Source organism: Bubalus kerabau, chromosome 20, assembly GCF_029407905.1.
Source record: "Bubalus kerabau isolate K-KA32 ecotype Philippines breed swamp buffalo chromosome 20, PCC_UOA_SB_1v2, whole genome shotgun sequence".
NCBI classification, from domain to species: domain Eukaryota; kingdom Metazoa; phylum Chordata; class Mammalia; order Artiodactyla; family Bovidae; genus Bubalus; species Bubalus kerabau.
The window spans coordinates 58,199,580-58,424,009 of record NC_073643.1 but is presented as its reverse complement, the minus strand read 5'-3'; the positions used below and the strand labels follow the sequence as shown (position 1 = coordinate 58,424,009).

At 46.3% G+C, this 224,430-nt stretch overlaps 4 protein-coding genes and 1 long non-coding RNA gene across 22 annotated transcripts; 3 read left to right on the top strand and 2 right to left on the bottom strand.

The window, feature by feature from the left end:
- The first annotated feature begins 209 nt into the window (after window positions 1–209).
- TSEN2 (tRNA splicing endonuclease subunit 2) lies at window positions 210–60,354 on the top strand. 9 transcript variants are annotated; one of them, XR_008705854.1, is made up of 14 exons: window positions 228–536; window positions 7,243–7,451; window positions 9,248–9,329; window positions 13,953–13,989; window positions 17,304–17,814; window positions 18,857–18,934; window positions 27,305–27,355; window positions 29,637–29,775; window positions 37,372–37,408; window positions 38,187–38,298; window positions 43,902–43,991; window positions 44,896–45,028; window positions 45,654–45,737; window positions 60,148–60,354. XR_008705854.1 is itself a non-coding variant. In XM_055556941.1 (12 exons), the coding sequence occupies exons 2-12, from the start codon at window positions 7,263–7,265 to the stop codon at window positions 44,953–44,955; spliced, it is 1,386 nt and encodes a 461-aa protein (XP_055412916.1). In that variant the 5' UTR covers window positions 228–536; window positions 7,243–7,262; the 3' UTR covers window positions 44,956–45,604. The 9 variants fall into 9 exon arrangements, 3 of the variants coding, with proteins under 3 accessions (XP_055412917.1, XP_055412918.1, XP_055412916.1); XR_008705853.1 differs by lacking the exon at window positions 60,148–60,354 and adding an exon at window positions 47,252–48,339 and having other exon boundaries at window positions 45,654–47,215; XR_008705850.1 differs by lacking the exon at window positions 60,148–60,354 and having other exon boundaries at window positions 45,654–48,339.
- A 2,897-nt stretch (window positions 60,355–63,251) lies between these two features.
- Window positions 63,252–69,549, bottom strand: MKRN2OS (MKRN2 opposite strand). Its single transcript, XM_055558313.1, has 4 exons — window positions 69,332–69,549; window positions 65,640–65,689; window positions 64,720–64,882; window positions 63,252–63,533 (listed from the first exon to the last, which is right to left on the bottom strand). The coding sequence occupies exons 1-4, from the start codon at window positions 69,547–69,549 to the stop codon at window positions 63,293–63,295; spliced, it is 672 nt and encodes a 223-aa protein (XP_055414288.1). The 3' UTR covers window positions 63,252–63,292.
- An 11,104-nt stretch (window positions 69,550–80,653) lies between these two features.
- MKRN2 (makorin ring finger protein 2) lies at window positions 80,654–121,895 on the top strand. Of its 3 annotated transcripts, XM_055557451.1 has the most exons (8): window positions 80,661–80,849; window positions 103,120–103,248; window positions 104,141–104,322; window positions 105,341–105,645; window positions 106,459–106,673; window positions 109,150–109,260; window positions 120,600–120,744; window positions 120,894–121,895. In XM_055557451.1, the coding sequence occupies exons 1-8, from the start codon at window positions 80,824–80,826 to the stop codon at window positions 121,029–121,031; spliced, it is 1,251 nt and encodes a 416-aa protein (XP_055413426.1). In that variant the 5' UTR covers window positions 80,661–80,823; the 3' UTR covers window positions 121,032–121,895. The 3 variants fall into 3 exon arrangements, with proteins under 3 accessions (XP_055413427.1, XP_055413428.1, XP_055413426.1); XM_055557452.1 differs by lacking the exons at window positions 120,600–120,744; window positions 120,894–121,895 and adding an exon at window positions 110,294–113,831 and having other exon boundaries at window positions 80,654–80,849; XM_055557453.1 differs by lacking the exons at window positions 120,600–120,744; window positions 120,894–121,895 and adding an exon at window positions 116,739–118,561 and having other exon boundaries at window positions 80,658–80,849.
- Window positions 121,896–122,107: 212 nt separating this feature from the next.
- Window positions 122,108–201,219, bottom strand: RAF1 (Raf-1 proto-oncogene, serine/threonine kinase). Of its 7 annotated transcripts, none has more exons than XM_055557443.1 (19): window positions 200,802–201,219; window positions 159,351–159,415; window positions 154,091–154,323; window positions 143,951–144,063; window positions 141,980–142,082; window positions 141,522–141,679; window positions 139,333–139,431; window positions 137,120–137,273; window positions 136,462–136,521; window positions 133,889–133,916; window positions 133,653–133,780; window positions 133,202–133,319; window positions 127,040–127,124; window positions 126,275–126,451; window positions 125,148–125,194; window positions 123,954–124,072; window positions 123,485–123,616; window positions 123,241–123,375; window positions 122,108–123,075 (listed from the first exon to the last, which is right to left on the bottom strand). In XM_055557443.1, exons 3-19 carry the CDS (start codon window positions 154,295–154,297, stop codon window positions 122,932–122,934), a joined length of 2,007 nt encoding a protein of 668 aa, XP_055413418.1. In that variant the 5' UTR covers window positions 154,298–154,323; window positions 159,351–159,415; window positions 200,802–201,219; the 3' UTR covers window positions 122,108–122,931. The 7 variants fall into 7 exon arrangements, with proteins under 7 accessions (XP_055413418.1, XP_055413420.1, XP_055413417.1 ...); XM_055557445.1 differs by lacking the exon at window positions 200,802–201,219 and adding an exon at window positions 180,783–182,066; XM_055557442.1 differs by lacking the exon at window positions 159,351–159,415 and having other exon boundaries at window positions 200,802–201,217.
- Window positions 201,220–213,997: 12,778 nt separating this feature from the next.
- Window positions 213,998–216,238, top strand: LOC129634941 (uncharacterized). 2 transcript variants are annotated; one of them, XR_008706006.1, is made up of 3 exons: window positions 213,998–214,272; window positions 214,433–214,576; window positions 216,069–216,238. It is a non-coding gene; the product is annotated as an uncharacterized LOC129634941 (long non-coding RNA). The 2 variants fall into 2 exon arrangements; XR_008706007.1 differs by having other exon boundaries at window positions 214,420–214,576.
- Window positions 216,239–224,430: the final 8,192 nt, after the last annotated feature.

Genomic DNA, 224,430 nt, shown 5'->3' with positions numbered 1-224,430 from the left:
CTCACTAAAGATCACAAAGTTGGTGAGGAGGGAGGTGAGGATGCTAATGCAGGTCTGACGCCAGGCCTGTTGTCCTTGGGTTATGGCAAGTGCAGTCGCTTCAAGCATCCCATCTCCCCAGGGCCGAGGACCACAACTCCTTAAGGCCTGGCTTCGTGTCTCGTCCTATCGCTGTGACTCCAATACCTCCCAGCTACGTGACACTGGCTAAGTAACTTAGATCTCATCTGTGAAACGGATCTTGTGGGACTGCTGTAGGGATTAAACGAGAACAGCACCTGTGCAGAGGGGCTATCGGTACAATCACGGGAAGCGCAGGAAAGAGGACGCGCCGCCTGCGACTCACACCCCACTGACACCCGCCTGCAGGCCCCGCGCAGGCGCGCTGCGCAAAGACCCGGCGGGCCCTCCCGTGGGCTCCACGGCTGCGCAGTCGCCCGGCTTTGCGGCCGCGCTGCTTGACGGCAGCGGTGTCCGCCCCCCGGCTGGCGTTGCCGGGGTAACGCCGCGCGCGCGCGCGCGAGGGGCGGAGGAAGGTAAGGTACCCCGGGCCCCCGGGAGCGGGTAGCAATTCGAGGCGACCAGCGCGGTGGCGGCGGCCTTCGGGGGGGGTTCGTCCGCGGGAGGAGGCGTCGCCTTTTCCGAAAGCTCTCCGGGGCCAGAGTAGAAGCGGTCCTGAGACGTTCCTCCGGGGGTACAGCCACGCGGAACTGGGCCGGAACGCAGGGCCCGGCTTCTAGTTCTGCCGGAATATTAGCCCCCTTTCCCCTCCTCCGTGTATCTGCAACTCTCTCTTTTCTGTGCTTTTTCTGGAAACACTGACGCCGCGGGGCAGAGTGCCGCGGACAGAGTAAGGCGAGGTGCATCTGATAACAGACCGTGCCCTAGAGGAGCCTTCTTTGATTGCTAGCAGGGTTGCTGGGGCTGTAGGAGACCGGCAAAGGGACAGGTTATGACACGGGGTTGGGAGTCTGTTGAGCCCTTGACTTTTTTTTTTATGCTCATTAGTTGCAGCTGCAGCTTTTCGCCTGGCTCGCACATCACATGGTAGGCCCAGTACCAGGCTGGTTCGCACAATCACCCATCAGTCTTCAAAGGTTTAACTTTTGTTTGTGTGTCTTAGTCTCGGGTTCTAACCTGAAAGCTCCCCAGAGGCAGGATTGTCTCTTCCTTTTCATCCTTGCCTCCCCTAGCCTACAAGGTAGCACTTGGAGCCTCAAGCGTGTTTGTGTATGTTTATAATTGGGACAATGTGAGTTCTGCTGAGTGGGAGGCTTTAACCAGCTGGTTTGGCAAGGTGGGCCCAGGCGGTTGGAAAATTAAATAATGGCACCTCCCCCCTTCCTTTTTGCCTTCCTTTGTTTTGTTTGGAATAAACATTTACTAAACACCTAAAAGGTGTTAGCTTGTGTGCTCAGGGGAAGAATTAGGAACAAGCCCTGCTTTTGATAGAAAACTAAATGTATTGTGTACCTAACACTGTGGGTGTATGGAGTCAGTATAGCCAGGTTTGGAAGAGCGAAAGGAACAGCTCCGTACAGGTGCGTAGCCCTCCCCGCCAGCCCCCAGTCCCTTTCCTCCTCTCCAGTGGGATGGCTGTTGGCATTGAGTTTGAATAGGCCATCCTATCTCTAGTGGCTGGAAACATGGACTACATAGTGAAATCACCTGGATCCCATCTCTGACCTTCTGATGTAATTGTAGGTTAGGCCTGGGGATTGGGAGTTTCAAAATTTCCCCAGGTGATTCTAAGAGCAGCCAAGCTTGAGAGCCACTGTTATATATGACCCCAGGTCAATTTTCTTAATCTTGTAAACTGGTTTTTTTTTTTTTTGGCCATGCATTATGGCTTGTAGGAACTTAGTTCCTCAACCAGGGATTGAACCTTAGCAGTGAAAGCACAGAGTCTTAAAGTCTGCTGAGAAGTCAGAGAATTACCTCTTAACCTTCTTTCCTGTTAATTGCTGGTAATATTCCAATACGTGGATATGTTGTTGTTCTTTAGTCGCTAAGTCATGTCTGACTCTTTGCGACCCCATTGTAGCCTGCCAAGCTCCTCTGTCCATGGGATTTCCCAGGCAAAAATACTAAAGTGGGTTGCCATTTCCTTCTCCAGGGCATCTTCCCGACCGAGGGATCGAACCCAAGTCTCCTGCATTGGCAGGCGGATTCTTTACCAACCAGGGAAGCCTATATGGATGCAGCATGTTTTTAAAAATCTTTTTATTATTTATTTATTTACTTATTTGGCTGCACCGGGTCTTAGTTTAATGTGTGAGTGGCTTCCACACAGTTTTCTAGTCCTGATCAATTTGAAGATGAAATTGAGTTCAGGGACCGCACGTGGGTTGTTAAAATCACACGATCGTAATGGTGGCACTGCACATACGGAAGGCCTACCGAGAGGCACGTCCTCCTTGATGTCCATGCGGCCACATGCACAGCAGCGACACCAGACCTCCGAATTTTGAGGCCTTGTGAACAGCAGGGACTCTTGTGAGAGGAACCTTCTATGATGCCAACGTGGGTTGAAGTACAGAGTTCTTGCCATCAACTGTCAGAGCTCCTTCTAGGCTTTCTTAAAGAGTGTAACAGCAGTCTGAAAGGGAGAATCCTAAACAATCTAGGCACATTAAAACAGAACTTTTTCACTGGTTGGAGAGAATTTTATTGGAAGTGCGTGAAGTTAGTCAGTGAACATTTTCTGTTTTTAAAAATCTTTTAATGTAATATATACAAGTCAAATACTAAGCAGAGGTTAAGTTATAAAAGTGAACTGCTTATAAAAGTCCACGAATTATTCCTGAAAACCCTAACTAGAAACCAGCATCCTGCCTCAAAAAAGTCGACACGTTATTTTAAGTTTTAGAATAAGTTGCCGTTTCTTCAGTAGCATGCTAAATGCGCTTGGCGCTTGAATAACACAGAAGGTCAGGGTGCTGACCCTCTGTGATCGTCAAAACTCTGAGTGTAATTTTCAGTCCACCTCCAGATCCCTGGTTCCTTTATATCTAAGGCTATGCATCTGTGGACTCAACCAGCCATGGATGGTGTATCACTGTGGCATTTACTATTGAAAAAAGTCTGGGTGTACGAGTACCCATGCAGGTGAACCCCATGTGGTTCGGGGTCCACTGTAGTTGCTTGGGTTGAGTGACAAATTGGCAAGGGAGAGTCGACGTAAAATGCCCTTGAGAGGGAATCTCTTAATTCCGCATTAACGTGGTATACGTAGTTTTGTTCTGAACACTATATGGCGAGATGTGTGCATAGATGCACACACATATGTATGTATATGAAATGTACACAGTCATGCTCAATATTTACATCTATTGGGGGGCTCATTTAGAAATTATCTTAGCATTTTGCTGTCTGGAATACTTTATAGCAATCTTATGAAGCAGTCTTCCAACTTGCTGATTCTTTTTATAGTTACTATTGTAACTGGTTATCACCATCTTAACTTCCCTGGTTTCTGTTTTCCTTTGTCCTCATTTAATTCCTTCACATCTTTTGGAGGGTGGCTAGAGAATCCCAGGGACGGGGAAGCCTGGTGGCAGCCGTCTATGGGGTCACACAAGTCGGACACGACTGAAGCGACTTAGCAGTAGCAGCAGCAGAGAAATCCTTACACATTGGACAGTGCTTTTGATTTCTTTCTTTTCCCTAATACTCATTTTTTTCGGTGTGCTGGGTCTTAGTTGCAGCACTTGGGATCTTTTTTTTTTTTTTTTTTTGGTTGCAGCATGCAGGCTCCTAGCCTGTGGGAGAAAGAGTGGAAGAGTCAGTGCATCTTTGGGAGGAGTGGGTCTGTTGGGCGAGGGGCTCGCTTTCCTGTCCTTGCTGTCCTTGGTGCTCGTTGTCCTACCAGGAATGATTTGTGTGTGTGTCTGTCTCCCCATCTGGCCCGTGGGCTGGTTAAAGGAGCGGCGTGTCTGTCTCCCCTCGTATCCACAGCATGACCTCAACCACATGAGAAATGAAAAACCATACAGAAAAAATTGAAATATTTTTAAAAGGGTAAATTACAACTACACCGGATACTATTTCTCTGCTGTCTCATTAGCAAAAATCAAAAAGTCTGAGCACGCACGTGGCTGATGAGTCTGCAGCAACACACGCACGCTTCCCTAATATTTATTTTTACCTGTTTGGCTGTGCCCTGCCTTAGCGCTGGCAGTGGGTTCTTAACTGTGCCCTGCAGACTCTTCTAGTTGTGGTGTGGGGGACCTAGTGCCGTGACCAGGGGTGGAACCCGGGCCCCCCGCACTGGGAGCACAGGGTCTTAAGCCTCTGGACCACCAGGGAAGTCCCTGGGTTTCTTTTTAATGGGCCTAAAACTAAGATCATGGCATCTGGTCTCATCACTTCATGGGAAATAGATGGGGAAACAGTGTCAGACTTTATTTTGGGGGGCTCCAAAATCACTGCAGATGGTGATTGCAGCCAGGAAATTAAAAGATGCTTACTCCTTGGAAGGAAAGTTATGACCAACCTAGATAGCATATTCAAAAGCAGAGACATTACTTTGCCAACAAAAGTCCGTCTAGTCAAGGCTGTGGTTTTTCCAGTGGTCGTGTATGGATATGAGAGTTGGACTGTGAAGAAAGGTGAGTGCTGAAGAATTGATGCTCTTGAACTGTGGTGTTGGAGAAGACTCTTGAGAGTCCCTTGGACTGCAAGGAGATCCAACCAGTCCATCCTAAAGAAGATCAGTCCTGGGTGTTCCTTGGAAGGACTGATGCTAAAGCTGAAACTCCAATACTTTGGCCACCTCATGTGAAGAGTTGACTCATTGGAAAAGACCCTGATGCTGGGAGGGATTGGGGGCAGGAGGAGAAGGGGACGACAGGATGAGATGGCTGGATGGCATCACTGACTTGATGGACATGAGTTTGAGTAAACTCCCGGAGTTGGTTGGTGATGGACAGGGAGGCCTGGCGTGCTGCGGTTCATGGGGTGGCAAAGAGTCGGACACGACTGAGCAACTGAACTGAACTGAAACCCCAGGAGCCCCTCAGCTTCCTGCCCCAGCTTTCACCGCCTTCACTGGCTGTTTCAGGCTTGAGTGCCTCCTGTGCCCAACAGATGCTGATACCAAGTGCAGTGCGCAGCTAAGCAGTCAGCGGTGCTTTTTCCCCTGCGAGCGTTTGGAGCTCAGGAGGCTAAACACGTGAGTGGTACAGCGCCCTTGGGTCTTCAGGCACCGCATGTCCCAGTCCCGTCTCATCCGGGCCCTGGGACTGGGGGAGGAGTAGGTTCCAGTCCCCGTCTAGTCCCGGCGCGCCTGCCCAGCACGTGGGGCGCCGGGCCCTGGGACTGGGGGCGGAGCAGGTTCCAGTCCCCGTCTCATCCGGCGCCCCTGCCCAGCACGTGGGGTGCCGGGCTCTGGGACTGGGGGAGGAGCAGGTTCCAGTCCCCGTCTCGTCCCAGCGCGCCTGCCCAGCACGTGGGGCGCCGGGCCCTGGGACTGGGGGAGGAGCAGGTTCCAGTCCCCTTCTCGTCCCGGCGCGCCTGCCCAGCACGTGGGGCGCCGGGCCCTGGGACTGGGGGAGGAGCAGTTTCCAGTCCCCGTCTCGTCCCGGCAAGCCTGCCCAGCACATGGGGCTCCAGGCCCTGGGACTGGGGGTGGAGCAGGTTCCAGTCCCTGTCTCGTTGTGGCGCACCTGCCCAGCACGTGGGGCGCCGAGCCCTGTCTCCCGCACTCCCTGCGTTTCCCCCCTGGCCCGTGGCTGAGTTTTCCTGAGCTGATACATCTGCTGTGGTCCTGTCTTTATCACAGCAGCGCACCCGATTTGACTTCCTTCCTCCAGCCGTTACTGAACCTCAGCCTGTGTGTGTTTTGTCCTTGTTTTCTCTCCTCGGGTTGAGGAAGGGAGAGATACTGGCTTCACCTTCCTTTCCTCCCTCAGAGTGCTGCTGCTGTTTAGTCGCTCAGTCGTGTCTGACTCGTTGCAGCTGCCTGAACTGCAGCACGCCAGGCTCCCTTACCCTTCACTGTCTTGGAGTGTTTGCTCAAACTCGGGTCCATTGAGTCATGGTGATGCTGTCTAACCATCTCCTCCTCTGTCGCCCCCTTCTCCTCTTGCCTTCAGTCTCTCCCAGCCTCAGGGTTTGTCAGCTCTTTGCATCAGGTGGCCAAAGTATTGGAGCTTCAGCATCAGTCCTTCCAATGAATATTCAGGGTTGATTTCCTCTAGGATGGACTGGTTTGAGCTCCTTGCTGTTCAAGGGACTCTAGTAGTGCTGGGTGTCAAGTAATTCCAGGATTCTCCATAACCCTCAGCCCCTAACGTGGAGAAGCACTGAGCCTTCAAACGAGAGGGACGGCTGCCGCCCGTGCTCCCAGCAGAACCTGGAGGATGGAGCCGAGCCCTTCCCCTCCGAGCCTCTGACAGCGTCTCTCTAACCTGGCCCTGCTTTCTCATCCATCAGCAGTGTTGGCAGCGCTCTGCCTGTAATAGTTAACGATAGTGGATACGCAGAGCGCTCGGTGCCACGTGCTGGAGGCTGTCCTAGGCACCTTCTGGGTCTTCACTATAAGATGGAGCCTGTTTTTATCCTTATTTTGCAGAGAAGAAAACAAAAGCTTGGAGAGACGAAAGTAAGTTTCGCCCATCACACGGCTGGGCAGCGGGGAGCCGATTCCGGTCCCCACACCCTGGCCTGACGCTTCCTGCTCTCAGCCGCTCACGCGTGGTGCCTTAAAGGATGACCATTTAAAATCATTGTCATTATTGTTAATTTACCTGAAAAACTGGGAGATGATCCTGTTTTGGAACACGAAGTGCTCACTACCTGTACTTCTTTGAGGACGGGGTGCTTTTGGTTTTCTCTCTGTCCCCAGCACCCCTGGTGATTAGGAGCCTCTGGTAGGTGCTCGGTAAATGTCTATTGGCTGAGTGAGCGGGCGGGAGGAATCCTCGAGGGCAGAAGCCCTCTTGGGCCCGCTGGCAGGAGGCCTTTGAGTAGCGTTGTGCCCATGGACCTGTCTCTAGGCTCAGAAGCACCAGCTGCGATCAGAAATCGTACCACAACTCCTGGGGCATTGTTGTGGAATTCATGGGGTCCCCTCGGGGAGTGGGGTTTGTACCGCTCCAACAGATCCGTCTTGTTTTTGTCCCTTTTGAATATTTTGTTTTTTCCACAGGCCATGAGGTTTTTCTGAGCCTGGGTATACAGGCACTCACCTGTCTGATCGGCGTGCTAACCGATTGACTTGCTTCTGTCTGTCTCTTACAGTCCTGAAGTCACTTGGGAAGATGGCGGAGGCAGTGTTCCGTCCCCCAAAGAGGAAGAGAAGAGTGCATGACAGCTATGAGTCTCCCCTGCCCATCCCTTGCGGTCAGGACCGTGGTCCTGAGAAGGACTTCCGAATCTTCCGGGCTGAGATGATAAACAGCCATGTGATTGTGAGGGGCCTGGAAGACATGGAGCAGCTCTATGGGAAGGTAGGTGTGGGCGGCTCAGCCCGGCCGTTCCCTCACAGCCCCGAGCCGGCCGTGCTCCCCCGCCTACCCCCAGGAGCAGACCACCAGTGACCCGCACATGCTCTCTGAGGTCTGGTCCAGCGTGGGAGCTGAATCAGGTGCCCCGAAGCCTTAAGCCGAGAGGACCATAACCCCCACCCACGAACCCACATGTAGCAGTGAAGTTGGGTCAGTGCATCGACCTTTCTTGCTTCTTGATTGTAAAAGCAACATGTGTTTGTTCATTGTTTAAAAAAAAAAAACAAATTTCAAGCAGTTTACAGAAGTATCCTGGGTAAGAGGTAAAGTGTGGCCCTCACCCCCTTCCGTCCCGGGGGTGACCGTGGAGCCGCAGACTGTTGTGCCACAGGACAACCCAGAGGAGGCCTCTGCTTGTCCTCCGGCTCCTCACCTGCCCCCCCTCCTGGTTGAGGACCTCTCCTCTGATGAAGGCGTGTTCCAGTTTTGGCTTTTCCCATCACTGATAGGTGTGGGTTGAGATGGGAAGCTTCCTTATCTTCTGCCCCGTAGCCAGTTCAACGCTGAAGACACTTTTAAGACAGCTTTATAGAGGTATGCTGCTGCTGCTGCTAAGTCGCTTCAATTGTGTCTGACTCTGTGCGACCCCATAGACAGCAGCCCACCAGGCTCCCCCGTCCCTGGGATTCTCCAGGCAAGAACACTGGAGTGGGTTGCCATTTTCTTCTCCAATGCATGAAAGTGAAAAGTAAAAGTGAAGTCACTCAGTCATGTCCAACTCTTAGCAACCTCATGGACTGCAGCCCACCGGGCTCCTCCGTCCATGGGATTTTCCGGCAAGAGTACTGGAGTGGGGTGCCATTGCCTTCTCCATTATAGAGGTATGCTGCTGCTGCTGCTAAGTCACTTAGCCAACTCTGTGTGTATAAAGCCGTAAAATTTGCCCTTTCAAGTGTACACCACGACGACCGTAACAAACTCAGAGAGCTGTGCAGCCACACCACGGTCCAGCTGTGGAGCCTCCCCACGGCCACAGGAGGTTCCTTGGTGCCCCGTGTACTAATCCCTGCCCCCACTCCCAGCCCAGGCACTGCTGATCCACTTCCTGCCTCTGTAAGTGTGGCTTCTCGAGTCATTTTATATAAAATCCATGTCACAGCCAGCCTCCCAGAATGGGATATGTGGATGGCATTGACCCTGGTGGGTCAGAGGTCCAGGCCAAGGGCAGTCTCCCCAATAGTCGCAACATATAACATTTAGCAGAGGCTTTGTGAAGCGCTGTACTGGTCATTTATTCTGACTGTTCAATCTGGGAGAAGGGTATAAGGTGTTCATTTTATTATTTCAGTTGTCTATGGGTTTAAATATTTTTTGGTTTTTAAGATATAGTGGAGAGGGAGCCAGAGTTTTTGGAGTCAGCAGGAAGGAGAGGAGGAGTACCAGTTCTGGGCGCACGGGAATCCAAGAAGGTTTTTGTGTCTGGTGGACGTGGCTCCTGGCCGGTGTGTTCGGAGGACGCCCTGCCTCCGTCTGCCCTTCACCTTCAGCTCCCCGGGCCGGACTGACAGCATTACTCCTGAGACAAATGAGGTGCACAGGAAACTTCCCAGCTCCCTTCACGCAATCGGAGGGAAAAAAAAATGCTATGATCGATCTTCAGAGTAATCATTACGTAATCAAAGGGAAGATGTCAAGCTGTGAACAATGCGATGACTCTCTTGTTAACTCAGATAGTTCTCCTTCAGCTAAAAAATGAATAACTCAACATGAGCTAACTCTCTTTCTTCTCTTCCCGGAAGGGTTATTTTGGAAAAGGCATCCTGTCCAGAAGCCGACCAAACTTCACAATCTCAGATCCTAAGCTGGTTGCTAAATGGAAAGGTAAGACTGGTACAACGTTGCGTTCTTTTGGCAAATTATCTTTTTTCTTCATTTTTAGGTCTCACACAAGATTATACAATAAAATTCCAAAGGAGAAGTAACATGCCACTGGCAATCTTACTGCTAAAAGTATCAGCTAAAATAATTCTAATCATGGTGAAAGGGCTCTTAACAATTGGTGAAAATGTGTTTCATCTAATTTCTGAAATTAACAGAAGTGTTATTCAGACTTTTCTGTCATTAAGCATTGCCTCACAGTGTCCTGGGCATGTGGAAGGTTCTAGTCATTAAGTGTCTGCTCACCCATATGGGAGGCGAATTTTATATTTTATTTTTAGGTGTGGAATTTGCAACAGTAACCATGACATTGATGTATTTGTAAAATGTACTAATGTTTGTAGTTCTCAATAGCTGTTCCTCTTTACTTTATAAATCTTTCATCTTGGTGTATTTTTCTAAGGGGAGGCTCATGGTAAGTATGTAACCAATACCAGCAGGTTAAAACATAATTAGAAAGGATTTTTTTAAAACATTATATTGCAAGAAAAAAATAGAAATTAAAACTGCACTGAGATACCATTTCAGCAATCAGAATGACAGAAATCCTAAAGTTTCACAGCGTGCCCTGTTGGTAAGCCCTGAGAAACACTCACGTGATCCTGGTGGGGCTGCAGGTGGTATGGCCGTTACACGGGGAATTGGATGTCCCAAAAAATGACGCATGCACTTACCCCCCTCCTCCCCCTCTCCCCGCCGAACCCCTGGTAACCTTCACATGCTTTCTGTGCCCTTGATTTCGCCCCTTCTAAATATTTCTTGTAAGGGGAAAAAGCTCTTGTGTCCTTCACGTGGAATAAATTTTGCAAGGTTTATCCGTGTCGTAGCATGATCAGAACTTCATCCTGAGTGCTGTTCCGTGGTAGGATATACTTTGTGTTGTTTACCTGTTGATTCATAGACGGATATCGGGGTGGTTTCTACCGTCACAAGCACTGCTGGTCTGAGCGTTCATGTACGGGTTTCCGTATGGACACCCGTTTTTCTTTTGTGTATACTTAGGAGTGGACTCGTTGGATCGAACAATTATTCTAATTTTTTGAGGAATTACAAACTTGTTTCCATCACACCTGCATCATTTTACATTCCCACCAGCAGTGCATAAGGTTTGCCAGTTTTTGCACATCCCCACCACCTGTCCTTTATTTTGTTTTTTTTTGAATAGTAGCCATTTTAATGGGCGTGACATGGTAACAAGGGTTTATCATTTTAATGAAGTCTGATTTATCCTTTTTCTTTGCTTGCGTGTGCTTTTGCTGTCGTGTTTAGGGAACCATTGCCAAATCCAAGCTCACGCAGATTTTCCCCAGGGTTTCTTCTAAGAGGTTGATAGTTTCAGCTCTCAAGTTTGGGTCTTTCATCTGTTTCGATTTAATTTTTCTTTGATGTAGGATATGGGTCCCGCTTCATTGTTTCGCCCGAAGATACCCAGTTGTCCAATAGATGCGTTTGCTTTTAACTCAGCAATTCCACTCCTGACAATTTATCTTAAAGATAAGCTGGCAAAAATATGAAAAGAAAGAGCCCAGGGCTGTTCGTTGCAACACTCTTCCTAATGTTAAAAGACTAGAAATAACCCAAATAGCCATGCGGGTACCAGCAGAATAAAGTATAGACCATTCTCAGAAGGATGTGCTGTGGAGCTGCGATAGGAGTAGGGGCTCACTAGGCTGTTATTTCTAAGCAGAGAAAGCGAGGTAAAGGACAGTGTGCCACGGGTCATCTAAGGGGAGGAGATTGCAAATAGGTTTTGAAATGTAAAGAAGGATAAACTATAATTTTAAATGCCTGTGAGGGAGGGATAGAATAGGATGGAGAGAGAAGTGAGACTAGATTTGACTTTGGAAACTTGTAAACGTATTACATGACTACAGGCGAAAGTTAAATTTGAAAAAGTTAATTTCATTAAAAAAAAAAAAATTTCGAGAAAATGAAGAATCTGTATATCACGTTGGTGGTGTAGCCACAGGGGAAGCTATTTTGAGTGACTTTAAAACATGATAGGGGCTCCCCTGGTTGCTCAATGGTGAAGAGTCTGCCTGCAAATGCAGGAGACACGGGTTCAATCCCTGGTCCGGGAAGGTCCCGTAGGCCACGGAATAACTAAGCCCATCCCCCACAAGTACTGAGCCCGTGTGCCTCAACTGCTGGAGCCCGAGAGCCCTAGAGCTCTTGCTCTGCAACAGGAGAAAGGCCCACGCAGCAACGAAGACCCCGCGCGGCCAAAAATAAGCCTGTTTACTTAGAGAGATCCCACATGCCATGTGGTACGGCCAAAACCAAAACCACAGTGATTCAGTCCTAATGGGATACACTTTGTATCTCCTGCCACGATCTTGTGGAACAAACCACCCCAAAATCCAGTGGTCTTCAACAGCAGCTGCATTTGCTCATTTGAGTCTCCAAGTGAGTTCTGGGTAGGTCTGCTGTTCTTGCCTGGATGGGCTCATATCTGGTTAGTCATGGATCTGCTGGCCACAGTGATGGATCCAGTGATGGATCCAGCTAGCCTGGATGGCTGTCAGCTGGTCCAGGATGGTCTCCACTGCGATGAGGGGTGGAGGGCCCCACGTGTGTCATCCTCCTCAGGCCATCTCAGGCTTGCTCTCCAGTTACTGTGAACACTCGGGAAGATCCCCTGGAGAAGGGAATGGCAATGCGCTCCGGTATTCTTGCCTGGGGAATTCCATGGACAGAGGAGCCCTGGCAGGCTACAGTCCAGGGGGTCGCAGAGAGTCGGATACAACTTAGCAGCTGAGCACACAAGCACCAAAGACGGAATGATGTGAGGTATGTGTTTCGAATCATCCGGGGGCCAGGGCAGAAGACAGACGGAGCATGACTTGTTGTTTAGTTGCTCAGTCGCATCCAGCTCTTTGCGACCCCATGGTCTGTAGCCCACCAGGCTCCTCTATCCATGGAATGCTCCAGGCAAGAATACTGGAGTGGGTTTCCATTTCCTCCTCCAGGGGATCTTCCCCACCCAGAGATTAAATCCACTTCTCCTGCATTGGCAGGCAGATTCTTTACCACTGAGCCACCAGGGAAGCCTGAACTGGCCGTGAGTTAAAGCTGAGTGATGGGAGCATGGAAATGTATTATACTATTCTCTCTACTTTTATACACTTTAAATTTTTTCATAGAGTTTTAGTTTTTAAAGAGGGAGGGAAAAAAAAGTAGAACAAATAAGCATCATGACTTTGTCCTCATCACCCAGCCCCATTAGTTACTAATACTTGACAAAATACTAAAAAGTTTCAAATAGTGTGATGGTCTTAACCTTTGAGCTTTTCCTGATCTATGTAGTATAACTAAAGTTTCCAATGGTGATCAAAATGTGAAGGAAATGGATTTAGGCCAAGGAAGCAGAGGTTAAGGGCGTAGGCTGCCCTCAGGGAGTAGATCTCAAGTGTCCATTTTAGGATGTTCTTCAGCATTTTGGCTTCAGCCTCACCTTCCACCCTTTGTTCCGTTCTACCCCGTTGTACCTGTTGACACCACATCCACCGTGGGCTGCCAGCCGTTGTGTGAACCTGCCGTACAGCATTTGCCATCTCCCAGCCTCTGCACAGATCCCTCTGCATTTTCCCCTGGTCTGCCTGGCGAACTCGTACTCATTCTGCAGAGCCCAACTCAATTATTCCTTCTCCTTTGTGTTTTTTCCTAACCCTTCCAGTTCAAGTAAGCCAGTCCCTTGACAACACTTGCTTTCCTTGCCATGTATCAGCTGGGGTTAGAAACAGCCATTCAGCTGGTCTGTCTCCCCAGCTGGAGTGTCTCAAGGAGAGGGGATTTGCTTTACTGCATCTGTATTTCCTGTGCTTGGTAAGTGGAAGGGTGTTAGTAACAGTTGGTAAATTGTTGCTTGTTGTAAAATTACCAGAAGAGGAAGGTCATGACACCAGGAAAACTCATTCCTAAGGAGAATAGGAGTCTGTGAACTCGCTTCCCTAGGATTTTAAAGCCGAACATCAACGACTCCAGGCGTTTAGGGCACTGGGCAGGGAGTCAGGAAACAGAGATGACTTCCCCACGGGCAGGTCAGGGAGGTCGAGGACGAAAACCTACACTGTGAAGTGACCTCGGCAACGCTTTAGGCAGAAGGACTCTTCTGGCCAGATGCCCAGCAGAATGAAGCGTGCACCTTTAGGGCCTCAGCGCTCTCATTGAGAAATCGAGGGCCTAGGGCTTCCCTGGTGGTTCAGTGGTTAAGAATCTGCCTTGCAATGAGGGGGACACGGGTTCGATCGCTGGTCTGGGAAGTGAAAATAAATAAGTCGAGGGCCTGAGCATCCAGAGGTGCTAGTCTCCCCCTCCGTGCCGCAGCCACTGAGCTGGAGTGTTGAGAAGGGTTCCCAGGTCATGTCTGAGCCCTGACGGGTCAGCGGCACCTGCAGGGGCTATGGGCAGCAGAGAGCGGTGGTTTATACAGCACGTGTTCGCTGCGGCTGCTTGGACAGGATTAATCAACTTCCTGGATGTGAGATTTTTGCAGGCCTTGCAATTCTCTCTGTCTTTTCTAGGCTGTCAGTCCATAAATTAACAGCTACTTCCTTGTTGTTGCAGATATGAAGCTAGACCTGCCGGTAATCACATCAAAGAAGTAAGTCTTGGCGCACGTTGGCCGTGGGCAGAATGACGTGGGGCAGGCGCTGGCCAGGCACGGGAGATGTGAGCGGAGGAGAGCCCTGGGTCCTCTCCTTGGGGCCGTGTGGTCTGGGCACTGTACTCTCGTGGGAGAGGAGCAGGCAGTTGACTCTTCCGTGACGAGTATGGTGACGGGCTGTGGCCCTCACTGTCCGCATCGTTGCCGTTGTCATAGCGGCGCCATTCCTGGTCCAGCCACCCACCCGTATCATCCCAGTTCATCTTCTCGGGAAACCTTTGAGGTGGGTGTAGTTGTTTGCGTTCCCTGCGTGGGGAGCCTCCCGAGAGCTGCCCAGGAGGACTTGAACCAGGCGGGGCAGCTCCGGAGCCTGGGATGGGGGGTGACTGTGAACGTGTACGTGCCAGCGTTTCTGGAGCGTCTCCCATGCGCCATGCACTGCGCTCATGGCAGCGTTATGGGTTAGCTGCTTTCGTCCGCTCACCGCCCCTCGGAGGTCAGTCCTGTTGTCTGTCTTGGAAGGTGAGGACACAGAACAGGAAGAGGTTCGTTAACTTGTTCAGGGTCAGCGCTTAGACCTAAGAAGACTGAAAACTGTTCTGCTGAGAATTTCCAATAATAAGTCAACCTTCAGTAAGAGGTGGAGCAGGGTGTTCTCTGCAGACAGAAGACATGTGTCCGAGGGCAGGAGTGCCTGCCAAGCTGAGGTGTGTTCAGGTGGCCCCATTGAGGGGTCGGGAGGCCCCGGGATGGGTCGGAGGAGTCACCAGCCTCAGTCTGGCTTCTGATCAGAGCTGCCGCTCTGCCCTTAAATGCTTCCCAGCTCCTCCTCTTCTCTTCCTGCTGCTTCTCCAGCGGTGTTTGGAGCTGATCACAGCAGGACTTTGTAAAGGCATCGCCCACCAGCGGGAGGACACCTTCTCTTCTGTGTCCTCTGCTGAGGGTCGATCACCGGTCTGCCTCAGAGGCTTTCCTGCACGCACTTCAGCAGCCGCTGTCCACGAGCCAACATGAGGTCGTTAGAGGAAGGGACTCGGGTGTGATGCCGTCAGTGGCAGGACAGCAGAGAAAGGAGCTGGATGCCGACTGCTATCGCCCAGAGTCACGGGGAGGAGCCCACTCCCACTCCCCTCCCAGGGAGTGCCCACTGAGGCCTTCGCTTCCATCTGTTAAAGCGTCCTTTTGTGAAACATACTGTGTCTGGAGTCAAGATGATTTTACTCTTCAGGTCTGCCCCCAAGACCCCACAGTCACTGCCCGTGCGCCGAGCCCTTCCCGTGTCTGGTCCCCTTTAAGCCGTGCTCACAGCTCCCTGGGGCGGGCACCGGTGTCCCTGAGCCTGGGGGTGGGGGGGCGGCGGGCTCATAGCTGGTGCGAGAACCTCGTGCTCACAGTGAGGGCGTGGACCCGCGTCTGCCTCGACCACTCTGCTGCCGAGGGCAGAGCAGGGGCCTGTGTGCACGCTGTCTCTTTCGCTCTCTTCCTTCCTCTTTGTCTCTCTCAGTTCCACCATCTGCCCAAAGGGGGAGCCACTGAATCTTTAATACAGTGGTTCTTTCACGTGTTTTCACTCAGGGAATCTGCTGAAAAGTCGTGGATCCCTTCCCCAGGAAAATAGCATGACACAAATACAGATTTTTGTTCAGACACAGGAGATGCATAGACCCACAAAGGTTTTAGAAGGCATCACAGGTGGCGTGAAAAGCACAGATGCTTTCAGATCGCTCTTGTGAAAAGGCTGTGCTATGCCTTTCATGCAGGAGAAGAGACCCACTGCTGCTCTCTGGGCAGCGGCGTTTTACCCCGATTAGAAACAGCAGCACATAACGTGATCCTTACGAGGTCACTGTACTGTTGCCTCTGTCTTATGGGGGGAAACTGAGGCACGGAGCAGTTACATCATTGGCTCAGCCACCCAGTAGTGGCGGAGCGAGGCGGGGCTGAACACGAGACACCAGGACTCTGGTCCTGCACGTGTGACCTGTAGAGCGGCCTCACCGGGTCTTAGTCTTCACATCTGTGATACCGTTTCCTGTACACACGGGACGGCAGGCTCATCCCCGTGCAGGACAAACAGGGCGTGGACAGCTCGGAGATGCTTGTGATGCGTCAGGGTGAGGCGGCCGCGGCGGAAGCCAGCTCACTTCCTTGCTTCACCCTGTGTCATCAGCAGTTTACAAACCACGACGCATCCCATCACCTGCACCCAGGCAGGATGCCCAAGGTGAGGGGAAAGGTGACAGCTGTCTTGCCACGAGCCATGTGGCTTCTCCAAATGCTTTCCAGATGGATCGCTGTAGGTGGAGGTGAACAGAGCCCATCTGAGTCCACGCGTGTGCCGTCTTGTACCACACGACACACCCCCGCAGCCTTGTCCGCCGTTGGCCCTGCTTCACTAAACAGAACCTGTGGCCGTTTCTAAGTTGGGAAGTGTTCAGGGCTTGCCTTCAAGTTTAAGAAATGTAGTGTATCGTCTCATTAAAATACATTTTGAAAATTGTGGAGGAGGGGTCTTTTTATTTTAAGACGCTGGGGTGTATATAACTGTAACTGTTCCTTTCCATGTGTGGTGTAGACATTAGTAGGTCCTGTGAAACATGTTCATTAAAATTCTCATCTTGCTTTCCAACACTAAGCAAAGACCTTTTTCTGTGACTGGGACACATGTCTGAAAACGTCATGATATCCAAAATGGAAAATAATACAAAGCAAACCCTGACAAAGGACGACCGTTTTTCTCTTTATGTTTACCTAGATCATTTTGTCCACCAGTTTTTTTTTTTTTTTTTTTTTTTCTGTTTGTTTATTTGGCTGTGCTGGGTCTCAGTTGTGGCACACTGGATCTCCGATCTTCGTTGGTGCATATGGGATCTTTGCAGCACAGGGGATCTGGTTCCCTGACCAGGGATTAGCCTGGGTCCCCTGCACTGGGAGCATGGAGTCTTGGCCACTGGACCACCAGGGAAGTCCTTAGTCCATCAGGTTTAAATCACATAAATTTTTCACACTTTGTTAAGCTGGGGTCATTTTTTTGTTCAAATTAAGCAAATTAAATGAAACTCTGTAATAAAAATAAATAACACAATAGTTATCACAGAGCAGTTAGAAAATGCAGAGAAGTGTAAAGAAATAATTTACCTATAGTCCATCATTAAGAAGAACTATAGACTTCTTGGCGTACTGCCTTCCCACCGTTTTCACACGTTCGGCTGTCTTTTTTTTTTTTTTCCTTTTTTTTTTTTTTTTATTGTCTGCTGTCTCTTTAATACCGACATTGAAGTGTTGTTGCTAACAGACTTCCCCCTTTGCAGGTATCAGCGTAACGTGGAGTGGGCCGCAGAGCTCCTGCGAAGACAAGGCCGGGACGAGAGCATGGTGCACAGCGTCCTCGAGAGCTACACGAAGCCCCTTGAGCATCCTCGTCTGAAAACGACGGAAGAGGTCCCTTTGGGCGATGAGCCCAACTCCGAGGTGGTTTCCAAATCAGAAGGCAGAGCAGACAGACAGAAACTCTCTGCCGTGAATGGGGTCGAGGGCAAGTCGTGTGATCTGGAGGATTCCAGCGAGCGATCAAACAGCCCGCAGGAGGGCCCCAGGCCTGAGCCCCGAACCCCAGACGGCTCAGGTGAACATGTGGCCGAGGTACCCGTGCCTCTGCCCCACGGCCACTGGGACGCTCTCCTGCTGCCATCTGGTGGTCAGCCTGGGGACAGCAGCCAGAGAGCCGGTCTGGTCCCAGCCGGGGAGAGAGGGCCTGAGCATGTGCTGGTGGAGGAAGCTGTGTGTGCCGGGAGCGAGAGTGAAGAGGTCCCAGCAGGGGATGTAAGTAGAAGAGAAGAGATCACTTCCTGAGAGTCGTCTGTTCCTGGCCCAGAGATGCTGGCCAGCAGGGACGGCCCTCCCTGGGCCCTGGCAGTGGGCCGGTGTCCAGCGCCTGGGGCCTGGACGCGCCAGTGCAGGACACACCCTGCAGGCCGTCCGCAGGCCCCAGCGGCCCTGCGGGCTCAGCAGTCAGGAGGGCCGTTTGAACTAAAACCTCAGAGTCTGTGAATAACCTGGCTTTATGCATAGGAAATAACGCACGTCAGGTAACATCCTGTCCTGTCGGGCAGAAAAACGCAGAGGTGATCAGCAGGTCTTGAGGGTAGCCGTGGGCACGGGCTCAGGTGTGCGGGAGCCGTCACAGGAGGAGGTGGGGCGCAGAGCTGGAGCCCCTTTGTTAAGGGACATACTCAACAGTTGCCCCAGAATTACCCATGGAAGCTGCAAGTGAGAAGCAGTCTCATAATTAGATAGTACGTGAAACACCCACATGAAGAAATGTTATCTTGCCTTTAGAATGGAGTCTCATTAAGAATCTAGCCATGTGCTTGTGAGGTGTGCAGTCAGGCGAAAAAAAAAAGCAACACATAAAATTGACCCACGAAACGATCCTCCATGGAGGATAAAAAGAAATAAGTCAAGATGCCAATACTGACCTTGGAACAACATGGGTGGGAACATGGGTCCCTTTAGAAGAGTGTTTCTTTCCGTAATAAGTGCTGCACTCCACGACCCGAGGTTGGCTGAATCCACAGACACGCAGGAAGCGAGGACCTGCAGGGCCAACCATGAGTTACATGCAGATTTTCAGCTGCCTGGAAGGTCGGCGCCCCAGCACCCATGTTGTTCAAGGGTCAGCTATAAAAGAAAAACAAAAAACTTCTTTTTCTACATAAATAATAGAAAATTTCATTTTTAACAGAATCCAGCAAGTGTGGATCTGGGAAACTTAGAAGAAGTATGTTCATTTTAAAATGCAGCCTCCTCAGTATAACATGTAGGGCTTATGTTTGTCCTACGTGTATCTTATTTTCCTCTTCAGGTGTTGCCGCAGAAGAGACTGGTATGTAGAAGAAATCCATTCAGGATCTTTGAGTATCTGCAGCTCAGCCTAGAAGAGGTAATGTTGCCAGCGTGGTGTTTCTCAGCGTGGGCCTCAGGCCTGGGCGACAGTGTAGACAAGCCCTCCTCAGTGCCTTTCTGCCTGCACTTAGTACCGAGACCACCACAGGCAGCGTCCACCATCGGCCTGTCTGCATTTCACTCCTCGGCCTTCGCTTTATCCACTCTAGGAGGTCCATTTGTGGGTCCTGCCTGGTATCATCCCACAGAGGTTTCAGGGGGTCACGTGACTCGTGTTTTGACATCAGGGTTTCAGATTGTCCAAATACCGTTTTACTCTTTTTTTTTTTTACCAGCTACTGTAGAAACATGGTGCCCCAAGTGGTAAAGAATCCACCTGCAAAGTGGGAGAACTGGGTTGGGATGATCCCCTGGAGGAGGGCACGGCAGCCCACTCCAGTATTCTTGCCTGGAGAGTCCCCATGGAGAGATGAGCCTGGGGGCGCAAAGAGTCGGACACAACTGAGCGACTAAGCATAAAAAAATTACAAGTTTATTGAGACACAGAGCACATACATACCATTCTCTCATTTAAAGTGTGCAGTGGTTTTATATATATATGTGTGTGTGTGTGTGTGTGCGCTGTGTTTAGTCACTCAGTCGTGTCCGACTCTTTGAGACCCCATGAACTGCAGCCCACCAGGCTCCTCTGTCCATGGGATTCTCCAGGCAAGAATACTAGAGTGGGTTGCCATGCCCTCCTCCAGGGGATCTTCCCGACCCAGAGATCGAGCCCAGGTCTTCCGCATTGCAGGCGGATCCTTAACTGTCTGAGCCACCAGGGAAGCCCGTATATATGTGTGTATATATACACACACACACGCATATACGTGATTGTATATTTGTTTATTTGGCTGTGCTGGGTCTTTGCTGCTGCACGGGCTTTTCTCTAGCTGAGGTGAGCAGGGACCACTCTAGTTGTGGTGTGCAGGCTTCTCTCTGCAGAAGCTTCTTTTTGTCGTGGAGCGTGGGCTCTAGAGCATTCGGGCTGCAGACCGTGGGCTCAGTAGCTGGGGCACACAGGCTTAGTTGCCCCGAGGCATGTGGGATCTTCCTGGACCGGGGGTTGAACCCATTGTCTCCTGCATTGGCAGGCAGATTCTTTACCACTGAGCCGCCAGGGAATCCCCTGTGCAGTGGTTTTTAGCATATTCCTGGAGCTTCACCAGCTTTTTGTAAACTGTGATGTATGCTCCGGGTCATGTCATGACAGCTGATTATGTGAATGGATGGATTCTAAGTGTTTCCTTCTGCAGAATTACTAACGTGTCCCCTTTATGGAAGCCTCAAAAGTGGGTGCAGGCGGGTTTCTAAACCTGCCTCCTGTTTTCCCTCTGGGGTTCCTCTGTCCTGTGTTCACACAGCCTCGAGGACCTCCTTTTTCGCTTCTGTCTGTACTGCACCCGGATTTGAAGACGGCGCCCCTCCTCCGTCTCGTGTCTGTGGCTGTGCCCTTCTCTGGGGGAGCCCCTGCCTGCCTGGACGGCTCCCGCGGCGTCTGGCTCAGCTCTGGGCGTCTCTGTGGGTCTCAAGCCGCGCTCACTAAGCTCATCCACGCTGGTCATTCCCCAGATGTGCTCACAGAGAAGCGATGGTGTCTCCTGCTGGCCCGTGCCTCCCTCCGCAGTGCGGCCAGCGGGACACAGAAGAGCTCGCGGCAGGAAAGGACATTGGGATTTATTCCCTTCGTCTACTCATTCTACACACGAGACAGCCGAGTCCGCTGTCGAGTACAGTGGTCACCAGCCGCGTGTGACTAGATAAACTAGTTAAAATTGAGCAAAATTAAAACCCCTGTCCTCGGTTGCGCCTGCCGCGTTTCAGACGCTCAGCAGGCACACGTGGCCACTCTGTTGGGTAGTGCTGGGAACACCAGTCTCTAGTTGCTTGGCCTCCCTGAGCCTTGGGTGTCTGCACTGTGAGATGAGGGTCGTGTAACACCTCGTGCATAAGGTGTTCTGGAATTAAATCGTGCGTGTGATGGCCCCAGCGAAGCGTGTGTTGTGTCGCGGTGCCCGGGGAGTGTGGTGCCCGCTGTTGCTGTCATCGGCATCATCACTGTCACTTGTGCAAGCTCGTTACTGGCTGGTTGGAACCCTTTCCTTTGCACTTCATGTCGAGCAAAATTATTCACCGGGTGCTTTCTGTGTCCAGGCCCTGGGCTGAGTATTAACAGTCCAGAGAGAAGCAGAATGTGGCTCAAGTCCTCTCACAGACGGGACTGCGGTCCGGCGTGATGGGCACAGCGTGGGCAGTGGGCTGCACCTGTGCCACGCCCTCCTACCCGGTGCCTGACGTCTGTGATGTGCTTGGTAACAGTTTATCAATGGACGCGTACGAGGTCTGGGATTAGCCCAGAAACCGGTGGAGCCTGAAGGGACGAGATGCGTGTCAGGAACCGGGGGCTCCACCTCTGCTCCAGCCCGGTGACCCGCTGATGCTTCTCACTGACTGTCTTGCTCTCGCTTCCCAAACACCTGCTGAAGAAATGCTGGAGTGACAGGAGACGAAGGGGTTCTCATTCCTGCAAGCTGCTTGGTCCCTAAGAAATTCCAGAGACATGTTGGCAGAAGTCTCCAGGCTGCTGCCAGTTAAGCCCAGCCCCATTTCCCAGCTCCGTTTTGGCCGATTTCCTTGGATGCATCACCCCTGTTTATCAGCACCACCGTGCAGTTTTCCATGTTTCCATAAATGCCCACGAGGAACATGGGCAGCCCTGCTGTGGTGATTCAAAGCAGCTCTTAGGTTGTGAGAATGGTAGCGCTAAGCTGGCATAGACATCTGTCTTGGAGAGCTGTTTTTCACCTTAATAACGCTTTAGGCCCTGACCAGATCTAGTGATATGGCGTTAAAACCATCATTAGGCTTATCCATCCATTATATTGGTTGGTTTAGTTGCTAAGTCGTGTCTGACTCTTGCAACCTGGTGGACTGTAGCCCGTCAGACTCCTCTCTCCCTGGAATTCTCCAGGCAAGAATACTGGAGTGGGTTGCCTTTTCCTTCTCCAGGAGATCTTCCTGACCCAGGGATTGAACCCAGGTCTCCTGCACTGCAAGTGGATTCTTTACCGACTGAGCTACCAGGGAAAGCTATTATCCATCATTATTAGTACTCCCAAAGTAAAGGCTTACTGTGGCATTTCAAGGAACAAAGTCGACATTCCCCACAGACCTCCCTGGACTTGTTCTTCACCCGCCTAGTTGTGTCCAGTTCTTTGAGACCTGTGGACTGCAACTGCCAGGCTTCCCTGTCCTTTACTATCTCCTGGAGTTTGCTCACATTTATATCCATTGAGTCTGTTACACTGTCTTAACCATCTCATCCTCTGCTGCCCCCTTCTCCTGCTGCCTTCAGTCTTTCCCAGCATCAGGGTCTTTTCCAATGAGTCGGCTCTTCACAGCAGGTGGCCAAAGTGTTGGCGCTTCAGCATCAGTCCCTCCAAACACTACTCAGGGTTGATTTCCTTTAGGATTGATCGGTTTGATCCCCTTGCAGTCCAAGGGACTCTCAAGGGTCTTCTCTAGCACCACAGTTGGAAAGCATCAGTTCCTTGGTGCTCAACCTTTATGGTCCAGCATGACTACTGGAAAGACCATTGCTTTGACTATACAGACCTTTGTTGGCAAAGTGATGTCTTTGCTTTTTAATACACTGTCTGGATTTGTCATAGCTTTCCTTCCAAAGAGCAAGCGTCTTTGATTTCATGGCCACAGTCACCATTCACAGTGATTTTGGAGCCCAAGAAAATGAAATCTGTCACTCTTTCCACTTTTTCCCCCTTCTGCTTGCATGAAGTGATGGGACCTGATGGCGTGATCTTATTAGTTTCTTGAATGTTGTTTTAAGCCAGCTTTTTCACTCTCCTCTTTCACTCTCATGAAGAGGCTCTTTAGTTCCTCTTTACTTTCTGCCATTAGATGGTATCATCTGTATATCTGAGGTTATTGATATTTCTCCCAGTTATCTTGATTCCAGCTTGTGATTCACACAGTCCAGCATTTCTCATAATGTACTCTGCATATAAGTTAAATAAGCAGAGTGACAGTAGACAGCCTTGCCATACTTTTTTCCCAATTTGGAATCAGTCTGTTGTTCCATGTCTGTTTCTAACCATTGCTTCTTGACCTGCCTACAGGTTTCTTGGGAGGCAGATAAGGTGGTCTGGTATTACCATCTCTTTAACAATTTTCCACAGTTTGTTGTGATCCACACAGTCAAAGACTTTCACACAGTCTATGAAGCAGATGTTTTCCTAGAATTCCCTTCCTTTCTCTGTGATTCAGTGGATGTTGGCAATTTGATCCCTGGTTCTTCTGCCTTTTCTAATCCCAGCTTGTACATCTGTAAGTTCTGGGTTCACATACTGCTGAAGCCTGGCTTGAAGGGTTTTGAGCATAACCTTACTAGCACGTGAAATGAGCACAATTATCCGGTAGTTTGAACATCCTTTGACAGTGCCCTCCTTTGAGATTGGAATGAAAACTGACCTCTTTCAGTCCTATGGCCACTGCTGAGTTTTCCAAATTTGCTGGCATATGGAGTGCAGCACTTTCACAGCATCATCTTTTAGGATTTGAAGTAGCTCAGCTGGAATTCCATCACCTCCAGTAGCTTTGTTTGCAGTTATGCTTCCTAAAGCCCACTTGACTTCACACTCCAGGATATCTGGCTTCAGGTGAGTGACCACACCATTGTGGTTATCCAGGTTATTAAGACCTTTTTTGTATAGTCTTCTGTGTATTCTTGCCATCACTTCTTAATCTCTTCTGCCTCTGTTAAATCCTTATCATTTCTCTCCTTTATCAAGCCCATCTTTGTATGAAATGTTCCCTTGGTATCTCCAATTTTCTTGAAGAGATCTCCAGTCTTTCCAATTCTATTGTTTTTCTCTGTTTCTTTGCATTGTTCATTAAAGAGGGCCTTTTTATCTCTCCTTGCTATTCTTTGGAACTCTACATTCACTTGGGAATATCTTTCCCTTTCTCCTTTGCTTTTTGCTTCTCTTCTTCCCTCAGCTATTTGTACAGCCCCCTCAGACAACCACTTCGCCTTCTTGCATTTCTTTTTCTTTGGGATGGTTTTGGTCACTGCCTCCTGCAGTGTTGTGAACCTCTGTCTATAGTTCTTCAGGCACTCTGTCTACAAGATCTAATCCCTTGAATCTATTCATCGCCTCCACTGTATAACCATAAGGGATTTGATTTAGATCATACCTGAATGGCCTAGTGGTTTTCCCTACTTTCTTCAATTTAAGCCTGAATTTTGGGATAAGGAGCTGATGATCTGAGCCCCAGTCTGCTTCCAGTCTTGTTTTCACTGACTGTACAGAGCTTCTCCATCTTTGGCTGTGAAGAATGTAATCAGTTTGATTTCGGTGTTGACCATCCGGTGATGTCTGTGTGTAGAGTCGTCTCTTGTGTTGGAAGAAGGTGTTTGCTATGACCAGTGCGTTCTCTTGGCAAAGCTCTTTTAGCCTTTGCTCTGCTTCATGTTGTACTCCAAGGCCAAACTTGCCTATTATTCCAGGTATCTCTTGATTTCCTGCTTTCGCATTCCAATTCCCCACGAAGAAAAGGACATCTTTTTTTTGGTGTTAGTTCTAGAAGGTCTTGTAGGTCTTCATAGAACCACTCAACTGCAGCTTCTTCAGCATTAGTGCTTGGGGCATAGACTTGAATATATAGTGTAATGATGAATGGTCTGCCTTAGAAATGAACCAAGATCATACTGTCGTTTTTGAAATTGCACCCAAGTACTGCATTTCAGACTCTTTGGTTAACAAAGAGCTCCTCCATTTCTTCTAGTGGATTCTTGCCCACAGTAGAATGGTCTTCTGAATTAAATTTGCCCGTTCCTGTCCATTTTAGTTCACTGATTCCTAAGATGTTGATGTTCACTCTTACCATCTCCTGCTTGACCAGGTCCAATTTACCTTGATTTACAGGCCTAACATTCCAGGTTCTTAGGCAAATTGTTTTTTACAGCATTGGACTTTACTTTCACCACCAAACACATCCACGGCTAAGCAACATACCCACTTTGGCTCAGCCTCCTTGTTCCTTCCGGAGCTATTAGCAATTGCCCTCCACTCTTCCCCAGTAGCATATTGGATGCCTTCCAACCTGGGAGGCTCATTTTCCAGTGTTATATCTTTTTGCTTTTTCATACTGTTCATGTTCATGGGGTTCTCGCAGCAAGAATACTAGAGTGGTTTGCCATTCCCTTCTCCAGTGGACTGCATTTTGTCATAACTCTCCACTGTGACCCGTCCGTCTTGGGTGGCCCTGCACAGCATGGCTTGTAACTTGATTAAGTTATGCAAGCCCCTTCAACACTGATGACTTAATTCTAAAGAATGCCAACCCCACTGGAACAAGATCCTCCCCATCTATAATAAGTCGATCAGAATGGGGATTACTTAAACAGGGTGGTCAGGGAAGACCTACCTGAGGAGTGACCTTTGATTCCAGCTGTGGGAGCAGCAGTTGCAAAGGCCAAGGCAGGAGCGAGCTCAGTGCATCAGAAGAGAAGTGAAGCAGCCTGCTGGGAAGAGTCACAGGGCTGGAGGCAGTGAAGGCAGGTATGCAGCCAGGCGCCTGGGAGCAGGGGGTCTTCCCGTGTTGGGAAGGTGGTTCGGGCTGCCCCAGAGACGAGGCTGTGGGGCCAGAGTGTGGGGCCCTTTGGAGAAGTACAGGCAGGAGGAGACCACTGGTCTTCAGACAAGATCAGGTGCATTCAGGGTGGTATGGCCGTAGACCCGCTGGTCTTCAGAGCAGCTCTTGATATGGATCTGGGTAGAACTAAAGTAGTTATCAAACCACTTTTCTCTTAAAAACTGTCAAGGGACCCTGAGGAGCATCTTACGTGGATTATATCTGTTGATGTTTACCTAATTATATATTTAAATGAAAATTTAATTGTGTTTATTAACTCATTTTACATGATAATAAACCCACTGAAATAATATTTTTATGAAAAACAGCTATATTCTTTCAAAGCAAAACAAGTCGAGTGAGAAGAATAGCATGGTTTTTTCATTTTTGCAAAGACTGTAAGGTGAGGCTGAAGAGAAGCACCCTGGACTCTCACATCCGCTGCTCCGTTCAGCCTCTTGTGGTATTGCATGTGTCAGAGCCTCTGGGGAGAATGAGCCTTAGTCTCAGGAAATGGTCTTGACCTTGTGGCCCGCCTTCAAGGGTCTTGGGGACCCTAGGATCTTCTGACTGGCCACACCTCAAGGACCACTGCTATAAAAAGAAATGTCATCAGGTGGCCAGGAGAGGGTGGTGATGGGATGGATTGGGGCGATTTCTGAGGGGTCGGGAAGGTGTTTCCTTAGCAGAGCCTTGCCACTCCTTGAAGGCCCTGCACCTTCACAGCTGTGGTCTTGTGTCCTGAACACTGGGCAGGGAGGACAGCAGCCGTCAGCACCAAGGACAGCAGCTTGGGGGCTGGGGGGGGCCCTGTAACTGTCGTTTGATCAGCCGTCAGCACCAAGGACAGCAGCCTGAGGGGTGACAGGGAACTGCCTTTCTGCTGCCACCTGCACCAGAGGGCCCTTGACAGGGAACCTGTCGTTTGATCATAAGCCTCATCTTCCGTCCTCAGGTTTACAAAGAAAGTAGCATGTAGAGCCACCGTTTCAGTTACCGTCTACTGCACACCAGCCTCACCTGAGTCTTTCAGGTGTAAACTCAAATCCCAGCCCCCTTCTACAGACAGAGCAAATAGCAGGGCCTGTTTCCCGTGTCAGTGCTGGGCATCCTTTTGTTTTTGTCAGAAGGTTATTTTTATTTCCATGTCCAAGTCATCTTACCCAACTGAGCCTGACTTTGCCGTTTCCCCCTTGTATCCCCATGTGAGGGAAGCATGGTGTCATATGATGAAGTTAATGGAAAGATGGGGTTTACTTGTTAGGAAATCACTTTACAGCAAGTGACCAAGAAACTCATTTGATTGTGAGTCAGCCCAAGTCTGCATTGCTCACTTTCCACAAATTTCTTCGTTTTTCTTCTACAATTTTTTCCCCCGGTTATTTTACAGAGGAAAATCCAGTGAGCAAAAGTTTCTACTGTTATTGCTCTTTATGTCGTTTTTCAGTTTAACTGTGTGGTTTTTTAAAAGAGAAAATACATGGAAAATTTCATAAAAGTGTTGGTTTTTTTCCCACTGATTTTAAACTATTCTGTGACATTCCTATTTACCCCCTTGAAATTTGAATGAACCATTTATGTTTAAAAGTAAGTGACCAATTGGATGGTGCAAAGGACAGTCATTGATATTTAAGGCAAAAAGAAATCTGTGAAATAGTTTTTCGAGAACAAGGAACAGTTTCTGATGAGCATTTTCTCCTTGTCCTGTTTTTAGGCCTTCTTCCTGGTCTATGCGCTGGGATGTCTGAGTATTTACTATGAAAAGGTAAGGTGTTTTATTCACGCAATCCACTTAAAATTGCCTGATGTCAAAAGCATGTTGTAATCCTTTTCTTATTGCTTTACTCCAAGTGTATCTACTTTCACTGGATAAAACTGGAATTGAATTTCTTTTCTGTAAGTTTAGTCTTTGGATCCTGAATTGGGACTATTCAGGCAAAAAAAGCCAACTTTGACCCTGTGAGACTAAATTTCATTCCCAGATCCTAGGAGAAGAGCAGTGTCTTTATCTGATGATCAGGAAATCCGTGAGAATGGTACTGAAAATTAACAGCAGAAACGAAAACCGCCTGTGCTTAGCACCCGATTCAGTGAAGGCTGTGAGTCAGGTCCCTTGCACACGGTACTTCTGGGCCTTACCTCCGCACGTGAAGAGTTTTACAGATGAGGTAACTGAGGCTCAGGAAACAAGCCACTCACAGGGTCACGCAGCTGGTCTGGTTAGAATTAGCATTTGAACTGATGCCAGGGCAGCTCCGAAGCCCACAGTATTGTGCTGTAGCCTGCTGCCCTTGGAAGATCATTAATCCCGTTTCCAGTGAAGGAGCTGGGGGCGGTGGGAGGTGAGAGTTCACCACACACATCTGTACTTTTTGAATTTTGGACCTTGTGAATACAACACCTCTTCAAAAAAACTCATATGAAGTTAAAATCAAGGTGAAAAAGGTAAGCAGAACATCAGACGGGAGAAGTGAGTGAAGTTGCTTAGTCGTGTCTAACTCTTTGTGACCCCATGGATTGTAGCCTACCAGGCTCCTCCATCCATGAGATTTTCCAGGCAAGAATACTGGAGTGGGTTGCCATTTCCTTTTCCAGGGGATCTTCCCGACCCAGGAATTGAACCTGGGTCTCCCGCATTCTAGGCAGACACTTTACCATCTGAGCCACCAGGGAAGCCAGGAGAACATGTATTTTATTCTGTCCTTGGGAGCGCATGTCTTATCACTCAGCAGATTCTAACCCCATAAATCTTCACGAGTATTCCCGTGGTTTGGGAACGGGTGTGTGGCTGGCGGGTGACTCCTTTTCTCAGGTGGCGGCCCTTCTCAGCCCACCCTGCATCCTCCCCTGGGCCCTTGCCAACACTCGTCAGGACGTGCCGGCTGCCTAAGCACCCTCAGCCTCTGAAACGCGGTGGGCTGTCCACGTCAGAGTCCAGCCTTCTCTACCAGACTCTTGCTTGTTTTGTGGGGGGATGGATTTGAAGACCACTCCCATACGGAGTTTCTACTGTAGAAACAACTGTTTTGGGGGTTTTGTTTTTTGTTGTTTTTTTAAAGAAGAAAAAAAGTCTCAACTTTAGTTCATGTTTATAGTATTAAGATCTTAGGCGGAGCCAAACTGAGCAAGTCTTATTGAGTGACTGAGCCGTAAACCAAATAAAGAATGGCTCCTTTTACTCAAGGCTGAAATGAAGCAGGAAGCTTCCCACACTTCCCTGGTGCTTCGTGTGGTGGTTTTGAATTGATACGTGAGAATGTTATCTCATGGTACCTTCAAACAAGCAGTTGAATTATTAATTTGTGCTGTGGGATTAATTACCTAGTTTCAGAGACTAAATGGAGTATCTTTTCTTTTAAGGCTTTTACAGAATTAACTTTTTGCATTTCTGAACGTGGCCCACCATACTGTAGCTACCCATCAGGGTCTCTACATGCTGGAACATGCGCCCTCGGCTTTGGTGGTCCCCCGGCCCGGCCCCGTTCCTCTGGCTGGGCTGTTCTCTCCCAGCACCCTGTCCACTGCCCCCCCTGCCCTCACCTGGCTGCTCCCTGTCTCCAGGGGGCCTGTCTCGGGGGCGCTTCGCCCAGGTCCTCTGTGACTGTGCTGTCCAGTAGAAATATGATGGGAGCCTCACACGAGAGCCTCATGCATAATTTTTAATTTTCTAGTAGCCACATTGAAAAGGCTTTTTTTATTTTTAGTCAGCTGAAATTGATTTACATAGTTTATTTAACCGAACATATTTAAGACTACTGAGATAGTCTTAACCCGACATATTTAAACTGCTTCTCTTTTGCATATGAAGTTTGCATTCTCTTTTGCGTACGAAGTCTTTGAAACTCAGTGTGTGTTTATGGCAGTTCAGGGGAGTGCCTGGCAGCCGCCACACTAAACATCTTGGGTCTGTATCTTCCAGCTAAAGCCCTTCATCGTGGGCACCATCTTCAGCTCACATTTGGTAGAGATGCTGTTGATGCGCTGGCCAGGTGACCGGTGGGTACACGCATAGTGAGTAATGCCTGGTCTTCTCCCACCAACCACAGGAGCCTTTAACGATCATGAAGCTCTGGAACGCTTTCTCCACAGTTCAGCCCACGTTCAGGACGACCTACATGGCATACCATCACTTCCGCAGCAAGGGCTGGGTGCCCAAGCCCGGACTTAAGTACGGAACAGATTTGCGTAAGTGATTCCTTGGCCTCGCAGGCACGTGAACCAGGCTTAGGGTCCGGGTCAGATCCCGGGGCGAACATCGAATCGGTTGTGTGTGGTTGCTGTTTTTTCCTGAGGTGCTGTCCTCCTCCTGGCTTAGATAAGAATGTTTGGATGAGGGTGGAGGGTATGTTTTTTCCTCTTGTCTGCTCTGAGATCTTAAAAGAGAGTCCACAGTCCCCCCCACCCCCACCTCTCATTAGTTTGTGATCCTGTGATGAAGGGCGGTCCCTTGTCTTCTGGGAGAGTTTCGTTTGGCAAATTATGTGCTGCTGCTAAGTCGCTTTAGTCGTGTCCGACTCTGTGCGACCCCATAGACAGCAACCCACCAGGCTCCTCCGTCCATGGGATTTTCCAGGCAAGAGGACTGGAGTGTGCAGTTACCACTAATAATCATGGTATACCGGTGATGATAGTACAGCGATTATTTCTTGAGCCCTCACTGAGCGCCAGGCATTTGACATTCATGACCTCATTTAATCCTAACAGCAGTTGTACGAGACTGGTGCTCTCGAGCCTCATTTTTCTGATAAGGACGCTGCAGTTGTGATAGAAAGGGTCACCTGCCCCTTAAAGTTTCCAGGGCGAGTATCAGAGTACTGCACTCTGAATGCTGGAACCCAGGCTCTTAGAAACTTGGATACGGCACTGCCTCCCTGCTCTTTATTTAAAGGAAGGAGTTGGGGCCTGGCAGGCACCTCGTTCACCAGAATATTGCTGAGGGTGTCATGTGAGCCAGATCTTCTTAGGTGCCAGGAACACCCAGGAGCTGCCTGGGTGGGCATGCTCCTTACATGCTGGGAGGGGGACAAGCAAGCAGACGTAGAAATACGCACTGTAATTTCAGGGTACTGAGAAAAATAAAGTGGAATAAAGGGACAGAGAGTAAAAGGAAGGTAGATGGTTGGGAGAAGACTCTGAAAAGATGTGCCCCAGACACCAACAACTCAAGTGCAACCCCAGTGAAGGAACAGGTCCCCTGAGAGTGTGGGGAAGAACCCCGGGGCCCAGGGGAGTAACCCTTTGCAGAGGCACAAAGGCCCCGAGGCAGGAACGAGTCCGGCAGGTTTCAGTGCGTCCAGAGCTCCGGGGTCCGTCCCTGGGGAGAGTCAGGCTGGGGGAGATCACGTGGGCCCTGGCACAGACTTGGGATGTTATTCTGCCTATTGGAAGTCTGAGAGGATCTCAAGCAAAGGAGTGACTTATATTTAATGACTCGATTCAATAGGACCTTTGCTTTCTTACTAATAGATGGTGGGGTTAGGGTGGGACAAGGGGAGCAAAAGGTGGAAGCAGAGAGAGGAGTCAGGGAAGCTGACCTGACCAGCCTTGCAGATGGAATAGGAAGTAGGGTCTGGGGGAGGAGAGGAGTTCAGGGTCACACCTAGATTCTTGGATTTGTGTTTTGGACACAGTAAGTCAACTGGGAGTTGGGGGGAGGGGGGAAGATACTGTGAGGATGAACGATTCTGGAGCCCAGGAGAGCCTCGAGGCACCCTCTTGCCGGGGGGTGGTTGCATCACTAGGCCTGAGCAAGTGGGCGAAGGTCCTTGGGATTCCCTACCGCAGGGGTCCCCAGCCTCCAGGATCGAACGCCTGGTGACCTGAGGTGGGGCCGATGTAATGATGGTAGAAGGATGTGATGTACGTGAGTCATCCCCAGACCCCACCGGTCCATGGAAAAACTGTCCTCCACGGAACCAGCCTGCGGTGCCAAAACGTTTGGGGGCCGCTGCCCTCCAGCACTGCTGCTCCTGATAAGCCCCTGAAGCTTCGCCACATCCGCCCAGTGGGTGCTTCCTGGGAGCTCTTGAGAATTGCATGTGAGGTGCGAACAAAGATGTCGAGGTGTTTGAGAGGACTCCTATGACGTCATGGCCCCTGAGGTCTATGGGCTCGATCATGTACTGTTCCATGTATTTTTGAGCCTTTCCTTGTTAATGCACAAAGAAAGCCAGTTCAGTCTTTTAAATCAAGTGTGCTTAACCTAGAATCATAAGATGATATTCGAGGGGCACCAGGCACCCCCCCCCCAGAATTTTATTCAAAATTGCATGTTTGTAAATAGGTGCGTTTTTCTGCGTCAAGAATGGGTGATGGTGGTTGTTCAGCTCTGAGTCATGTCCGACTCTGCGAGCCCACGGACTGCAGCACACCAGGTTCCCCTGTCCTTCACTGTCCTGGAATCTGCTCAGATTCATGTCCCTTGAGTCAGTGATGCTGTCTAACAATCCCATCCTGTGCCACCCCCTTCTGCTTTCATTAAATTCTCAAAGTGGGTCAGCAATATATATAACGCTAAGGAGCGCCCACCCCTCCAAGATAAAGGCTCCTGTTGTTTCTTCCGGGCCTGGGTTTCAGGTACAGATGTCCTAACTCTGGATCACCACATGAATGATCAGGATGACCTCGAGCTTAGCTTGCAGAATCACCCACAGGTCATGGCACTTAAATGAGGTGAGCCTGTGGCCTGGACATCACTGGCTCCCGCCTACCCTCCTCCTCTCCAGGGAAGAGCAGCCGCCCAGACTGCACACTCGGCAGGCCTTGGCCAGTGCGCTTGGTGAATGGGTGAAACATGAGTGGGATTTTCCAGCCAACAAGGCCACAGTGACGCACTCAGAGGCGGCGGGGTGACGGAGAGAGCCTTTGGGGCTCGCAGCCAGCTCAGTGTCTTGCTGCCTGTGTGACCTCAGAAAGGTTACTGTGCCTCTCAGCTTCCGGTCACTCATCATGTAACATGGATACCATCATATTTATAAAGCAACATCTGGATAAAAAGTAAAAACAAAATTTCAGGGGCAGGGCCTCTGTCGAGTGTGGTGTAAGCATACCTTATCGCATGTGCTTTCCGTACTCAAGTCATCTTTGTGGAGGATGAGTAGAGAGAACTTGCTCATTTAAAAATAAACAGCCTTATAAGGATGGATGAAAGGGTGGACAGACGGACAGACTTTTTAAAAAGGAGGAAAATCCATCCACTGCTGTTTCCCAGCTTCCCAAGGCCTTTGCCCTGCTGGGGGGTGTTTTATGCACTTGGAGATGCTCGTGTGGTTACTGTGAGCCCAGGTCCTGGCCCAGCAGCGCCAGGAAGGGCGTCTTCAGGCCAGAGTCTGGGAGCTGTGCTGGCCAGCGGTGAGGGGTGTGGCCCCCCGACCTTGGCCCCCGCCCCAGGCGCAGCAGCAGGGTGCTGCCCGTGTCTAACACTGCTGTTTTCCTTTGGAAGGCTGGCGGTGCGAGACCACACATACGCTAGAGCTGCCGCACAGGTAACACCCAGGCACGCTCCCTTCACAGCTGTTCCTGCTCACAGAGGCAGGGACTCACGACAGAGGGCCGCTGTAAAACTCAGGGAGACTCTTCCCTGGACTAAGTCCTGTGAGTCCAGTTTCACTCCAGCAGCAGCACGTGGAACGGGCAACACGACCTCAGGTCAGGCGCAGCTGCCCGGCCGCTTGACTGTGAGTGCCCACGGCAGACAGCCAGGCCAGGAGCCACGCGAGAGCCCTTCCTCACCACATCCTCATCCCCCCGCGAGCGCCCCTCCTTACACGTCCCCATCCCCCCGCGAGAGCCCCTCCTCACCACACCCCCAACCCCCGCAAAGCGCCCTTCCTCACACACATATCCCCACCCCCCACAAAGCGCCTTGGCTGCCGGCTCCATGGCCACCATCAGCTTGCCTGTTGCTTTTCTCCTCCCATCTCGTTTCATCTTCACGCTCCATGAGGCTTGTGGCGCTCACCTCCTCCTACAGCCGAGGAAACTGAGGTTTCAGAGGGTCAGGGCAGTCACCAAGGGTCCCACAGCTGGTTGTTGTCGTTCAGTCATTCAGTCGTGTCCAGCGCTTTGCGACCCCGTGGACTGCAGTGCGCCAGGCTTCCCTGTCCTTTACTATCTCCCAGAGTTTGCTCACATTCATGTCCATTGAGTCAGTGATGCTATCCAACTGTCTCATCCTCTGTTGCCCCCTTCTCCTCCTGCCTTCAGTCTTTCCCAGCATCAGGGTGTTTTCTAATGAGTCGGCTCTTCACATCGGGTAGCCAAAGTGTTTCAATGAATCCGTCCTTTCAATGAATATTCAGGGTTGATTTCTTTTAGGGTTGACTGGTTTGATCTCCTTGCAGTCCAAAGGACAAGAGTCTCGGTTCTCCAGAACTATGGTTCAAAAGCAGCAATTCTTCGATGCTCTGCCTTCCTTAAGGTCTGACTCTCACATCCATACATGACTACTGGAAAAGCCATAGCTTTGACTAGACGGACCTTTGTCAGCAAAGCGATGTCTCTGCTTTTTAATATTCTGTCTAGGTTTATCATAGCTTTTCTTCCAAGGAGCAAGCATCTTTTAATTTCATGGCTGTAGTCACTGTCTACAGTGATTTTGGGAGCCCAAGAAGATAAAATCTATCGCTGTCTATCTAAAACTGTTTCCAGTTTTTCCCTTCCTATTTGCCATGAAATTATGGGACCAGATGCTTGATATTAGTTTTTTTAATGTTGAGTTTTAAGCACAGTTGGTAAGTACAGAGATTAGGGCTCTTTATGTCTCAGTTCCATGTAGTTCCCACCATAGCTAAGTAGTGTTGCCAGCCAGAAAGCCAAAAACCAACTTCAGGATTTTTATTTTTGTCCTAGACATGCAGTTGCTGGTGGCCTTAACCCAGAGTTCTAGTTACTCCTGAGCCTCCTTCCCACCCATTTCAGTTTTGGATTCACGTTGACTGTTTGGTCACGTGATTTCACAGCTCCCTGCAAATTAGAAGTTGCAAATTGGACAAAATATGGGAGCCGTGGGAAGCCAGTAGACAGGATGCCCAGAGCCCAGAGAACCATCACGTGTCATGGAGAGCTGGCAGCTGGCTCTGCCCCGGGGAGAGGCACCAGGGCCCCCATGCCCTCACCCGGCAGGGAGGAGTGCCTTCATCCCATCTCCTCCAGTCCTTTCCTAAGCCGCCCTCTTGGCTTGTTTTTCCTACTGACTGTGTTTTTGTTAACATCGTCCACATTTGTACATCTAATCCCTATTAATTCATAAGTGGTTTTGGACACAGCTCCTGAGAAGATTCTCCTCTGTAATTATGAAAGTGAAGTCGCTCAGTTGTGTCCGACTCTTTGTGACCCCATGGACTGTAGCCTACCAGGCTCCTCCATCCCTGGGATTTTCCAGGCAAGAATACTGGAGTGGGTTGCCATTTTATAACACCATATAATACCTAAGAGAAATTGGAGTTATTCATTAGCATCATCTAAGTATTCAGTCCATCTTTTCAGTTTCCCGCTTGTCCCCACAGTGTCTTCTGTGGCTGTTTGGGTTCTGATTTTTTTTTTTTTTTTGACAGGCTCCACTCGAGGTTCATTTATCACACAGAGCATTTATCCGTCTTATAGTTTCCTAGGGAGGCCATGAGAAATGACCACAAACTGGGGCCCATCCTCAAACCATGGTGTGGGCGGGGCCACGCCCCCTCCGCCCCTCCCCCCGTCCAGGTTCCGGTGGCGCCAGGCGTTCCTTGGCAAGTGGCTGTGTCGCTCGGTCTCGGCAAAGTTCCTTCTTCCCAACAGGATCACATTCCCGGGATTGGGATGCAGACGTGTCTTTGGGGGCCGCCATTCAACCAGTACGGCAGTCTCTTCAGTCTCTCTCCATCTAAGAGCCCCTCCACCTGCTAGTTTTCTGTGACTTCGACTTGTGAAGTCCTGTAGGATGTCCCACAGTCTGGGCAGGTCTGATCACTTCCTCGTGGTTAGGCTCAGGCTCACCAGTTTTCAGCCGGCATGGGTGATGTGTGTCCTTAGGGGCCACGTCCAGGAGTGGATGATGTCAGGTTGTCCTGCTGCTGGTGAAGCCACTTGTTTGCTAAGCTGGTTGTTGTCAGATGTCTGCATTTTCCCTTTTGTAGTTCACAAGTGTTTATAGAGTGAGACTGAATATCTGGTACCCCAGGAGATACAGTGGTTCCCCGAATTAATTATTGCCCTTGTCACCATTTTCACCAGTTATTGCCCTCCACCATTCATTCCACACGTCGCATCCTCTCTTCTCTGTGTTCCTTCAGACTTTATTTTAAATACCTAGTATCCCTTAGACTTCTGAAGTTTTCATCTTTTCTACTTGGAGGCATTTCTGTAAAACTCTTTCCTTTTTTCGCTCTGGATGCACTGTTACTACGATAATGACTGTTATCACAGGAAACTTTTCGAGCACCCCCACCTACATTATTTTCCCCGATTCCCATAAGGAGATTGGAACACGGCTGTCATCGTGTGGTCTCGGCACTGCTGAGCCTTGAACAGGGGTCTGACTGATGCTGTGTTCATGCTTCTAACCCCTAAGATGTACCTCCATCGTAGTCAGGCATCCGAGGGGCCCGAAGTAGGGGGTCAGACTTTCTTTTAAGCTGTGTCATCTTCCAGTTGAGTCTTACCCGTGAAGGGCGTGTAACTGATCAGAGATAATGGCATTTGAGAACTGGAGGAGATCTTAATTTCCCTCCATGTCTTCATTTTATGGCTCGGGGGACCGAGGCTCAGAGAAGCTAATGACGTGCTTAGAGCCCCACAACTGGGAGCGGAGAGCCCCGAGCTCAGCCTTATCCCAGTAGGGGGCCTCCTTCCACCGCACCACAGCCCAGAAGTTGAGAAATGGGTGTTTAGATGTTTACTTCCGTTTGGACCCTTACCCAGTGAATTTGAGCTGACTTGCCAAATAATTTAACTATGATTTAAATCGGAAGTCTGTTCACAATAAGGAAATACAACCATGGGAAGTAGAGGTGGAGAGTTACTGTATCATCAGTAGGGTCTTTCACCCATTCTGACCTCATGGTGCTGGAGCCAAAGGGAAATGTGAGTAACTACAGGATCGATGTGGCCCAGAAGGAAAAGTTCTATCAGTTCCTCAAGGAAACAAAGCTTTTCTGCCTTGGTTTTTCCAAGAGCTCATGGATATAATTGTGTTAGTTAAGGTAATGCCTGCAGCTATGGTTGCCCCAAATTTCAGGGGCTTAGCGAGCATTTGAAGTTAATTCTGTTCCTGTGAAATCCAAAGCTGGTATCCAGATGGTGGTTGCACCAACTCCCAAAGGGGCTGCAGGAGCCTGGCTTCTTCATGTGGCCCCACGGGCTTCACGCGGCTTCAGAAAGCGACAGGCACAGGCTTGGTGTCTGCGAGGGCTTCAGGGCCAGCCCAGAAGGGCCCATGATGCCCAGTTATGCCCAGCCGGGTGCTCGGGAGGCTGAGACGGGTCTCTCACGTGTCAGGAGAAGGAGCAGACAGGTTTGGTGGGCAGATGGCTGCGCCCTATCTTGCTTGAATTTGGGGTTCATTTGTGGGGTGCGGGTGGGACGAGGATGTTAGGGTCTCGACAACAGATTTGCTTTGCTAATTGCATTCTGTTCTGGGAAAAAATAGTTTGGGTTTTGAAACTAGACCAGAGGGAGTGCTGCAGATCACCCATGTGCGGAGCACCAGGTGTTCGTGTCCCTTTGAGGATAGAAAGCACTTCATCAAGTAATAAAATGAGACTTTGATTTCGAGTGGTCATACATTTTCTTTTTCCTTTGCAGTGCTGTATCGAAAAGGCCCTCCGTTTTACCATGCAAGGTTTGGAGTGATTTTTTTTTTTCAGTGGGAGTGCAGTTGATTTACAATGTTGTGTTGGTTTCAGGTGTACAGCAAAGCGATTGATACGCATACACATATATTCTTTACTTTTTAGATTTTTTTTTCATATAGGTTATCACAGAATATTGAGTAGAATTCCCTGTGCTATACACTAGGTCCTTGTTCATTATCTGTCTTATACAGAGCAGTGGGTGTGTGTTCATCCCAAGCTCCTGATTTAATGGGGTGATTTTTAAATAAGGTAATGACTTAAAGGGACAGGAGGAAATTTCTGAGCTCCAGTTTAATTTTCAGAAGCACACGATTCCTCCTGGCCTAATAGGAGTCAAATTCCTCCTGGCCTAATAGGAATCAATACTACATGTCTGTACCTTGTACATTAATGTCCTTACGCTATAAAACAAATGGGTCAGGATGGTAAACATTGAGTTAATCTGTGTAGTTACTAATATAGAGTAATTGTTCATCTTCATATCAGTGAGTGTTAGTATCTAAACAGGTGAGTGAATTCACAGCTTTCATGTTGAGAGAGATTCCTGTTCCTTTCCTGTAATTGCTGAAATCAGGCTGACTGTCTGTAATGTAAAGTATGAGTTTTTCATTAAAATATTTTTCCCAGGCGTAGTTTAGGGGAATTCAGGACCAGATGATGTATGCTTGTGTCTTCTGCATTGTCGTTCTTGGTAGGACAGCGTTCTTTTTAAATGGGTTGCCATAATGCTTTTCATTTGTGGAATGCCCCTACCGTGTTTTCTAGTTACTCCGTCGTCGTGGAGCTGGTGGACGACCGTTTCCAGGGTGTTCCTCGCAGACCTCTCAGCTGGAGGTCCCTGGCTGCCTTGAGCAGAGTTTCAGTCAGTGTCTCCAAGGTAACACAGCATCAGCTTTGGGGTTCACATGTCACTTAAACGGTTGGATCTTCATATTAAATGTTTCGGAAGCATGAAAGTCATCTGTGGGCACTGCAAGCATTTATGCCAGCGGAGCTCTAGAAGCTGGCCCTCCTCTCATGCCCTCCCCTCTGCCCCAATCCAGGGACTGAGCCCCGAGGTTCCCCGTGGGCATGGGTGTCAGTGAGCCTTGTTGCCTTCCTTCCCGGGGGCAGGACCCACCAGCCCGTGCTCAGAATCCACCCACACACATTCACAGATGACTCAGAAAACATGGACACGTTTGTTTTCACAGATAGCAGTTCTCTCAGAGAAAGAAAGGGAATTAATACTTATCACTGAACACCTCTGATGACCCCACCCATAAGAATAAGACCCAGTTTCCCCCTCAGTCAGTCTCTCCCATCAGGGAGCTTCCATAAGCCTTTTATCCTTCTCCATCAGAGGGCAGACAGACTGAAACCACAATCATAGGAAACTAGCCAATCTGATCACATGGACCACAGCCTTGTCTAACTCAATGAAAGTGTGAGCGATGCCGTGTAGGGTCACCCAAGACGGACAGTTCATGGTGGAGAGTTCTGACAGAATGTGGTCCACTGGAGAAGGGAATGGCAAGCCACTTCAGTATTCTTGCCTTGAGAACCCCATGAACAGTATGAAAAGGCATAAAGATATGACACTAAAAGATGAACTCCCCAGGTCGGTAGGTGCCCAATACGCTACTGGAGATCAGTGGGGAAATAAATCCAGAAAGAATGCAGAATTGGAGCCAAAGCAAAAACAACACCCAGTTGTGGATGTAACTGGTGATAGAAGCAAGGTCCAATGCTGTAAAGAGCAATATTGCATAGGAACCTGGAACGTTAGGTCCATGAATCAAGGCAAATTGAAAATCGTCAAACAGGACATGGTAAGAGTGAATGTCGACATTTTAAGAATCAGTGAACTAAAATGGAGTGGAATGTGTGAATTTAATTCAGATGACCATTTTATCTACTACTGTGGGCAAGAATACCTTAGAAGAAATGGAGTAGCCCTCAGTCAACAGAAGAGTCCGAAATGCAGCACTTGGATGCAATCTCAAAAATGACAGAATGATCTCTGTTTATTTCCAAGGCAAACCATTCACTATCACGGTAATCCAAGTCTATGCCCCTACCAGTAATGCTGAAGAGACTGAAGTTGAACGTTTCTATGAAGACCTACAAGACCTTCTAGAACTAATACCCAAAAAAGGTATCCTTTTCATTATAGGGGACTCAAATGCAAAAGTAAGAAGTCAAGAAACACCTGGAGTAACAGGCAAATTTGGCCTTGTAGTGCAGAATGAAGCAGGGCAAAGAACGCACTGGTCATAGCAAACACCTTCTTCCAGCAACACAAGAGAAGATTCTACACATGGACATAACCAGATGGTCAACACCAAAATCAGATTAATTATATTCTTTGCAGCCAAAGATGGAGAACCTCTATACAGTCAGTGAAAACAAGACTGGAAGCTGACTGTGGCTCAGATCATCAGCTCATTATCCCAAAATGCAGGCTTAAATTGAAGAAAGTACGGAAAACCACTAGGCCATTCAGGTATGACCCAAATCAAATCACTTATGATTATACAGTGGAAGTAAGAAATAGATTTAAGGGACTAGATCTGATAGAGTGCCTGATGAACTATGGATGGAGGTTCATGACATTGTACAGGAGACAGGGATCAAGACCATCCCCAAGAAAAGGAAAAGCAAAAAAACAAAATGGCTGTCTGAGGAGGCCTTACAAATAGCTGTGAAAAGAAGGGAAGCGAAAAGCAAAGGAGAAAAGGAAAACTATACCCATTTGAATGCAGAGTTCCAAAGAATAACAAGGTGAGTAAGAGCCTTCCTCAGTGATCAGTGCAAAGAAATAGAGGAAAACAATAGAATAGAAAAGACTAGAGATCTCTTCAAGAAAATTAGAGATACCAAGGGAATATTTCATGCAAAGACGGGCTCAATAAAGGACAGAAATGGTATGGACCTAACAGAAGCAGAAGATACTAAGAAGAGGTGGCAAGAATACAGAGAAGATCTGTACAAAATAGATCTTCACGACCCAGATAATCACGATGGTGTGATCACTCACCTAGAGCCAGACATCCTGGAATGTGAAGTCAAGTGGGCCTTAGGAAGCATCACTATGTTCAGGGCTAGGAGAGGTTATGGAATTGCAGTTGAGCTATTTCAAATCCTGGAAGATGATGCTGTGAAAGTGCTGTACTCACTATGCCAGCAAATTTGGAAAACTCAGCAGTGGCCACAGAACTGGAAAAGGTCAGTTTCATTCCAATCCCAAAGAAAGGCAATGCCAAAGAATGCTCAAACTACCACACAATTGCACTCATCTCACACGCTAGTAATGTAATGCTCAAAATTCTCCAAGCCAGGCTTTAGCAATACAAGAACTGTGAACTTCCAGATGTTAAAGCTAGCTTTAGAAAAGGCAGAGGAACCAGAGATCAAATTGCCAACATCCATTGGATCATCAAAAAAGCAAGAGAGTTCCATAAAAACATCTATTTCTGCTTTATTGACGATGCCAAAGCCTTTGACTGTGTGGATCACAATAAACTGTGGGAAATTCTTCAAGAGATGGGAATACCAGACCACCTGACCTGCCTCCTGAGAAACCTATATGCAGGTCAGGAAGCAACAGTTAGAACTGGACATGAACAACAGACTGGTTGCAAATAGAAAAAGGAGTACGTCAAGGCTGTATATTGTCACCCTGCTTATTTAACTTATATGCAGAGTACATCATGAGAAGCGCTGGGCTGGATGAAGCACAAGCTGGAATCAAGATTGCCGGGAGAAATATCAATAACCTCAGATATGCAGATGACACCACCCTTATGGCAGAAAGTAAAGAAGAACTAAAGAGCCTCTTGATGAGAGGGAAAGAGGAGAGTGAAAAAGTTGGCTTAAGGCTCAACATTCAGAAAACGAAGATCATGGCATCCAGTCCCATCATTTCATAGCAAATAGATGGGGAAACAGTGTCAGACTTTATTTTGGGGGGCTCCAAAATCACTGCAGATGGTGATTGCAGCCCTAAAATTAAAAGACACTTACTCCTTGGAAGGAAAGTTATGACCAACCTAGATAGCATATTGAAAAGCAGAGACATTACTTTGTCAACAGAGGTCCATCTAGTCAAGGCTATGGTTTTTCCATTAGTCACGTATGGATGTGAGAGTTGGACTGTAAAGAAAGCTGAGCACTGAAGAATTGATGCTTTTGAAGTGTGGTGTTGGAGAAGACTCTTGAGAGTCCCTTGAACTACCAGGAGATCCAACCAGTCCATCCTAAAGGAGATCAGTCCTCAGTGTTCATTGGAATGAATGATATTGAAGCTCAAGCTCCAATACTTTGGCCACCTGATGCGAAGAGCTGGCTGACAGGAAAAGACCCTGATGCTGGGAAAGATTGAGGGCAGGAGAAGAAGGGAATGACAGAGGATGAGATGGTTGAATGGCATCACCGACTCGATGGATATGAGTTTGGGTAAACTCAGGGAGTTGGTGATGGACAGGGAGGCCTGGAGTGCTGCAGTCCACGGGGTCACAAAGAGTTGGACACGACTGAGCGACTGAACTAACTAACTAACTGAACGCCTTATGTCTTCTCTCACCATCCTGTTGTTATCTGAAGGGCGAGGAGTCAGTGTTGGGGAGGTGGGGTGATAAACCCATGCTCACGCAGCTCATGTGCGGAACCGGGATTCAAACCCAGTGCCCCATGAGCTTCCGGCTTGTGTTCGCTTCCATCCCACTCCCGGCAGGATAGGAGGGACGGTTCACCCTGTACAATTGCACTCATCTCACACGCTAGTAAAGTAATGCTCAAAATTCTCCAAGCCAGGCTTCAGCAATATGTGAACCGTGAACTTCCTGATGTTCAAGCTGGTTTCAGAAAAGGCAGAGGAACCAGAGATCAAATTGCCAACATCCGCTGGATCATGGAAAAAGCAAGAGAGTTCCAGAAAAACATCTATTTCTGCTTTATTGACTATGCCAAAGTCTTTGACTGTGTGGATCACAATAAACTGTGGAAAATTCTTCAAGAGATGCGAATACCAGACCACCTGATCTACCTCTTGAGAAATCTGTATGCAGGTCAGGAAGCAACAGTTAGAACTGGACATGGAACAACAGACTGGTTCCAAATAGGAAAAGGAGTTCGTCAAGGCTGTATATTGTCACCCTGTTTATTTAGCTTATATGCAGAGTACATCATGAGAAACGCTGGACTGGAAGAAACACAAGCTGGAATCAAGATTGCCGGGAGAAATATCAATAACCTCAGATACGCAGATGACACCACCCTTAGGACAGAAAGTGAAGAGGAACTCAAAAGCCTCTTGATGAAAGTGAAAGTGGAGAGTGAAAAAGTTGGCTTAAAGCTCAACATTCAGAAAACGAAGATCATGGCATCCGGTCCCACCACTTCATGGGAAATAGATGGGGAAACAGTGGAAACAGTGTCAGACTTTATTTTTTGGGCTCCAAAATCACTGCAGATGGTGACTGCAGCCATGAAATTAAAAGACGCTTACTCCTTGGAAGGAAAGTTATGACCAACCTAGATAGCATATTCAAAAGCAGAGACATTACTTTGCCAACAAAGGTCCATCTAGTCAAGGCTATGGTTTTTCCTGTGGTCATGTATGGATGTGAGAGTTGGACTGTGAAGAAGGCTGAGCGCCAAAGAATTGATGCTTTTGAACTGTGGTGTTGGAAAAGACTCTTGAGAGTCCCTTGGACTGCAAGGAGACCCAACCAGTCCATTCTGAAGGAGATCAGCCCTGGGATTTCTTTGGAAGGACTAATGCTAAAGCTGAAACTCCAGTACTTTGGCCACCTCATGCGAAGAGTTGACTCATTGGAAAAGACTCTGATGCTGGGAGGGATTGGGGGCAGGAGGAGAAGGGGACGACAGAGGATGAGATGGCTGGATGGCATCACTGACTCGATGCATGTGAGTCTCAGTGAGCTCTGGGAGTTGGTGATAGACAGGGAGGCCTGGTGTGCTGCGATTCATGGGGTTGCAAAGAGTCGGACACGACTGAGGGACTGATCTGATCTGATCTGATCACCCTGTACCAGGATTACAAGCAATGAACGTGCAGGGCGTCCTCTGTGAGTAGTTCCGAGTTCCCTGTCCCGCTGCTGGAGGCACGGGTGGCCCTGGGGGGAGGGCCAGCAGGAGCCCACGGCAGCTGCCTGCGTGCAGGCTAAGCTGCTGAGGCTTTAGCCTGTGAAAGTAGCTTTGTCCTATAGAATGAGGGGGTCTGTGCTGACTCCAGTGGTGAGTACTTTAAACGCTGTGTCTGGAGTCTATGTGCTGTGTTTGCATTCGTCTGCCGTGTCAGCGACGACCAGATAGATGGCAGATCTTCAGTTTAGAATGCCCGGTTACATTCCTGAAGGGAAACGGACATGCTTTGAGTTGTGAGTGGGTGGAGGGGGCCCACGTTTCTTGCACACGCACTCAGGTTTGTATTTCTGTTTGGTGCAATACAGAGTTTGTATTTCCTTGTCTCCTTAGGAACTTATGCTGTGCTATTTGATTAAACCCTCCACCATGACCGAGAAAGACATGGAGTCACCCGAATGTATGAAACAAATTAAAGTTCAAGTAAGTGAACTCAGAGCCAAGTTGATGTCATCTGGAAGGCTCTGCCCGTCGTGCTGTGTCTGTCCTCTGGAAGGTGTGGGCCCCAGACAGGACAGGATCAGTGCCTCCCCTCCGCCCTCCAAGACCCTTCCTCGCTGAACCCAGCCTCTCTCCTCCTCAATCTGTGGCCCCGCAGCCTCGATGCCCTCTGATTTCTGTCCCCAGTGCTCAGCCAGAACCACCTGCACTGCCGGCCTGGGCCAGCCCAGCCTCTCCTGGTGCTCAATCCCCGAGACAAAGGTCGCTGACAGCCTGCTGGCCCCCTGAACTTCTGGTCTGGCTCTGGGGCCTGGGCTGGGCTGAGGCTCCCCCATCTTCCTGGAGGGTGTTTCTCCGCCGGGACCGCCAGTCCACCCTCCAGTGGCCCAGTCTTGGTTAATACCTCTGTCCCTCCTTGTTCCCGCCCCCCACACCCTGCTGGAGGCCTATGGAGTCTGTCTCCAGGGCCTCATCCCGCTGTTCGTCCTTACTGTGTCTACGGGGTTAGCTTTTCAGTAAATACCACTCCAGCCCCTGGAGTCCCTTCTCTGTGCTGACACAGACACACCAGAGCCGTCACGAACCTGGTTCTTTGTCAGATATTGGGTTCACACCAGCGCTCCCTGTTCCTGAAACGTGCCGCCAGACAGCCACCGCTGCGGCCAGGGGAGCTCTTAGAATCCCGGGGTGATGCCCGTAGGTGCTGTTTCCATGCTGGGTTTGCGGCATTCACGTTCCTCCCACATTTAGTTCCAAGAAACAGGAGCAGGTACCGTCCCTGTACAGACAGGCAGCTGTGAAACATCCCTGTGATGCCGCGTGTCTAGTGCGTTCGTGTATTTCTGCTTCCAAAATTCAGCTGCCTTTGTGTTTGGATTGGTTCCAGGAGGTGATTCTCAGCCGCTGGGTCTCTTCACGGGAGAGGAGCGACCAGGACGAACTTTAACAGTTCAGCCTCAGGTTTCTAATCTCACCGGCAGATACCACTGAGCTTCCTGCATAAACCAAATTCAGGCGAGGTAAAAAGTCCTTTCGTGGCAATCGCCCTTAATGTAAAAGTTGTAAAGGGCATGGTGCTCCCGCACCAGAAAGTGTTAGTGTTTTAAAAGTTAAAACTCACGGAGGAAATCGGCCCTGTGCAGGGACCACAGGTTCTATCCTTGGGTTGCTCGCTCACTGACCCCCAGCCTCTTGCCCTGGCACCTCAGCGGTTCTGGGAGGCGGACTCTCCCAGCAGCAGGGAACTTCCGTTAGTCTCTGATTTTACCTGAAATGGTTTCACCGCAGGCGGCTCAGCCCTGTGCACCTGCCTCTTGTTACCCACGTCGAGTCTGTCCTGGAGGAGGGTGCTCTGTCCACAGGGCTCAGCTCTCCAGGAACTTTAGCCAGTTACCCCAACACGGAAAATTCCATGTACTGTCTCCCAAGGATTGCTGTGTCATATGAAGCATTGCAAAACAAGTTACCTCGTTATTTCTCAGTGACCTCATGGGCGGGCGTGTTGTGTAGAGCACACAGCAGTATGGGCTAGAGGAGAGTTGTATATTGCTTCACCCAACTTGTTACGAAATAAAATATGTGGTGAGAAAAATTAATCGAGGTGTTTGGTGAGTGCAATTAATATTTCATTTTTTTTTTTTTCAGTGTTACAGCTCCATTTTATTTAGAAGATAGCAGGAGAATCCAAGACTCAAAGAGAAGAGAGTGGAAGAGTGCATGGGGAGGGAGGTGAGGAGAGGGGGGGAGAGAGAGAGAGAGAGAGCGCGCGTGCGCACACGTAAGGGAGAGAGAGAGAAAGAGCATGCACGCACGCAGGAGAGAGAGAGTCCAAGAGAAAGCGCTTTGGCTCCTCCTCTTATATGTTTTTTCCTCCACCTGGGCCTGCCCTATGCAAATTGGGCTTAGCCAGGAGTGCTGTTTATTCTGTTTGTTCTGCGATTAATATTTCATAAAACACACTAGATGAAGTAAGTAAAATTACTTTGTTTAAAAAAAGCAAAGGAAAACAGACTTGTGTAGATGACAATGAAGAGTGTTACCTGAGGGCCAGGAGTGAGTCGGGATGAGTGGGCAGGGCCAGTGAGCAGTGTCTGAGATTCAGTGCCCAGATCCACGCCCCTGGCGGGCAGGCTTCTCCTCGGCACTGACTACCCCAGAAGCAGACAGTTAAGAACCATCTCTGGAAGCCGTGAGATGGGAAAACCAAAGCAGGCCTGTTTGCATTCCGCTCACCTCGGTGTTGGAGCTCCTGATGACTGAAGTTCCACTTGAGGTTGTGTGTGCCACACGCTGCTTCTCTTCTGCTCCTGATCCTACTCTCACAGCCAGATGGTTAAGTCTTCGTCTTCCAGATTTGGCGTCCAGATGATGGAGCTCTAGTCACCCCCTCCCCACTTCAGACCAATAATACCCAGTGTGAAAGCACTCTTTGCTCTTCATTAGTAACAGGACAAGTTGGTCAGCATCTTTATCATCCACCTTGCTTACTCCAGGCTCTCTTAGACAAAGACTTGGCTTTGAATCATCACTTTCTTGAAACCTTGACAAGTCAGCAAAAAAATTTCCAGAGCCGTCTCCTTCCTATTTGATTTATCCTTCATGAGGCTGTTTCTTTCCAAGCCTAATCAGGGCATCGAATGCCTTAATGGTAGACACTCTTGCTGTCATGCATCCTTCACCAGAGGATCATCCCCCTCTCAACTCTCCAAATACTGTGTCATCAGTTAATAGCCTCGAAGATTGTGGTGACTCCTTGGAATAAAGGCTCCAGAAAAGGTGTAGGAAAGCGTGAGGACCACAGTTATGACTTGTAACTGAAAGCTCCGGAAGGGTGCCTGCAAGCCTTGAGGGAAAGGTTCTGCACCATCATATATGGTTTGAACACTGGGAAACCAGCCGTGCACTCTGAGCGTCAGAGGAAGATCCACCAGCCGAGGTTAGATATAGCTCTGGAGTAGATTCACCAGCCGAGGTTAGAGACAGCCCTGGAGTAGATCCACCAGCCGAGGTTAGACACAGCCGTGGAGTAGATCCACCAGCTGAGGTTAGACATAGCCCTGGAGTAGATCCACCAGCCGAGGTTAGACACAGCCCTGGAGGAGATATGCCAGCTGAGGTTAGAGACAGCCCTGGGGGAGATATGCCAGCCGAGGTTAGAGATGGCCCTGGAGTAGACACACCAGCTAAGGTTAGATCCACCAGCTAAGGTTAGATACAGCCCTGGAGGAGATACACCAGCTGAGGTCAGAGACAGCCCTGGAATAGATACACCAGCCGGGGTTTTGGTTTACGTCACCCTCGAAGTCTCCAGCTGAAGGCAGGGTCAGCTTACCTGTGGAAGCGTTAGACCTAACGCCTCTTTCTTACCTTCTGAAATAAATGTACAAGATGGCATTTGTTTGGAGTAGGAAATGGCAACCCACTCCAGTATTCTTGCCTGGAGAATCCCATAGAGGAGTCTGGCAGGCTACAGTCTATGGGGTCTCAAAGAGTTGGATGCAACTGAGCATACATATGCTGTGACATTTGTTTTAAAAAAAAAAAAAAAAGCTGAGTTTCATCAAGATGGGAGGCTGGCTCCGTGATACAGCCGCCTTTGGCAGTTTCTGGGGTTTGCTGCTGCAGCCCGCCCACCCGGCCTTCAAAGCACCAGGCTCACATGCTGCTTAAATCTCGCAGGCCTTCCAGGGTAGCTTAAAAACCAAAGTCTGTCACCAGATCCTCACTCCACGTCCCTTTTCTAACTCTCCCTCTGTGCCAGAGCAGGCTCAGCGGCATCATGCTGAGTGGTTTGCGTCCAACTCGACCACTTACTGACTGTGAGACCCTAACTTTGGTTTCTTCATATGTTAAGAGGGATTAGTGTTACCAGCATACACACACAGTGGAACAGACTGTTCAGCCACAAAGAGGAATGGATACTGACCCACGCTCCAACACAGATGGACCTCAGAAACATTATGCCAAGTGAGAAGCTGACACAAAAGGTCACATACTGTGTGATTGCAGTCATAAACACATCCATACAGAACTCAGATTGGTGTGGTCACCAGAGCCTACAGCGAGGGAGGGATGGGGAGAAACTGGTTAGTGGGTACGGACTCTCCTTTCGGGGTGATGAAATGTTCTAGAACCAGATAGAGCTGCTGGTTGTACGACACTGAATGTGCTGCTGCTGCTAAGTCGCTTCAGTCGTGTCCGACTCTGTGCAACCCCATAGACGGCAGCCCACCAGGCTCCCCCGTCCCTGGGATTCTACTAAATGCCATTAAATTGTTCAGAGTTTTTGTATCTTTGTATTTTACATAAAAATAAAAGTTAAATATCATTAACATGATGTGAATCTCACCTCAGTAGAAGAAAGTAAGAATAATGATACAATGTTACTGGGAATTCCCTGGCAGTTCGGTGGTTAGGGCTTGGTGCTTTTACTATTGTGGGCCCAGGTTCAGTCCCTGGTCGGGGAACTAAGATCCTGCAAAAGCCGTACACCGTGGCCAAAAACAATAATGATGTTACTGACCCCAGCAGGTTGCTGGAGAATGCGGTAGGTTGACCCATGCAAGGTTCTTGAGCTCAGCGCCTGGCCCGCGACACCCTTCAGTGCTTTGCAGCTGTGAGGGTGCATTTGGGGGTGGGGGAGTCGCCGCATCCGCAGAGCCACAGTGCACCCCATCCGTGACGGCTGTTACAATACTTGTTGATGGTGATTACCATAGGTGATCCTCTTAGCTGCAGTTCTAGAAGCTGACCTTTCCTCATCTCAGCTCCAGACTGGGACGGGAAATGATGGCATCTTGGCCATCCCTGTCCTAGAGTTCCCTCATAAAGAGATTCAGTTCTCTTAAAAAAAAAAAAACAGAGGAGGAGCTAAGATGGCGGAGGAGTAGGACGGGGAGAACACTTTCTCCCCCACAAATTCATCAAAAGAACATTTAAACGCCGAGTAAATTCCACAAAACAACTTCTGAATGCCGGCAGAGGACATCAGGCGCCCAGAAAAGCAACCCAAGTCTTCGAAAGGAGGTAGGAAAAAATATAAAAGACAAAGAGACAAAAGAGGGAGGGACCGAGTTCCGTCCCGGGAAGGGAGTCTTAAAAAGAGAGAAGCTTCCAAACACCAGGAAACCTTCTCACTGCCAAATCTGTGCCAAACCTTGGAAGCACAGAGGGCAACATAACACGGAGGAAAAAGAAATAAACAAAACCTGCAGATTGCAAGCCCTATGGTAACTCCCCCAGTGGAGAAGCAGCGCAGACGCCTGCACACACCACTAGCAAGCAGGGGCTGGGCAGGGAGGCGTGGCGCAGGCTGTATCGCTTAGAGTAAGATTCTGGCCTGAATACCCCGAGTGCTATCTGAGCGAAATAATTTGGGCCAGCAAACCAGACTGTGGGATATCTACCACGCGAAAAGCCAGCCCTAACCTAAGACACCACCAGGCCCGCGCACGGAACAAAGGACTGAACAGAGATAGCCGGCTGCAGACCATCCCCCTCCGGTGACAGGCAGCCAGAGCCGGAAGGGGGCAATCGCAGCCCCAGAGAGACATTATCTATAAAACTGTAAGCAGGCTTTTTTGCTAACTAAAACTTTTTGGGGGTCTGGACGGTCAACATCTGCCTGAGAAGGTGCACTGGTTGTACACCTAGATAAACAAGCGGCGGGGAGGCAATAAGTCGCAGCAATGGCGCTCGCCAAACACCTCATCACCTGAGCTGCTCGGACCTGGGAAGGGCACAAGACGCAGGCCCAACCGAGTCTGCGCCTCTGAGGACTACCCGAGTGCGGCTTGGACCCCGGAGGCGCAAGCAGCCCAGGGCCAGCCACGGATGGTTCTTGGAGATGCAACCTAGAGCCTGAGCAGTGTGGGCAGGGAGGCTACACGCACCATGAGCCGGGGCAGACCCAGTGTGGCTGAGGCACTGCGAGCACACGCCAGTGTTATTTGTTTGCAGCGTCCTTCCCTCCCTACAGTGCAACTGAACAAGTGAGCCTAAAAAAAAAACCAAAAGTGTCCACCACCGTCCCCTTTGTGTCAGGGCGGAAACCAGACACTGAAGAGACCAGCAAACAGAAGAAGCTATAACAGAGGGAACCGCCTTGGAAGCTACAGGCAATAGATTAAAACCCTGTGATGTTTTATCAATGGTGCTGTATAGAAGGAGAAGTTTTGAAACTACTGTAAAAATAAGACCGATAACTGGAAGCAGGAGGCTTAAGTCCAAACCCTGACTCCAGGGAACTCCTGACTCCAGGGATCATTAATTGACAGGAGCTCATCAAACGCCTCCATACCTACACTGAAACCAAGCACCACACAAGGGCCAACAAGTTCCAGGGCAAGACATACCAAGAAAATTCTCCAGCAACACAGGAAGACAGCCCTGAGCTCCAAGATACAGGCTGCCCAAAGTCACCCCAAAACCATAGACATCTCATAACTCATTACTGGACACTTCATTGCACTCCAGAGAGAAGAAATCCAGCTCCACCCACCAGAACACCGACACAAGCTTCCCTAAACAAGAAACCCTGACAAGCCACCTGTACAAACCCACACACAGAGAGGAAACGCCACAATAAAGAGAACTCCACAAACTGCCAGAATACAGAAAGGACACCCCAAACTCAGCAATTTAAACAAGATGAAGAGACAGAGGACTACCCAGCAGATAAAGGAACAGGATAAATGCCCACCAAACCAAACAAAAGAGGAAGAGATAGGGAATCTACCTGATAAAGAATTCTGAATAATGATAGTGAAATTGATCCAAAATCTTGAAATCAAAATGGAATCACAGATAAATAGCCTGGAGACAAAGATTGAGACGATGCAAGAAAGGTTTAACAAGGACCTAGAAGAAATAAAAAAGAGTCAATATATAATGAATAATGCAATAAATGAAATAAAAAACACTCTGGAGGCAACAAATAGTAGAATAACAGAGGCATAAGATAGGATTAGTGAATTAGAAGATAGAATGGTAGAAATAAATGAATCAGGAAAAAAGAAAAACGAATTAAAAGAAATGAGGACAATCTCCGAGACCTCCAGGACAATATTAAATGCTACAACATTCGAATCATAGGAGTCCCAGAAGAAGAAGACAGAAAGACCATGAGAAAATACTTGAGGAGATAATAGTTGAAAACTTCCAAAAATAAAATAAAATTAAAAAAAAAAAAGAACACTATTTTAGAGCCAGAAAAAAAATAAAATAAAATAAAGTCTGACACTGTTAAAAAAAAAAAGAAGAAGAAAAAAGAAAACTTCCTAAAATGGGGAAGGAAATAATCACTCAAGTCCAAGAAACCCAGAGAGTCCCAAACAGGATAAACCCAAGGCGAAACACCCCAAGACACATATTAATCAAATTAACAAAGATCAAACACAAAGAACAAATATTAAAAGCAGCAAGGGAAAAACAACAAATAACATACAAGGGAATTCCCATAAGGATAACGGCTGATCTTTCAATAGAAACTCTTCAAGCCAGGAGGGAATGGCAAGACATACTCAAAATGATGAAAGAAAATAACCTACAGCCCAGATTATTGTACCCAGCAAGGATCTCATTCAAATATGAAGGAGAAATCAAAAGCTTTACAGACAAGCAAAAGCTGAGAGAATTCAGCACTACCAAACCAGCTCTCCAACAAATACTAAAGGATATTCTCTAGACAGGAAACACAAAAACGGTGTATAAATTTGAACCCAAAACAATAAAGTAAATGGCAACGGGATCATACTTATCAATAATTACCTTAAACTTAAATGGGTTGAATGCCCCAACCAAAAGACAAAGACTGGCTGAATGGATATAAAAACAAGACCCCTACATATGCTGTCTACGAGAGACCTACCTCAAAACAGGGGACACATACAGACTGAAAGTGAAGGGCTGGAAAAAGATTTTCCATGCAAATAGGGGCCAAAAGAAAGCAGGAGTAGCAATACTCATATCAGATAAAACAGACTTTAAAACAAAGGCTGTGAAAAGAGACAAAGACGGTCACTACATAATGATCAAAGGATCAATCCAAGAAGAAGATATAACAATTATAAATATATATGCACCCAACACGGGAGCACCGCAATATGTAAGACAAATGCTAACAAGTATGAAAGGAGAAATTAACAATAACACAATAATAGTGGGAGACTTTAATACCCCACTCACACCTATGGATAGATCAACTAAACAGAAAATTAACAAGGAAACACAAACTTTAAATGATACAATAGACCAGTTAGACCTAACTGATATCTATAGGACATTTCATCCCAAAACAATGAATTTCACCTTTTTCTCAAGCACACATGGAACCTTCTCCAGGATAGATCAAATCCTGGGCCATAAATCTAGCCTTGGTAAATTCAAAAAAATTGAAATCATTCCAAGCATCTTTTCTGACCACAATGCAGTAAGATTAGACCTCAATAACAGGAGAAAAACTATTAAAAATTCCAACATATGGAGGCTGAACAACACGCTGCTGAATAACCAACAAATCACAGAAGAAATCAAAACTTGCATAGAAATGAATGAAAATGAAAACACAACAACCCAAAACCTGTGGGACACTGTAAAAGCAGTCCTAAGGGGAAAGTTCATAGCAATACAGGCATACCTCAAGAAACAAGAAAAAAGTCAAATAAATAACCTAACTCTACACCTAAAGCAACTAGAAAAGGAAGAAATGAAGAACCCCAGGGTTGGTAGAAGGAAAGAAATCTTAAAAATTAGGGCAGAAATAAATGCAAAAGAAACAAAAGAGACCATAGCAAAAATCAATAAAGCCAAAAGCTGGTTCTTTGAAAGGATAAATAAAATTGACAAACCATTAGCCAGACTCATCAAGAAACAAAGGGAGAAAAATCAAATCAATAAAATTAGAAATGAAAATGGAGAGATCACAACAGACAACACAAAAATACAAAGGATCATAAGAGATTACTATCAACAATTATATGCCAATAAAATGGACAATGTGGAAGAAATGGACAAATTCTTAGAAAAGTACAACTTTCCAAAACTGGACCAGGAAGAAATAGAAAATCTTAACAGACCCATCACAAGCATGGAAATTGAAACTGTAATCAGAAATCTTCCAGCAAACAAAAGCCCAGGTCCAGACGGCTTCACAGCTGAATTCTACCAAAAATTTAGAGAAGAGCTAACACCTATCCTACTCAAACTCTTCCAGAAAATTGCAGAGGAAGGTAAACTTCCAAACGCGTTCTATGAGGCCACCATCACCCTAATACCAAAACCTGACAAAGATCCCAGAAAAAAAGAAAACTACAGGCCAATATCACTGATGAACATAGATGCAAAAATCCTTAACAAAATTTTAGCAATAAGAATCCAACAACACATTAAAAAGATCATACACCATGACCAAGTGGGCTTTATCCCAGGGATGCAAGGATTCTTCAATATCTGCAAATCAATCCATGTAATACACCACATTAACAAATTGAAAAATAAAAACCATATGATTATCTCAATAGATGCAGAGAAAGCCTTTGACAAAATTCAACATCCATTTATGATAAAAACTCTCCAGGAAGCAGGAATAGAAGGAACATACCTCAGCATAATAAAAGCTATATATGACAAACCCACAGCAAACATTATCCTCAATGGTAAAAAATTGAAAGCATTTCCTCTAACGTCAGGAACAAGATAAGGGTGCCCCCTTTCAGCATTACTATTCAACATAGTTTTGGAAGTTTTGGCCACAGCAATCAGAGCAGAAAAAGAAAGAAAAGGAATCCAAATTGGAAAAGAAGAAGTAAAACTCTCACTGTTTGCAGATGACATGATCCTCATAGAAAACCCTAAAGACTCCACCAGAAAATTACTAGAACTAATCAATGATTATAGTAAAGTTACAGGATATAAAATCAGCACACAGAAATCCCTTGCATTCCTATACACTAATAATGAGAAAACATAAAGAGAAATTAAGGAAACAATTCCATTCACCATTGCAACAAAAAGAATAAAATACTTAGGAATATATCTACCTAAAGAAACTAAAGACCTATATATAGAAAACTATAAAACACTGGTGAAAGAAATCAAAAAGGACACTAATAGATGGAGAAATAAACCATGTTCATGGATTGTAAGAATCAATATAGTGAAAATGAGTATACTACCCAAAGCAATTTATAGATTCAACGCAATCCCTATCAAGCTACCAATGGTATTCTTCACAGAGCTAGAACAAATAATTTCACAATTTGTACGGAAATACAAAAAACCTCGAATAGCCAAAGCTATATTGAGAAAGAAGGGAACTGGAGGAATCAACCTACATGACTTCAGGCTCTACTACAAAGCCACAGTCATCAAGACAGTATGGTACTGGCACAAAGACAGAAATATAGATCAATGGAACAAAATAGAAAGCCCAGAGATAAATCCATGCACATATGGACACCTTATCTTTGACAAAGGAGGCAAGAATATACAATGGATTAAAGACAATCTCTTTAACAAGTGGTGCTGGGAAAACTGGTCAACCACTTGTAAAAGAATGAAACTAGAACACTTTCTAACACCATACACAAAAATAAACTCAAAATGGATTAAAGATCTCAACGTAAGACCAGAAACTATAAAACTCCTAGAGGAGAACATAGGCAAAACACTCTCCGACATATATCACAGCAGGATCCTCTATGACCCACCTCCCAGAATATTGGAAATAAAAGCAAAAATAAACAAATGGGACCTAATCAAACTTAAAAGCTCCTGCACAACAAAGGAAACTATAAGCAAGGTGAAAAGACAGCCTTCAGAATGGGAGAAAATAATAGCAAATGAAGCAACTGACAAACAACTAATCTCAAAAATATACAAGCAACTCCTACAGCTCAATTCCAGAAAAATAAATGACCCAATCAAAAAATGGGCCAAAGAACTAAATAGACATTTCTCCAAAGAAGACATACAGATGGCTAACAAACACATGAAAAGATGCTCAACATCACTCATTATCAGAGAAATGCAAATCAAAACCACTATGAGGTACCATTTCACGCCAGTCAGAATGGCTGTGATCCAAAAGTCTACAAGCAATAAATGCTGGAGAGGGTGTGGAGAAAAGGGAACCCTCTTCCACTGTTGGTGGGAATGCAAACTAGTACAGCCACTATGGAGAACAGTGTGGAGATTCCTTAAAAAACTGGAAATAGAACTGCCTTATGATCCAGCAATCCCACTGCTGGGCATACACACTGAGGAAACCAGAAGGGAAAGAGACACGTGTACCCCAATGTTCATCGCAGCACTGTTTATAATAGCCAGGACATGGAAGCAACCTAGATGTCCATCAGCAGATGAATGGATAAGAAAGCTGTGGTACATATACACAATGGAGTATTACTCAGTCATTAAAAAGAATACATTTGAATCAGTTCTAATGAGGTGGATGAAACTGGAGCCTATTATACAGAGTGAAGTAAGCCAGAAAGAAAAACACCAATACAGTATACTAACACATATATATGGAATTTAGAAAGATGGTAACAATAACCCTGTATACGAGACAGCAAAAGAGACACTGATGTATAGAACAGTCTTTTGGACTCTGTGGGAGAGGGAGAGGGTGGGATGATTTGGGAGAATGGCATTGAAATACGTATAACATCATATATGGAACGAGTTGCCAGTCCAGGTTCGATGCATGATACTGGATGCTTGGGGCTGGTGCACTGGGACGACCCAGAGGGATGGTATGGGGAGGGAGGAGGGAGGAGGGTTCAGGATGGGGAACACATGTATACCTGTGGTGGATTCATTTCGATATTTGGCAAAACCAATACAATATTGTAAAGTTTAAAAATAAAATAAAAAATTAAATTAAATTAAAAAAAAACTTTATATATAACACTCGGCTCCCACTCATATTGGTTTAATACATAGCACTAAAGCAGTGTGAGTAGGACACCATTTTAGGCAGGTTGACCAGGCTCAACCTGGTTAGGTTTCCCAGAGTATCTGAGCCTAGTACACAGATCTAAAAGTTCATTGTTACTTATTGATAAACTTTTTTTTTCAATCTTCATTTATTTTTACCTTTTTTGTTAAAGCATTTTCATTTTCTCTTTAAAAAAAAAATGCTCTTGAATGTGGGTTTTCATTTTCTCCTGTGGGAAAAGTACTTAGGCTAAAAAGAAATTTCTCCTCTCCATCCCCCACCTCCATTTATAATATTTATTGGATTTTCCTGGTTGTAAGAGTAATCCAGCACGTTGTGGAGGCTTTGGAAAAATACCTTTGTGTGGGTGCATTTAGTCCCGAGAATTGGTGACTCTCAGGCACGGTCTGGCATTGCTGGAAACAGGAGCCTGGCTGTTGTTGTCCCAGGAGCACTGAGGGGGACAGATGAGTGCCCAGGGCCGCACTGACCACTGTGCTGCCTAGGAGTGCACTTGGGGGACCCCGGGGTACCGCTGGCACTCATTCGGAGGCGAAGTTGGCACCAGCACTGACTGTCCTGCAGTTCACATTTGGCCAGTAAGATCACGGAGACGACAGATTTTCGGTCCACAATTCTACAAAACAGCCATGTTGCCGTCTGTTGGTGCTGTTCTGATGCTTCACTTCTTTTACTGGGGTAAAACCTGTACACTGCGATTCTGTGAGCAGGGGATTTGTAGCCTGTGTGCCTCAGCTGGTAAAGAATCCGCCTCCAATGTAAAAGACCTGGTTTCAATCCCTGGGTTGGGAAGATCCAATGGAGAAGGGAACCAGCTACCCACTCCGGTATTCTGGGCTGGAGAATCCCATGGACTGTATAATCCATGAGGTCGCAAAGAGCTGGACATGACTGAGCGACTTTCACTTTAGAGTGAAAAAATACGAGGTTGATTGCTGCCAGTCACTTCCGGTGTGCAGAGCAGCCCTGAAAATAGGGAGTGGGGGTCTTGAAAGCTTTGTTTAAAAATCAGGGTCACACAGCACTAAGAGAAAGTAGCATGAAATTAGGGTCTCTAATATTTAGCAATGCTTATTCAATTGTTTCACAGTGTGTTTCTTCTGTTCATATTTGAATGCCGGTGAAAGCAGAATCCTCATCTTCTCCTTTATCTTCCCTCACGATGGCAAATTGCTGACCCAGTTTTCTGGGTCACCCTGTGTACTGCCGGTCACTTTCTGGTAGCTGGATGCTGGAGGTGACCGCACAGGCTTTGCTATCAAACCTGGTCTGAACCCTGGTTTTGCCACTGACTCCTTGAAGGTAATGGCACCCCACTCCAGAACTCTTGCCTGGAAAATCCCATGGATGGAGGAGCCTGGTAGGCTGCAGTCCATGGGGTCGCTAAGAGTCAGACACAACTGAGCAACTTCACTTTCACTTTTCACTTTCATGCATTGGAGAAGGAAATGGCAACCCACTCCAGTATTGTTGCCTGGAGAATCCCGGGGACAGGGGAGCCTGGTGGGCTGCCATCTATGGGGTCGCACAGAGTTGGACACGACTGAAGCGTCTTAGCAGCAGCAGCCTTTGGGGAAGTCGGTTTCCTTCTCATCTGCACAATTGGCATGCTGTAAGTGCCAGGCTTACAAGGATGGTCTTAGGGATGGAAAGGGAAGAGTAGAAAGTGTGTGCTCTGGCACTCATCACATGCAGCTGTTATGATTACTAATATTAATAATCGAGTAAAGAACTGGGCCTGGAAGCGGAGTCCTGAGACAGCGTGAAGAGAAAGGGGAAAGGTGGGCATACCCTCCAAGCTCAGTGTTCCTCTCATCTTCCCCTGCTGAGGTCTTTATGAGCCCTTGAACACACAGAATAACAGGCACGGTTGTTTAAGGTGGTCTCATTCTCTAGGTAGCAAGTTTTGTGTTTCTTAAAGAACAGTCCTGAAAATTTAAATACAAACGTTGGTCTGCCTGCATGTTTTCCCACTGAAGTTGCCAGGGCTGGAGCACTGAGCAGTACCTCTCTAGAACCAAGCTTTGGGATCTAAATATCTTTGTTTTTCATTCACTAAGTCTTGTCCAACTCTTTGTGACCCCTTGGACTGCAGCACACCAGGCTCCTCTGTCCTCCACTGTCTCCTAGAGTTTTCCCAAATTCATGCCCATTGGGTCAGTGATGCTATCTAAACATCTCATCCTCTGCTGCCCCTCTCCTTTTGCCTTCAGCCTTTCCCAGCATCAGGGTATTTTCCAGTGAGTCAGGACTTTGCATCAAGTGGCCAAAGTATTGGAGCTTCAGCATCAGTCCTTCCAATGAATATTCAGGACTGATCTCCTTTAGGATGGACTGGTTGGATCTCCTTGCAGTCCAAGGGACTCTCAAGAGTGTTCTCCAACACCACAGTTCAAAAGCATCAATTCATCGGTGCTCAGCTTTCTTTATAGTCCAACTCTCACATCCATACATGACCACTGGAAAAACCATAGCCTTGACTATGGTCCAAAGATGGACCTTTGTTGGCAAATAATGTCTCTACTTTTTAATATGCTGTCTAGGTTTGTTACAGCTTTTCTTCCAGAGAGCAAGCATCTTTGAATTTCATGGCTGCAGTCACTGTCCATGGTGGTTTTAGAGCCCCCAAAAATAAAATCTGCCCCTGCTCCCACTTTTTCCCCTTCTGTTTGCCATGAAGTGATGGGACCAGATGCATGATCCTAGTTTTTTAAATATTGAGTTTCAAGTCAGCTTTTTCACTCTCCTCTTTTACCTTCATCAAGAGGCTTCTTAAGTTCCTCTTCACTTTCTGCCATTAGAGTGGTATCATCTGCATATCTGAGGTTGTTGATATTTCTCCTGACAATCTTGATTCCAACTTGTGATTCATCCAGCCCAGTATTTCACATGATGTACTCTGTATTTCACATGATAAGTTAAATAAGCAGAATGACAATAGACAGCCTTGACGTACTCCTTTCCCAATTTTGAACCAGTCCATTGTTCCATGTCTGGTTCTAACATTGCTTCTTGACCTGCGTACGGGTTTCTCAGGAGGCAGTTAAAGTATTCCCGTCTGTTTAAGCATTTCCCACAGTTTGTTGTCATCCACACAGTCAAAGACTTTAACGTAGTCAATGAAGCAAATGTAGATTTTTTTTTTTTAACTTCCTTGCTTTCTCCATGATCCAGTGAATGTTGATAATTTGACTTCTGGTTCCTCTGCCTTTTCTAAATCCAGCTTGTACATCTGGAAGTTCTCGGTTCACATATTGCTAAAGCCTAACTTGGAGGATTTTGAGCATTACTTTGCTAGTGTGTGACATTGTACGGTAATTGGAACATTCTTTGGCATTGCCCTTCTTTGATATTAGAATGAAAACTGACCTTTTCCAGTCCTCTGGCCTCTGCTGACTTTTCCAAATTTTCTGGCATATTCAGTGTAGCATTTTAATATGTTTGAAAGTGAAAGTCACTCAGTCGTGTCCGACTCTTTGTGACCCCAGAGGCTAACAGTCCATGGAATTCTCTAGGCCAGAATACTGGAGTGGGTAGCCTTTCCCTTCTCCAGGGGATCGTCCCAACCCAGGGATCAAACCCAGGTCTCCCGCACTGCAGGCAGATTCTTTACCAGCTGAGCTATCAGATCAGTCACTCAGTCGTGTCCGACTTTTTGCAACCCCATGAATCGCAGCACGCCAGGCCTCCCTGTCCATCACCAACTCCCGGAGTTCACTGAGATTCACATCCATCGAGTCAGTGATGCCATCCAGCCATCTCATCCTCTGGCATCCCCTTCTCCTCTTGCCCCCAATCCCTCCCAGCATCAGAGTCTTTTCCAATGAGTCAACTCTTCGCATGAGGTGGCCAAAGTACTGGAGTTTCAGCTTTAGCATCATTCCTTCCAAAGAAATCCCAGGGTTGATCTCCTTCAGAATGGACTGGTTGGATCTCCTTGCAGTCCAAGGGACTCTCAAGGGTCTTCTCCAACACCACAGCTCAAAAGCATCAATTCTTTGGTGCTCAGCCTTCTTCACAGTCCAACTCTCACATCCATACATGACCACAGGAAAAACCATAGCCTTGACTAGCCGGACCTTTGTTGGCAAAGTAATGTCTCTGCTTTTGAATATGCTATCTAGGTTGGTCATAACTTTCCTTCCAAGGAGTAAGCGTCTTTTAATTTCATGGCTGCAGTCACCATCTGCAGTGATTTTGGAGCTCTGAGCGATCAAGCCTCGTCTCTGGCCCCGGATTGAATTCTTTTCCTCCGGGGGCCAAGAATCCCGGTGTCTTCACGTGATTCAACAACAACCTTTCATCTTGGGGGCTCATCCGGGATCCTTCAGGACAAGGTTGGTGAGGAGATACCCCTCGTCCAAGGTAAGGAGCAATGGCTGCGCTTTGCTGGAGCAGCCGTGAAGAGATACCCCACTCCCAAGGTAAGAGAAACCTAAGTAAGACGGTAGGTGTTGCAAGAGGGCATCAGAGGGCAAACACACTGAAACCATATTCACAGAAAACTAGTCAATCTAATCATACTAGGACCACAGCCTTGTCTAACTCAATGAAACTAAGCCATGCCCATGGGGCAACCCAAGATGGGCGGGTCATGGTGGAGAGCTCTGACAGAATGTGGTCCACTGGAGAAGGGAATGGCAAACCACTTCAGTATTCTTGCCTTGAGAACCCCATGAACAGTATGAAAAGGCAAAATGATAGGATACTGAAAGAGAAACTCCCCAGGTCAGTAGGTGCCCAGTATGCTACTGGAGATCAGTGGAGAAAAAACTCCAGAAAGAATGAAGGGATGGAGCCAAAGCAAAAAGAATACCCAGCTGTGGATGTGACTGGTGATAGAAGCAAGGTCCGATGCTGTAAAGAGCAATATTGCATAGGAACCTGAAATGTCAGGTCCATGAATCAAGGCAAATTGGAAGTGGTCAAACAAGAGATGGCAAGAGTGAATGTCGACATTCTAGGAATCAGCGAACTGAAATGGACTGGAATGGGTGAATTTAACTCAGATGACCGTTATATCTACTACTGAGGGCAGGAATCCCTCAGAAGAAATGGAGTAGCCATCATGGTCAACAAAAGAGTCCGAAATGCAGTACTTGGATGCAATCTCAAAAACGACAGAATGATCTCTGTTCGCTTCCAAGGCAAACCATTCAATATCACAGTAATCCAAGTCTATGCCCCAACCAGTAACGCTGAAGAAGCTGAAGTTGAATGGTTCTATGAAGACCTACAAGACATTCTAGAACTAACACCCAAAAAAGATGTCCTTTTCATTATAGGGGACTGGAATGCAAAAGTAGGAAGTCAAGAAACACCTAGAGTAACAGGCAAATTTGGCCTTGGAATACGGCATGAAGCAGGGCAAAGACTAATAGAGTTCTGCCAAGAAAATACACTGGTCATAACAAACACCCTCTTCCAACAACACAAGAGAAGACTCTATACATGGACATCACCAGATGGTCAACACCGAAATCAGATTGATTATATTTGCAGTCAAAGATGGAGAAGCTCTATACAGTCAGCAAAAACAAGACCGGGAGCTGACTGTGGCTCAGATCATGAACTCCTTATTGCCAAATTCAGACTTAAATTGAAGAAAGTAGGGAAAACCACTAGACCATTCAGGTATGACCTAAATCAAATCCCTTATGATTATACAGTGGAAGTGAGAAATAGATTTAAGGGCCTAGATCTAATAGATACAGTGCCTGATGAACTATGAACTGAGGTTCGTGACATTGTACAGGAGACAGGGATCAAGACCATCCCCATGGAAAAGAAATGCAAAAAAGCAAAATGGCTGTCTGGGAAGGCCTTACAAATAGCTGTGAAAAGAAGAGAAGCAAAAAGCAAAGGAGAAAAGGAAAGATACAAGCATCTGAATGCAGAGTTCCAAAGAATAGCAAGAAGAGATAAGAAAGCCTTCTTCAGCGATCAATGCAAATAAATAGAGGAAAACAACAGAATGGGAAAGACTAGAGATCTCTTCAAGAAAATCACAGATACCAAAGGAACATTTCATGCAAAGATGGGCTCGATAAAGGACCGAAATGGTATGGACCTAACAGAAGCAGAAGATATTAAGAAGAGATGGCAAGAGCTATCAGGGAAACCCCAAATATGTTTATTACTAAGTAGTTATTGGTACTTTGAAGATGGGTTTGGGTTTTGGAAATCAGACATCATTTGGTGCCCACACTGGGGAATAAGATTAGGTGGATAGTTTATCAGTTTGGTCAGAAACAAAGAGTTGTGGAAGCATTCTCCAAAGATGAACTCTGAGATGTTTTGCTCACTGGCTCAAGTCTGATCATTTGGGTATAAAAGTCCTAATGTGCTTGTTAAGAATCATTATGGTTACCCATCCCAGTTGTCCCCTTCCTCCTCCTAAAGGTGTTAGAGAAAGAAGACAGACTTCCATTGTGTCTGAATTCTGCACTTTCAGTGGGCAGAGGAGGTGTGTTGCTGTGATAACCCCAGCACCCCCGGCTCCTCACATCAGGCCAGGAGATGAGAGGAAAATGAATTGACTGAGAAATTCCCAATCCCGTTTGTGTGCATAGACACCCAAAGTCTGGTTCAGAAGACTGCCCAATTCCCAGCTCAGATTCTGAGACCTTTTTTCTCCCCCCTCCCCCCAACTATTGATCATTAAAAAGTTGTGTGTGTTAAGTCTCCTCAGTCACGTCCGACTCTGCAACCCTATGGGCTGTTCCATGTGCTGTTTCTATAAAAACAGCAAGGTGAAGGCACTCATTACTAAATAAAACTGTAAAGGTCTGAGGCACCATCCTATAAATCCCCACTTTCTGGATTCACATTGAAAGGTGACTTTGTTCAGCGCCAGTTATTTTATAGGAAGAGTTTTCACCGCTCTGTGCATAAAAGATACATGCTGCCACTTCATGCTTTAACATGGACCCTGAACTACTAGGGAAGCATTTTGGTAGTAGTGCCTCAGTTCAGTTCAGTCGCTCAGTCGTGTCCAACTCTCTGCGGCCCCATGGACACAGCACGCCAGACCTCCCTGTCCATCACCAACTCCCGGAGTTTACCCAAACTCATGTCCATTAAGTCGGTGATGCCATCCAGCCATCTCATCCTCTGTCCTCCCCTTCTACAACTTTGAAAACCCAGGGCCGTTTTTATTCATTTCGTAAATTCTTTCACTGCAGGAGGCTGAAACAGGCAGAAAGGAAAGCTGTAACTTTTTTTTATTAACCACAGTTTAAGGCATGTAGAAACCGAGCGTCTGTTCCAGGCAGGAGCCCCCAGATGCCCCGTCCTGTCCCGTCTGCTGTCAAGCGCCGCACGCTCAGCACGAGCCGCTTCCCGGGCCTGGGCCCGTCTGGGGCCTAGGGGGGTCGGTGACATAGAAGCCTCGCTCTTCTATCGCGCGGTAGAGCGTGATGTACTTGGAAGCCTTCCTCGTCCTCGGGACCACGAACTTCTCCGTGAACTGGTCTCGGTCCAGCTGCACCTCGCCCTCTGTGGCCAGGACGCAGTTAACGAATGCGAGGGCGTAGCTGTAGCAGTTGTGTCGGTCCTCTTCGTACCTTACAAGGGCGAGCGTGTCGAGAAGACGAGGGTTAGCCCTGAGCCGCCCGAAGCCTTCCGTCATCTTAATCCCTCTGCGAGCTGGGCCCCCACGTGAGCCGGCCCCCTTGATGGCAAATCATGCAGAAGTGCGGTTCTGAGGGACACTTGGCATCTGGGCCCATTTCTGCTTGCGGGGCAGAAAGGACTCACCAAAATGTCCAGTTACAACTAAGCGCCGATTGGGGGAGCTTAATTTCCCTGAAGACCTATGTTCTAGAAGTGGAATTCCATGTCTTATGATATCCCACCGTGTTTAAGGGCTTCCCAGGTGGCTCAGTGGTAAAGAATTCGCCTGCCAATGCAGGAAACGCTGGTTCAATCCCTGGGTCATGAAGATCCCCTAGAGAAGGAAATGGCAAAATCCACTCCAGTATTCTTGCCTAGGAAATCCCATGGATATGGGGTTGCAGAGAGTTGACTTAGCAACTACACTTATTTCAAGGAAAGCGTCAGAACAATTTAAGTCTACAAGCATTACCATATACCTCTTCTATAGTGACAAGGGGGCATGGAATCGAGAAGTTAATTTCAAAATAGCTGAAGCTTAAAATGCGGGGAGCTGTAGATAGGTTTATGTTTTTAACATCATTTAAATTTTTTTTAAGGGGACATAAGACTATGGGTTTTGCTGTGTGTATTGTTAAATGTCTTGTGTGTGTTCAGTTGCTCAATTGTGTCTGATTCTTTGCAACCCCTATGGACTGTAGCCCGCCAAGGTCCTCTGTTCATGGAATTTTCCAGGCAAGAATACTGGAATGGCTTGCCATTTCCTCCTCCAGGGGATCTTCCCGAACCAGGGATTGAACCCGCATCTCCTGCGTCTCCTGCATTGGCAGGCGGGTTCTTTACCACTGAGCCACTGGGGAAGCCTGTTAAACGTCAAGTATCTAAAAATACCTAATCAAATAAGTAAAATAACTTCAGTACTAAGTTCTGGTCCTTTTCAAAGCTCGTAGAGTGCTGTGGTTCTAATGTGTAAAGGCGTGCTGGCTCACCTCTGCAGAAAACCCCAGTCATTCAGCCCCTGCTTCGTTCTGTTACAGATGCACCTGCCCAGTACAGGCTCAACATGAAAGCCGGGGCAGCTCAGCATCCTCAGGGAGCTGGGATCACACCTGGCGGTGAGTGAGGGCCCTGTCCTACCTGTGAGGCAGCCAGGCCCCCGTGGCGGAGAAGTCCTCCAGGTACTTGTCCCACCGGTCCAGCAGTCCGAACAGGCCTGGCCGCAGGAGTGGAACGCTCACACTCTGCTCCCAGCCCACCTCGTCTCTCTGGACACCGTGCACTGTGTAGTTATACACGACTCCTGCGGCCAAAACCACAGTCACGCAGAGGCATCAGGGCAAACGCCCCCCACCCCAGTACCATCAGGGGTGACTGCACCCAACAGAAACCAAGGTCGCTGGCACGCCCCTCCTCCGGGGACCATCTGCCTCCCCTGCTCTCAGCACCCTAGGTCGCCCCAGAGAAATGAGACAGTAAGATGGCCTGAGATTGTCATCTCCAAATATTCTTGTGGAAGCTCTATTTACAAAGGGGTCTGTCTGGTTTCCTTAAGTGAGCAGCAGACTTCTCTTAACAAAGACCCGTGCACCTTGGCATGCTCACACCAGTCACTGCGTTCAAAACCCAGTCCTCACTGTCTGTTCACAGTGTCAGCGTTCTCTGATTTTTTTTTAAGCAGACCTTTGCGGGCCCCACCACGTGCTCAGCTGCTGTGCCCCCTCCCCACCAGTCTATCGCTGGGGTCCCTGCCTGGGCCCTGAAGTGGGAGCACCCAGTGGCAGTGGGCTGGGTACAGCTTTGAGAGCAGAGGGTCTGCTCCTAACGCAAGAGGAGGGCTTGGACAGCTCCATCTCCGGATGTGTTTCTTCTTGTCTTAAAACTCTAACAGAAACACTCACGGGTTGGTGGTGGTTTGAATGTTTGGAGACACTCCTTGGTGAGTGTTCAGATACTGAGGGTTGTTGGTGATATTGTTGCAATACTTTTTGTCTAGAGACACTGCTCTCTTCTAACCAGGTATCACGTGGGAACTTTTTGAGCTGTGAGAACGCACTTACCACCCGTGTTGGTTATTCCCACGTGAAGATCAGACCTTCCGTCGTACTCCCTGAAAGACACAAGTGCATTCCAGTCATCTCACATGCACACGTTTGGCAGCTGGAGTTGGTATTTAACGTGGGCGGAGAGCGATGGGCCTCCCCTCTTGGCTGGTACCGGAACTCAGCACCAGCGGCCAGCTGCGTGGAAACACCAGGAGAGCCACTGCCCCGTGCCCCCGCTGGATTTTCTTGGCCCCCAGTCCTGAAGGTGAGTGCGCTGGAAGGCCTGCCCTGCTGGAGCAAGAAGCTGCCTAACGCCCGGCTCCGCAGCAGAGGGGTCCACGTGGTGGGCAGCTGTTGAAGAGGCTCCCTGTTCCTTGTTCCTTTCTCCTCGTGTGTTGGGGGGAGAGGGGTGGTCTCTCCCTCACCACATGGGTGAGAGGGTCATGAGTGCAGCTCAGTGGGCGTCTACCTCTGAAACGAACACTGCCTGTTCCGTGAAGCCTGTGGCCACACTCGCTTTTCCTGAAATGATTCTTCACCCCACCCTGACATTAGATGTACAACTCCAGGTGATTTAAGCTCCATATAGGATCCCAGATCATCACTCACTCACCTTGAGATTTTCCCACCTTTAATATGGAAATAGCATAAGCCTCTTAGCAAGCTGGTTGTTGGGGTAAAATGCCCACTGAGTGCCACCACGTGGAGCTGTCACATGAACCAGGTCACTTTTAAATGACAGCTCTTTCTTCAGACCACAGGTCTAGATGTCTGGTTCCTCATTAAAGCAAGAAGTCCTGGGCTTTAAAATGGCCCAAGGACACGGTGCCGGTGGTAAAGAACCCACCTGCCAACGCAGGTTAGACGTAAGAGACATGGGTCCGATCCCTGGTGGGGAAGATCCCCTAGAGGAGGAAATGGTAACCCTCTCCAGTACTCTTGCCTGGGAAATCCTGTGAATGGGAGCCTGGTGGGCTACAGTCCGTGGGATCGCCCAGAGTCGGACACGACTGGAGCGACTTAGCATGCACGCAAGGACACAGATGACTGCTCCATCTTCTTCAGAGCAGCTCCCCCCGCCCACCCCAACACCCAGCGTTGCCCTGTCGCAGCCACCGTGAGTTTTCTGCGATCCTGCGAGTTCAGAGGTTGAGAATGAAGCTGGGAAAGGCAGACAGTCTTGAGCGGCTGGTCACGGTGCTGGCCCTGGACACGCAGTCCCCGTGTCTGCAGCCCCTCCATTTCCCCGCCTGAGTCCCAAGGGTGCATCCCACTTCCGCCCTCCTCCCTTTTCTTCAGCCGCTTCATTCACGTAACAGGTGTCAATTGCAGGCTGGTCGTTTGTAGCAAAGGGCCAGGGACACAGCAGGAAATAAGATGGGGTCCCTGCCTCACACTTGCTTCCAGAGAGGACATTTTTAGTTTAGCAAGTTTTTGATAGCCTGGAAAGTGTTAGAGAACCATGTGAGAGGGGCGGGGCCAGGCCACCCCTATGCCATATGACACTTTTGTACAAATTAAGAAAAGGTGACCCTTCTTCTTGCAGATGCGGTTCTGCCCAGGGTGAGCGGGGCTCCGGCCGAGTTTCAGTGTACAAGTGGCCAGGTGCCTTTGTGCAGTCCACAACCTGCGCAACCGTATGTGGCCGCCCTGGGGGAGCCTCATCTGGTTAGACCAGAGCCTCGGCGATTCCTCAAGCCCCTGCTGGTTCTCTTTGCTGAAGTAGATGCAGTTGTCTCAAGGTGCGTTGTGGGAGCCGGTTCTGAGGGCTTAGAAATAGGATGAGAGGGAAGGAAATAATCTGGAACTTGGTATTCAAGGGTCTGGTGGGCAGGGGGCTACTGCTTGGGTTCTGCAGTTCCTGGCCTGAGCGCCTGAGCGGGTAGGAAGACGCCTCAGCAGACGGCCGGTGTCAGCACCACCGCCTCCTCCCTGCCGCTGCCGTGGGAGGCCGGGCCTGTCACTGTCACGAGCGCATCAGAGACGAAATGAGTGCTTTCCAGGGGCCAGCCCGAAAGCCTGGCCCGGGCCGTGTCATTTCTGGAGAGCAGAGCTGCAGCTGTTCACTTGTTGAGCGTCATGGTTCTGGTTAAGGTGGAAAGGAAGGTTCTACCAGTCACCTTCCGAGCTGAGTATGAACGAATAGGATGGGAAAGAGCAGTTGGGTTCAACACCACGCCTGCCACACCTGGGCCAGCTTGATAGGCCTTATCGCTGACCCACACAACTCTGCAAGGTCGATGGGTCCTCATTTAACAGATGAGGGTCCCAGAGCTCTTCTGAAGCAGAGCAAAAACCGTCAAAGCCTGCACGCTCCCCTCTGCACCCCGTAGCCTCCCCGAGGAAGGGTCGGGGTGCAGTCTGTTTTGCCTCTAATGTTGACCCGTGCCTCCTAAACACGTCAGTTCATTTCATCCCCATAGGAACAGGAAGGGGGTTGATTAAGGGCGCTGGTGAGCAAAGAAGCACTCAAGTCCCATTTTCTAGTCCCAAACCAGCATGAGGGATTCGGGCGGGGGCGTGTTTCAGGAGGCAGGACCGTCCGGGCATTGGACGGCGATGGAGTGCAGGACACGCTTCTCAGAGCTCACTCAGCACCTGTGTCCTCTTGAGCCCTGGCTTGCAGCAGCGCCAGTTTCAGTTCCGTCAACTCAGGACTCGGAGAAGCCACCATCCTTTTTTCTGAAATGTTTCTGAAAGTCAGGTGGCATCTCCAGTTGAAGCAGACTGGCTTGTCTCAGTTTAATGCACCTCCCTGGAAAATGGTCTGTAAGTGGCCATTTTTCAGGCTCTGTGCTGAGTACCTGCTTGTCACAAATGTTACAGACTAACTCGAAGTAAAGGTATTGATTTGATGAGATTAGCTGCTGGGTCATTTTCCTAGTGAGTCTCTTGGTAAGAAATCTATGAGTTAAAAAAAAAAAAAAAAAAACTCCAGTCTATTGATTCCTCTCTCTTAAAATTGTATAAGCAGCTTTGACTGGAGAAGGCAATGGCATCCCACTCCAGTACTCTTACCTGGAGAATCCCATGGATGGAGGAGCCTGGTGGGCTGCAGTCCATGGGGTCACTGAGAGTCAGACACAACTGAGCGACTTCACTTTCACTTTTCACTTTCATGCATTGGAGAAGGAAATGGCAACCCACTCCAGTGTTCTTGCCTGGAGAATCCCAGGGACAGGGGAGCCTGTTGGGCTGCCGTCTATGGGGTCGCACAGAGTTGGACACGACTGAAGCGACTTAGCAGCAGCAGCTTTGACCTCTGTATATTCTTGCACTTACCCCAGAAAAGTATGTGGTTGTTGTTGAGTCGCTCAGTCATGTCTGACTCTGCAACCCCATGGACTGTAGCCCGCCAGGCTCCTCTGTCCATGGGATTTCCCAGGCAAGAATACTGGAGCAGGTTGACATTTCCTCCTCCAGGGGATCTTCCCCACCCAGGGATCGAACCCATGTTTTGTTCGCCTCCTGCATCGACACGTGGATTCTTTACTACTGAGCCACCAGGGAAGCCCCCAGGAATGTATGCACCCTTCTACTCTTAGGAAACACAGAGGCCTACGTCTTAGCATTTAACTCCAAAGCACTGAATAGATGATCCACCGGATCTCACACTGTAGAGTGCATGTTAGAAAAAGAAAGTTGAAGTGCCCGAAACAGCGAAGGGAGACCTTGCAGAGTCCAGGGCAGCACGTTGAACAGCATACCTGAGAAATGTTCCTCGAGTCGGCCTGAGGAGGAAGGAGCACTTTTCTCGATGGCCGTTGGTAAACGGCTCAGAGATGCTGACGGGCGCTTCCTCCAGCCTCCTGGAGCCCACATCCTGCCCGCAGAGAGGGCAGCGCCTCGGCACCCCGAAGCTGTAGACGTACTTCTGACAGTGGTTGACCTTGACGATAGGCTTCCCGGCCTCTGGGCACTGCATGGCTTCCCTGTCCCGGGCAAGCGGGGCAAGCTCCCCGGACTTCCTTCTCCTCATTAACTCAGCCAGTCAATGTCTGCATCTGAGTAACCTGAGAGCTGTGATGTCATTCTGCCGGGCGGCTTCAGGCCAAGCCAGCTAGAGTTAACCTGTAACCAGGCCTCCCCATTGTCTTAAAGAGCTAGTTTCATCTGTGCTCACAGCGTGTCTCTCTAGCCATGATGCACTTTCCCCCAGTCGACATCCAGCCCCTCTTTATCCTCCAAAGCCCTACTCTTCTGTGAAAGCTTCCTCAGCCTCCCCCAGCGTCCCCTTGCATTGGCAGTGCTGTGTTTGTTTCTCAATGGACATGAGTTTGAGCAAACTACAGGAGGTAGTGAAGGACAGGGAAGCCTGGTGTGCTGAAGTTCGTGGGGTCCGCAAAGAGTCGGAGACGAATGAGCGACTGAACAATATTTGTTTCTACTAGACCTGTCAATGTCTGTGAGCTTCTTGGAGTTAGAGACCCACTTTTACTTTTGGTTTGCTAGAATAGGTTGTTATCTCATTTGGGTCTTGAATAGATACATGGGATCCTTACTTTCAAGGATTCCCCAGTGGCTCAGCGGTAAAGAATCCGCCTGCAATGCAGGAGATGAGGGCTCAGTCCCTGGGTCGGGAAGATCCCTTGGAGAAAGAAATGGCAACCCACTTCACTATGTTTGCCTGGGAAATCCCATGGACAGAGGAGCCTGGTGGGCTACAGTCTAAGGGATCACAAAAGAATCTGACATGACTTAGCAACTAAATAAGTCTCTTAACTATTAGGGCTTCCCTGGTAGTTCAGCTGGTAAAGAATCCACCTGCAATGCAAGAGACCCTGGTTCGATTCCTGGGTTGGGAAGATCCCCTGGAGAAGAGATAGGCTACCCACTCCAGTATTCTTGGGCTTCCCTGGTGGCTCAGCTGGTGAAGAATCCACCTGCAATTCAGGAGACCCCAGTTCAATTCCTGGGCTGGAAAGATCCCTGGAAAAGGGAACAGCTACCCACTCTAGTACTGTGGCCTGGAGAATTTCATGGACTGTATAGTCCGTGGGGTTGCAATGAGCTGGACACAACTGCGTGACTTTCACTTTCAGGTTATTTTTCTTGTGATATTTTATATTGTAGAAGGAATCTTGCTCATTAAAAAACAGACAGCACAGGAGTAGGGGTAGTGGTTACCCGAGGCGGTGAATACTGCCCGGGAGAGGGCATGAAGGCGGGTCTGGGGTCTGGGGTTGGGCTGATTTGCTGTCTAGGCGTCGACTGTGTGTTAGTCACGCAGTCGTCTCCGACTCTTTGCGACCCCCCATGGACTGTAGCCCAGCAGTTTCCTCTGTCCACAGGTTTGTCCAGGCAAGAATACTAAAGGGGGTTGCCATGCCATCCTGCAGGGGATCGTCCCGACTCACGGATCAAGCCCAGGTCTCCCCCATTGCAGGCGGGTTCTTTACTGTATGAGCCACCAGGGAAGGTGTTGATTACCCGATGGTATTCAGTTTGTAAAATTTCATCAGACTATACATTTAACTCTCTGCAGTTTGTTACTCTGCAGTTTTAAAAGCTTTAAGCAACTGCACAAAAAGATGGAAAGCAAGGCAATGTCCAGTGTCTCTCAGAACATTTTTGCACCCACCATGTTCTATTCCCAGGAGAAAACTAAACGGTAAAACTAGTGACTATTTCCATGTGCTTTTTTTCAAACCCCAATGTTGTTATAATTGTATACTGTTTTTTTTATTTTTATTATAGTTGATTTATAATACTGCCTTAGTTTCAAGTATACGGCAAAATGAGTCAGTTATACATACACTGATACATATGTCCACTCTTTTTCTTTTTTTAGATTCTTTCCCCATATAGGCCATTACAGAGTGTTGAGTAGAATTCCCTGCCTATACAGCAGGTTCTTGTTAATTATCTGTTCACTGTATACTGTTTTGAAATTCATGTTTTTCTCTCATCCTGGAAACTTCTTTACAGTATCAGTTGTATAAGTCCAGCCCAGCATATCAGATGCCTGCAGAGGACCCCAAAGTTGGATTGTGACACACCTCACTTAGACAGCCCCCTGCTGATGACTGTGGTTTCAGAGAAGAGGGGAGACCCCCAGAGAAGGTATCGTGGGTGGTAAAAGTGCTTCAGAAAAGCGCTTCCTATTGCATTCAGATAAATTACAGCATGCTGAAATGCAGGAAAGCACACATCCAGTGTAATAATACGGAGTGATCATCAGACTCTCAGAAATAAAAAAGGCCTTAGAAATCATTCCAACCAACCCTCTCCTGTTACAGGAAGGCAGACAGGTTATAGCTAGACACCTAGCTCAGGTGACAAGGATCTGAGATTGTTCATTATTAATAGAAACCACCGCTGTTGTTCACTGAGAATATTCTCATCTTCATGACATCAATGCCAAGAGGTATTTTTAGCCCCGTGAAAAGAAACGGGGGACCTATGCCTTAATAAACATTTTTTAATACACTCGCATTCTTTTTTTTTCCCCTTAATCATTTCTTGATCTTTTCAGTAAACAGAGCAGGGTAAAACACCACAGGGTAAGAAACTCACATGCAAAACAAAGACTAAATGCTATTTCCAGTCCAAGCTCAGGACTGGTGTTTTCACTCAACCTCTCTGTATTGCGTGTGGATCTCTTCTCCTCCACACTGAGAATCCCACTTGATGCGATCTCAAGAGTAACACTAGTAAATACTACCACCTCTCTTCACGACGAGGCTTTATTTTTATTTTTGCAATGGGCTCCCCATCTTTCTCTCATGTCCTCACATGGTCAGTCCTATATCGTCACTGTCAAAGCATCTGCCGTTGTAAACAATCGTGTCTCCCTTCTGACCCTCGCTGAGGCTTAGTCTTATGCACAAACTTCTCTTCGTGCGCACTGTTCCTCTGTCCGTCACTCTCTAGTAATTATAAGGTTGTCTGAAGTTCATTCTAGAAAAGATTCCATAGGAAGAGCTCATAGGAAGAATATTGTGAGTTCTTGGATAATTCATCCCTGTTCTTCATACTTCAAGGTCGATTTTGCTGGGTATAAAATCCTTGGCTACATTTTCTTTAATATCTTATTCCACTTTCTCCTGGTATAAGGCACTGCTGTCAAAAGTCTGATGACAAAGTCACTTATTTTCTTTCTCATATAAGTCCTGTGCTTTTCTGCCAGTATACCCAAAGGATATTGTTTTCTTTTAAAGATAAATAGATTTACTATAATATCTCATGATGTTATCTTTTTGGATTGACTTATTCAGGCTTATCTTGGAGGAGGAAATGGCGACCTACTCCAGTATCCTTGCCTGGAGAATCCCATAGACAGAGGAGCCTGGCAGGCTACAGTCCACGGGGTTGCAAAGAGTTGGATGTGACTGAGCACAGTTCAGGCTTGTGGTATGTTCTTTGTATTTTTTTTTAACTTACAAAACTACTTTTTAAAAGCTATAATCCACTTAAATTATTATAAAATATTGGCTATATTCCCATATTGTACAGTATATTCTTGTAGCTTTTTTATTTAAAAAAATATTTTATTTTTGGCTGTGCTGGGTCTTCATTGCTTTGCAAAGGCTTTCTCTAGTTGCAGCGAGCAGGGCCTACTCTGGCGCACAGGCTTCTGAATGTGGTGGCTTCTCTTGTTGCAGAGCATAAGCTCTAGGCATGTGGGCTTCAGTTAGTTGCAACCTGCAGGCTCTAAAGCATGGACTCAGTAGTTGAGGCATGCAGGCTTAGTTGCTCTGCAGCTGGTGCAGTCTTCTTGGACCAGGGATCAAACCCATGTCCCCTGCCTTGGCAGGTGGAATCTTACCCACCATGCCACAGGGAAGTCCTTTGTAAAGCTTATTTTATAGCTAATGGTTTGTTGCTCTTAATCCCCTGCCCTTGTATTGCGCCCCTCCACTTCCCTCTCCCCGCTGGCTTGTTCTCTGTATCTGTCTGTGAGTCTGCTGCTTTTCCGTTACATTTTGTGCTGCATCCGTTGACTATGTAGTTTTGTATCTTATTTCAGGAAAGGTTTCATAAGTTATAATTGGAGGATTTGTTCTGTCTCCTTTGTTTTGGTTTTCTTCTTTATGAAGTTCTCTTCTCTGTATTTTGGATCCCTTTGTCTTCAGTACCCCTTTCTTTTAAGCAATTCAGAAAAAATTTTACATGTAAAATGCACCCATTTCAAGTGTACAGTTCCATGGCTTGTGCCTGATCTAAGTTTAGAGCGTTTTTTACCACCTCCCTCAAAGCTGCACCTGTTGGCAGTGACTCCCCATTCTCTGTCCCCCCCAGCCCCTGGTGACCACTGTCTTTCTTCTCTAGGCATTTGTCTATTCTGGACATTGCATATAAATGGCATCATTTGATACGTGGTCTTCGGTATCTAGTTTCTTAGCATAATGTTTTCAAAGTTCATCCATGTTGTAGCATGCATTGGTTGTTCATCCCTTTTAATGGCTGAATAATATTCCATGGGACAGCTGTACCACATTTTACATTTCCTTTCATCAGCTGATGGACGTTTTGGTTGTTTGTTTCCACCTCGGGGTTACATGAATAATGCTGCTATAAACAAGTTTCATATTACTGTACAAGTTTTTGTGTGAGCATATGTCATCAGTTCCCTTGATCCCGTACCCAAGAGTGGAATCTCTGGGTCACATACTGACTATATTTAACATTTTGAGGAGCTGCCGAACTTGTTTTCAAAGTGGCTGTGTCACTTTCTATTCCCACTAGCAATTTTAGGGGGTTCCAGTGTCTCCACAGGACTTCCCTGGTGGCTCAGACGGTAAAGCGTTTGTCTACAATGTGGGAGACTCGGGTTCGATCTCTGGGTTGGGAAGATCCCCTGGAGCAGGAAATGGCAATCCACTCCAGTACTATTGCCTGGAAAATCCCATGGTCAGAGGCTTTGGCATAGTCAATAAAGCAGAAATAGATGTTTTTCTGGAACTCTCTTGCTTTTTCAATGATCCAGCGGATGTTGGCAATTTGATCTCTGGTTCCTCTGCCTTTTCTAAAACTAGCTTGAACATCTGGAAGTTCATGGTTCAAGTATTGCTGAAGCAGTGACTGCGTAGCACAGGAGCGGCAGCTCAGATGAGATACCCCATGTCCAAGGTCAGGAGCAGCGGCCGAGAAGAGATACCCCATGTCCAAGGTAAGAGAAACCCAAGTAAGAGAGTAGGCACTGAGAGAGGCCATCAGTGGGAAGACAGACTGAAACCATAATCACAGGAGACTAGCCAATCTGATTACATGGACCACAGCCTTGTCCAACTCAATGAAACTGAGCCATGCCATGTGGGGCCACCCAAGATGGAAGGGTCATGGTGGAGAAGTCTGACAGAATGTGGTCCACTGGAGAAGGGAATGTCAAACCACTTCAGTATTCTTGCCTTGAGAACCCCATGAAGAGTATGAAAAGGCAAAAAGATAGGACACTGAAAAATGAACTCCCCAGATTGATAGGTGCCCAATATGCTTCTGGAGAAGAGTGGAGAAATAACTCCAGAAAAAATGAAGAGATGGAGCCAAAGCAAAAACAACACCCAGTTGTGGACGTGACTTGGGATAGAAGCAAGGTCCGATGCTGTAAAGAGCAATATTGCATAGGAACCTGGAATGTTAGGTCCATGAATCAAGGCAAATTGGAAGTCATCAAACAGGAGATGGCAAGAGTGAACGTCGACATTCTAGGAATCAGTGAACTAAAATGGACTGGAATGGGTGAATTTAACTCAGATGACCATTATATCTACTACTGTGGGCAGGAATCCCTTAGAAGAAATGGAGTAGCCCTTATATTCAACAAGAGTCTGAAATTCAGTACTTGGATGCAATCTCAAAAACGACAGAATGATCTGTTCATTTCCGAGACAAACCATTCAATATCATGGTAATCCAAGTCTATCCCCTGACCAGTAATGCTGAAGAAGTTGAAGTTGAATGGTTCTATGAAGACCAACAAGACCTTTTAGAACTGATACCAAAAAAAAAAAAAAAAAAAAGATGTCCTTTTCATTATAGGGGACTGGAATGCAAAAGTAGGAAGTCAAGAAACACCTGGAGTAACAGGCAAATTTGGCCTTGGAATATGGAATGAAGCAGGGCAGAGGCTAATAGAGTTTTGCCAAGAGAACACACTGGTCATAGCAAACACTTTCTTCCAACAACACAAGAGAAGACTCACCAGATGGCCAACACCGAAATCAGATCGATTATATTCTTTGCAGCCAAAATGGAGAAGCTCTATACAGTCAGCAAAAACAAGACCAGGAGCTGACTATGGCTCAGATCATGAACTCCTTATTGCCAAATTCAGACTTAAATTGAAGAAAGTAGGGAAAACCACTAGGCCATTCAGGTATGACCTAAATCAAATCCCTTATGATTATACAGTGAAAGTGAGAAATAGATTTAAAGGACTATATCTGATAGACAGAGTGCCTGAACTATGGACGGAGGTTTGTGACATTGTACAGGAGACAGGGATCAAGACCACCCTCAAGAAAAAGAAATGCAAAAAAGCAAAATGGCTGTCTGAGGAGGCCTTACAAATAGCTGTGAAAAGAAGAGAAGTGAAAAGGAAAGATATACCCATTTGAATGCAGAGTTCCAGAGAATAGCAAGGAGATATAAGAAAGCCTTCCTCAGTGATCAGTGCAAAGAAATAGAGGAAAACAATAGAATGGGAAAGACTGGACATCTCTTCAAGAAAATTAGAGATACCAAGGGAACACTTCATGCAAAGATGGGCTTGATAAAGGACAGAAATGGTATGGACCTAACAGAAGCAGAAGATATTAAGAAGTGGCAAGAATACACAGAAGAACTGTACAAAAAAGATCTTCACGACCTTTATAATGACGATGGTGTGATCACTCACCTGGAGCCAGACATCCTGGAATGTGAAGTCAAGTGGGCCTTAGGAAGCATCACTATGTTCAAAGCTAGTGGAGGTGATGGCACTCCAGTTGAGCTATTTCAAATCCTGGAAGATGATGCTGTGAAAGTGCTGCACTCACTATGCCAGCAAATTTAGAAAACTCAGCAGTGGCCACAGAACTGGAAACGGTCAATTGTCATTCCAATCCCAAAGAAGGGCGATGCCAAAGAAAAGGCATTAGATTTTGTCAAATGTTTTTTCCACATCTACTAAAATGAGCATATTATTTTTTCTTTTAACACGGTGAATTACATTGATTTATGGAGAAGGCAATGGCACCCCACTCCAGTACTCCTGCCTGGAGAATCCCATGGATGGAGGAGCCTGGTGGGCTGCAGTCCATGAGGTCGCTGAGAGTCGGACACGACTGAGCGACTTCACTTTCACTTTTCACTTTCATGCATTGGAGGAGGAAATGGAGACCCACTCCAGTGTTCTTGCCTGGAGAATCCCAGGGACGGGGGAGCCTGGTGGGCTGCTGTCTGTGGGGTCGCACAGAGTCGGACACAACTGAAGCGACTTAGCAGCAGCAGCAGCACGTATATTGGACCAGTCCTGCACTCCAGGGATACTTTTCACATGGTCATGGTGGATAATCCTTTTTCTACGTTGCTGCATTCCATTTGCTAGTAATTTGTGGAAAGTTTTTATATTTCTCTTTATATAAAAGTATATTATCTGTAGTTTTCTCGTGATGTGTTTGCTTTTTGTATCAAGGTGTAATACTGGCCTCATAGAATGGGAGGCATTCCATCCTCTTCCACTCTTTGTAAGATTCTGTAAAGGATTGGTGTTAATTCTTCTTGGAATGTTCTATAGAATTCACTAGTGAAGCTTGACTCCCCAAGTGGCGCTAGTGGTAAAGAATCCACCTGCCAATGCAGGAGCCAAGGGTTCAGTCCCTGTGTTGGGAAGATCCTGTCCTGAAGGAAATGGCAACCCATTCCAGTATTCTTGCCTGGAAAATACCATGGACAGAGGAGCCTGGCGGCCTACAGTCCTTGGGGGTCACAAACAGTCAGACATGACTGAGCACCCAGATATAGTGAAGCTACCGGTTTTGGAATTTTCTTTGTGGGAAGCTTTTGGATCACTAATTCAATCTCCTGATGGAGGTCTATTCATATTTTCTCCTTCTTGAATCAGTTTCAGTAGCTTGTGTGTCCAGTCCTTAGAATATGTGATGAGAATGGCACTTTAGCTCCAGGTTCTTCTTCTAATTACTTTTAAAATTAGAGGAGTCTCTTGACACTTTCTAACACATTTTTTTTTTCACTGATATAACTCTGCCCTGGTTAACAGGTACAGCTAAGCACGAAGAGGAACATTTCTCAGTAATGTATAACACAAAAAAAAGATAAAGCATTAAATTTGAGCCTAAAACACAGCTTCAAAATGTATAAATCAACTGTTGACCAAACCAAAAAGAGAACAGACAATTCCACACTGGGATTACACTAGAAATCAGTGAGGAAAAGATAATTAGAAAGTCTCAGTTGTTTGAAAATTAAGCAGAACACTTCTAAATAACTTATGAGTCAAAGAATGAAAATTAGAAAATATTTGAACTAAATGATAATGAAAATAGGACTTAAAAGCTTGTGAAACACAGGTAAAATGTGCTTAGAGGGAAAATTATAGCTTTAAATACTCAAAAAAGAAGAACATTTGAAAATTGATGATCTGAAGTTCCATCTGAAGAAGCCAGAAACAATAGCATTATGAATTCAAAGAACGTAGGAGAAAAAAAGTAGTAAAGATACGAGCAGAAATCAGTGAAATATAAAAAGCATCTACAGTGGGGAAAATGAACAAAGTCAAAAGCTTCTCCCTTGAAAAGATTAACAAAATTGATAAATTTCTAGTAAAATGAATTTTTTAAAAAAGAGATAAAATACCAAATAATATCAGTAATGAAGTGAAGTTGCTCAGTCGTGTCCGATTCTTTGCGACCCCATGGACTAACAGGCTCCTCCATTCTTGGGATTTTCCAGGCACGAATACTGGAGTGGGTTGCCATTTCCTTCGGCAGGAGATCTTCCCAACCCAGGGATTGAACCTGGGTCTCCTGCCTTGTAGGCAGATGCTTTACCATCTGAGCCACCAGGGAAGTCCATCAGTAATGAAAGAAGATAACCAATTAGTGTCAGTAATGAAAGGAGGTTACAGATCGTTTTTTAAAGAAGATATTATTAACTCCATGACAATAAATGTAATAATTTTAATGAAATGGACTATTTTACTTGGGGGAAAAAAGCTTTCCAAACCTGACAGGATAAAATCTGAATAGGCCTATATGTGCGTGCGTGCGTGCATGCTCAGTCGCGTCTGACTCTTGGCTACCTCATTGCCTCTAGCCCTCCAGGCTCCTCTGTCCATGGGATTTCCCAGGCAAGAATAGCCATTTCTTACTCCAGGGGATCTTCCTGACCCCAGGATCAAACCCCCATCTCCTGCATTGGAAGGTGGATTCTTTATCACTGAGCCATCTGGGAAGCCCAGCCCATATGTAATACAGCAATTAAATCTTTAATTAAAAATCTGCTTATGCCAGAAACTGCAGGCTGAGGTGGATTCAGTGGTGAATTCTTCCAAATATTTGAGGAAAAATTAATACCTATATTATACAGACTTTTCCAAAGAATAGAAAAGAGATAAGACTTCCAAACTTGTTTTATGAGGCCAGCACATCTCAAGTACAAAACCTGACATGGACATCAAGGGAGCACTACAGAATAATATCTCTTATGAATCAGATGCAAAATTCCTAAACACAATATTAGCAAATCAAATCTGATGATTTATAGGAAGAATAATATATCATGGCCAAGTGAGGTATATCTGAGGAATCTCAGGTTGGTTTAGCACTGAAAAATCAATTGATATAATTCAATACATTAACCAAATAAAGGAGAAGACTGTGTGGTTTTCTCAGAGAGGAGAAAAACAGATTTGTTTTAAAAGAACAAGATGTTTATTATTAAAAAGTCTTAAAGAAAGCTAGAATGATAAAGAAATGGCCTTTATTTGATAAGGGGTAGCCTTAAAAACTCTGGGCCTAACATTTTAATTTATGATGAAATATTACTTTCCCTGAACTCAAGAACAAGACAGAGGTGTCCACTATTACCGCTTCTGTTCACAGTTGCCCTGAAGATTCTCAGCCGTGCAATAAGGCATGAGGTAGAAATAAAGGATGTGAAGACTGAAAACAAAGTGAAACTATTATTATTTGTTGATGGCATGATTGTGTATGTGTAAAAAATCCAAAAAACAAAGAAACCACTGGAACTGATACATGAATGTAGCATGGAGCAAGCAATAAACAATTAGGACATTTAAAAATATATCATTTAAAATGCATCCAAAAAACTCACCAAGGTACGTGAGAATAAACATAATAAAAGTTGTTGACTTCTACACTGAAAACGACAAATTTTCCAATATTCTTCCTAAGTTTCTTAAAGAAATTTCAAAAGTGCTACATAATTGGAAGTATATTCTATGTTCATTCATCAGAAGACAATATTTTTACAGCAGTAAAAAGACTCTTGAGTGTCCCATTGACAGCAAAGATATCAAATCAGTCCATCCTAAAGGAAATAAAACCTTGAATATTCATTGGAGGGACTGATGCTGAAGCCGAAACTCTAATTTTGGCCACCTGATGCGAAGAGCTGACTCATTGGAAAAAACCCTGATGCTGAGAAAGATTTAAGGCAGGAGGAGGAGGGGACGACAGAGGATGAGATGGTTGGATGGCATCACCGACTCGATGGACATGGGTCTGAGTAAACTCCGGGAGTTGGTGATGGACAGGGAGGCCTGGCGTGCTGCATCCATGAGGTCGCAAAGAGTCGGACACGACTGAGCGACTGAATTGAACTGCGCAGAGGAGAGGGGGAGCTTGGCCGCGGAAGGGCTGAGGTGATCCGAAGCCACGAGAAGTCGCTAAAGAATGCTGAAGAAGAAAGGGAGAGACCCGTAGGGACTAACAATGGGCCCCCGGGCGTAAAACCCGCGAGCCTGAGAGTCTAGCCGCGCCCGCCCGGGAGGCCTGGGGAGGCGGGACTAGGAGTGCAGCGATTGGCGGTTGGCCCCGCCTCACCCCGGTGCGGAACCAATTGTGACGGCGGCGAGGTTTCCTGCCGGCGCCGCCAGCGTGCGGCACGGCGACGCCGGCATGCGCCGGCGTGACGCGGCCCCGCGGGATGGGCAGGGCCAAGGCCAAGGCGGCGACGGCGGCTGCTGGGAGAGCTAGAGGCAGCGGCCGCACGACGGCCCTCCGTTCCGACCGCCATGAGCACCAAGCAGGTCACTTGCAGGTCAGCGCGCGGCGCCGCGGGTCCTTCCCCTCGCGCGCCTCACCGCCGTGCCAGGGAAACGAGCCGCAGTGGGGCGGTGGGAAGCGGCTCTCCCGAGGTTCGGGCTCCGGCGTCCCCCGGCGGGGCCGGCGCGGCGGGGCCGATGCCCAGGACCGGGCGGTGCGTGGCGGAGTCCCGCGGGCGCTGCGCCGGCCGCCGCGCGGCTGGAAGGAGGGGGCGCTGGCCGGGCCGTGCGGGCTGAGAGGTGGGCCCCCGAGACCTGGGGCGAAGCCGCCGCTGTGCAGTCAGGGGGCCGAGGAGGTCGTTTACAAATGGCGATACCACCTAGGTGTAGGTGCTCATCGTCGGTGAGGGCCCGCGGAAGCGGCCCTCGGTTCCTAAGCGTCTGGAGGACTCCCGTGCACAGTTAGCGAGTTGGAAGCTGCTGTGTGGGAAATAGCGTTTGCCAGAAGTTTCTTTTCCCGCGTATCCCCAAGGCTTGTGTTCTCAGCAGCCTTCACAGTAACACTACTAGGCAGACTTCATTCCTGTTTTGAAGTGCAGGAAACTCAGGCCGACGGAGGGTAAGTGAGAGCAGTAGCGGGTGCACGGGTAGTTGTAGAAAATAGAAGGAGCTTGGTGTGTGTAACACCCGCATTCCTCGGCAGGTATGTGGCTTGAAGGTTTGGGGGTCCTGCTCTTACTGAACCTGCAAAGTACAACTTTTAATAGTTGGTCTGAGTTAAATTTGTGTGGGACACAATGATGGGCGGCGGTACCCAGCCCCCAGTCGTACGTTTCAATTATACGTAATGAAGAGTGTAAGTATCATCTGTGTTGCTGCTTTTCTTCCTTACTATGAATGGTTGGGAAAGTGTGATGTGAAAAGTTTCCTGTTAGCATTAGTCTCTATTAACCGTTCAACCAGTTTATCCAAGGCCTATGTGCCGTCGTCAGAAATTGGCAGTTTGTGTGGATAGAAAAGAATTTCACTAGGTTATTTGTAATAGAAGGTCTTTTGTGAGGACCTGTGCGTATGATTATGTATATTTCTGTAAACTTACCCCTGTTGGACAATATCTTTAATCATTGTGGTCTGTATACCAAATTCCGTTACCCCGTCTAAGCCGCGTCTGCATAACGGTGCTTGTGTCTGCGCAGCTTTGTAATGGAATCTCCCACCTGCGTGGTGTCTCATTTGACATATGAGAAGAAGCTGTGCTCCGACTTGAAGCTTGCCTCGAATTCACATCTACCTGGAGGAACAGAAATGTAAATCAAGATCACCTTGGGGTTGTTCTTTCTATTCTAGGAGATGGCTTGACCTACAAGCTTTGGTTCTGGTTTTCCCAGATAGGAGTGTCCTGCAGAAGTTGGTGCAGAGAAACTAGAGTGGGTTGGAAGGTTGAGAAGGGATCGGTTCTGTAGGAAGTGATGTTTGTTGGTGGTGCCCTGGGTGCTCTTTGAGGTTCCCTATCAGCCATGTTGCTTGTCATCCAGCAACACACACCATTCCGTGGATCACCAGCCAAACCTCAGCAGTGAAGTGACTTCCAAGGTTATTCAGCTTCCAGGTGGCACATATGTGGCCTCAGAGTTTGTGCTCTTGTAGGTGCTCTGGCCCCCAAATAAGTTCGGGAAATGCTAAATTACAGTTTCTTTACTACAGGAGTTTTCAAAGTTTTTAATTTGCTCATACAAAAAGGAAAACACATCCAAAACTATACAGGGGGGCTGTGCCTAGCTGTCCAGTGCTTAAGACTTTGCCTTCCACTGTGGGGGGGGTCCAGTTCAATCCCTGGTTAGGGAGCTAACATCTCAGTCCTCAGGGCCAGAAAAATCAGAACATAAGCAACAGAAGCAATATTGTAACAAATTCAGTAAAGACTTCAAAATGATCCACATTAAAGAAAAAGAAAGGTTGCTTGCAAAGGGATGTGAAAGAGTCTGGCTTCACAACGTCTGCCTTGCCAAAGGAGAAACAGAAGACAGAGTTACATAGGAGAAATGGCAGTGGTAGCAAGAGTGCCAGGTTAACATTAGTGCTCTAGTGATGGAAAAGCTTTTCTCACTTCAGTACCTCATCACGGAGATCTTAGCTCCAGACATTGGCAACTTACATGAAATGTTCAAGGTTTGATTTGTTGGGGAGACCAGATCTAAAACTGGGTGGTCTGCTGTTTTTGGTTTATGTCAAGGTGCAAACTGGTTTTGGTTTATGCTGCATGTCAGCAGGACAAAGCGTTGGTTTTGCTTCTATTATAATATGAGCTAAATGATAGGATTCCCAGACTTAAGGACAAAGAGATTCATTTATTGCCTGGACTGCAAGAATGGCCACTCACACCTCTGCTGTCGGTCAGCTCCCCTGACTCTTCAGCATTCCAGTCTCTCCAGAATCTCAATCTGTCCAGAATCTCAATTTTTTGCTGATTCTTTTTTCCACACCATCTCCCTAGGTTTTCAATCTGTTTTCAAAAGCCTGGTGCAGGCCTTTATTATTGCTTGGTAACCAGTTTGTTTGTCCTCCTCCTCATGTGATAGCAGCCCCTTTGTTAAGACCCAGAGTCAGGCCCGGAGCTTGTGACTCATTGAAAGGCACCAACAAAATATGGGGCACCTTGTGGCCCGGGAGTGATAGGAAGTGCTTGAGCTCCAAACTAGGGCAGCTCTGGATTCTGATTCTGGCTTCACCTGGGCTGCAGTCTCCTCATCTGTAAAATGGGGATGGCCATGCCCACCCAGCTTAGAAAAGCCCCTGGTGCTGGGAAAGATCGAGGGTAGAAGGAGAAGAGGGCGTCAGAGGATGAGATGGCCAGATGGCATCATCGATGCAACGGACATGAACTTGGGCAGACTCTGAGAGATGGCAAGGGACAGGGAGGCCTGGCATGCCACAGTCCATGGGGTGGCAGACTCAGACATGACTGGGTGACTGAATAACAATGCCCAACCAGTAGGGTTGGTTAAGAGATTAGATAATAACAAACCATCCTAAGACCATTGAGGGTGTTTTAGGCTAAGCACTGACATGCAGTCTATGAAGTACTGTGAATTATAATCATGTTACAGATGGGAAAGGCTTGGAGATTTAAATTATTTACTCCAGGTCATATAGGAAGCTAACTTCACAGTCTTCCTTTAACCACTACATTGTTCTTTATTTCATCGCTATCACTAATCAGTTATTTCAAGCCTATCGCTATGCCTCCCATTAGCTAAGTTCCTTCCCCTTTTTATAAAGTTTGTTTTTATTTATTTGGCTGCCGTGGGTCTTAGCTGCAGCACGCAGGCAGTTTAGTTGTGGCATTCGAACTCTTCGCTGTGGCATGGCTGGATCTAGTTCCCTGACCAGGGATCAAACCTGGGCCCCCTGCATTGGGACCTCAGAGTCTCAGCCACCGGACCACCAGGGGAGTCCAAATCTGCCTTCCCCCTGGATGGATCTGTTGTCGCAGGCAGTACAGCTGTAAAATTTAAGCCTGTGAGAATACGTGGGAAAAGGTGAAGGAAGGTGACACTGAGAATGCAAATTGCCCGTGTACTTGGAAGTGATTTGCAAAAATGTCCTGCTGGAGGCGGGCACTGTGGAAAGACCTGCACCAAGCCAGGTTGGTTCTGTTTGGCTCAGCCTTCAGCCACAGCTGCTGGCGGCTCTGTAGGTAGTAGTGAACCGGATACCCTCTGCAACAGATAACAGCCGCACCATCTGAAACCGTCTTTAGGTTACCCAGGATAACAGATGACTTTGGCGTGTCCCCTAAAAAGAACCTCCCTACTCTGAGTCTCAGCTGTGCGCGTCCCCCATCACATACCAACAGCCCACAGTCCTCACCAGCTCGGGTCTCCTTCTGGTCTTTAGGAAGACGTGTGAGGGATGGTTTGGCCATCCAGAAGGGTGAGCAGTTGGAAACTCATTACAGGATACGTATCCCATGAAAGAGGCCAGAGTTAGGCTTAGTATAACCCGGATGGTGAGGAATCGCTGTGAGCAGCTGACAGAGATGCCCTGAGGGCTGGCGGGCCGCTCCCAGGGAAGCTTTGGGTTTGTCACCGGGCGGTGGAAATGCTGACATACGCTACAGAAATAGGACTGGACGGGCTCCACTTCTTGTTTCACACTTGCCTTGCTTGAGGCAATGATGGAGGCTTAGAAGTTATATTTGAAACTAAATTTCAGTTTAGTCACAGAGGTGAAATGCCTTGTATGGAGTCACCAGCTTCTAAGTGAGAAAACTGGGAACTTGAGTGGTGGTTAAATATTTTGAATTTTTGATGGGGAATATAATTAGTGCAGTTGGGAAGGTGTGTTTTCTAAATAGGACTTGTGGGAGGTGGTGGTAGAATTACTCAATATAAAAGACATCTGCAGGCCCACCACTGAGCATCTTTCCTCTTCTTGCCTGGTTAAGTAGATGGTATCTGGCAGTCTTGCCCTGGTTCTCTGAGGAAATTTTGTCTAGTTTCTCCAAAAGAACTCATTAATGAAGCATTTGTTAGATCTCACTTGTGTGGAACTGTTTTTGTAGCCAACTGGAACCTGTTCTCTTCCACTCTTTCAGTTCAGTGGCTCAGTTGTGTGCGACTCTTTGTGACCCCATGAATCGCAGCACACCAGGCCTCCCTGTCCATCACCAACTCCCGGAGTTCACCCAAACTCACGTCCATCGAGTCAGTGATGCCATCCAGCCATCTCATCCTCTGTCGTCCCCTTCTCCTCCTGCCCCCAATCCCTCCCAGCACCAGAGTCTTTTCCAGTGAGTCAACTCTTCACATGAGGTGGCCAAAGTATTGGAGTTTCAGCTTCAGCATCAGTCCTTCCAATGAACACTCAGGGCTGATCTCCTTTAGAACGGACTAGTTGGATCTCCTTCCAGTCCAAGAGACTCTCAAGAGTCTTCTCCAACACCACAGTTCAAAAGCATCAATTCTTCGGCGCTCAGCTCTTCACAGTCTAACTCTCAAATCCATACATGACCACTGGAAAAACCATAGCCTTGACTAGACGGACCTTTGTTGACAAAGTAATGTCTCTGCTTTCGAATATGCTATCTAGGTTGGTCATAACTTTCCTTCCAAGGAGTAAGCGTCTTTTAATTTCATGGCTGCAGTCACCATCTGCAGTGATTTTGGAGCCCAAAAAAATAAAGTCTGACAGTGTTTCCACTGTTTCCCCATCTATTTCCCACGAAGTGATGGGACCAGATGCCATGATCTTAGTTTTCTGAATGTTGAGCTGTAAGCCAACTTTTTCACTCTTCTCTTTCACTTTCATCAAGAGGCTTTTTAGTTCCTCTTCACTTTCTGCCATAAGGGTGGTGTCATCTGTATTCCATTCTTTAGGAGTTTAATTCTGATAACCGGATTTGGCTCTTGTCACTGATTTTTTTTTTTTTTTTAAACACCTTCAAAGATTACCATACTTGAGGATGGTTGGAATCTATCAGTGTTTGTTTCCTTTATATTTATTTGTTTGGCTGAGTTGGGTCTTAGTTGTGGCACGCAGGATCTTCAGTTGTGGAGCACAGGGGCTCGGTAGTTGAGATGCGGGGCTTTAGTTGCTCCGCGGCATGTGGGATCTCAGTTCCCTGACCAGGGGTTGGATCTGCATCCCCTGTACAACAAGGCGGATTCCTAACCACTGGGCCACCAGAGGAGTCCCGGAATTGCGTCACGATGTTGAGTAGCGTTTCTCCAGAAGAGTTACCAAACTGTTGAGAAGTGTGATACACTTCCATGTCGGGGATCCCAGAATCACTGCTACAGCTGGTGATTGGCTAGAATGACCCATGAACTCAACATATCGTTGTACTCAAAATGAAGGTTGATCACAGAGAGTGGTGAGGGATCACAGCTGGATCCTAAGGGAGACAGACTCCAGTGGCATCTGGGGAACCTGAGTGCAGGCTTCCTCCCATAAAGGGTCACAGCACCTTTTTCCTGCTGCAGCGGAAACGCAGCACGCTGTGCCCGGGCTCTCGCCTTCTGCCCAGCATGTCCCCAGACCAGACTCCTGGGAAAGCAGATGTGCAGCACCAACCAGATGCTACACAGGAGACGCGCAGCGAGCATCTCGTCACTCAGAGACCGTCTCTCGGTGCGGGGGGCCGTCTACCAGCCGGGCCCCAGGGGCTGTAGGCAGGGGCCCGCCTTCTAGGCGGGCTCAGGCTTGCTGTATTCACAATGCTGCTGCACACTTTGAAAGCCAGTATTGTGAATACCAAGGTTTATTTAGGCCCTTTCTTTTTCTTTTTAGTGTTTCTAACAAGAATACCCTTAGTTTGCCAGCTTCAGAGCCTTTTTTCTTTTTTTTACATAAAACGACATCCGGCCTTATAGCAAGTTACTACACAAGTCTCTGGTCTGGTGGCAGCCCTGGGGGTGTCGCCTGAGAAGAGCCTAGCTGACGACCTAGACGAGACCCTGCAGGACACCGCCTCCGTGTCGTGGCTTGCATCGCAGGTCCAGTCATCTTTGTAGGCTCAGAAACTTGATTCTCTTGGTGTGTTTAGAGGTGACATATGCTACCCAGGGGCTTTCCAGGTGTCGCTTTTTATGTGAGCAACAGCTGAGTGACTGAGCACGTGGTACCCAGACTCAGTGGGCACTGACACGCAGAGCAGAGCACCCTTTTCACACTCCTGGGAGAAGAGGAACTGCCCGGTGGGCCTGGTCAGCAGGCTGCTGGTGGGGAGATGGACAGCTGGAGAGACGGCAAAGGGTGTGCAGAGCAGGGTGGGCAGGGGGCTTCAGACTGTGGCACCCCGCTGAGCAGCCTCCCTGGCTCTGGAGGGCTGAGGCACAGCGTGAACCCGTGTTCTCTGGCGCCCTTTCTCGCCTTTTTTGTTGTCCTTGTTGATAAATTCACACAATATAAAACATACTGTTTTAACTATATTTAACCGTACGTTTCAGTGGCACTAAGGACCTTCATACTGTTGTACAACGTTTGTGTGTGCGTGCGTGCTCAGTTGCGTCTGACACTTTGTGGCCCCGTGGTCTGTAGCCCGCCAGGCTCCTCTGTCCATGGCATTTTCCAGGCAGGAATACTGGAGTGGGTTGCCATTTTCTCCTCCAGGAATCTTCCCTACCCAGGGATCAAACCAAGTATCCACAGCTCCTGAATTGCAGGTGGATTCTTGACCACCAAGCCACCATATGGCTCACCATCATCTATTTAGTGACTCTCACCATAATCTATTTCTTGAATATTTTTCACTTTCTTAAACTGAAACTCTGTCCTCATTAAACACTAACTCCCCATGCACCTCCCCCCCACCCCCGGCATCTACCGATTTATCATTACTTGCTGACTCTGAATTTGACTAGGTAATCTCAGTACCTCAGATTCGTGGGAATCAAACAGTGTTTGTCTGCACTGTAAATTGGGACGCATTTCTAAGGTTAAGAAACCTGTATGCAGGTCAGGAAGCAACAGGTAGAACCGGACATGAACAACAGACTGGTTCCAAATAGGAAAAGGAGTACGTCCAGGCTGTATATTGTCACCCTGCTTATTTAACTTATATGCAGAGTACATCATGAGAAATGCTGGACTGGAAGAAACACAAGCTGAAATGAAGATTGCTGGGAGAAATATCAATCACCTCAGATATGCAGATGACACCACCCTTATGGCAGAAAGTGAAGAGGAACTAAAAAGCTTCTTGATGAAAGTGAAAGTGGAGAGTGAAAAAGTTGGCTTAAAGCTCAACATTCAGAAAACGAAGATCATGGCATCCAGTCCCACCACTTCATGGGAAATAGATGGGGAAACAGTGGAAACACTGTCAGACTATTTTTTTGGGCTCCAGAATCACTGCAGATGGTGACTGCGGCCATGAAATTAAAAGACGCTTACTCCTTGGAAGGAAAGTTATGACCAACCTAGATAGCATATTCAAAAGCAAAGACATTACTTTGCCAACAAAGGTCCGTCTAGTCAAGGTTATGGTTTTTCCTGTGGTCATGTATGGATGTGAGAGTTGGACTGTGAAGAAGGCTGAGCGCCGAAGAATTGATGCTTTTGAACTGTGGTGTTGGAGAAGACTCTTGAGAGTCCCTTGGACTGCAAGGAGATTCAACCAGTCCATCCTAAAGAAGATCAGTCCTGAGTGTTCATTGGAAGGACTGATGCTGAAGCTGAAACTCCAGTACTTTGGCCACCCCATGTGAAGAGTTGACTCATTGGAAAAGACTCTGATTCTGAGAGGGATTGGGGGCAGGAGGAGAAGGGGACGACAGAGGATGAGATGGCTGGATGGCATCACTGACTCAATGGACGTGAGTCTGAGTGAACTCTGGGAGTTGGTGATGGACAGGGAGGCCTGGCGGGCTGCGATTCATGGGGTCACAAAGAGTCAGACACGACTGAGCTGAACTGAACTGAAAATATGTCCTACAAACAGATTGCATTTTCTCCCCACCCCACCCACCCAAGTGCTATACACTAGGTTCTCATTCACCTCAGTTCAGTTGCTCAGTCGTGTCCAACTCTTTGTGACCCCATGGACTGCTGTCCAGGCTTCCCTGTCCATCACCGACTCCTGGAACTGTCTCAAACTCATGTCCATCGAGTCAGTGATGCCATTCAACCATCTCATCCTTTGTCGTCCCCTCTCCTCCCACCTTCAATCTTTCCCAGCATCAGGGTCTTCCATTGAGTCAGTTCTTCACATCAGGTGGCCAAAGTATTGGAGTTTCACCTTCAGCATCAGTCCTTCCAATAAATATTCAGGACTGATTTCCTTTAGGATGGACTGGATCTCCTTGCTGTCCAAGGGACTCTCAAGAGTCTTTTCCAACACCACAGCTCAAAAGCATCAATTCTTCAGCGCTCAGCTTTCTTTATAGCCCAGCTCTCACATCCATACACGACTACTGGAAAAACCATGGCTTTGACTAGATGGACCTTTGTCGGCAAAGCAGTGTCTCTGCTTTTTAATGTGCTGTCTAGGTTTGTCATAGCTTTTCTTCCAAGGAGCAAGCGTCTTTTAATTTCATGGCTGCAATCACCATCTGCAGTGATTTTGGAGCCCAGGAAAATAAAGTCTGTCACTGTTTCCATTGTTCCCCATCTATTTGCCATGAAGTGATGGGATCGGGTGCCATGATATTAGTTTTTTGAATGTTGAGTCTAAAGCCAACTTTTTCACTCTCCTCTTTCACTTTCATCAAGGGGCTCTTTAGTTCTTCACTTTCTTTCATAAGGGTGGTGTCATCTGCATATCTGAGGTTATTGCTGTCTCTCCTTTAAATCTTGATTCCAGGGTGCTCAGGGCTGGTGCACTGGGATGACCCAGAGGGATGGGATGGGGAGGGAGGTGGGAGGGGGGGTTCAGGATGGGGAACACATGTACACCCATGGCAGATTCATGTCAGTGTATGGCAAAACCAATACAATATTGTAAGGAAAAATAAATAAATAAAGACTGAATAATTTCCATGGGGGGGGAATCTTGATTCCATTGTGGCATTTCACATGAAGTACTCTGCATATCAGTTAAATAAGCAGGGTGACAATATACAGCTTTGACGTACTCTTTTCCCAATTTGGAACTGTTCCTTGGTTCCATGTCCAGTTTAAGCTGTTGCTTCTTGACCTGCATACAGATTTCTCAGGAGACAGGTAAGGTGGTCTGGTATTGCCATCTCTTTAAGAATTTTCCACAGTTTGTTGTGATTCACACAGTCAAAGGCTTTGGCATAGTCAATAAAGAAGAAGTAGATGTTTTTCTGGAACTCTTGCTTTTTCTATGATCCAGTAGATGTTGACAACTTGATCTCTGGTTCCGCTGCCTTTTATAAATCCAGTTTGAACATCTGGAAGTTCTTGCTTCACATAACTGTTGAAGCCTGGTTTGGAGAATTTGAGCATTACTTTGCTAGCATGTGAGACAAGTGCAGTTGTGCGGTAGTTTGAGCATTCTTTGGCATTGCCCTTCTTTGGGATTGGAATGAAAACTGACCTTTACCAGTCCTGTGGGGCACTGCTGAGTTGTCCAAATTTGCTGGCATATTGAGTGCAGCACTTTCACACAGCATCATCTTTTAGGATTTGAAATAGCTCATCTGGAACTCTGTCACCTCCACTAGCTTTGTTCATAGTGATGCTTTCTAAGGCCCACTTGACTTTGGACCCCAGGATGTCTGGCTGTAGGTGAGTGATCACACCATCGTGGTCATCTGGGGCATTAATCTATTTTTGTATAGTGCTTCTGTGTATTCTTGCCACCTTTTCTTAATATCTTCTGCTTCTGTTAGGTCCATACCATTTCTGTCCTTTATTGAGCCCATCTTTGCATGAAATATTCCCTTGGTATCTAATTTTCTTGAAGAGATCTCTAGTCTTTCCCATTCTATTGTTTTCCTCTATTTCTTTGCATTGATCACTGAGGAAGGCTTTCTTATCTCTCCTTGCTATTCTTTGGAACTCTGCATTCAGATGGGTATATTCCTTTTCTCCTTTGCCTTTTCCCTTCTCTTCTTTTCTCAACTGTTTGTAAGGCCTCCTCAGACAACCGTTTTGCCTTTTCCATTTCTTTTCCATGGGGATGGTCTTGATCACTGCCTCCTGTACAGTGTCACGAACCTCCGTCCATAGTTCTTCAGGCACTCTATCAAATCTAATCCCTTGAATCTATTTGTCACTTCTACTGTATAATCGTAAGGGATTTGATTTAGGTCATACCTGAATGGTCTAGTGGTTTTCCCTACTTTCTTCAATTTAAGTCTGAATTTGGAGTTCATGATCTGAGCCACAGTCAGCTCCCGGTCTTGTTTTTGCTGACTGTATAGAGCTTCTCCATCTTTGGCTGCAAAGAATATAGTCAGTCTGGTTTTGGTATTAACCATCTGGTGATGTCCACGTGTAGAGTCTTCTCTTGTGTTGTTGGAAGAGAGTGTTTGCTATGACCAGTGCGTTCTTTTGGCAAAACTCTGTTAGCCTTTGACCGGCTTCGTTTTGTACTCCAAGGCCAAATTTTCCTGTTAATCCAGATATCTCATGATTTCCCACTTTTGCATTCCAGTCGCCTGGGATAAAAAGGACATCTTTTTTGGGTGTGTGTTCTAGAAGGTCTTGTAGGTCTTCATAGAACCGTTCAACTTCAGCTTCTTCAGCGTTACTGGTTGGGGCGTAGACTTGGATGACTGTGATACTGAATAGTTCGTCTTGGAAATGAGCAGAGATCATTCTGTCATTTTTGAGATTGAACCCAAGTACTGCATTTCAGAGTGTTTTGTTGACTATGAGGGCTACTCCATTTCTTCTAAGGAATTCTTGCCTGCAGTAGTAGATATAATGGTCATGTGAGTTAAATTTATGTGTTCCAGTCCATTTTAGTTCACTGATTCCTAAAATGTCAATACTCAGTCTTGCCGTCTCCTGTTTGACCACTTCCAATTTGCCTTGATTCATGGACCTGACATTCCCGGTTCCTATGCAGTATTGCTCTTTACAGCATCAGACCTTGCTTCTTTCACCAGTCACACCCACAGCTGGGTATTGTTTTTGCTTTGGCTCCATCCCTTCATTTTTTCTGGAGTTATTTCTCCACTGATCTCCAGTAGCATCTTGGGCACCTACCGACCTGGGGAGTTCCTCTTTCAGTATCTTATCATTTTGCCTTTTCACACTGTTCATGGGGTTCTCAAAGCAAGATTACTGAAGTGGTTTGCCATTCCCTTCTCCAGTGGACCACATTCTGTCAGACCTCTCCACCATGACCTGCCCATCTTAGGTGGCCCTACACAGCATGGCTTAGTTTCACTGAGTTAGACAAGGCTGTGGTCCATGTGATCAGTTTGGTTAGTTTTCTGTGATTGTGGTTTTCATTCTCTTTGCCCTCTGATGAATAAGGATAAGAGGCCTATGGAAGCTTCCTGATGGGAGAGACTGACTGAGGGGCAAACTGGGTCTTGTTCTGATGCGTGGGGCCAGGATCAGCTCAGTTCAGTTGCTCAGTCGTGTCCGACTCTTTGCAACCCCATGGACTCCAGCATGCCAGGCCTCCCTGTCCATCCCCAACTCCCAGAGCCCACCCAGACTCATGTCCGTGAGTCAGTGACGCCATCCAGCCATCTTCTCCTCTGTTGTCCCCTTCTCCTCCTGCCTTCAATCTTTCCCAGCATCAGGGGCTTTTCCAGTGAGTCAGCTCTTCACATCAGGTGGCCAAAGTATTGGAGCTTCAGCATCAGTCCTTCCAGTGAATATTCAGGGTTGATCTCCTTTAGGATGGACTGGTTAGATCTCTTTGCAGTCCAAGGGACTCTCAAAAGTCTTCTCTGACACCACAGTTCAAAAGCACCTATTCTTTAAGCTCAGCTTTCTTTATGATCCAACCTTTACATCCATACAGGACTACTGGTAAAACCATAGTTTTGACTAGACTAGCTTTGACTTTGTCAGCAAAGGTAATGTCTCTGCTTTTGAATAAGGGGCCATGCTCAGTAACTCTTTAATCCAGTTTTCTGTTGACAGGCAGGGTGGTGTTTCCTCCATGTTGTTTGGCCTGAGGTCAGACTGTCAGCCACCGCCTCCACCCCTGGACTCTCCGGGGCAGGTCCGGCTCAGTCTCTTGTGGGGACACTGCTCCTTTCCCCTGGTCCTGTGCACTCGATTCTCTCTGTGCCCTGCGAGAGTCTGTTTCCCCAGTCCTGTGGAAGTTCCGTAATCGAGTCCCACTGGCCTCCAACGTCAGATTCCTTGGGGGTTCTAGGCTGCTCAGTGGCTCTGTGGTAGGGCTGATACAATGGTGGTCTCCTCCAAGAGGGCTTATGCCACGCGCTGCGTGACCCAGGTCCGCTGTGGTCAGAGCCCCTGTGCCCGCGGCAGGCCACTGCTGACCCGTTCCTCCACAGGAGACACTCGCACACTCAGAGGCAGGTACGGCCTGGTCTCTGGGGCCTCCGGGTCCTGGTGCGCACACGGTTTTGTTTGAGCCCTCCGAGCATCTCCGGCGGGTATGGGGTTTGATTCTAAACGCGATTTTGCCCCTTCTACCATCTTGCTGGGGCTTCGCCTCTGTCCTCGGATGTGGGGTATCTTTTTTGTTGGGATCCAACATTCTCCTGTCGCTGCTTGTGCAGCAGCAAGTTGCAGTTTTGGAGTTCGTGCAGGAGAAGATGAGCACGCGTCCTTCTGCTCGGCCATCCTGAAAACAGTGTTCGGTTCTCATTAGTTACCGCTCTATGTGTAGTGGTGTGCATATGTCAATCCCAGTCTCCGGATTTAACCCCCTCCCCTCCTGGTGTTCATACGATTGTATCTCTATTTCTGCTTTGTAAATGGGTTCAGCTGTACCATTTTTTTCTAGATTCCACATAGATGTATTAATATATGATGTTTGTTTTCCCCTTTTTGACGTCTGTCTGTGTGGGTGTCTCTGGGTCCATCCACTTCCCTGCAGACGCTGAGGTCCTGCTCCTTTGTCTGTTGTACCTGTGTGCCGCGCCTTTCTCTGTCTGTCTGCTGACGGGCGTCTGCGTTGCTCCCATGTGCTGCTCTTTAAATGGTGCTGCTGTGGATATTGGCGGAGAAGGCAACGGCACCCCACTCCAGTCCTCTTGCCTGGAAAATCCCATGGACGGAGGAGCCTGGTAGGCTGCAGTCCATGGGGTCGCAAAGAGTCGGACATGACTGAGCGACTTAGCAGCAGCAGGAGTGGAACTGCTGGTTCTGTTTCTAGTTAGTTTGGAAATCTCCACACTGTTTTCCCACTGGCTGCACCAGTCACATTCTTAGCAACGGTGTAGGAGCGCTCCCTTTTCTCCACCTCCTGCCAACATTCGTTATTTGTGTCCCTTTTTACCGTAGCTCTTCCGAGTGGTGTGACGTGATCTTGTGGTTTTGATTTCCCTGATGAGTAGTGATGTTAGCATCTTTTCACGTGCCTCTTGGCTATCTGCATGTCCTCTTTGGAAAAAATGTCTATTCAGGTTTTCTGCCCTAAAATCATGTTTGTTTGATGTTGAGTTGTATGAGCTATGTATATATTTTGGATATTTACCCCTTATCAGTCAAATCACTTACAAATATTTTCACCCATTCAGTAGGTTGTCTTTCCATTTTGTTGGTGTTTTCTTTTGCTATGCAAAATCTTAATGTTTAATTAGGTCCCATTTGTTTATTTTTGTTTTTGTTTCCTTTGCTTTAGGAGACAGATCCCAAAAAATGTTGCTATGGTTTACATCAAAGAATGTTCAGCCTATGTTTTCCTCTAGTTTTATGGTTTCCAGTCTTACATTTAGGTCTTTAATCCATCTTGAGTTTATTTTTGTGTATGGTGTTAACCAGATGGCCCAGGCATGTTTTCAAGAGTAGCAGTTCTCTGCGTCAGGGCCCCCATGTTGGGAAGCACGCGCAGTGAAGCTGTCGGGAAAGCACGCAGTGGGTTGGAGGGGTGGGATGGTTTCTTGGTCCAGCCAGCACTCATACTGGTCATGAAGGAAGGTGGGTTATCACAGTTTGGTGCAGTGTTGCAGACAAGGGCCATGGTTTGGACAGAGGCAGAGTGACCGGAAGGTCAATTTCGGAAAGAAAAGGTCCGGGCTCCCTGGGAAGACCAGAGCTGGGGTCCCCTGCCCAGCAATTAGATCTTTTCTAAGCCTCACACCTCTCTGAGCCTCAGCTTTCCTGTCTGCGTCATGGGTGTAGAGCTGAGACTCCTCAGGGTGGCTGCTGCTGCTGCTGAGTCGCTCAGTCGTGTCCAACTTTGTGCGACCCCGTAGACGGCAGCCCACCAGGCTCCACTGTCCCTGGGATTCTCTAGGCAAGAACACTGGAGTGGGTTGCCATTTCCTTCTCCAATGCATGAAAGTGAAAAGTGAGCTAGACAGAGTCTTATTGACGGTACTGCTGGTTGGTTGAATCTGTTGTGTTTTTCCTTACTTGTTGTATTTCTGAAAACTTGTTCAGAGAGAGGGAAGGCCCTCTTTGCCACAAAGTTAAGAAGTGTCCCTCTTTCAAAAAGATACATTATCACAGCCTTACAGGAGAGGGGAGAAAGGGGTAATGGTTAACCAGAGTGCTCCAGAGCTGATAAGATGGGAGCTGGTGTGGGTCTTGGGAGGCTGCCACTCTGCCTGCTTTTGTGTCTTGAGTTAAAACATGGGTTCACAGATGAAGCCCCTGTACAGAGCACCTTCCTGATGAGTTCCTCACGGACTTCTCCAGCCTCTCTGGTCTGTGTCCCCCCTGCGGCTCCGTAGCCCTTCTGGAAGAGGCCTGGGGGGGGGGGGGTCATGTCTTTCAGCCCCTTGTCCCTTGCTGGGGGCACACTGGTCAGTAAGCTGGCGCAGTCTGGCCGTGGCCCTCCCGTCTCTCAGCAGGCCTGCTGCGCCCCCAGCAGGCCTCCCCTCTCTGCCTTTCTGTCTCTTTTCAGAAGAGACACGGACTCCTCCCGCCCATGACACCCCTGCGCTCTGCACGCTGCTTCGCACAGCCCCCTGGGTCCCCCCACCTCGGTCCCTTGTCTCCTCAGCCCTGTGCGTGCATGGTGGTAAGGCACGGGTCCGTCTTGTAACTGTCAGCTTAATTGTCAGTGTTTCTTACTAAACTTTAGTAAGAACTGATTCTTTTTAAAGAGGTGAGGGACTGCAGCCATGAGATTAAAAGACGCTTGCTGCTTGGAAGAAAAGCTGTAACCAACCATATTAAAAAGCAGAGACATTACTTTGCCAACAAAGGTCCCTCTAGTCAAAGCTATGGTTTTTCCAGTGGTCATGTATGGATGTGAGAGTTGGACCATAAAGAAAGCTGAGCACCGAAGAATTGATGCTTTTGAACTGTGGTGTTGGAGAAGACTCTTGAGAGTCCCTTGGACTGCGAGGAGATCCAACCAGTCCATCCTAAAGGAAATCAGTCCTGAATATTCATTGGAAGAACTGATGCTGAAGCTGAAACTAGAAAACTTTGGCCATCTGATGTGAAGAACTGACTCATTGGAAGAGACCCTCATGCTGGGAAAGATTGAAGGCAGGAGGAGAAGGGGACGACAGAGGATGAGATGGTTGGATGGCATCACCAACTCGATGGACGTGAGTTTGGGTGGACTCCAAGAGTTGGTGATGGACAGGGAGGCCTGGCGTGCTGCATCCATGGGGTCACAAAGAATCAGACACAACTGAGGGACTGAACTGAATAAGAGGTGAACTTTGGGGGTTGGATAGGTATTATACTGAGCATTTATGTTTGTTTTTTTAAACACACTCTCCCCAGTATTCGATACTCTATAATTTTTTAAAAACTAAAACAACCATCATTTACTCTTACAGAAGTAGTATATATTCATGGCAGAAATACTTTTCTGCATTTTTGAAATGCGAATATGTGTGTGTGTGAGAGCATACTGTATGTTTTAAAATTTGTGGTAAAATGTACATAACAAAAATGTGCCGTCTTAACCATATTGCAGTGTGCAGTTCAGGGGTAGGAACATTCACACTCTTGTGCGCTCATCTCCACCATCCACCTCCAGAACTCTTCCAACCCCCAAACCCAAACTGTCCCCTTTAGACACTCAGCTTCTCCATCTGCCTCCCCGCCCCTGGCAGCCGCCATCCACTCCTCTCTGTGACCCTGGCTGTCCTGCGTGCCTCGTGGAGGTGGGGTTCTTCGGTGCTCGTCGTCTTGTGTCGGTCTCACCACTTAGCGTAACACCCTCGAAGGCCTTCCATGTGTAGCGACTTCAGCTTTCCTTCCTTGCGTGTGCAGACCACATGTTGTTTTTTCCCCTTCGTCCCTGGGTGAACACTTGGGTTGTTTTCACCTTTTGTCTGTTGTGAATCATGTGGGGTGTGAAATACTTGAGTTCTTGTTTCCAGCTCGTCTGTGTGTATCCCCAGGAGTGGAATTGCTGAGTCGTATGGCAGTTCTGTTTTTAATTTTTGAGGAGCCGCTGCACTGTTTCACATGGTGGCGACTGCCGTTTTGCTCTGTGTCCTGTACTGTAACACGCTTTTCTCAGTTAGCACCCTTCAGCTTCCATGTCAGTAAAGTATCCGATGTCTAGTCTGTGCCCGTCTGTACTCAGGTCTCCTCATTTGTCCGGCAGGCTTTCCCCATTTTCACCGAGCACTTTATTACACATGTACTCACTGTTTTGTTCCGCTCTGTTGCTGTTCAGTCGCTAAGGCGGGTCTGACTCTCTCTGACCACATGGACTGCAGCCCACCAGGCTCCTCTGTCCTTGGGATTTCCCGGGCAAGAAGACTGGAGCAGGTTGCCATTGCCTTCTCCAGGGCCACAGGTGTTTTTTGGAGCTGCTTTGTCCAAACCAGAATATCATCCAGGACCAAATATTGCACTGGTTATTGCATACCGTAGATTCTGTCTACTAAGCTAGTGCAATTCGACAGCTTTATTGAAGTATAATTTTCATACCATTCACTGGGACTGTGTCTGTGTGTAGCCTGTAGAAGCTGTGTCTGTATCAGGACCATTCTGTCCCTACAGACGTGCCCCTTTTAACACTACATGTAAGTGAATTCACGCAACAACGTGCGGTCTTCTGTGTCTGCCTTATTTCACGCACTCGGATGTGTTCGCCCTTCATCCTTGTAGCACGCATCATTCCTTCTTGTTGCCAGATAATAGCCCACTGTGTGGATGTTTCACAGTTGGTTTATCCCTCTACCACTTGATGGAATTGTCAGAGTTCTCACTCTATTATGAATAACGTTGCTACGAATGTTCCTGTCCAAGTATTTGTTTGAACATGTTTTCATCTTTCTTGGGTAGACAGGGTCGACACCTAGGAATGGAATCGCTGAGTCCTGTGGTAAATTTATGTTTAAGTTTTAAGAAACTGCCAAACTGTTTTCCAAACCAAGGCCCTCTCCCTTTACTCTTTTCCCATGACACTTGCTTGGTAAAGAGACCTGCCCCACATGCTGCCTCTTCTTTTGTATTTATCTGGTTGCTTCATCATGAAGTCTTTTAGTTTGTTCCCAATCTTCCTGAATTTCCTATAAATTCAAAGACCTGCAGTTCGGGGTTTTCTTTAATTTTTTATTTGGTGTTTTGGTATAACCAATGAACAATGTTGTAACAGTTCCAGGTGAACAGGGAAGGGACTCAGTCATGCATGTATATGTATCCATTCTCCCCCAGTTCAGTTCAGTCGCTCAGTCGTGTCCAACTCTTTGTGACCCCATGAATCGCAGCACGCCAGGCCTCCCTGTCCATCACCAACTCCCGGAGTTCACTCAGACTCAACGTCCATCGAGTTGGTGATGCCATCCAGCCATCTCATCCTCTGTCATCCCCTTCTCCTCCTGCCCCCAATCCCTCCCAGCATCAGGGTCTTTTCCAATGAGTCAACTCTTCACATGAGGTGGCCACAGTATTGGACTTTCAGCTTTAGCATCAGTCCTTCCAGTGAACACCCAGGACTGGTCTCCTTTAGGATGGACTGGTTGGATCTCAAGCCCCCTCCTATCCAGGCCGTCACACAGCATTGAAGAGTTCCCACGCGCTATACAGTAGGTCCTTGTTGGTTGTCCATTTAAGATACAGCAGTGTGTACATGGCCATAGCAAACTCCCTAACTGTTCCTTCCCCTCAGCAACCATAAGCTCATCTTCTAAGTCTGTGAGTTTCTATTTTGTAAGTTCATTTGTATAATTTCCTTTTGGATTCCACATGTAAGGGCTGTCACATGGTGTTCCTCCTCTGTCTCACTGACTTCACTCAGTAGGGTGCTCTCTGGGTCCATCCATGGTTGCTGTAAATTGTGTCATTGCACGCTTTTTAATGGCTGAGTCCCATCCCTCGTGTTGTATGTGCTGCGTTTCCTTTATCCATTCTCCTGTCGATGGACGTTCAGTTGCTCCCGTCTTGGCTGCTGTGAACACTGGGGTGCTCGTGTCCTTTTGGATCATGTTTTTATCCGTCTGCGCACGCCCAGGAGTGGGATTGCAGGGTCATATGGTAGCTCTATTTTTAGTTTTTTTAAGGACCCTCTGTACTGTTCTCTATAATGGCTGTACCAGTCTACATTCCCACCAACAGGGTAGGATGGTTCCCTTCTCTTCATACCCTCTCCAGCATTGATTGATTGCGGATTTTTTTTTATGATAGCCATTCTGGTGGATGTGAGATCTCATTATAGTTTTGACTTGCATTTCTTGAATGATTAGTGATCCTGAACATCTTTTTGTGTGCCTATTGGCCATCTGTGTGTCTTTGGAGAAATGTCTATTTAGGTCTTCTTCCCATTTTTTGAGTGAGTTGATTGTTTTGATACTCTTAAGTATCATGAGCTGTTTGTATATATTCTGATCATGACTAATCCCTTATCTGTCACATCATTTGCAAATATTTCTCCCAGTCTGTGAGTTGTCTTTTCGTTTTGTTGATAGTTTCCTTTGCTGTGCTAAAGCTTTTGAGTTTGAGTTGGTCCCATTTGTTTATTTTTGTTTTTATTTTGATTATTCTGGGAGATGGATCAGAAAAAGATGTTGCTGTGATGTATTGCAGAGAGTATTCTGCCTATGTTTTCCTCTAGGAGTTTTATAGTATCCGGTCTCATTTAGGTCTTGAATCCTGTTTGAGCTTATTATTGTATATGGAGTTAAAGATGATCTGTTGTCATTTTTTTGCATGTGATTGCCCAGTTTTCCCAGCACCATTTGTTGAAGAGACTGTCTTTCCAGCATTGTGTAGTCTTACTCCTTTGTCATAGATGGGTTGACCGTAGGCACATGGGCTTATTTCTGGCTGTTCCGCCCTGGTCCATTGACGTGTATTTCTGATTTTGGGCTTATTTCTGGGTGTTCCGCCCTGGTCCATTGACGTGTATTTCTGATTTTGGGCTTATTTCTGGGTGTTCCGCCCTGGTCCATTGACGTGTATTTCTGATTTTGGGCTTATTTCTGGGTGTTCCGCCCTGGTCCATTGACGTGTATTTCTCATTTGGGCTGATTTCTGGGTGTTCCGCCCTGGTCCATTGACGTGTATTTCTCATTTGGGCTTATTTCTGGGTGTTCCGTCCTGGTCCATTGACGTGTATTTCTCGGTTTGTACCAGTGCCATACTGTTTTGATGACTGTAGCTTTGTAGTATAGTCTGAAGTCTGGGCACCTGATTCCTCCAGCTCTGTTTTTCTTTCTCAAGATTGCTTTGACTATTTGGGGTCTTTTGTGTCTACATACAGATTTTGAGATTTTTGTTCTATTTCTGTGAAAAATACCATTGGAAATTTGATAGGGATTGCATTGAATCTATAGATTGCCTTGGATAGTATAGTCATTTTGACAACATTGATTCTTCCAGTCCACAAACATGGTATATCTTTCCATCTGTTTATGTGTTCTTACAGTGTTTGGAGTACTTCTTTTGTCTCCTTAGGTAGGTTTATCCCTAGGTATTTTCTTCTTTGATGTGTAGATCCGCAGTTTTGTTGGATTCGGGTTTGAGTGTTTTTGGCTAGGATACGTGGCCATGTTGTATACTTCACTCACATTGGGGAACATCAGCAGACATGATGGTTTTTGTTTTTTCATGTGTATACTGGGTCCAACATCATTTGTTGAATTACCTTGACACCTTTATCAAAAGTCAGTCACTGTACACATGCAATTCTATTTATAGGCTTTTAAAAGAGCCTCCCTCTGCCTCCTTGAACTGTAGTTTGTCTCTTATCAGCAAGACCAGGGGACTCTGCTTGGGGTCGCCCTCCCTGCTCCAGGCCCAGACACGCCTTGCAGTAGGAAGCCGGGCTTGGCACCTTTGTTCGCTTTCAAGGCCAGTCTGGTGCTGCCTTTTGTCCATGTGTGAAAGTAGTTGTTTGATATGTTTTGTTCTGTTTCCTAGTTTTTCACAGTGGAAGGACAAGTTCCATGCTCCTCCCAGCTGGAAGCAAAACCTCTTTTCTCCTCTGGTCCTTCAGTGTGGGCGGTCTCCACATGTCTGCAGGCATTCTGAGGTTTTCTCAGTGCTCTTTGGTGCCATGGTGTGGTGTCGTGTCGTGTGTTCCATCGCCTTTGGTTCATCTGCTGTGGACGTCCCCTTCGGTTCTTTGTTACATGGTCCACTTCTCATGTTACCTTTGTGTTTCCCTTAAAACCTGCAGCATATTGGACATAGCCTGTGATGGCTGTGATTAAACCCTTGTCTCTGAGCCTGTCGCCGGCCATTCCTGTTACTGACTGATTGTCCTCCTGGTTGGGGGTCACATTTTCCTGCATTTTGGTATGTCCAGTAATTTTCAATTGAATGCCAAACATTGTGTTTTTGAGCATTTAGATTTTATTCTCCCTCACAGAATGTTAAAGTTTGTTTTAACTGCCAGTAAGTTATTTGCTATCATCTAGCTTGTTTTGAAGCTTTTCTCTCTTTTTCTAAACATTACTGGGGCAGATCTAAAATCTGTGTATTTGAGAACGTGTTTGCCCTTAATGTCAAAGCACCTCCTGCTCCAGTTCGCTCTTGAGTCTTCAGTGAGGCCTCTCTGCTCTGGCTGGACAGAGCCTCCCTGTGGCTCCTTCAGGGCTGGAATTGGACGACTTAGTGGACGTTCTTACTTGTGACTGTCTTGGTGCTATGCTGTTCTGCTTGGTCCTTAGCACGGTTTAGTAGGGTAGGTAGTGTAAGTTTCGGAGAAGGCACTGGCACCCCGCTCCAGTACTCTTGCCTGGAAAATCCCATGGACGGAGGAGCCTGGTGGGCTGCAGTCCATGGGGTCACGAAGAGTCAGACACGACTGAGCGACTGCACTTTCACTTTTCACTTTTATGCATTGGAGAAGGAAATGGCAACCCACTCCAGTGTTCTTGCCTGGAGAGTCCCAGGGATGGGGGAGCCTGGAGGGCTGCAGTCTATGGGGTCACACAGAGTCAGACATGACTGAAGTGACTCAGCAGCAGCAGCAAGGCCCACCAAAGCTGGTTTTGTGACGTGCTGATAGCTGACACCGCTGGGGCTTGAGCCCAGATCTCTGGCTTCTGTACAAGCAGACCCTAAACTCCGTGAGGACAGAGCGGGTCTTCAGCGTGTACTTTCTCAGTGAGGAGGCTCACATTTTACGCGGGTAACATTTCTTAGATCAAGAGGATGTATTGTAAGATAGAAATATGTGGGATCATTTTTCTTCTCGAAACGCTGCCACGGAAATAGCTGTGGTGTGCCTAAAATCACTCTGTCTTCGAGTCGAGGACACACAGGTATCTCCAGTGCCCACTTAACACACAGTGTATGGAGAGTGTGTGTTTGTGTACTTGGTTCAAGAATATGGTGATTTAGAAAGTGAAGTGTGCTTCTGAAAGCCCTGTGCCTCTGCTTTCTCTCCAGGTATTTTATGCACGGTGTGTGTCGGGAAGGAAGCCAGTGCCTGTTCTCACACGACTTGGCGAACAGCAAGCCGTCCACCATCTGCAAATACTACCAGAAGGGCTGCTGCGCCTACGGGGCGCGTTGCAGGCAAGAGCCGCGCCTGCGCCGGCCGCCACCCTCAGCTGGCGCTTGCGGGCTTTAAGTCCTTCATCTGGACCTTGGGTCTTGATGAGGGGAGAACTGCAAAATGAGTGTACAAAAATAATTTGGAAACCTCAAACTTAGTGCCCTAAAAACAATTTTAATTTTCCAAAGTCACTTTCAGGCCCGTTCTTATGAGTCTAACTATGAATGTGCATTCACAGTATACCTAAGATTTTATGTCTTGCCTTTTTTAATAACATGTCATAAGCTCTTCCCAGTGCTGCCACTGTTACGTACTAACTGTAATTTTATAACTTTCCATAATGTTGATGTACCATCATCTAACTCTTCCTATATTAGCTACATTTAGAGACGTAAGTGGCTTCCAGCTTTTTGTGTGAGCACCCATGCAGCAAACATGTATGCGCGTAGAGTCTTCATTTGAAACCGCCGTCTGTAGGTGCCTTTTCCCTGTGCACATGTAGAGCGGCTGCTCTGCCTCCTGGACCGGGGGCGCCCTCTGTCCCTCCCTGTGTTCCCTGGACGTGGGCACTTGGCCCGCCCTGCTCTGCTCCCGCCAGCGGGCGCCCCCAGGAGTCCAGGGAACAGCCAGCATCTCCTGGCGGGTTGGGCTCCACGTGGTCTGGGCAGCACGTCCGTCCCACTTGAGTTCCACGAGGGCACTCAGAGGAAGTAATAGACAGCAGTGTCCCACCCACTCTGAATTGCCAGGCAGTTCTTACCAGTTGGTAAGAGTTTTATCGATTAAAGTGCAGGAGAAGACTGTCTCCCTGTCCACGTGCACAGATGGAGCAGAAGGGGAGCTGCCGCGGCCTGGGGCAGGTGAGGCGTGTGCATGTGGGGGTCCTGATGCCTCTGCGTGTGTCTTGCTCAGGTATGATCACACGAGGCCCTCTGCTGCGGCTGGTGGGGCCGTGGGCACCGTGCCCCACGGGGTGCCCTCCCCGGGTTTCCACAGCCCTCGCCCTGCGTCTGAGCTCACCGCATCAATCGTGAAGACTAATTTACACGAGCCTGGGAAGCGTGAGAAGAGGACATTGGTACTAAGAGACCGAAGTGAGTCGGCGCGGCCCTGTCTCCCCTTTGAACAGCACCCTCGCGTTCTAGGCTTTCCTGTCGGGGCCCCTCAGCACCTACCCAGAGCCCCCTGAGAACAGCCTCCTCTGCTGCAGTGCGCTCGGGCCACACGTCTGGCCTCGTGCCCGAGGTGGGGAAGGGCCGCTGCTGGCACTGTGTGGGGTGCCGGCCCAGCTCTGAGAGGCCGCAGGCTGCTCATCGCAGAGCTCCGCATTATGATGAAGCGCGTGTTTCGCTGTTTCCCTTCTCCGTCAGTTCACAGTCTTAGTTCTCACGCTGAGCCAGTTGCACTTTCAGAAACAGAACAGCCCGTCGTGGTTTGAGGAGTGGTCTGTGCCCTGGAACAGGGTCTGCCTGGTCAGAGACTACAAACTGTAGTTGTTTTTATTGGCTGGTTCTCACCAGGTGAAGGAGTTTCTACTTCGGGAAATTGTTCAGCATAAGATAGGCAGATACCCTACTAAGCAAACAACAGGTCCGTCCCATAGATACCCCTCTGAGGAGGTTAGGAGTGTGTGCCGGGGCAGCGGCAGCTCCTGGCTGAGAGGTGGATGGTGGCTGAAGGGCCAGAAACCTGCCCCGGATCTTTAGTCTCCTCACCGTAAAGTGACTGGTGAAAAGGAAGTCTCTGTAATCCTGTTGACATCGTTCTGGATTCCATTTGACTTTTTCTCTTTTTTCAAGTGTAACTGGTTCGTGTGTTGACATTTCCATACTTGCCGTTTTTAAAAAGCAACTTTCAAATTATTTTATATAAATATATCACCGTCTGCTGTGCTATTTCCCTATGTTGCCAGTTATGGCTTTTTGGGTTTCATTACAATTCTAAGTAATATCACTCTGAACATTTTTTCCCCTCTGGCCTTTGTTTTTTCCCATACGTTCCCAAGGGTGAAACTCCCAAGGTCAGGGTTAATTTGTCAGGTTTTGACTGGTGGCTTCCCAGAAAGGCTGGGCCAGCGTTCACGAGTCTGCGCGCTGTGCCTTTTCTCTTCAGATCTCTCCGGCATGGCTGAAGACAGGACCTGCCCTGGCGTGGGGAGTAGCCCCGGGGGCTGCAGCGACGCGCAGAGCGGCCCCGAGCTGAGGCCGCTCTCCTACCTGGACGCCATCCGGAGCGGCCTGGACGACCTGGAGGCCGGCAGCTCGTACGGCGACGGGCAGCAGCTGTGCCCCTATGCGGCCGCCGGGGAGTGCCGCTTTGGGGACGCGTGTGTCTACCTGCACGGGGATGTGTGCGAGATCTGTAGGTTACGTGTCCTGCACCCCTTCGACCCCGAGCAGAGGAAAGCTCACGAGAAGGTACAGTGCCCAGCTTGACATGAACGCGTCTGAAGGAGCGGGGGGCGCACTGGGTGATGAAATCCTTGGTAGCTCTGTCCGCATCTTTCTGCCAGTAATACCTGCATCCTGGGCCTGGCCAGCCAGGTCAGCCCCGGAGAGTGTGAGGAGCCCGCTGCTGGGAGGGACTGTGCAGGGCAGGAGGCTCCAGCGTCTTCTGGAGGCCCCTGCTCAGCACAGGCTGTGGCGGTGGGCTGCACCCTCTGCCGTCTCCAGGGGGTGTGGAGGTGAACACGGATGAGCGCCGCCCTCCTCCCAAGGATGCAGTGCCCGGTGTGCGTCCACGGTGCCAGGGCCTAGGTCTGCGTATCCTTCGCGTTGACTCCGTGCCTGGTACGTGGTGCTGCACCGGGACGCGTTCACCTGCCTCCTGAGTGCAGGGGTGCGTCTGGTGGCTGCTGCTCCTGGGAGGAAGTGATGCTGACGATCTCCGACCCCGGCCTGTCAGCCCGATGTTTTAGGTTAAGAATTGTTCACTGTGTCTGGTGTTGGTGTGGGGAAGGGCAGTGCCCAAGGGGCCAGGACACCAGGGTCCCAGTCCTGGCAACCTCCGTGACCCCACGTTGGCCCTGCAGCCTTCTCGGGCCTCAGATCTCGGGTTTAAATTGGAGGCGACCCAGGAGCGGTGCTGGAGGGCAGAGGGCTGAGCCAGTGGTGGCCTGAGAGCGTGCTGTCCCGCACGCAGGCCCTGCTCGGCAGCCTTGGTCCCTGGCCCGAGCTGGCCGCGTGGGCCCAGCTGCTCCCGGACCTCAGGCTCCCCCTTCCGTGCGTCAGGTCTGCATGTCAGCGTTCGAGCACGAGATGGAGAAGGCCTTCGCCCTCCAGGCGAGCCAGGACAAGGTGTGCAGCATCTGCATGGAGGTGGTCCTGGAGAAGGCGTCGGCCTCGGAGCGCAGGTTCGGGATCCTGTCCAGCTGCAGCCACACGTACTGCCTGTCCTGCATCCGCCAGTGGCGCTGCGCCAAGCAGTTCGAGAACCCCATCATCAAGTAAGTGCGGCTGGGGTCTGAGCTGTAGGCCCTGGGAGGAGGTTCGACCCAGGACCTTCTTCCGTCCGCTCTGAAGCCTTCCCTCATCTTCCAGGCTGCAGGGCCTTGAGCAAGTGGCAGAGCCCCCCGACCCCAGATGCCTTCTCCTTTTAAATGTGGGTGTCAGTTCCTGCAGGCATCTGCGGTGTCGGGGGGACCTCAGCAGGTACCCCTGTGCGAGAAGGCCCCCTGGACTCTGGTGCTCACATAACTGGTGGTCCGCCCATAGGACAGTTGCCTGTTTTTATCTTCATCTGTCAAATAGGGTTCCCTTGAGGCCTAAATGAAGTAGCGCATGTAGCACATGTCACGCGGCATCTGACACTGGAAGTGTCCTCTGAGCTGGCACAGGGCTTTGTCCCAGCCCTACTGAGCGAGAACTCACGTCAGAACATGGGAGTCTTCAGCTCCTCAGCGGGAGGCAGCAGAGCTCGCCCACAGGGAGAAGCCACCACGTGTTGGGCAGTGCGAGAGACTCCCATTCGTCACGTCGTCATTCTCTCAGTGACCCCGTGATCATCACCCTTGCTTTGTGTTGGGAAACTCACACGGTGACTCATGGTGAGGTCAGGTGACCGGCCTAAAGTCACACATTGTGTGGTGAGATGACAGCTTTACTGAGATGAAATGCACAGCTCAGAGGACTTTTATTATCTTCAGAGTAGTGCAGCTCCCAGTGTAGGCTAATTTTAGAACGTTTTCATCATCTTAACAACTCTGCTTTGAGTCACTGCCTGTTCCCTCCTTCCAGCCCCTGGTGACTGCTTTGCTGCTGTTCAGTCCGGCTCTCTGCGACCCCATGACTGCAGCACGCCAGGCCTCCCTGCCCTTCACCATCTCACAGAACTTGGTCGCACTCATGTCCGTTGACTCGGTGATGCCATCCAACCATCTCGTCTTCTGTTGTCCCCTTCTCCTGCCTTCAGTCTTTCCCAGCATCAGGGTCTTTTCCAATGAGTCCATTCATCAGGTGGTCAAAGTATTGGAGCATCAGCTTCCACATCAGTCCTTCCAATGAATATTCAAGGTTGATTTCAATCAGTAAATCAGTATTTCTCGGAATTTGCCTGTTCTGGATACATGAAGTGGAATCCTACAATAAGCAGGCCTTTCTGTCTGGCTTCTCAACTCAGCATGTTTTCAGAGTTCACCTCTGTTGTAACATGCGTCAACAACATACAGTTCGCTTTTAGTGACCGAGTGCCATTCCATCCTGTGTCTAGGCTGCGTTTTGTTGGTGTGTCACCAGTCGATGAGCGTCCGGGTTGTGTTCAGCTTTGGGCTGTTACAGCCAGAGTGCTTGTGAATATTTGTGTATTTGTTTGCCTGCCTGTTTTCAATACTTCTGGGTATACACTTAGGAGCACAGTTGCTGAGCATATGGAAACGCTGTGTCTAACATTCTGAGAACCTGCCAGACTGCTATCCAAAGTGGCTGAACCAGGGACGCCCCTGGTGGTCCAGTGGTGAACAGCCCACTTTGCAGTGCAAGGGCCGTGGGCTCAGCCGCTCATCAGGGAGCTGAGGTCCCATACGCCTTGGGGCAGCCGTGCCGGCACCTGCAGCTCCCGGCCTGCACGCCGCTGGGGTCCGTGCAGCGCACCGAAGACCAGCACAGCCAGATAAAGAAAGCCCAAAGCGCTTATCTGTTAAAAAAAAATGGGCGAACCATTCTACATCCCCAGGGCTTCCCTGATAGCTCAGCTGGTAAAGAATCGCCTGCAATGCAGGAGACCCTGGTTCAATCCCGGGGTCGGGAAGATCCGCTGAAAAAGAGGCTACCCACCCCAGTGTTCTTGGGCTTCCCTTGTGGTTCAGCTGGTAAAGAATCGCCAGCAATGCAGGGGACCTGGGTTCAATCCCTGGGTTGGGACGATGCTCTGGAGAAGGGAAAGGCTACCCAGTCCAGTATTCTGGCCTCAAGAATTCCATGGACTGTATAGTCCACAGGGTCACATAGAGTTGGACACAACTGAGTGACTTTCACTTTAACTTTTCTCTTTCAGCAACGTAGGAGGATTCCAGTTTCTCCACATTCTTGCCAACAGTTATTTTGAAATTGTCTTGATTTCTGATGTTAGCCATCATAGTGAGTGTGAAGTGATTCCTTAGCATGGTTTTAATTTGCATTTCCCCCATATCTAATGAATGGTATTCAACATCGTTTTCTGTGTTTGTTGGCCATTGTGGAGAAACGCCTACTCAAATGCGTTCCCCATTTTAAAAATAGGTTGTCTTTTTACTGTTGAACATGTTTTAACTGTAAATTAGGCTTAGAGAATTGTGTTTGTACCTTTTAGAATTCAGGGGTGAGAGGCACCAGCTGGTCACACACTTGAGCACGGGGTCTGATGGGGAGTGGGCGTGGGGTCTAGTGGGGAGTGGGCACGGGGTTTGTGGCTGAATCTCTCCCTTCCTGACCTGCTTCTCGTTGCAGGTCTTGTCCAGAATGCCGCGTGATATCAGACTTTGTAATTCCAAGTGTGTACTGGGTAGAAGATCAGAACAAAAAGAACGAGCTGATTGAAGCTTTCAAACAGGGAATGGGGTAAGTGCCGTGAGCTCGCGCGTGGTCTGGTGCCGGCCCGGCTCGTCCCGTCGTGCGGCGTGCAGGGCCTCCGCCGTGGGGGCCTGAGGCCGCTCGGCGTCTGCTCTCTCTCGGGCGGGGGCCGGGCTCTGGGGGCGTGGAGATGAGTGTGGCCGGGGTGAAGTGGGCTTGCCTTTCAGTTCTTAAGCTGAGCAGTATGCCCCTGAAATCCTGCTTGTAATGCTGAGGCAGGCCCGTCTTGCCTGATCGTTGATTCAGCAAATGACAGTGAGGGTCTGAATGACAGACTCTTTCTAGTTGCTGGGGATACGGCTTCAAACAGATGATAGACATCCCAGCCCGCGCACCATTCACACTCCACTGAATGAAGTGAACAAGTGAGATAAACAGGATGTTAGCCAGTGGGACGAAGGAGAGGAACAAGCCTGGGAATGGGGACAGGAAGGGAGGGGTTGCGGTGTCCGTGGTGGAGCCTGGAGCACCTCGGCAAAGGAAGCAGAGGCCTCAAGGAGGGGAGGCAGTGGCCGTGTCCACGTGGCTGAGGAGGCCTCCGAGGGAGGGGTGGCCCCTGCAGAGAGGCCTGCAGCCGGAGCGCGTCTGCCGTGCGGGCTGAGAAGGGAGGGCGGGCCGCATCGCGTGGGGCTGGGGGCACTGGGGAGACCCCGCTTTTATTCTGGCTGAGGTGGGCAGCCGTCATAGGCTTTTGACCAGAGGAGTGACGTGACCTGTGACTGAACCACTGCAAATAAAGAGGAGACAGAGGGGAAGCAGGGAGACCAGTCGGCCTGTTACAACAAGCCAGGCGAGATACAGCAGGTGGGGGCAGTGACGGGAGGCGTGGAGGTTTCTGGAACAGACCTGGATTCTCCGTCTGTGCAGGAGAATCAGGATGAATTTGCTGGGGCCCTGAATGTGGTGAGGGCTGAGAAGCCGGATTTCACTCTCACTTCAGTGTTGCCACTCTCCGTTTGCTTGGCTGCGCGTCTGTCTTTGTTGGCCAGTTTCTTTATCAGTTTTCGTCAAATCTCTTGAGGGCTCAGCACTGGAAAAGAGGAGGCAACACGGCACCGCTGAGTGACCGGCCACTGACAGGCGTGAGAAGAGCTCCGGACGGTCGGTCCTGCCCGCGCTCGTGCGCTGTTTGTGTGGTGTCTGGTCTGGACTGAAGGGCTGGCTGTGCTTCCTGCGAGCTGTGTCGCGAGGATGGAATCTGATCTGTGTTGCGGGGGCACCGGTGACGGTTAGCAGAACCCTGGGCTTTGTTTCCCGTGGCTGCTGGAACACGACCCAGACTGGGGGGCTAGAAACAGCGGACGCTGGCGCCCCACGGCTTGCAGGCTGGGAGCCCAAAACCAGGTGTGGGCAGGCATGGCTACCCGGGGGCTCCAGGCCCCTCCCGGCTTCGGGGGGCAGCACCCCTCCGCCTCCACCTTCTCCCCTGCTTCTGTCCCTTCTGGCCCCTGTGAGGCTCTCCTGTGAGACCCTCGCATTAACCCAGGACGAGCCCCTCTCGACATCTCTCGCTGCGTCAGCAGACGTGGTTTCTCCAGAGGAGGGCCCTGTCCCCGGAACCAGGGGCTGGGATGTGCCCACGGTGCATCTCCCTGTACGTGGTTTCTCAGCCTGTTTCGGAGGCTGTCACGAAATGGCACAGACCAGGGGACGTGAACGCCACAGGCGTGCTTACTGTTGCAGTTCTGGAGGCCGGGAAGTCCGAGATAGCGTGCCGGCACCGTCAGGTTCCGGGGAGGGCCCCTGCAGGAGCGCTGCTCCCCTTCCCGAGGGCCCACCTCCCGGCTCCATCACCTGTCTGCTGCCCCCGTCCCGCTGGGCCTGAGGGTTGCCGGGAACTCACACAGACTCAGACCGTGACCCGTGATGCTGAAACGCACACATACCAAAGCCAGCAGAGCAGGCTGCCTGCTGAAGCGCTGATCTCCTCCTCTGCTGAAGGACACCGCTCCTGTTTACAACTGAGCTATTTTGAATATTTTTTTTAGAATTCCATTTTAACTGACATCTTTTAGCTTCTCTTTTTTCTTAACTGTTTTTTTTACTTGGGATTACAATGTATTCCTAATTTTTCAGGCAGTTAATACTCCTATTGCCATACATGAAATGCAGTTACCTCCCTATTAGCATCTTTGTGGTACAGGTGTAATACATATGCATTATATTTACATACATAAGACTAACAAAGTGGTGGTCCAGTTTTAGAACTCGGCTTGACTGAGGTATAATCGACACTGCAGCTTGTTCAGTCACTGAGTTGTCTCCGGCTCTTCGCAACCCCATGTACTGCAGCCAGGCAGGCTTCCAGCTGTCACCGCCTGAAGCGTGCTCAAGTTCACGTCCACTGAGTCGGTGATGCCATCCAACCACCTCATCCTCTCTCGTCCCCTTCTCCTGCCTTCAGTCTTTCCCAGCATCAGGGTCTTTTCCAGTGGGTCAGTTCTTCATATCAGGTGGCCAAATCATTGGGGGTTCAGCTTCAGCGTCAGTCCTTCCCATGAATGTGGAAACAGTGATCTCTTTTAGGACTGGCTGGTAGGATCTCTTTGCTGTCCCAGGGACCCTCGAGAGTCTTCTCCAGCACAATTAGAAAGCACCAGCTCTTTGGCGCTGGGCCTTCTTTATGGTCCAACTCCCACATCTGTCCGTGCCTACGGGAAGAAATCACAGCTTTGAGTATACAGACCTTTGTTGGCAAAGTGATGTCTCTGCTTTTTAATAGGCTGTCTATCTAGGTTTGTTATAGTTTTTCTGTCAAGGAGCAAGTGTCTTTTAATTTCTTGATTACAGTCACAATCTGGAGTGATTTTTGGAGAGAGGAAAATAAAGTCTGTCACAATTTCCATTTTTTCCCCATCTATTTGCCCTGAGGTAATGGGACTGGAAGACATGATCTTAGTTTTTTGATGTTGAGTTTTAAGCCAGTTTTTCCACTCTCCTCTTTCTACCCTCATCAAGAGACTCTTTAGTTCCTCTTCACTTTCTGCCATTAGGGTGGTATCATCTGCATAATATCAAGTTATTGATATTTCTGCCGACAACCTGGGTTCCAGCTTGTGATTCATCCAGGCTGGCATTTTTCACGATGTATTCTGCATGTAAGTTAAATAAGCAGGGTGACAATATACAGCCTTGACATTCTCCTTGCCCAATCTGGAACCAGTCTGTTGTTCAATGTCCAGTTCTAGCTGTTCCTTTTTGACCTGCATACAGATTTCTCAAGAGGCAGGTCAGGTGGTCTGGTATTGCCATCTCTTTCAGAATTTTCCACAGTTTGTAGTGATCTCCACAGTAGAAAACTTTAGGGTAGTCAATGAAGCAGAAGTAGATGGCTTTCTGGAATTCTTTTGTTTTTTTCTACTATCCAACAGATGTTGGCAATTTGATCTCTGGTTCCTCTGCCTTTTCTAAAACCAGCTTGAACATCTGGAAGTTCACGGTTTGCGTATTGCTGAAGTCTTGCTTGGAGAATTTAGAGCGTTAACTTAGTAGCCTGTGAGGTGAGTGCAATTGTGCGGTAGTTTGAGCATTCTTTGGCATTGCCTTTCTTTGGGATTGGAATGAGAACTGACCTTTTCCAGTCCTGTGGCCACTGCTGAGTTTTCCAAATTTGCTGGCATATGGAGTGCAGCACTTTCACAGCATCATCTTTTAGGGTTTGAAATAGCTCAACTGGAATTCCATCACCTCCACTAGCTTTGTTCTTAATGATGCTTCCTAAGTCCTACCTGACTTCACATTCCAGGATGTCTGGCTATAGGTGAGTTACCCCACCATCGTGGTTATCCGGGTCATTAAGACCTTTTTTGTACAGGTCTTCTGTATATTCTTATCCCTTCTTCTTAATATCTTCTGCTTCTGTTAGGTCCATACCATCTGTCCTTTATTGAGCCCATCTTTGCATGAAATGGTCCCTTGGTATCTCCGGTTTCCTTGAAGAGCCCTCCAGTCTTTCCCATTCTGTTGTTTTCCTCTATTTCTTTGCACTGATCACTGAGGAAGGCTTTCTTACCTCTCCTTACTATTCGTTGAAACTCTGCATTCAGATGGGTATATCTTTCCTTTTCTCCTTTGCCTTTAGCTTCTCTCCTTTTCTCGGCTATTTGTAAGGCTTACTTAGACAACCATTTTGCCTTCTGCATTTCTTTTTCTTGGGGATGGTCTTGATCACTGCCTCCTGTACAGTGTCACAAATCTCCATCCATAGTTCTTCAGGCACTCTATCAGGTCTAAATCCCTTGAATCTATTTCTCACTTCTACTGTATAATTGTAAGGGATTTGATTTAGGTCATACCTGAACGGTCTAGTGGTTATCCCTACTTTCTTCAGTTAAAGTCTGAATTTGGCAATAAGGAGTCCATGATCTGAGCCACAGCCAGCTCCCAGTCTTGTTTTTGCTGACTGTAGAGAGCTTCTCCATCTTTGGCTGCAAAGAATACAGTCAGTCTGGTTTCCGTGTTGACCGTGGTGACGTCCGTGGGGAGTCTGCCGTCTGCAGAGCGGTTTCCACGGTGGCACTGCAGTGTCCTCAGTCACAGTCACTGTCTTACATGAAATACGTGCTCATCTTACAGGTGAGGGTTTGTAACCTTTCACCAGCTTCCCCTGTTTTTCAGCACTGTGTTCCTGGCTACCATGTTTCTACTCCGTTGCTGTTTGTGTAACTCGTGCTGAGAAGCCCAGGTGTGCGTGAGGTCCTGCAGTGTCTTCCCTGCCTGTCTTCACTTAGCATGAAGCCCTCCAGGACAGTCCAGGCCGTCACAAGTGGCAGGGTTTCCTTGTCTCCTGGAACGGGTCTTTTGGGGTTTCCCTGGTGGGTCAGGGGGTTCCCAGGTGGCACTATTAGTAAAAATCACACCTGCCAATATAGGAGATACAAGAGACGCAGGTTCGATCCCTGGGTGGGGAAGATCCCCTGGAGGAGGGCATGGCAACCCACTCCAGTATTCTTGCCTGGAGAATCCCACGGACAGAGGAGCCTGGCAGGCAGGAGTCCTACGACCGAAGATTCTCACATGGCTGAGGCAACTGAGCATGCGTGCACAAAATGCTGAGTGGTAAAAAACCCACCTGCCAGTGCAGCAAACACCACTTCAGTCCAGGGATCTGGAGAAGGAAATGGAAACCCACTCAAATCTTCTTGCATACCAAATTCCATGCACAGAGAAGGCAGGCGGGCCACGACGCACGTGGTCACAAAGACTGAAGACAAAACATAGGGACTGGGCTCGAAGACAGGTGGCATTTACAGTCCCCAGATCTGTGTAAAGGGCCCGAACGCACCATATTTTAAGTGTTGGTACAGACATTTACACAAGCCGGCAGCATTCCCACGTTTTCTGTTCTGGTTGCTAGGGCAGTGAGAAACTAGAGAAGGTCCGGGTGCTGGGTGCTAGGAGAGAGTGGGGTGTGCCAGAGGACTCAGCCAAGGACTTGCATCTCCTTCCTGCCTCCCCTTTAGCCTCACGCCCCAGCAGGCAGAGCTCAACCGCTGGGAAACAGCTGGGCTGAGGGTGCTGTCCCGGTAAGGAGGGGCTCCTTGTGGAGAGTGGGAAGTCCGGCACCAGGACACTGGTAGACGCGGTGCCTTTTTGGAGCCCTTGCCTACCGGAGGGTGCGCCAACCTGGGGTCTGCCCGGCTTGCTTGAGCCGTCAGTGGGCCCTCCTGGCTCTGCAGCGTGGTTCCCGCCTTACGGGGCAGACCATGCAGGGCCCAGTCTCCTCCTGCCCGGCTCCTGCAGCTCCCTGGAGGTTCTGCGTTGGGACCCAGGACCGCCCAGGCTTCAGGGCTAGGACACTGCCCGGGGGCCAGAGACCTCAGGGGAACGCCGTTGGCCTTGCTTTTACCTTCAGTTTGTGTTTTCCTTTGGAATAGGCTTCCTCTTCTGTGCTGTGTTTCTCCTGGGTGTCCAGCCACTTGATTCACTTATATATACACACATATATATGTTTGTATATATGCACATACATACATATTTTGTTTCACTTTGTGCCTTAGTTTATTAGAGTGGGGTCTGGACTCGTCTGTGCTGAGCACCAGGCCTCTCTGGACCATCTGCTCATGCCAATCAGATCTGAGCACCAGGGCTCTCTGGGCCGTCTGCTCTGCATGCATGTGCTCATGCCACTCAGATCCGAGCACCAGCCTCTCTGGGCCGTCTGCTCTGCACGCGTGTGCTCATGCCAGTCAGACCCCCCATTTAACAACCAGCATCTTGTTTTCTCGGGCGGCTGTCAGGCTGTGCTGTGGGCCTGCCAGTCGGTTTTTGCTTTTGACATGGGTTCAGTTGTCTCGTGTGGTAGATCCCACCTCCAGCTAATAGCATATACATTTTTTGGAACGCCTGCGTCTAAGGTCTTCACTCTGTATGCCAAGTCCGAGGCTATCCAGGTTGTTGGCATCACTTCACTCCTTCTCTGTGGCTGAGTAATAACCAGTCCATTCTGTAAAGTTCCCCGTCTTCCGAACCCTCTCATCTGTTGATGGGTGCCTTGTGCCGTGCCCGTTGCTGGTGACGGAGCACTGAAGGTGGGGGCCTGGCGCGTTTGGAATTGTGGCGTGCCTTCGCCTGTAGGCCCAGGTTTGTCATGGCCGGATCACCTGGTGTGTGTATATTTAGCTCTTTTAGAAAACTCTGGCCCCTTGTCGATGGGGCCTCCTACAAACATACCTTCCCAGAGACAGCCCAGGAGGAGTCCTTTTGCTCTCTGCCCTGTGCTAGGTACTGTTTGTAGAGATTTGAGGATGACCACTGTCAGTGAGGAGTGATAGACACCTCATTGTGATGTTTATTTAGCCCTGTCTAATAATCAGCGAGGTGGCATCCTTTCCACGTGCTTGAAAAGGGGTGGGGGGGACTGTTCTTTGTGAAATGAATGTCTTGAATTTGCTTCTTGAGGCACTTGTGTTTTCAGCTGTTCTTGATGACCTATCCCAGACATTGCTGTGTGGCAGGTGCCACTCTTGGCCCGTCTGGCCTTGTGACTTAGAAGGGCCCGTGAGCCGGGATGTCACGGCGTGTGCCAGGGAGCGCGCACAGGGCGGCAGCACGCCTGCATTTTGGGCGCTGGCGGGAGCTGTGCCAGAGGACAGCGCGGGGTGCTGTCTCGTTCCTGCTTCCCCTCACCGTTCACAAAACTGGGGTGTGTGCACCAGGTCTTTCTGGGGATCTGGGTATGCTAGTCTATCTTTGTATATTATCTAGTGCACGCTCATCTGTCGTGGCAGGGAGGGATCACTCTGGAAAGAGGACGAAAACCCACCACCAGGACCCTTGCCGACCGGAGGACTTTTCAGAACTCCTTACAGCCCACAGGGTGCTCTGAGCTTCGGGTTCACTCGGCTGGCTTGAGCTGTAGGCGTGGCCCTCCTGGGTCTGTGGTCTGACCCCATCCTGAATGACCGAGGGTGTTGAAGAATTAGTAAAAGGTGACTCAGGACTGTCTGTGTTCTGTTTCGCTCTAGGTCCCTAGGATATTCTTCTCCAGGACCTAATGGGAGCCCTGTGTGGGAAAGCTAATGTCCTTGAGGTGTTTTCTGAGACATCTTTATTGAAAAACATAGTTGGTTACATTCAAGCTACCAGTTTTATGATAATCACTGAACTGTCTTTAGTCTGTGAGACGTGCTTCTTTGAAGTGTCACTGTATTTTATACAATGTTTTCTTCTCAAAAGTTTTCCCTGTCTTTTCCATCTTTCTTTCTCAGTATGTTAAATATTGGTCTTCCCTTACCTCAGTTGGTATACAACCCACCTGCAGTGCAGGAGACCCAGGCTCCGATCCCTGGGTCGGGAAGATCCCCTGGAGAAGAAATGGCGACCCACACCAATATTCTTGCCTGGAGAATCCCTGGACAGAGGAGCCCGGCAGGCTACAGTCCATGAGGTTGCAAGAGTAAAGACGCATTTAGCAACTAAACCAGCCAACCAATACATACTTTAGGATCTTATTGCTGCTGCTAAGTCGCTTCAGTCGTGTCCGACTCTGTGCGACCCCATAGACGGCAGCCCACCAGCCTCCCTTGTCCCTGGGATTCTCCAGCCAAGAACACTGGAGTGGGTTACCATTTCCTTCTCCAATGCACGAAAGTGAAAAGGGAAGGTGAAATCGCTCAGTCATGTCCGATTCTTAGCGACCCCATGGACTGCAGCCCACCAGGCCCCTCCATCCATGGGATTTTCCAGGCAAGAGTACTGGAGTGGGGTGCCATTGCCTTCTCTGTTAGGATCTTACTAGCATTATTTTAATCAACTAATTAAGTGGAGTTGCCCAGTGTACCTAATAGGTCTTTAACATAGTAAGAGAAAACAGTAAAGTAATATCCAGTTATCTTACATTAAAAATATGTAATTGCTAATGCAAAGCAAAATATGAAGAATGAGTATTTAACTTTCTCCAACAGAAATAAGGGGCCGTTGTGTTCACATGTCTAGAACGTGTGAAGGAATTTATGGAAATGGGAAGCTTTTGATAGTATGGACAGTGTAAGCCTATATTATCCCAAAGTGCTTAACTTCCATTTTAAAGGTAAGAAGACAGAACTATCTGCTGGACACTTGATGACACGGCAGACAGTGCTCTAAGGGCGTTTATGTGTGGGATATTACTTACTTAACCAAGTAAGGTACTTTTCTGCTCGCAAATAAGCCTCCTGAAGTTCAGAGGAACACTGGCAGTATCAAGAGGTAGGCAGACTTGTAATAGAAGCCAGGCATTTGGATAATTTACAAACTTATCATAGTGAAATGATATTCAGCTAATCATATCATATTCAAACCAATGGAAGGCCATGGTGCAAATAACTCTAATAGGTAGTCTGGAATTTTTTACCTGGCTTTTTAGCACATAAAGCATATGTTTTGTTTGCATTAGCATCAGTTTTAGAATATTTTTCAGCATACACTAAACAGCTTCCAGTGTCTGACCTCAGAATTACTGCAGGAGATCAGCGTGCTCTTATTAAGTCAGTAAGAACTCACACCATTATCTGTTAGATCTTATCCTCAGAGACCGTATAATTCGGCTTAGGGAAATCTATAAAACGGAAAATAATCTCAGACCATCTTCCAATTAAGGGCTAAATATTGTGATACAGACCAAAAACGCTAGAGGGTTTTATTGTCACATGTAAGCATTACTGTTAGGAACTGATAGAATACATTTTGACCATTGTTTCATCACATATTTTTTTCGGCAGGTGATAAACTTTTTTATATTGCCCACTCAGTTTTTCTCCCCCCCCTCCCCCACAATCTTTTCCTCTCTCTGTTCATCTTCTTGAACACCTTTAAGAAGCTGCTTTGAAATCCTTGTCATCTTGAAGTTAACCTCTGGCGACTTTTTTCGTTAAGAATGGGTCACCTTTCACTGATTCTTATGTTGTATGTTTTGTATTGTTAGCACCCAGGATGGTGGGGAATGACAAAGAGCCAATGACAGGTCTTTCCTCACTTCCAGTAGTGGATTTCCACCAACTTTGTCTTTAGGTTCTTCAGGCCACAAAGACATGGCTTTTCCACTGGAGTTTCAGCTCCCTTGCCAAGGTATTTGACTGGGGCCTGCTCTAGGTTGAGCACTATTACTTCTTAAAAAGGTAACTCAACCTCTTACCATTCCATTCTTCCAGGTGTGTATAATCCCTTGAAAAACCCTGCTTTTGTTCATTCTTCATAAAAGAAACACAGATACGATTAGAAGACCTGAAGGCACTAGTTTATCTGCAGAAATGGTACTAAGAGCAAAACTAGCTCCTTTAAATCACTGAAGGCTTGAGATTGTATCGTTTTTTTTAACCTCCTGTGTGTCCACCAGAGGGCAGGAGCAGCAAGGCAGGCGGGTCCGCCTGCAGAAAGCTCCGCTGCAGCCGCCTGAAAACATCCCAGTACAGCCGTTGGGCTTCCCGGCCTTGCTTTCTGTGGATGAGTGTTTCTGTGCATTGCAGATTTTACTGAGCTGTGGGCCCAGCCCCTTCAAGGTAAATGCCAGTGTGGGAGAGCTGGTAAGAAATTGCACAGCAAGTTACGCAAGGACAGTTACACGGTTTTATGGTGGCCCAGTCCTCATGGCACCTGACAGCATCCGGAGAGCAGGATGGGGCGGAGGCCTCGAACCCGGACGCGTGAGCAGCCTGTGTTGGGCTTGTGGGGGCAGGTGGAATGACAGGGGAGCAGATTTTGTTTGGGGAGCAGTCCCTCAGGTTAGAGGAAACGTGGGAAGATGTGGCATTTACAGTAACACAGACACAAGTCCTGAAGGGCCTCAGCCTGACCGGGGTCTCCAGGAAGAGGGTGACAGGGAACTCTGCTCACGGTCCTGTCCCCACTGGCCCCCAGGTTCTGCCCCCCTCACACAGCACACCAGGAGCCGCCCCAGAGGGGCGCTCCAAATGCTTTGGCAGTGTGCGAACCAAGAGGAGGGTCGCCTGGGGAGGTGCTCTGTAGACTTGGTGGCCAGATAAGGCTGGGAAAAGTCATTTTGGGGTGGGGACTAGTCAAACATGACACGTTTTAAAAAGCCAGTGTCCCAGAGACCCTGGTAAGAACCCCCGGCTTGGGCAGTTCTTTGAGGACCTGTTCAGAAGCTTGGGAACGGGACCAAGGCCCCTGTGTGTGGGTCAGACCTGTGGGAGGACAGCTGTGGGGAGCTGGGCTCCGGCTGGCCTCAACCTTCTACATCTTGTCAGCTGGGGTCGGGCTTCATCTCTCCACCTTCTCCAGACACCTTCCGGCTTCTAGGGCATCTCTTCAGCTTGGGATAACTTTGGCCCACAGATTTCATTTCAGCAAGGAATGTGGATTGTCTGTCTGGTTTTGAGTTTCAGGAGCAGGGATTTTTAACAGAGATCTGTAGCTAGAAGATGCAGATGGGGAAAGTTTAACTTTCCGACTACGTTTTGTAGGCACACATGGTCTGAGCAGGGGGTCTGTGGCCCAGAGTGAAGAAGCCCTGCTCTGGAGGGTGGGACCAAGGGAAATCGGAATGAGACCCGTAAGGCAGCGGCCGAGGTCCAGGCTCCTGTGCTCACCTTGACGTGACTGCTGGCCAGGACGGGGAGCTTGCCGGGGTGGGGCCAGTGCTGGGACCCTGGGCTGAGGCGAGTCACCCGGCTTCGGGATCTTGGCCGCATGGGGCTCCCCGTGTGTGTGAGCCTCCGCAGGAGGCTGTGCAGCATGGTGCACCACCGTCCAGCGTGGAGATCGGCTTCCAGCGCCTCTGAGCCTCCCCGTCAGTGCTTCGGACGGGAGGCTGACCCCGCTCCAGCAGGAATGGCGGAGGAGTGGTTCATCTGCACCCAGGTTTTGACATATCCTCTTCTGCTTTTCAGGAAAAAAGCTTGTAAATACTTTGAGCAAGGCAAAGGGACCTGTCCATTTGGAAGCAAATGCCTTTACCGTCATGCTTACCCTGACGGGCGGCTGGCAGAGCCTGAGAAACCGCGGAAACAGCTCAGCTCTGAAGGCACCGTGCGGGTAAGGACTTTGCCCACCTGTGGGCATCGTGGGGCCACTCCTGGCCTCTTCCGGGGCATTGGCCACAGGGATGCCAATGGAGTCTCAGCGACTCCGCTTTCGCGTTGCCGTTAGCAGTAACCAAGCATGTCTGCTGGCTGTCTTTGCAGTTCCTGAACTCCGTGCGGCTCTGGGATTTCATCGAAAACCGAGAGAGCCGGCACGCCCCCAGCACTGATGACGTGGACGTGACGGAGCTCGGGGACCTCTTCATGCACCTGTCCGGGGTGGAGCCGTCCGAGACCTGAAGAGCGGCCGCGCCCTCCTCGGGGGCTCTGCGGCCCGGCCTCCTGCCGCCGGGCGCGCCAAGCTCCATCCACGGCGGCCCGGGCGGCGGGTGCCGGACTCAGTGGGGCTGTACTCCTCTGGGTCTCAGCCACTCCGTTATTACAGCCGTGGGAAGAGGGAAGGATATAAAGTAACCTAACGTGTAGATGGGGTCCTGCTTCTCTAGCTGCTATTGTAGTCGCCCCCCAGCGTGCAGCTGCCCCCCCGGCAGCAGGTGCTCGGATCCCCAAAGGAGCCTCCCCCTTCCGAGGGCTCCTGGTGTGCGCAAACAGCGTGTGCTCAACACGGGACCTGCACCTTGCTTTTAGAACACGGGGCGCCGCACACCGTACTTCCCTGGCTCACAGCTTGGCTTAGGGCGCTCCAGTGCCCCAGGCAGGGCAGGAGCGTTGCAGCTGGATGCTTCTCTGAGGGGGGCTCCTGAAGCAGCAGGGGGCAGAGCAGATACAGCCCCCCGTTCAGGGTTTGTTTCGGGGTCGCTGGGCAGATGACAACCTTGCGGACGCGCCCCTGGCTCTTACCTGCTGGCTTGTGACCCGAGGGTCCCTGTACCAAGGGCTCCTGTGTCCTCTCTCCTCTGTAAACTGGCTTTGTTTGAGTTGAAGAAGTTTTATAGAAATTTAACAGCACCTAAGAACAGTTTCTAGTTCTGACCCAGCAGTGGTCCTAAGGAAAACTGAATACAAGTCTCTCATCAATTGTGATTTTAAGAGCTTAAAATATTGTCAATCCCAGAACTCACTCCAAGCCTGAATTACTTATTTTTATAGACATCTGTAGATACCAGATATTTTATAAACTGTATTAAAAGTATGGGTAAAGGAGTCTCTCTCTGCCTGAGTTTAGACTGCTTTTCTGCATAATTCCTACAGTTAACTCTTTACTGGAGGGTGAACAGAGGCTGGATTCAGTTCACTCCGGCAGAGACTCTGGCCCATTTCCTGCTTCTGGAGTTCTGCTCCGGAAGGCTGAACAAACGGAATTCGATCCTGTGAACTCAGGATTAGTTTTAAGAGGAGGAAACAGCCATTAAACCTACATTTAATTTATTTTATTAAAATAACATAATTGAATAACTGTATTTTGTCAGGCGCAATAAAAACAAAATTAAATCCAAATTATCAAGAAAACCGGTACTCCTGGCTTCCTTGCACACATGATGTGATGCAGAGACAAGGCTGGCCGGGCCCCGCCCCACGGGGTCCGCTCCTGGAAGACGACTCGGCACGCTGAGGACTGCTCCCCGGGCGGGGAGGCCCAGCGCCTCTGGTGGCACCAAGCCCAGCACTGGACCGTCAGGAAAAGGATGTGTCCCCTAGCCAAGTCCCTAGTACCACAGAGGGCTCGCCCAGGCCGCCACAGTCCCGACAGCCCTGGGCCGTCTGGTGCGTTATGTGCAAAGCTACCTGTTTGGCGCCACACCAGCTGTCTGCAGAGAAGGCCTTCTGTGACAGCGACCCTCCTAGGAGCTGGCTTAGTCCATAAATCCCACGTCATGGCTGGTTTGCCTGGCACCTTCATTTCCCCTCTGAGCGTGGTCGTTGCTCCAAAGACACTCCTGCAGCTGACAGCTGGGCCCAGTGTGTGGCCATCAGCAGCCACGGGTGCATCTGGAGGAGGTCGGCTCATGAGCTCGGGGGCCGCCGGGGGAGCAGGACAAACCAGCTGGCGAAGGGCTTCCTCCTCCCGGGGCAGAAAGGGCAGAAAAGGCAACGTGAAGTTAAGGCCCTGTTGAGTGGTGTAGAAGGTCCTTAGCAGCAGCTTCTCGGAAGACCAGCTCTGTCCCCACAGAAAGGGAACAGACGGTGGTGCCTGCTGACCGCCCTTCCTGCCGGCAGCCCGGGCGCAGGCGCGGGGCTGCTAGAAGACAGGCAGCCGAGGGGACGTGGTCAGCGTGCAGGCGTTGATGTCCTCGGTGTGGGCCGCCCGGTGCAGGGAGGGCTCCGAGGCACTCCGGTTGATCTTGGGCAGAGAGTGCTGAAGCAGCTCGATGGAAGACAGGATCTGAAAGAGGCGCCAGGGTGGTCTCGGGGGGTGCGCCGGGTGTCCCTGCAGCAGCTTCCCCTCGGGCCCAAGACAGGCCTTTCCCACCCCACGCACAGCATGTCCAGCCACCTCCGCGTCACTAGACCCGCTCTAACGCGCTAGAGCGCCTGGAGCCAGCCTTACCTGGGGAAAAAGAGGCCTTTCTTCCTTCACTTTCTTCACGCAGTCAGCTACCAGCCTCTTCATGGCTTTGGGGCAGTTCTTGTAGAGCTTGCTGAGGTCTGGGGAGGCGTACCCGCGGCCCACCATGAAGATGATCTGTGGAAGCAGCGGGGGAGGGCGGGCGGTGAGCAGAGCGCCTCTAACCCTGCCGCTCAGGCGGTGGCCCGGGCTTCCCAGAGCCAGCGGGTGGGCGCCGAGGACGCACCTGGTCGCGGTTGTTGATGTGGGAGTAAGGGAGCTCCCCCGTCATGAGCTCATACAGCACGATGCCGTAGGAGTAGACGTCAGACTGGAAGCTGAACGGGTTATTATCCTGCATCCGGATCACCTCTGGGGCCTACGGAACCAAGTGCATCTGTCACTGGGCGCCCCAGCCGTCCAGGAGGCAGGCTGGCTGTCCCGGGGCTGAGCGTGCCTGTCCTGTCCTCAGAAAGCCCTGCGGCCGCTCATCCCCAAGGGCTCCCACGCTCAGGATCCATGAGCTCAGAGCCCGACGTGAACCCAGCACCCCCACCACCCAACTCCACGCTGCGCTGTGTGCCGCCAGCTCCCTCCAGGAACCTGTGTGCCCAGGAGCTGCCGGCACAGGGCATGGCACGGAGGTGCTCTGGGCTCGGCCAGTTCACCCCCGGCCCCCTGGCCCCCCACCCACCAGGGGTGCCGAGCTGCCTCACCATCCACAGGATGGAGCCGGTGGGCTGCTCGACCTGCTGAGAACCACTCCAGCGCGACTTCACCGTGGCCAATCCAAAATCACCGATTTTCACCGTCAGGCCTTCATGGAGAAATATATCTCAATGCTCGTTAAGGACACTAGTTTAGAAGGACGGTCCCGTTCCTCCTGAAAAGCCGCCCTAAGTTCACCCTGGCACCGCCTCTCGGCCTTCTCTGCGCTGGACCTGCGGCACTGCCGAGGGGACCAGACCGAGGGGCCCGGCCAGCCCTGTCCCTCCCGCTACACTCACAGGGAGCCGGGGCTCCCCGCAGCCTGCAGGGCCTCACACCCCAAGACTGTGAGCACAGCCCCGCAGCCTGTAGACACTGTCTCGGCCTGCGCCTCGCCCTCTCATGACCAAGGGAAACACCTCAGTCCTGAGTGCTGTCTGCCTTCAGACATTTCCCAAGAGAACAGGTACCATGGTGACTTCAAAATCAGAACCAAACTTGCCTCTGTCCCGGGTAAAGTAGTCTGGCGGTTTAAGGCCGACGCGTGCGATGCGTGCAATCTGCTGATGCCCAGTAATCCGTACCTCCTTAGAATCTGGTGTCTGCTTTCGTGGTGTGATGTGTTGGCCCCCAAACCCACCACTAACAGGTTATTTCCTGCCTCAGACACATGCCCCAAGTAGGTCACATCCCAAATTCCAACCCAACACAACTGCTGTGCCTCCCACGGGCCAGAAGTAAAGCCTGCTCCTCAGAGAGGCTGGGGGCGGGAGGCAGGCGTGCACTTGTCTACTTCACACCCACAGCACAAGAACCGCCTTGATTCATTCCCCTTCTGCAAAAGCACATTAAAGTCAGAAAAGGGCTGAGTCCAACGGTCGTCTCTAAGGAAACCACTTCTGTACGTTCAAGAAAGACAATTTCAAGTAATACTTTTAAAAATCTTATAACTTTCGACTTGCATCTACTTTCTGACCAGATGTAGTCCACAAACCAGAAATAAACATGAGACAAAAGGCCCATTCCCCCAAGTTAAATTTACTAATAAACAGCACTCTAAATTAGGCCTGTTTCAAGCATAACCAAAACAAGTATCTCAACTTTCGTGGAACTCTTTCCAAAGTCATTTTTGCTGAAGTAAACTTTAAAAGTCTTCTAAATTTAGAACTGAGCAGTCTGATGAAACCACCATCAAAGGATACTATTGGATTTCATGTCTCTGTGGATGATGTTCTTTGCATGCAAATAGCTGTGAAGGGAAAATAAATCTATTAAAACCAGTTTGAGAGACATTGGCAAAAAGCAGCTTCCTTCAAATTATATCAAAGAAGCAAACCACTTGGAAGGCCTGACTCCTAGGTGAGGAGTTATGGGGTTGGCCAAAATGTTAGTTCGGTTATTTGTTTGGTTGCATCTTACAGAAAAGCCTAACTGAACTTTTTGGCCACCCTAGTACGGGTACTGGTCCTGCCCTGGTTCAGTGTGGTCCCCGTTAGGACTCAGACCTGAAAGTGAGGCCACAGCACAAACAGGGAGGGTCGTCTTTTAGCATCAGTTTTATTCAAAAGGTAATTCTGACAACCCAGATGTCCATCAGCTGACAAACAAGTAAAACCGTATCTGTACAGCGGACTGTTCTTCAGCCACAGAAAGGACTGCAGTACAAACACGCTGCAACCTAGATGAACGCCTCAAAAACGTGCCAAGGGAAAGGAGCCAGACACAGAAGACGTCCATCTAACTAATCTTGAAAATGTTCTAAAATTAGATAGTGGTAATGGCTGCACAACTCTGAATATACTGAACAAACAAAAAAAGCCTCAACTCTAGGGGTGAATTTCATCTCTAAAAAATGAGTCACTAGTCATTTCTGAAAACGTATACCATGCAAATTCCATATGAATTTTATAAGCACGACAGGAGATTTTATAAACCACTTCCAAGCACAACTTTAGTTCAGGGAACTTCAAAGGAAAACAAATTATCGGAAAAGTGACATCTGATAAACCCTCAGGTGGATAAACCACACTGGACGGCTACACCTCAGAGGCGTGGTGCCCCCCAGAAGCCGCTGGCCTGCTGTGTTCTGGGGGGTCTGGCTGAACTCTGAGGGCAGCAGCTGGAACCTGAATCTGAGCCCCAAGCAGGTAGACAGCTCAGGCAAAGAACGACTTTCTCATTCTTTCAGTCCACCCCACAGGTTCACTTCCAGCTGCGCAAAAATATCACAGAATCCACTTAACAGACTTAGCATTCCCTAATCTTGGTTTTGATTTAGGGACAAGGTGCACGGACCCCAGACCTCCTACTCGTCAAGCCATCCACTCACTCCATTCCCTGAGCCGTCTGCCGGGCAATGTCAATCAGCTGGAACATCTGGAACTTGGTCTCCTGGACGTGCAGGTGTTTGTAGAGGCTGCTGCCCTCACACCACTGGGTCACTATCGCCAGGTTGTCCTTCGTCATGTACCCCATGAAGAGCAGGATGTTCACGTGCCGGGTTTTGCTGGAGGGGGAGGAACAAAAGGCTCTGCGCTTCTGCAGACAGGGAAGTACATCCTGCCCCCGAGCGCAGCCGGCGTGCCCACACAGCCGCTGCTCTGGGCTAGCAGGGCGGCCACCCGGGGGCCGGCCTGGACGGCAGAAAGGGCATTCCCTCCCAGCAGCACAGACCCACCAAGCTCCCCACAGGGGTCACAGGGACTCCGCATCTGCGGAGCCCATCCATTCAGCCTAGTCCTGAGTCTAAATAGGGACTCCATAAAGATTGAAAAGCTGATGGTTTTGAAGTCCAAATTAAGGCCATTTGGCTATAAAGAGTTCTTGGAAATAAATATGAAAATAGAACCTATTTCTCTCTGTGTCAAACCAAAACCCAGCAACAGAATCTGAGCTGTTGAGGTGGTGAGCCCAGAGGCAGAGGTGGTGGAAGGGTGGTGCCATCAGAGCGGCTCTTCTCAAGGCCTAACAAGCTTAGGAGCTGGAAGAGGGTTCCACTCCTTTCCACTGGAAAGGGAGCTCCACAGGAGCACGCCCCCAGAGGCGGGTCCCGCCCACCCCTCCACAGTGCCGCAGAGGCCCGCGCTCCACTCACCGGAGGACAGCCACCTCATTCCTGAAGGCCTGGAACTGCTCTGGGGTGGGGTCAACGACCTTCAGAATCTTGACTGCAACATCTCCTGCAAATGAGTTTACAGTCAGTGCAGCTGAATGATCCTAACTTCATTTCTCATGTACACTCGTCTGAGGAAGAGAGAGTGAATCCCTTATTCAAAAACCACAGCCCTACACAGAACAAATACTATGCCAATTTCTGAGTTATTCAAGTGGCTGAAAAAAAATAGGTTATACTACTCTCCTTAAAATTCTGCCCCACAGGCCTTGAACCAGCTTGCTTTCAGCTGTTCCTGTCAAGCCTGGCGTCCCTGGTGGTGAGGTGACGGTCACAACCTGGGCCCGTGAGGACGACAGCAGCGGGATGTGAACCGCCCAGCAGATGCTGAGTCTCCGGGGCCAGAGGCTGGTGCCCAGAAGCGGGCCAGTGACAGCCCAGAGGCTCCTTGCACAGATTCAAAGATCTGTATTGTAATGAAGCGCCTCTGCCTTCGATCCCATTAGGAACCAGTCCTATCGATGAGCCCTGATCGCTCACTGCACCCTGACGCGCCTGCCTTCACGGGTCAGCACCTCCGTCCATCCTCACAGCTGCCCTCTGACGTTGGCACTGGCCTCGCCCTACAAGCGATGCACAGAGGTTCGGTCAGTTGGCCAAGGTGGCATTGCCCAAAAAAGCCAGAGCCAGGGTTAGAACCCCAGTCCGACAGCTGTACTTATAACTAAAATACTGTCAATCACTCTTCATGTAACTTCAGAAACATCCACAAAGCAATTCTACTTTATAGGTACGGCTGATTCAGAAGCCACTTTCAGAAGAGTTATGTCGTCCTTATAATAGTAATAATGACAAACCGCCTGAAGCCCTGGGAACGCCAGCTTTCAGGACAAGTGATCAGACGAGGGCAAGTCCAGCTCAGCGGCACCTCGGAGGCGACCGAGTTGCCCCACATCCTGAGCCTGTGCCCGCAGCAGCACCCCGCACCTCTGCTGGGGCACTCGTTTCACTTTTGAGGGCGCCAAATGGTAGAGAGATGGTTCTCATCATGGATCGCTGCCCTACGATCTCTGCATCATCTGAAAATAAAACAACAGCAGCTTCCACGCTGGTTTCTAACCAATTTCCTGCCACATGAATTTGCGGAGGGCCCAGGCTGCCTATGGACAGCAGAGATGCACTGTGTGTTCAGAGCTGCCTTCTACCCGGGCAGACAGAGCTGGTGAACCGTGCGGCCCCGACCCCAAGCTCTGATGACGGACACAGGGACGAGAGTCTTCTGGGTAACTGCCCATTCTGGAGCATCTGAGCCAGGACAGAATGCGGGCGAGGGCGGTGACACAAGAGGGGAGCGAGTATGTCAGCAGAGAGAGTGGAGGTCTTCGGAGGGAGAGGGGACGTCAGCCAAGGGAAGAGGCAGTTCTGGACGAGGAACGCCAGGAACACAGTGAGGTCAGGGGGAGGAGAGGGATGCCAGGGAAAGGCTAGCGTGTGCTGTGACGCCTGCAGTCCAGGAGGGGGCTGGGGGGAGTCTGCAGCACAGGCGCAGGCAGAGGTGACGGAAGGCCTGGAAGGGACAGAGGCCAGAACCTCGTGAAGGTGAACTGGCTCAACGCGGCAGTCGGCTGAGAGGCAGGGCCGGGGTCCCGAAGGGACAGGCTGGGGAGTTTGCGGGCGGGAGCCAGGCAAGGCTGGCCGCCCCTCAGGGGAACCGCTCCCCGGGCCGAGCCTAGTCGGGCACACCCTGCCCCTCTCACGGCCCTTCTCCGGGCACACACGGTCCCGCTGTGGACTGATCAGCACGGCAACCACAGAGAGGGCAGCAGCAGCCACAACCGCCCCCCAGCGATGCCCCATGACCTGCGCTCAGCTGGCACCCTCCGTCTCTAGCCTCTACTTTCTGGAGCTGGGAACAAGACAGACTTCTGTTAAACAGTCATCTGTTCTTTGTTCCACCATCACTCTCTCTTAAGTCCAAACCCTACTCCCTGGGTCGTGCCTGTCACTGACAGGAGACGGGACCCAGAGGCCCACCAGCTCAGGTTAGCAGTTCTGCCAGCGGACTATGCATTTAGACTACAGTTTGGGTCACAGCACCCCCAAGGAGGCCATCACATGGATCCAGTTTGCTGGGAACAACGGACAAACAAGACAGGAAAACCGATTTCAACTCCCATGCACAACGGCTGGCTCTCTGCTGGTGGGAAGCTCCCGTCACTGGTCTTCAGGCCAAGGCTGGGCAGCCTCCTGAAGGCTGGGCAGAGTCTGGGATGCCTGCTGCGCCCAGTGAGACCAGGGTCTCTCCAGGCCCTCACAGGCCACAGCCTGACCCCACCGCCCCAGCCTCTCCCTCGCGCCTCCCCAGCAGCCCCTCAGAGCTCCTGGGGTCCCTGGGACACACCCGGGGCGTGGCCCACCCCACCTCTGCTGCTTCCCTCACGGACTCCCCAACAACCCATCGACTAAACACGGGGAGCCAGGCCTGCCACTCCTCACCCACCTTCCTCCAAGTTTCTCCTGAGCACTCAGCACACACCATCTGCTGGGCTTTCCTTGGTTATTATCCGCACCAGAATATTAACTCCGTAAGAGAAAGAACTTGTATCCATTTTGCTCAGGGCTTCAGTCCCAGGCCTTAGAGAAATGCTCGGTATTAAAAGAATGCTCAGGAAACACTGGCTGAAGAAATGAGTGGATTCTAAGAGGCACCGGTCAGCAAGCCATGAACTGAAAAGCTGTCTAATGTCTGAAGCTCTGGAGCGTAAGTCGCACAGCCTCTGACAGGGAACACTGGGCACTGAGATGGTGCACGGGGCCCAGCGCGTCGGGACCACGTCCCCCTCAGCACTGCGTACAGCAGGCTCGGCGCCGCTGCTGAGTGACTGCGGGACGCGGGTGCGAGTCATCAAACCAGAACGCTTCACCTTCCTCCACAGTAACTTCAGAGGCAAACGTGGTGCAAGCTCTAAGACACACTGCTACTGTTACCACGGTTCAGTAAGACACTGAGCTGGTATGAGTCACCCACCATTGAAGAAGAAAGAGCTGCCATCAAGGATGAGCCTGAAGTGGGTTTTTTTTCTTTTTACCTTTTTATACTTCAATTAACTTCCCTGTTTTAATCATCTGGGACTGTCTAAATCTTACTATACACAGCCCTGCTTTCTAGAACAGAAACAGACTGAACCCCGTTCCTCCTCTTCGTACTGACTCAGTCAAGATGAGCCTCAGCCTGAGGCGGGGCTGGGGGTCCCCACGCATGGCTCCGCCAGCTGCAGACCTCACACGCAGCCCCTGAGTGTCCTTGGTCTGGGGATCTCCTGCCTCTTCTCGCCCTGAGAGACTGACCCTGCTGCTAACAGTCTGACAGCTTCAGCTGCTGTCTTCATCGCTTTTAATGCATTTTTGCAATTAGGAGACCCCAAATTCACACTCAAAAGGAGACTCGGCTCTTGGGCCCAAAGAGTCTCTTCTGTATGTGAAGTCAGTGGGCTCCGTTCACGGATCTGAGGCCTTCCACCTTGGCTGCTTTAAGACCTTTTCTGTTCTTATTTTTTATTTTTGTTCTGCAGCTGGGCAAAACAAAAAGCCTTTAAAAATCACCAAAACAGCTGTAATTTTTAAGGAATCGAATAAAACATATTATATACAGGAATCAGAAAAGCATTAGGGGGGAAAAGAAGGAAGCAGGCATAGCATAAAACATTCTAGAAATCATGGTTTCCTTGACCCTCTCCTTCTTCATCTTCATTTGCAGACCACAGCTTGCTTTCTGAGAGGCTGACCTAAAAGTCCACAGCTCCTCACTCCTCTGACTTTCGAGACTCTTAACTGAGAAAAATTAGAATCCTAAAAGCATTAGATGTTATCCACATTCTAACTGTTGTCTTTATGGAAGTAACACTAGTGCAACACACCTCCTTACAGTAATCTACAAGCTCACAACGGAGAGAAAACCTACAATCTCAAAGGCAGTACTGTGGCAAATCGAATGCTCTAAAAATTATGAACCCCCAATAAAAGTGCTCAATCGGAGGAGGTTTAAATTGGGGCAACACTTAAACTGCATGTACTGGCTTTTGGCAGAGGCTTTAAAATGTATAAAAATGATAAAATGCTCCTAATAGAAGCATTAAAAGAAGTATTTTCTGCTCTACTTCCTGCACTTACTTACAGGCTTGCTGTCTCAGATATAAGCACTCTATCTCACAAAATTGTGTTTTTCTTTTCTAAGGGATCACCAAGACATTTATGACATCTATTTACAAAATATTCAGCAATAGCATAATTTCTCGGTGACCTGGGAGGCAGGCCAGAGTAGTATATTAGATGTAATTTTCAAAAGGAAAGGAACCCCCCTTCATGTAATTTACAAATATTCAGTCCTTTCTCAGTTCTTACAAAGAACTAGAGACTTGTCAAATGATTAGTTATAAGTGGAACACCCATATGTTAATGAATAAGCTACTCGTAACGCTGCAAGTGTTTCTCAGTTGTTAACAAGTTGAATCTTAATGCTCCAACGCATTTTATGCTCATGACTTCTCTCAGCCTTTGTCCATTTATGTGTAAAGATAAACATCAGATTAGTCGCTCAGTCGTGTCCAACTCTTTGCGACCCCATGAATCGCAGCACGCCAGGCCTCCCTGTCCATCACCAACTCCCGGAGTTCACTCAGACTCACGTCCATCGAGTCAGTGATGCCATCCAGCCATCTCATCCTCTGTCGTCCCCTTCTCCTCCTGCCCCCAATCCCTCCCAGCATCAGAGTCTTTTCCAATGAGTCAACTCTTCGCATGAGGTGGCCAAAGGACTGGAGTTTCAGCTTCAGCATCATTCCTTCCAAAGAAATCCCAGGGCTGATCTCCTTCAGAATGGACTGGTTGGATCTCTTTGCAGTCCAAGGGACTCTCAAGAGTCTTCTCCAACACCACACTTCAAAAGCATCAATTCTTCAGTGCTCAGCCTTCTTCACACTCCAACTCTCACATCCATACATGACCACAGGAAAAACCACAGCCTTGACTAGACGAACCTTTGTTGGCAAAGTAATGTCTCTGCTTTTGAATATGCTATCTAGGTTGGTCATAACTTTCCTTCCAAGGAGTAAGCGTCTTTTAATTTCATGGCTGCAGTCACCATCTGTAGTGATTTTGGAGCCCAGAAAAATAAACTCTGGCACTGTTTCCACTGTTTCCCCATCTATTTCCCATGAAGTGGTGGGACCGGATGCCATGATCTTCGTTTTCTGAATGTTGAGCTTCACTCTCCACTTTCACTTTCATCAAGAGATAAACATGGTGGCATCTAAAGTAGAAATGCAAGCACTCTAGATTCTGTGTATGGTTTTGTGAGGCTTTTGTTGGTCTGCTTGCTTGCCTTTTTGTTTTATTAAAATCTGAATTTAGGAGAGATGTCTTTTGGGGAACATGTAGCATTTTCAAGAAAATACTCTATCTGCTGACATTTTAAAGGCAGAGGCAATAAAAACCTGACAGAGAAATGTTAAGTGTGTTGCCAAAATAAAGAAGCTGTGGCTACAGACCTTAAAATACAAAGTTTCTTCCAAGTGACAAAGTGTTTCCATTCAAATAAGAACATCAACTCCATACAGATTCAAGAATACAGTCTGTGCATTCCTGTCTGACAGAGGTTCCCACAACCAATTTCCAGGGCAGAGCAAAGAAAATCTGCCTTAGGAGGCTCAAGGCTTTACTGTGCGACTGTCTGACCATGGGTGTGTCAGTTCCCCTTCTTGAGACCTTGCTTTTCTGCATGTAAAATCTCTAAGAGCCTTGCCAGTTTTAACTTGCTGGAATGCATGACCCTAACAGACTCTTAAACACATTTAAGGAGCTTTAAAGCATGTCCCTCCCAGGCTGACACTATCTAGTCAATTTATAAGAAAGAAGAGACTGACATTCGACTATAGTGTTCAACCCTTGTTCACCGATTTCAAGTTATCCTGAAAACTTTTTTGTACCAATTATAGATTGTTGAGTCTTACAAAGAACAGTATGCAGTGTCACTGAGACAGAACAGGTACCCTTGGACAGTGCTGCTGTGAACCCACCTGGCCCTCTCTGGACTGAAACAGGACTTCACCCTGGTAGTTGGTGGGGGCAAGGGGGTACCAAACTTACCATGCCACTTGCCCTTATAAACAGTCCCGAAGGAGCCTGATCCAATCCGAGTGGACAGCATCACTTCACTGGCTTCTATCTCCCAGTAATAGCTCGAATCTCTCTGTCCACGAGGCCTCTAAAGCAAGCACAGATCATTAATATATTCCATGAATGGTTAAAACTGTTTAATGAGGGTGTCAAAGAAAGCATCAACCCAACTCCATCCATTCCCAGATCTTTTAAAAATACCTATTAACTATAAGTCTAGTTTTTGTCATTTGAGAAAATACCGTTTTAGTTGTGCCCTGCCTTGCAACAAACCAGCAAGTTTTCCAGGGCAAGCGTGCCCAAAACAGCACTGACATGTATAATTAGCCTTCCCCACCCCTAAAATTAACGGCATCCCCTTTTCTGACTAGGCTTCTCTTGCTGAACCCAGACATGCAGGGGGTGCTGTGGGCGCACTCACAATTTTGTTCTTCTCCTGGGTGCTGGAGCCTGGCGCCCGCTCTCTCTGTGCAGGCGCAGGGGTTTTGGGCTGTGACCAGCCTGTCGGGCTCAGATTGTTGGGACTGCTGGACAAGGCTGAAGGGGAGCCTTAAGAGACAAGACAAACAGGATCCACTCATGGATAAGCCAAGAGAATATACAACAGCATAAAGAGAAAGAGCCCGCAGCTGTCTGCTAAATGACTTAAGCAAGTACCTGATTCACTGTGACTTCGAATTGCATCCTGAAACAGAAAAGGAAAGCATCAATTTCTGCCCTAGAAAAGACGTTCTCTAGGGGAGGGAGAGGGAGGATAAGGATTTACAAGAGCAAGAGAGATTATAAAATCTCTAAATCACAAAAGGTCTAGTTACATACACTAACTTTTCTTTGATTCAATTTATCAAATGTCTGTGGCCAGTATCTCCAGGACTGTTATCACATATTAGGAGGACTGATGCTAGTTTCTCATACACGATGGACATGACATTCTTTTTTCTCTGAAGAAAGCAATGCACACAGCAGACTGGTACTCTTTAAAGGAAGGCTAACAAAGTTACTATCAAGTTGACAGATTTCCAATGGTTGGGGATCTTGCTCCACTGAAGCTCAAAAAAGTAATAATATTTTTCAGCAAGGGATTCAGTGCCCAGTTCATTCTTATTCCCCTAGGAGTTAGATTTGCAAAGGGTAAGCACCATGACTACATACTTTATCCAAGCCTAAAATCATGGAAAGCTGGGAGAACCGTAAATCCCCTAGTCTGAAACCTACATTTTACATATAAGAAAACATACAGAAACAGGCAAAGGGACATGGGAAGGGCCACACAACCAGCAGGTGGCAGAAACAGAACTAAAAACCACCACCCAAGGACCTCAGCCAGGAGCACACTCATCACAAAATGTTCCTCAGACCTCGTGGGTAAGCTCGGAAATGAGTCACATTCCACTCAGGTGAGGGGTCAAAGGTTACCTTTAGAATTTATTAGAAACCGTTTAGTTGGAACAGTGTAAATCACAGGGCCTTCCCATGAGGCCTAAATCCTCATTTTATAAAATGCTCACTTGGAGTATATAAATAACAACAACATAAAACCACTTCATCCCCATATCCTCGAAAAGGGTATTTTTCTTGGAAGTCTTATTCTGTTTTCCTTGTATAACCACAGATACTTTTTTCACAGAATTATTACCAGAATGCTCGCGCTCTGTGGTATCTTTACAAGAGATGAGAGAAATCACAGGCCAAGACCCCCAGCGTTGGCAGCCCCATCTTCAGAGTTTACCAATAAAGCCTGGTTCTAGGGTTCCCCAAACTGGTCAGTCTTCAGAATTACCTGGAGATGTATGTAAGAATACAGATTCCCAAGGCCCTCCACCAGTAGAACTGATCTAAGAATGTCTGGGAGAAAAGGTGGGAAATCTAGGAATCTGCATGCTTTTAAGAATGACAAGATGACTGCCAGGTGGACAATCCTTTATCCCAGAAAAACCTCAATTTCAGTAGAATATTTAGCGGCTGTAGTTTTATTATTCAACTAATCTATTGTTTTCAGTCAAAGCATGGCACAACGTATTTTTACTGACCAGAATTATATACCCCGTGCATTAGGATTTTTTCTTAATGCCATAGTAATTTTCTTCCCTGATTTTTCTGTGCTAATTTCTACAGCTGGATTGACTTGTCATCTTGAAATCTAAATATTAAAGAGAACTAAGATGGTTTATACAAAGCAAGAAAGTGTACTTTAAAAATGCTGAATCAAATTTTTAAAACACAGGAGTCAAAAATTTGCTTTGCTTCTGAAGTACAGACAGGATTAAGCACAACAGGTGTGCCAGTTATTCTGCTGCTGCTGCTGCTGCTGCGTCGCTTCAGTCGTGTCCGACTGTGCGACCCCACAGACGGCAGCCCACCAGGCTCCTCCGTCCCTGGGATTCTCCAGGCAAGGACACTGGAGTGGGTTGCCATTGCCTTCTCCAATGCATAAAAGTGAAAAGTGAAAGTGAAGTCACCAGTTATTCTACAATTCAAGAATTTTCACTTTTAAAGTTCCCTCTAACTATAATAGAGTGTTTATACAAGAACAGATTATATATCAGAAGAAAACTGGTATATTACTGGCCATATTACTTGTATATTACTGGTATAAACTGGCTCATCACAATAAAATAATAAGATTCATAGTCTGCATACACACCACCTCACAATAATCGTGTGATAACCAAAGTGCCCCTAAACAACCAATTTAGACCCCACATTCAAAGGACAGGTATATTACAAATGACTTGAGGTCTGAGTACGGTGAGCTGTGTCTGAGGTCGCAGGTGGCCCTGAGGTTTTTCAAGGACCAATTCAGGATGCAGACAGCACAGTTGTCTCTGATTTAAAAAAAAAAAACCTCTTATCGAAGGATTTTCAGGGTATACCAACCAAACTGACACATTTTGTTTAGAAACAAAATGTAAACAGATAGTGATGGTGTTCAATATGAAGTAAATAAACCAGCATTAGTCTCTGGTTGAAAATTATTTTTAAAGAACAACTTTTAATACCCTTAGACTCAAAATCCCACCTGAGAAACTGATTTCACCTATCAACAATACCACATATGGTATTTTTTTTTAACTCCTAAACATGCTGCTGCCAAAAAAGAAAACATGAAAGCAAGTCTGATAAGAAATATAAAATGCAGTGATTGTTTCATTTTTGATAGTCTACTGTCTGACAGTCTAAGAAATCCTGTTAGTTTATAAGAAAGCAAAGGCATGAAGAAGAATACCTACTCTTCCCCTCACACAAAATCGTCTGGACCACGCCCTGGGAGAAGCATTCAGGCTGTTATTCTAGTCCAAAGCAATGAGAAATAAGAAGAATAAAGAACAAACGAAGTATTTTAAGTGTATTCAGTTGTTAATAAAGATGAACCAGAAAGCAAACCAAACAAACAGAACATACCATAAAGCAAAGCAAAGAAAAAGCAGTTTGAAAGCACTTGCTTTGGGCACTTTCATATATCCCTAAATATCTGCTTATTCAAATCTTAGGACTCCACCCTTTTATTTCTAAATAAAATCACAAAGTCTTTCAGAGAGTTCATAGTCCTCTATCACTATTATTTTCTTTTCCCCACTCCCCCTCCAAAAAAACAGGACTCTCTATTCTAACTTATCCACTAGTTCACTGAAATTCTCTTCATATCTAACCTGGAAAGAATGAGCTCAAATGTTAACATCTCTTCAGGAAATTTCAGTTCTCCATTTGAATGATATACCAAAAGGATTATTAAGCTAGTCTGAGGATACAGTGAATAAGAAATTCAGAAAGTCCAGGGGCCTGAGAAACTGCTGCAACATTCCTTACCAGGTTAGAAACCCAAAACTCTCTGACGCAACTGTCAGCCCACCCGACGGCTGACTCCTGCTCCACCCGCGGGCCCGTTACCTCGATCATCCTGCTATCCACAGGCAGGGTGGCGCTGACCATGTGCACGTTGGGCGTGGACGTCGACCTCTGCCTCTGGGAGAGGGAGCCTTCAGAGGAGGGGCTGGAGGTGCTGAATGTGAAAGCGTGGGGTGTGGAGTATCTGTGCTGGGAACTAGGCGACAAAGAGAAAGAAAAGTCCATGGCTGACACTCAGGCCTCTGGAATGGAAAGATCTTTCAACTACTTACTTCATTAACATACTCGGGACAAACCCTACTTACACTATGACCTTCGACAAAAGTATTCCTTTCTTTTGTCAATCTAAATATGCACCATTAAAAATTTTTCTTCTGTTGAGGAGCCTCTGCATGCACATTTTTAAAAAGGAAATAATATACGTGCTCAGAATTCACGTAAAAAGAAATGATACTTCAATAAATCACGTCTACAGAATTCGCCAAAATTTTAGACCATCTCAACACTACCCTCTACAATTAAGCTAGCTGGAACTTTCCCAGGTTCATTTCGAGACTAAATTAGAAAACCTGAAGGAAGATGTCTAACCATCTTAGACCTGCCCAGCGTGCCTACACACAGGTAGCACTTTACTCATGGGCATCCTCTCCCCATAAACAGCTCACAAAATCAACTACAATGACTTTGATTTTCAGATCTGCAAACCTCTGACGTTTATCCCTGGCTTCTTTTACCCAATGCCACTCTCCCACCAGCCAAACTGGAAACATGCATTCAGCATAACGCTGTCATTTGCTCAAAAGATTACTCTGGGTTTTGTTCAGACAAGGTTAGCACCATGCATGAAATCAAGGGATGAAAGACTTTTTCAAGAGAAATTGTTCCTCGGCCTTGAAAAACTGCCTTTCCAGGCAATTCAACATGAATGGCCTCAGAGGCCTGGCTTCTTCTATCTAAATATTCAGAAGCAAGTACCGTTTTTCAGTCAGACATGCTTTTCAAATTATCAAGAAAAATAAAGGTCATTCAACAATACGTCCAAGTATCATTTCAATACAAATTCCTTATTCTAAGATATGCTGCCTTGAATAATTTCCACGTTAGTTTTACAAAGGCCATTAAATATTATATGACTACATATAAATTAAAGTCAGATATTTTGGGCAAAGATGTAGAATTATTTTAGGTTCCAAATTCATGTATAAAACTGAGTGAGGCATGTGACCTCAACAAAACTCTGATTTTAAAGTTGGAAAACAGAATAAAGACAGATTATGTGCGAACTTACAGGCACATTAAAATGGATTATTTATATTAAAAATCTAATTAGATTTTTTCAAGATAGCAGTTTATTAAACATCATGGTTTTAGCAATGCAAGGCCATAATAAGTACTTCAAAGTCGAGGGTCTTATTTTTATTGAATCACCGTATATCATTTTGGGACCCTTTCCCTGAGGCTCACTGCATACTGACAAAGGCAAATCTCAAAGTCTTTAAAATGTAATGAATGGATAAAGAAGTGGTACATATATACATGAGAATATTAGCCATAAAAGGAAAAAAACAGGATCATTTGTAGAGATGTGGATGGATCTAGAGTCTGTCATACAGAGTAAGTCAGAAAGAGAAAAACAAATGTCAAATATTGATGCATGTATGTGGAATCTAGAATCACGGCTCCAAAGAATCTATTTGCAGGGCAGCCCTAGAGACACAGACGTGGAGAACGGACTTGGAGACACAGTGAGGGAAGGGGAGGGTGTGATGAACTGGGAGATTAGGACTGACATATATACACTACCGTGTGTAAGACAGAGAGCTAGAGGGCCACCACGTACAGCGCAGGGAGCTCAGCTCTGTGAGGTGATGGTCTAGAGGGATGGGATGGGAGAGGGAGGGGATACCTGTATACATACAGCTGATTTACTTCACTGCAGAGGGGAAAGTAACACAACATTGTAAAGCAATTACATTCCAATAAAAAATACAAAAACAAAACACACAAATGAGATATAACGAACACACCAGGATACCAGAATTAATTGTATTCACTTTCCAGAATTTAAGAACTAAAGGACTACAAAAGGAAAGTTCTACATTTTGCTCTAACACCAATGCTGAGTTCCACAGAGGCTGCACAGAGTGTACACGGAAAGAGACGGGAACCCAAGGGAACTCCTGTCCTCTGTGTTCACACTTTCAATCCCATCTGCCCCAGTGCAACTTCCCATAAAAGCAGTAGGTGCAAAGTACCCAGGAGGTATCCGGGAAACAGACTCTCGCATCCGACGCATCGTCAAAGAAGGCAGCGCTGGGACCCCGCCATCACCAACAGTGGAATTTGGGAACAATCTAAATGAAATCAGAGAAAGACTGGTTTACAGACTTGCGGTAGTGATTTTACAGTCAGCCTGCTTGGCCTTCCAAACTCAGCTTCTCCTCATCACACTTTCCTGGACCATTTTAGGCTACTCAGAGTAAGTTGCTGGCCAGCTATTTCTTGTTGCTCACGTCTCCTGGGCCACAGGATCCCAGAGAGGAAGAGGATTCAGACACAGCAGCTCGGCAGTCCCTGATCAACAATCAGGCCTCAGAGTCGAAGCCAGGTAGGAGACTCAGGAGCCCCTCAGAGCGGTGGTCACTCTCTCTGGGTTTCAGTCTTTTCCTTTCTACTGTGGGCAGTTTGGAGGGGACATGGATGGGCATGTCGGTTATGATGAGAGCCAATCACATTCATCGGAGAAGGAAATGGCAGCCCACTCCAGTACTCTTGCCTGGAAACTCCCATGGATGGAGGAGCCTGGTAGGCTGCGGTCCATGGGGTCGCTAAGGGTCGGACACGACTGAGCAACTTCCCTTTCACTTTTTACTTTCATGCATTGGAGAACGAAATGGCAACCCACTCCAGTGTTCTTGCCTGGAGAATCCCAGGGACGGGGGAGCCTGGTGGGCTGCAGTCTATGGGGTCGCACCGAGTCGGACACGACTGAAGCGACTTAGCAGTAGCAGCAGAGTAAGTTGTGTAAGTAGCTCAAAGTCACGTCCAACTCTTTGCGACCCTACAGACTGTGGCCGCCAGGCTCCTCTATCCATGGAATTCTCCAAGCAATATTGGAGTGGGTAGCCATTCCCTTCTCCAGGGATCAAACCAGGGTCTCCTGCATTGCAGATGGATTCTTTACCACTGAGCCACCAGGGGAGTCCACCAATGGACTACCAACCTAAGTGATTGGCTTAAATGACTACAAAACGTGAACAATCTTGACCTGCCAATGAACACAGAGTCTCTAGTGTGCATTTCTAAGAAATAATGGCCTAATGTCCAGCTACATAGAAATAATGTTGTTTTTTTTTTAATCTATATATAGTAGGGCACTTTGTAACCTAATCATATAGCTTTTCTGGAAACATTCTGTCTCAGAAATGCACAAATGGTAAGACTGAAGTATGAAGGACAGATCACCGTCAGCACCAAAAGTCGTACATAGAGAAAAAGTGATATTCACATCAACTGGGCATCTTCCCTCCATGAGATGAGCACTCAGTGACTGGAAAGCTCATGCATTCTCATATAAGGCTCACAAGAATGCTGCAGCCAGGGGATGCCCCCTTCTACAGATGAGTGAGCCAAAGCTCCGAAGTAATGACAGTTAGTTAACACAACAGTGAAATTCTGACCAGTGTCTGCTGGACTCCAAAGTCTGTGCTACTTACTTACAAAGTTCTCTCTGCAAAAGAGAGAAGTTCTCTCTGTAAAAGCTACATGTGACTACCACGAAAGCAAAACAGATGCTCCCATGATGGCTTAATGATAACATGCCTCTATTTTTCTAGTGCCCTCAAAAAGGGGTAAAGTGCAACTCCAACGTTTCCTGTCCCTGTTCACAGGTTTTAAGAGGTGCTCTGGAATACTTCTTTAAACCTTACTAAAAAAAATAGTTTGTCTATATGGAATACATTTGAGTAACTGGCTTGTCGTCAGAGGGACATATGTGTTTAAGGTTACTGTAAACTCATTTGAAGACTACTGTTTTCCCTAGTTTGAGGTGAAGAAAACAGCACCAACCATACCTACTACTCCTTCTCTGCAGAAGAGGTCTTGTCAGCATTATTTAATACAATACAGAGGAGTGTCTCCTAGCAACCCAGTAAACCCTGGGGGCTCTCCATGTCAATGTGCTCTTTGTCTTACAGAATCACAGTATATCAATCTCTAGTTGACAGTCCTCCCAGCTGTTTTAGAAAGTTGTATACAAGCCACACTAAAACTTACTGATTTCAGAACTGTCATATTTCTAAAGTAGATCATTTCCAGATCATGATAATTCACTCAGAAAGTCTAAAACCCAGACCTGTCAGTCAAAAACACAATATGCACCCTTCCAAGGGGGTTTATACCTCCCTATCCCCTTATATTCTTTGAAAAAAGAACAATGCCTTACAAGAGCTGTCTGATATTACTCCAGTCCACACACATAGTGGGTACTTTGGTGCTACAATGCTCGTGAAACTTGTAGCCACAAGTCTGACATCTAAATCCATTTAGCAAGAACTTCTGACAGATGTCACAGAAGGCAAGCTTCAGGAAGGTTTTCCGAGCCTGGAACAAGAATACAGGTGTGTAAATTATGCTGAATAAAAGACAAAATAATTTCCTCCTTGGCCCCCATGAGGTTTTATTACAATGGAGAATCATACTTCCAACATTTGTAATAAAATTCATACATAGAAACTGAAGTACATCTGTGATCTAGTGAAACCTAAACTGCTTTACTGTAAACAATAATAGCATAGCTTTAAACAATCCAACAACATACATGCTTATTATCTCTGAGAAATTCCTACTGTGCCAGCCAAAGCACCCAACATACCACCAAGAGAGAAGAGATCCGCCACTTACAAAGTTGTGTGTTGTGAGGGGAACATGATCCAGAAAATCCACTTGAAGTTCCTCTCCGATCAACGAGGCAGCATCAGTATTCCAATCTAACCGTGCTTTTTTACTAAAGAGGATTTTTAAAAGCATAACACGAAAGGGAAATATTTAAACAAGGTAAAAGAGTTGAATACCAGTAAATAATAAATACCATTTAGCTCATGCTACATAAACATAAAACTTAAAGCCCCATACAACACTAACATTTAATTCATACAACAAATCCATAAAGCAGGCATTCTTACCTCCATCTTAAAAATAAGAAGGTAGTTTGGCTCAAGGCTACACAGAGTTTAAAGACCTATTTGGAATCTAGGTCAGTCAGACTCCAAATGGGTACTCTTAGAATAAAGTTTTGTTTAAACAATGCAATAAAACAATCTCATAATGAAATCTGCAATAAACTGGATATCTTTACACATTAGAATCCTATAAAAATCCTATAAAACGGGTTAAATATATTGTGAGAGTAGCAAAATTTAATCTTCACTAGCCTATTTCACTCTTGAAAATAAGTAGAAAGGAATCACAAATGAAATGCACTTTTTCTATTAATAATGGGCTCAACTCTGTAGAACTGTTTATAGTCTATAAATATAAACTGAGGAAAGACTTAAGTGTCTTAATATTTACTCTGAAACTATTCTTTCTGTGCCTACACGAGACACAAACGCAGGTATATGTAAGTAAAAATGAATGCCCAACTCCTTTCCTGTGTCCTGTGCAGTCCATCCGGCCCATCTCCTGAAGGAAGAAGACCCTAGGACAGGAAGAGAACGCTGCGTACACAGCACCATTCAAACCTCTCCCTTTACCTACAAGAAGCCTTCAGAGCCATTTCTCTGATTATCTAACAGGAAACAATCCATTCCTTAATATAATTCCCTGAACAGGGTACAGGAAACCCAACATGACTCCGTTTCACCCTAGTGGCGAAGATGAGGGTTGTGCTGTTTTCTGATCAGCCCTCAGGCACTCTCTACCCGAGGGAGAACTGAGGATGGCTCCAAACAAATGGGCCTGGACCCGGGGGGCTCAAGCCCCCCCCGCCACCATCTCAGCGCCCCAGTATCTAAGGAGCTCTATGCATGAGCTTGGGGACCAACCCGCAATTGTACCCAGACAGAGCTGCCATCTGCTTCAAAGATTTGCACTTCAGCAAAAAGCCTCCGAAGCTGAACGGAGCATCATCAACAGATGACTTTATGCTCACCCTTCTGAGCAGACTCATTCCCTAGGCTCCTCTCTCAAACTGGGGAGTACCTTGAAAAACAGAACATGCAAGCAAAAAAAGAAGGGAAAGTTAAGGTATCATCCCAGATTTCTGGGGGGACGATAACAGGTAACGGATAGTCACAGACAGCTCTGATGCTTCAGAGTATTTATTATTATGACTCCTAGACTGTGAGGTGATGTCTCTATCTTTCCACCATCATTAGAAATAGGATGTTCTATGGATCATCCCTGAAGCAAATTCTCCTGCATCTTTTACCCCTGTGTCTGTCTAACTGCTGGGATTTAGTAGAACTGAATAAAAATGAGTGAATTGTAAAAGTTTCTCTCTTAAAGACAACATTCTTTAACTATAAATAATAAGGCAAACACTTTCTGAGTACCCATTCTGTTAACTGCCTTACAGCAAATACAAAAGCCTTGCTCTCAAGAAACATACCATCTGACGTTACTGCTTCCTTCTGTGGAAACAGTATCCAACACCTAACAAGCATTTTATTTTCCAGTGTGATATTTAAGCAAAATTTTCAAGTCTTGGTATCTTACTTTTCTAAGCTGTCTCTTTATAAACAAGATATTCAAATATTCACTGTTCAATAGGAAGCAAGTACTTGTTTTTTGTTTAATGGAAACAGTTATTATCTGAAGCTAGGAGATCCTTACTAGTATGCAGGCAGACCTGGCTGACTTTCAAGCTCTTACCCCTTGTGTTCGTGGAGAAGTCTGAACACTGCACAGCACTCTGGTTGCAGGCCCCTCACCTTGAGAGCTTTCATGAGGCAGTCATGCAAGCTCATTCCATTCCGCACATTGACCTACAAACGAAGGAACCGCGTTAGAACACACACAGGCTGTGCAAGCGTACTCCTTGGAAAGTAAGCACAGAATAAAAGCATCGGTCTGTAAAGGTGTATGGAGAGAATGTAGGACAGCACTGCTCGGACAGCTGACCCCTGAACAACACGGCTCTAAACTGCACAGGTCCATTTACACGTGGCCTTTTTTCAGTAATAAATACTACAGTACTACATGAGTCGTGGTTGTTTGATCCAAAGGCTATGGAATAGGAAATACACAGCAACATACCCAGGGGCTGATTATAAATTATATTTGCATTCGCAACTGCACACAGGGAGGGCACCCATAACCCTCAAGTTGTTCAAGAGCCAACTGTAATGGCAAATACATACACAGGGGAAACCACCAGGATGCCCAGCGACAGGCGAGAGCTGGAATAAAGCACTGAACATCAGCATGTGCCACACGGTGCTGTTACTATATTACTTCTAATGACCTGTCAGAAGGGGTCAGGTCCCCCCATCTTAATTGGGGGAAAATATTTTTCAGAATAACACAAAGAGTAGTATTAGATTCAAAAGATTAGATCTGACAGAGTGCCTGAAGAACTATGGACAGAAGCTCGTAACACTGTACACAAGGCAGTAACCAAAACCATCCCAAAGAAAAAGAAATGCAAGAAGGCTAAGTGGCTGTCCGAGGGAGCTTTACAAATAGCTGAGAAAAGAAGAGATGCAGAGGAGAAAGGGAAACATATACCCAACTGAATGCACAGTTTCAGAGAACAAAGAGAGATAAAAAGGCCTTAAGTGAACAATGCAAAGAAACAGAGGAAAACAACAGACTGGAAAAGACTAGAAATCTCTTCAAGAAAACTGGAGATATCAAGGGAACATTTTACGAAAGGACTGGCAAGATAAAGGACAGAATGGGTAAGGACCTGACAGAAGCACATGAGATCAAGAAGTGACAGAATACACAGAACTATTTTAAAAAAAAAAAGGTCTTAATGACCCAGATAATCATGATGGTCTAGTCACTCGCCTAAAGCCAGATATCCTGGAATGTAAAGTGAAGTGAGCCTTGGAAAGCACGACTACAAACAAGGCTTAGTGGAGGTGATGGAATTCCAGCTAAGCTATTTAAAATCCTAAAAGGAGGACTTCCCTGGTGGTCCAGTGATTAGGACTCTCCACTTCCACCACAAGGGCCACAAGGGTTGAATCCCTGGTCAGGGAACTAAGAAATAAATACATTTTTAAAAAAATAAATAAAAGCCAAAACATGATGCTGTTAACGTGCTGCACTCAGTTCAGTTCAGTTCAGTCGCTCAGTCATGTCCGACTCTTTGCGACCCCATGAACGCCAGGCCTCCCTGTCCATCACCAACTCCCGGAGTTCACTCAGACTCACGTCCATCGAGTCAGTGATGCCATCCAGCCATCTCATCCTCTGTCGTCCCCTTCTCCTCCTGCCCCCAATCCCTCCCAGCATCAGAGTCTTTTCCAATGAGTCAACTCTTCGCATGAGGTGGCCAAAGGACTGGAGTTTCAGCTTTAGCATCAGTCCTTCCAAAGAAATCCCAGGGCTGATCTCCTTCAGAATGGACTGGTTGGATCTCCTTGCAGTCCAAGGGACTCTCAAGAGTCTTCTCCAACACCACACTTCAAAAGCATCAATTCTTCGGCGCTCAGCCTTCTTCACACTCCAACTCTCACATCCATACATGACCACTGGAAAAACCACAGCCTTGACGAGACGGACCTTTGTTGGCAAAGTAATGTCTCTGCTTTTGAATATGCTATCTAGGTTGGTCATAACTTTCCTTCCAAGGAGTAAGCATCTTTTAATTTCATGGCTACAACCACCATCTGCAGTGATTTTGGAGCCCCAGAAAATAAAGTCTGACACTGTTTCCCCATCTATTTCCCATGAAGTGTTGGGACTAGATGCCATGATCTTAGTTTTCTGAATATTGAGTTTTAAGCCAACTTTTTCACTCTCCTCTTTCACCTTCAAGAGGCTTTTTAGTTCCTCTTCACTTTCTGCCATAAGGGCGGTGTCATCTGCATATCTGAAGTTATTGATATTTCTCCCGACAATCTTGATTCCAGCTTGTGCTTCTTCCAGTCCAGCGTTTCTCATGATGTACTCTGCATTATGAGTTAAATAAGCAGGGTGACAATATACAGCCTTGACGTACTCCTTTTCCTATTTGGAACCAGTCTGTTGTTCCATGTCCAGTTCTAACTGCACTCAATATGCCAGCAAATTTGGAAAACTCAGCAGTGGCTACAGGACTGGAAAAGGTCAGTCTTCATCTAGAAAAGGTCAGTTTTCATTCCAATGCCAAAGAAGGGCAATGTTCAAGAATGTTCAAACTACCATACAACTGCACTCATTTCATATGCTAGCAAAGTTATGCTCAAAATTCTTCAACTTAGGCTTCAGCAATACGTGAACCAAGAACTTTCAGATGTACAAGCTGAGTTCAGTAAAGGCAGAGGAACCAGAGATCAAAATGACAACATTCAATGGATTACAGAGAAAGCACAGGAATCCCAGGAAAACACCTACTTCTGCTTCACTGGCTATGTGAAAGCCTTTGGGTGGATCACAACAAACTATGGAAAATTCTTAAAGAGATGGGAATTCCAGACCACTTCACCTGTCTCCTGCGAAAACTATATGCAGGTCAAGAAGCAACAGTTAGAACTGGACATGGAACAATAGACTGGTTCCAAATTGGGAAAGGAGTACATCAAGCCTGTATATGGTCACCCTGCTTATTTAACTTACATGCAGAGTACATCATGTGAAATGCTGGGCTGAATGAATCACAAGCTGGAATCAAGAGTGCCAGGAGAAATATCAATAACCTCAGATATGTAGATGATACCACACTAATGGCAGAAAGTGAAAAGGAACTAGAGTCTCTTGATGAGGATGTAAGAGGAGAGTGAAAAAGGTGGTTTGAAACTCAACATTCAAAAAACAAAGATGATGGCATCCAGTCTCATCACTTCATTGCTAATACAAGGGCAAAAGGTAGAAACAGTGGCAGATTTTATTTTCTTGGGCTCCAAAATCACTGCAGACAGTGACTGCAGCCCTGACATTAAAAGATGCTTGCTCCTTGGAAGGAAAGCTATGACAAATCTAGACAGCACATTAAAAAGCTGAGACATCACTTTGCCAATAAAGGTCCGAATAGTCAAAGCTATGGCTTTTCCAGTAGTCATATAGGTATGAGAGTTGGACCATGAAGAAGGCTGAGCGCCGAATAATTGATGCTTTTGAGTTGTGGTGCTGGAGAAGACTCTTGAGGGTCCCTTGGCTGCAAGGAGATCAAACCAATCAATTCTAAAGGAAATCCACTCCCAATACTCAGTGGAAAGACTGACGCTCCAGTACTTTGGCCATCTGATGCATAGAGCTAACTCACTGGAAAAGACCCTGATGCTGGGAAAGATTGAAGGCAAAAGACGAAGCGGGTGACAGAGGATGAAATGTTTAGATAACATCTCCAACTCAATGGACATAAGACTGGGCAAGCTCCGGGATATAATGAAGCACAGGGGAGCCTGGCGTACTGCAGTCCATGGAGCTGCAAAGAGTCACACAAGACTTAGCAACTGAACAATGACAAGGAGATTAAAGGGTGGGGAACCTATATATGTCTATATATGTCATATGCATGTGAAAAAATAGCTCTTACCCCTAAGAGAAAGTGGTTTCTTGTTGTTTAGTCACTAAGATGTGTCTGACTCTTTTTGACTCTATGGACCATAGCCCACCAGGCTACATGGAATTTCCCAAGGGATTTCCAAAGCAAGAATACTGGAGTGAGTAGCCTTTTCCTTCTCCAGAGAATCTCCCCGTCCCAGAAATCAAACCCACGTCTCCTGCATTGGCAAGCAGATTCTTTAACACTGAACCACCAGGGAAGCCCCAAGAGACAGTAGTTGGGAGAGAGAAAATGATCAACTTTCCCTTTCTACCTGTATGCAGGTCAGGAAGCAACAGTTAGAACTGGACATGGAACAACAGACTGATTCCAAATAGGAAAAGGAGTACATCAAGGCTGTATTCTGTCACCTTGCTTATTTAACTTAGATGCAGAGCACATCATGAGAAACGCTGGGCTGGAGGAAGCACAAGCTGGAATCAAGATTGCCGGGAAAAATATCAATAACCTCAGATATGTAGATGACACCATCTACAAGTGAAGAAGAACTAAAGAGCCTTTTGATGAAAGTGAAAGAGGAGAGTGAAAAAGTTGGATTAAAACTCAACATTCAGAAAACTAAGATCATGGCATCTGGTGCCAGTGGAAACAGTGGCTGACTTTATTTTGTGGGGCTCCAAAATCACTGCAGATGGTGACTGCAGCCATGAAATTAAAAGACGCTTACTCCTTGGAAGGAAAGTTATGACCAACCTAGACAGCATATTAAAAAGCAGACATTACTTTGTCAACAAAGGTCTGTCTAGTCAAGGATATGGTTTTTCCAATGGTCATGTATGGATGTGAGAGTTGGACCATAAAGAAAGCTGAGCACAGGAGAATTGATGCTTTTGAACTGTGGTGTTGGAGAAGACTCTTGAGAGTCCCTTGGATTGCAAGGAGATCCAACCAGTCCATCCTAAAGGAGATCAGTCCTGGGTGTTCACTGGAAGGACTGATGTTGAAGCTGAAACTCCAATACTTTGGCCACCTGATGTAAAGAGCTGACTCATTTGAAAAGACCCTGATGCTGGGAAAGATTGAGGGCAGGAGGAGAAGGGGACGACAGAGGATGAGATGGTTGGATGGCATCACCAACTCAATGGACATGAGTTTGGGTAAACTCTGGGAGCTGGTGATGGACAGGGAGGCCTGGCATGCTGCGGCTGAGCAACTGAACTGAATTGACTGAAGTTGTTTGACTCAATGAAATATTCATGCAAACATAAATATCCACCACAAACGAAAATTAATCAATCCAATCTATGACATGAGTTCTTTGTATCAAAAAATTTGTATTTCAACTTATTTTCAACAAAATGGTTCATCTTCCTAACCAAAACGCCATCTCACATACACTGCACAGTAGAGGGGGGCAAGAAGGAAGTGGAGGAGATAAGGCCTCTGCCCCGCTGTCAGGGCAAACAGCACTGCTGGTTTAAACACGCGTGCACACCCACCCTAGTCTCAGCAGTAGAGGCCCCTTCATACCCCCATGTACCGGTCCTCAGGAGCTCAGTAGGCACTTCAGAGCCCAACAGCAAGTGTGAGCACCCAGCATGCTAATATCAGCAGCTAGATAAACATTTCAACCAAGATTTTAAGCATTGCAGTAAGAGCCCTATACAGTGTTTTTAAAGCCAGTAAACTTAATCAAAAATAAGGCAACTACACTCAGGATGGGCAGCAGGGTGAGCAGAATGAGATTTGCAGTGCTTGCAAACTGCCCACAGTGGATCCTTCTGCTGAAAATGTGACAGCTGACAGTGGCCAATTCAGCCCCTTTCCAGAGAGAGGTAAGTGATTTTTTATTTTAAAGGTTTAGAATATTTTCAACTGTCCATCTTCAATGTTTCACAGGTTTATTTTTAAGGCTTCTTGAAGCAGTGATACCCTTATAAATATCCCACTAACTTCCAGCTTTTCAGAAACAAAACAACTCAGTAAAGGGAAAGACTGATCTGAACTGTGAAGACACCAAGAATGAAGACAATGAAATGTAATAAACACTCACGCAGTAAGAGAGCCAGGACGTGCGTCAAATACTGTGCAGTAGTACTCTGAAAACTGAAAAGTGATATCGGTGATATTTAATCTTCATTAGAAGCCAGAGCTCCAAGAGCGAGACGGTTCTTTAAATATCCTCTAATCCAGTGGGGTTCCCAAACGTGGCTGGTATTAGAGTCATCCGAGGAGCCTGGGAAAATGTATTTTCCCAGCCTGCCCCCTCTAACACACTCATCTGATTCAGTTCATCCTGACTGAAGCTCAGGAACTGTAGCTTAAGCTGCTTCTGACGTGATTCCAGTGGTAATTAAAGAGCCTGAGCTCTGATCCAATCACTCATCTAATAAAAAGCAGCAGCAATAAGTCAAAGAGACACACGTTTACAAAACAAATGACAAGAAAAACTCAAAAACCAAGCAACTACTAATTATTCTAAAAATTACTTATCACACATACACCCTCTCTGTCACTCTTCTCTCTGGACTCCCCATGGATACATGCTGTGATCAGTTACGGTCTGACTAATCTCTGGAGCCCACTAAGTGATTATGACAGTCATTCTGGGCTCCAGCAGTGAAGCAACCTGGGGATGACTAGAAACAGCTGACTGGCCGAGCCGGCCAGCACATGACGCCTTCCTCCTTCAAGGTACCCCTGGAGCTGGGTACTCTGATACCAGCCACGTTTGGGAACCCCGCTGGATTAGAGGATATTTAAAGAACTGTCTCATGGCACCCCACTCCAGTACTCTTGCCTGGAAAATCCATGGACAGAGGAGCCTGCTGGGCTGCAGTCCATGCGGTCGCTAAGAGTCAGGAATGACTGAGCGACTTCACTTTCACTTTTCACTTTCATGCCTTGGAGAAGGAAATGGCAACCCACTCCAGTGTTCTTGCCTGGAGAATCCCAGGGACGGGGGAGCCTGGTGGGCTGCCGTCTCTGGGGTCGCACAGAGTCGGACACGACTGACGCGACTTAGCAGCAGCAGCAGCAAAGAACCGTCTCGCTCTTGGAGCTCTGGCTTCCAATGAAGATTAAATGTCACCGATATCACTTTTCAGTTTTCAGAGTACTACTGCACAGTATTTGACACAGGTCCTGGCTCTCTCAGCGTGAGTGTTTCTATCAGAAGCACACAGTTCACCTCTGGTCAAAGAAACAAGAGGACCTAGCTTCTCTGACAGAGCCTTCTCAAAAGCTGCTGCAGGTGTCATGCTTTTCAAACCGGTGGCCCCAGCCCCCAGCTGCGCTCAGCTGAAGGCTATCGAGGACACACTGATGTCGGAAACTCGCAGAAACCATCCTGCTGCTGCTAAGTCGCTCCAGTTGTGGCCGACTCTGTGCCACCCCACAGACGGCAGCCCGCCGGGCTCCTCTGAGCCTGGGATTCTCCAGGCAAGAACACTGGGGTGGGTTGCCGTTTCCTCCTCCAGAAACTATCATAACTACCCTCTTACTTGTGAAATTAGTCACTGTAGCTAGCGTCAGCCTCATTTCATGAAGGTCAGGAACAGAGGCTCAGAATATTATGTAATTTGTCATGATACAGCTTATAAAAGGCAATACAGGGATTTAAATTTGGGCCTCGTTGTCTTAAAGGCCTAAACACTTAAACTATCGTGCAAAACTAAGGTTCCCAGTCTGCAGGCAAATGGGGACATGGGGGTGGAGAAGACAGGGGCAGCAACACCCGGAAGCAGCACCAGAGGGTCTTCAGCTCCCTGACACATTCACACTTCCCACTTTCTTAAGGTCAGAAAATTAATGAGAAAACTCACTTTGCAAACAAAAGATTACTGCTGAAATAAGGAGATTATTATTATTATTTATTTTGCCAGTCATTAAAGTTTCATTTCCAGGAAAGGGAACAAAAATAAATTTACTCAAACTTTAAATGCCTTTGAGTTTTGCCTTCAGTTTAAAAATGTACCTTAATGTACAACACTGTAACTGGGAGGCTCTTTAGGTTTCACAAAAGTAAAAGGAAATTTTAGTAAAGAGGAGAGAGTGGAACTGTTAGAAAGAAAACTCTGGACTGCACTTCCCAACCTTGGAACACAGAATACACACAAGGCACCGATTCTACACAAAGAACAGAGGGCGGGAAAGGATGACGCCTGATGCTCTGAGCAGAGGTCCTCCCGCACCGCACCGGTGCATGACAGCCACGCACCAAGCACGCAGCGCAGCTTCACTTTCTGGCTTCAGGCGGTGTTTCCCCCACCACCTCCCAGAATAGGAAGAAGGTTTTGAGCAGTAATTTCTTAAAGAAGTTGAGACTTTGTGTCAGAAGCTACACAGGAATAACTGGCTAGTCCAGGGCCTTGGAAAAAAGCTTGGTTTCCAGGCTACCTCCAGCTTTGCCCCAGAACCTAGGAAATGTACTAAAATAATTTTTTTCCAGGTAATTTTATTTTCTTCTATATATACTCGACTGTATATCAAAAATTTTTTAATGAACAGTTTGCTTTAATACACTGAACAAAGTTTGTAATTAGCCAGAAATGTCTAAGGGGATGTCTAAAAGAGCCCTTTGAAATACATCCCCATTAAGAATGTACTATATTCACCTGACACCAGTCAGAATGGCCACCATCAAAAAAATCTAATACAAATAATAAATGCCACAGAGGGTGTGGAGAAAAGGGAACTCTCCTACACTGCTGGGGGGAACGTAAATTGATACAGTCACTGAGAAGAAGAGAATGGAAGTTCCTTAAAAAACTAAAACCAGAACTACCATTATGATTCAGCAATCCCACTCCTGGACATTATCTGGAGAAAATTATAATTCTAAAGATACAGACACCCCAGTATTCACTGCAGCACTACTTACAATAACCAGGTCATGGAAAGAACCCAAATGTCCACCAACAGAGGAATGGATACAGATGTGGTACATATATATACAACGGAATACTACTCAGCCGTAGGAAAGAATGAAACACTCCGTCTGCAGCAACATGGATGGACCTAGAGATTGTTATACTGAGTGAAGACAGAGCAAGACAAACACAAACATCACGATATCACTTTCACATGGGATCTAAAAACAGGGTACAAATGAGCTTATCTACAAAGCAGAAAGTTAGATATAAAAACAAATCTATGGTTACCAGAGGGTAGGGAGGAGGAGGAATAAATTGGGAGACTGGGACTGACCTATACACACGACTATATATAAAACTGGTAATTAGTAAGGACCTGCTGCTAGCACAGGGAACTCTACTCAATACTTGACAATGGCGTATACGGGAAAAGAGTATTAAAAAAACTGGATCTATGTGTATGTATAAATGATTCACTATGCTATATATCTGAAACACAATATTGTAAATCAACTATATTTCAGTAAATATTTTCTTTAAAATGTACTATTTGTTTAGGTGAATTGTCAGAAAAGACCTTCTAGGCAAGACTAAGTCGAAGGGAGGCCCAGAGCTAGAAACAAAAAAGCAAGGGGGTGTGAAGAGAATATAAAGCAATAAAATCTACAACTAGAAACTCAATTAACAAAGACTCTAAGTAGAACCCTCTTACACTGTTGGTGGGAATGAAAATTTGTAGACACACGATGAAAAACAGGATAGAGGTTCCTTACAAAACAAAAACCAGAGTTACTATATGATCCAGCAATCCCACTCCTGGGCACATATCCAAAAAAGACATAAACTAATTCAAAAACATACATGCACTCAGTGTTCACAGCACTATTCACAATACACAAGACATGGAAACGACCCCAGTGTCCACCCATGAACAAAAATGAACTACTGCCATTTAAGATTATCATACTAAGTGAAGTCAGTCAGAAAGAGAAAACAAATATTATGTAATTATCATTTAAATGTGTAATCTAAAGACAGATGAATCTACATACAAAATCAAAACAGACCAGACATAGAAACCAAGCTTATTACCAAAGGAGAGGGGAAAGAAAGGTGGGATAAGTCAGGAGTGTGGAATTAACAGAAACAAACTACAATACATTAAATAGATTAGAAACAAGGATCTCCTGTATAACATGGAGAACTATTCAACATCCTGTAATAACCCATAGTGGAAAGGTATCTAAAGCATATATATATGCTGGAGTCACTGTGCTGCATGCCTGAAACCAGCACAACAGTGTAAATCAACAACACCTCGATTCAAAACAAAGGTGCAACTACAAGACACTAGAATAAAATCTAAAAATACAGACTCTGGTGACAGTGAAGATTTTTGCTATCTATAAGATGGGCAACATGATCTGTAATGTTTTCATAGGTGATGGACAGCTACATTTTAGGAGAGGAATGTTCACGTACCACTGTTCTTTGCTTGTTTGGCAAAAACACACGGATAGTGTTGCTTGTCTTAGAAGGGTCCGTAAGTTTGCCGTCATCTGACGCCCGACGCTGATAGCCAAACTGCTGAACTATTGTAGGGGAGATGCAGCTGGTGCCGTCAAACACCGTGTCTTTGAATCCGAAACCGTTGCTGATCGTCTTCCAGGCACCCTGTATGTGCTCCATTGATGCAGCTTACGCAGCACTTCAAGCTAGCAAAAAAAAAAATTCTTGAGTAAAATTAATTAGCTCAACAATACAATAAACAGAGTAACTGTGAAAACAGTACTATGTGGGTTTTTTTGTAGGTGACATATTCTGCTTAAATACATTATTCAGAAAACTTCTATTATAGTATATAATAGACAGACAACTCAAAAATGAACAAGATGGGGACTAGAGATCAAAAGACTCATCAAGGGTTATACAACCAGGTAAGAGCCAACATGGAACATAGCCTAGGTCTAGTCTAATGCTTTTTCAATTCCACTTTTTCTTTTGTTATTGTATATTAAGCACAAACTACCTCTGAATATTAGTAACACATTAGTACTATGAGAAATACAAAAAAAAAAGTGTAAGCCATCATTTTCTGCCTTTGAAGAAGAAAAAGAAACCAGTTTTTGTAAGATGTGTGTTAGACACTTTATATATAAATTATCTCATTTAATCTATAATAAGGACCCAGAAAGATTTTAAATACCTTCCTCCAACCATGCTTTAATTTTTAAACAAATGAGGCAGAGGAAAACCATGCTACTTGCCCAAGAACATCCAGGTTGATAAGTAAAATAACCAGATTCTGTATCTGTTTATATATAAAGTACATGAACTTTCCAACATAACATTCGTTGGAGTCCAGTTTTAGTGCGGAAACAAAGCTTACAAACAGATGCAGAGATAGTAACCTAACAAAAAGTAATCAAATGTTTTAATAGGGCAACAAGAAAACCGCAGTTGAAGTCCACAGACATTCACACAATGAGAGTAAGTTGGAGATACTCTGCAGTGAGGCCGTGCCATGCCCTGGCACCGGCTGGGAGTCAGCCACCATGCAGAAGTGACAGGGGGTCCACAGCCATACCACCCTGAAGGCAATCGATCTCGGCAGAAGTGAGAGGTGCTTCCACCTTTACAGAACAGTGAGGTCGACAGGGAACCCATCCTTCTCAAGCCTTCCTTCTTCAGAAAGTTGTTTTATCTTATTATCAGCATTGTCAGCAGTAGTTACCATTGACTAGATGCCCACTACCTATCATGAGAATGAGTATATGCTGCATACACCCCATTCATATTATCCACCCTGATCCTTAGGGGATACTCTAGGTGGAAATGACATCCATTTCACTCTACCTGGCAGAGATGGGATTCAGAACTGGGCAGCTCTACCTGATTCCAGAGTCCTTACCTTGTCATACGTAACACTGACACTTGAAATCATTTAGTCAGAGCTAAAATGGCCCAGAGTTAAAGATCATTTAATCCAAACATCTTGCTCTGTACCAGAACCTTCTGTCTGCACACCCACTATGCGGTAAGCTCTTTCTCACCTCACATGCCTGAATCCAGAAGGGACGATAGATACTAACTATTCTGAGCTGACAGCTGAGGAAACTAGAGAAGTTTAGAGACAGCATCACTATATGGCATCACTCTCATAAAGTCTTGACAAAACTTTTTGGAGAATATTGTGAAGTCAAGTGGGCCTTAGAAAGCATCACTACGAACAAAGCTAGTGGAGGTGATGGAATTCCAGTTGAGCTATTCCAAATCCTGGAAGATGATGCTGTGAAAGTGCTGCATTCAATATGCCAGCAAATTTGGAAAACTCAGCAGTGGCCACAGGACTGGAAAAGGGCAGTTTTCATTCCAGTCCCTAAGAAAGGCAATGCCAAAGAATGCTCCAACTACCGCACAATTGCACTCATCTCACACACTAGTAAAGTAATGCTCAAAATTCTCCAAGCCAGGCTTCAGCAATATGTGAACCGTGAACTTCCTGATGTTCAAGCTGGTTTTAGAAAAGGCAGAGGAACCAGAGATCAAATTGCCAACATCCACTGGATCATGGAAAAAGCAAGAGAGTTCCAGAAAAACGTCTATTTCTGCTTTATTGACTATGCCAAAGCCTTTGACTGTGTGGATCACAATAAACTGTGGAAAATTCTTCAAGAGATGGGAATACCAGACCACCTGATCTGCTTCTTGAGAAATTTGTATGCAGGTCAGGAAGCAACAGTTAGAACTGGACATGGAACAACAGACTGGTTCCAAATAGGAAAAGGAGTTCATCAAGGCTGTATACTGTCATCCTGTTTATTCAACTTATATGCCGAGTACATCATGAGAAACGCTGGACTGGAAGAAACACAAGCTGGAATCAAGATTGCCGGGAGAAGTATCAATAACCTCAGATATGCATATGACACCACCCTTATGGCGAGAGTGAAGAGGAACTCAAAAGCCTCTTGATGAGAGTGAAAGTGGAGAGTGAAAAAGTTGGCTTAAAGCTCAACATTCAGAAAACGAAGATCATGGCATCCGGTCCCACCATTTCATGGGAAATAGATGGGGAAACAGTGGAAACACTGTCAGACTTTATTTTTCTGGGCTCCAAAATCACTACAGATGGTGACTGCAGCCATGAAATTAAAAGACGCTTACTCCTTGGAAGGAAAGTTATGACCAACCTAGATAGCATATTCAAAAGCAGAGACATTACTTTGCCAACAAAGGTTCGTCTAGTCAAGGCTCTGGTTTTTCCTGTGGTCATGTATGGATGTGAGAGTTGGAGTGTGAAGAAGGCTGAGCGCCGAAGAATTGATGCTTTTGAAGTGTGGTGTTGGAGAAGACTCTTGAGAGTCCCTTGGACTGCAAGGAGATCCAACCAGTCCATTCTGAAGGAGATCAGCCCTGGGATTTCTTTGGAAGGACTGATGCTAAAGCTGAAACTCTAGTCCTTTGGCCACCTCATGCGAAGAGTTGACTCATTGGAAAAGACTCTGATGCTGGGAGGGATTGGGGGCAGGAGGAGAAGGGGACGACAGAGGATGAGATGGCTGGATGGCATCACTGACTCGATGGACGTGAGTCTCAGTGAACTCCGGGAGCTGGTGATGGACAGGGAGGCCTGGTGTGCTGCGATTCATGGGCTCACAAGGAGTCGGACACGACTAAGTGACTGATCTGATCTGATCTGATTGTTAAAAACAAAAAAACTATTAAAAATTTGAAATGTTCTTAAAGACTAACTTGGTAATTCAATGTTGCTCTCAGAATGTACCCTACAGAAGTGTAAGGCAAGGCCTTCCCTGAGGCTCCGTGGTTAAGACTCTGCACCGCCAATGCTGGGGCATGGGTTCGGTCCCTGGCTGGGGAACTAAGATCCCACATGTCGCAGGGCACAGCCGAAAAACAAAAAAGAGATATGGATAAGCATCTTCACCACAGGGTTGTTCATTTCCTTGAAAAACTGGGGAAAAGACGAAATACTTAACAACAGAGACTTTCATGTTAACTCCCATGTGACAAAGTTGCTCTGTATGTGCAGAGATAGAAAAAGCAACCCAAGACAAAATGAAAAATGTAGTCTGAACCTCTTTCATACTAATCTAGAAAGGAGAAAAATCTAAAATCATTTTTTTAAAGGTGAGAAAATCTAGAGTAATAAACAATGTGCCAATAACTATTTCAGCCAATAACTATATTCAGTATATATAAATTTTTACTTTATATATATATATCTACTTTTTGCTTTTTATATTTTACTACTACACGAGAAGCCTATTTTATTTGTGTAAGGGGGAGGGGCAGGACAAGATCCTACAGCCTTCAAGGGGCAGGACCATGACGCATTGCCTCCCATTTCTTTCTGACACCACCCAAGCTCCAACACATTCCTAATTCTATTACCATGAGGTCACTTTTTAGGGACATCTACAGCTTCTTTTCCCTAGACCTTTTTGCCCAACTAAACAGAAAGACTTATCTGAGCATCTCAGTAGCCTGAAAAGGTGTGGCTCAGAATAAAAGCTAAACTCCCATCAAGCTGCACAGCTCAGTACTTCTGAACGTTCCGTTCCCTTCACCTGGAAAGCCGAAGCCTCCACAAACAGCCAAGCTGTCCTTTTCAGAGCATTAAGGGCTTTACTTAAAATATCATTTAGAGACACTTTCTCCACCCTAACCGTAAGACTCCACAGCCCTACCCCCATCAAATAACCCAGTCTTACTTTCTTCATGCCACTTACCACTTACGTTAACCGTTTACAGATTTTGGTCAGTGCCTCCCACCCTCTTTCTGCTCCATGCCAATCTTGCCAGTGCCTCCTGCCAATCTTGTTCACTACTGTATTTTTAAGTCCTTGATACAGTACCTGGATCACAAAAGCACTCAAATATTTATTAAATGAATTCAGTTAGGAACCAGAATAATGCTGCAAAAAAATATATTTTAAAAGAAAAGACCTGTCAAGAACTAATAAATGTAAATTAAATCTCCATCTGGTAGTACATCTTTAAAAAAAAAAAACAAAAAAACACCATTATTCAGCAAAAGACAAACTGCAATAAACTGCATTCTGCATTATAATCTATTGGCTAAAGAACCCACTTACAAGACTTACTGCTACTGCTAAGTCACTTCAGTCGTGTCCAACTCTGTGCGACCCCATAGACGGCAGCCCACCAGGCTCCCCCGTCCCTGAGATTCTCTAGGCAAGAACACTGGAGTGGGTTGCCATTTCCTTCTCCAATGCATGAAAGTGAAAAGTGAAAGGGAAGTCGCTCAGTAGTGTCCGACTCCTAGCGACCCCATGGACTGCAGCCCACCAGGCTCCTCCGTCCATGGGATTTGCCAGGCAAGAGTACTGGAGTGGGGTGCCATTGACTTACCTGCAGCCTAAATTCAAGATCATAGTTATTTTATGATCAATTCTGTGTCTTACTGTAGACACTTAGAAAATAACGCTGGTACTTAGTAGGAACACATTACAATAACTGTTAATAAAAACTGACAAAAGCAAATCCACTCTAATTCTCAAGTTTTTAATTATTTATCAGTCATAACTTTGAAGTTTCCATGTCTATATCAAGACCACTTACAGGCTAAGAAGCATGTTAAAGCAGTGCCTTTTTCATGCCACTCACAGAAAATGATGAATCCTAATTGTAAGGCATGCTGAGATAAGCAGACAAGACCAGAAAAGCCAAGGGCCCTACCAGTTGCCCCAGTGCTGACCTCTGTATCACAGGAAGCTGTAAGCCAAAGTATTCTGTAATCGATTAACGAGAAAGGATACACATCTAAAAACAAGAACAAAGAGTCTTCTAAAAAAGCATATAGCAGCCAACATACTTCAATATTAAATGAAGACATTCAGAAACCCCATTGATACTACTCCCAAATGTAAAAGTATGCATACTGTAAATATAAATCTAGTTTATAATATTATGATCTCTCCCTCTGATCTGTTGACCAAATGCTCTAAGTTAAAATATATATATACACAGCCACACATATCCTCCTAAAGATATAATAAAATTAGACAGTCCAAAGTAGAAGTCTACTTCTGATAGTAAAAGGTCTTTTACAGTTCCCAAGAAAAGTTTCAAAACAAACACATTCTCTTATGAAGAGAAATTCATTATATCAGAAGAAATAATTTAAAACAAGACATATATACTTCCCTACAACACAAGAATATAATAAGAGGATTATCAGTCCTAACATACAAAGAACTCCTGAAAATTAATAAGAAAATTTTCAAACTTTAATTATGGAGTATTTCATATTTTCATATTTAAATAGAAAAACTACTGGACATTATTGCTAAAATTGTAAATTATTCATCCATAAGATGGGTCCAGGGCTTCCCTGGTGGCTCAAATGGCAAAGAATCTGCTTGCAATGCAGATAGTGTTGGTCGCTCAGTCGTGTATGACCCCATGGACTGTAGCCCACCAAGCTCCTCTGTCCATAGGATTTTTCAGGCAAGAATACTGGAGTGAGTTGCTATTCCCTTCTCCAGGGCAACTTTCCCATCCAGGGATTGAACCCAGATCTCCTGCATTGCAGGCAGATTCTTTATCGTCTGAGCCACCAGGGAAGAGACCCAGGTTTACTACCTGGGTTGTCGAGAAGAGCCCCTGGAGGAGGGCATGGTAACCCACTTCAGTATTCCTGCCTGGGAAATCCCATGGACAGAGGAGCCTGGTGGGCTACAGTTCATGGGGTCGCAAAAAGTTGGATACGACTGAGTGGCTAACACTTTCACACTTCTCAAGATGGGGCCAATGACATAATCTATTAAAAAATACTTCAAAGGACTATATGTGCTGTGTAATATCAAAAGTAAATCAAACATTTAAAAAAAGAAGTTTAAAGTGTTCATAAAGTATTTCTTGGTATTTATCCAACCTTTTCAATCCTTACATAAAAGTTTATTGTGTAAAAGAGGATTGTTCAGTAAGCCATTTGAAGATAACTTTGGAAACAAAAAGTTTATATGGAACCTAATTTTAAAAGCTCCTTTCTGTCCCATGATTAAAAAATAACTTTTTAGATAACTCTCTTCACAAATACAAAGTAGTAGCTTTATTATGTCAAAAGACCCTGACTGTAAACACTTCAGTGTTTTTATATATATATATATATATATATATATATATATATAGTGAAACAGCCTAAGAATTTGTATTCGACAAGCTAAACATTGACCTTTTACCAGAAAGGACACAACATATTCACAATCTCATTATGACAGCAAACTGCTATAATTTTAGGAAGCCTATAATTTACTTAACATGAATTCTAGCCTATTCTAGAATAGAACATTCTAGAACAGGCTAGGCTCAACTGGTTTTAAGCTGCTTCCTTCTGCATTCATACCCCTTCTCCTCCAGTCATCCCCATTACAGAGCAACACAGAAATCAAACCTAGATCCTACTCTACTTTGCTTCCTCCATGACTCTTCCATTAAAGATGTGCCAAAATGGGCTTACCCCCAAATCCAGTCTCTGAAAGACACCACAGGAGTTGACATTTTATGATAAAAGGGGGGGGACAATTCATTAATTAATAGGTATCATAGCTTTCCTGAGTCACTTAGTCTATATCTGTCAATCATTAGTTGATCAAAATTTCCCTAAATCTATTACTTCTAGCATAATTTCTGAGGCTGACAGCCTCCATAGGTTCACCAAAAAGTCTGCCTTTTATTGACTTCATGCTTCACCTGTCACACTGGAATTTGAAGGTTTTGTAGTCTAAACTCCTTTTTAAAGCCGAATCTTTCTATTTCAAAATGTTTGCTTTCACTACCATAGTTCACTTGTCATAATCATTCGACCTCACTTATTCTCTGCATGAATATTCTTTTAGAAAGTTAGAGAATGATATCTATCCTATATCTAAGTTAAAAAGTGGTTTAGAAATTCTAATAGTACTGAGTTTCATGGGTAGTGGTTTAGTTGCTAAATCATGTCCAATTCTTTTGACTCCATGCACTGCAGCCCTCTGTTCCAGGCTCCTCTGTCCATGGAATTCTCCAGACAAGAATACTGGACTGGGTAGTCATTTCCTTCTCCAGGGGATTTTCCCAATTCAGGGACTGAACTCAGGTCTCCTGTATTTCGGGCAGATTCTTTCCCATCGGAGCCACCAGGGAGTTCGGGAGCGAACAAAAGAACCACACTAGAAAGCACATTGCCCTGAATTATGCAGCAAGGGGACTCAAGGAAGAGTCGAGGACCAAACCCGTGAATAATCTGCTCAATTCTATCTTGAGATTCATTTCAGCTGCGTTCTCTGGGCCCTCCTGGTTGGTACAGTAGTGCCCCATCTTAGAAAGCTTAGCGTGCTGCAGTTTCAGTTACCTGTCTGAAAATATTACATAGAAAAGTTCAGAATGAATAATTCCTAAGCTTTAAACTGCACGCCTTTCAAAGCTTTTTGATTTCTGAGTAGTGTAATGAAATCTCACACCAATTCGCCCCCTCCTGCCGGGATGTGAACCATCCCTCTGCCCGGCACACCCACACTACATGTTCCACCTGCTCTGTAGTCCTTTAGGGGTCTTCTGGGTTACCAGGTGGGCTGTCGCGGCAGGGCAAAAGTCCAAGAGTTGTGATGCTGGCAATTCGAATATTCTCTTACTGGGCCTAATTTATAAATTAAACTTTATCATATGTATATATGTATGTACAGCATAAAACAGTACATGAGTTCTGAACTACCTGTAGTTTCAGACACCCATGGGGGAGTGGGGGGCAGACACTTAAGAAAGTATCCTTCACAGTTAAGGGGGGACTATTATGTAATTAAAATAGTATCCAGCATGCTTCAAACAAGGACAGAATAAGTACCTTCTTAATAGCCAGCTTCTTCAAGGAAGACTTCCAAAACTTAAGTCTCTTTCTCTCCCAGACTGTAACTCAGCACTTTTTCACACTGTGGAGTGTGACCCCTAAGTGTTCAGAATATCATTTTCATGAGTTATGACCAGCTTTCTCAAGTAAGGTAGAGCAGAGTGTATCCATGTAGCAGAGTTAAGTACTACTTTGAGAAATCTCTGACTCAGGTACACACACATCATAAAATGTATTCCTTAGTATAGATCACTGCTGCTGCTGCTGCTGCTGCTACGTCGCTTCAGTCGTGTCCGACTCTGTGCGACCCCAGAGACGGCAGCCCACCAGGCTCCCCCATCCCTGGGATTCTCCAGGCAAGAACACTGGAGTGGGTTGCCATTTCCTTCTCCAATGCAGGAAAGTGAAAAGTGAAAGTGAAGTTGCTCAGTCATGTCCGACTCTTAGCGACCCCATGGACTGCAGCCCACCAGGCTCCTCCGTCCATGGGATTCTCCAGGCAAGGATACTGGAGTGGGGTGCCAGTGCCTTCACTACTAAGTCTGAAAACTACTGGTGTAATTATAAAGCTCAGAATCCCTACCAGAGCATTCACTGAGTTCTCAAGTGCATTTATCCACTCAGAATATATCTTGTGCTTGAATGATCAATTTTTTTTTAAGGATCCATGTAGTCTTAGATTGTCTTTCTTAGTTTTACCAATGAACTCTCTCCATGTGTCTGCTAATTCCACCTTATGTTATGTACTAAAATAGTCATTTCTGCTAATTCATGTGATTCTTCCAGTTTTCATGTATTTCACTGCCAAGCAGACTCAAAGAAACTCAGTATACTAAGCTTTCATTCTTTTCTCAGGTTCCATTAAGTTATTTTGTGAGCTTATTTATCATTCTCATAAATGACAGAATGATCTCTATTCATTTCCAAGGCAAATCATTCAATATCACAGTACTCTAAGTCTATGCCCCAATCACTAATGCTGAAGAAGCTGAAGCTGACCAGTTGGTTCTATGAAGACCTACAAGACCTTCTAGAACTAACACCAAATAAAGATGTCCTTTTCATTATAGGGGACTGGAATGCAAAAGTAGTAAGTCAAGAGATACCTGGAGTAAAACAAGTTTGGCCTTGGAGTACAGAATGAAGCAGAACAAAGGTTAACAGTTCTGCCAAGAGAGCACCCTGATTCTAGCAAACACCTTCTTCCAACAACACAGAAGATGACTCTACACATGGACATCACCAAATGGTCAATACCAAAACCAGACTGATTATACTCTTTGCAATCTAAGATGGAGCAAAGTCAGCAAAAAGAAGACCAGGAGCTGACTGTGGCTCAGACCAAGAACTTGTCATTGCAAAATTCAGACTTAAAGAAAGTAGGGAAAATCCACTAGGTCATTCAGGTATGACCTAAATCAAACCCCTTACGGTTATACAGTGGAGGTGGCACAGACTCACGGGGTAGACCCGACAGAGGCGGGAGACTACGGATGGGGTTGTGAACCCGCGCAGGAGGTAGTGATCAAGACCGTCCTCAAGAAAAAGAAGTGCAAGAAGGCAAAATGGTTGTCTGAGGAGGCCTTATAAATAGCTGAGAAAAGATGAGAAGTGAAAAGGCAAAGGACAAAAGGAAAGCTATACCCACCTATGCTGGGAGCGATTGGGGGCAGGAGGAGAAGGGGACGACAGAGGATGAGATGGCTGGATGGCATCACTGACTCGATGGACGTGAGTCTGAGTGAACTCTGGGAGTTGGTGATGGACAGGGAGGCCTGGCGTGCTGCGGTTCATGGGGTCGCAAAGAGTCGGACACGACTGAGCGACTGATCTGATCTGATCTGATACCCACCCATATCTATGGAATCCAGAGTTCCACAGAAGAGCAAAGAGAGATACTGTGACATTTTTAAGGCATGGAATTTATATTCCCATGATGAAGTCTCATTTAAACATATATGTAAATATATTTATCTGTTTGGTTGTGCCAAGTCTTAGTTTCCAGCATGCCAAATCTGTTTTTTCCCCCAGTTGCAGCATGTGAGATCTTAGTTCCCTGATCAGGAATCGAACTTTGGTGCCTTGCATTGTGAGTCCAGTCTTAACCACTGGACCACCAGAGAAGCCCCTATGAAGTCTCATTTACTAAATTAGTTTACTCCATGTTGAAGTTGTAATATTTCGTTCTCTCTCAAAATTGCCCTTCCTACAATGATCATTGTTGCTGTAAGATCTTCTGTTTCCTATTCTTTTCTGCTTTCAAAGGAAATACCAAATAAGAGTGTGGGGTTAAATCTATTTCACTGAACTTAATGCAGATTCCACTCCCAATTTAAATCCTTCTCCAAAGTGGACGTGAGAAAGATTATCCTCACTCAGAGTCTCGTAATTTTTTTTTTTTAACCTCACTTCTGGAGAGTTCCAGAGATCAAGTCTCTGGATAGCAAGCATGAGAACCTCAAAAGATACAAAGTAGGCTTCCGAAAGTCTTTGAAGGCAGCCCCTATGTAGAAAAATTCTACATGTCTCTACTGAGCTTTGGGTTCTTTGCGATGTCCTTCAGGTAGAAACTCTTCCCATAAAACCTCCTTTCTTTGCTTCCTATTCATAAAGAATTTACCACTCTCTCTTGTGTTTTTATATTGCTATTATTCACATGCATGCTATTAATAGCCCTTCCCTAGTTATTCACATGTTTGCATCCCTATTTGGCTATAAGCTCCTTGAGGACAGAGCACACACATGCCTCTCTGCTTCCCTTTGTTTCCCCAGAACTTACTATTAGCACAACACATGACTCACAGGAGTTATTCAACGAAGACTTCAAATCAATGAGATGGTTGTTGCAGAATCCACAACATATTAAACATTTAGATTTATGTAAATTATTAAGGGAAAGGGCTATTTTTAATATGTAATATAAGATTATAACCACAAGCAAGGATCCATGAAAAATACAAATACTTAACAAAGACTAGTTATCTGAACAGTAACAATGTTGGTTTGTTCTCTATTTTGACACCTGCCAAAACTGACTAGGAAACGAGACATATTCACCAAAAATGAATTTCTTAAAATTCTGTACCAACTATACAGCAAGAATAACATTAGCTAATTACTACTGCATTCTTGACATTTCAGTATGTACAATACTACTGAGTACAGACTACAACACGCAGAGTAATACTGAATTTTTCACATTTCATTATGTAAGTATCAGTTCTTTAAACACAATCTCTCATTTAAGCCTCCCAAGAACTCTATAAAGATACTATTATCCTGATTTTGGAGATAAGGAAACTGAAGACCAAGAAAGTTAAATAAAACTGTCCAAGGTTACACAGTAAGATAGAGAGCCAAGATTACTGACAGAATATCTGAGGTCAAAAGCGCTCACAAGTTGTGCCAGAGCTTTATCACACTATCACTCTTTATTCTTCAGGCAGATAAGATCAGTGCGTTTGTGTGGCAGGCTGCTGCTCAGATGAGGTGCCAGATTTCAACCCTGTGGCTGCCTGCTCTAGCTTCCTGCTACTGGCTCCTTCCTTCCACTCTGATCAGTTGTTTTTATTACACTTTTATTTAAAATATGATATAATTAAATTTGGGGAGGGGCATAAAAGAGGAAAGTTACCCATAACCTTATTCATCCTGACAAAACATTTTTGGATACCATCTCCTAATATTAGAAGCATGGTACATGGATGTCTGTTCAGAATCTACTTCCACCTTTTATTAGCTGTGTGGCCTTTTGCCAAATTACTTAATTTCCCCTATACCAATTTTTTCACTCAGTCACATTACGGAGCAACTATTATGTACCAGACACTGTTTTACTCTAGATGCCTGAGTTAACTCAGTGAATTAGAGACAAAGACCCCTGATCTCCGGAGAAGCGGATCTTCTAGAGGACACATACAAAACAAAGTAAATTACATAACATGATAGCTGGTGATAAGTGCTGGGGGAAGGGAGACAAGCTGCAATTTATATAATGAGGTCAGAGTCGGTCTCACCGAGGAGGTGGAGTTGAGTGAGGAAGTCAGGAGTTTGACTTGCAAGCTGCTGGGGGGACAGTCAAGGCAGAAGGAGCAGCCAGAGAAAACCTACAGGAGGAGTGTCCTGCGCACAATTAGCAAAGATCATGGAGCTCAGTGAAGTGCGAGTACAGCCGGGCGAGGGGGCGATGCCGTCACCCCAGGTCACCACTGGAAGGACTCTGCCTTTTACTGAGGGAAATGGGAAGCCACTGAAAAGTTTTGAGCAGAGAAGACACACAACCTAAGGTCTTAGAAGGACTAGTCCAGTTGCTACATGTAAATAAACTACATGCACAGTAGACATCCAACTATGAAGTTCAGAAGATGTCTGTGCTGAAGGATTAACTCACTGAGCTGTCATGAAAATGGTTCAATATTTGTAAATGGCTGTGCCTGATGCTGATATTGCTGTAGCTTCAGCCTTACCAAGGCCACTCAGCACGGAGAATGAGAGAGACGGAAAACGAGCCTGTGCCTCAGTGTGCCGTGTATACAGACAGACCAGGCTGATGGAAGGGGCTCTCCTAAATCCCGTGAAGTGGGCAGTCCTGGGAGCTGAGCTACCGACTTTCGCTATTTAGCAATGCTGTCTTTGGGGCTAACTGTGGCCTCAATCCTGTCCATACGTGTACATAGGCACAACTGCAGTCTCAATCCAAACACTGTTACATTATTCTCCTTCCAACTTTAAATATTTGATAATTCTTTGTCTAATCATTGTGTTGCATATAATTCATCCTTAACCTACTCTTAAGTCACATTTTTTTTTCAGAGCTAAAAGTCTCTGAAATCAGAACATATGATAAAAACAATGCTGTGCCTTACTTGTCCCAACAGAGAACCTGAAAAGAATACCATCAGGTATGTAAGTATTTTGCTTAATAACCTAGGTATGAGATACTAGGTCAAAAGGTAAGAATTATGGATGAATGCTGCGACTCTCACAATTTTAATATTTTAAAATTGGTCTGGGATGAATTTTTGTCTTTAAGATAAGCTTATTTTCTGAAGCAACTGGTGGCTATTTCCTCTGATCTTTTTTACCGCAGGGTGGCGGGGGTGGAGTAGAGGGTTAGGGTAGATTTAACCCGGAAAAGGAGGGTTGTGCTATTTCATTATCTTAGAGGTGACAAAGACTTCTGACAGTTTAGAGAGGGTAAAGATACAGACTGATAAAGGCAACACCAATGGGTGTAACTTTCTTAAGCATTTCACATTAGGTCAGCTTTCCATCAGAAGGCTGGGTATTGAGTAAGATTATTTTGTGTTTTTTATACTCCATGGAAGAAAAGGAGCACTCAACAGCCTAATTCCCAAAGAGGTCTCTTAAACTCTTCTAATAAGGTGGCTCAGGTCTTTATTCCTGGGAAAAGTACAACAGAGGGTCTCTACACTGGGAGGTTTCAGGTACAGTTGACAGCATGGGTGCTATTCTGAAAACCACGCTAACGGAATGCCTGAAAGCAGAGACCAAAGAGCTTCTTCCACAGCTGGGCAAACAGGCTCAAAAAAACACCCAACATTAGCTCCCCTACTGTACAATGAAGCTCAAAGACAACAAGCCTAACCCAAGCCTAACCAATTGAAAGATTCCAATCAGCTATTTAATCCAATCCTTTCAGAAATAAGACTGCCAAGGATTATCAGACACTTGAACACGGATGATAAAGACCAAAACACAACAGGAAACACATACACCCCTGCATGACTTGAGCTATCAGATTAACTGAAATGATCAGAACAGAGCCCATCAAATGCTCATTGCACTAAATTTTACAGTAATGGGGTAACAGAAAATTCCACAAACTTCTAGAGAAAAAAAAAAAAGGGATCAGGAATTGGAATGGCTTCAAATTTATCAACACTGGAAGCTAGAAAAATAATGAAGACTTCTAAATTCTAAAGGGAAATTATTTCCAAATTAGAATAATCACCAAAACTATTGTAGAAAAGAGGTATTTTCTGACATTCATTACAAAAATATTTCACCCTTCACGATCCATGTCTCAAGGGATTTGTTACATGATTAAGAATAAATCAAGAAAGAGATGAGATATAGGAAAAAGGGTGTCTAACACAAGAAAGAAGCAAAACAAAATCCCCAGGCCAGTGGGCGGAAATCTCTGAATCACATCTGTGCATCAGGGACAACAATCCAGAACTGTGTGACCCTCTGTAGCACCGTAAACTGCACAACGACACTCACCTGCACAATGGCCTTTTCTTCAGAGACAGAAGGAGAGGGGAGGGGGAAAGGGGTAAGGGAGGAAAGGTAGGGAGAGAAGAGATGGAAGCAAACAGCCCACATTTTTAGTTTTACATGATCCTATACTCTCCATTTTTTTTTTTAACTGAAGTATAGCTGATTTACAATGTTGAGTTAATGTCTGCTGTACAACAAAGTGATTCAGTTATACATACGTATATTCTTTTCTATATTCATTTCCATTACGGTTTATCACAAGATACTAAAGTTCCCCATGCTATATCATGGGACCCTGTTTGCCCACCCTGTGTGTAATTAGTTGGCATCTGCCAAGCCCACACCTGCACTTCATCCCTCCCCAAGCCCTCCCCTGGGCAACCACAGGTCTGTTCTGTGTCTGTGAGCCCGCTGCTGTTTTGCAGGTAAGTTCACTTGCACCGTACTTTAGAGTCCACATACGGGTGACATCGTGCAGCAGTAGTCTTTTTCTGACTGACTTCACTCAGTATGATAATATCTGACACCATCCACTTTGCTGCAAACGGCATTATTCTTCTCTGCTGCTGCGTGTCTTCGTGTGCACGTCTTCATCAGCCACTCATCTGTCAACGGGCATTTAGGCTGTCTCCATGTCTCGGCTTTTGTGAATAGTGCTGCTGTGAAGAAAGGGGTGCACATATCTGCCCAGGAGTGGAACTGCTGGCCCGTGTGCACGCGTGCGTGCATTCACTTCAGTCATGTCTGACTCTGTGACGCCATGGACCGGAGGCTGCCAGGCTCCTCTGGCACGGGATTCTCCAGGCAAGAATACTGCAGAGAGTTGCCATGCCCTCCTCCAGGGGATCTTCCCAACCCAGTATCTCCTATGTCTCCTGCACAGCAGGCACATTCTTTTACCCACTGAGCCACTTGGGGAGTCCTGATGGGTCATATGGCAACTCTAATTTTAGTTTTTTGAGGAACCTCCATACTGTTTTGGCTGCATCAACTCACATTCCCACAAACACTGTAGGCAGGTTCCCTTTTCTCCATACCCTCTCCAACATTTGTTACTTGTAGACTTTTTTAATGATGAGCATTCTGACTGATGTGGAGTGATATCTTCTTATAGTTCTGATTTGCCTTTTTCTAAAAATTAGCGATGTTGAGCATATTTTCATGTGCCTGAAGGCCATCTGTCTGTCTTCTTTGGAGAAAAGAAGCAACAGTTAGAACTGGACATGGAACAACAGATTGGTTCCAAATAGGAAAAGACTGTATATTGTCACCCTGTTTATTTAACCTATATGCAGAGTACATCATGAGAAACACTGGACTGGAAGAAACACAAGCTGGAATCAAGACTGCCGGGAGACATATCAATCACCTCAGATATGCAGATGACACCACCCTTATGGCAGAAAGTGAAGAGGAACTCAAAAGCCTCTTGATGAAAGTGAAAGTGAAGAGTGAAAAAGTTGGCTTAAAGCTCAACATTCAGAAAACGAAGATCATGGTATCTAGTCCCAACACTTCATGGGAAATAGATGGGGAAACAGTGTCAGACTTTATTTTTCTGGGCTCCAAAGTCATTACAGATGGTGACTGCAGCCATGAAATTAAAAGACCCTTACTCCTTGGAAGGAAAGTTATGACCAACCTAGATAGCATATTCAAAAGCAGAAATATTACTTTGCCAACAAAGTTTCGTCTAGTCAGGGCTACGGTTTTTCCTGTGGCCATGTATGGATGTGAGAGTTGGAATGTGAAGAAGGCTGAGTGCCGAAGAATTGATGCTTTTGTGGTGTTGGAGAAGACTCTTGAGAGTCCCTTGGACTGCAAGGAGATCCAACCAGTCCATTCTGAAGGAGATCAGCCCTGGGATTTCTTTGGAAGGAATGATGCTAAAGCTGAAACTCCAGTCCTTTGGCCACCTCATGCGAAGAGTTGACTCATTGGAAAAGACTCTGATGCTGGGAGGGATTGGGGGCAAGAGGAGAAGGGGACGACAGAGGATGAGATGGCTGGATGGCATCACTGACTCGATGGACGTGAGTCTGAGTGAACTCCGGGAGTTGGTGATGGACAGGGAGGCCTGGCGTGCTGCAATTCATGCGGTGGCAAAGAGTCAGACACGACTGAGCGACTGATCTGATCTGATGTCCGTTTTTTGATTGGGTTATTTTTTATTCTTGAGTTGTATGTTTGTATAGTTTGCAAATTAAGCCCTTGTTGGTCTCATCATTTGCAAATACATTCTCTCCTTCTATAGGCTGTATTTTCATTTGTGGTTTTCTTTGCTGTACAAAGGGCTTCTCTTGTGGCTCAGCTGGTAAAGAGTCCGCCTGCAATGCAGGAGAACCTGGGTTCGATCCCTGGGTTGGGAAGATCCCCTGGAGAAGGGAAAGGCTACCCATTCAAGTTTTCTTGGGGCTTGGGGCTCCCTTGTTGCTCAGCTGGTAAAGAATCTGCCCACATGGAGAAGGAAATGGCAACCCACTCCAGTGTTCTTGCCTGGAGAATCCCAGGGACAGGGAAGCCTGGTGGGCTGCCATCTATGGGGTTGCGCAGAGTCAGACATGACTGAAGTGACTTGGCAGCATAAATTAATTTAAATACATTTAAAATCTATTACTTCAGGACTTTGCCCATGGTAGAATCTAGTGATATAAACTTATAAACTTCCTTAAAGACAACGTACTGTTATTCACGTCAGTGTTAGGACTTAAACTACTACTTTTAAATAAAAAAAATAAAAGTTGTGAAGAATATGAGTCGGTAACGATGAGCACTAGTATACAAATGGTCGAGCTCTGTGAGGGCTGAATGAACTCTGTACTGTGCAAACTACAAGTCAATATTTAAAGCAGACTCTCTGGCTTCTGTTTCTTATTGTTCTGACTTAATAAACATTCACAAATGTGGTGTAAAAAAAAAAAAAAAAAGAATCTGCCCACAAAGTGGGAGACTTGAGTTTGATCCCTGGGTTGGGAAGATCCCTCTGGAGAAGGGAAAGGCTACCCACTCCAGTGTTCTGGCCTGGAGAATTCCATGGACTATACAGTCCATAGGGTCACAAACAGTTGGACACGACTGAGTGACTTTTTCTTCTTTCTTTGCTGTACAAAAGCTTTTAAGTTTGATCTGTTTATCTTTGCTTTTATTTCTACTGCCTTGGGAGACTAACCTAAGAAAACATCAGTACAATGTATGACATGATCCTATACCCCTTTCAGTACTGCTGCTGCTACTGCTAAGTCTCTTCAGTCGTGTCCGACTCTGCGCAACCCCAGAGACGGCAGCCCACCAGGCTTCCCCGTCCCTGGGATTCTCCAGGCAAGAACACTGGAATGGGTTGCCATTTCTTTCAGTACACTCTTCCTTATACAGGAGCTAGTGAGAGCTGGGCTGCACCTTGATATATTCTGGGTGGTTGATCAACATGAACAGAATAGTCAGTCTAGCAACACAGGGTTTCCCAAAGCACGGGCCATACATCATTCATGGTTTACAAGGTGATTTTAGAGGATTTGTGAACATGACATAAAATAACACTGAATCAATCAGATAAAGATTATGATAAAGAAGAATTACCAGTTGGGGATCTTTAATACCTCTTTAACACTTCTTAATCTCCATTAAAAAAAAAAAAGCCACTGACAAACTCTAAAAATTAATACTGTTGTTTTATTATATTAAAATAGCAGCAAAGGAATACAGTACTATATGTGATCCCATTCTCCTGGCAGCTTCTTTTGGATTCATTTTGACTGTGTATTTTGAAAGTGCACATAACATAGTTCCCTCCATTTTTGTGCAAAAGAAGTCAATGCATGAGAGTAAGTCATCACCATCCATCCTTGATGCTTTGCTCCTGCAATTTCAGGTGATGCTAGCACCAAGTCCTTATCTCTGTAACTCTACAGCCTCAAACTACTTTACTATTTTTAGAGTTAAAGTTCCAGGAATACCCAGGCAGTCAGTCCAGTGGTTAGGACTCCACAGGAGGCACAAATTCAATCCCTGGTCGGGGAACTTAAGATCCCACAAGCCTCCGGGCATCGCAAAAACAAACAAACAAACAAACAAAAAAACATAGCAGTGAGCTATTTTAAGAGACGATATTAAGTAAGCACTACTGTAGGTGGTTCTCTGTTCTGGTAAAAGTCAGGAAGGTAGCACTTCAATGACTGAAGCCGGTGAAACACTAGTCTAGCAGAGGCAATACATTCTTTAAAAAAAGACCCTGTACTCTGCCATTACTTATCCGTCAGGCTTTTAAGCAAGTCTGAGCAATAAAATCCTAGTAATCGAATCTAGAGGGTTTCTCAGCCTAACAATCCTCTCTTCCTCCTAAGAGACTTTCATTATCCTGCACTTGCAGGGGTTTCTTCTATCTCCTCCACCTGCTTTGCTGGCTTCTGTTCTTCCTGCCTCAAAACCATGCATGCACCTCAAGACTTCTAAACTTTCCAAGTGTCCCACAGCCTTTCCAACCTGGCCTACATACACTGCCTCCATCAATGAAAAGCGTGGCAAACAACACTGCTGTCTCTCAACCCCACATTCCTCTTTTGAGAACTTCCTTCGTTCATCTACAGGAATAAGCCCCAAGCAGCGACGTTTATCTATTTATATTCATGACCCCGCCCCTTGAGCCCCCACTACAACTGAATGGAACAAGCAAGCCGAAACTTGATTTGAAACTGAGAGACTATAAAGAATGATACTTTGAACTGAGAACATAAAAACTCAAGAGCTATAAGAATGTTGGTCCATGTAAGTTCAAAGCAGTCAAAGCAAGTTTGCTATTAAGAGAACAATATTCTGCAAACTGACCTACAGATTCAACACAATCTCTAACAGAACAGGCTTCTTGGCCAGCTTCTTAGTAGATATTGCCAACGACTCTAAAATACATATGAAAATTCAAGGGACCCAGAATAGCCCAAACAATCTTGAAAAAGAACAAAGTTTGAGGAATCATACTTAGCAATTTCAAAACTTATTACACAAAGCTACAGTAATCAATGTGGTACTGGCATAATGATAGTCATTTAGAGCAACAGAACAGAAATAAGGAGGGCACCAGACAATTCAGATACCCACATGCAAAAGAATGGAGCTGGACCTCTACTTCAGAGAATATGAAAAAATGAAACCAACAGATGAAGACCTAAATAATGTAAAAGCTAAAATTATAAAACACTTCAAAGAAAACCAAAGAGGAAATCTGGATGACCTTGAATTTGCCGGTGGTTTTTAAGATATAATACTAAAGACACAAGCAACAAAAGAAAAACATAAAATGGACTTTATCAAAATTAAAAACTTGCTTCAAAGAACACAATCAAGAAAATAAAAAGATAACCAAGTGTGGCAGAAACCAATGCAATTCTGTAAAGCATTTAACCTTCAATTAAAAATAAATTAATTGAAAAAGGGGGGAACCTGCAAATCATGTAACTCATAAGGGATTTGCATCTAGAATATAAATATTCTATAGAATACAGGCTAACGAATTCTTAGAACCCAATAATAAAAAGACAACCAAATTTCAAGACGGGCCAAGAATCTGCATAGACATTTTTCCAAAAAAGACACAGAAACAGTCAAGAACACGCAAAGGTGCTCAACATTACTAATCTTTAAGGAAACAAAAAATCAAAAACATATGAGACAGCACTTTACATGACTATTATCAAAAAGAGAGAAAGAAAAAGGGAGAAAGGGAGGGAGGGAGGGAAGTGTTGGCAAGGATACAGAGAAAGTGCAACTCTGGTGCACTGCTGGTGGGAAATGTACAATGGTGTGTGGCCTCTACAGAAAACAGTATGGTACTTCCTCAAAAAACCAGTTACTATACGATCCAGCGAGTCCACATCTGGATGCAGACCCAACAGAATTGAAAGCAGGAACTCAAAATACTTGCATACCCATGTTCACAGTATTATTCCCAACAGTCAAAAGGTGGACACAAGCCAAGTGTTCACTGACCAGTGAAATGATAACAAAATATGCTATACACATACAACGAAGTATCATTCAGCCTTAAAAAGCAAGAGGATTTTGATACATGCTACAACATGGATGAACCTTGAGGACATTATGCTAAGTGAACTAAGCCAGTCATAAAGCGACAAATATCCTATGCCTCCACTTACATGGCGTACCTAGAGTAGTCAAATTCATAAAGAAAGTAGGATTGTAGTTTGCAGGGACAGGAGTGGGGAGTCAGGCAGGGAGGTTAAGGGTACAGAGTTTCAGTATGGGATGATGGAAAAGTTCTGGAGATGGATGGTGGTGATGGTTGCAACATACTGTAAAGGTACTTAATGCCACTGAACTGTGCAGAGATTTATATTATGTGTATGGTACACGGTGGTAAATTCGTTATATTTTACCACAATAAATTTTTTTACAAATAATGTTTATAGTTGCCTAAACCTACCTTTTTTTTTTTTTTTTTTTAAGACAGCATGTCAAAACACCATTAAAGTCACTGATAGTAAATCTGGAGGCTCTGGGAAAGCCCATGCATCTCCCTGGACCTCATGGCTTCATCTTAAAAAGCAGGTGCAAAGGACTACATCAGACCTACCTCTAACTTGGAGTCTCAGAACTCCTGTGAACCCCAATGTCACAAAATTGGAGTGGCCAAAAAGTTCACTGGGGTTTTTCCATAGTATCTTACAGGAAAACCCAAATGACCTTTTGGGCCAAACCAATTAAAAAAAAGAAAAACTCCTCCGGGAATTCCCTGGTGGGCCAGCGGTTAGGACTTCATGCTTTCACTACTTTCAATCCCTGGTCAAGGAACTAAGATTCCAAAAACCATAAAAATAAAACATTCAGGTTACTTGCAATATTTCCAAACTAAAACTAATAATCTATTCTTTTACCTTCCAAAAATCCACTCAGAGCAACAAAAATCATCAGGCTTCTCTATCTACTGCAGACTGGAGCCACAGGACTTCAGGGCAGACTTGCAGGTTATTAGAACCTTTGATGTTGCTGCTGTTATGAAGTCGCTCAGTTATGTATGACTCTCTGCAACCCTATGAGCTGTAGCCCGCCAGGCTCCTCTTTCCATGGGATTCTCCAAGTAAGAATACTGGAGTGGGTTGCCATTTCCTATTCCAGGGGATCCTCCCAAATCTGAGTCTCCTGCTTGGCAGGAGGATTCTTTACCACTCAGCCACTTGGGAAGTCCATCAGAACCTTAGGACATCAGGAAGTTCACAGGAGCATTATGCCTAACCACCAAAAGGTAGAAACAGCACAAATAACCATCCTGTGATGAATGACTAAATAAAATGTGGCACAGTAGCCCTTAGGTATCTGCAAGGGATTTGTTCCAGGATCCCCTGCAGATAACAAAGTCCAAGGACACTCAAGTACCTTATATTAAATGGTGTAATATTTGCATAAAAACTACATGCATCTTCCAAACTTTAAATCATCTCTAGATTACTTAGAAGCAACTGAACAACAACAAGATTAAAGCAATGTAATACAAATACAATACTTAATGCAATGTAAATGATATGTATATAGTTGCCTTGACAAAGGAACAAATTCAAGTTCTGCTTTTTGGAACTTTCTGGTAATGCCTTCAGGTAAACAGCATTTCCCAGGGAAGCTCTTCAGAGTAACACAAGTTCACATTTCACTGGCCTCCAGTGAGTCACTGTGAACAAATCATTACGTCCAAATGGTTGGCCTTTACAGACTGACTGAAGCAAATCAGGCTCTCCACTAGAGCTAAAGATGAGATCAGTCTCATTAAAACTGAATGGCTACATAACTGGGAATAAGGGCTGACAGTTCCTCAGAGAAAAATATGGGTACAGTTACAATGAAAGGGGGTTAATAGAAACAAACAACAGGTGTCCACCAGTTTTCAGATGACAATCACCAAGATCAAGGGTTTGTTAAAGGAAGGAGCTTAGAGATGTATACTTAAATTGACCTACTGTGCATACTCTTAAAGGTGGAATCAAAACTCAGGTAATACCTTTAACTTAAAGCTTCTCAAACATTGCCACTGTTTGTAAACACACGCTCACACAAATCAGGCAAGCGACATAGTTCTTTTTAAGCCCTTGTCACTCTGTTCTTCAGCAAATCTTAGGGGAAGATCCTTGAGCAGGCAGGGGAGAAAATACCACGTTTTCTTGTTCAATTGCTTCTGTGGAACACATCTATCACTAGGACCAGGAAAATGGAATTTCCAGAAAGCAAAATATGAGAAAATATAAAAGGAACAGACTTGACAGATTTAAAAAAAAAAACCCAGCATCTTTTAAGCATCTACTACAAGCTAGGTTCTAAGCATATATGTATTCAAATGATATTTCATTTAATCCACATAACCTCAAGTTACCTGCCTCTTCTGCCCAAAAAAAAAAAAAAAAGAGTTGGAAGAGATGACCTATATTGACCCTTCAGCTCTATCACCTTGTAATGATTCTAGCCATGAAAATCTAACAATTACTACAATTTTCTGACACAGAATATCCTTCCCTAGCTTTCCAAACAGACTATATGGCAACCTTCTCTTAATGATTTGTAAGTTACTGTAATGAGTAACCTCTGGTTATCTACAGAATATAAATATAGCAGATTTTCAAAAAACAATAATTTTACTCAGATTTGAGTTGGGGAGGGTAATAAGGTAATTACAGTTTTAAATATGGGCTTCCCTGGTGGTTCAGACGTTAAAGAATCGGCCTGCAATGTGGGAGATCAGGGTTCGAACCTTGGGTTGGGAAGATCCCCTGGAGAAGCGTATGGCTACCCACTCCAGCATTTCTTGCCTAGAGAATTCCATGGACAGAGGAGCCTGGCGAGCTACAGTTCATGGGGTGGCAAAGAGCTGGACACGACTGAGCGACTAACACCCACACAGTTTTAAATATTTTTATAAGGTATCTATTATGAAGTAAAAGTCAAAGACCAAAGATTTAAGATGAAATGTGACTTCAAAAAACTTTCATGTTTAAAGAGTAGGCATTTAATCTAATATTAGTGGTAGTTTGATGGAAAAGCTTCAAAACAATAATGACAATCAATGTAACAGACAACAGAGTTCTGTGTCTTCTATTTCTCACATTCTTCCTGCACTCTAGCTGCCAGAACCACTTCTGACTTGACAGTATTTATTTCTGCTGATTTCCCTACTCCTCAGCATTTGCTCTTGACAACCTGATTTGAGAAAGAGAGGAATCAAGCCTGTATATTAGGCAGAACAACAGGAAGAGAAAGAACCTAATCTACTAGGCCAGAGAGTGAAAGTCGTTCAGTTGTGTCTGACTCTTTGTGACCCCATGAACTGCAGCTCACCAACTCCTCTGTCCATGGAATTCTCCAGGCAAGAATGTTGGAGTGGGTAGCCGTTCCCTTCTCCACGGATCTTTCCAACCCAGGGACTGAACCTGGGTCTCCTGCATTGCAGGCAGATTCTTTACCATCTGAGCCAACAGGGAAGCCCAGAGAAGGCCTACTGAGTAATAAAAAGGCTTCAGTATAGGCTTATTTGCAAGGTCGAACCTACACTCCAGAAGATTAAGAGTACCAAAAATCCAACATTCAGCTAAGCAAGGTCCTCCTAAACACTTGGTCCACAAAACTATATAGACTCTTATGGTAAAATTTTTAACACTCAAATTATTAAACTCCATGAAAATAAAGACTGAGCTTTGACAACCTCTGTATACTTAATTCCTAGAAGAGTACTTGTTGAATGACCAAATAAACTAAGTGAGCACTTTGAAGTCATAGATTTGCTGATGAATAACCTTCTTGGCTGTGTGGAACTGGGCAAAAAACATCTACGCCTTAATTTCTTCATCTGTAAAATAAGAATATATTTTAAGAGGTGGAGTGGTTATGAGAAATAAATGAAAAACTATAAAGAATACAAAATTCACTGTCTGGTACACTGTGGGCACTTAATTCAAAATAGCTATCACTACATGATATTATTGGTAATAATAGTGCTTACCCACACAACAGAGTAAACTAGATATGATCCTTGATTCCTTTAGTATTTTCCTGACCCACCACATTTAATCATCCAACACATACTGTCAGATCCTCCAAACTCCACCACTTTAACCCAACCCAACCATTCCAACCTAAAGCACCGTCATGTCTTGCCTAGATTACACCAGGTGTCACTATGCCCACTCTCAAAACTTGCAAAACTGTTCTCTACCTACTACCTTAAGGCACAAATCTGGTCACATGACTGCTCTGCTAAAATCCTTATTTTGAGTGTGACTGGTTCCCTCTTACACTCAAAATAAAACCCAAATTCTTTAAAACTATGACCTACAAGGCCTCACATGATGTTCGACACCTTACCTCCTGTCCTCTCTCTTAGTTCATTTATTCCTGTCATACTGACCTTCTTGTTGCTAGCTTGTCAATCATGTTTCCACTCAAATGTGGCTCCTCAAAGGGGACCTCCTTGGCCATCCTGTTTCAGTGTATCCTCTCTCTCCCCATCATTTTCCCTCTTTACTGAGCTTTACTGTTTTCACCATCCTTTATGCCATTTTTATAATACTTTGAAATTATATTAGACACCTGCTACAGTGACTGTCTACCCTTGATAGTCTGTTCCAAGAAGCCACGTTCAGTTTACCCTAAAAACCCCATCACCTTTCACCGTGTCTAGCATACAACTGGCCATTAAGACACTTCCTGAATGAATAATAAAGGCTGGCATCTAGGTCCAGTGAGTGCTGAGTTCTACTAGAAACCATCAGTCCAGTCATTTATGAGCCGCACGATGCTGAGGGGCTACACTCCAGGACCACAACACTGACAGCTGAGGAATTCTGCAAATGTGGAATCGGCACAGTATAACCACTGGCTGGCAGTCAGCTCATCATTGTAACAGCTCCATCAGACAGATGCCAAACGGACAAAAGCTAGCTGGTAATAGCCAGTTGAAGCCATTATGGAATTCTACCATGCTTGAGCTATTTCCAACGTTTGATTTACTAGTGTTGTTTGGCATTTTTCTTCACAGTTGTTTTATTGTAAAAATAAAACCAAGCACCATTCCTGTTCACCTGCTCTGTCAAACTAAACTGTAAACATGTTCCACCTACACACACATCCATTTGTCCTAAATATACACTGCTGAAAATAAAAAGTACAGTGTCCCTACTAAAGAAATGTAGAAAAGTGTTTTTAAACATGCCTAAGATCATGTAGAATGCAAAAGAATGGGTAGAAAGAGTAGGCTATCAGACAGGAGGAGGGGTGGTTCAGCCTAACAGAAATACAATACTTAAATATTTGGGGTACATGTCCCAAAACAATAATGATTTCTTAAGCATAACCAAACAATGGCAGTTCCAGTTTCAATTTTTGGATGTCAATCTAAAGTGTTCTTCATACACCTAAGTTGTGAACCATGAAACTAATCAACAAAATTAAAGAGAAAATCAAAGTTTTCTTACAGTTTTCAGTAATTTCAGAACATACAAAAGCTAAAATTTGAGAAAACTGATACATTTTCACATTAGGTTTGCAAATGATTCTAGAATCAGTTACTAGTCATCACCTTCTCTATATTCGCTATGGGCCTAATGCCGTATGTTGTAACCTCTAAAAATAAGTCTCCATTTTAGTAAAATGATGAAACCAGTATCTCAGTGAATAAAAACAAGGAACTGCTGAATGTCAGCATGTTTCACAGGCCACAGCTAATTAGATGACTAAATGATAGATTTCTCAAACTCTTTTTAAAATAATTCAGATATAGGAATGTTAAGAAAAGCTCAACTTTTTTTTTTTTTTTTTTGGGAACTCAACTTTTATAGCAAATTCATTTTTTTTTTTTAACAATCAAGAATCCATTCCTGGGAGTTTCCATGAACATGCACCAGGACAGTCAAGCAGAAAACTGAAGAAAAGGAACAGAAGCAGGGTGCCAGTGATTTTCATCTTACGCTTTCAAGAAATAAGATTATCTTTATAAAAGTCTAAACACTGACAAAGCAAGGTTCACTTCTGTCCTCGGGCAACAAATCAAATGGCCCATAAGAGCACAGCACCTACCGCTCATCTCCCAGGCATTAGCAGAGAAGTCACCAACATTCTCCCGGCTAAGGCAAAAGGCTTTACAGAACTCTGCAGGCTGCATTTCCAGTCTGCAGAGTTTTGAGCACTCTTCCCACAATCCTCACGCCCCAAACTACACAAACCAGCATGTGACTGAGAAGCCGGTTAGAGCAGGAAGGAACACTTGGGTATGCAAACAAAGTAAAAGGGTAGTAAATACAGGGGCCATACTCTGTCTGTGAAAACTGACTTGCTTAAAATTTTTTAGAGAAATCAAGTTATTTCCTAGTCAATTCCTAACAAGCTGTTGAGAAGTGACATTACAAAGGACATTGGGATACTTTATTCTGAAACTCAGAATCCAGAATACACAGGTTATGATACAGGCATTTTAAACTCAACACATTCATTTCAGCCTTCTCACCCTGTGGCTCAGCTCTAGCAATAACTTCAAAGAACTGCTTCATTCAGAGGCATTTCTAAAAATGAATAAATAGCACCAGATTAATAAAACAGTAATAAATTAATTACTCTGGGAGAGTCTTGTTTTTTTGTTTTTTAGCTTACCATGTGCTATAAAAAAAGTGTTCAGAAAGCAAGACTGTTTCAGGTGCAGGATTATTAGGGAGCAGCACACATACAGAGTGCTAATAAACAGCCCAGGACAAACCAAATATGATGCGAGCACAACTATGAAAATGTAACCACCAGTTCGCAGTGTGTACCTTCCAGGGATTTGAGTCCTATGTTTAAGGTCCATCATCTAACTAAGGGCCTAATTTGACGGATAAACGTTTGACTGGAAACACTATCCTATCGACGTCTGGAGATACAGACCTCAGCAGAGCACTCGCTCAAACATTCCTCATCGATTGTCTTGTCAGTTACTCTCCTGAAGGGTTAGACACCTTTGGGCCATGGTAAGTAAAATAAAACAACCCCAATTAATCCAGGAAGCTCTTCAGGAGTTCAGTGTACAAGAACCAAAATGTTCTAAGACGTCGGCCTAAAAGAGTCAAGAAGCAGTTGTGCCAACTTGGGGTTAAGGTTGACTGTTTTACCCTCTCCCTACCTCAGCCAAGCCAAGCAACCAAATAAATTTTACTCTTGCTACCTGAGTAGGGAAACACACACACACACACACACACGTGTAAATATCTCAGAGAGACAGATGGACAGCATTTTTCTTGAAAATGCCTCAGTGAATCAGTATATAAAATCTGTCTTAAAACCTCACTTTTGAGCTTTTATTCAAATACTACTCTCTTTTATTTCACTTAAAAATATTAAAGTGGTAGAACACAAATACCTAAGGCAACTAGCACTTTGGTGTTAAACTAGATTTTAAAGACATTCTTAAGCTACCTAATATCAAGTTTCTAAGAACATAGCAATGCATTCTGTGGTTGAGATTGACTGGAGAAAGTTTACTTCAATCAAGAGAACTTAAAATTTTACATAAGTTTACAGTTTATTCCTCTCCACTATCTCACAGTGCTATTAAAATTAAACAGGCTACAATCAGGTATTATTCCTAGTTCTTCTGCAGACAAAGAAAACAAGAAGTTCAAAAGGTTTCGTGACAATAAGGGAAGCAAAACAAAAAAATTCAGGTTCTCAGACTCTAAATTACAGGTCTATTTTAACACATTAAGAAAGAAAAATAATTGTTTAACATTGTTACGTTACTACTTTGAAATAAATAGTTTATAAGTAATGCGGTATATGGAAAAAAAATGTTTTATATAACATAAGCAATTTAAATGTCCTTCATATTTAAGAGATTTTTACTTCCTTTCTAAATAATGATTTAGTTCAAATTCATTATCTTAGAGCAGTTGTTTTCCCAATGCTTTTTCTCACATAGCCTTTCTTCTTACCCATTAAATAATACAGAATAGAAGAGTATCAAAAATATAATCCTGGGGCTTCATGGGTGGTCCAGAGGTTAGTACTCCACACTCCCAATTCAGGGAGGCCTGGGTTCAATTCCTGGTCAGGGAACTAGCGTTCACATGCCGCAACTAAGGGTTCGAGCGCCTCAACCAAGGCCGGCGGGGCCGAGTAAGTATTTCAAAATGCACACAGACGATCTCTTATTTAGAAGCTAACTCTTAACAATCTGCAGCAAGTGACTAGCCAGTGAAGCCAAACATAATGCAGTCTCCATTGTGTCTAACGGCCTGTGGCTCAGGGGTGAGAGCGCTGGTCTCATAAACTGTTTTTAAGTCATTCTTTTTTTATCTTCACTCCAAAATTTTTCTACCCAGAGTTGGTAACAAACAGAAGTTAGATAAAATAAAATCTCCATGTAATCAGAAGACTGCTAAACTACAAACCATGACTCACTAATTCTGAATATTAGTCAATACAAAAGAACTCCTATACATCAAAATAACCTGGGCTTAGAGTTAAAATTCTGTTGTAATATTTTGCAGCTGCTGTGAGTTTCTCCTTGGTTCAAAAGGACAGAAATGAGGAGGAGAAACGGGTAACAAGGGCTTGAAAAGACTATTGCTAGAATAAATGACCTTAACACACTAAGATGCCCACAGCTTTAAACAGCCTTTTACTCAAGACATTTAGACTTAAGATGGACTTGGAGCTCACTCCCCTCTACTCAGCATGTTTTACAAAATGTGAAAATTAAACAATGTATGTGAAGCACAGAGTGTTGGCCTGACACAGTAAATGTTCCCTATTATCATGATGAAACAGTCAGGAATTCTAGACAGCCATAAACCTCCAGCCTGGGTTTTTCTGAGTTCAAAGCCTACACCCTTCACTACTACGGATACTGTGTTCCAAAATTAAGACCTAGCTTCCAAAATACAGATCAACTGTTTAGCTCTCACGTTACTCGGGTTAATGTGTGCTATGCGCTCAGTCGCTCAGTTGTCTCTGACTCTTTTCGACCCCATTTTGGACTTTAGTCCACAAGGCTCCTCTGTCCATGGAATTTTCTAGGCAAGAATACTAGAGCAGGTTGACATTTTCTCCTCCAGGGAATCTTCCCGTCCCAGGGATCAAACCCGCATCTCTTACATCTCCTGTACTGGCAGGCAGAATTCTTTATCACTGAGCCACCTGGGAAGCCCAGTTGGGGGAATAACACAGCTAATATGCTATCTTGTTCATTTGATCTCTGCAAATGCTCTCTCTATTCCCAGAGATCTTCTCCAGAGCCTGCATGGAGTAATAATTCTAGATGCTTTACCATCAGTCTATATCTTGGAATCTGTAAACACATTCCGAAATTATCTACACATCAACACATGCCTAAATTACCTGCAATTAACAACCAAGGTAACTTTCTGGAAAATACCTCCTTCTCTGCTTAGATTTATCATTTCCTCAAAAAGCTTATTTTTATATTTCTCCATGGTAGGAGAAATTAGACAAGATTTACCATCAAAGAGAAGTAAACCTAATGCTATGTACAACTTAGGACAAGCCTTAGAAGAAATGTAAAATTCCCTGTTTCACTGTTCTAAAACGTAAAACACAGTTAAAAGTAGCTCTATTAACTATAGAGGGCAGAGGTGAAGTGTAGGTCAATTGTAACCAGTTAACTAATTAAAGTATTCTAACTCCATATCTTCCTGGTAAATCAGAAAATTAGAAAATAGGCTGAGAGCACAAAACAGGGGAAATGGCAGCACTGAAGCCGAGTCCATTAACCTTAGAGACACTGACAGCCACCCTGATCACAACACGAACACTGCTCCAAAGCCTGGCGCCAACTCAGTTTTCATTACTTAATTGTATAATGAACTTTTAAAATTACAAAAACCAATACATCATTTTAGAAATCTCTGCACTAAGCTCACTTTTCAGAGTACTACTATCACATAAAAGTCTAAGCAGCTTAAATATTCTCGTAAGAACTGGCAAAATTAGGTGGGTACCCCCAACCACTCTAAACTTTAAAGGCTTCAGGGTGAGCCCACAATTGCTTTATACATATGCAAGTGATTAAGTGTTCCTAGAAGTTTATGAAGTATTGATTAGTGGTGAAGAGAAAGAATACTTCTTAAAGTGCTATTTTAAGCTAATTCCCTAAATTAAATACGTAAGATTAGAAGAAAAGTTTTCACATACAAAGTCATAGCACAATGATTATCATCTTATAGAAAAAAGGTAATGGAACTAATTATTTCTATTCAAGTCAAAAAGGTTTAGAAAAGACAACTCTTCAACAGGGGTATCTCGGGACTCCCCTGGTGGTCCAGTGATTAAGACTCCTCGTTTCCACTGCAGAGGGTGGGGGTTTGATCCCTGGTGTGGAACTAAGATCCTGCACGGTGCAGTCAAAAAAAGTGGGGCGGGGGCGGGGGGAGGGGGGTATCTCTGAGGGCCCTATGAAAAATAAGTACCTGGAGAGGCAAATTAGAGTAGCCTCAATCCCGGCCCTCAATAAACTTATAGTTTAGATCAAGAAGTAACACAAGGACAAGGTGGGGTTAATCATACAAGGCCTATGAGAAGGAAATGGATCTACTCTAAGTCATAAAGGAAATTATAAAACAGCATCCCCAGAAACCTAACAAAAACCTTAAGTTTGCATCACATCTTGGGGTTACATTCTGAGGTGCAGAGAGGGTGTAGGATGCAGTCAAAAACTAACCTAGAAACCCCTTTCAGATCAGATCAGATCAGTCGCTCAGTCGTGTCCGACTCTTTGCGACCCCATGAATCGCAGCACGCCAGGCCTCCCTGTCCATCACCAACTCCCGGAGTTCACTCAGACTCATGTTCATCGAGTCAGTGATGCCATCCAGCCATCTCATCCTCTGTCGTCCCCTTCTCCTCCTGCCCCCAATCCCTCCCAGCATCAGAGTCTTTTCCAATGAGTCAACTCTTCGCATGAGGTGACCAAAGCACTGGAGTTTCAGCTTCAGCATCAGTCCTTCCAAAGAAATCCCAGGGCTGATCTCCTTCAGAATGGACTGGTTGGATCTCCTTGCAGTTCAAGGGACTCTCAAAGAGTCTTCTCCAACACCACACTTCAAAAGCATCAATTCTTCGGCGATCAGTCTTCTTCACAGTCCAACTCTCACATCCATACATGACCACAGGAAAAACCACAGCCTTGACTAGATGAACCTTTGTTGGCAAAGTAATGTCTCTGCTTTTGAATATGCTATCTAGGTTGGTCATAACTTTCCTTCCAAGGAGTAAGCGTCTTTTAATTTCATGGCTGCAGTAACCATCTGCAGTGATTTTGGAGCCCAGAAAAATAAAGTCTGACACTGTTTACACTGTGTCCCCATCTCTTTCCCACGAAGTGATGGAACCGGATGCCATGATCTTCGTTTTCTGAATGTTGAGCTTTAAGCCAACTTTTTCACTCTCCACTTTCACTTTCATCAAGAGGCCTTTTAGTTCCTCTTCACTTTCTGTCATAAGGGTGGTGTCATCTGCATCAGATCAGATGAGTCACTCAGTCGTGTCCGACTCTTTGCGACCCCATGAATCGCAGCGCGCCAGGCCTCCCTGTCCATCACCAACTCCCGGAGTTCACTCAGACTCACGTCCATCGAGTCAGTGATGCCATCCAGCCATCTCATCCTCTGTCGTCCCCTTCTCCTCCTGCCCCCAATCCCTCCCAGCATCAGAGTCTTTTCCAATGAGTCAACTCTTCGCATGAGGTGACCAAAGTACTGGAGTTTCAGCTTCAGCATCAGTCCTTCCAAAGAAATCCCAGGGCTGATCTTCTTCAGAATGGACTGGTTGGATCTCCTTGCAGTTCAAGGGACTCTCAAAGAGTCTTCTCCAACACCACACTTCAAAAGCATCAATTCTTCGGCGCTCAGCCTTCTTCACAGTCCAACTCTCACATCCATACATGACCATAGGAAAAACCATAGCCTTGACTAGACGGACCTTTGTTGGCAAAGTAATGTCTCTGCTTTTGAATATTCTATCTAGGTTGGTCATAACTTTCCTTCCAAGGAGTAAGCGTCTTTTAATTTCATGGCTGCAGTCACCATCTATCTGAGGTTATTGATATTTCTCCTGGCAATCTCGATTCCAGCTTGTGCTTCATCCAGTCCAGCGTTTCTCATGATGTACTCTGCATATAAGTTAAATAAACAGGGTGACAATATACAGCCTTGACGTACTCCTTTTCCTATTTGGAACCAGTCTGTTGTTCCATGTCCAGTTCTAACTGTTGCTTCTTGACTTGCATACAAATTTCTCAAGAGGCAGATCAGGTGGTCTGGTATTCCCATCTCTTGAAGAATTTTCCACAGTTTCTTGTGATCCACACAGTCAAAGGCTTTGGCATAGTCAATAAAGCAGAAATAGATGTTTTTCTGGAACTCTCTTGCTTTTTCTATGATCCAGCGGATGTTGGCAATTTGATCTCTGGTTCCTCTGCCTTTCTAAAACCAGCTTGAACATCAGGAAGTTCACCGTTCACATATTGCTGAAGCCTGGCTTGGAGAATTTTGAGCATTACTTTACTAGCATGTGAGATGAGTGCAACTGTGCGGTAGTTTGAGCATTCTTTGGCATTGCCTTTGGGACTGGAATGAAAACTGCCCTTTTCCAGTCCTGTGGCCACTACTGAGTTTTCCAGATTTGCTGGCATATTGAGTGCAGCACTTTCACAGCATCATCTTTCAGGATTTGGAATAGCTCAACTGGATTTCTATCACCTCCACTAGCTTTGTTCGTAGTGATGCTTTCCAAGGCCCACTTGACTTCACATTCCAGGATGTCTGGCTTTAGGTCAGTGATCACACCATCGTGATTATCTGGGTCGTGAAGATTATTTTTTGTACAGTTCTTCTGTGTATTCTTGCCATCTCTTCTTAATATCTTCTGCTTCTGTTAGGTCCATACCTTTTTTTTTTTTTAAGGCTTAAAATGTATTTTAATAAGTTCATGTTGCATTATTCATTTCTCAGAAAAACTTCAAAGGTATTAGGGACAAATCAAACATGGTACACCAATAAAAAATGCACAGCATAACTATCTAAGATAGGCAAAGCTAAGAGCTACCGTCTGACATTCAGCATACAGCAACCCTGTTCTCAAGATTGTACTAGGCCTATCAAGAAAGCTGTGAATGGCAACATCACAGACACAAAAGGGCCATTTCTGGGTTGTCCTTACCCAAGAAAAAGATGGAGGCAAGTTTAACACAAGATTTTTTAAAGATACACTAAATGAAAATCTCTAAGAGAAAATGTCTTCCTTGGGACATGAAAGGGTAATATATGGGACATAACAGAACCGTATGTATGTTGTCTGTGACCTCTGTGGACATGTGCCTGAATTCCCACCTGGGAGTGATTGGAACAGTGGGGCCAAGGTCATTGGGGGATGTTTGACTTTTGTGGTATATGTGGCAGGATCTCTGGGGTGAGACAGTGCACTAAGTCATGTCCGACTCTTGCGACCCCATGGACTGTAGCCTGCCAGGCTCCTCTGTCTATGGGATTCTCCAGGCAAGAATACTGAAGTGGGTTGCCATTTCTTTCTGCATACCATTTATCTCTCCTTAAGTCGATGGCCTATATTTAGGGTATTTACCCCATCTTTCTCAGTGCCTCTTCCTCTTTAAAGTAAGGATTACAATGTACCTACATCATCAGGCTTATGGGAAGATTAAACGAATTAAGGTAAACTCTTAAAAGAATCTGGCATGCAGTAGTTAAGATAAAGGTAAGCTGTTATCTTTAGGACGGTTTTTTTAAAAATGTATCTTTAGACCAAAAAAACACACTCAATTATGAGATGGTCAAATTGTAAGGCTTGGGAGAATTGAGAATGACAAAGAATAGATTCACCTTCTTCAACTGCAATCAAAATCTCCCAAGAACATATGCTCAGTACCATAAGGAGTGAGTGATGGCTGAAACTGCCTGCACTATTAAAATACTTTTATGGCAGGACAAAAACATAGTTGAATACTCATTTGTTCTTTGTTTTTGTTTTTTGGAGTTTTGGGGGCTTTTTTTTGCCACAACACACGGCTTGAACCCAGGTTCCCCGCAGTGAGAGCGCAGAACACTAACCACTGGGCTGCCAGGGAATTCCCTACTCATTTTAATATACTTACAATGCAGTTTCACTCTTCATTTTTCCTTTAAGCTCATTTCTTTGCTCAGTCTAGCTCTGTTCCATCTGAGGGACTGGGTAATCAATTTTTCAAGATTACTCCAAGCTTCCTTTAAGGAGTAAGTGTTTTTCTATTTTCTTTTTTTTTTCCTTTTTTTCATTCAATTGGTCATACAACACTGGAAAAAACCCACCCTCACACATAAAAAGTTTCTGCTGAAACAGACACACTCCAACACTTAAAAATAAAATATCCTCTCATCCAAGCTAGGAAACAATAATAAGTCTGGTTTGGAAATGGCCTAGCTACAGTTTCCCAAGCAGTCCAAAGGGCAACTCAGATGCTGCAAGGTGGAGTGTGTGTCAATATTTTGAGTTTCCTCACCCCTCTTTCTCAATTTCTGACCACAAACTGGTAACTTCATCAGCTGACTGGCCAGCATAAACGCACATGAAGAAATGTGATACTCTACCCTTCTCATAGTTAGCAAGCCGGGCTGCCCAAGTTTAGAAAAGAACCTAACTTTTTTAAAGGATAACTAATTTTTTAAAAGTTCATCAGCTAGTTCAAACAATTACATTAAAACATCAGTTCCCCGGTTCCCTAAAAAAATAAAAAATAAAACATCAGTTCCACAGTGAAAGACATATGGAGCCGATTTTATTTTTAACTCTTAGTTTTTCATTATTTTCATTTTAAGTCACTTTGTCTAAACTCTTTAACTCTTTTTACTTTTCATCTCCAAATCAGTCATTGCTTCTTAATTTAAGCAGCAACTGTTCATTTTTAAATGAACGGAGCTATTTATAAAGTATATCCTTAAACACAAGTAGAAAAATATGCAACACACAAATAAAATATGGTTTAAGTGTGATCACTCTGATAGTCGGGTAATAATGAAGTAAAAAACAGCTACACAGTGGAAGGGGAAGGAGAGGAAATAAAAACCACCCACACATCTCATCCTGCTAAGCTAATGCCTGGAAACACTGACTTAACCATACCAATAATTTCTGTTCCACATAAAAGGCATAAATTTTAGTGGCAAGTCCTGCATAATCAACAAGTGATTTAAAAAATAGCATGAGCTTTCTTCAAAAATAAAGCCATGAAAAAAATTTAATAAAATAAAGACATTAAATATAAAATAAGTGAATCCACTATTCTGCACACTGGCATCTCTCACTTGGGCAGACATTGAGATTTACCCTCAAGATAAGTACTCCTCCAGGTTTACAACCTTGCCAAAGCTATTTCAAGAAGTAACCATCTGATTCAGTCATTTTTCCAATGATTCCTTGTGGAGTCAATGGCTTTCATACAGAAAAATTCCCTGGTCTTCAATGATACCAACAAAGGTAAGCATCTTGCTTGTCTTGAGAACTTGTAAGAATTACAATAAGGTGTATCTGTAAAACCATTTGTTTCCCAGAAAATACTTTAAATCAACTTTTCAAGAATATTTTTCTTAAACCAAGGACATGTTCAGAGGTTTCCACTGTAAACTGGACCATTAATTCATTAAAACTCTAAGTTATACCCAGCTACTTTGCCACAGGAGTAAAAAAAAGAAGAAAAAACTAAATATGAAAGTATAACCTATGTAATTTACACATCAAAGTATGAATGCCTTAAGGAAAAGAACTGTATGTATTTCCTACATTTTGTTATATACTCCGTCATCCAGTACAGTAGGGCTTCCCTGGTGGCTCAGTGGTAAAGAATCCACCTGCAATGCAGGAGTCAACGGAGACGCAAGTTCGATCCCTGGGTTGGGACAATCCCCTGGAGGAGGGAATGGCAACCCACTCCAGTATTCTTTCCTGGAGAATCCCCAAGGATAGAGGAGCCTGGTGGGCTACAGTCCATAGGGTCGCAGAGAGTCAGACATGACTGAAGTGACGTAGCACACATGCCAGTACAGTACCTTGCACAAAATTAATGTTTAAATAGCTGAATAAACTATTAATGGAGAAATGACATAATTACACTATTTATACTAAACTTTTCTCATGGATATTGAATCACTACCTACCACATGAAAGTACTAATACATAGAATCCAAAAAACCAGAATGCCTCTGTATACTGCAACGTGGCACAGAACCGAGTGGAAAAGTGTAAGGAGCACGTCATTTGACAATTTCTAATAATCTATTTCAACTGCCAGTGGCTTTGAAGAATATAAAGTTCAGAAAAATAGCCCTTGCCTTGTTAAAGTAGAAAAAAACAAAAAATCATGACTTACCAAAGACTGACTATGTGCTAAGAGCTTTCAGGATGACAAAGAGGTCTACAACAAGAACTGACAGCTTTGTGTGTGTGTGTGTGGTGATGGGGGAAAAAAGAGTAACTTCTTAAGAAAGCTATAAGAATGTGGAGCATGGAACGATCACTTCCAGCCTGAGCAGAGGAAGAGGCAGACAATGAAGGATGATTTCACTGTTGTATCTGAAATTGAAGGGGAGGCATTTTAATAGGTGCATGTAAATGTTTTTCTTTATAAAAAATAGAATTTTAATGTACATATTTTAGTACCCTACTTTGTTCACTTAGTGTATCTTACCACTCAAGATTAATTGAAATAATTATTTATAAGTTAACTGAATATATTTTAGATTAAAAGGGGATGAAAGGTATAAGGAAGGTAAAAGCAACAACTACATGTACCAGCTTAATAAAAAACCTTTTTTTCAAAAAAGGAGTCATTAATTGTGTAATTAATTTCTCTCTTTGAAGAACATTATATACAAATACATTTATAAAGGAGGAAAAATTCCATAGATGCAAATACAGTCAACTTCCAAAACTTCTGGTTTGCTCAGTCAATCTAATTAGCAGTTAAGAGAAAAGCCTAGAGCCACTTCACATCCATTAGGACAGTTATTATCAAAAAAGCAGAATATAACAAGTATTAGCAAGGATGCAGATAAACTGGAACTCTCATGCATTGCTGGTGGGAATATAAAATGATGCAGCTGCTGTGGAAAATAATTTGGCAATTCCTCAAAAGTTAAACAGAATTACCATCAGTTCCAGCAATTCCACTCCTGGGAACAAAAGCAGAGACTCAAACAGACACTTACAAATCAATGTTCACAGCATCATTATTCATAAAAGCCAAAATGTGGAACCTAAAAGCCCATCAACTGTTCAAAGGATAAAATATTTTGTGTGTGTGTGTGTGTGTGCGCACACACACACTGGAATATTATTCAACCATGAAAAGGAATAAAATTTTGACACACAGTATAATATGGATGAATCCTGAAAACACAGTAAGTAAAATAAGCCAGATACAAAATTATAAATATTGTATGATTCCCCAAAGGTCCAAAAGTCAAAGCTATGGTTTTTCCAGTTGTCGTGTATGGGTGTGAGAGTCGGACCATAAAAAGGCTGAGAGCCAAAGAATTGATGCTTTTGAACTGTGGTGCTGGAGAAGACTCTTGAGAGTCCTTTGGACTATAAGGAGATCAAACCAGTCCATCCTAAAGGAGATCAACCCTGAATATTCACTGGAAGGGCTGATGCTGAAACTGAAGCTCCAATATTCTGGCCACCTGATGCAAAAAGCTGACTCACTGGAAATGACCCTGATGTTGGGAAAGACTGAAGGCAGGAGGAGAAGGGCATGACAAAGGGTGAGATGGTTGGATGGCATCACCGACTCAATGGACATGAGTTTGAGCAAGCTCTGGGAGATGTGAAGGACAGGGAAGCCTGGCATGCTGCAGTCCATGGGGTTGCAAAGAGTGGGACACAACTGACTAACGATGATTCCCTTTATATGAGATACCTGGACTAGCAAATTCAGAGAGAAAGCAGAGTTTACCAGGGGCTGGAGGTAGGGAGGAATTGGGAATTATTGTATCAATATAATTGTTACAGGGTTCTATCTGGTATGATGAAAAATTTCTAGAAACAGATTAGCGGTCATGTTTGCACAACACTATGAATGCACTTAATGCCAGGGAATAATACACTCAAATGTGGTTAGAATAGTAAATTTTGTGTTATGTATAGTTTACCACCACCACTCCCTCCAAAAAAGCCTAAGGGGCCCATTTTTGAATTGTCAGACAGCTAGATAAATACTAGGCACGGAGTATTTATGATGGTTATTCTCACATTCACATTTCTCTAATTCCAGTCCAGACTAAGACCAAGGAAGGTAGAAGAGTATCATTTATACCTTCCATGTAGAAAGCCTATGAATGCAGAAGAGAACAGCCAGTGTGGCAAGAGCCGCTTGAACCAATGCATCAGCGAGCTGCTAAAGCAGACAAACGTCCTCAGGGAGCTGGCACTGAGAACCCAGGGCACTCTACCGATAATGCAAAATAGAAGGGGAAGCTAAGCAAGGTTGATTCCTTCCACAGAAATCCTACGTTACAAAGTTCTGAGTATGAGTTTAGTAAGTAGCACCTTACAATCTTAATTGTAAACATTAGTGTGTGATGGGCAGTATAAACAATCCACAGGTGATGAACCTGTGAATCTCTACTTATGCAAATAATGTTTACTACATAATCAAGACAAAGTTTCAGGAACTAGATTTATAAATTAGACATGTCTCAGCTCTAAGGAGCTTATATCTAGCCAGAGATGTAAGACGTCTATATAAAAAATTCAGTTCAATCAACATCATTTAGCACCTTACACTCAACGAACAGAACTGAAATCAGGGGCATCAACACTGTGCTAAACTCTGGGTATTCAAAGGTGATTAAGATACAGTCTTGTGAGAAAAGATGAGAGGTAAACAAATATTTAAATAAAATACATGTCACAATAAATACATATCAAGTCTACAGTGTACAGTACCAAAAAATGCATACACAAACCATCTAAGTTTAAATAAAAGGTCTTATTATAAAGTCTAGCATTAAATGTAGTGATTTAGATTTAATAGTTTCACCAAAGTGCACAGACCTGGTCCCTCAATTTCTCAAATTTTTTCACAAATGTCAACAAAGAAGGACTTGCACACTGAGTAGAAAGCATTAACTTGAATTTATAATCTAATGGGATGATAAACTCACAAATGACTATATGATAAAGGCCGTAAGAAAAATAAATGCAAGGGTCTTAAGATAGGGTTCAAGGAAGAAAACATAATGAGAAAAAGATCAGGAAATGGTATTTAGAAGATGGTGTTCAAAATGGCTCTTAAAAGAGGAACAGGTAAAAGTGAGGAAATCGTGTGAATCTCTCCTCAGTAGATAAGGTCACTGAGGCAGGAACTTGCCTAATTCACCCTCCACCACTAGCCTGCTGTACTCACTTAGGTGCTTTAAAAAAAAAAAAAAAAAAAAGGCTTCTGAACTCCACTGAAGATAGTAAGAGAAATCCACACTACCAAGATATAAAAGCAAGAACTGTACCCTTAGTCTGAAAAGCAAAGGAGACTCTTGGACGATTTGCCAGGAAGTAAGGGCAGCTCACCGACACGTGAATATTCTCGTATCATCACAAAACAGGCAGATACCTAAGGACCTCATAAAGCGCTTCCCTCCACGAAAGAAAGCTGGGCATGGGAAACAAAGGAGAAAGCAGAATTACTCTAAACAGCGTAACTTTCTGTATCCTTGGAATTCTGGAGCATGTGAGTGTATAATCTATACAAAAGATTAATAAAACCTAATTTTTTTATATTATAAAACAATATATTCAGAGACAATGAAAAGTAATATAAAGTAATAATAAATAATTTCTGTTTAACAACCACTAGTAACATCTGCATGTGCTTTCTTCCTATGTGTAGGCTCTGAGTTTTTGTTTTTAAAGCGTGAGAAAAAACTTACATCCCATACAAGTCACCCACTTAAAGTGTACAACTCAATGGCTTTTATTAAGACTCAAGTGGTACATTTACCTCCACGATCAATTTCAGAACAGTTTCAATGCTTCAAAAAGAAACCGCTTCACTGTTCACTGCCATTCCCCTCTCCCTCCAGCCACTGGCAACCACAAATCTACTTTCTGCCTCTGCAGATTTGCCTGTTCTGGGCAATTCATGCAAAAAGAATCACAGAATATGTGGGGTTTTCTGACTGACTTCTTTTATTTAACATGATGTTTACAAGCTTTATACATACTGGAGAATGTATAAGTTTTGTTGTTGTTCTGCTGCTGAGTCATGTCCAACTCTGAGACACCCCCCCCCCACCTCCGACTGTAGCATGCCAGGCTTCCCTGCTCTTCACTATCTCCTGGAGTTTGCTCAGATGAATTCCTTTTCACTACAGAATAAAATTCCATTGTATTAAATGTTGTGTTTTTAACACAACTACAATCATTCACATATAGCATTTCTTGTGTCATAAATGCTTCATATACGCCACAGTTCAAGAAAAGCACTGTGCCCCATAATGGGCTGTCCCACAGTTTACTTATCATTGAACATCTGAAGTTTTTCCAGTTTTTTCTACTATCAGTTCAGTCGCTCAGTCGTGTCCAACTCTTTGTGACCCCATCAATTGCAGCACGCCAGGCCTCCCTGTCCATCACCATCTCCCAGAGTTCACATCCATCGAGTCAGTGATGCCATCCAGCCATCTCATTCTCTGTCGTCCCCTTCTCCTCCTGCCCCTCCCAGCATCAGTCTTTTCTACTATAAACAAACTTTTTAAAATGCAAATGGAAACTCCTTTCAAAATAATGTATCTAGACCTAGGGAAATGCCTCTCTCAGAAACTGAGCTTCCTAATGAGATTTGCCACAGAGAATAAAAGTCATGTTCTTCTAAGGAAAACTCAGGATTTCATCTACCCTAAAGTCAGGAACAACAGTTAGAACTGGACATGGAACAACAGATTGGTTCCAAATAGGAAAAGGAGTACGTCAAGGCTGTATATTGTCACCCTGCTTATTTAACTTATATGCAGAGTACATCATGAGAAACGCTGGGCTGGAAGAAGCACAAGCTGGAATCAAGATTGCCAGGAGAAATATCAATAACCTCAGATATGCAGATGACACCGCCCTTATGGCAGAAAGTGAAGAGGAACTAAAAAGCCTCTTGATGAAAGTGAAAGAGGAGAGTGAAAAAGTTGGCTTAAAGCTCAACATTCAAAAACTAAGATCATGGCATCTGGTCCCATCACTTCCTGGGAAATAGATGGGGAAACAGTGGAAACAGTGTCAGACTTTATTTTGTTGGGCTCCAAAATCCCTGCAGATGGTGACTGCAGCCATGAAATAAAAGATGCTTACTCCCTGGAAGGAAAGTTATGACCAACCTAGATAACATATTCAAAAGCAGAGATATTACTTTGCCAACAAAGGTTCGTCTAAGTCAAGGCTATGGTTTTTCCAGTGGTCATGTATGGATGTGAGAGTTGGGACTGTGAGGAAAGCTGAGAGCCAAAGAATTGATGCTCCAACTGTGGTGTTGGAGAAGACTCTTGAGAGTCCCTTGGACTGCAAGGAGGTCCAACCAGTCCATCCTAAAGGAGATCAGTCCTGGGTGTTCATTGAAGGACTGATGTCAAAGCTGAAACTCCAATACTTTGGCCACCTCATGAGAAGAACTGACTCACTGGAAAAGACCCTGATGCTGGGAGGGATTGGGGGCAGGAGGAGAAGGGGATGACAGAGTGACAGAGGATGAGATGGCTGGATGGCATCACCAACTCGATGGACGTGAGTTTGAGTGACCTCCAGTAGTTGGTGATAGACAGGGAGGCCTGGCGTGCTGCAATTCATGGGGTCACAAAGAGTCGGACACGACTGAGCGACTGAACTGAACTGAAACCTAGGTAAAGGACAGATGTTAAAAGCCATCTAACATGGAAAAGTATGGGATGGGGTGAATTCGGAGAGTAAGCACTGACATGTATACACCACCGTGTGTAGAACAGAGAGCTCTGAGGAAGCTGCTGTGTAACGCAGAGCTCAGCTGGATGCTCTGTGATGACCCAGAGAGGTGGGGAGGGGGCTAGGGGAGGCCTAAGGAGGAGGCGATATACATATACATACAGCTGATTCCCACTGTTTTACAGCAGAATGTGACAGAACATTGTAAAGCAATTACACTATAAATTTTTTTAATTTTGAAAAGAAAAAAAAAATATGTCCCCATAAAACCCAGATTAAGAATGAAAACTCATAATTTTAAAGACACAGTAACACAGTTAACCATTACTAGCCAGATTCTTCCATCAGAAATGTTTACGGATGAAGAAAGTAAATACTCTGTCCAAATGTGATGCCTAGTATTAAGTAGCTTCAAAGAAATCAGACCACCTTTCCCTTCCCCAGCAGGATGGAAGAAAATAAACAGGAGATAAGTCTTGACTAAAACAGTAAAGATGTATTATTTACTCTTGCTACTGGATGACAGTACATGAAACCCAACAGGCAGAAAGAAGATGTCACCCATATAGTCCACCAGGATCCTCAGAAGCAATTAGACATATCTGGTTCCCCTAAAACATTTTCACTGCCTGTGACTTCCCATTCATTAACCAAAAATGTAAACAATTTCTAAATCACAAAGGTTTTAATTCCAAATCAGTTTTACGATTGTTAATCCCCACCCAGTAAAATCCCTTAGAATCTGATCTAAAAATAAAACTATGTGTCAAGTGTTCCTCAAGAAAAACTATCTACACTGATTGGAATGTGAAGCAATTAACACACTTCTTGAGTGAGTTGCCAAAGAGACTTGAGATAGCCTGGGCCAAAACCAGTAACAAAGGAACAACACCCACTTGACGTTTTCCTTGGTTAAACTGACATTCTAAGACTAATTTTAGGAGAAAGGCGAACAGATCTGAAGTTACCTACTAAAGTCATTGTGAGCTTCACAAGTATCCCGGGAGAAAAGGAGGGACAGAATGACGCAACCACTATAAAATTAAAGATGAAAACTATGATATGTAATTAAGGAATTCTTACTCACAACTTTAAGGCAAAAAAAAACACAGCCATTAGTATCCTAGGGATTACAGCAAGGTAGTTAAGCCCTGTACCAAAAATACTAACTGAATTATAACACAAATAACTAGTATCACATTTGGAACCCTGGCAGTTTAGCAAATAAGAATTCTTAGACATCTATACAAGATACACACACACACACAACAACCAAAACCCTAAACAACCTCATCCTAAATGAACCCAAGTGTCCCTTGATGTCCCAATTAATTTAGTCAAGGTGAACAATTTTCCAACTACAGTCATTTCTTTCGGAGAACTGACTTTCACAACACACATGATTTAAAAAAACAAAAGATCTTTTCAAGTCAAAGCTTGACTTTATGGTTTCATAAACCCCCCACTGTCACATAGTCCACTGCCTTTCAAAGGCACTAGTTAAAATTCTCTTGTGCAAGTCAACATTAAGGCACGCTGTTCATCTAACAAGCTCCTCCCAAGACCAGGATTATTATGTATGGGCTATTATGTTAACATGCAAACAAAAGCACTCCCCATGTAACATTTTTCTATTTTTAGGCAACAGGTTATTAACAAAGCTTTATCTGGAATTAAAATGTGATAGAATCATGCACCTACTACAAACAGGTTACTTGAAATAGTAATTTGAAGTTATTAATTATATTTTCCATTTAATAAGTAGCCTAGTGCTTCTGGAGAAGTCAAATTTAACTTCCAAGAAGCTGCTGTTTAATTCTCAGAGCAAACCTCTTTGGATTTCACAAATGGTCTGTTTTAAACTAAAAGCAACTAGTCTCAGAGCAGTTGTAATATAATACTTAATGTTTAACCATTCTCCATTTCATCTTTTAGATACTTTTCATCATAAGTGACGAGCTTAATCTGCTTCTCACTGTTTTCTCCTGCAAAACCAAAACCTGTAAAATATGTTCTCCTGTATTTCACTCAAGCCTTCTCCTTTGAAGGCATACACATCTTTTAATTCTTGTTAAATAAGAGTTTTCGAAAACTAAGCAATTTCACTACAACTTATAATCACAAACACTGCATACCTAAAAGATAATAAGCTTTTACACAGAAAGAGTAATAGGTTAATTTTCCCAAGTAGCCTGTGTTCAACTGGGCCAAATGTTTCTGTTGCATTTTAAACAGCACAGCCCTTAAAGTGGTAAGGGTGAAAACAAGCCAAAAGAATTTTAATCTTAATGTTCTTGAGTGGTATATAAGCATCACAACCCAAAAAAGATTCAGGAACTTCTAGATGAAGTCTGTTAGTATCATAATAGTCACTTTAGCACAAACATTAACCACAACAATACAGCTCTTTGGGGAAAATTATGTTCATAGAGCTAAAGACTTTAAAACAGAACTGGAATCCACAGAATCAATCCAAACAGTGTACTATATAAAACATTTACTAAACTAAAAATACTCAGTTGCATTCTACAATTTTTCAGATGTTTCATATAATCTGCCTATTTCTAAGCAATTGGGGAGCACAATTTATGTTGTCAACAACCATCTAAAATGCAGTATTAGTAGACTGTCTTACACTTATAAAGACAACACTTTTGTGAGCAAGCACAACTTCAGAAGAACCTTTTGCAAGAACCCCGAGAAATATGAATTCTGTTCATTCACCATAGTGCAAGAGCACTGACATAAAGCATGTATCAAAATGTTCTTGACGGAGCTTAACAAAGTAAATCTGTGCAATTACTAACAGCTTTAACATCAAGAGAAGGGGGAAAATCGATTATCAGCAAAAAAAATTAGCAACACTCGTCTAAAATAACTCCAATTAAACCAACTAGCTCACTATTTTCAACAAAGAAAGATCCTTCGCAAGCTAGGCAACCTTTGTTTCAGACCCTCATCTCTCACCACTTCCTTCCTGCACCCCAGACGGCTTGCTGCTCCCCAAATTCATCCCAACTCCTGCACATCTCGGGGCCTCGTACCAGCTGTTTCCTCAACTTAGCCTGCTCCGCCCTCCCCACCTGAAGAGCATTTGCTCACACGAAAGTCCCCTCCAGTCTACGAGCTCCCTCAACTGCCCCAGGCAAAACGAGTCCAAACTACCACGACCCTGGGTAAACCAATCCTAATCACAGCGTATTGTTTTCACACTTGGGAGCGAACAGAGGTGCCGCCTACCTCCACAGACCCTAGAGGACGAAGCAGGCAGAAATAACGAACGCGAGCTGAATCCATTCCCTCCTTAAGACTTTTCAGAACCCCGTCACACCTAGAGGAGGCACAGCAGACCCTAACCTTCCTCCCACCGGAGAAAGGGGCACACCCTGGGCCCCTGAGCGAGAACAATGAATGAACACAGCCGCCTCGCCTCTCCTCATGTCCAAACGCCTCTCTCGGGGCATCGACTAGCTCTGCAGAGCCTCTGCAGCTGCACAGCTGAAGCGTCCAGGCGGCTCTCACTTCACACAAAGGAGCCCTGGATCTTTATTCCCAAGCATCCTGGGGCCGACCGTCAGTATAAGCATCCCAATAGTATCATCAGTAACCCGCAGAGTCCTGAGCCCCAAGGGGAGGCCCCGATCCCTTCCTTTGTGGTGGGACACCGACCTATTTCCTCCTCTTGTCCCCGACTGCCCTCACCTTCCCGAAAAGGGTGTCACTTGAGAGAAGATGCAAGCCCGGGTCCCCCCAGTCCGCGGCCAGAAAGAAACGACGGTGGTCCACCTCAGTGACAACACGGATTCGAGGCGTCTCTGGGCGGATTTTCCCGTGGCCGAAATACAAGGACTGTGCAACGGGAACTGGGGTGGCGCCCGCACGTTTCCCCGAAACATAAAGGAAATCTTGAGTGGGGAATGTGGGGACTCGGCTCGCCGGCCATGACACCGAGCCCCGGGGCCCCCGCCCGCCTAGCGCCACCCGGGGTGACAGCGGCCTGGCCCGGCCCTCCGCCCGACCGCCGCGGGGCCGTTCCGTCAGCGACGCCCTAGCCGGGCCGCCCGGGAACCCGGCCCATTCAGCCCCGCCGCCCCGCTCCCAGGGCCCGGCCCTGCAGCCTACCTGAGGGAGCCCGGCCGCCTCCGCGTCCAGTCGTCCGGCGGCGGCGTCTGGTCCGCTCCTCCTCCCCGCGGCGGGTGAGGGAGCGGGAGGCGATCACATTCGGCGCGTCCCCAGCCCAGGGGACGGGGCCCCGGGCAGCTCTCGCATTGTCCCACTCGCGCTCCGCGGCCTCAGGGCACACACCCCAAAGCCCGGCCACCTGTCCCTCTCCGGGGCCCAAGAGCGGCAGGCAAGCCTTCCCGTCTCACTCTAGTTCTCGCCTTAATCCCGCCATCTAAGATGGCGGCCCCAGCGCCCGCACTTGAGAGACTCTCGGGCGGCCCCGGCAGGCGAGCCCTGCACTCGGTGCTCCTCCTCCCGACCTGCGCCGCCACCAGCTCTGCTTCTGCGCGAGCCCGCCTAGGAGCCGACTTCAAACTTGGCTCGGGCATCCATCGCTCTGGCCTGAACTCTGGTCCCACCTCCTAGTGGGCGTGGCCTAGAGATGGCGCTGGTCGCCATTTCCGAGCCGTGAAGGTTCTAGGGCGGGTGCTGACTGGCCAACGGAGTGGCGGTTGAGGAGGGTCAGAGTTTAGCTGCCCCGAAGGAGTCTGAGACTTAAAAGGGAGAAGAAGGCCAGCCTGGTGACATCTCAAGGTCCAGAGATAACCAAATGAGCCCGAGGACTCAGTGTAGAGAACAATGTCCAGCTTTGGCGTGTCCTCCCTGGAGTCCTACGCATCAGGTGACACCTCGCGACTCTGTCGTTTACCCATCATGTGGGAAAGTCCGTAATCTTTTGAGTCTCAGTTCTTTGGTGGCTCAGACGGGAAAGACGGGAAAGAGTCTGCCTGCAGTGCAGGAGACCCAGGTTGGATTCCTGGGTCGGAAAGACCGCTGAAGAAGGGAATGGCTACCCACTCCAGTATTCTTGCTTGGGAAACCCCATGGGCAGAGGAGCCTGGCGGCTACAGTCCATAGAGTTGCAGAAGAGACACAATGTAGCTATAAACAGGAACAACAAATGGATATTTTAATGCATATACCCATCGCCCCAGCAAGTCCACTTCTGAACACTAATTCTAGAGGAATAAGTACACAAATGGCAACCCACTCCAGTGTTCTTGCCTGGAGAATCCCAAGGATGGCAGAGCCTGGTGGGCTGCCGTCTATGGGGTCGCACAGAGTCGGACACGACTGAAGAGACTTAGCAGCAGCAGCAGCAAGCACAAAAAAACACTCGCTAAAATGTTCATTGCCATGTTGTTTGCATTAGAGATGATACTGGAAAAAAATGTTAGTTAAAAAGGAAACTGTTCAAATAAAGGGTGCTGTCTCCACAGTACAGGATATCCATCTGTTAAAAAGAATCAGTTCTATGTACTGATTTTTTTTTCCATCGAAGACATTACATTTTAAAAAGTAGAACATGTTCAGTTCAGTTCAGTTCAGTCGTGTCTGACCGCGACCCCATGAATCGCAGCACGCCAGACCTCCCTGTCCATCACCAGCTCCCAGAGTTCACCCAGACTCATGTTCATCGAGTCAGTGATGCCATCCAGCCATCTCATCCTCTGTCGTCCCCTTCTCCTCCTGCCCCCAATCCCTCCCAGCATCAGTCTTTTCCAATGAGTCAGCTCTTCGCATGAGGTGGCCAAAGTACTGGAGTTTCAGCTTTAGCATCATTCCTTCCAAAGAAATCCCAGGGCTGATCTCCTTCTGACTGTTCATTCTAACACAGGCACACAATGCTACCCAATACCATGTACATTTTTTACTTTAAATTTTTATTGAAAAAAAAAATTTTTATTGAAAGCCTGTTAGTACCACACGTTGTTCTCCCTATTGAGAAGTCAGCAATAATCAAAAGCTGTGTCTTGTGAAGAGAAAGCCAAAGAAAATATAGTTAGTCCTATGTACGGTATAAAGGGAAATGAAGATGAAGCAAGAAGAGATAACAAGACTATGTGGACCCGGCTTCCTCAGTGGCTCTGGAAAAGAATCCACCTGCCAATACAAGAGACAGGGGTTCCATTCCTGATCCGGGAAGACCCCCACGTGCCGAGGAGCAGCTAAGCTCATGTGCCTTAACTGCCTTAACTATTGAGCCTGTGCTCTAGAACCCAGGATCCACAACTACTGGGCCCATGTACTGCAACCAGTGAGGCCTGCAAGCCCTGGGGCCGTGCTCGACAGCAGCAAGAGCCTCTGCAGTGAGAAGCCCGCACACCTCAACTCGAGAGTAGCCCCTCCACTTGCTGCAACTAGAGAGAGGCTAAATAAATAAAATTGTTTTTTTAAAAAGAGCATATGGACCTATATATAAATATAAAGTGAAAGTGAAGTCGCTCAGTCGTGTCCGACTCTTTGCAACCCCATGGACTGTAGCCTACCAGGCTCCTCTGTCCATGGGATTTTCCAGGCAGTAGTACTGGAGTGGATTGCCATTTCCTTCTCCAGGGGATGTTTCCGACCCAGGGATTGAACCCGGGTCTCCTGCATTGTAGACAGACGCTTTACCGTCTGAGCTACCAGGGAAGTCCCTATATAAATATAAAGTAATATGTAAAAACAAATACATAAGTATACAAATACACATAAGTATGGAAAGGGAATCCATGCAGGGGAAAGACTGGAAGACATTGAATAGGGAGGACTGTGAGGGGATATTTTTTTAATTTGGAATAATGACGTTTCCTATAATAATGATGTTTGGGCTTCCCTGATAGTTTGGGCTTCCCTGATAGCTCAGTTGGTAAAGAATCCACCTGCAGTGCAGGAGACCCCAGTTTGATTCCTGGGTTGGGAAGATCCGCTGGAGAAGGGACAGGCTACCCACTCCAGTATTCCTGGGCTTCCCCTGTGGCTTAGCTGGTAAAGAATCAGCCTGCAATGCGGGAGACCTAGGTTCAGTCCCTGGGTTGGGAAGATCCCCTGGAGAAGGGAAATACTACCCACTCCAGTATTCTGGCCTGGAGAATTCCATGAAGTGTATAGTCCATGGGGTCGCAAAGAGTCAGACACTACTGAGCGAATTTCACAACGTCATTTCCTGTGAAGGTTCTTGGCCTCCTTATTCAATAGAAATTGATCAAAGGGCAGATAAGGTATAAGAATTGCAGTGAAGGGTCCCAGGTCCCAGCCTGAGTCAACAATACGTGACTCACGGGATTAAATGAGATAAAACACGGGAAACACTTAGCACAGAGCCTGGGAGTTGAAGCTGACCGCCAAGGTTCACGTTTGAACTCTGCCACTTCCTCACCTGTGACTTGGACAAGTCATTTAAACCTCAGTTCCTCAGTTTGTCATCCGTAATGAAAAAGTGATGGTACCCAGCTCAGAGTTGTAAGGATTCAGTGAGTAGTGTGTAAAGCACTTGGAAGAGTGCCAGGCTCACATCAAACACTGTAGAAGTGTTAACTGTAATCATCACAGTTTTCTCTTATCATCCTGTCATTACTGAGGAGGGCACAGCACCAAAGCCACACTTGCTGACCCCCAGGCCATTCCTTTCTTCAACCACCCCTAGCTGGTATTTGCCCAGCATGAAAGTTGAAGGAACCTGTACCTCATTCAAACCTCTCAGTTGACCAGCTAAAGTGGCTACTTCATTGTTCCAAAAATAATTTATTGAGGGGCTTGAATCCATGCTTCCACTGCAGTGGGCACGGGTTTGATCCCTGGTCAGGAAACTAAGAGCCCAAGTCAAGAAAAAAAAATTTCTTGGACTAAATAAAAACAAAAATACGATGTATCAACTTAAATTATATAAAAAAATATTGAGGTGAAGGACACATAACATGAAATTAGCCATTTGAAAGTGAACGATTTAAAGTTCATTTTAAAGTGGCACTTGGTGCATTCTCTCTGTTATACAACCACCACTTCTACTTCCAAAACATTTCCATCACTGCAAAGTAAAGACCTTACTCTTTAAGCAGTTTCTCCCCCTCCTATCCTCACTCAGCCCTTGACAGTCACCAGTATATGGATTTATCACTACGGATTTATCTATTCTGGACATTTCATATAAATGAAATTATATAATATGTGACCTCTTGTTCTGACTTCTTTCACTTAGCATAATATTTTCAAAGTTCACCCTCCTGGTTGCATGCAGCAATACTTCATTCCTTTTTATGGCTGAGTATGTAAGTCTCACCAACTCAATTCAGTTCAGTCGCTCAGTTCAATTCAGTTCAGTCTGACTCTTTGCGACCCCATGGACTGCAGCATGCCAGGCCTCCCTGTCCATTACCAACTCCTGGAATTTACTCAAACTCGTGTCCATTGAGTCGGTGATGCCATCCAACCATCTCATCCTCTGTCATCCCCTTCTCCTCCTGCCTTCAATCTTTCCCAGCATCAGGGTCTTTTTTCTGAATTTGAGCAAACTCCAGGAAATAGTGGAGGACGTAGGAACTTGGCAGGCTGCAGTTCATGGGGTCGAAAAGAGTTGGACACGACTTAGTGACTGAGCAAGAACAAATATTAGGTATATACCACAGTTTATCCATCATCCGTCAATGGACATTTGGTCTGTCTCTATCTTTTGGCTGTTGCACATAGTGCTGCTATGAGCATGCATGTACACGTACTTGTCTGAGTACCTGTTTTCAGGCTGGTTGACTTGCTTTCAGGCATATACTGAGAAGTGGAATTGCTGGACCATCTTGCAGTCCACTGGGTTGCACATACCTACTTTGGAGACCTCTGGTTTGGTGGTAGGAGAAGGCAGGAGAGCTAGAATCAGGAAAGGTCTCAGAAGAGAAACAGAAGTGGGAAAAGGAATGAGTCGGAAATGGCTTGAAGGAAAAATGGACATGCCATATGCTGCGCTCAGTCGCTTCCGACTCTTTGCGACTATATGGATGGTATCCCTCCAGGCTCCTCTGTCCATGGGATTCTCCAGGCAGGAATACTGGAGTGAGTTGCCATGCCCTTCTCCAGGAGATCTTCCCAGTACTAGGGATCCAACCCGAGTCTTACGTCTCCTGCGTTGGCAAGCAGGTTCTTGACCACTAACGTCACCTGGGAAGCCCGGACATGCCCTGGTGTTCTCAGTCGTGACCGACTCTGTGACCCCATGGACTGCAGCATGCCAGGCTTCCCTGTCCTTTACCATCTGCCGGAGCTTGCTCAAACTCGTGTCCATTGAGTCCGGTGATGCCATCCAACCATCTCATCCTTTCTGGCCCAGGGATTGAACCTGGATCTCCCTCACCGCAGGCAGATTCTTTACCATCTGAGCCACCTAAGGTCTTTAAACCTGGCCAAAAAGGGTGCATTTTTCAGGTGAAAGGAAGTAAAATTTCACAAATAATAGCTACCATTTATGGCACCTCTTGTAACTAGGCAGTTTTCACAATCTTCGATACACATCACAAGGACTTCCCTGGCAGTCCAGTGGTTAAGATTACACCTTCCAATGCAGAGAGGTTGCGATCTATCCCTGGTCCCAGAGCTAAGATCCCACATGTCTGTCAGCCAAAAAACCAAAATATGAAACAGAAACAATATCGTAACAAATTCAATAAAGACTTCAAAAGTGGTCCACATCAAAAAAAAAAAAATCTTAAAAAAAAATAACACATCACAACTTGAGAAACCTGCTGTTCAAATGAGGAGCCCCTCAGAGATGGTAGTTAATACAGGGGCAAAGTGGGGCTGCAGTGGAGCTGGGTCTGGACCATTTCTTCTGTTTATTCCTCATCCAGTTGCTGAAGACTTCTGCTCTGCCTACTGTGTGCCAGGCCCCGTGTTAGCCCTGGGTCCCAGAAGCCAACAAACCATGGTCTCTACCCTCAAGGACTTTGGGGTCACAGCGGGGAAGACAAGCAGTGAACAGGCAAACCAACACATCAACGTGAGACTCAGGATTGCAGTAAATACATGAAAGGAATGAGCACAGAAAAAAGGAATGGGGGGCTAGGTGTCTTTAGACTCAGGAGCCAAGGAAGGCCTCTCTCAGGAGGTGCTAGTTAAGCTGGGCAGAGAAGAAAGAAGAAAGAGCCCCAGGCAGTTGGAACTGCACTTGAAGGGCCATGAGTGGGAAGGCGTGCAGACCGGTGCGGTCAGAGCTCAGAGAAGGAGGGAAGCGGGGAGCTGGGGCTGGCGCGGTGGGGAGGTGACAGAGGATGGAGTCACGCCAGCCCGACTCCCACGCCCGTGCCCTCTCCATGCCATCCTGCCTCTCCAGTGAGTTTAATTTTAGTCCCAGATGAGTTTGAAGTGTGGGCCCAGCCTGGGCTGGGTGCTGGAGAGACAGAGCCATGTAAACAGTTACCCCACCACCTGGCCCCGGCGTGCTGTAAGGGCAGGAGCTGGCCTCTTTCTGTGGGAGGGCACCCTGGGGAGGCGGGCGAATGACCGGTTCTGCCTGGGAGGGTCAGGGAGGCCTCTGTAGAGGCAACCTTGCAGCAGAGGCTTAAAGGAGGAGTCAGAATTTTCCAGGCTGAGAAGGGTGGCGGGGCAGGGCAGGAGGTGGGAACAGTACGGGCAAAAGCATAGGGGTCTGACTTGTGTTCGGGGACTAGCAAGCAGCTCTGGGGTGGGAGATGACCTCCCTGGGGCAGAGCACTGCAGAGAACGGTGAAGGAGGGCCAAACCTCCCTCAAGCCAAATTGGGCAGCCTGTAATGAGGGGTGCGGGGCTGCCTCCTGGGGGGTCCACAGTGCACGCTGTGGAGTCACAGGCAGGAAAACCTAGTTCAGTGATCTTGGAAACCAGCAACTATTAAGGCCTGTACAATGACTTGGGGCTTATAACCTGGAACAATCTCCATGGAAGTCAGTCTGAGAGACTTCCCTGGTGGTCCAGGGGCTAAGACTCCCTGCTCCCAATGCAGGGGGCCTGGGTTCAATCCCCGGTTGGGGACTAGATCCCATATGCCACAACTAAGAGTTCTCATGCTGCAACTAAAGATCTCACGTGTTGCAACTAAGACCCAACACGGCCAAATACATAAATAAATTTTTTTCAAAAAAGAGAAGTCAATTTGGCAATATCAAAATTATGAACGCATAAACTTTTTGGCCCTAGAAATTCTCCTTTTGGGAATTCACCCTACAGATGCCCTTGTAAACATGTGAAATGATGTGTATATGGAAAGATGTCCAATAAATACTGTTGAATGAAAGAAAAAAAAAAGGAACAAAGGGACAGAACACTTTGAATTGTATATGCCACTTCTTGTGAAAAGGAAGGAAAACATTTGCTGGTAAAGGCTTAAAATTAACTCTGAAAAACACACAGAATGCTACCGATGGTGATCACAGGCTAGTGGGAGGGTAGGATCTCAGTAGATAAAGTACCAGAGTGGAAAAAAATAGCTTTCACTGCCTAACTGTTTATAATTTTTGTTTTAAAATTATAAAGGGGTTTTTTCTTTTTAATTATATTTTGGTTTCTTCTGTATGTCTTATTTTTATTTCTCTTACTTTTTTCTTATACCTTTTATAGTTTTAAGTTGTTGAACCATGTGAGCCTGTTACCCACTCCAAAATTTAATTAAAAAAAAAAAAGGCCTGGAAGTCAAATCGAACAGTCCACACCAGAAATGGAGATTGGGAATGGGGGAATAAGCGATGGAGCGGGGTCACCAGTGTGTCTGCCAGCCCCAGCACCTCCTCTGCCGTCCACACTCCCTCCACCCACAAACTCAGTGTGACCCTCACCAGGACACTGACCACCCAGGACTCCAGGGCTAGGCCTCAGGCCGTGCCCTCTGGGATGCCTGGGCCCCTGGATGCCTGACCAGCTTCTCCACCCTTCCCAGGACCACATCCATTTCCACTCTAGCTCCTTGGTGACAGGGTCGGGAGATGAAAGATACCCTGAGTGCACAATCTCACCTACAGCATCTGCGGGGGGTGGGGGCGGGGTGCGGTGTCCACCTACCTTGTGGGCGTGGCCAACACACAGCCTCCCAGGGCCTCTCCCACCACCTCTGAGGCTCACCTCTGCCTGCTTCCCCCCAGCCCGGGACCACAACTGCGGCTGAAGACTGGGCTCCACAAGGTCACCGCCCCCTCTCCACCATATTCCTATTTCAGCAGCCAATGAGAAAAACACATAGTTTCTCCCTGGTAAACCCAACCCCCCCCCCCTTTTTTTTTAATTTATCTTAATTGGAGGCTGATTACTTTACAATATTGTGGTGGTTTTTGCCATACATTCACATGAATCAGCCATGGGTCTACATGTGTTCCCCATCCTGACCCTCCCTCCCACCTCCCACCCCATCCCATCCCTCAGGGTGATCCCAGTGCTTCTCTCTGTGCACAGAAGAGTAGGCATGGGTTGTGCAATCAGGCAAATAGGAGATCAAACCCCAGCCCTGCCCTCCCTGCTGGGATTCTTGGCCTGTTCCTCAGGTGATGGAGGAGCAGAAACCCTTGCCTTCAAGGGTGGTTGGGAAGAAAGGAAATGGAGAGGTGCAGGCCCTGGTACTTAAGAGGTGCCCAGGCACACAGTGGGTGCTCAGGGAGCGCTGCTCCTTGTCCCCTCCTCCCCACTTCTTCCTGACTTCCCACTTTCTGCCCTAAAAGGACAAGTCTGACAGGTCTTGAAAATGGAAAAACAAAAAAACACACATTTTCAAATGTCCCTTTTGCACTTTCAGTTACCACCCTAATTCTTTCTTCCCTTTTAGGGTCAAATTTATCCAAAATTGGTCTAGACTCAGGCTCAACTTTGTCACCTGTGCGTGAGTACATACTCAGTCACTCTGTTGAGTCCAACTCTTTGTGACCCTATGGACTGTAGCCCACCAGGCTCCTCTGTCCATGGGATTTTCCAGGCAAGAATACTGGAGTGGGGGGCCATTCCCTTCTCCAGGGGATCTTCCCAACCCAGGGATCTAACTGAATCTCCTGCACTGGCAGGTGGATTCTCTACCACTGAGCCACCTGGGAAGCCCTTTTCTCCTCCACTAAGCCCAGTCAGTCTCCTGCTCACTGAGATCTCCCATCAGGGGAATTCGCCAAGCCCAGGCCTCTGTGCCTTTTTCTGACGTTTGGTAAAGGGCACCCTCTTGTCAAAATTCTGCCTCTACCCAACACCTATCTCAGCAACAGTGCCCATTCTCTCAGGCCTGTGGAACCAGAGTACCCGCCAAGCGGCTCCTGCTTTATTCCCTGCCGGAGGGAAATGTTCCTTTCTCCTCTCCACCCCAGCTCCAGGGCTCCGGCTCCACCTCACACCTTCAGTGTTCTGTCCTTCCTTGGCATTTTCCTGCATTTCCCGCTTCAGCTCACACCTCACGGGGGTGCCTTCTCTCAGGCTCTCACAGCTTCAACTGGCGGAAGACGCACAAGGTCTGTGTTGAGTCCTGCCCCCAAGGCTGCAGAAGCAGAGTCCAGAACCAGGGTCACTTCTGAAGCTGGCTGAGCCCCTTTGTCACCATTGCCAACCTCCCCCCCGCCCCACCCCAATCATCACCAGCTGGCTTCCTGACCCTAAATTAGGCAAAAATGCTCACCCTGGTAGTTACCCTACAGCTCCCTAACCTATCACCTAATGCCACCTTGCAGCAGGATTTTCTTTGCCTTGAGGCTATAACAAATTGGCTGCTGCTGCTGCTGCTAAGTCACTTCAGTCGTGTCCGACTCTGTGCAACCCCATAGACGGCAGCCCACCAGGCTCCCCTGTCCCTGGGATCCTCCAGACAAGAACACTGGAGTGAGTTGCCATTTCCTTCTCCAATGCATGAAAGTGAAAAGTGAAAGCGAAGTAGCTCAGCCGTGTCTGACTCTTAGTGACCCCATGGACTGCAGCCTACCAGACTCCTCCGTCCATGGGATTTTCCAGGCAAGAGTACTGGAGTGGGGTGCCATTGCCTTTTCCGATCAAATTGGGTACTAACGGACAAAAGCTGTCAACTCCCTGGCCTGTCAGGAGGTGTCCAGCCGCTGCCCTTGCAGTGCCCACGTTATCTCTGCTCTTCGATCCTAATAAACACACTCCTTTCTGCAATACTCTGTGTCTGGAAATTCTTCTCCATCCCGAGTTCGGACAACTTCAGTGGTCTGGAACCAGACACTGAATTTCCACCTCCTCTTCCTGTCAGTTGTGTGACTCCAGGCCAGGCAGACAAGCCAACACGCCTGTCTGAGAGGTCCTCTTAGCTTGTGTGTGTGGATAATAATGTCCACCTCATAGGACTGGGCTTCCTGGGTTGCTCAAATGGTAAAGAATCTTCCCACAATGCAGGAGACCTGGGTTCGATCCCTGGGTTGGGAAGATCCCCTGGCAACCCACTCCAGTATTCTCGCCTGGAGAATCCCATAGACAGAGGAGCCTGGTGGGCTACAATCCAAGGGTCACAAAGAATTGGACACAACCGAGCAACTTCGCTTTCATGGGTTGGGGGCGGTGCTGACATTCTGACTAAAGCATCTTATCTTGTGTTCATGAGGGGCGGGGCAGGTGGTGTGGATGTGAGATCGGGGCAGACACACAGGAGGCCCAGCACTTGGAGTTCGATGCTCTGTGGTCTCTATCTTGAAATTCTTTTTATTTTTTTTAAGCTCGAAATTACTGATAATTTCATCTTTGAATGTGTTTTGGCCCATGAATGTAATGGGACAATGGAGCCTGCCCCCAGGGGCTTGGAGCCTCTGCTCACAGGCGGTGGTGCCTCCCACCTCTCAGGGCTTCTCCGTTGCCTGCTCACCCTCCTTTCTGGCACTTCCCTCCTCCCCGGCCTCCCGGTCTCCACCGCAGTAATCAAGTGATTATTTGCCGTCCTTGTCCTCCAGCCCCCCAGGGCAGGGTGGGGTTGGGGCATTCCAGAAGCCAAGAGGCACCTGTGTGCCCCTACTACGGTCTGCGCTCAGGCTGCCAGCGTCCTCACACCTCAAGGAGCCTGATATTAAACAGCAGATACAGAACGCCATCACGGGTCCAGAGAAAAGAAAAAGTTCTACATCTTTGTACGTCTAATGACAACTTTCCTGGCTTCACGAACAAGAGGCCCCACAGTTTCACCTTGTACTGGGCCCCAGAAATTATGTAGATGACCCTGGAGAGAGGCCAGCACGGTTATATGGCCCTGGAGGGGTCTTAAAAACTGCCAGTTCTCCCCAAACAAGGTTGAAGAGGCACACCGATGGGAATAAAACGAGGAACCACTCATCGCTCAGTTTTAACCTGAAGCCCTGTCACCAGATGGCACCTTCTGTGGCAGACGATCATTCCAGTTGCCCATCGGGTGTAAGGAGCCATTGTGAACTTGGCGGTGTAAACATGAACTACTTTGTTATGCCTACAGATTCTGTGGGCGAGGAATGCAGACAGAGCCAAGCAGGGATGGCTTGTCCCACGATGTCTGGGACTGGAGGTGTCCTGAATGGCTGGGGACTGGGGGGTCCACTTCCAAAACGGTCTCCTTACTCCTACGTCTGGTACATCCAGGGGGAAGGCTGGAAGGGCGAGCGGGGGGTGGGAAAGGGCACTGTCTGCCTGAGCACTTCCTGGCCTTTCCAGCATGGCGGCCTGAAGGTAGTTGGAACTGCTACACGGTGGCTCAGGCTGCCAGCAAACGATACGGAAGCTATACCCAATCATTAGTAGCAATATCTGCATACTTTTCCAAGTAGACATGGGCCTCATAAATTTGAGTAAGTGGGAAAACTGGGGGGCTCTGTTTATTCAATAGGTGATCATCTGTACCCCTTCACCTACCTCTCCAGAAGGGCAAGACCTAGAGGTGGTATAAGAGGGCAACCTTAGCCAGCAGCTTCTGACACCAGATTCATAGAACTCAGGCCTGAGAAGACAGCCCCTTCTCTCAGCCTCGAATATGGTTTGCACACTTAAAATTCTAGAGATTGTTTTCTCTTGGTTCATTTCCTCACCATGGTTCTGGGCCACTTTGGTTTTATCTTCCTCTTGGGACACTTTCTAGTAATGTTGGTGTCCTGTCCACGTTTGCTGTATCAGGAAAGTCAGTGCTTTTCTTCAGAAACAATTTCAGAAGGCAGACAACTCCAAAGCAAGTTGGTTTATAAGAAGGGAATTAATAGTAATGGTGACTGAAAGCTAACTACGATGATGCCATAAGGCATAGGGTAGTAAATCCCACTGCAACTTGTAACAACTCCATGAGATGGGCACCAGCATCATTCTGTTTCACACACAAGGGAACTTAGACACAAACACACTGCTAATAGCAGGTGAGCTCTGGGAGAAATTGAAGCAGTCAGACTCCACCCATCTCTATTTTTAAGGGGGGAAAAAAAAACTACTTTGATACAATTTCAAACAAAGAGAAAAGGAACTCCCATATATAGAACCTGCATTCTTAATCATCACAATGTATTTGTCCAGGGAATAAATAGGTACTCAAACACAGCAAATAGCTCATCTTAATTCAGAAAGCACCAATATACCCAAAACGAAAATCCAAAACAAAGATTAATCTTGGCTGAAAGTTCCAAAGCCGAAGGGGGAAATGAAGGGTGTCTAATATTTTTTGCACAATTCTTACTTACTTCTGTATTTATCCTTCCTGAGGTTTACTTACAGCAATAAATAGATTCATAAAAGCTCAGAGAAGTCTTAAAAGACCCTTCAGTGGAACCCCTGGCCCCACCTCCCACGTGTAGCTGATGGGTGAGCAGCCGGTGTGCTCTGCCTCCCAAGCAGCCATGGGGAGCTGGGAACCCAGGGGCCTTAGAACTGGAAGCTCAGCCCTGTCACTTAGAGGCTGTGTGACCTTGGACAAGGCCTAACCTCACAGAACCTTGGTTTCCTTGCCAGTAAATGGAGCTAAGAATGCTGACCTCAGGAGGTTATGTGTGCAGCGTGCTAAGTCGCTTCAGTCCTGTCTGACTCTTTGGAACCCCACGGACTGTAGCCCGCCAGGCTCCTCTGTCCATGGAATTCTCCAGGCAAGGACACTGGAGTGGGTTGCAGTGCCCTCCTCCAGGGGATCTTCCCAACCAGGGATTGAACCCAAGTCTCTTACGTCTCCTGAATTGGCAGGTGTGTTCTTTATCACTAGCGCCACCTATGGAGAGAATTAAATGAGAAAAGCTTGCGAAGAGTTTGGCATTTAGCGTGGATCCAATAAATGTCCCTTTTTTCTACCTTTTTTTTGGCCCCACTAAATGGCTTGCGGGGTCTGGTTTCCGGACCTCGGTTCCCTTTTCAGGGGCTGAATCTGTGCTCCGCGCAAATGTGGGGTCCTAGCCACTGGGCTGCCAGGGAAGCCCCTCTCTGCCTTTTCAAATAGCTTTTTCCCTACTTAGGATGATTCCTCTAGAATACAGCCCCAGAAGTAGAATTACTGGGTCAATTGGAAGAAAAATTTAAATGACCCTTGATCTGTATTGCCCACAAGTTTTCCAGAAGGTTCCAGCCCTGAGATTGCCGGTTTCACCATTTCTTTGCCAGTCTAAGTTGTTGTTTTATCCCTTTTGGGTATTAGAAAAAGGCAAAGTATCATATCCCTGGGTTAGGTTGTATATTTTTCACTAATCAGCAGGTGAGTATTTCCCCACATCTATATTCCTTGTTTTCTGGCTTGCTTGTTTGTGACCTTTGACTCTTGGAGAATCGGTATTTTTTAAATTAATATGTGCGAATTATTTTTTACAACAAATAAATTAACTTCTTATACATTTACTGCAAGTGTTTGGTCCTAGAAGGTCACGTGACAATAGGAGCAGAGACTGGGGTGATGCAGCTGCTAATCAAGGATTGAGACCACCACCAGACGCTAAGAGAAGGGCAGGGAAGGATGTGACCCACAGGCTCACCCTGATTTCACACTTCTGGCCTCCAGAATGGTGAGAGAGTACATTTCTATTGCTTTATGTCCCCCACCCCCACCCCAGTTTGTGGTACTTTGCTGTGTCAGTCCAGGAAATGAATATGCCAAACTAAGGCTGAATTTTCCTATTAAAATCGGACCCAAGGAGAATGGGGCAGAAATGATCCCAATGATACACGTGTATGTGCCAGGCATGTAGAAGAAAAGTGCTGTTTTCCTACCATCTAGAAAAGAAGAGGGGAAAGTTTGATCTCTAGCTTGCAAATTACACTGAAATAAAACCCAAATGACTGAAAGATTTAAACATTAACAAGAGAAACCCTAAGAATACTAAAGGTAAACATGGAAACAAATTTTTCTCAGTGCAGGAAGGCATTTCTAAGCACTACATACAAATGCCAGAGGCTATAAAAAATTGATACACTGAACCACATAAAAGTCAACTTTCAGCAACATGATAAATACTTCCAGCAAAATCAAAGGTCAAATGGCACACCAGGAAACAATATTTGCAACTCAATTCACAAAGGATTCATTTCTTTTAATAAAGAGAGCTCTAAAAGTCAGCAAGAAAAGACCAAGTAGCACAGTCAAAAGATATAAACAGACAATTCACAGGAGGGAACATGCAAATAAATGAAACATATGAAAATATAGCCACCACCCTAATAAGAGAAACCACACTGAGAGACTACCTCTCACCTAACAGCTGGGAGTAACAAAGTAAAAAAAAAAAAAAGAAATTTGCCAATTACCTCCCAAATGTTTTCAGTCTATTCTTGACTGACAAAGGCAGAAGGTCAAGACCACAGTTGCTGGGTTACCTCTTAAGATTCTTTGCAGTGTTGGGGGTCCGTGACCATCATAATTGTTCCGGTCATATTTTTACCTATTAGCATTATCTGAGGGTCAAGCCATCAGTTGTATTTGAAAAAGGGATTCTAGCAAATGGTTAACTAATGTGTAAAGGTTAACAATCTGAGTTTGATTCTTGGTTCTGCCATTTGCTAGCTGTATAATCCTGGGTAAGTTGTTTAATGTTGAGCCTCAGTTTCCTCATCTATAGAATGGGGATAATGTAGCACCGACTTCATAGGGTTGTTATGAAGACTTAATGAGCTTATGGGGCTTCCCTTGTAGCTCAGCTGGTAAAGAATCTGCCTGCAGTGCAGGAGACGAAGGTTCGATCCCTGGGTTGGGAAGATCCCCTGGAGAAGGAAATGGCAACCCACTCCATATCCTTGCCTGGAAAATCTCATGGACAGAGGAGCCTGGTGGGCTGCAGTCCATGGGGGTGGCAAAGAGTCGGGCATGACTCAGCGACTAACACCTACTTACTTAATGAGTTTATATATGTAAAGCATTTAGAACAGTGCCTGCCACATGATAAGAACCATATAAGTGCTAGGTATTATTACCACCACAGGGTGACCCTAACATTTGGAAGAAAATTTTTTTATGTATAATCAACAAACCACTTATTCTTAAAAACTCCTCTGTGCTTCCAGATTTGGTGGCCACTCTATATGTGCTGCTGCTGCTGCTGCTAAGTCGCTTCAGTCGTGTCCAACTCTGTGCGACCCCATAGACAGCAGCCCACTAGGCTCCTCTGTTCCTGGGATTCTTCAGGCAAGAATACTGGAGTGGGTTGCCATTTCCTTCTCCAATGCATGAAAGTGAAAAGTGAATGTGAGGTCGCTCAGTTGTGTCCAACTCTTAGCAACCCCATGGACTGCAGCCTACCAGGCTCCTCTGCTAGATGTTTTTAAATACGTTATCTTCTTAAATCTTTCCTGTTGTCCTGTAAGCTTTGCTTTGAAAGTGAAAGTCACTCGGTCATGTGCGACTCTTTGTGACCCCATGGACTTAGTCCATGGAATTCACCAGGCCAGAATGCTGGAGTGAGTAAGCCTTTTCCCCATCTCCTGGGGACCTTCTCAACCCAGGGATCGAATCCAGGTTTCCCACATTGCAGGCGGATTCTTTACCAGATGATCCACAAAGGAAACCCACGAATACTGGAGTGGGTAGCCTATCCCTTGGCCAGGGGATCTTCCCTACCCAGGAATCGAACCGGGGTCTCCTGCATTGCAGGCGGATTCTTTACCAACTGAGCTATGAGTGAAGCCCTAGGTTTGCTTTAGAAGCTCCATTTCACTAAAAAGAAAACAAAGAATCAGAGAGGTTAAGTTACCTCTCCGAGGTCACACAGCTTGTAAGGGCCAGGGTCAAGATTCCAGTCTCCTCAGCTCAGGTATTTCTACTCCATCTCAGGCCGTCACCTCCGGAGTGTCTTTCTCAGTCCCCAGAGGCACCCTGTGACCCACTGAGAGTGGAAAATTTCAGCCGTGTTCCAGAGGGCAGGCTCCTCCCTGGCCCCGACGCTGCCGCCTACCCGGCTGATTTATAGAGAAGGTGGGGAGCATTCCCCATATTCCAATCCCACCCCGACCAGGGATTCCTAAAGTGGAGAGGCAGACTGCGGGCTCCGCCCCCTGAGGACTCATAGGGGCTGCGGCGGAGCAGGTGTGGGGAGAGCGCAGAGGCTCAGAGCGAGAGAGGCGGGCCTCGCGTTTACAGTCCCCGGGTAAACAGCGGCCCGCAATTCCCTCCAACGCTGCTGCTCGGGTCCGCGCCCCAGAATCTCTAGGACGCCTCCATCCAGGCTTGTTCTACCGGACGATCAACGCGTGCGGAGTGTGCAGCGCGACCTGTTTCTAAATAGATCTCATTTGGGCCGGGCCTTTGAAAGCCAGCCAAAGGCCCCAGCCTAAAATAGTCAGCCTACTGCCCTGTTATTTTCACGGCTTAAAAAAAAAAAAAAAATCCTTCCAAAGCAAAGCAAGTATTTTTCTCTCAGGCCGGCTTAGAATAGCAACACCTATTTACTCGGAGGGAGGAGACTGCTGGGCGAGTTTCAGCGCCAGGGTGATTATCCAGACCGGGGGACCCAGTACACTCGGCCCGCGAAAGAGAGGGCTCCCCATCAAGGGCGGGGTCCTAGGTCTTTACCCCAAGGACTCCTCCAGCCCTTGCCCCACCCCAGTACCCAATCCATATCCTGTCCCCCCACCCCAACACACACCTCACTTTCTAAGCTGCTCCTGGTCCTCCAGGTCATGACGGCAGGCCTGGCTTTCATGCTGGGTGTCTCCCTTCAGCCTTCACACCATCTGCGACCTTCACTCTTTGCTTCTCTCCGTAGCCAGAGAATGAATTTTCCGTGGCCCTGTGGCTCCCAACCGAAAGAGCTCCCATCAGCCATGAATCATAATCACAACTAGATTTTTAGGGAGTGCTCACTGGCTGTCAGAAACCATGCTGAGCATTTCTCCTCTGTTATCTCACTGAAGTTTTTAAGCCTGTTGTTCTAGGAGGTTCTCATTTTGCAGAAAACTGAAATGCCCAGCATCACACAGGCAGAGGACACAGGCTGGCAGATCTGAACCCACCTGAATGGCTCCCTGTGTGAGTTCTAGATCATTCTCTCATCATTGTAGCTTTTCAGTACATACAGATGATAATATCCCATCTTGTATTACACACACTTGTGACCATCTGCTAACATGACCCCCAAATGCTACTTCTTCTAGGGAGGGGCCGGGAGTGAAAGTTTGAGACTTTTTTTTAACTTGTTTCTTTACATGTTCCCGTTTTTGTTTTTCTTATGAGCATGTATTTTTATTATCATCAGAAAAACAAACAATAGTTTGGGAAAAATAAAGAGGAGCAAGGGCTCAGTGTCTCTGGCAGAGGAAGCGTGTATCAAGGCTGACACACCACTCAGGAGCCAGGGCCCCCAGCACTGCCACTTCCCAGCTGTGTGAGCATGGGTAGTTCCCCTAGTCTCTGTGTGTTTCCTCACTTACGGAATTGCAGGCTAATAATAGCATCTATCTCATAGGCCGGGCAGGAGGATGAACGCATTAAAAGTGCTTGAGGCGGCATCGGGCACACTGTAAGGTCTCCAGCGGGCCTGCCAGTATCCAACACCTCAGAGCGCAGAGGAAAGAAAAAGGGATGCAAAAGCAAAGCCCCCAGGGCCCAGCAAGTGTGAGGGGTCAGCAGCTGTCAGGACTCCAAGGGGTAAGGCTTGTGGCAATCAGGAGAGTACAAAATCATGGCAGGAAGGGGCTGCAGAGGGCTGGTTTTTTGTTTTTTTTTTGGCTCTGCTGGGCCTTGGTTGCCATGCGCTTTCTCTAGATGCAGTACATGGGTTTCTCTTGTGGTGGCTTCTCTTGTTGCCGAGGGCAGGCTCTAGGGTGCGAGCGCTTCAGTAGTTCCGGTATGTGGGCTTAGTTGCTCCTTGGCATTTGCGATCTTCCGAGACCAGGGATTCAACCCTTGCTCCCTGCATGGGCAGGCGGATTCCTAATCACTGGACCACCAGGGAAGTCCAGGCTGCAGTGTTTTAAGATCCAAAGCATTTTCTGAAAGCGTTGTGACTCCAGGATTTTATTGCAAGTCTCTTAAAGTTTAGTGTTGGCTCATGAAACTGATGCTGAAACTGAAGCTCCAATACTTTGGCCACTTGATGCAAAGAGCCAACTCATTGGAAGAGACCCTGGTGCTGGGGAAGACTGAAGGCAGGAGGAGAAGGGGGTGACCAAGGATGAGATGGTTGGAAAGTATCACTGACTCGATGGACGTGGGTTTGAGCAAACTCCAGGAGATAGTGAAGGACAGGGCAGCCTGCTGTGCTGCGGTTCACGGGGTTGCAAACACGATTTAGAGACTGAACAACAAGAACAACAAATTGAACAATGACAAGAAGGGTCTGTAGAGCCCTTTGGCCCTAGGCTGTCAGCCTGCAGCCTCAATGGTCCTGGCTCCCCAGAGGAGCCCTGACACCCAGCAGCAGACAGAGAGAGACAGGATGAGTCACAGATACCCATGTTGGAAGGGAGGCGGCACCAGCTAACTAGATAGGGATTCTCGTCTTCATTTTACAGAGGAGTCACCGAGGCTCAAAGAGCGGGAGCAATTTACCCAAGGTCATACAGCATAGTGTGTGATGGAACCAGAATTGCTGATTCCAAAGACAGTACTTCTGAGGCTATTTATGTTTCATACTTTCCTTCTTTAACATTTCCTCCAACCTGAACTTTCTGACAATAGTGATTAAGAGAAAAACTTTCTCCCTATAGCACTTCTCTTTTCTTTTTGCCTTGAAATAAAAAATGTTGACTGCCAACATCGCCTCTAAATGAAATGAGGTTTTTCTCTGCAGGGTGCACGGATGGTTAGATCACAGGTGCAGCTGGCCCCATGCCCTGGCACTGGCTTGCAGTCATCCGCCTCCACTCAGCATCCCTCTGAACACGTCAGCAACTGCCCTTGAAGTGCCTGCTCCCCAAGGATTCTGCTAACTGTGTAAGAAACCAATCAGAGCCCTGAAAGCATGAGAGGCTAAAGTTGGGTGATGATGAGGTTGGAAAGATGGCTTACATCCAGGCAGCCCCCAACAACACACCAGGCACTCTGAATCTTCACAACAGTTCACTTCTAGCATGAAAACTCCTGGGTGTTACCCTGTGATGGGGGGATTAGTATCCCCAATGTACACCTGATAAATCAAAAGGTCTGAAAGAAGAAGGAATTCCCTCAAGGTTATGTGTGTTGTAAGAGAGAAGTTACAGGGCTTCTCTGGTGCCTCCGTGGTAAAGATTCTGCCTGCCAATGCAGGAGACACGGGTTTGATCCCTGATCCGAGAAGATCCCACGTGCAGCAAATTGAGCCCGTGTACCACAACTACTGAGTTCAGTCACTCAGTCATGTCTGACTCTTTGCACACCCATGGACGGCAGCATTCCAGGCTTCCCTGTCCATCACCCACTCCTGGGGCTTACTCAAACTCATGTCCATCGAGTCGGTGATGCCATCCAACCGTCTCATCCTCTGTCATCTCCTTCTCCTCCTGCCTTCAGTCTTTCCCAGAGTCAGGGTCTTTTCCAACGAGTTGGCTCTTCACATCAGGTGGCCAAGTATTGGAGCTTCAGCTTCAGTGTCAGTCCTTCCAGTGAATATTCAGGACTGATTTCCTTTAGGATGGTCTGGTTTAATCTTCTTGATTTGACTTCTGTCAGCAATCACATCCACACCTGGGCGTTGTTTTTGCTTTAGCTCCGTTTCTTCATTCTTTCTAGAGTTATTTCTCCACTTTTCTCCAGTAGCATACTGGGCACCTACCGACTTGGGGAGTTCATCTTTCAGTGTCCTATCTTTTTGCCTTTTCATACTGTTCATGGGGTTCTCAAGGCAAGAATACTGAAGTGGTTTGCCATTCCCTTCTCCAGTGGACCCCGTTTTGTCAGAACTCTCCACCGTCCATCTTGGGTGGCCCTACACAGCATGGCTCATAGTTTCATTGAGTTAGACAAGGCTGTGATCCATGTGATCAGTTTGGTTATCTTTCTGTGATTGTGGTTTTCTATTAAAAAGAGGGAGAAGTTACATCTCTCTAGACTCTTGCTTCTCCACATATTGTCCCTGACAGGCAGCCCCAGAATCTCCTGGGAGCCTGTTAGAAACACACAGTCTCAAACCCACCTCAGACCTGCTGGTCAGAGGTAGCATTTTACAGGACCCTGCAGTGAGTCTCAAGCACACCAAGGTTTGAGAGATGCTGCCCTAACTAACCGCATCCCTGCCCTTGGTCTCCTGTGCATTTCAGACTGTTGGCCACAGTAGGCAGCTTTTTGCTCTTTATTTCCTAAGTTTAAAAGTACTTTGGCTTCAAACCTGGCACTTCAAAGAAAATCCTAACTGTAAGTACCATGAATCAATATTTGCATATCATTTCCCTGACAGGTGGCCCAGTTTACTCAGGACTGAGAGAGCTTCTTGAGATACTGGACTTTCAGGACTAAAACTGGGGCTTCTGGCAAACTGGGATGGCTGGTCACCGTATCCCTCTTCCCAGCCCCAACACAGGCACTTCCTTTCTCAGAGTAGTTCTCAGCCCTACATGCACCTTCAAATCACCTGGTGAGTTATGAGAAAAACAAATGCGCACTCACTAAACCAGATGAATTAAATCAGAACCTCTGGGGGTAGGTCTGGCCACTGATATGTTAAAAAAATTTCCCCACGTGATTTGAGTACACAGCCAGGGTCGAGAGCCACTATTCCTGCCTAAAGTTATTTTGTTGTTGTTGTTCTAAGTGGCACCTTTTTTCGGCTTCCCCGATGGCTCAGAGGCAAAGAATCTGAAATGCAGGAGACGAAAGAGACACAGGTTCAATCCCTGGGTCAGGAAGCTCCCCTGGAGTAGGAAATGGCAACCCACTTCAGTATTCTTGCCTGGAAAATTCCATGGACAGATGAGCCTGTTGGGCTACAATCCACGGGGCCGCAAAGATGGCTGGCCCAGCCAACACCATGGGGAGCTGAGCTGGCCAATCCACAGAACTGCAAGATTATAAATTGCTGCTGTTTTCAATTTTGCTGGGATTGCTATTCAGCCATAGATACAGCCTATTTGTGTCTATATGAGGCATTGCTATCTACTTGGGGTTCTCATACATACCACTGAAGACATAGGAATAGGGCAGGGGGCAGAGTACTGGCGGCCTTGAAGAGGCTGTACTGGAATCTACAAGACTGTGAGGGAATTGTTATGGGAGCCTGAGGAAAGGGGACCCAACTTCTGTATTGACAGAAGAATTCAGTGTTCCCTGTAATAACAGAGAAAACAGAAAATATAGTTCACGGACTCGTTGCTCTGGCTGAGGAGACGTCAAGGCAGAATGCTGAAAGAACCAACTGGTTCATCTCAGCTGAGGGATGGAGACAGGATGAGACCGAGAAAGAGCTTTTCTGTATTCCTCTGGAATCTAGAGGAAACGCTTCTTATCTCAAACTTGGTAGGTTGGAAAATGAGACTGTTTCTCGTTTCTAACCTCTAGGCCCCCAAAAAATTCTCAAGGGAAATAAGAACCCGGGAGAGGGAAGGAACCTGGTGGCAAAGATCAAATCCAGGGTGCTGCCTGTGAGAGGTGGCCTTCAGGTCAAGATCAGATCCGAAATGCAGACACAAGACCCCTTCTTAAGACCTTAGATGCATTTCAGGGTACACAGATAGGGCCTCTTGGCCAGACAACATGCTTCTAGGGATCTCAGAAGGTGTGTCCCTTAGCAACCTGCATGTGGACCACAGGGTCTCTGTTTTGGGAAGAAATGTTTGGGAAAGCTGTGGCTTTTGCCTAATGGAGTAGATCATTTACTATATAGGAAATGCACAAAAGCTTTCATTTTACTAATTCGGACTGAGAGGAACAGAGATATTATATGTATACAGTTGTCCCTAAGGATCCATGGGGGATTCATTCTAGGACTCCCATGTATACCAAAAGCCACTGATACTCAAATCTCTTATATATGATGGCCAGTTATTTGTAGTGTTTGGGTTTTTTTTTCAGATGTATTTTTTTATGTGGACCATTTTTTTAGAAGTCTTTATTGAGTTGACTCATTGGAAAAGACTCTGATGCTGGGAGGGATTGGGGGCAGGAGGAGAAAGGGATGACAGAGGATGAGATGGCTGGATGGCATCACTGACTCCAATGGATGTGAGTTTGAGTGAACTCCGGGAGTTGGTGATGGACAGGGAGGCCTGGCGTGCTGCGATTCATGGGGTCGCAAAGTGTCGGACACGACTGAGCGACTGAACTGAACTGATTGAGTTTGGTAAATATTGCTTCAGTTTTATGTTTTGGGGTTTTGGCTCCGAGACATGTGGGATCTTAGCTACTCAATCAAGGATCGAACCTGCACCCCCTGAATTGGAGAGCGACGTCTTAACCTCAGGACATGCAGGAGCCGTCCCAAGCTGAGTGAGGTATCAATAAAACCTGGATGCTTGGCAAGCCATTAGAGTCCTGGAGAAGAACCTGAACTGGGCCCTTTGGGATCTGCAAGTTCTGAGTTCTGTCTGCACAGACGCCACCTCCATGACTTCCCAATGGCCTAATATTTGCATATAACCTACACATATCCTCCCATACAATTTAAATCCTCTCTGGATTGCTTATGATACCTAATAAAATGCAAATGTTATATAAATAGTTGTAAATACAACAGTAAATAGCTTTTAGTGTGTGGGGGGGTGTGCACCTCAATCCCTGGAATCTGTCTCTGATTTCTACAGTGATTGGACTGAACAGAACCAGGGACACCTGTTCTTCCAGCCTCGGCCACCCTCCAACCTCTTTCCCAGCTACAACCTTTGGCACCAATCTCTCAGCCATCCTCGGCCTCCAAGACCAGCCAGCACCACGCTCTGATCTTAGCTCCTTATTGCATATCAATGGAGCTCCCGCATTCCTCAGAATTACTCCACTGTGGTGGAGGCCACCATCAGCCGCCCCATCAACATGCATCTTCGGGCCTTCCACACCCACGTCTCTCTGGGTGTCTATTTCCACCAGTGACCACATGGCTCCGGAGGGCGTGGACCACTTCTTGGGCGAGTTGGAGGAAGAGAAATATGATGCTGCAGAGTGTCTTTTGCAGATGCACGTGGCTGCCGCCCACACTTCCAGGATACGCAGGAGCCGTCCCAAGATGAGTGAGGTATAGATAAAACCTGGATGCTCGGCAAGCCATTAGGGTCCTGGAGAACAACCTGAACTGGGCCCTTTGGGATCTGCAAGTTCTGAGTTCTGTCTGCACAGACGCCACCTCCGTGACTTTCTGGAGAGCCTCTTCCTGGATGAGGAGGTGAAAATCATCAAGAAGAAGGGCGACCACCTGCCTAACCTCTGCAAGGATCACCCTCCAGAACAACTGGGAGCTTCTCGGGCAAACTTCTGGTATCACGGCTTCTGCCTGCAGCCACTAGGCAGCTTTTTAACTGCCCTGGCGCCCTC

Bases quoted from the DNA above. Each gene is read 5' to 3' on its own strand.
- RAF1 (XM_055557443.1), bottom strand. From the start codon at position 154,297: ATGGAGCACATACAGGGTGCCTGGAAGACGATCAGCAACGGTTTCGGA. The intron at 144,064-154,090 runs GTACGTGAACAT...CTTCGTTTGTAG, and splicing joins CAAACAAGCAAAGAACAGTG to GTCAATGTGCGGAATGGAAT. The intron at 126,452-127,039 runs GTGAGTGGAGCG...CTCCCCCTCCAG, and splicing joins AATGAGGTGGCTGTCCTCCG to CAAAACCCGGCACGTGAACA.
- MKRN2 (XM_055557451.1), top strand. From the start codon at position 80,824: ATGAGCACCAAGCAGGTCACTTGCAG. The intron at 104,323-105,340 runs GTGAGTCGGCGC...TTTTCTCTTCAG, and splicing joins ATTGGTACTAAGAGACCGAA to ATCTCTCCGGCATGGCTGAA. The intron at 105,646-106,458 runs GTACAGTGCCCA...TCCGTGCGTCAG, and splicing joins AGAGGAAAGCTCACGAGAAG to GTCTGCATGTCAGCGTTCGA.
- MKRN2OS (XM_055558313.1), bottom strand. From the start codon at position 69,549: ATGCAGTGCCCAGAGGCCGGGAAGCCTATCGTCAAGGTCAACCACTGT. The intron at 65,690-69,331 runs GTATGCTGTTCA...TGTGTCTTTCAG, and splicing joins ACTCGAGGAACATTTCTCAG to GGAGTACGACGGAAGGTCTG. The intron at 63,534-64,719 runs GTAGGACAGGGC...CGCCCTTGTAAG, and splicing joins GGGGCCTGGCTGCCTCACAG to GTACGAAGAGGACCGACACA.
- TSEN2 (XM_055556941.1), top strand. From the start codon at position 7,263: ATGGCGGAGGCAGTGTTCCGTCCCCCAAAGAGGAAGAGAAGAGTGCAT. The intron at 9,330-13,952 runs GTAAGACTGGTA...TTGTTGTTGCAG, and splicing joins GCTGGTTGCTAAATGGAAAG to ATATGAAGCTAGACCTGCCG. The intron at 17,815-18,856 runs GTAAGTAGAAGA...TTTCCTCTTCAG, and splicing joins AAGAGGTCCCAGCAGGGGAT to GTGTTGCCGCAGAAGAGACT.